Source organism: Artibeus jamaicensis, unplaced genomic scaffold, assembly GCF_021234435.1.
Source record: "Artibeus jamaicensis isolate MK-2021 breed Jamaican fruit bat unplaced genomic scaffold, CSHL_Jam_final contig_1410, whole genome shotgun sequence".
NCBI classification, from domain to species: Eukaryota; Metazoa; Chordata; class Mammalia; order Chiroptera; family Phyllostomidae; genus Artibeus; species Artibeus jamaicensis.
In genome coordinates, this window is record NW_026521281.1 from 407,486 (window position 1) to 695,843 (window position 288,358).

Here is a 288,358-nt window from a genome sequence, read left to right on the forward strand (position 1 = left end):
AGGTCTTTGGAACGTACGTCATTAGGTCGTGAAGGTGAAGCCTCATGATGGGATTAGTGCCTTTATAACAAGAGCCGTGAGAGACACCTCTCACTTTCTGCCAAGTGAGGACGCAGCAAGAATAAGGCTGTCTGCGAGCCAGGAAAAGGGATCTCACTATGCACAGAATCTACCTGCACCCAGATGGTGGGGCTTCCCAGCCTCTAGAACTGTGAGAATGTTGTTTAAGTACCCAGTCTGTGGTAACTTATCATGGAAGCCCGAGCTGACTGAGACATGGGCTCATTGATTCTTTCCCCGAACATTAGGGTCTTGGGTAAAGGCAGCTGACTGACAGGCACAGGGCACACCATTTTGTCCACATGGTTGTTAGGAGACTCCTCTACAGTGTATGTATTTGGGCGGCATTCACACTGGACACAAATATCCTCACTGTCTGCACCATTCAGAAGTCCATCTGCCTCTCTCTTCCTCAGACTTCCTTGTCACTAATATTCCTCTCCTGTTAACTTCCGAGTCCCTGACCATACATCAGTGTACGTCCATACTTTGGTCCGTCTCTCACTCTACACACGGTGAACAACAACATATGCTGTTCTGTGTTTTGCTCACTGGAGGGGACTTTCCTCCACCGCTGTCACTCGGAGCTGCCCGTGAGTGCAGCTGTGATGCACACCTGTCCACTTTCCACAAGCATGTCATGCAGACCCACATATAAGCCCAGCTAGACTGTGTTTTCTTCATCAGTTAACTGGCCATTAGGAATACCCCACGACACCACGGACATGGGTGGAAGGCAAGGAGGCAATACCACAGGAGCAGGTGTTAAAAGAATCTGAGCCACCTGCCCGTGCGACTTACAGTACCTTCTGGACCTGCCCAACTTGGTTTCATTCGATTGCTGCTATGCATGCTTAATCTTATGGCCACGTGGGTCAGACGAGACACCCATTCATGATGGGAATTTCAGGCTGTGTGATGACTATGTATCTCACGGTTAGGTGTTCGGTCTCTGCCAAGGCCCAGCAGTAAGCCGGAAGCTGTTTCTCAAAAGAACAGTAGTGCTGGTGGTTGCCAGAGGCAGGAGGAGTGAGTGGACAAAATAGGCGATGGTGGTCAAAAGGCGCAAACTTCCAGCTATAAAATAAATAAGTCCTGGGGATGGCATGAATATACAGCATGTGACTATAGTTAACAGTATGGTACTGTATATATGAAAGTTGCTGGGAGAGTAGACATTGAAAGTCTTCATCACAAGAAAAAATTTGGTAACTATGTGTTGTGATGGATGGTAACTGAACTTATTGTGGTGATCATTTTGAAACATACACACATATCGGATCATTATGTTGTACACCTGTGCTTTGTTCTGGTCTCAGCTATCACTAGCCAGTCCTTGTGGTTCTATTATGATTGCAACATGCCCTCCGACAATAACCATTAGGGGACTTGGAAAAGGTACAGGTTTGCTATTTATAAAACCTGGATGGGGAGCACGGGGCGGGGATGGGCTGGGATGGGAGTAAAAAACAGAAAACGTACTTGAACCATAATTAAATAAATTTTAAATAAAGGAGAAAAAACCCTGGAAATATCATGGCACACCTGGGGCTACACACAGATGTCAGGGGGAGAGAGAGAGAGAGGGAAAGAGAGAGAGGGAGGCAGGGGAGAGAGGGGAGGGGGAGGGTGGGACAGAAAGAGAAAGAGTGCTTCTAGAGTTCTCCTTCTATTGGGGTCAAGTGTGGGGGGCCTCTTTAGGGCTTCAGGGGTTCACTCTTTATTGGTGAACGTAGACCGTAAGAGCAGGAATTTAAAAATGCAGTAAGAGAAAACAAACAAGTAGCTTAAACAGTCACTTATTAAAATCAAGCAAGATCTCTAAAACAGAGGAAGCTGGGGAAGGGTGAGGGGCTGCACGGGGCTCTTTAGCTGGCTCTTCAGTCCTGTGGCCGCATTGTGTTTATTGGAGGTAGCTGTCTTTCAGACGGATTCCTCATTGAAATGGATGCCTCAGAAATCAAAGCTTAAGTCCGGCACTTGCATTACAAAAGAAACCCCCCCCTCAACTGTCAGGGTCTATGCTACAATCTGCTACTAATATAATATTGTATGCCAATTATACCTCAATAACATTTGTAAAGATTTTTAAAATTCATTTTTAGAGAGAGGGGAAGGGAAGGGAAGGAGAAAGAAAGGGAGGGAAACGTCAGTGTGTGGTTGCCTCTCACCCGCCCCTGATCGGGTCCTGCTTTGCAAACCCAGTCATGTGCCCTGACCGGGAACCTAACCAGCGATAACCGGCGACCTTTCATTTTGCAGACTGGTGCTCAATCCACTGAGTCACACCAGCCAGGGCTCAGTGAAAAATTTTAAAAAGAGAATAGTTATCTGCAAAAAAGGATACAGACTTGCTGTAAAATCCTAGAGGCTGGCTGTGATTCTCTCATTGGTGCTTGCCAGAAACTTCCTACGGCATTCTTATTTGTCACAGACACTTCTCTGTGTATCATTGATCTTCTAGATCATACACTCCAAGTTCAAGAGCAGCTTCTACTGCAGTCTGAACTGCAGAGCTTCAACTAAATGGAAACCTTGTGGGAAGTCTGTAGATGGATTCAAATGAGCACATTCAAGCATTGCTTCCAAAATCCGAAGAGGCCTACCAAGGTGTCTTACTCGGTTGAGGCTGCTATAACAAAACACCACAGACTGGGTGGCTTATAAACAACACTTATTTCTCACAGTTCTGGAGGCTGGAAGTCAAAGATCACACCGCTGGCAGATTTAGTGTCTGCTGAGGGCCCACTTCCTAATCTGTGTCCTCACCTGTGGAAGAGGTTCAGGAAATCATCTGTGAGGTTCAGGAAATCTGTGAGGTCTCTTTCTTGAGAGCACCAATCCCACTCATGAGGGCTCATGACCTTCTAATACTTTTACATTTGGCCTTATAATTTGACATTATAATTTGACATTATAGTCTTCTGCCCCTGCCCTGCCAATTCATGTCCTTCTCAAGTACAAACTATATCCCTTTCATCCAAACAGCCCCCAAGTCAACTGTAAAGTTTAAAGTCCAAAATCTCATCTAAATCAGGTTTGTGTGAGACTCAAGGTACAATTCATCCTGAGGCGAATTGGTCTTCAGCTGCGGACCTGTGAAAACCAGACAAGTTATGTGCTTTCAAAGTGCAATGTTGGGAAGGCACAGGGTAGAAAAAGAAAGAAATAGGAGAGAAGGAATGAGTGATGGGTTCTGAGCAATTCTAAAACCCAAGGGCAGATTCCATTAGACCTTAAGGCTTGAGTATAATCCCCTTTGCCGGGTGCACTGCCCATCAGATCCATTGGGGCAGGGGTCCTGCTTTCTGGACACCCTGGGACAAGGCACACTGGGGTGATGGGCCTGGCCTGCAGCTTTGCTGGACAAAGGTTGAGCCCCAAAGCTTGGGGCAGCCAGCCCATAGGTGGCTCTCCGTCCTGAACCTGTGGTGGGCCCATCATTTGAAGTGTAGGCGGAGGTACTACTCCCTTGGCTCTGCAGGGCCCTGGAGAGCTGCACCTGAGGCAGCTGTAGAGCAGGATGCTGGGGTGAGGGAGTGAACCCTACCATGTGAGATGTGCCAGCAGCCCCTCCTTTGCTAGCCCTCTGCCCCAGGGCCCCTGCTCTCTGGGCCTGTGATCGGAGGGGCAGCCCTGATCTTTGGATTGCCTTCAGGGTCCTTCTTCCCCTAAGTCACACCTGGCCGACAAAGGCGAGATGCCACAGAGCTTGCCCAGGATTCAGGTGCTGTTCACTGGAGGATTTATCAGTGTTTTGGCGAGGGGAGTGTCTTCTGATCCTTTTCGTGGAACATAGTTGGGGATTCTGTGCAGGTAATACACAAGAAATCCTGTCCATGTTACTATCACCCTACACCTGATTCAGATTCCCTCCTCTATATCATGCCAGGGTACCTGTGCAATGTTAACCTCATTAACTGTATAGGCCAGAATCGAGTCCCGGTTTCAGCCCGCCAACCAGGTAAGCTCTTCGAACCATCTCCAGCTGCATGTGCTGACGTATTAGATCCAGAATCTCTAGTAAGTGAACCTACACAAAGAACTCTGCCCAATCCAGTGTTACACTCTGCATTCCCTTTCTAACCCCCTTAGAATCTGCTTCTGCACATGTCCCCTGGGTTTCTGCCAATATGTAGCAGTAAAGTCTTATAACTGTTACGGTGTATAAACTATTTCCCCCCTGGTCACAGTGTACACTTGTCCAGGAGCGTGCTGAGATCTGAGCTCAGTTACGGGTCTATCAGCAATAGGGGTGGTTATGGTGGGGCTTGAGGCGAAGGGGAATCCCCTTTCGAGGTGTCTGGACCATGTGAATTTATCACAGGGTTTCCAAGAAGGAAAGAGCTACTCTCAGACACTAAAGGGTTAGCTACTTACTAAGAGAGGTTTAGAGTGACTTGGTAGTCCAAGATTTTCAGTGTCATGTAGGACCAAACAGTTGTCCACATTACAAGTTTTGGGATCCCATTCTTTATGAATAGTCAGTGCCTTAGCTTTCACAGGAGAAACTTTTCAAGACTGTGCCTTCCACTGTCATTGCAATTCAACAAGCTATACAATCAAACGTTGGTTTGATTTTCAGCAATATCAGCCCTGCAGCTACAAGAAAGAAGAGACTCTTTTAGGCATCACAAAAGGTCTCTGTGATTTGAGCTGTTTAAATGCATTAAAAAAATATCCATCTTGCATCCAGGTCCTCATAGCCATGATTACTGCCACAGTGGTCAAGTGCAGCAGCCTTTTAAGGCTTCCAAGGCACGCGCTTCAGTTGGCACTTAATCACAGTCAACTGTAGGCTGATGAATTGTGATGCCAACGTTTGCCACAGATGACCAGCCATCCATTTCCCATTGGCAATCACTGTGCTCAAGCCCAGAGGTATGAACGAACCAATCCCAAAGTTCCATCTTTGCAGGTCTATTTCCTGGATCCACTCCTGGTGACAATTCTGTGAGCCTGTGTCCTGTCTGAAGAGAGGAATGGCAACATAATTTGAATAGGGAAAATCAATATAAGGAAGTACCTATAACAGAGGATTAGAATAATGAGGAATTGGCTGGTAAGATGTAAACCAAACTCTAAAGAATATGGGAGTAACAGTATTAAGATGTAGTCACTATCTCTAGGCTAAGATAGAATGTCCCAGGAGCTGAGATCCAGATTTTGTTGGAGAGGCATGACCATAGCTCACTGGATGGCAGAGAACCATTGTGATGCTGTACTGGTGGAACTTGTTGGAAATCTATCCTCTGGAACTTGCCAGAAATCTGTCTGTTGGTGAGGGGGGTATGGAGAGAAAGCTGTTCACAGAGTGTTGCTGGCTTCTGTGCACTGCAGGAGCCAGGCCCTCGGGAAGCTGCAAGCGCTGCAGTATCCAGAGATGCTCTGCTTGCTACCAAGCTGCCTGAGGGTGAGCACTGGTGGTGGTGGTGGGGGGGGACGGGGGGGGGAAAGCTGCTGGTCAGCACTGCAAGAGTCTGATGCTCTAAAAAGTTATGCAGAATGAGACTGCCAAGCAAACATACAGGAATCAGGAAGGAAACTCCTTTTCCTCTTGAAATATCTTTTTTTAAAATAGATTTTACTTACTTATTTTTAGAGAGGGGGGAAGGAAGGGAGAAAGAGAGGGAGAGAAACATCAGTGTGCAGTTGTCCATCTCACATGCCCCCTACTGAGGACCTGGCCTGCCACCCAGGCATGTGCCCTGACTGGGAATCAAACCAATGACCCTTTGTTTCGCAGGCTGGTGCTCAATCCACTGAGCCACACCAGCCAGGACTCCTCTTGCAATATCTCTTTAGCACACTCTACTGAGAAGGCTTCAAAGCCAGCGTGCAAAGGGGAAATACTTAAAATATGTTCCATTATCAGAGAACAGGCAGAAAGGGTGAATTTGAAGTTGAGAGGCAATAAACTGATAAGCAGCACACCAAAGGTCAGAAAAGAAATCATAAGGATAATTAGAAATTATTTTGAATGAAATTAAAATGAAAACACAATGTATCGCAATTTATGGAATGCAGAAAAAACAGTGTTCAAAAATAAATTTATGGCATTAAATGCTTATGTTAGGTTTTCGCTGGCTCTCTTTCTGCCGCCATCTTGGTTCTGCGTTTCCTGCACAAAATGTGCAGTGAAGCCACAGAAACCATTTCCTGCTTTAGAGCAGTTGCCACAGCCCCAGGCTGAGACAAGGTCTGGTATTCGACAGTGATAATTCAGTACCAGAACTCAAGGAACAGATTCCACCCAGGCAACCACAAAAGCCCAGCTGGCAGAAGAAGCTGAAATCCATGAAGAACAAGTCAGTAAACCAAAACAGAGAGGAAGTGAAAATGTACAGAAGGCTATGTCCAAATTGGGTCTTTGATAGGTTACAGTGGTTACCAGGATTGCTATGAGGAAATCTAAGAATGTTTTTTTTTGTCATCACAAAACCAAATGTCTATAAGAACCCACCTTCAGATACCTGCAGAATTTTTGAAGAAGATCGAGGATTTATCTCAGCAAGCACAGGTAGCAACTTTTGAGAAATTCAAAGTTTAAGGTGAAGCTGTCTCAAACATTCAAGATAACACTCAGATTCCAACTGTACAAGAGGAGAGTAAAGAGGAAGAGGCTGATGAAATTGGTGTGGAAGTTAAGAACATAGAACTGGTCATTTCACAAGCAAGTGTGTCAAGAGCAAAGGCAGTCCCAGCCCTGAAGAACAAGAGTAATAGTATTGTAAATACTATTATGGAATTAACATCATAACCACCTAAAAATGAGAAACTTTTGTCTTGGTGTTTCGAAAAAGTAACTGAAGCTTGGTTTGAAATCTGTACTGTTTCAGAATCACAGAAATGGAGGTCACATGGAGGGTTTATAGGTGGGAGGGGGAGAATGGGGGGAAGGTACAGGGAATAAGAAGCATTATCGGTAGGCATAAAATAGATGGGGAGAGGTTAAAGAATGGTATAGGAAATGGAGAAGCCAAAGAACTTTTATTTATGACCCATGGACATGAACTAAGAGGGGCAGGAATGCAGGTGGAAGGGGGCGTGCAGGGAAGAGGGGAATAAAGGGGGGGAAATGGGACAACTATAATAGCATAATCAAAATATATTTAAAAAAGAAATCTGCACTGTTTCAATCATTATTAAAGCTGTGGATTCTTGTGGGAAAAAATGTGTATAGTAAAAAATAAGAGTGGGCCGTGGCTGGTGTGTGGCTCAGTGGATTGAGTGCTGGTCTGTGAGCCAAAGGGTCACCGGCTTGATTCCCAGTCAGGGCACATGCCTGGGTTATGAGCCAGGTCCCCAGTAGGGGGCGTGTGAGAGGCAGCCGCACATTCATGTTTCTCTCCCTCTCTTTTTTCCTCCCTTCCCCTCTCTCGAAAAATAAATAGAATCAGAAAGAAGAAAGAAAGAAAGAAAGAAAAAAGAGAGAGAGAGAGAGAGAGAGAGAGAGAAAGAAAGAAAAAGAAAGAAAGAAAGAAAGAAAGAAAGAAAGAAAGAAAGAAAGAAAGAAAGAAAGAAAGAAAGAAAGGAAGAAACCGAAGGGCTGGTCCAGCCACAACATTGGTTATTGACAGAACGAGACCAGTACTAAACAGACTTCCAAGTCCTTTGCACTGAAAAGCACTAAATAATGTTGAAACTGAAGATCTACATAAATGAAGAGATATACCATGTTCATGAGTTACAATACTCACTATTGTTGCAATGTCAATTCTCAAATTAATATAATACATGCAATGAAATCCCAATCAAAATGCCAAGAGGCTTTTGGGGGTGGGGTGAAATTGACATTCAAAGGACCTAGAATGGCCCCATGTTGTAATGATTGCTGTATAAAGCTACAGTAATCAAAACAGCATGGTATTGGCATCAAGATAGATGAATGAAACAGAGTATAAAGTCAAACAATGGAGGAAGAGTGAGGAGTTACTGACAGCAAGAGGCCTACAGGGCATAATGAGAATGGACTATAACAGGTATAAGCAGTCACCCATTGATTTAAATCATCCCCAATCCTTTCCTGTAATACTTTTGTGCCCATATCGTTGTGCCCATCAGCAGGTATATCTGTAGTGTTAAAGGTGGTCGGCATGTTAAGAATCTAAAGGTGGCAGTTGATTGAAAGCAGAGGCTGTGGCTGTTCTGTTGTGTTTTTTCCCCCCAGAACTGTATATGCAGTGTCTACTGCAGTGCCTGGTGTCTAGTAGGTGCCAAACGAATATTTATTTTTTTTTAAATTTTATTTAGTTATTTTTCAAGTACAGTTTTCTGTCTATTTCTCCCATCCCAGCCCACCCCACCCCACCAAACGAATATTTCTTGAACTGATGAAATCCATGAGAGCCACGCACAATGTCTGAAGTGCAGACAGAATCACGGGTGCACACTCAGATCCTGTCACACGCTAGTACGAGCTGTTGTCTACCCAGTGTTTCCTGTGGGCCAGGCACTATGCTGAGCACCAGATAAGCATGGCTTCATTTTAGGCTCTACCAGGTGGAACGGATTAATATTAGGATTCACAGATGAGAACACTGAGAAACAGAGAGGTTCAGTACTTTGTTCAAGGTTACCTGTCCAGTGAGCGGCAGAGCCAGGATTTCCGCCCAGGCCAGTCTGGTTGACTCTAGAACCTGTGGCCTCATACTACGCAAGATTCCCACTTGAGGCTAGAGAGATGGAGGGACACACAGAGACATTTTCTGGCTTCAGGAAAGCCGATTCCAAACATGAGCAATCCCACATGGGCCTGTGCTCTCACAGTCTCTCTCTCGTACACACACTTGCACTTTGTCCCAGACACACAGACATACTCAGTGACGGCCACTCTTTCTCATCAGGTATTGACTGACACTCACACAATCACCATAACTCAAGATACCAAATCTGGGCCATGCGTGGTCACACAGTCACACAGACCCACACACTCTTGAAACCACAGACACACAGTAACAGCCTCCACAAGGCCATTGGGTTACACAAAATCAGTACATAGTCCCACCCAGTCACACAATCACATGCAGTTAGTTGTATACACCTCCTTCCCACACAGTAATAATGACCCGTCCCCCAAATTACATAAACAAGGAGTCATGCACGCTGACTTGCAGGAGGAGGCGAGGTCGCACCCCCACCCTCGCGGCCCTGATGGGGCCTGAGGCTGAGCTGCTCTGGGCAGCGGCTCTGCTTCCCCGCGCTGGGGTTGCTGAGCAAAGCTGTTTTGGGCGCCACGTTGCGATCTGCCATTGGCTGGAGGTCCTACACGCTGGGGAAGCCCCGCGCCCAATTTCTCCCAGCCCCAGGGGAGCAAGTCGGCTCACGGAGGGGGATGGTTCTCCTGGGTCGTGGGACTTTCCCTACCAAAACTGGGGAGGCCCCGGGCAAAGCAGGACAAGTTAGGTGAGGCTGCACTGCAGCCGGAAGGGCGTGGAGGGCTGGGCAGCACGCCCATAGTTCCTACAGACTGCGTCTAGGAGGGGTGGAGGGCAGGGTGTGCCCACTGAAACTAGGCTATTTATTTTTAATTGGAGAAATACGTGCCAATGGTGAGAAAATAGACAACGAAACCATCCATCATTATCATCGCCCAGACAACCCAGGCATCAGGGTGAGATTCTGGTTCACCTCAGGTCCTCAGTTCCTTCTCCCTTTAATAATGCTTCTGTGGGGTAGAGAGAGAGAAAGGGAGGGAGAAAGGGAGGAAAATCGGTAGCCTCTCACATGCCCCCAACTGGGGACCTGGCCCACAACCCAGGCATGTGCCCTGACCGGTGATGGAACCCACGACCTTTTAGTTGGCAAGCTGAGCAGGTTATTTATGTTCTAGCTGGAAGAAGGCAGCAGCAGCAGCCTCCTCAGGCTTTGGGGCCTACCCACTGGTCCCTCCTACCTGCTCTTTGTGAGCAGCTACAGAGGGATCGGATCACATCTCTGGGCAGCAGCCTCTGGTAGTTTCCACCTCACTCAGAATAGAAGCTCGGGTATCTGGGCCCTGTTTACATCTCTGACCTCGACTCGTATGATAGTTCTCATTACTTACCTCTCTAGAGCTCCGCTGGTCTTGCGTCTACATGCCACGTGTGTGGGAGCCTTTACACTGGCTGTTCCCTGTTGCTTGGAACGCTATTCTTTGAAAGTCCCGCCCCCTGCCCCCAGTGGCTTATACCCTCCCTTCTTCCAAGCATGTCTTCCAAGCTCAACGGTTACCTCCTCAGAGGTGACCTTCTTGACCACCCCAGCTAAAATAGGCTCCCCCATTAACTCTCTATCCTTTTACTTTATTTCTCTTCAGAGAAGAAAATAGGCCATGTACTCTTTTATGTATTTATTGTCTGCCTTCCCCATTAGAATATCAGCGTCATGATGGAGGGAATTTATGTCTGGCACACAGTAGGTGCTCAATAAATGTTTCTGGAATGAATGAACAAAGCAGGAGGATATAAGCAATAGAAAGGAGTGGTGGGGGCTGTGGGACTTGGAGAAGACGTGTCCACCTCCAGCCATTCACGTTAGCACACGCACGCACACACAGACACACACAGTGTTGTGGCTGTAAGCCACACGGTTTGGGCTGCCAGACTCCGCCTGAATTTGTGAATATTAGAAAGCATTAACAACAGGCCTGCGAACCAGAGGATCGCGGCTCAATTCCCAGTCAGGGCACAAGCCTGGGTTGCAGGCCGGGTCCCTGCAGGCCAATTTCCAGCAGGGGGCGCACGAAAGGCAACCATACATTGATGTTTCTCTCCCTCCTTCCCCTGTAAAATAAATTAAGTCTTAAAAAAAAAAAGCATTGACAAATACCATTTGGCATCTTCCTATGTGTGTTTGAAGGTTCTTCCTCGAGTCTGCTCCTGCACACAAAGGCCAGGAGCATAAACCTGCTCTGAGTACACAGCAGTTCGGCAGTGAAGGAGAGCCCATGGCACGGGGAACTGCCAGCAGATCTGGGCTTTGTGTTAGGTGATTTGGAGACAGTTCTGGGAAGTGAGGTTTTGCTCTAGACTGAATACTATCCAGAAGTTGGGGTAATTTTATGATAGAGTATACTAATGCATCTTCTCTATAGAGGGGACAGGCTAGGGAGATGCTTAAGCTGTAGTTGGTAAAAAAAAAAGAAAAAAGTAGCAGCCGCTCACATTAATTAGAATAGCGGGGTGTTCGGTTAATTTTTGTGATCTGGACAATATGTTTTTTGTCTGTGTTCAGACATTATTATGTAGTCATTTTAGTTGGTCTTAACCTGTCACTGTCACAGAGCGACCCTGTGTGATGTTGACGTTTTATGAAATATTTGTGTCCAGCAGGAGAACACCAAGGTCTGTGAATGCCAGGCCAGCCAGCGCCTGGAAGTCAGGGGGTGCTTTTCTCTTTGTCGGTAGATACTACGAAATTACACTTCACAGCTGGCGTCAGTTCTCAGCGCTGTATGACCGCGGCTGTTTCTTCACAATCTCTCCCGTGTTAACACACACACAGATAGATTTCATTTCGGTAAGTGGTTTTCATTGTGATTTACTGGTTAAGAATTTTATATGCGTATTGTTCATTTCTGTTTCTTCTTTTGTGAATCACCTTTTTAAAAAAAGATTTTATTTATTCATTTTTAGAGGGGGAAGGGAAGGAGAGAGGGAGTGAAACATCAGTGTACAGTTGCCTCTCGTGCATTCCCGCTGGGAACCGGCCTGCAACCCAGGCATGTGGCCCGACCGGGAATCCAACCGTGATTCCTTGGTCCGCAGGCACGCGCTCAATCCACTGAGCTACACCAGCCAGGGCGTGAATTACCTTTTATGTCCTTGCATGTTTTTTTAACTGGGGAGTTCATCTCTTACTGATTCGTGCTATATATATATAATTAAGGATTAACCATTTCCTGTTAGAGATAATACGTTTTCTTAGATTGTTATTGCTTTTTAATTCTGTTGATGGTGTTGCCGAGATTTTAGTAGTCAAATATATCAGTCTTTTCCATTATGCTGTCATTCATAGTTTTTAGCCATAGATTTTTTAAACCTTTTTTATTTATTTATCTTTAGAGGGGAAGGGAAGAAAGAGGGAGAGAAATATCAGTGTATCATTGCCTCCCATGTGTCCCCCACTGGGGACCTGGCCCACAACCCAGGCATGTGTCCCGACTGAGAATCCAACCGGTGACCCTTTGCTTCACAGACCCCGGGCTCAATCCACTTACACCAGCCAGGGCAGCCTTACATTTCTTATATCCCAGATATTATTTGCCCATATTTTTTTAAGATTTTTTTTTTAATTTTTAGAGAGAGAGGAAGGACAAAGAAAGGAAGAGAAACATCAATGTGTGGTTGCCTCTTGCATGCCCCCCAGCTGAGGACCTGGCCTGCAACCCAGGCATGTGCCCTGACTGGGAATCGAACCAGCGACCCTTTGGTTTGCAGGCCGGTGCTCAATCCATTGAGCTACACCAGCCTGTATTTGCCCATATTTTCATTTCGTGCTTAAAAACTAAGTTTACATTTTCCACGCTCGAAAGCTTCTACTTGGAATTTATTTAGTGTAAAGTGCAGAGCAAACTTTGTGTTTTTCCTCCTTTCAATACTTAGGTGGCCTTAACATTGACAAAGCTATTCCTTCTCCAGCTGGCTCTTGCTTTCTTTTTACAATAGACCAAGCACACCTAATTTCAGCTTTCACCTTGCTTATATAGCATGTCAATTTGTTCCCTGAAGTTTCAAGGCCAATTACGCTTGTATTTTTATGCAAACACACACAGTAAGTCTCTTCATTTATTTGCCTCTTTTCACCATTCTCCCAAGAGTTGCGTAGTTTTCTTCACATGGGTCCCAAACACTGCTTTTTAAGGTTCTTAGGCATTTTGTACTGTTGTGAAGGGAATCTATTTCCTGTCTTCTGACAGGTGAGAAAATGTTTAATCCTGCTACAACTGCCTATTAAGTCTCTTTGAGTATCCGTTGCCCTCATACTTCCTAACATCTATCTCCTTCCCTCCAGTGAACTTCTGGAAAGCAGAGACTTCTCAGTGTTTTCAGTACATGGTAAGTGCTCAATAAAATTCTTTGTTTACAATGGGTAATGATTGTTTCCCCCGCCAAGACAGCTGCAATTGTTAATAGAGAGCCATACATCACAGCTTACCTGGTTTGTTTGCATCTGTGGCCCAGCATAATTACTGGCACCATTTTTACTTTGGATGATAAATTCTATGGTCACTGTTAATTATAAGACAAGGGGACTAATTTAATAAGGAGATGACCTGTGGTAATCAATGCACAATCATTGGGAGAATTATTAGGGGACAAAAAGACATGTTTAATGTTACCATGCAAGCAGCTATTGGCTTTCATGGAGAAGTAGGTCTGTTATTGACTCCCTGCTGCCTACCTCAAATGCATTGTAAAATAGCACAAATTGCTTATCACGTTCTGAACTATTTCAGATGTATGAAAGTTATGAAGTATTACAGTATGTAGCATTGTAAGGAACAGCCATATATGTACCCAGCACCACCCAGCCTAATAAAACACCAATGCAGTTGCAGCCCTCTGTGCAATGACCTCTTCCCAGTTGCTTCCCTACGTGAGTGCTGTAGCTCATCCTGAGTAGTGCACACTACTGTTATACACATGTGTGGGTTTTCAGTCTTCATACATATGGATGTGGCTTTCCATGCTTTTGGTACATAGGTATGTGGTATTGTTTGCAGCTTTTAAACAGGTCCTACACTTTTGCTTACCATTGAGATTGTGCATGTTGATACATGCAATGGATACATTTTCACTGCTGTTATAGGATTCCACTGTAGGAATTTATTACAGTTTATTTACTGTTGGACAATAAATGCTTACACATCTCGCTCATTATAACCTAGCCTCTTGGTAGACTGCTTTAAGTTCTAATAACTTGATTCTCTTGGTTTAAGTCAAGTTCTACTTGTTTCCTGCTTTACCTCATTGTTAGAACTAGGCAGAACAGTGCTAATGGTGGTAATTGGCCACCCTATGCTTCCAGTGTGATGTTGGCTGATGGTCTGAGGCTACCTTATCAAAGTAGTGTCTTTAAAAGTTACCAGGAATAGTTATGAAGTGATAGCAAGCGCCTTGAGTCTGTTTGACAGGATTTTTCTCATTTCACATTGAGTTGATTAATATTACACCATACATATCTCCCAAAGGGACATCATCCTTGGTCACGTAAGGTTTCTGTAGTATGCCATTGAGTTAGATTCACTTTTTTCTTCAGGGTTATCCCAACGTCATGCCCCACTTCCACACTCACCTTCCAACCCTTGCACCCCTTTTATTAAATGTGGGAGCTTTATTCTACTTTCCTTTTTCAGAAAACCAGTTATTGATCAATTCTACTGTACTTCTGCTTATTCACTTTAAAGCCTTGCTGGACTCCCAGTCTCATCTCTAGCCACAACCCTTTGCTCAAGCTCTGCCATCTCAGAAAACTGGACTCCTGTTGCTTTTAGATTACTTTCCCCTCCTTAATCTTAACTCCCACACAGCTTCACAATTCAATCCAAGTGTCATTGACAATGGAAAGTCTTCCCTGATCTAGTCTAGAATAGGTACTTCCACTCTGGACACCCAGAGACCCCCTTCCTCCATCGGTCACAGAACTAACCAGTCTCCTCCCCTTGACTGGCAGTTCAGTGGCAGGGACAAGGCTGACTCATTTGTCTTTGCAGTTATCAGCAGGGCCAGACACAGACAAGCTTGTATTTTTTTTTAAAAAAGGAGAAAATGTCCAGTAGCCATTTGTACCAGGACCAAGGGATTGGGTTAAGGACACACCACTACTTTCCTACATCCACATTCTGGGACATGGTCAAAGGGAAAATCTTTTTAAGAAGCAGAGCCCCAGAGGATGAGAAAAATCACACAAAGCAAGCACCACTTGGGGTTATTTTTCTAACTAAACTTTTATTATTTTTTTCCCAAGGAACTGAAGTCCTTAGATTGGCTTTAAGGGCTGGGTGGAATAAAAATCACAAGAGACTATTAGGTGATCTGTGAACAGACTGGAAGACAGACAACAAAACAAGAACAAAAGGATGGTAAGATTGTTCTTCTGGAGAGCTTGTCAAATTATTTGAAATTTGTTAGAAATAAACTAAAACATTAACAAATAAAAAATTTTAAACCGAGCCCCCAGATTGGAGGCTGTTGTAAAAACAGTGGGTTGGATTCGGTGAGTCCAACTGAACATTCAGTGAGTCCAATTCAGAACATTTCTTATAACCTGCTGGTTTGTTCCCCTCAAATAAGATGCTTTGTCCTTGGCTGCGATCCACACCAGAACCCCCCAAGTGCAGATCCTATTGTCAAGAACCGACTCCCCCCACCCCCGTTCCTGGTGCCCGTTTCCCCCTTCTGACTATAGGAAAACCAGCTTTGAAAGAGGCTGCACCGGGTGGTAGTTGAGCAGAGTTTTCTGGGGAGTCCATTTGGACCTTTTCTCCACATGTCTAGCATGGGCTGCTCAAGAGTTATTTTCTTTTAGTTTGAAAAAAACTCCATTGTGAAAAGTGAGTTATGAAGAGTGCTCTTTATTTGAAACCTCCACAACACAGACGCCAATTTTGTCTCGCATTGAATCATTAGCTGTGCACATCAACACATTCCAAGCACAAATTAAGAAATGCAAACAGAACAAAAAAATATATATATATATAATTTTTTCCCCTATCCAAAGGTTTCAAGTCTCAATGCAGCAAATCCTTCTGAACACAGACTCTGAGGAGCACACTGTTCAAACAGTTGGGACAAACAAGTCCCTGCAAAGGCTACTGCCTTTTTAACACATGGGCTGGGGATCATGGACGGCATGGAACAGGGAGAGGAGGTGAGAAAAAGAGAGGGGGAGAAAGAATGAGCAGGAAAAAGGGAGCAGGTATGCACTGGAAAAGACTGGGGCAGCTGGGACACACACATGGTGAGTCGGTGGATTTCATTTATTGGTATCAACATTTCTTTCGGGTTCATTTGTTTTTATTTCCCCCATTCCCAGGTCCAACAATGGTAGAAAAACCCCACAGTGGTGGGGGGTGGGACTTATTAGGCCAGCCCAAAGCCTTCAGAGCACTCCTGGATGGCCAATAGTAGCATGTGGCGGAGCTTCTCAAAACTCTCATAGGCGGGCAGGTCCAGCTGATTAAAACTAGGGAAAGAAGAAAGATCAGTGCATAACGAACAAATGATAACCAAATCCCTGTGTTCCCACCATGCCCACTTGACTTCTCCCTGAGGGAACCTACTCCTTGCTTCTTGTGGACTCCCAATCCTGTCCTAGTCTGGTTTTTGCCCCTCCTCTAATCTGGCCCCATCACTGGCCTTCAGGCATCTAAAACCTGTCTGACCTTGTCACTTCTTTTTTTAAAAAGGTTATTTATTTATTTTTAGAGAGAGGGGAAGGGAGGGAGAAAGAGAGAGAGAGAAACATCAAAGTGTGGTTGTCTCTCACGTGGGCCCTACTGGGGACCTGGCACACAACCCAGGCATGTGCCCTGACTGGGAATCAAACCAGTGACCCTTTGGTTCTCAGCCTGCACTCAATCCACTGAGCCACACCACCCAGGGCTGACCTGTCACTTCTTAAACACCATGGCCTTGTCTATGGGCTAGAATGCAAGCTCTAAGGAGCCATTCAGGGTTGCTGGTGATCTGACTCCTGCTGATGTCTTTGCTCCCCTCAACTCTAACTCCTTGCTCCAAGCACACTGAGAGCCCTTGAATACACCATCTCTCATGCAGTGGTGTTCATCACCAATGTCTCCCCAGCCTCGCTGTGAGTCTGGGCCAGCTTCACATCTCAGACATCAGCCTCTCAAAAAAAAAAAACAACCAAAAAAAAAACCAACCCACACACAAATGAGCAAATTTGAGCTACCCCCAGGGCTATGGTAGCTAGGGCCAGATTTGAGTTCCTGACGGGGGGGCAGGGGCCTAAAAGTGGTATATGTGCAAGCTCAATCTGAATGCCAAAAAGGAGAACAAACCCTTCTTACCATGTGTGAGCTGAAGGCAGGCGATCTGTGGACCTGTCATCTCGATGGATCTGAAACTTCTGAATGCCATTCATGCCTTCAAGGGCAGCAAAACCTTGCAGGGGCACCTTGGAAGTACCTGTGACAAACTGGAGGAACTTGGCACGGTCAGCTTGGTCAAAAGAACGCAATGCTCTCCAGAACCACTGGATCTGTAAGAAGGGACATGAGAAGCCAGCATTAGATAGAGAGCTCCTAATGGAAGAGGGGGACTGGGCCTTGGACTCTAGACAAGTCTCTTTTGTGAGATGGGCTTCAGTTCATTCATAGGATGAGCAAGAACATCACCTGAAAAAGTGAGTCAGAAGAATGAAGAATTACATATAGGTAAGCGGTCATATATAACGCCCTTCCCCTAAGAATACTGGTAGATTTGGTATCGTACAAACTAGCACTGCTTAGGGATGAAGGGGTAGGGGGAATGGCAGCAGCAGCTCACCTGAATAGAGTTGGACTGGTACTTGTGGTATTCAGTGTTGGATTTCAAATCGTCAATGTCAATTGTAGGCAGTCCTGATATGAGCAGCTCTAACTCCTGCTCAGTGAAGATGGAAATGAGGCGCTTTGGAATGATCTCATAGAAGCCTTCTAAGAAAGCCGCCAGCTGTTTGCGGATGGCTCCTGGGGAGAGAACCAACATGTCATGTGACATCTGAATTCACGCAACTGTTACAGGTCAGAGATAACCCCAATCTGAAACCTGTTGCTACTAGGATGGTGACTGGTCTGCCTGCCCCACCTGCCACTGTATCTCTGGGTACCTCCCCTCCCTCACCATGATGGTAGATGAAGAAAAGTATTTTTGGTTAAGCTTTTGGATTCCTTTTGTGCAAGGCATTTGTGGCTGGCATAGGGGAAGAGAGAAAACTATGTTGGTGAAATGAAGTGGGACCTGATCTCTTCCCATACTGAGCAACATGGGGGTCTAAGGGACATTTCCCCTACCTGTCATTCTCATCTGGCACACCAGGTGTACATACTCCTTCTTATTTTCCTCTGTTACCAAGATGTTGGCCCCATTGGGTTTGAGGTCACGAACTTCACACACTCCAAACTCTTGGACCTAGAATGCCCCAAAACACTTATCATATGTATCAGAGGCTTGGTCTAGGATGGGATTTACACAGATACCTGGGAGCACACCCTAAATTCTTTGCCATGTCCTAGGCAGAGAGACAAAGCAAGGTCATAAAAAACAAAAAACAGTGACTTTTCTCATGAGCTCATAACTCCCTAGTAAGAAAAGAACATGGGTAAGGGAGGGGGGAGGAAGGCACAGGTAACATACATGACACAACACAATCTTCATAGAAAACAATTTGGTGGAACGGTTACCTTAAAAACATTCTGTTTTCATGTATATCATTTTTCTACAATGAACTTCTTTTGGGAATGAAGAATGTTATGTACTGGATCATGCACTGAAGCACTGCTTTTTACAAAGGGGGAAACTAGGAAACAGCCTGGATTATTTCACAAAATCTGGTTTATCTGTTTGTGATGTCTCATACAAATACCCATTGCTCTCTGCCATATGGGAAACGGGGCATGGGACTTTAAGTAAAGTCAAGATACTTCCTTAAAACCATGAGGTTATCCAATGCCAATTCAAGGGTGATCCCAGAATGGGTCTCCTAGGCTAGCCGGAATGTGCAGCAGTCAGGATTTCCTGACCCACCTCAGTGCTGAAGGTGAGGTCATAGCCTAGAGTGGAGACATCATTTTCCAGCAGATAAACCAGGCCCTGGTAGAAGTGGTAGTCTTCACTTTCCATATCTGTATATCTAGAAAAACACAAGTAGACGGGGTCATAGGTTGGGATGGAGGAGAGGCAGCAGAGGGGTGGAACGCACAGAAAGGACCCGACTCCCAGGACTGTGCCACATCCTCACCTGACAGACTTGCCCAAGATGTGTTTGTAGAAGGACCGAGTAAAGTAGCACTCCAGGAGGCGGTTGTCATATACAGCTTTGGCCACGATGCGTCCGACAAACTTGAAGTAGCTGAGGTGGTTGGGGTTGCAGTGGGAAGATGGATTGATGGTGTAGGTGACCCGGTCACCAGGTGAGGTACGGAACAAGGCATACATAGGGTTAAACATCTCCCGAGAGATGATCATATACCACTCCCGCAGGAGCCCTCCAGCATCCTGCCCTTCTTCTCCTTCAAACACTATATACCTGCATAAGAGAGCAGAAACAAAGATATGCAAAAGGCCCAGGGCAAATCCACTCATTTACACAGCGTGACCCAAGCCAGCGAGTGGCTGAAGCGGTGGACAGGGAATGCAAGGTCGCAGGACAGAGGTGAATGCAGTGTCAGAAAAGCCTAAAGGACAGCTCCAGGACAAAATGGGCATCACTAAGAGAAGACCAGTAGGAACAGTACAGAGGCCTAAATGAGGTCTCATTTAGGGAAAGCCGGGGTCAAGTGGTGTTGGAGAGTGCTGAGCACAAAGTCCAACATCTGCAAGGGTTTGGTAGTGGAGAAGCAGGGCCCAGCCTGTCTCAGAAGCCTCTCTGACTTCCTGTGTGCTTACATGAATGGCAAGCCCATGCCACGAGGAAGGGGAAGGAATCAAGTTTCTCAGTTTGGAAGCATCTAAACTGCTCCAGTGGGGCTCTCATCTCATCACTCACATGACCTCTGGCATTACGAAGTGCCAATCTCCTCTAGGTGGCTTCAAATACATCAGAGAGCAATTAGCTCTCTCTGAGAAGCCAGAAGGTCCATCTTTGTCAACGTCGAAGACACTCTGTCTGGTAAGTGTTGGGCAGCCTCAGCCAAAGGCTGGCTAGCCAGTGGACCAGTCTTATGAGACCAGGCTAAGAGGATGGGAGGCAGCCCGGTGAGATGATATCAGCTAGATTCCAATGGGGAATTCCTACTGGGGACAGCAGCACCTCCCTAAGTCCCCTTGTACATCTGGTGCCTGAATAAGCCTTCCCTATGACAGAGGAAGAGGGTCCCCACCCTCCCATCTTGTCTGTTTTCTGCTCTGGGCTCTTACAAGCGATTCTTCATTTCTTCAGGGGATTTCCGATGCAGCTCACGGTAAGAGTCTTCAAACACATGGTCACGGCGGACATGCACAGCCATGTCTTCTTTCCGGAGCCCTTCGTCCAAACGCTCCAGCTCTTGGCGGAAGTATCTTGGGAGGTAGGGAAGGAAGGAAAGAGGGAAGGAAGGAAGGAAAACAGGATTGGGGAGTGGTAGAGCAAACTTCTCTTTGCCTGATTAGAATGAAGACTCACAATGACGCTTTCCCCATCCCCCAACCACTCTGATTCCTGCTCCCCACTTGTACCCATGGCAACATGCCCAGTGGTTGGGAGAGATACGTCATTCACTGCCAACTGTCAATTTTCCCCATCTCCACCAAACAAGGGCCCACTGAGACTGTGGCATGGAATTTCTGTAACAAGCAGGTAAGTGTGTACTGGTGCACAGGAAGGAGAGTAGGGAAGACAGGAATGTTGTGGAGGTCCCTTGAACCCTGCTACTGTTATGGCTACCTGCAGCTCGATGGAATGGGACTTTAGAAATCACGTGGTTGAACAAAGGCTCACATCTCCCTGATGAAGAATGGAGACTGGGGTGGAGAAAGCCAGCAAGTATGTAGGTACAGTGACCGTCACTGGCACAGATTACTCTCTCCTTCCCACCAGCACCCTTCCAAGGGCTGCCACCACGGGAAACTTCTTTCTCTGGAAACACTGCCCCAGGAAAAACTTTGGCTTCCTTCTGGAAGGGGAGATACCACTTGGAGAGTTCCCACCCTGACCAACAGCCAGGGCACATACTTGCGCTTGACATCAAAGTCGAGGACACGAATGTAGTCTACCAGAACAGCAAAGGGCCCGTCAGCGAGGTGGGTGGTAGACTGTCGTAGAATCTGGTTTAACACAGTGCGATGAGTCTCTGGGATGAGAAATGAGAGCAGGAATCAGCCATCATGGGTTCCAAAAGACTAGATGATAGTCATCCAGCCAGCAACTCTTTCCTCGTTTTAGGGAAAAAAGGTAAGTGCGGCACGCAGGGGCTTCCAGACAGTCCCTACCTCACTGGCCTCGCTTTCCAACCCCCCACCGCCACCCACGTGCACACGTGCATACCAGGTAAGGATAAAATGTATGAATCAGTCTTGTAAAAAAATGAAGCCCTCTACACCTGGGGGCCTAAGAGTTCCCTGTACCTGCAAAACGAAGGAACTTCTGTGTGTCAGGGGGCAGGCTTGAAGAGATGTGCATAGATGAGGGCTCCCGGGAGAAGAACGGGTCAAGGGAGGAAGGAGTGGCTGGGGTTAGGGGGGCCGGGGAGAGCGGAGGAGGCTCGTCCTTGATGTGTGCCAGCTGGCTCTCACGGGTGTCTCGGACAGGAGGCTTGCTCTCCCGCTCTGTGGCATGGACCAGAAAGAAGGCCTCGACGGCGGGCTGTAGCACTGGGGGATGGCAATGATAAAGAGGTGACGGTTCACAACCTTCAACATATAAACCTCTTCTTCATAATCAAATTACGAAAAGTACAATATGGAAGAAGAAATAATGAAAATGTGTAGGAGAAACATAATGGTAGCATAAAAAAATGAAGCCAAACAGGAGGTCAGAGCTTCATTAAAGCCAAAGAAAAATGGGATAGGCAACCAGCTGCATAAAGATTCCCCTGGTTTAACAAGTGAAAGATACCAGCCATAAAAAGAGAAGGCAAGTATTTTTTTTTTTCCTGACACTGGAGTCAGAGGAAAAACAAAAACAAAACCAAACCCTCTCCTTTGAATCCTTATTACAAAGACACTGAGAAAGAGGGATGACCTGGAAGGAAGAAAGGTAGGCGGGCAGAGGTGGCCCCGGCGCAGATTAGTGGGTGAGGACCTGGGCCCTCGGGCCACGACGCACCTAGCACCGCATGCTGGTCATGGGATTCCTCCAGTTCCTTCAGACACTCTCCCAGCATGTCCCACAGCTCATCTAAGCTCAGCTGCTCGCTGAGCAGCGGCAACTCAGGTGGCCTCTCCTCCTTCTCCTTCTCCCCCTGTGAGTTTCCATCCAAGCCTACAGAGCACACAGAGGAGAGAGTCAAAACGTGCTCGAAGTTTCCTCTTCATTTAGATTTCCCCCAGACCAAACGCACAGGCCATTAGACAGGTCAAGTAGACTGGCCCACTGGCCCCCCAAGTAATACTAAGTGACACCTGAGAGCAAACTCTAGTCCTATACCGAATGGCATTTAAATTTAAACTAAATAAGATTAATACAATAAAAAAATTGGGTTGTCAGCTGCACTAGCTACATTTCAAATGCAGGCTATTGAGCACTTGAACTGTGGCTAGTGCGCCTGAAACAGTGGCCACTGCAGGAAAGTTCTACCAGACAGTGTCAGTCTACTTCCTGCTTCATTAACTCCCAGAGTACCTGTGGATTATTAAATCATCTAATATACCGGTAGCTCAAAAATGGACATCCTATGACAACACTATCCCAAAGGAATATGTTAAAGGGGTACCAAAAAGTGCCTTGACTGGTGTGGCTTAGTGGGTTGGGCATCACCCTGCAAACTGAAATGTCGCTGGTTCAATTCCTGGTTGGGGCACATGTCTGCATTACAGACCAGGTGCCCAGTTGGGGGCATGTGAGAGGCAACAGACTGATGTTTCTCTCTTTTTCTCTCTCCCTCCCTTCCCCTCTTTCTAAAACAAAACAAAAAAAAACAAGTACAACTTTTTTAAAAAGGGGGTACCAAAAAGTATTCTATGTATAATTAACTTGGAGAAATGCTGTTCATAACAGCACCCACTGCGTGCCAGGTACCCACTGCGTGCCAGGTACTGCTCTAAGCACTATATACGCACATTAATTCATTCAATCCTAACTATGAATACCGCCCTTTTTAAAAAAGATTTTATTTATTTTTAGAGAGAGGGGAAGAGAGAGGGAAAGAGAGGGAGAGGAACATCAATATGCGAGAGATACATCAGTCAGCTGCCTCTCGCACACCCCCAACTGGGGGCCTGGCCTGAAAACCAGGCACGTGCCCTGAATGGGAATCAAACCAGTCAGTCACCTTTCAGTTTGCAGGCTGGCACCCAATCCACTGAGCCACACCATCCACTGCTGAACACCCCTATTTTAAAGGAGAAAACTTAAGCAGAGAAGTTTGCCTCAGACCTCAAGGCTAGTAAACAAGGAAGCTGAGACTCAAATACATGCTGCCTCCATGCATATCACATCAGTTTCTTTACTACAGGAATTGCAATGTGTGCTGTGAATCTGCAACAAGGGTGAGGTGGTTGATGATCAGTGATCTTGGTTGGTAAACGCCTATTAATGCTGAGCTTATGTTATGTCGAGAACAGGGGCTCCAGCAGACATTCCATGAAGGCCGACTGTTTCTTTTGCTGGGCTGGAAACGAGAAGCAGTACTGACCAATGGACTGAGTATCGTGGGTACTGGGAGACGGCTGGTCCACATCCATGGGTGACTCCTCCCTCCGGACAGATGCTTCTGACTGGCTTGCCTCCGACTGGATAAAAGGGAGACAAGGTCACGTAAAGGGTGCAGCTCTGCATTCCTCGGGGACAGGCCAGGAGCCGGCCCCTGCCACTTCTCACACATCATAAGCTTAGAAAGAAGCTTCCCATATCTGGTCAGGAAACTCTGGTAGTAGTTCTAGCTCTCCAGGGCAAAAGAATGGCCTTCCCACCAAGTTTGCTGTTTGAGCTGACAAGCTCCCTCCCTGGACGCCTGCACTGCCTCCACTCCATTCCACACCTATGTCCAGTCATACACCAGCCTCTTGGATACAGACTTCAAGATTTCTTCTGGGGACAGTTTACAAGTGTATATACAAATATAAAGCTGAGATGGGTGGAAGAGAGGTTTGCTCTTTGTTCACAAAAGGTAAAATAATAGGGGAACCAGTGCAACCTTTGATGGGTGGGATTATTAAAAAAAAAAAAAAAGAAAAAACCAACATCTGTCCTATCAGGTGTGGGAAAGAGGCTGGGGCACAAAGAAAAAATACTCCAGAACAACAGCTATTTTCCCTTTCTACCCTGCTGGAGTGAAGGCTCTCAAGTTTGAGGCTGTTCCCAGCTTGCTCAATGAAATGATACTGCATAACAGGAATTACAGAAAGAAAAAGCAGATGTCAGGATACTTTAATCCTGGATCTTGGGAAGGTGACTTGCATATTGCAAGGACAGGAAAACAATGAGAGTGCCACAGCATAAATACAGGATGCCAGGCCTTTCCCTAAGTTACTCTGTGTTGGGATCCCAACAATGAGACGGCTCCCTAGGAACCAGAAGCCTTCCTTCTAAAAGCACCCGAGTACCTAAGTGCCAAAGGAGTATGGAGAACAGAGGCAGAGGCCAGGGTGGAGGGAACAGCCATAACCAGAAGAGGCTGCGTGGGATGTGTACCAAGCTTGGGGGACTTTCAAGAGTAGAATTACTAAGATGTCTCTGATGTACCTGAATTATTCCATGAGACTGAAAAATCTTCACCCCACACCCTCCTCAGAACCCAGACACTTAGCATTATGTAGTTTGCAAAAGCGCCACTGTTGACGGGATAGCTGGGAGTGGGGTATGATGGCCAAGCTTTGAAATCAGATCAAATCAAACCAAACCAAACCAACAAACCAATCAACAAACAATTAAAAAAATAAAAAACGCCAACAGAAAGTAACCCTGTTGCCCAGAGCATTCGTATAGCAAACTTAATGCAAAAGCATACAAGGTAAAGGCAGTGAAACCCCACTGATGATATGGTGGGGAGAGACAAATGAATGAGGGGCCACAGGCATCATGCTAACCGTTGCTGCTTGTTGCTGTCTCCGCGCCCTTTGACCCTCACGTACCATTTGTATAATGGCATCAGCCTCAGCCTCCAGCTGCCGAACAGCTGCCTGGATGCTGCTAGCTGAGCCTAAACCGGAGGAACCTGGGAGGAAGAAAGAAGGCAAGATATGAAATGTAAAAAGAGGGAATGCCCAATACTCTCCCATGTCCTGGGCTGCCACGGGGCATCTTGCTGAGGTCTTTGAGCTTTAGCTCAGGCAGCTTCAGAGTGCTCCTATCACGCACTAAGAGCTACCATTACAGACAAGGGCAGGGCACATGGTGCTAGGCAGATGGATGGTAGCAGGTGACAGGATTCTGTGGGACAGGAGGAAAGAGGTAGGATTTGGCAAGCCATGGCTCAGGCAACATGGCTGTAATGTTTTAGTCAGAAGTGATCAAGGAAACAGAAAGGAGGCACACTCAGTGAGTTAAAATTTTGTTCAGCAAAAGATCCATCCTCAATTTCCTTGCCAGATTTCCACTCCCCCTTAATTCCTACTTGCACTATGCATTTCCTATGCAGGCAGCTTGAGTGAGATACAGAATGCAGCCATCAAGATTTTAAGAAAGATTCATCACTTCCTTTTGGAAAGTTCAAACAGGAAGGAGACATGATATTAAGTCTTGCCCTTCAGGGACTCTGGGTTCTCCACCACCAACCCTGCCCCTCAACTGGACACTCCAATTTCATACCTAGCCTGCCTGTCTGCTTGGCTTTCTTGTTAGCTCGGCGCGTGTCGTCCCGGAGCTGGATGATGACCTGCAGTACTCTCAAGAAGAACTTCTGGGTAGATGTCTTGGATGTCAACATGGACATAGAAGGCAGCTGGAGCTCCCGGCCACCCAGAGGTCGCTTCTGAGATGCCACAATTACCACATTCTCAGCCATGTCAAACCTGGATAGTGTAGAGGTGGCTTGCGTATATTGACAGCATCAAAGCGTAAACACTCAGCAAGCAGGGCTTTCTGGTATCAACCAGAGGAGTAAGAAATCTCACAAGGAAATCTCGCAAGTAGGCAAAAACAAACAAACAAACAAACAAACAAACAAACAAACAAAGTCAAACGTGAAATAGGACAGATAAGAAAATCTGCCCAGAGAGAGGGGAAACCAGCGAGAGCCACCTTTCAGAATGTTTTAAGATTCTAGTATGACAGCCAAAAAGTCTACCCACCTGCTCTGCATTTTGCCTTTCAGCTTGGTGGTCTGTGGCTGCTCCTCAGGAAGGCCATCAGGAGAGAGGGTCTCACACTGGGCTCGCCGCTGCTGTTCCAGGTTGTATTCCCGTAGCTCGGCCAGAAGGGTACCTAGTAGGTAGAGGAACCAACAAGAGTTCAGAGACTGCCAGTGAAGCAGCTGAAAGGCAAACCTTTCCAAGAAACCTGCCCAGGTCATTCTTTTTGCTCAGCTACAGAGAACCTAGACTAAGCAGGAATTTCATTTTGCTATGTGTGCTGTGGATCAGTCGACCACCCAGGAACTACCAATTTACCTGGCCTCAAGAATCTGTTGAAACTGCACAAAATGCAGGTCAGTGTGGAGAGAAAAATCATCTGTTTTGGAGCCTGCATACCTTTTGAAATTCTGAGGTTTTTGTGGTGATCTTAGGCAGATTGCTTACCTACCTTAATAGGGCTAATACTGCCTAACCTCACAAGGCTGCTGAGAATTAGGTGATAACTATGGTAGAGTTGCCTAGGATGCTGCCTGGCCCACAGGTGTTGGAATAAATGGTAGCAGTCGAGAAAGGTCAGAGGCCTCTTCCAGAAGAACCTTACAATTTTCATGCAGCAAAGGATGCCCTCAGGCCTACAGTCCAATCAACTCTCATATCACCTTAGCTCCAGGGACATTTATGACAAGTTGATAACTAAGCATGTAGCTGATATCTAGGGAGACCCATGACTGGGGTGGGGATGGGAGAGAGCAAAGAGACTAAGCAGAAAGAAAGATCTGGCTCTATTCCTTGACTCAATTGCTTTATCACTTGGATTTTAGGTTTTTTTCTTGGTAAAACCGGAAGGAAGACAACTGAAACTAGATGATTTACAAGTGTTCTTAGAATTTTTGTACACTCAAAACTACACAAAGGCAGATGACATTATTGTGATTGTCAATTCCTGAGCCTGAACACAGTGTAGGCGCATCTCTGAGCTGGCAAAGCTGCCCCAGAAGGCTTGTCATAGGGCTCTTACAAGTGCCCAGAATGGAGAAACAAGAAGGCACTGCCAGTCCTATGCATGCTCACCTGCCTTTACTAAGCATGAACTACCTGCCATATGCTAGGCACCTTGGATGTAGAGGGAACCCAGTCTTGCTCTTTTAGAACTGAACAGAAGAAACTAGATGGCAACCCAGTATTTTCAGTGCTATGAGAGAAGAAAGGTTGGGGCTGTGGGATAGAAGCATAGGAGTTTGATTCAGCTTGGAGGTTCAGGAAAGGCTTCCAGAAAGAGGTAATACATTAAGTGCAAGGTTTCCGAAAAACATGATGCTTACAGGGTTCTGGCCAAGATGGAAGTGTAGGTAGAAACACTTTGCATCCTCACACAACCAAAAGAAGGATAACAACCAATCTAAAAACAATAAACAACCAGAAGTGCCAGAAAAATCAAACTCCATGGAACTCTGACAACCAAGGAGTTAAAGACACATTCTCCCAGACTGGTAGGAGGGGTGGAGCTAGAGATCTGAGGGGAGAGGATGTGCTGCAAGGCAACGGACTGTGTGGGCAAAGCAGGGCTTGCTGAATGGGAAACTGTAGACTCAAAGCTAGGTATAAACGACTGCAGGGGTTGCCACGGTGGGAGAAACTCCCAGTCTCACACAAGAGAGTTCGCTGGAAAGTGCGACTAGAGCAGGGCAAGCAAATAACATTGTTCTTTCTCAGACCCCACCCCCACAGACAGTGCCACAACACAGCGAAGAGGGCTATCCCATCCTGGTGAATACCTAAGGCTCCGCCCCCTTACAATGTAACAAGGTACAGAGACAAAGAAATATGGCCCAAATTAAGGAACAGATCAAAACTCCAGAAACAGAGCTATGTGATGAGGAAACAGCCAAACTACATGATGAAGAGTTCAAAACACTGGTAATTAGGATGTTCACAGAACTGACTGAGCTTGATTGCAAAATGAAGGAACAAATGAGGGCTACCCAAAGTGAAACAAAGCAAAATATACAGGGAACCAACAGTGAAGGGACGGGAATGGGGACTCAAGTCAATGACTTGGAACAAAAGGAAGAAATACTCATCCAACCGGAACAGAATGAAGAAACAAGAATTCAAAAAAAAAAAAAATGAGGAAAGGTTTAGGAACCTATGGGACAACTTTAAGTGCTCTAACATCTGAATGGCAGGGATACTAGAAGGAGAAGGAGAACAAGAGCAAGAAATGGAAAACTTAGTTGAACAAATAATGAAAGAAAATTTCCCCAATCTGGCAAAGGAAATAGACTTCCAGGAAGCCCAGGAAGCTCAGAGAGTCCCAAAGAAGTTGGACCTAAGGAAGCACACACCGAGGCACATCTTCATTAAGTTACCCAAGGTTAAAGATAAGGAGAGAATCTTAAAAGCAACAAGAGATAAGGGGACAGTTACCTACAAAGGAGTTCCCATCAGACTGTCAGCTGATTTCTCAAAAGAGACCTTACAGGCAAGAAGGGGCTGGAAAGAAGTATTCCAAGTCATGAAATCCAAAGACCGACATCTAAGATTGCTCTATCCAGCAAAGCTTTCATTTAGAATGGAAGGGCAGGTAAAGTGCTTCCCAGATAAGGTCAAGTTCAAGGAGTTCATCATCACCAAGCCCTTATGATATGAAATGTTAAAGGGACTTATCTAAGAAAAAGAAGATGATCAAAAGTATTAACAGTAAAATGACAACAAACTCAAAAGTATCAACGACTGAACCTAAAATAACAAAAACAAAAATGAAGCCAACAACTAGAACAGGAACAGAATCAAAGAAATGAACATCACATGGAGGGTTTTCAGTGGCAGAGGGAATAATGGGAAGAGAAGGTAGAGGGAATAAGAAGCATTATCAGTAGGCATAAAATAGATGGGTAGAGGTTAAAGAATGGTATAGGAAACGGAGAAGTCAAAGAACTTATATGTACAACCTGTGGACATGAACTAAGGTGGGGGATGCTAGAGGGTTGAGGGGTGCAGGGCAGAGAGGGGGATAAAGGGGAAAATTGGGAAATCTGTAATAGCATAATCAATAAAATATACTTAAAAAAGAAGAAAGACAAACATGATGCTTTACTCTATTATTACCTATCTGTTTACAAAGGGTATAACCCAGATGGCGGGCTCCATTCAGTAGCAGCTTGAGAACTGTATCCCTGGTTCCAGGGTCTCCTCGAGAGAGCTGTAGTAGCACATTAGCTGCATCCTCTAGGCCTTCTTCAGAACAAGAGTGGGATGTTAACACCTGGGGAAAAAAGGGAAAAGGAGTTAAGTCCCAACTTGAGAAGTAAAACCTTATCTACCCGTCTACCCTTTCTCCCCCAACCTTGGGAGACAGGAAGAGGTTGGACTCACCTCCACAGAGAGCTGCAGCTGGTTTTCAGTGAGGCCCGAAGATACCATCTTAAAGTCTGCACTGCTGCTGCCCCCATCACCCACCTTCGCTGGAGATTTGCTGGCCTTAGTAGTAGCTTTGAGGAAACAAATGGAACACTGTGAGCCTGAGACTCAACATGCCAAAGACTTAAGTGACAAAACCAAGGAATCACTGTTCAGGGCGTCAGAAGGGGGAAGTAGATATAACGAAGAACCACCCACCAAAGCCCAATGGCTTGGGATGCCAAGGACTGACAAAGAATCCCAGATGTTTTTCTCAACTGTTGCCCTACATTTAGAGTCCTCTCTGACAGCCCCTTCTCCAAAACCTATTTCTTCACGTAATTCTTACTAGTCTGCCATAAGACTAGTTCTCTTCACTTCCTGGAACAGCCCGGCTACTTTATTCTACCCTGATTCACACTGTATCCTGCTTGCTCTTGAACTCTTTCCTCTGGGAACTGTTCCTCTGGGAACAGGCTGGAAAGGCTGGGAGTTCTTTGAAGACAAGAACCGTCTAGCTCTTCTCCTTCTGGTGCTTAGCCATATTCAGTGAATGCCTGCTGGTCTTCACACGAGAGTGCGTATATGTGGTGGGAGGGGAGAGGAAGGAAGGAAGGAAGGAAGGAAGAGGAGAGAAAGAGCCGGGTCTGGTAAGGACAAGAATGAACACATTTGGGTCTCACAAACACAAACCAAGGCAATCACCCTCACTTAGGGAACAGTAACTGGATGGGGGAGTGGGGGGTCGGAGGGTGTACACACCCCACAGCTCCCAGACTACATCCGCACTTACTTGAAACAGTAGTGGTAGCAGTCGTGGGGGTCGTCACTGTGGTTGAAGCAGCTACGGTAATGGTGGAAATAGCTGTGGCAGCAACCAGGGCTGGAGCAGAAGTGACAGGGGTGGTTGCAGCAGGGGGAGTGGGCGTGTTGGAAGTGGCAGTGATGGTAGCTGTGGTTGAGGTGGCTACAGTGGTAGAGGAAGTACTGCTGTTAGAATTAGTCTGTGTTTCTGACACTTTGTTTTCTGGGAGGGCAATTGAGATGAGAGAAAGGAGTCTGAGGAGTTTCTCAGTCAAGAGAGAGCTCCGGCGGATGACTGGGTGTGACAACATGTTCATGAGCTGCCCCAGTGGAGAGGCCTCCAGGCTGTATGGGGAGGACTCCCCCTCATTACCAGTGCTCACTGGCACTGACTTCACAGAGTTCTTGCCTTTCCGGCTGACATTCATGTTGTCCAGTTTCACCAGTAAGTCCCAGAAGTCTGTGCAAATGCCACTACTAGTGGACTGTGAAGAACATGGGCTGCAGGCCTGCTTACTGCCGCCCCTTTCCCGATCGCTCTCACAGTTTGTTTCTTTGGTCCGCTGCTGTGTGAAGTGGCTGGGAAACACCTGCAGGGAAGAGAACAAACTTGGTCTACGGGGTCTACACAGAAAGCATGTCTTCTTGACAAGGAATAACAACTGCTTCCCAGGCTCTCCACTCCTTTGGACAGCTTTGGTAACATAGGAGCGCTGTCATACGGTTTTATCCAACTGATGGCAAAGCAGCCCAGAAAGAAACAAGGGCTTTGAGGGAGAGGATTAGCGGACTTTTTGAGTATCAATCTCTACTTATAAAATGAGGAGACACTTACACCACCCTTGTGAAATTAAAGGCAATGAAAGGATATTATATATTTTGCACAGTTCCTGGCACAAGGCAGGCAGGCCCTTAAACAAATGGCAGCAATGCTTATTAAAAAGCAGGACTAAACTCAGCTCTAGGTCCACTCAGCTCCAACACTTTCTAGCCGCACGACAGAGCCACTAAAACTTTCTGTATCCCAGCTTCTTTATCTGTCAAATGGAAATAACACAGACTGCTGAAGGTTGTTTTGATGACTGAATGAGATAATGCATAAAAACTGTGCAGTGAAAATGAAAAATCCACAAAGTTATTTACCAGACAATTTCCCAGAAACAATACAGGCTTTAGCAATGAGAGCTAAGAAAGACCTGCTGGCTCACTCAGAGTTCAGATTTCACCTAGGCCGTTCCTTCAAACTCCTCACCTTGGCCAATTGAATGAGTGTGTCCAGAACATGCCTGCAGACAACAGGAGCAGCCTGGGGGTGGATGTGGACAGTAGAACCACTGCTTGCATGCTTCTCAGTATGTTTGCGCCCACCTGAACGCTGGATCTGGAATATATTAGTTCTGCAGCCTAGGGCTGCATCCATGGATACTGAGAGCCAGGAAAGCTGGTTGGAGCTCTTAGATTCCATCTTGTGCAGCAGATCCAGGGGCCGGTTCTCATGGCTGCTTGACCCACAGCTCTTGCTTGACTTTTTGCCCTTTTCTTCACTTGAAGACAGCTTGGGTGTTTCAATGCATAGCTCACTCTCACTGCTGCGCTGCAAGATGGACAGCAAGCTGCGTATGACCCAGTGACGGGTCTGGGCATGGTAGCAGAGATTTCTCAGTACTCGGTGTAGACGGCTAGTATTTAGCTTTGGTTCATCCACAAAAAGTAGGACCAGGAGACAAGACAGGGCTTCATGGTCCAGAAGTAGTCGTCCTCGGAGGCGGAGGAGAGTGTCCACATTACTGCCAGAAGGCCTGGAAGAGAGCATGGTTTCTGGGTTAACACTTTAGCTAGAGCTCTAGGATCCAGAGGGAGATGAGCTGGATACCTCCAAGGAGGCTTGAGAACGAAGGGTGTTCAGTCCAAGGGCTCTTAACAGTAAATAATAAGAATTGCCCTTGAGTGCCTACTATGTACCAAGCACTCTATAATGTCTGTAACAGGTTCTTCAAGGGGCTGCTTGTAAAGACTAAAGAATCACCCATTTTTAAAAGTATATTTTATTGATTATTCTATTAGAGTTGTCCCATTTTTTATCCCCTTCATCCCCTCCACCCCTCCTCCCACCAGCATTACCCCACCTTAGTTCAGGCCCATGGGTTGGTTGTACATATAAGTTCTTTGGCTTCTCTGTTTCCTATACTGTCCTTAACTTTCCCTTGTCTATTTTGTGCCTACCAGTTACGCTTATTTCCTGTTAACTTTCCCCCATTCTGCCCCCTCCCCCTCCCCACTGATAACCCTCCATGTGATCTCCATTTCTGTGATTCTGTTCCAGTTCCAGTTGTTTGCTTAGTTGGTTTTTGTGATTCAGTTGTTGATAGTTAGTTATGTCTATTGTCATTTTACCATTCACAGTTCTGATTTTCTTCTTTTTCTTAGATAAGTCCTTTTAACATTTCATATCATAAGGGCCTGGTGATGATGAACTCCTTGAACTTGACCTTATCTGGGAAGCACTTTACCGGCCCTTCCATCCTAAACGATAGCTTTGCTGGATAGAGTCATTGTGGATGTAGGTCTCTGCCTTTCATGACTTGGAATACTTCTTTCCAGCCCCTTGCCTGCAAGGTTTCTTTTGAGAAATCAGCTGACAGTCTGATGGGAAACTCCTTTGTAAGTAACTCTCCTTTCCTCTCGCTGCTTTTAAGATTCTCTCCTTACCTTTAATCTTGAGTGATGTAACTATAATGTGCCTTGATGTGTGCTTCCTTGGGTCCAAGTTCTTTGGGACTCTCTAAGCTTCCTGGAAGTCTATTTCCTTTGCCAGAGTGGGTAAGTTTTCCTTATTTTTTCCAATACGTTTCTTATTTCTTGCTCTTCTTCTTCTCCTCATTCTGGCCCTCCTATGATTTGGATGTTGGAGCATTTAAAGTTATCCCGTAGGTTCCTAAGCCTCTCCTCTTTTTTTTGAATTCTTGTTTTTTCATCCTTTTCCAGTTGGATGTTTCTTTCTTCCTTTTGTTCCAAATGGTTGAATTTGAGTCCCAGTTTCCTTCCCTTCATTGTTGGTTCCCTGTATATTTTTCTTTATTTCGCTTTGCATAGCATTTACTTCTTCTATTTTGTGTCCATACTCAATCATTTCTGTGAACATCCTGATTACCAGTGTTTTGAATTCTGCATCTGATAGGTTGGCTATCTCCTTATCACTCAGTTCTTTTCCTGGGGTTTTGATCTGTTCTTTCATTTGGGCCATATTTCTTTGTCTCCTTGGAAATGTCAGGTTGTAAGGGGTGGAGCCTTAGGTATTCATCAGGGCTGCACAACCCACATTGCTGCACTGTAATGCTGTATGTGGGGGAGGTATTTAAGAGGGAACAATGCCACTTGCTTGGCTCTTGGCTGGCTTTCAGTCACTTCCTCTGCTATGCAGAAGCAAACTGGGCCCTTCTGGTGCTGTTTCCCGGATGAGTGGGTTTGTGAATGTTCTAGGATCCCGTGGGTCTCTCCATTGAACTCTCCTGTGAGGTTGGGAGTTTTTCCTGTCACTGCAACCCCCATGGCCAAAGGTTTTGAGGCTTTGATTTCCTGTGCTGCAATCCTGGGTTGCATGATCTGTCTCGCTCCCCAGCTGTTCCTCTCTGCTTATCCATGTGTAAATGCGGGACTGCCTGGTTCGTCACCTTGCCATGAGTCTTCTCTGCCCTGGTTGCCTGTCTCTGCCCCTCCTACCAGTCCGGATAAATGTTTTTTTTTCTTTAACTCCTTGGTCATAAGACTTCCACACAGTTTGGTTTTCTGGAAGTTCCGGTTGTTGTCCTTTTGGTTGTGCAAGGAAGCAAGGTGTACCTACTTTGCCTTCATCTTGGCTGGGAGAATCACCCATTTTTGAGATGAACAAGAGGCTGAAACAGATTAGTGACTTGCCCTACATCACATAATGACTGAGGAGAGAGCAGAGATTCCAGCCCAGGTCTGTATCAATTGGTAAAATCATACTGTCCCTATAGTCTTAGGAGATGATGCTTATTTCTGCATTCTTGAGACTACTGGAGTGGGTAAGGGGAGGGTTGCCTGCCATGTATAGCTGCCTGCCTTATACAGGAACTGATCACTTCTTTCACATCTGACTACTCTACTTCAACCTTGTTAATAATGCACTCCTCCCTGTATCTGCAGCCTAGATGCTACAATCTCAAAGGCAAGTTGCTCATTGTTTCACTATCTGCATGGGAAGCAGGTGACTTTCCTAGTTGCAATCACAGCTAGTGCCAGCTTGCCTTACTTTGTGGTTATGATCTATAGTAGCTACACTAAACCAAAAGTGTGGCTTTCTGAAGGGGAAGTCTAAAGATCTGGCTCTTCCACTCCTTCAATGAAACACCCTAGAGAGATCATCCAGCCTCTCCACCTATAAATTAAGGGAGCTGGCCTAGTTGTAGATGTGACAGGTCAAATGGCAAGGAGATAAAAGACAAAGGTACCTGTTATGGCTGCTGCTACCTCCCATTTGGAAGGTACCACCTCTCTGTACTGCAAGGCGAGTGTACTGCACCCCACGGTTGCCACTCAGGCGACTGGTGAAAGCTGGAAGAAAAGAAGAAGTAAAGTGAGATTGGGAAGCAGGGTGGTGAGCTAGGTCCAGGTAATACAAACGGCAATAACAGAGCCTCATGTGGCCAAAGTTCGACATTCCAGAGCCCATCCACTGCCTCCCCTCCATACCTGGACTTCGGAGAATGGCAGAGAGTGCGGAGGTGCTGCTGTGCCCAAAGAGCCGCTCATGCATGAGCTGCCGCTGCCGGGCTTCCTGCTCTCGCCTCAGGGCTTGAGCCTCGGCTGCAATGTCAGGTGGCATCACAGCCAACACACTGTCCTCCATGTCTTCCAGGACACTACGGCGCAGGTCTGAGGGTAGAGTCTGGATGAAGGTCACAGGGTCCATGGGGGTGTCTGAGCTGGCATTCTGTGCCAGTTCCCGTCGCTGTTGCTCAGCCCTCTGCTGTGCCAGTACCTTTGGAGCAGAACAAGTCAATGGGGGGAATACTTACAGCCAGGCAGCCTGGCCCCACCAGATTCCTGCTCACATACTTCCTCCTGGATAGCTGGAGGCAGGGCAGCCAGGAACTCAGGGCTCACTTCGGTCACACCAGGATTTGCTACCACTGCAGGAGTTGAGCCATTTGTGGAGGGGGCAGTCCGGGTTGGTGGACGTATACCTAGCTGGTTCTGCAGCACTTCCCGGCGAATATCATCAGGCAGAGCAGCCAGAAAAGAGGGGTCTACACCTTCAGGGAGACTTATGCCTGAAGGGAGATGAAAGAGGTGAAGGAACTCACATCTCTACTGATGCCTGAGATGTAAATGAAGTAAAGAAACCTATGGCCTTATTTGAGGCAACCAGCTTTTTGTCCTTATTGCAGGCAAAGGACACAGAGACATGGCTCACCCACCAACCCCAGGCTCAGAATAGCTCTTGTTATATGCCAGGTTCTGTGTGTACACTGTCACTTAACCTTCATCAAGACCCCAACATGTAGCTACTACCACCCCCTCAGTATCAAGAAGATCAGGGAGGTTAGGTAACAGCCCTAGGCAATAAGGCAGGAGGTAGCAGAGGGGACTTGAGCAAAAACCAATTTGACCCCGAAGCCTGGGCTCATTCCATTCTGTAGCTTCAGCATACCCTTACTGCTGGTCCTCCTCCCACATATATGCCTACCCTTCATCTGAACAGATAGAACCATTTGATTGGTGGGCATTTCCACGCCAAGGGGTACGAGAACCCTAAAGAACCTCAGGACGGCCTGAGCACACATGTAGCTCACCTGCAAGGGGATCTTCCTCTTCACTGCTTGTTGAAGGCAGTGGCTCTTCTAGGATTCCCTGGGAATCTGCTCCAGAAATGGCCACAGCAGACTCTCTGGTGGAAGAACTCTCAGAGGACGCAGGAGTAGAGCTAAATAAAGGAAATCATTTTCACGGTGTTCTCCGTGTAATGTCTTCCCATTCATAAAGCACTCCTACCATACCCTTCTCACAGAAACCAGGCTGATCTTCCCCGGTATACAAAGCATGTGCATTAGTTAACAAGTATGAATGTGGCTTGTAATACCCACCAACACATCTTGCCCTCCTCTTGCTCACACAATGCTTACCAGTTCTCAGGAGCCTGGGCAGGTTCCCCTGACCTATCACCCCTGCCTTGCACTTCTGTCACAACTGGTGGGGCATCCCCAGGAGTAGAGCTGCCTGCTGTGGGCTGCTCAGAACTGCCAGCTGCTGAGGTATCACCCACAGCCTCCTCCAGGGTACAGGAAGCCAGGCTGCTGGTGTCCATGGGAGAGCCTTCCAGTTGACTGCTGACAGCTGTCAGTGCATCAGAATCTTCAGCTCTCTCTGGGGAAAGAGAGGCTAGGAGGAAGTCACATGGAGAGGTTAGATCTCTGCCTGGAATTAAGAAGCAGCCAGATTAGACCTCTCACTTCTCTACCTTAACACCACACTAGCCTGATGTTCTCCCTCAATTTCACCTACTTTAAAAGGCTCAGCTCAAGTCCTTTCTATCACCTGCTGAACACCTACAGTGTTCCAGGCATGCCTGTGACACAGCTTCCGAGGCACACTAGGTAAGGGATCCTGTCACTTGTATATTTCCCACAGGCACCAACTGTACATGCATGTTGGCTCTATTCATCTCAACAAACAAGGTTCCTTGAAGGAAAAGAATCTCTATATCTTAAGGTTTCAATTAAGAATACTGCTGAGCATTCTGAGGCCCCATTTGAGACCAATGGGAAATAGTGCCTCGAGATAAATGATATCTGCCAGCATGGGAGAGCTGTATGTGTGGGTCATGTGCTTGCCATCCCTAGAACTACGGATGGGGCGTGAGCTTTAGTCACACAGATCTGAATTTTAATCTCAGCTCAATCACTTACTGACCTCTGCTAATTATTTCACTTCTAATACTACTATCTACTTTGAAGATAAATACTACTATCTACTTTGGAGGGTTGCTTTTACAGAAGTTAAATAAGCCCAGTGTCATAGTCCAGGAACAGAGTATTACCGCAATAAATTGTTGGCATAATCACTAGTATCATTTAGATACTCAGATGTATAATCACTTGAGGACAGAGACGAAACCTCAACTTTAGCTAAGAAAGCTAACATGTAAGCTGAGATTGTACTATTTGAGGACTTGAGCTTCTACTATTTTACTAAAGAGAGGAAAGAGAAACTACAAGAATGTCCATTTTCCCCTCCTGTCCTACCTCCCTCCACCCTGCCAAACCTTGAAACTACTCACTTATAGTGGGAGCTGGGGATAACTCCATCTGAGTTGTTTCTGCTTCTCCACTTGGCCGTGTAGAGCCCAATTCCTCTGGCTCTACAGGCATCAACAGCTGTGCAGAGTTCCCCCCTTCTCCAGCTGGGGACTGTAACTCATGAGGAATCTCTCCCAAGGCTGGTGGGGGTGGGAGTGTTGATTGTTGCTGTGAGGGCTGTAGAGTGACAAGGGTGTCCTTGGCCTCAGATGTAGCTGCATCAGTTGAAGATGGGGTTGTTGGGTAGCTGTCAGGCATAGGAGTCCCATCTTTCTCGGAAAGAATGACAATAGGTGTGTTACAGGGCAATAAGCCAAGGACCCGGAGAGCTACTCTATCAGCACATGTAGCTTGACAAACATCCCACCTAGCCAGTAATGCAGGATTCCCCCTGACCACCAACTGCTCCTAGGAACAGCTCGTGGTTGGTCTGGTATACCCAGAATAAGGGCTAAGGCACAGTGCTATCTTAGTCCCTAGAATTGGAGATTCGCTTGAGATCCTAAAAATTAAATCCTTTCTGTGCCCCAGAAAGAAGAGCTAAAGTTCAAATCACTTTATATTTGCTCCACTCTATAAATATCACCAGTCCCCTCCCCCTACCCTTTTCTTCCAATCCTGGAAACATCTATAATCATCCAAGAAACACCTATAATTCTGTCTGATGGAAGCAACTTTGCCAAGACTAAGTGTGCATATGCCACATACCAGGGAAAGTAGTAAGTTGTATAGTTATCTTCTACTTGGGGCCTCAGATCCCTACCCCACAACAATACAACTTACTACCTCACCCTGGCACAAGCAGAATCTTCTAGCAAAGGCAGTAGGCAAGCAGTTGTATTATGGGATGACAGACCCTTTCAAACACCTTTTGCTAGATTAAGGGCACCAGGACACCTACCCTCTTTCACTGCTTTAAAAAAGATGGTGTAGGTTTTGGTACAATCATTTCCCAACTCAAGTGCCAAAGGAGACAAAACATACAAGGAAGCAGAAGTTCTGAGGAAACAGGTGGGGGAAATATATAATCCACATGGACCTATGAGACTCGCAAAATGGCTACTGATATTTCAAGGAATAGAAAGCATATGGTAGTAAGACTATTTAGCCCACAGAGCTACTTTCCTCAATAGCAGGCTGCTCAAGATAATGTTCTATGCTTTTGGATTCCACAGACCTATAAAATTTATATAGAAAGCAAAAAGTACAAAGAGATAACTTGGGTTACCCACTTTTAGCTTAGCCAAGTAAGAAACAAAACCCCATCAATATCATTTCATAAAAATATTTTGATGCCAAAGAACCAGAAAGGACACAATCGCTATAAAAAAATAGTCCTTTAAACGTTGAATAAATTCAGCTTTCTAAAGAACTCATTAAACCTCTGTTATTTTGTTCATTTTCACTGAGGACTGGCATTTGGGAAACCACTGTCATCAGGTGTTCTCACGAAGCAGCATACTAGGGTAATCACCAAAGGGGACGGGACACACAGACCCACCACATATGCCACACAGCGTAATCAGAACAAGAAGTTGAACAGAGCACGTCGGAGGGGAAGTGTACCACCGTGGGAAAGACAGTAGACTGTATAGTTATCTCCAAGATGGGGTATGACCCTAAAACTATACAATCTACTACCTCATCCCACAGAGCACTGGTGTTCACCTTCAGCCCACTTGGGCCAGCTATGTTGAAGGGTCAGGAGAAAGAACCAGCCAATTAGCAAGAATGGGAAACAGGAAGGGAGAGTTACCTGAGAGGTTCTGTTCAGTGGAGTCATTTGTCTTAGATGACGTACACTGCAAAGAGAAGGGACAGACAATTGTGGGAGTCTGCAAGCACGCAAGATACAGGCCAACTCTAACAGTCACCATTCCCTACATATGCCATCTAGGTGTTCAATGACCTGAATGGAAGATAAGTACTTTAGTGTGCACATGTGTCTTCAATTTCTCAAACACATACTCATGTTCAAAGATGGCTTGGGGACAAGGGGGAAACCGCCAGGTAGCTGACTGAAGAATGAGAGGAAAGGATAATAAAAATCACTTTCGAGCTGGGCTGGACATAGCACATGACCTCAACTCCATCATGAGACCAGCAAAAATGTCTGTAAGTTTCGTCTACATATATTTCCCTTCCCTGGGTTCATTTCGCCTACTCCAGCTTTTACAATCACATGCCAGGCTTGCTTATTTTCTATCTCCTTTCACATGTTTAAAACAATGTTACTGTTTACTGGGTAAAAGTTCTATACGAATGTATTTATTAGATAAAGCTTGTTATCATAACTAAACACTTCAATATCCTTATTTTTAATCTATTGGGTACCCTAATTGCTGAGTGGGATATAATAAAGTGTTTAAAGTCTTTTAATTTCTTTTATATTCCTATTAGTTTTTACTCATATATTTTAAAGCTATACTGTTAGAGGTTCCAGAAGTGTCAGAAAAAGGTAGGCAGATAGCTTTTTTTCTAAACCAAAATCACGGTAGAGATTTTGAGAAAATAACATTTGGTAATGGGGTCCACATTTTCTCTGCCCTGAAGCCTAACCAGATGAAGGAATAGGGTTATCTTGGGAAGGTCCTCTCCCACCTCCCACACAGTTGGTACGGCAATCTACTGAGAAAAACAGAACTGAATCACCAAGAGCATGGTTGAATCAAAGTCATTATTCTTGTCTAGCTGTAGTCACTGAAGGTAGAGAATACAGTGTGACTGGCGAGTCAGGAGCTGCTCTGGTTCTGGCTCATTTTCCCCAACAAGACACTAGAGAAATTATTTTCCCCCTGGGTTTGAAGAATTCTTTCCTCCAAACCATGTTAGTATATGGCAAACTTGGAATGGATCATTTCTCAGGTTTAATGTGAATGTTCGAGGATTCTTCAATGACTCTTGGTGCCACGTATATGTCAGAAGCATAGAAAGTTAAGGCAGACACAGCCACAGATGAATCCTCCCAGCCCTGAGGAATCACCTGTGCACTCTGATCCCTGTTCTCCTTATCTTCTTTGCCTTTGTCAGTTATTTTTGTTTCTTCCTCAGCCAGTTGTTTCCTGCGTTTCTCCCGCCTTTCTTCCAGCTCCTCATCCCTCAGGAATTCCAGGTGATTGACAATGGGCACTTTAACAACTGGATCAAAGGAGCAAAGATCAGAGGCTACTCAGGGGAGGTAGTGGGGGAACCCCAGAGGCAGAGCTCGTGGCCACAGACAACCAAGGAAACAACTCTCCACGTATTTGTTCCAGCACTGGAGGTCTCACTACTGCCCTGATAACCAAGCTGTCACCACACACCTGAAACACAGTCGTGCATACTCTCAGCATCAAGAACTTTACATTCCTCTGTCCAGCGGGTCAGGGCTGTGGGGATGCTGGACAGGGTCCCTGCAGAGGAACAAAGGAAAGTGAGATTCTTTGTCTTGTCATGTGTTGACTGACTCAAAAATTGCAGTATTTCCTTAACAGGACCCAATGTCCACCACAAGCTGTGGCACATCACTTCACAGGTATCCAGAGATCAAAGTTTTTGTTGCCTTCCGGTAAGTCCCTGAGTAGTTTTTGGCTTCTATTATAAGATGGGGTTTCTCCAGGCCCTGTTTTGCTTCCCCTCGGCAGGAAAAAAGTAGAATCTGACAAAAACGGACCCTCCCCTTTCACCATACAAACTTGCCTGCTTGGCTGGTGGCTGTGCTCTGATCATGGAAAAAGTCATCCAGCAGTTCATCGTCAGACCGGGCAATAATGTGGACGTCATCATTACCCACCAGGAGGCGTGCTCGACCCCGGCTTTGTAAGGGAAGGCTGCTGCTCAGCTGAAGGATGTCAGCAGCAGCAGAGGGACCAAGCAACCTGTAGGGTGATGGTAGGGTGCCATGGTCACTGTATACAGCAGCCCTGCAACTTGTTACTGTCAGGCCCTTTCTGTATCCTCCCCAAACGTGTAGCACTATTAAGGACTGATCATACTACACATAAGTCTTCGTTACTTTGTAACTATTTCATCAGTTTGCAAACTTTATTCTGGCTGGGGTTGCATATTATTACACAGTTCCTGGCAGAGAGTGAGCGTCACTGTTAATGCCAGGCACTGTGTTAGGGTATAGTGCCTCTCTTACACACCCACTGTAGTTTATAAAACGACCATTATGACACCTACATCCCTTTCTTTCACTTCTAGAAGTAATGAAAGAAGCCCTAAACACTAAGCCTTAGGGCATCAATCCTGCTCTGCCTACATCCCAAATTTTAAGTGTTTGGTATATGAGATACTTTGTGATTGCTAAATGAACACAGAGGACACTTAAACAAAAGAACATGTTATACAATTTGGCATTCCACAAAAGGCTGCGCATATAGTCCACAAAGAAATGGGATAAATATATTGTGCGTGTATGTTGAGAACATTAAGTGACGAACTGCTTCCCCCAGGTGGAGACAACGCTAAAGCCCAGTGAGCCCAACAATCTTTGTAACTCACCTCTGCAGTATGAGAGGAGGGTTAGGCTGGCGATTCCCAGGGTAGTGAACATGAATGGTGTGGCCTGTATTGGCTGTCAGTTGCCTTAGGGTCCTCTGACTGCGCCCGATGCCCTGGGTAAGACGCGTTGTAGAGGAACCACTGCCCAATGTCAGGGAACTGTGGTCTGCATGGCGTACCATCAGTGGGTGGGTGGTAGGGATATTTCCTGGGGATGGGGGGATGTCTGCTGCAAGGACAATATGCAAAGGGGTCAGTGCCAGAAAGAAATTTCTCCCATGGTTGTTCAAGCAGAACCATGTCTCCTGGGCCTTACTTCCTCACACGGAAACCTGAGCTTTGTCCTTTCTCCCTCATTCCCACACCTCATTTCCATTCACTGACAGTACCATAGGTCGTGCTACCATTTCTCACCTAGATACTGCAACAGCCTGCTACATAGTACCTACTCCCAATCAATTCTCCACACTATAGCCACAGTGATGCTTCTACGCCCCTCAGAAACATGCTGCTCCCTTCACCTTAAAGGCTCCTCTCCCCCTTTTTCACCTGCTCATTTGTTCTTGGCCTACATGCCATTTCCTCTGATTCTACAGATTGGCTTACTAACCCTTTACTCTGTTTTCTCACCACATTACAATGTAGTTTGTGTTTATTTATAATTCCTAATCGACCATAAGCTCCAGTGAGGGAAAAGGGCTGTTTTCTTTTTTTACTACAGTCTTCTCAGTACGTATGACACAACAGGCACTCCTCAAATATTTGTTCAACTTGTTGAATTGACAGAGGCTCAACATAAGGAAGACTGATGGAAATCACAAAATTGCAAAGAAAATCACAGAATAAAAGGTATCTTGATAACTATGTAATCCAACCCATTTTTTTCTCTTCAAACTTTTCATTTACAGGTGACAAACTGAGGCTCAAAGAGGTAAGAGACTAGTTGGCCAAGACAACCCACCAGAACGGTTCAGTGTTTTCTGCTATATTATGCTTGTGATTTATGGTCAAGACCTGCCTTCTCAAGACAGGTTGATTTTACGAACTCGATGCTAAAAGGGAACTTCTGACGCTGAAGGAGGAGGAAGGAAGAGATTCACTCTCTCCTCTGAAAGACGCATCCTTGATGAACAGGGTGGATGTGCTCAAATGTACTCCCCAATGCCAAGCTCAAAAGGGTCCATCCAAACTCTCAAGATCCAGTGTTACAGACATAAGGATTATTGATTGCCCCGTTACTGTAGCGTGCACATGGGTGCCTGATGCAGTCAGCCTTGGTATCTCATTTTTTTAAAAATTCAAGCAAATCATCAAGCTGTCCAGGCTTTAAAATGGCTGCCTGTTTACTGAAGTGGAGACAATAAGAGCAGCCTCTCAATTCTTTCTTCTAAGTATACATTTATTGAGAGAGATGGGTTCAGATATCCCTTGCCCCAGGAAGTCAGCATAGGAAAAGAAGTGCTGTATCAGATGGATAGCTGCTGTTTCATTCACTGCTTGGCTTACCCTAGAGAAGGGTATAAGGATCAAGAGATAAAACCCAGCTGAGCCCCTGTATCTTACTAGCACTGGAGAACATGTTGTCAAACTCAATGATGAGATCGTCCTCCCGGTCAAAGCGCTCAAATCGGACCAAGGGAGAAGCGTTCATATCAGGGTAATCCTCATCCAATTCCATTTCAGAGCCATCGTCGTCATCGTCTTCATCTCCCTCTTCACCTTCATCATCCTCCTTAAGGGGAAAATAGGATATGGAGAATTGCTGGGGGTAAGGATTTTCTGAAGTCTGGTGTCACGGCCACATTTGCACATGAGGGAAGGAGGCGCTGAGGCTAGCAACCCAGACTGTTGGCTTTCTCCAGCTCTGTGTTCCCATGGAAGAGGTTGTCTGAACCAACCCCAAACACAGTCCCCCCTCACCTGATCATCTTCCTCATCTTCCTCCTCCTCCTCCTCTTCATCCTGACTATCATCCTCATCCTCGTTACTGCCACTGCTGTCCTCTTCCTGAGTGTGCTCCTCCTCATCCTCAGGGTCCAGGATATTCATGGAATCTAAAACAAAGGGAGCACATTGGAGCACTATACTGAGTAGCTAGAAAACAGGCTACTGTATAGGCCGGCAGATTGAGTGGGAAGGCGATATGGTATCTGACTCTAGGAGAGGAAGAACCAGGTCTGGGGTCATATACAGATTTAGTGAGCCAGCCCCAATTTCCTGAAACTGCCAATCAGTGCATCAACACGCTGAGTGGGGTGGCTGAACGTGGAGGTTTGAGGAGCCATGGTCTAGGACTTGGCCAAGTCTGCTGGTGCCCCCTTGCCTTTCCAGTCCTACTTTGCTACTGACTGCATCCTGCTGGTAAGAGGGAATCTGGAGCGATGGTAGCAGGTGGGTGAGAAGAAAGCGAACCAAGTAGGATGTAACAAAATTTTTGGGCAAGCAGTAGTAACATGTTATTTGAAAAACTGGCTGAGGATAAAGTGGATGGTGTATGTCAGCGCATGCAGACAGATGCTTCCTTATTCTGCACATTTGGGCAGCTGCCTCCAGGAAAACCCTAGTGTAGTATCTGTCAGACGTGCAGGGCAAGAAGGGAGGCCTTTTTGGCCTCGGCACTCTCACCTTCTCGGTTGGCCTGCAAGGTGGAAGCTTGGCTGAGGTTGGAAGGAGCTTCATCCATCAGCACGTCCTCTTGTGATTCATCCTCTCCACTTCTGCTCACTGAAGGTTACAGAGCAGAGCCTTCACTGAACAACAGAGGACTTCCCTTTCCAGATTGGGTGTGCCTAAAGTAGCTACATACACCCAGCAGATAGCCTTTTATTTTGTTGGATGAGGGAGAAGACCTGCTGTTGACTAGCTACTTGAGCTTGGCCAGTCATTTTACCTGTCTGAGTCTCAGTTTCCTCATCTGTAAAACGGGATGATCATATCTGCCCTACCAATTCCACTGGATTGTGAAACCACAGAGAATAATGGGTGTGAAAAAGCCTTGTCAAATTTAAGAATACTTGTCTACTTCCATCAATCCTTTGATTTGCTTCATCAATAAAATAAAAACAAGTAACACATACACCCTTGGAGCCAGGTGACAATAGGTTACCTTTGCCGTTTTCCCTCTCAGTTGTAAAAAGGGCCACCCTAAGGGAGTGACAACTCTTTTTACACTACTGAGACTCAGAGGCAGAAAGCCCCTGAATTTTGCTAAAGAACTGAAAGGAAAGCACTTTTTCACCCTACAGCACTACAACCTTCTCTAGGCCTCCATGAATAATAAACACTTTTAATGTGCCTGATGTATCATCTACACTATTGGCCACCCCCACCACCGCCCCCCACACAGGCAACACTTCAGACCCACCACAGGTCTGTAGATGGATTGTGAATTTCTCATCTGTAAGATAGTCAATATCAAGACAAGCAGCAATCTAGGCTGGCTATGAGCCCTTAGGCAGAGCTGAGCAAGCAGATGGTGAGAAAAAGGGTCCTCCCAAGAGAGACTGAGGCAAAGGAAGAGGCTATACTCAGTTCTGGGGCTCTCACCTATAATTGTACTGTTCCCAGATCCGCCATCCCTCTCAAGCAACTCATCTATCAGGTCCTCCAGCTCATTCTCAACCTGGAGAGAAATAGAACATATATAGATGCACACAAGTCTGTATCATTCTGCTAGCACTGAAACCCTAAAAAAAGCCAGCAAGGGAGCATGTATTTCTAGCATGTGTGACAGGGTGTTATATATATACCACACACTGAGTCGTATTAAGAGCACAGAAACTATTGTGTGCTGCCAATGCACACTTAGACTGTCCTTTAAATGGGTCCATCCCAGTTATCTGAGACCAGGGTAGTCTTCATACTGTCCAGGGATACATGCAGATCTCCCCAGAGCTAGCGGCTTAGGACCGTAGGCCCCATTTCTTACCACTGCTGCTAGCTCCAGAAATTGCAATGCTTTCTTTAGGGTTGTTACAAGACTGCTGTTTGAATACCACAGTGAGAACCAGTGCTACAGGCATAGCAGTACTGTTTAGGAGCTTCCATTAATACCAGAGCCAAGTAAATCAAAGACCCTGGGCCCAAAGGGCTCAAAAGCTAGCTTTCTACATCAACATTTCACCTGTACCTAAGTTTTCTTGATGGATCGATTCCATATCATAGTACATAGCATCCTGATCCTACCCCCCCATCATTTAATACAATACAAATACATTTACCGAGCATCTACTAAGCATATCATCTGTGTTCCTCTACAAAGCAGACAGCATTGTGGCAAGGATCTCAAGTACTCACCCACCTACATCACTTTGGGGGGTCTAGTTCAGTGCTGCAAAAGGAGTATGCTGGGTGATCTGCCTCCCTACCTGCATCTCTTGTGAACTGAGCACCTCAGGCTGCCCAGCAATCACCACTGAGTCGGTTTCAGCCTCCCCATCCATGATATCCCCATCTGCCACCTCTGTCTGAGTGACATCATGATCCTCCTCCTGCACTTCTGCTTCCCCAGGCTCGCCTGAAACAACCAACCAGCAAAATAATCAAAAGGTGCCTATGAGCAGGGCACCACGAGGCAAGCATGAAGACAGTAAGGTTCCTTCCATGGGCAAGTTTACAAGTTCTCAGAGAATAAACGAATGGGCGACAAAGGAAAAGACAAGGCTACGTGTGAGGATTGCCAAATAAGGCTGCAATTTAAAGCAATTCTTCGTGGGGTAGAGTCCCACGCCACTACGACAGATCTCTGGAAGGCCAGCAAGTTCCCAGGGAAACAATACCAAGCCAGAACAGCTGTGATGCCATGCCCGTAAAAGAACTATGCCCACCCAGCCAGTGCTCCTGTCCACTGGCTCTGGTTCCATACCTGGGTCCTGCTGGTTGCTATTGGCGTCCTGAGAGGCCCCTTGGGCATCCTGCTCAGCTTTGCTCTTGTTAGAAGCACTCTTACTTCCAAACAGGCTACTGGGCTGGTTCACAATCCGGGAAAGTGTTTCCAAAGGCTTCAATGCAGCATTGACTGTGTTGGCCATGTTGGGGCTGAGATAAAGGAAGACAGAGAGATCGACTGAACACAGAAATCCACACTAAAAGACGACAGAGCTCATCAGAGTACAAATGACCCCCAAAACGGGGCATGGAAGGTACAAGGTGAGCCTGCGACATACTGTTGTGTTAGAAGTTTTTCAAAAGCAAGAAGGCTTTAAAAAAATTAATGTGGTCACTTCCATAGGCCAAATTTGAGATAATGTCAGCATCAAAAAGAATAATGATGGTAATTATAACACATTAAATATAAAAGAAACCTATAAGAATGCCAGCTAATACAAAGGAATGAGAGAATCAGAAAATCATCACTTTGCAACCAGCAATGTAACTGATCCACGTTAAGATCATCGATGAATGTTCAAACTACTGAGTTAAAAACCTTCAGGTCCTGCAGTGACTCAGTGGGTTGAGTGCTGGACTATGAACCAGAACCAAAGGGTTGCTGGTTCGATGCCTGTGCTGTGGGCCAGGTCCCCACTTGGGGGCGTGTGAAAGGCAGCTGACCAATGTTTTTCTCATACACGAATGTTTCTCTCTCTCTAAAAATATAAATGAAATCTTAAAAAGTCTTCAGGACATAGGATATTCATATTATCTTCATGAGCTCAAAGCACCACCTCACAGATAACATACTGATGCAAAGGGGGAAACCTAACCCTTAACAATGTGATGAAACTTAGCACCACCAATAAGAGGACAGATTGGCATTACATGTCTCCTGATGTGATATACTGAGAAGGGCAAACATGTACTACTATGTACTACTACATACTACTCTTGCAAAAAAAAAAAAAGTTAGCCTGAATCTATCTAACCATAAGAGAGATTATGGGAGATTATTATAAGACATCTGGCTTTCTGGATTTTTCAAAATAGCCAAGTACCATTAAAAAAAAAACCCCAAACAACAAGAGACCTACAACAACCAAATACAATGGGTGATGCCCATTGATCAAAACCCTCTCCTCTAGGCTATAAAGACACACTTGGGATAATCGGGGATATCCAGATATGAAATATATAGAGTACTATCATATCAATGGTAAATTTCTTAGATATGATGATGGTACTCTAGCCATGTAAGGGAATGTTTGCTCTTAGGAGAACATGCTGAAGTATTGAGATTAAGCATCAAATTGTAACAAATTTCAAAAGATTCAACTCCTATTCACCTCCTGAAAAAGGGAGGGGAGGAGGTACTAAAGCAAATAGGACAGAATGCTAACCATTGGTTTGTCTAGGTGAGACGTATGGTGCTCATTACACTACTGTGAGTGCAAAACTTTTAAATGTTTTTTTTTAAAAAAATTGATGAGGTTGTGTCAAAAAGACAAAGAAGTCAGCTTGAAGTGGCCCCACAGGACAAAGAGCATGAAAAAGGGTAACTGTAGTCACCAAAACAATGCAATAATTGAATTTAAGAAACAATGAAAATTCATAAGTCCACAATACTACTTAAAAATAGGAAGCCAGAGAAAACTCACATCTGAGGTAGTGATTTAACCTATATTTGAAATTTTACTCTGAAAATTGGTGACTTAAGTGAAAAAAACAAAACAAAACAAAACTGAGTTTTTATTCTGCCTTTTCAGCAAGAACTGTATTTTAGGATAACTATAGACTTTCCCTCTTGAACTGGGGCTAAATCACAGATAAATGCTCACTAACAATGCAGAAAGGATGACAGAAATTAGAATGTTAACAATGGATAACCTTGTGATGCACACAAGGATTATCAACAGGCATTAAGACCATTAATTAGGTATACAGTTGACAGGGAACTAGACATTTGTACAGTGCCGAAGTAATAACACAGATTACTTTCTGGTACGAGGAGGTGAAATAATGACAGTACAGTGCTGATTATTACTCTACTCCAGTGGTCAATCTTATCATGATTAATAATGGTAGTTCAAAGAGATAGGTATTCCCATTATACGATAGGAGATAGACATCATCTATGATATATGCTACCCAATAATGTTTAAATGGCTCCATTAAGCCTCCAGTTCTAACAAGGAGTTTACAGAAAATAGAGTGAACAACATTTGGTCCATTTGCACGGTACCACATGGACCAAATCCACAAGGTAAAACACCCTGCAGGACAGTAGTCCTGGTCACTTCAAGAAGTTAGTGTCATGAAACACAGAAATAAAATAAAAATTTAAAAAAATTAAGGATCTGTGTTAGAACAGAGATGCACTGGACACAATCAGATGTAATGCAAGGTCAATGCCTGGATTCTGGTTTGCACAAATAATTTTAAATATAGATCTGGGCATCAGATATGGTGAAACTTGATATATACAGAAAGGTAGAGACTAGTACCTAAAAAAACCCTTAAAAAAGCAAGTGAAAAACAACAACAATAAAAAGAAAACAAACCCACCCCAGGTTACACAACAGCATACATACCATCTCATTTATATATGTGAAGAAAACCACTGAAAGATACAAGGGGTTGACCAAAAGGTTCATCAGATTTTTTCAAACATGGCTCTAATAGCACTTAATCGTCTTTAACTTCATTTGAAACAATTTTGCTAGATTATATTGTAACAGCTGTCAGTCATATCAGTGTGCATTAAAAAAAATCAAAATTGGTGAATTTTATTTTTATTAATATATTTTAAAAAGATTTCATTTATTTATTTCTAGAGAGTGGGGAAGGGAGGGAGAAAGAAAGAGAAACATCAGTGTGTGGTTGCCTCTTGCACAGCCCCTACTGGGGACCTGGCCTGCAACCCAGGCATGTGCCCTGACTGGGAATCGAACTGGCAACCCTTTGCTTCACAGTCTGGTGCTCAATCCACTGAGACACACCAGTGAGGGCAAAATTGGTGAATTTTTGTGTAGCCATTTCAACATTGAAAATGGAAGAAAATAAGCAACGTTTTTGGCATACTATGCTTTATTATTTCAAGAAAGGTAAAAAACTGAAACGCAGAAAAAGATTTGTGCAGTATATGGAGAAGGTACCGTGACTAATTAAACATGTCAAAAGTGGTTTGCCAAGTTTGGTGGAGATTTCTTGTTGGATGATGCTCCAATGATTGGGTAGACAAATTCAAATTGACAGTGATCAAATTGAGACATTAACTGAGAAAATGAATGTTATACCACATGGGAGATAGCTGACATACTCAAAATATCCAAATAATCCAGTTATTGGTGAGAATGAAAATAATGTTCCTTTTCATTTTACAAAAAAGAACAACATATGGACTTTTTGGCCAACCCAATACAGTAACAGTGGTATCTGGGTGGAATATGGTATCTATTTTTCCTCATTTCTATTCTTATAATACGCACACAATTTCACAATAAAAGGTAATTTTTAATTAAAGGAGGGAAGCTTGGAAAACAATTAGAAATATAGTTCAACTTTTGCACTCGCAGCAAACAAGAAAACTAAGAACTAAAGAAAAGAAAGTGCCTTTCTTAAAAGCTACAATACTACTCCCTGACTGGTGTGGCTCAGTGGATTGAGCATTGGCCTGTGAACCAGAGGTCACCAGTTTGATGCCCAGGTTGGGGGCGAGGTCCCCAGTAAGGAGCACAGGACAGGTATCTACACAGTAATGTTTCTGTCCCTCTTTTTCTCCCCCCATTCCCCTAAAAATAAATAAAATCTTTAAAAAGTATGTATTTTTTAAAAAGCCACAATACTAAGAACTCAGGTTCCCATCTACACCCAAACTTTTCCTTATCACACTGGCCGCTCGTTACTCATCTGGCAAGAAAACATGAAATATTAGGCAAATGGAGAAATAAACAGCATAATTAAAGAGAGGGCAAAAGCCTGGGGCAGGGGCTTGGGAATGATCTTACCTGGAGAGGTCCAGGCTGTGAGGCACTCTGGCCAGGTCATTAACCAGTCCCTTCTTCAGGAAGAGTCGAATGATATTGTTCATGCCGTTGTGCTGGGTCTTGGCTGTGGCACTGCTGTAGAAGCTGGAGGTGGAGGGGCAGGACTCCATGATAGTACTGATGATACACATCACTGCCTGAAGCCTGGGAGAGAAGTTTGACACCTCTGTCATGTGAATACAGTCCGTTCTTAAGCTGCATTTTACTAACTTGCCTCAAATAGCCCTCTTATACACTGCTTCCTTCTAAAAGTAAGTAATTAGGTGATAACTCTTTGGGTGGTAGTATTTTTTACTTCCTTTAAACATAATTCAAAAATAAGATTGAATAATTAACCTCTTGCTTGAAGAATGAAAACAATCCTTTGTTTTCTCTAAGGCGTTTACCCATCCCCTCTAAATGTAGTCAGTCTGAGAGGACCAGAGAATGTAGTGTCAATATAATCAAAACTCTTATTCAAATGCAAATCTCATGGGCCTAAATGAAGTGAGGGGATACTACTGGTTACCAGCACTAAGTCAGGTCTGAATTTTACCTGGCATGTTTCTCTGTACTCTCAGCCATAGCCAGTGCCCGTCCCAGGGCTGCTTTTACTTCATTCACAAGGGCCACCTGGGCATCAGTGCCACTCCCAGCAGCAGCCAGGCTTGCAAGGAAAAGTCGGGCCAGGGCAGGCGTGTCCTTGTCTTCTGCATTCTGGGTATGTGGGAGGAGGTGGTCCAGGACAAAAGCTAGCACACTGCAGTCCTGAAAAGTTATTAATCATGACATTTACTCATAAGTACAATTATGCCATAGTTTGCACATCGAGGTGCACACACTTCAAGTCACCTAGTCAGTGATCACCAGGTCCACTTTATAGATGAGAAAAATCAAGGCTTAAAGGTAAAACCTAAGCAGGTAGCAAATACAGATTTTATGCTTCCAAATCTCATTCATTTCCTACTAAACATTCTACGTATTTTCTTTTAGATGTTACTTGGTTTTTCTTAAAACATTTTTTATGTGTGGTGTTTAAATAGAACTGTTCACAGCAAATGTATGAAAGAGTTAAGACAGTTCAATATTACCCCCATCTAAGAGATGGGTAATCTGAGGCCCAAGGAAATGTGGCTTGCACAAAGAATTAGTCAGTGGCAAGGAGAGAAGTCTTGATTGCTAATCGAGTGCTATAATCCCTTCAGTATTCAATTAAACTGCAATATTACCAACATTTACAACATGCTCAGGACCCTGGGCTAGAAAGTGGCGGGGGGTTGAGTGAAAAGCAGCACAGTCATAGGATAAATATGGATATGCAAAAACATTTAATGCGGGGTTACTTAAAAATAGCAAGAAGCCCAACAGGTAAGAAAATTAAGTTAAACTTTTTCCTTTCACAAAGATTTGTGCCCTGATAATTCCTTATCTTAAAAAGAAAACTTAGGCCCTGGCTGGTGTGGCTCAGTGGATTGAGTGCCTGACTGCAAAGCAAGGGGTTGCCAGTTCGATTCCCAGTTGGGGTGCATGCCTGGGTTGTGGGCCATGTCCCCAGTGGGGTGTGTGTGTGTGGGGGGGCATCCATGCACTGATGTTTCTCCCCCCCACCCTCTCTAAAAATAAATAATCTTAAAAAAAAAAGAAAAGAAAACTTAGTTCTGTTGTCATTCAAACAGATTTTGGATCAAAATGCACTGATGATTTTGGAATGAGACAGAGGTGATCGCTGCACAAATGAATGTACTAAAAGCCACTAAACTGTACACTTTAAAATTGGGAAAAAAAAAACCTTTGTAGCCCTGGCTGCTGTGGCTTTATTGGATTGAGTACTGGCATGCAAACCAAAGGGTTGTCAGTTTGATTCCCAGTCAGGACATATGTCTGGGTTGCAGGCTGGTCCCCTGTAGGGGGGGTGTGAGAGGCAACCACACATTGATGTTTCTCCCCCACCTTCCTCTCTCTCTAAAAATAAATAAATAAATAAATATCTTTAAAAAATAAAAGTGGGGGAAAAAACTTTGTAATTTGGGAAAGCAATATGAATAAGTAAAAAGGATTTGGAACCACAGACCTAGGTTTCAATTCCAGTCCTGCTACTCTGAAGTATGGCCTTGGGCAAGTTATTGATCTCTTTAGGCCTTGTCTCTTCTCTTTTAAGGGGAGCAAAACCAACAACTTTTCATTACCGAGATGAGGATTATCAAGAGTATTTGTAATACATTTATGAATACCCAGTACCAATGGGTCGCTTGACACGTATCCAGCAGATACTTAATAAGTTTGCATTTGTTTTATTCCACAAGTAATGCTTCTATAAACTATAACTACGACTCACATTAAGTGAGAAAAACTTTGAAATAAATGCCTAATGTATATTTAATATATACACACACACACACATATATAATATACACACACACATACATACTCTACATAGAACTTGTAACTGGAACATATAAAAGAGTCAACAGAAAACAAGACTAGGAGACTGAAATCCTTCACATCCAGATGGCCAATAAAGACAGGGAAATTTTAACAATAATGCAGTATCACTACAAACCCACTGGAATGACTAAAATAAAAATATATAAGGCATCTGCTGGTCTGAGCCAAGGCTGGGCACAGGTCCTTGAAGGCACACCACTGCAAACCAGACAAAAAAAAAAAAACTTTGGGGCACCAAGAGTGCTGGCTGGTGGGGCGTTCGGTTGGCTTTTCATGCATGGCCTATAGTATCAGCAGCACCAGGAAGCGAGATGTTGAAGCCGCCACACAAACCAGTCAAACCAGAAAATAACATTTAGACTTCAAGTCAAGATGGAGGTGTAGGTAAATATACTTCGCCTCCTTTTACAACTACAGAAAAAATTACATGTAGACTACAAAACAAGTATCACCCAGAACTATCCAAAAAAAATCGAGCTGTATGGAAGTCCGACAACCAAGGATTTGAAGCCACATGCAGCCCTAGCTGGCACAGCTCAGTGGATCAAGCGCGGGCTGAAAACCAAAGGGTCCCCAGTTCGATTTCCAGCCAGAACACATGCCTGGGTTGCAGGCCAGGTCCCCAGTAGGGGGCATGTGAGAGGCAACCACACACTGATATTTTTCTCCCTCTCTTTCTCTCTTCCTTCCCCTCTAACAATAAATAAATAAATAAATGAATGAATGAATGAATAAATAAATAAATTAATTAATTAAAATCTTCAAAAATATGAAAAATCCTGAGCAGTGGCAAGGAGGTAAAACACTCTGAACTTCCATATGCTGTGCTAGTGATAATATAAATGGACACAACCACTCTGGAAATCTTTTGGCATCATTTGCTAAAGCTCAAAAGACTATCAATTCAAATCCTAAGGCATATACCATCCAACAGAAATTCCATACAGCATTGAAAACAAGCTAAAACTACACACACACAAAATAATCTTGCAAACATGTTAAGCAAAAGAAGCCAGGCACAAATGAGTACATATTGTTAAGATTCCATTCATATAAAATGCAAAACCAGTCTAAGACAACAGAACTGAGGACCATGGTGAACTTGTGGAAGCTCAAAGTGGAGGGGGAGATGCAAGAAGGTTTGAGTGGATAGCTTTTGTGGAATTTGTAATGTTTTATTTAACTTGGGTGGTGGTCATCCAAGAAAGTGATTCTTAGGGGTATCATATTATATGCCTTAAAACCTTGATTTAAAGTAAAAATAGCTTCAAAACGACAGCTACTTTCATAGATTCTTTGCAACATTATTGTTCCTGCTCCAGTCTCAGACCCTTTACTGCTTACTAACCTTAAAATTACTGTGACCCCTGAAACAAAGCCCCCTTTATGAAGAAATATCCTTGGGCACCCCTTTTACATATATGGGAACATAAGGTGGTTTTTAAAAGTGCTCTGTCACTTGAAAAATCTAACTTGAAGATAATTCTCTATCAGGATATATAAATTATGACTTGCATTACTAATACTGTTACATCAGGTATCTTTGCACAGGTTAAGTACATCTGGAAGATCAACACCGATCCTTTTATGTATTTGGTTTAATCCGTCTCCTAGACACCTTTACTTAGGTGACCCATGGATGGCTCTCAAATTCTACATTTTCTCTTCAAACACTTTCCTCTTATAATATGAAAGTAATAAAAAATATAAAATGTCTGAGTCCTTGATTTCACTTTCATCCCCCAAATTCAATTCTTATCCATTTCTATGTTTAAAACATCTCTTTAAATTAATCTCCACCCTCTCCAAACTCCACCAAGATCCTGTATTAGGTTACTAGGTCAGATTCCTAACTTCTGATTTCAATTTTGCCCCTCTGAGTCTCTACTCTGCAGGCAAAACAACTTTTGACAAAATAAACAAACTGCATTCCCTACAGTAAATGCAGTAAACTGCAAATGGCTCCCCATGAGGGAGCCATTCCCTCATGGCTCCACATTATGGGGAAAAGGCCTTGTTCTTTAATGTGTCTTAAGAGGCCTCTGCCTCTCTCATCATTGGGTTAACATGCACGGGGTTCCTAGCAAAGCATCTGATACCTAGTAGCTATCAAGTGATGACAGTATAAAATCTTTAAGCAGAAGGTGAAAATATTACCTCTTTAATAAGCTCAGACTGGCCCACGGTGTAGCTGTAGTTGGCAATCAGGGTAGCAATACCAACATAGGACCTCACCAACTCTGCCAGAAGACGAAGAATAGTGGAGGTGGGCATTAAAGGTTTGCTGCCCTTGCCTTTCTGCTTGCCTTCCTCTGAGGCCCGGTCCCCTTCTTTATCTTTTTTTCCATCTCGAGATTCCTCTGGAGTTGAAACTGTTGGGAAAGAGCCAAATACTCACTCAATCTCATACTGGAATATTGGCAAAATCAAGCCTTGGGCAGAACACCACTTCTCCACTTAGGCCACTGGTACAAATTAAATGCCCTCCTCATAATGCAGTGGAAGAATAGACAGGTAGGACAACACAGGTCTCAGACATAGTCTGTGGATGTAATACATCAGGGAACTTTGCCCATCTGTTCCTGTATCTCCTGCCATTTATGTCCCTTCTCCAATGTAATTATTTAGCTCAGCTAAAATGCTGATTGCTTCTATAAATGCTATCCTGTCTCATCCAAGCATTCTGAGATGCTATTATATCATGTGCCCACCATACCTCATGCCTCCATCCCAGCAGTTACCTTATATTATAACAGTTGCAGGTTTCCCTCACTAGGCAACATTCTTTAAGTGCAGAGAATGAACTGATTCATTTTGGTGTCTACTACTACACAAAGGGCCTAATGCCTCGCTTGAATGATATTGCCATCACTGTGCTATATATACTACAGATGGGCAGGCAGTTAAGTCCATCAAAGTGAGCTAATGAATATTTTGCCAATTAATAGTCTTTTTGATTTATCTCTAGGGACTAGTGTGACATTAAGTACAATGTTTCCTAACTTAGGTCTCAAAGATCTTAGCCCTGGCTGGTATAGCTCAGTGGATTGAACCCAGGCTGCAAACCAAATGGTCGCAGGTTTGATTCCCAGTCAGGGCACATGCCTTGGTTGTGGGCCAGGTCCCCAGTGGGGGCATGCAAGAGGCAACTACACATTGATGTTTCTCCCCCCCTTCCTAAAAACAAACAAACAAACAAACAAACAAACAAATCTTAAAAAAAAAGATTCCATGAAATAAAACATTACTGAATTGTTATTAAATACACTGATGAGCTACAATAAAATTAAACTGAGGGAATTAAATCTTGAGTGAAGGTTTGTGATGGGTGTAACTGAAAACAAGCTCTTTGTTAAGAGCAGAACAGAATCACTTGTAATCAGTCAGAAGTAAAGGGGTATTTGGTTCCTGGCTTAAAATTAAAAAAAAAAAAAAGAAAGAAAGAAAAGATCTTTACTTTCTAAGGAGAAGCAGCTCTTGAAAGTTGTCATTAGAATTGCTTCCACATGACATTTCTGTAATTCTTGATGAGTGGCCAATGGGCTCTGCTGACACTGACGGAGGCAAGAATCCCCCATGCAAACCTTAAAGGTAGAATACTGTCACTGTCACCAAAGCTCTATAAAGCCAGCATGGAAGGCAGAAAAAGAAATATATGGGGTGGTTTAAAGAGTACAACTAAAGGATGTTACCATAGAAACCATTACAGGGTTAGTCAGGTCACATTTCCATCAACTTTAGCATACAGAAACCCTTTTATTTACAGAACACTGAGCTCAACCTTGAGAAAGTTCACTTAAACAACTAAACTTTACAATTATGCTTGTATCCTCCTACTCCCTGTCTAGGACACCCAGTTTTTTTTAAGTGGTCCTTAAGAAATTGGAACAAAAGAGGGACAAAAGCAAACCATTACCTTCTTGGGATGCCCCAGGTGTGGATGTCTCAGTGGAGGCACCATCTGCAGCAAAGACCTGACTCTATGGGAGAAGAAAACACCTGAGCCATTATTAATTTCAAAGACAGTTGTCCCCAAGAGGGGAGAGGGAAGGAAAGTTAAGGGGAAAAAGGGGGAGGGATTTGGAGGAACAAATAGGAAGGACACAGGGACGAGAACTAAGGGGGGTGGAAATAGGAGGGAGGTGGGGAGCAAGGGGCAGGGGAGGCTGGGATGAGAGAAATAGACAAAAAAAAGTGTACTTAAAAAATAACTAAATAAAATTAATTAAAAAAAAAAAGACAGTTGTCCCCAAATGGTAAGACTCCTTCCCAGGGTACTGGTTGTGAATGCTACGTATTGTCTTTGGCTGATCTTTTAACCACCTTCCCCCAGTCTCCCATATACTACAATCTGCATGAAGTCATCATTTTAAGTAGTGACTGGGAGATTAGAGAAAAAGAGGGAAGAGAATAAAAAATGAATTAAGAAAACATTTCCAACCCAATGACAGAAAACACAATCCCAGGAGCAGCCTCGTTTCACCTTAATTTTTAGGCAACATATAATCTGCAGATACATCAAAATTAACGCCTTTGAAATTTCCCTGGCATAACCCTAAAGACTGAGAACACATAAGTACTGGAAAGAGAGAAGGAAGATAGGAGGTTGGAATTGACTTACATTAATGGCAAAACCTGACTGTGTATCAAAGTCACTGCTCTGACGAGTAAGTGACCGGTACTGCTGGTACACATCATCGCCCATGTCTTGTAGGAGCTGGCCAACCTCTTGAGTCATACCCCCAGCTTTAGGGTCAGATTTTTCTGCTAGAAAAATGAAACAAAACTCTTCTATAACTGTGCTATGTTACTGCCTATTTGGCAGCTTGGACAATTTCACTTCAAGTTGCTATAACTGTTTGCATAGTCCTATTGCTAGGCTTTCACTGAAGAATGAGGAGAGATGTAGCACAGTTAAGTCCTCAATGTTGTTGACAGGTTCTGTGACTTTAAGCAAAAATGATATTAATGAAATCAATTTTATCACAGGCTAATTGATATAAAGAGTAAAATTCCTAAGGAACCTCATCAACCTTGTAACAAAATGACTTTATTCAAGGACCTGCTGTGTAACCAAGCATGGTTGAAAGCCTCATTCTATTACTAATGAGTTTTGTGACCAGAGGCAATTTACTTAGTCTCCTCACTTTCCTTGGCTGTCACTACCCGAAGCTTAAATGAACACACCTGGTATTATGTCTAGTACAGTGGGAAGGTCAGTAAGTGGTTGCTATAGCTAAACTATTATTTTTGTGTGGGGATATGCAAGATTGGCTAAAGATTCTGTAGTTGTAGAAGCTAGGGGCTCTGAATCAGAGTGCTGCATGGATAAAAACACCGAAGACTCGTATTTTCTTGACTTACTAAATTAAAGGGAGCATTTATCAATTTTTGGCACTCCTGTGATACCTATCAAATGAGGATATCCTGAATAAAACCCAGAAGGATTTTACTGGAATGGAACTATGAGTTCCAACCAATTCATTCATGAATTTCCTAGTACTTACATGCAGCATCTTAACTAGGAATAAAGATAGACCGAGATGGTGATCTCAAAGGTCAAGAAACCTAGCTACATCTTCTAATATGGTTCCCAGCTCTTTGGATAATAAAGATGGGAGTGAAAATATAAGAGACGTCCTGGCATTTTATTTTCAACCTGCTAACGAGACGCTATTATCTCCTTTATAATCGTTGTTCAGTTTTCCTACTGGATAGGATGTATTCTCATATGTCAGAACTCTGGCCATCTCATTCTTACCATTCAAGATGTCTTTCAGAAAACATTTACTGTAAGAAACTTCCCTACAGGTCCAACCTTCACCAGGTCTGGTGCCTTGCTCTAGGACTTGCCACTACTTTGGCATCTGTCATACTATGCCATACTTATGCCATACTATGTCATACTTAGCTTCTTTAAAGAAGGGCACTGTGTGGCTTATTATTCTTGATTCCCAGAGCATGGGCACATAGTGAATTGCTCATGTGTTGGTTGAAATGATCCAGGCAGAGTGTCCAGCCTCCTGTGGTGGGCTAGCTACATACCTTCCTCTGGAGCATGGTATGCAGCCAGGGCATTCAGCATGTCGTAGATCACTTCCTTGATAGTATCAGGAATGACAGGCAGAGGTGAGGGTTTCAAGGGGGTTGTTTTCACCAGCTGTACAGCATTAGGGCCTTTAATTCTAAGATTCTCAAATTCATCATCTGAAGCTAAGCCAAAGTTAGAAAAATCGGTCAATAGTGAACTGGTACCTACACTTGGTTACTGATACAGGCTTAGAAGGGGGCTTATACAATATACAAGGCTTGGGACAGGGGGCCATTTCCAATGTTCAAGTATTCTATCAGAAATCCGAGTTTTACCTTCCCTAAATCCTACAGGATTTGATATAGCTACATCAAATGGTAAAAAGAGTATATAGGCTTTGTCGTTGGGGAGACTTTGTTTTCAAACCCAGTCCTATTACAGGATTATGGCCAAATTACTGCCAACAAAGCTCAAAGTTCTCATCCTTGAAATATGAGGATTAAATGAGATCACACATGCCCATCACAGGGTCAGGCACACTGAGGCTCTCCAAATAATTAGCCCCCCTCAACTTAAATCACCATCTGTCTACCTCTAAATATGTCTACACCTAACATCAAGGATATTTTTCTACATAACCACAATACCCCCCAAATTGAACACAGATACAATTATATTATCTAGTAATAGTCGGTATTAAAATTTCTCCAAATTTCCTTTATTTGGATCCAAAATCCCATCAAGGTTGTTGGTGGTTATCTCTCTCTAGTCTTTTATCTTGCATTTTTTCCTCTTCTTATTACATTGATATTTTTGAAGAACCCCGGCTAGTTTTCTTACAAAATATCTCACAATTTATTTATCTCACTATTTCCTCATAATTAAACACAGGCCAACACATCTGGCAAAAATATACCGATATTGTATACTTCATACTGTATCACGAGTCATTTGTCTATTTGTTCTTCAATTATCATTCGATCTGTAAACCATCTACTGTATATAAGCCCTGCTGCCACACTGAATGAGCTCTTGGAAAGCAAGGACTAGAGTGGATGAATCCCTGGTTATCTCCCACAGGGAATAACAAAGGTAAGGACTGTAGAAACTACTGAAGTACCTCTGAACTGACCTACATGATCAACCAGCCAATGTCCCAATACCTGCCTAAGCAGGCCTTCCAGGTTATAGCCCTCTTCACAGAATCTCTCCAGAGTTATACTAAGCCACAGACTTCAATGTCGCAAAATGACAGAAGAAGGGGAAACATACCAGTTCCTGAGCCTCGAGGGGCTGGAAGGGCAATGCGGATACAGCAGTTGGCCACTTCTGTGAAAATGTCCGGATTGCGGCACGCAGCTGGCCCAAGGACACGAAGGATGTAGTTGATCTCCCGAGAGCCAAGGCTTCCAGATACAACACCAGAAGTAGTGCTACCAGCTCCACTTGTAGCTGCTGAGCGAACAACCTGGTAAAGAAAGGGAGAAACATTGCTGATTAACGACTACTTTCTAAAAATACAATTATATTCAAGGAAGAGTTTCCAAGAGTTAAAATACTAACCAAGCTCTTCCTTCAAGACAGTGGATGGCAGCTTTAGATTTTTGGGAGAAAGATAAACTTGGTCTTTCAAGTCCCATCTCTTCCCAATTAAAAAATATGGCTTATAAAAAAGCATATTCCAAAATAATCAATTATTAGGCCAGATGGCATATGATCTTTAGAGAAATTGGGAAATGTATCCAGACCACTGATCATTCCAGCTCCTGATCTCCCCAAATGTTGTCCTAGTTTTAAACCAGAATGGTTCAAACTCTAAAAAATATGTAATATTGATATCCACTCAATGTAGAAGAACAGAATTAAACATTTTATTTATGCCTCAAAGCCAATAATCAGTTTCAGGTAATGATAGCCACAAGAGATATCAAACTATTTATGGATTGTCTGCCTTGATACCACAGGGCTTAGATAGCCATTTGGATTTTGCTCTTCTCACAAAATAATCAAGGAAAACACAGGAAAGTATAAACAAAACAACTTCACTGCATTTTCCATTATCTATTCCTTTCGAGAACTCTGTTCACAAAAATAAACATCTTTTGGAATCTTAATGCTTTTCTTACCAAACCAGCTATGCCCTTTAGTTTGGCATATTAATCCCTATGTCTCACCTGTCAGGTTGCAATTATAAAATGACTCTCTACCCCGGCTGGGTGGCTCAGTTGGTTAGAGCATTGTCCCAATATGCCAAGGTTGCAGGTCCAATTCCTGGTCAGGGCACATACCAATAAATGCATAAATAAGCGAGGGGGGAAAAATCGATCTCTCTCCCCCTAAAATCAATATAAAAATACACATAACTCTTACTTTTAAAATACAGAAAAGTATAATTTCACTATAAAAATGTGCCACAATTTATTTATCCAGACCTTTCCCGGACATTAGATCTCTAGTTTCTTGATATTATAAGCAATTCTACAGCGAATGTTCTTGTATATGTACCTTGGCATACTTGACTTTAGTTATAAATTCTTAGCCATAGAATTTCTAGGTCAAAGGATATCTTAAACTGACAGTACCAAACTGCCCTCCAATGTGGCTGCACCAATTTCCACTCCTACCAAAAGTAAGAGTATGCCTGGTTCTCCACACCCGTACCTGCAATGGATATTATCAAGCGTTTACATTTTGCCAAGTTGGTATGTTAAAATTGCCACTGACCTTCTTCTCCCAACACCCCCAAGTATAATTTCTTTTAACCTCAGAGTTTTCTATCATCCAACAAGAACTTGTATTTTCCCCAGCACTTTCAAAGTTGTATATATGAAGTGGTACCAGCTTTCTGGCAAACAAGTTAAAAATATAACTTTTGATTCAGTTTCTACCAAGCTCTAAGAAAAATAATCTTAAATGTGACAAAGCTATGCACAAAAATGCATACTGCAACACTTATTTACAGGTGTGGGAAACAACATTCCAGGAGAGGAAAATAAAAGACTAGTAACACTCACATGACGGTTGACAAACAATTAGTAGGAGGAAGCCTTACTAGTAAGATGTTTGCTCCCCACCCCTCCATTTATGTCTGAATGATGTTATAAATGTTTTTATTTTTTCTAATTATTTTGACATTTCTTCCACTGCTTAATGATCTGCACAGTGAGTATTTTTGTAAAGAGCTTACCAGTGCCTGGCAATCATAAACATTCCAAATACTTTACTACAATGTTTGGAAAATGGCTCTTAGGTGAACACATGAGAAGTACTCCTAACATGGGGATATCTTTAAGAAATGAACTTGGTGGAAGGTATTCTAAATTCCTTATTAATAGTTTTTGGTTCATGAAACCTATATTGCCAGAGAGAACTTAGTAGATAAAAGCTGCTACTATAATAAATTTAAGGGTAGAAAATCCATTTTGTTGTTCTTTTTTCATGTCATTCACTGTGATTATCTACCATACCTAAGCAAGCACCCAAGTATACACTGGGAAAGATTGCTGAGATAATAGTCTACATATCTGGCTACAGTCCCTAAGAAGAACCAAGTCTATCTGTTCTGAGATCAAGGAAAACAAACGTATGATATAAAGCTAACTCAGCATTGCACGCCAACAGACTCACCTTTTCCATGGTGTGACGGAGGGTGCAGGGGTCCTCAATAATGTGTCTTAAGAGAAGGGTGACCAGGGGAGTAAACCCATTGAAGCCTGAGCTCTGGGTCAAATTCAAGATCATGCGGGTACTCTTCAGCTCTGCAAACATCATGGCATATTTGTGGTCTCGGGTGAGCCTTAGGCAGAGGCGAAGGGTGGCATGCAAAGTGTCTGGGTCCACAGGGACTCCTAGCATGCTCACACAGGCCCGGATTAAAACAGTCACCATATCTTCCGTCAGGCCCTGGATCAAGATGTCCCCCATTTTTGTTTCTTCCAGGCTTGTCTCCTTTTCAGTATTCGTGTTCTCTGTGGCCAACGGTGTATCTACGAATGGGAAAGTAAGAGTTTAGATAGTTCAACTTGACATTTCTGCCCATACCGCTCCTTTGTAAGTAACTAGTCAAGCACTTAGGCCCTGTGAAGAGAAACATTCCAAAGACCAATTCTAAGACCAGATGAAAACACATACAATAAAGGTGGACTGTATATCTTTAAGTCACCAAGCAATCTGATTGATAAGAAATGACAATGAAATTGGCCAGAACTTAAGCCATAGAGGCACACTAGTTTCATGTAAAAGACGCCTTCAAACATTCAAAACTATGTCCATACCATTGCCTTTATTTTCTTTACGCTTGATATCCATTTCTTTGCTTTCTTCCAGTGTCTTCTCTAGTTCCTGTCCATTGCTGTTTTTAGAGTTTTTATTCAGCCGTGGGACCCTCAGGAGAGTTAGCATCACAGGGCGCCTGTTCCCAGTTTCTTCATTAACCTAGTAATTCAAGCAGAGCGAAATATCTCTATCAAAAAAGGAAAAAAAGTAACCACTGTTGGGGGGAGGTATTAGAACTCCCAGGCAAACTGCTTCAGTAGTAAGGAGCCCTGACGACTTATACTACCCCTATCTTTTACTGAGAGAAAGCAGGGAGGCTCCCAGGAAGGAAAGAGGCATACACATGGCCCAAAATGAATTGTAAACTTGTCAACGGAGCGGACGCCATCCCTACCCATTCCCTAATCCTTGACAAAACAATTAAAATCATTCCCAGGTGGAACACTATCAAACTGCCACAGACCCGTGGTCTACCGGATGACCACAGTAAGACTCAGTTCTCTGAAAACTATACCCAATTTCATAGTGGTATGTTAACAGTGTTCCTTATAACGCATGTCAGGACTGCCGGTTCAGGAAGCGGGAAACCAAAAGGCACACCTAGTTCCTTTCCCTCTTTTTAATAAAGTTTACAGCATTGAATGTGCACGTACCTGAACCATTGTAGTGAATTGGACAGTATATCTTCTTCGGCCTGCAGTGAAACGAACACTTGTCTCTCCAGATTTCCAGGCAGAATCAATAGTGCTGTTGTTGCTTGCACTGTAACTACACCAACGCCCAGAGCGGTCATCAAACCAGCGCCAGTTGTTGTTGTTGGACTGTAAGTACTAAATATAACAGCACAAAATTTCTTTATATTTTCTACAAGGTTGGTTATAAGAATAAATATTAACTTCATCAGTGTTCATTGCTAAAATTAATCCAGGAAAAAGAAATATATGGATCCTTTGGTATATTTTGAGAAGAGAGGTATTTTTGTATACATTAATCCTCCTATTCCTCAGCCTCTCCATAGGCACAAAACCCTCTATACCCTTGTCCTGTGATTCCTCTGCTTTCCTTTTGTTTCCCACAAAAGGGGAATATTACTTTAGATGTACTAAAACAAAATTTCTGTTTCTGAGAAGGTACTGAGATAACTGACATATTTAAATCTTCATATAAGGAGCATTTCTTTTTGGAGAAATTGCTGTACGCTCAGTCCTTCACATAATAGAAGAGCCACTCCTCCTCTGGACCCTTCTTGAACTTTTACTTCCAGGCTTAGTTCTTGGGCCCTTTAGCAAGATGCTCCATAAAAACGAATTCTAATACCTCATCCAGAAGAGAACTCTAGCTATCAGTATCCCTTAGGAAATTTATCCCTTGATCAGAGAGCTTTACATTCTTTACCATTATCTTATACTCTCTGCTGACCTGCTCTTGCTAGAAGAAGTTAAGCAGTTGTGCCAACCATATACACTATATTATGTACCTTAGTCATTTGGGCTCTCCTTTTTGAGGAGATGGCTGTCTTTTCATAGAAATCAATCAGGAGTAACACTGGGGTGATCCACCTACAAATGGAGAAATGATTTACTCTGAGCAAGCCAGAAACCCATATACAACATGGGAAAGTTTTCTTGACTTCATCAGGCACCTCACAATTTTCAAACCACAAAAGGTACCCAAGATCTGTCCCACACATACCCCAGAAAAACAAAAGTGAAAGGAGATACATGGCCACTTACTTTGGGGTCTGGACCTCCTTTTGTTCCTTGGCAGCCTGTAGGCAGGGCTGAACCACTTCCAAGAGTTTGATTAGGACATTAAGGATGCCACTAGATTCAACCACCCAAGCACAAGGCAGCTTCAACTCCTGATTGATTAATCGAAGGAAAAAAGAAAGCACACACCAACTTCTATTCAGTAATCACAGGGGTGAACACAGAATTTAATTCAAATTCCATCTCTACATGTGCCAGCTGTATGATATGAGATGAGTTACTCAAATTCTCTAGGCCTTTGTTTCCTCACAGATCAAAGTAAATAATAATTCCTATCTCCAGGGTAATTGTAATGATTAAACAAGACTGTATATTCAAAGTGCCGAACATACTGCCTGGCACATTAGTATGTACTTAATATGGAAACTCTTGTTACTATCAGTAGTATCATTAAGGATTACCATCTAGGGTATACAGAATTAACTATGTTGAAGTCAAAAAGCTTCTGATTGACAGAGAACCTTTAAAATCTTCCAAGGAAAATGGAATAATTAAACACAGAAATCCGGGGCCCACATCAGCCAGTAAAAGATTCCCCCTACAGGGACTACACTAAAGTGTTACTTAGAACAGGAAACCACTGAAAGTAATTGAAATGTCCAACAATGGGAAATTTCTTAAATAAAATAGGGGATGTCCAAAAGATGGAACAATATATACATGACATGGGAAAATAATCATAATATAATACAGAGAGAAAAATATAACACTTTTAAAATAGTCTGATCCCAATTTTTAAAAATATATAGAAACAGAACTAGAAGAAAATACTGGACTGTAACTTGTGATTTTTCTCTTTATACTATAATGTCATGAACACCCCCCCCCCCGATATTCTGTACTTTGCGACCTATTGACAAATGCTATAACAAGAACTACCATTAAGGGAAAGCACCAAGACTACAGACATACAGTTTGACACATATATTGAACCCTTTTCCCAAGTTGCTGCTAAGGGTTTGCTCCAGTAAGTTCAGGTTTTACCATTAAACATGATGACAAAGAGTCATTTGAAATCAATTGCCTACTAATCCCTATGTTGGTTGTAACAAAACACAGCCTGACCAAATTACTCTTTTCCCTGAATCTGCTGACTGACCAGGGACAAAGATGAGTCAGATTCTATCTAATGCCCCTTACCCAATTCTCACCAGCTACCCCAACTCTAGGTGCCACTTAGAGGTTTCCTTAGGGAGACCAGAAGTATTCCACAACAGAACTACAAGACCTCTTTTAATGACTACCCCCCAATCCTCTGAGACTCAATTCAATGAACACTTGTTCTGAGAAGCCTGACTCTGATCTAGAAGCAATGTGTACATGTCATCATTTATACCAGGCGTGTCAAACTCATTTGCACCGGGGCCCACATCAGCCTCGTGGTTGTCTTCAAAGGGCCAACTCCCTAATAGTTAAGGAGTAGTTATATTTATACAATCCTAAAATTATTTTGGCCCTTTGAAGGCAACCGTGAGGCTGATGTGGGCCCCGGTGCAAATGAGTTCGACACCCCTGCTTTATACCATTCACGCACAGAATGCTGTATTCTGCACTTGATTATGTACATTACAGCCTACTAGAAACTGCAGGCTCATGAAATGCAGAGACCATGCCTTATATTTATACCTTCTCCAATGTCTCAAGTAATAGGTATTTGATAATTCTCTGGTGAATGAATCGGAGAGGTGAAAAGATCTAAATCTTACCTCAAAAAGCAGTGTTAAAAGCAAGATTCTAGTAGCCAAATTGGATGCCTGGGGCAGGGTGGCCATCTGACTGATCCACTCTGACACAGTTTTTGTGTCACTTGTTGTCAGAGGAAGAGCAGCTTTGATTAATACATCAGCAGCTTCCCACACCTAGAAAAACAGAGAGGCTAAGTCAGATAACTGCAGACGAAATATGATAAGGTTTGTCAAAAACATTCTCAACTTTGTAAAATACTCCATCCTCAACACATCTGCCAAATGAGAGTGGAAAAATAATATGTTTACTACTGAGATTTAATGTCTGTATTAAAAGAAGATGTATGCTACTATGAGACAATCTCTAAAGATTTTCTTTTTTTTTTTAAGATTTTATTTATTTATCTTTAGAGGGGAAGGGGCGGAGAGAGGGAGAGAAACATCAATGTACGGTTGCCTTTCGTGCATTCCCTGCTGGGAACTGGCCTGCAGGGAACTGGCCTGCAACCTAGGCATGTGCCCTGACTGGGAATCAAACCGCGATCCTCTGGTTCGCAGGCCTGCGCTCAATCCACTGAGCTACACCAGCCAGGGCCCTGATTATTTTCTAGATTACAAGAAGCTTAAATTCTGCCCTGGCTGGTGTAGCTCAGTGGATTGAGCATGGGCCTGCGAACCAAAGGATAGCGGTTCGATTCCTAGTCAGGGCACATGCCTGGGTTGCAGGCCAGTTCCCAGCAGGGGACATACGAAAAGCAACCATACATTGTTATTTCTCTCCCTCTCTCCTTCCCTTCCCCTCTAAAGATAAATAAAGAAAATCTTTTTAAAAAAGAAGCTTAAATTCTAAGGTAAAGGAAATATTTTTAAAAATTTCTGACGCACAAAGATTCTACCAACTTACACTTCCATCAGTGATTTTTCACTATATGCTTGCCCCAGAATTAAAAACAAAAATCTAGAATTTTAGAAATCTTGGTTTTGCTTTAGTTTGCCTGTTAAATTTCTTGTAATGAATTTTATATAATTGCTCTTTTCTATTAAGGTTTTAGTTTTCTTAAAATTATTTCTATATACTTTTAATATAGATTAAAGAAAACGAAACCTTGGTTATAGCTTGTGAAAAAAATGGCTTACCCAGTTTGTCTTACTTTTATGATGTTTCCATATACTAAAGTTATGATTTTGTGTATCACTTTTTGGTTTCTTTCTCTGCTTCTTAACTTTAACATGAATACATGAATAGTAAAAAACAGCAAAGAACATACCACCGAAGTATGAACTGGCAATCTGTGTGTGAATTTTGAGAATTTATTTCTTATCCTACTTCTACATTAATTACATTAATTTCATAATGAGGAAGTAATACATTTATTATTATAAATAAATACATTAATTTCATAATGTGGAAAAACCCTACTTAAAAAAGATAGCCATGGCTGGTGTGGCTCAGTGGACTGAGTGGTGACCTGTGAACCAAAGGGTCACCAAAGGGTCACTGGTTGATTCCCAGACAGGGCACATGCCTGGGTTGTGGGCCAGGTCCCCAGTGGGTGGCACAGGAGAGACAACCATACATTGATATTCCCTCCCTTCTCCCTCCTTTCCTCATTCTCTAAAAACAAACAAACAAACAAAAATGTATGGAAAAAAAGATAAACACCAGGTTACAACTATTCATCAGGATGGGGACTCATTTGTCAAAGTGACTGTTGCCTAAGGGGAGAAAAAAACATTTATTCACTCTTAGCCCAGGGGGCCTAACTTGGCTCAGGAGTAAGGCACATTTTGAACATTTAAGATGATTCTAAGAAGAAATGCCCAGAAGTAGAGAGCTTTGTTTTTCCTTTCAAAGATATTTTTGAAGTAGTTAATTTACTTTTTGTAGGAACACTCTCAAAAAAGAGATAGATGATCAGATCTAAAGAATTCAAAGAGAGAATACATCCAGATTGTGTAAAATATAAAAATATTTTTTTAAAAATATTTTTTAAAGAAATTAGGTTTTGATAGATGGTAGGAAAACCACTTTATATCTCCTCTCTTTTGACCGCTGGAGAGTTTACCTGATTGACTACTTGCTTCAGAATCATGTCTCGATAGTCTGCTCCATTACGTTTTATTGCTGTCATAATCAGATCACACACCCGGTACACTGTGTCTGGCAGCTCATCAAGAAGGTGGAAGCAACCTGGCAACATGGTATCCGTGAAAGTGTGCAGCTCATCTTGCTCCAGTGGATCAGCATCCTGGAACTTCTCTAGACATTTAGCCTCTTCCTCTTCCTGCTTTTCTCGAGCTTTCCGTTCCTCCTCCTCCTTCCGGCAAGCAACTTCCTGGAGGCAGGGAAGAAAGAGTGATAGCATATGGAAGAATTGAAGGAAGAAAGATGAGGAAGGCTCTAAGAATGTATTTGCCCTATCATATGAATACCCTCTACCTTCTCCTCAAATGGGTGATACGTTCATTAGAGTGTGTCAGTGAGTATGAAGGAAGCCACAAAGGCTAAGGCAAGACAAAGAAAAGCAGAGAAGGACACCTCTAACCCCCAAAGCACTGCCAACTTATTCACAGTATCCTACATTACATCCTACAAAATGATTTGCAGACATTGTCCTGCATTCTCTGCCAGTATAGCAAACAGAGCAACTGTTACCTAAAAATAGATAGCCAAGTTTGGCCTAATGTGTACTAAGTATATTTTGGGCCTCCTATTTGACAAAAAAGCGCAAAGCCTCAAGTAGATCAGTGATGACAAGGCTGGGATAAATGAGTACTCCCATGTCTGTCTTTAGATTCTAATTCTATCAATTACTTTGCAGTAGTAGCCAAATATTCATAGAAATACTAAAATTAATGTGTCAGACCCTTTTTGGATACCCTATGTTCTAGTTACCTCAGGTGACTCTGCCCTCTGATCCATTGGGATATCCTGCCCCAGAGACATGGCAATAGCTCTCATCATCTGGTCCTCTTCAGACATACTCAGATCCTACAGAGTAACGACAGAAAATCCAGCAATATACATACCCCAACTCATAAGGAATCAGACACTCTGTGCTCAAGCTTTAGAGAAGGGGCTCTGAATCCTGCTCTCTAGCATTAAACCCAACTAGGCTTACCTGGTCACTGTGAGAACAGAGAGAAAAAAATCACAATGAAATTAAGTACTGGAAGGAGGCTTTAATGTGACCACCTTTTCTGCATCTAAGAAGAGTCTCTTCAATGGCTTTCTGACTGTGGATATTTTAAGAAATTTTCTGCAAATGAAGTCCAATAATTTGCATGGCTGGGAGATATGAAACTTTTGCTCATTACATTCTAGAGCTAGAAGAGTTATCATGAAAAGAAAACAGTGGTACAAAGATGTCTGAAAATGAGAAGGGATGACCAGTGACAGAAGCACGAGAGGAGAAAATCATGTCAGCAGCCCAACCAATGTCTTAGAAGTTTAGAGGCCCTGAGCCAACTTACCCGAACGACTCCTCCCATGATTGGGGGAGGGTGAGTGAGAAGGTACTCTGTGGCCTGCTCCATGGTGCTGGTGTTCAACAGGGCTTCCATGGCATGTTCCCTTGTGAAGCCCATGTCCATGAGCTATAAGAAGGATGAGGGATCTCAGAATCACAGTAAAAAAAGAAACCCAAATGCATTTTAAAATGAAAGAAACCCTTTCAAAATGAAAATAAGTTTTTCTAACTTCATATGAACTGAGAACATTTGTAAGTTAAGACCGATAACGTGAATGGACCTATTTGGTGCTTCCATAGAATCTGAACGTTAGAGCCACACAACGAGGCAGATGATTCTTAGTTCCATTCTCTAAGAAAATGGGGGTTCGATGGTTATTGTCGTTAACAAGATTATCCTAATTTGAAAATCACACATAAGAAAAAATTGGTCTCACTTTTCTGAAAATCAAACTGGCAACAGAACAAGAGCCTGGAAAAATAACCCAGGTTTCTAACAATAGTAAACAATCATAAAATGTACAGAAAGGTTTGTGCAAAAAAAGCTATATATCACAGCTTTACAACATCAAATAGGCAAATTAATATCCAACAATAAAAGAATGACTAAGACATTAAAAAACCCATTTTCTTAATGATAGCAGTACAATTCTATATATTATATGTTAACTATGGTAAGAATTAGGCATAGGACTAAGTAATAAAAAGGAACAAAATAATTATCTTGTGTGGTGACATTATAAATTCCTTTAAAAATATTTTGCTGCATTTCTAAATTTTCTTAAAGTGAGTATTTTATTACTGTTACAATAAAAAATGTAGCATGTACATATAAAAGACATGTTTGACCAGGACATTGGACATAAAGAGAACACACAAATTCCCAGAGGAATATGTTAAATACTCTTTCAAGGTTAAAAGTGCTTCTCCCCCCCCCCACTACTTCTAGCTTGTAATTTCCAAAATGTGGTTTATGTGTTTGTTTAAAGATGAAAAAATAAACACTAAGGGAAAAGGCAAATTTAAATCTATCTCCTGGCTAACAGGACCATGCACTTAGTGACATGTAAACTTAGAAAACACACAAGCACTGCACTCTATCGGGTGCAAAGTCTGGGCCCTGGAGTATCAGGTCAGCATTCTACCTGTTGCAGTTGTTGCTGGTTGACTTGAGGATCTCGGCGGGAGCCACCTTCCTCTTGCCCTGTATCCTCTTCTCCTCGAGACCCCTCCTTCTCTTTGCTCAGTCTCTCTCGAATTACAGGCTCTCCTCGGAGGATGTGGCACAGGATGGCAAGCATGGACTCAGCCATTCGCCCACCATATACTTTCAGGGGTTTACGGTTCCACAGGTTCTTGATGCAAGTAAACGCTGCCTATACATCATTTGAAAAGACGTGTCAAAATCATTTTGTCTCAATTCAAAGTCCTGTGAGGAATAAGCCAAAGACCTATGGGGATAGTCCTTCCACAACCAGTTCCTGCCAACAAAATCCTAGGTCAGTACTGAGGGGCTCAGGAAGCACAGAAGGGGCATTTACTCCAACCTGAAAGTAGCAATATGAAGTTTAGAGTTCAAGTATGTACACCACAGAAAATTTTCAAACAATTTCTATCTCCATCTGAAATGCAGCCCTATCTGGGAGTAGAATCTAATGCTTTTCCAATAATCAAGTTATTTCATTAAGGAGGACAAAAGAGTGGGAGCTACCTCATCAGCACGAGAAATTCCCCTTGGTTTTAGAATGCTGAATACTTACTTTCTGAGTTACTACAAGGAAACGAAGGGCACTGAATTGTGGAAAATTCTGGACACTTCCAGGCAATTTGGCAGGCAGTGAATGTGGAGATTCAAGCACCGTGGTAGGATTCACCATCTTTTCCACCAGCATAAGCCAGGCATCTAGGAATTCTCCTGTGCCATCAGGTAAGTCCGAATGTTCTAATCCTTCAGCAACAGGAACTTTGCCGCCCATAGAGAGAGCCCAATTGAAAGTTCTAAATTCAAGTAAGAGAAAGTATGGAGAGAGAACATTAGTATTTTAGGTAGGGTGGTGGCGGAAAAGACATTTGATATGTTCCCAGTTTTTATATTGGCACTACATGTCCCTCCTCTTGGAGCTACTGTTTCCGTCTGTCCATTATTTATTAGCTTTAACTTTTTTGGTCTTTACTGTAGCTTTTTAAAGATATGATTGACATATCAAACATGTAAGCTTAAGATGTACAATGTCACAGATATACATATATACTGCAAAATGATTACCTTTTCTAAAATTATGTTTTAAAGCCAAAACAAAAATGTGAAATTTAGCTTAAAATTCTGACCAAGAGATACAAAAAGTTTTCATATTCAGAATAACATAGAGAACAAGCCTACTAGAAAAATATGTACCCAGTACTAGAAACCAAATGAGGGAAAGTAGAGATCCTTGCAAACACCTCTAAGAAAGGCAGAATCCCATACCCTCCAAGGAAGATGGAGATAAATATGGCTAATGCCTAGAATGTGGAAGGGTACAATCAATGGGTCTCTATGTATCTCACTGTCACAGGACAGGTGACTTAGAAAGTTGTAGGCTGCTAAGGCACACAGAGAAGACCAAACTCCAAGAAATGTTTCTCAGTGAAGCAACTTGATCCTTACTCAAAAAGAGCATTGTGGCCTCCAGAGCAGAGAAATTTCTGCAGCATAAGATGGTAGGGATACTTTCTCTCATCAAACAGCATTGGGGATGTAAAACCAACGGAACAGATGAAGAATGTCAGCCTGAAAGAGGGGAAAAGAAAAAAATTAACATTTTCTGAGGAAGACACAGAAACAATGGAAAATTTGTGTGGAAGCCAAGAATAAAATTCATTCATTCATTCATTCATTCCCTAAAGACTATCATTTTATTATATGACCAATAAAATACCACTGACATATTGACATTCATTTTTTCCCCTGTCTTTAAAAAACTTTTTAAATATATTTTTTATTTTATTGATTATGCCATTACATTTGTTCTATCCCCCCCATTCCCCTCCACCCTGCACACTGCTCCTCCACCATTCCCCGGCTTTAGTTCATGAACCCGTGTCTCAAGTTCTTTAGATTCTATATTTCCCATACTATTCTTACCCTCCCCCCTATCTATTTTCTATCTACTGTCTATGCTACTTATTTTCTGTACTTTCTCCCCCCTTCTCCTTCTCCCACTCCCCTGTTGCTAACCCTCCACCTGATCTTCATTTCTATGGTTCCACTCCTGATCTAGCTGTCCTCTTAGTTTGCCTTTTTTTTTTTAGGTGTGGTTGTTAATAACTGTGAGTTTGCTGTCCATTCACTGTTCGTCTTTTTTATCTTCTTTTTCTTAGGTAAGTCACTTTAACATTTCATATAATAAGGGCTTTGGTGATGATGAACTCCTTGAATTTGATGTTATCTGAGAAGCACTTTATCTGTCCTTCCATTCTAAATGAAAACTTTGCTGGATAGAGCAATCAATCTTGGTTGTAGGTCTTTGGTTTTCATGACTTGGAATACTTCTTTCCAACCCCTTCTTGCCTGTAAGGTTTCTTTTGAGAAATCCACTAACAGTCTGATGGGAACTCCTTTGTAGGTGACTGTCCCCTTAGCTCTTGCTGCTTCTAGGATTCTCTCCTTCATTTTAATCTTGGCTAATGTAATAATGATGTGCCTTGGTGTGTTCCTTCTTGGGTCCAACTTCTTTGGGACTCTTTGAGCTTCCTGGATTTCCTGGAAGTCTATTTCCTTTGCCAGATTGGGGAAATTCTCCTTTATTATTTGTTCAAATAAGTTTTCCACTTGTGGCTGTTCCTCTTCCCCTTCTGGTACCCCTATAATTCAGATGTTGGAGCGTTTAAAGATGTCCTGGAGGTTCCTAACTCTCTCCTCATTTTTTTGAATTGTTTCTTCATCCTTTTCTGTTTGGTCATTTTTTCCTTCCCTCTGATCTGCTCCCTTGATTTGAGTCTCAGTTTCCTTTCCATTACTATTGGTTTCCTGTGCATTTCCATTCATTTCAATTAGTTTAGCCTTCATATGTTCCTCTAATTTGTGACTATAATCAACCAGTTCTGTGAGCATCCTGATCACCAGTGTTTTGAACTGTGCATCTGAAAGTTTGGCTATTTCTTTATCGCTTAGATTTACTGGCTCTGGGGCTCTGAGTTGTTCTTGAGCCATGTTTTGATCTGTTCTTGCCTGTTCTGTACGGGGAGAGGTGCCTTAGGTGTTCACCAGGGTGGGGCCACCCAGGTCGCTGGTTTGTGATGCTGTATGTGGGGGCGGGGTCAGAGAGGGAGCAATGGCAGTCCTCTCTGCTCACCGAGTCTGCTTTACAGCTCGCCCCCACCCGTTTATCTGAACACAAATGTGTGAGCCCGCAGCCCTGTGCCACCACGGCCTGCTCCATCTGTCTCAATGCTCACCTCTTCACTGGTTTATCTGCACGCAAATGTGCGACCAACCGCAGACAGCCAGCCTCTCTGAGTTTTCCCTGGGTCTGCCCGTAGCTAGCCCACACCTGGGATCTGCGCCCTCGGCTGCCTGCACACCTCCCGGCCGGGGGATCTTTTTTGCCCGACCCGCTCCACTGCTGGCTTCGCCCCTCTCACTGGTTTAGCTGAGTGGTTCGCTATTTTCGGACTCTGTATTGTTCGATTTTCTGTGTGGTTTGGTTGTGTTTATTATTGTTAAAACTTTCTTATTTTTAGATTTGGTTGTGCAAGGAAGCAAAGTGTTTCCACCTACGCCTCCATCTTGGCGGAAGTCCAAGAATAAAATTTAAATATTGCACTGAAATGACTGACAGACTGACTGGAATGCAGGTGGGTGATTCAACTGCTTATTAAAATTTCTAAAGTTTCTAAGTAGTACTAGTTTCTAGTTTCTAAGTTGTAATAAAAATACAAGGTTACTGAAATGCAGTTTGATTAAAAATGCTTTAAAGATCTCTATATTCTAGACTAGATAGTACCAAAGCAAGTACCTTAAACTGCATTTTGGGTAACAGAGTAAACGAGGGACCACCAAATCCTCTAATTCAGTGGTTCTCTTTTCATTTAAGAAGTGAAGGAATCAATTTGATTCTGTATCTTAAGCAGAACCTCACCTGAAGCGAGGAGTAGGTGTATATGGTGGAGGCTGCCAAGACAAGCCCTTTGTGAGGAGCTTGGTGAGGGCTGAGGCTGTTGATCGAGCAGCGGGTGTTGGTGCTGTGGTGGTGCTGGCAGCATGATGGCTCCTTCTCTGGCGGACAGGAGACCCCACACAAAGTTTAACAAGGAGTCCGAAAAGCTCAGCAAGTGCTCGGCCTAATCTGGAAGAGGCTAGAATCCAAAAGTTAGAATAAGGCTGACAGTATTTTCAGAAGTAGTTTCACTTATAACAGACACGTTACCATTAATACATTTTTATGACTGACAACTTCCTCCCATTGGACTTGTTTCTATGCATGATAATCCAAAACTGAAGTCCCATAGGGAATAAATGCCTCTTTTAAAGGCAGGAGACAGAGAAGTGTCTTGATACTCAATATACAGGGTCCTGCAGAAGTAATGCCTGTTTCAGTGTGGTTGGTAGGGTAATAATTTGGGTGTAATAATTTATAGTTTTAATTTGAGCATTTCACCTAAAATGTCATATGGTGTACCTGAGTGTGATATTGTTGTTATAGAATTACATGCTTATGATTTTGTATTAAAAGAATTTGTAATAAAAAAGGGATTTTTTGTGCCAGACCCTGTATAACAAATGTGAAAGTCAAACAAGATAAACATTCACACTGTTAGAAGAGGTATAAATTGAAACCACCTTTGCAGAGAGCAATATAGCCATGAGAACTAGGTAAGTAAATAATACATATGCTGGGTTATGAAATCACTTAAAATGCTTACAGAGGACTTTAAAAATGGCAAAAAAGTTAATGACCTAGACCAGAAAAGGTCATATATACTATATATTGTCCCATTACAACATGACATATATAGGCCCCAAAAGAAAAAAAGATTGCTAGGAAAAGCATAAAAATTTTTAAGTGGCTTCCTTAAGGTCTTAGGTTATAAATACTTCAAACTTTCATTTTTGGAAGATGCTTTTTGGTACATATCAGTGATTTTCAACCAGTGTGCCACAAGAATTTAAAACATGCAATACCTGACTATTTAGTTAGGGGCAATGACTGCTTTTCCCTTAGACTGTCAAATAAAAAAATGAGAACAAAAACCCAAACAACAACAAAAAGAGAACAGCCACCACCACAATAGCTGTCCAGTGTGAATGAATCAGAATTGTACCTATGTTTTGCCAGATCAGCAAAATATGTATTTTTGGTGTGCTGCAGAATTTTAGTAATTAGATTATATGTGCCATAAGATGAAAAATGTTGAAAATTGCTATTATACATTGCTGAACCCCCCAAAAGCAGATTCCAAATAAACATGTAAAAGGAAATGTACAGAAAAAAGAAAATAGGGCTAAACACAGTGATTCAAAGGTAGTCAGCAAGGACAGCAACCACAAAGAAACAGACACCAAAAGCATGAGCTGGACCTACCCAGAAACCCCAAAATGTTCCAAAGTCACAGTAGTCTAAGAGGTTTAACAAAGAAAGGGGAGATAAACATGAGCCATCTTCTGGGTCTATTTTCCTTTGATTTGGGTTAGTAGTGGTAGACTTTCAAATTAAAACAAAAGTGGAATTAAACAAATTAGAACAGAATGTAAAATTTGAAGGTTTTTTAAGATAATAAATGGAAATGCCAAAGGCCATTTTCTGCTTGCTTTTGGGCAGAGCTCCAGATTCCCAGGAGTTACATCTTCACTTTCCTGTACATTAAGGTGTCAGAAACTGGCAAATATTGAGGAACATAAATAGACCCCACTAAATTAACATTAAGGGGCAAAAGATGGCAAAGAGAAATTAGTATACATCTTTTTTCCCATTAAAATTTTATTTATTTGTTTGTTTATTTATTTATGTTAGAGAGGGGAAGGGAGGGGGAAAGAGAGGGAGAGAAGCATCAATGTGTGGTTGTCTCTTGTGTGCCCCCTACTGGGGACTTGGCCCACAACCCAGGCATGTGTCCTGACTGGGAATCGAAACCTGCAGCCCTTTGTTTTGTAGGCTGGCACTCAATCCACTGAGCCATACCAGGCAGGGCCAGTGTACACCTTTAATGTGGTCTTGTATTATGTTAATGTAATCTCCAGAGTTGCCAAAGTGGTTTTATTAGAACACAAATGAACACTATCACTTGCTATGTTTAAGGAACAGGGAAAGGACAAGGAGACTGCGTGGAACAGCAAGACAGGTAACTGGAAAGCAGGAGAGCTTAATACCACACTAATCAAGAAAAGAGCATTTCAAGAAGGAGGTAGTAGGTCAAGTATTATGCTATAGAGAAATGACAAGTGGACTGAAACATATACAATCAACTTAGCAACAAGGAGGTTGTAGGTACCATTGTAAGACAGTGGAACTGGTGGAAGCAGAAGCCATTTGCAGTTGAACAATGAATAGAAGGAAGGGAATTAAATAGGGAGGGAGTAGGTTCAGCTAGTGATTCTCTTATCTCTGTATCCCTAGCAGTTAGTACAGAGCCTGTTGCACAGTGTACACTCAATAAAGTACACCTAAAAATGAGCCACCAAAGCTTTCAACTTCCAGAAAGGAAACTACAATGCCATACCAACTCAATTTGTTTCAGGATTGGTCAAGGGTCTGAAAGCCAGAAAAGGGAGCAGCAAAAAGATAGTCACTCACCTGACAATAAAGGCTTGATTTGCTTAATTCTGGCAGCCATGGCAGGTGTAATTTTAGATTTGCCCTTAGAGTCTGAAGCGGTAGGTTCATCTGTCTCCATAGGAGCCAATGTGTCACCATCAAGGCCGATGCCTTCCAACAAGCCCTGGGTAGAAGCATCCATACTTCCAGCTGCTGCATCCTGTTCCCCATCTGTAGAATGAGAGGGGAATAGTAAGACCATGTTGAGCCAGCACTTAACCTAGAACCATTCCTTTTGCTGAAGAGTCCCAAGGAAAGCTACCTATGGTGCGCGTTACTCTTTAAATGTCCATGACTCTCTAAATCTAAAAACAAAACAAAAAAAGCCCCAAACAAAAAATCCAAACTGTACAGATATGCTCTTCTCCTTGGAGCCCTTTATAGCTAATGCTGATACTTTTCAATGAGAGTTTGTGAACAGCTTTAACCCAGGACAACTTTGGAAGACTGCAGGGCACTGTAGGACCCAGGGGGTACCATTCACATAGACTACAATGTGCATGGTGCCCCCGTACTGTCAAGGAACATGCCTTCCTAGAATTTTATAGCTTGTTAGCAAACTCAGATTGGACATCATAGGTTATACCACTGTAGAAATACATTTCCTAAACCCTAGCATTTAGGACTTTTATATATAAATGTGAGATATGTATCACTGTTTGGTGTGTGTGCTCTTAGATGTAAGAACTGGCTTTAGGCACACTTTATAAAACACATCACCTAATTTTCTGGAAAACCTATGTGCAAATGGAGTCATCTTTGTTAAGTGTATGAAAAGACACTGCTGGGGAAAGATGTATCTGGACTGTTAGGCGAGGCAATTCTTTGACAGTGAGTCTAATTTTGTTCTAAGTTCTTAGTAAATTATTTTCTTTGAGTTAAATTTGCTATATTTTGACTAAATTTGATATTTGAATTTTTGGTTTGGTCCATTTTCTCCAAAATTAAACTTGTCAGAGGTGTGATGTATTTTATTAATTCTCTTCCGTCTCCCATACTGTCACATCAGTCCTTATTTGTTGTCTCACAAGTTATGTCTGCTTTCTTATTAATTCTACCATTAGTATAATTTCAATACCATTTTAGGCATATCTGATAGGTTTTTATACATAAAATTACCTCATTTTAATAGTTTTTCAAAGGTATTTCCTTCTCAATGCAGACTACAGGAGGAAAAACAACTTTCTAAAAAAGCTGCTTTTATTAATTTTAGCTTTGTTACAGGGTCAGAAAATTCTGAGTAATTTTTGCTTTTTGAAATTTGGAACTTTAATCGTGCTAAAATATAAAAGCTATGTTCTAAAGCAGCACTATTCAACAGAAATAAAATGTGAGCCACATATATTTTAAATTTTCTATTATCCACATTAAAATGTAAAAATAAACAGGTATACTTTTACAATATACTGTTTAATCCATTATAATGAAAACTGTTACTTCAACATGCAATCAAACGTAATTAAGATTTACTAAATATTTTAAAAGGTATCTATTTTATACTTCATAGAACATCTTAATCAAGACATTAAATTTTTATCAAAATAATTCATCTATGTTTATATTTCATACAATTTAGTTGAAAAAAGATTCACATACCTAAGTTGTTCCAAACATACTTAAAAGTCTTCCAACAACTGGGTAATAGCTGTTATATTTAAATTAATAAAAATTAAAAATTCAGTTTTCTCCACCCAACCTATGACTTCATGTTAACTACTTCTGCTACAAAATTATTTCCAACTAAGGTCATATTCTAAGGTGCTGGGGGAGCACATTTCGACTAACACCTTCCCTTTAACAAGAGGAAAGAAAAAAGAGAGAGGGAAACAGAAAGTGAGAAAGGAAAGGAAAAATGAGGGTGGGAGAGAGTAAAGGAGGAAGAAAAAGCTCAGTTTTTTAGTTGTCTTAGCCACATTAAAGGATTCAATAGTCACACATGGCTAGTGGCTACCATATTGGACAGTGAGGTTCTAAAATGTTCCACGGCCACTTAAAACAATTATTTACCATTTTTAACTTATAAAATTAAACTCCTGAAAAATAAGGATATAAAAAAATTAAAATTCCATCATACCCTTTGATACAGTAATTTCAAGGAATTAATCTTAGACTTGCATAAAACTACGTATGTGATGCTCATTTCTCAAAATACACATTAGAAACTTAACAGGGAATAATTAATTCATTGTACCTTTACATGGCACTTAATTTTAGTGAAATGAGATCTACAAAGTATTATTTCTAAGATATTACAACTATGTTAATAAAATAAAATACACCCTCAGGGTTAAAGATTAGTCAGACACTTCCAAAATATTGGTTTTTATGGCATAAATATGGATGATTTCTACATCTTCTAATTCTTACTATTGTGTGTATATATTTTTACACAAAAAAAATGACCAAAAAGTTCAATTTAAAAATAATTAAAAATCAATGAAAGGAAAAAAATTGAGGACCATAGATGACAGACAGCCAATTTTCATAAGGGACCTAATAAAGACAGATAGAACTTAAGAGAATGACTGAGATTTTAGTTTCTTGGAGTTACCTGATCTTTTTCCGCCCTGGGTCGTACCTGCCTTCTCATCCTTCGGAACCAGTTTCTGCATGTCCGCCTGGCCAAATTCACACCCAGATGGTAGGCTGCAACAAGAGAAACAGTGAGCCAAAAAACCTGGATAGCTCATCTCTTATGTTGTGCTTGGACTCTAACCTGCTTGGCTGTCACTATCCCTTCCTATAGCAGGTAAGTTAACCTAATAAAACACCTGCAATGATCGAATTCCTGAGGTAGTACTCATCAAGGTTTCCAACTCAACTTTTTAAACCTAGCTAACTACAGGGCCAAACTTTAAAAACCCACCATGTTGACACACCATAATTGGGATATCGAATCAAAGATGACTTTCATAATCAAGTCCCTAGGCTGGTAAGTGGGAAGGACAATGCTATGGATTGAATGTTTGTGCCCCGCCCTCAAAATTTGTATGTGAAATCCTAATGCCTGACTTGATGGTGTTAATAGGGAAGGCCTCTGGGAGGTGCTTAAGTCATGAGAGTGGAGCCCTTACAAATGGGACTACAGTCTTTAGTCCCTTCTGCCATGTGAGGATACAAGTCTGTGAACTGGAAGAGGGCCCTCATCTAACCATGCCGGCACCATGACCTCAGACTTCCAGGCTCCGGAACACTGAGCAATAAATTTCTGCTGTTGATAAGAACCCAGTCTATGGTTATTTTGTTATAGCAAAATGGACTAACACAAGGAAGCCTCCCTTCTATTCTTAACTAAAGCCAATATTCCACAGTCATTCAGCTTAGTTTTTCTGTTAGGAAAGAAAACAGGTAACAAAAGAGATGATCATTCCCTTACCTGTTTGGGGTACACAGGGAGAGGAGGACAGTGCTTTCCCACACCAGGGAACAGTATAGCTGGCTCAGCTTGCTCAGAACACTCAGACCCAACTGAGAGCCCCACTGGTTTACGGAGATGGAACGAATTTCACTCTACAACCAAAGTTAAAAAAAGTTAATCTTTGGAATGTCCTTTGAATAATTATATTCAGAAACAACTTTCAGCTGTTTAAAAATGATAGGGATTTTATTTCCCTTCTGTGTTCTTTTTACAGTTGTCTATTTCATCAAAACTTCCATTTAAGATCACAGTTCCACAAGGTATTCTCTTACAATATTTATAATCTGCCTCTAACATCTCTTCTCATTAGTTTTTGTAAAGTGAAAGACAGTCATTGGCAACTCTGTTCTAAATCACAGAAATAATTTTGTAGATTTATTGACAGCTTTCTAAGTTTTTTTGGTGGTAGGCATGCTATTTCCCTATTTCAATAAACATTTAGATTGCTTTAATTCCTTGAATTAAACACTTCATTTTAACTTTATTCTCATTTAATAAAAAGGTAATAAATAAGCTTTATCAAGTAGGACTATTTTCTAAATAGTTTATAACTGCCTTTCATTTGATTTGATTCAATGAATATACTCCTGCTCAATAGCATAAAACAGGACTGCTAAAATATTATATACCATTAATCTTTAGAACGGATTACTTAGGAGTAAAAGCAGTAAAACCGTGAGCACACAAATAAACCCACCTTTTGGAACCAAAAAGAGGAATCTCACAAGGACTGCAGGCACAGAGCCTGACACTTAGGAATTCTTTAGTAGTCTGTTAATTACCACTGACTTAAATGTTCTTTAGTCAAACTTCCTTCCTGCCATCTCATTACCAGGCCTTCATGCATTTGTAGAAGAAAGGTTAGGAATAACCCAAATAAGCACTCAACTGAGTCCTGACTGCTAAAAAGGTTAACTATATATCTCAGTTGGCCTATATGAATGCTACATACATACGTTATTAATACCAACCACTTTCACTCTGAAGAAGGTCCAGATCACAAAACAAATTATATGATCACTCAACTTCTAACTAAAAAACAAATACTTAGGGAAAGTGAAACTAGACAGCAATTTGAAGCATAAATGTAAGTCACCCATAGGAAAAAAAACTCCCCCTAGAGCTGTTCTTTCAGCACTTAGCCCAGGTAGAATTGTTGCATACAATAAGATGCCAGGTATATGCCCTAGGTATTGCACTGGCTTTAAACCAACATGTTCACCCATAAGATAATTCTTACCTGTCCAACTCTGCAAGTATGAACAAACATCATGATGTAGGCATGGGCAGCAGTGAGTGCATGTAGTAGAGGGGTAGCCTGAGCTGAGAGGGTAGCATCAGCAACGTTGCCAGCACAAGCCAGTTCTCGCAACAGCACCGAGCCCCCAGGAGATTCAATTGGGCGGTGTAGAGGCTCCAAAGAGGAGAGAATGGAGTCCAACTGAAGGAGACCCTCCTGAAGGACTTTGGGTTCATGTGACAGTGTCTGAAATAAGAATAATTAAATCATTAATGTACAATGAACTTCATATTCATCATGCCTTTGACAGTCACAATAGAAGCAGATGACAAATCTCACAATTTCAGACTTGGTCATGGTCTCTTGGTAAATGATGGAGTCAAAATCTGAATGCAGGTATAACATACCTCAACATCTCTTTCTAAAGCAACATATTATTTTTCTCAAATGACAAGCTTTTAAATGAGGTGAGCCAATCATATTTAAAAGCTTGTGATGGTCAAATTGGAATACTGTCATAGCTGGGACTCCATCTCATAAGGTGAATTCCAAACTCTGCTCAACAGGGAGCAATATAAGTGAGGTTCCAAAACATGGAAGTAAACCACTATTACAAATGTTCCTTTTTTTCCCCACAATAAGAGAGACAGTCCTAGCACAGGCATTAGCTGATCAATTTATTTGTTTTATGAGATGACTCAAGGATTACATGGCCCTTGTAATTTCTTCTTGAGTTCTATAGCTTGCCATTCAAAGATGTGAGAACTTATGTGTCTTTCCTATGGCTTTAAATAAATCTATGCACTCCCACATAGTATCTGAGAAGTAGGATAAACATTGAGCAGCTTTCCTACTCTTGGTTATACAATAGCACTTAATTAAATATTCACAAAAAGTAAAGCAAAATGAAACATTAAATGTAGACGTCATAATAATGGATCTTTCCATAATTTTTATGGAATATAAAGCAGAAATTACTGCACAACTCAGCTAATAGAGCTTCATAGATTTAATGCAATCCCTATAAAAATCCCAATGGTGTTTTTTAAAAGAAATAGGAAAATCTCTTTTTAAATTCCTATACGAATCTTAAGGGACTCTAAATGAGGCATAACTCTCTTGAAAAAAAAAAAAAAGAAAAAAAAAGAAACAAAGTTGGAGGTTTCACGCATCCTGACTTTCAAACTTACCGCCACAGAGCTACGGTAATTAAAAGTGTGCTATTGACATGAAGACAGACATCAAGACCAGTGGAATAGAAAAGAAAGCACATAATGAACCCTCATGTATATGGTCAAATGATTTCTGACAAGGGTGCAACAGGGAAAGGACAATGTGTTCAACAGTGTTGGGAAAACTGGATATCGACAGGCAAAACAATGAAGTTGGACCTTACTTTACACTATATGAGAAAATTAACTCAAAATAGATCAAAGACCTGAACTTAAGAGCTAAAACCATAAAACACCTAGAAAAAGCTGTAGGGTAGGTAAAAACAGCACACTACTGGCTTTGGCAATGATTTCTTAGACACAACACCAAAAGTACAGGCAACAAAAGCAAAGCAAAACAAAACAAAACCAAACCCCCAAACAAACAAAAACCAAAAAGATAAGCTGAAGTTCTTCAAAATCAAAACCTTTTGTATGCCAAATTAAACTATCAATAGAGTGAACAGGTAACCTACAGAATGAGAGAAAATATTTGCAAATCATTTCTCTAATAAGGAACTAATATTAAAAAACTACAATTCAACAACAAAAACCAGCCCCATTAAATAATGGAAAAAGGACCTAAACAGACATTATTTCTCTAAAGAAGATATTCAGCCAATAAGCAAATGAAAAGATACTCAACATCATTACAGAGAAACAAGTCAAAACCATGAGATCTCATTTCACACACTCTGGTTTGGCTACTATCAAAAGCCCAGAAAATAGTTAAGTACTGGTGAGGATGTAAACAAATCAGGATCCTTGTGCATTGCTGGTTGAAATGTGAAATGTGGTACTACTTTGGAAAACAGTATATATAGTTCCTCGAAAAATTAAAACCAAAAGTACCATATAATTCAGCAATCCTACTTCTGGGTATATAACCAAAAGAACTGAAAGCAAGGTCTCAAGTATGATCTCACTTTTATATTAAGAAGTCAAACTTACAGAACTAGAGAACAGAATGATAGTTGCCAGGGGCTGGAGGGAAAGGTGGAGATATTGGTCAAAGGATACAAACTTGCAGTTATAAGATGAGTAATTGCTGGGGATCTAATGTACAGCAAGGTGACTATAGTTGATAATAATGTTATTTATTATATACTTCAAATTTGCAAAGAGTAAATCTTAAGCATTCTCACCACACACAAAAGCAGAGTCTTGAAATATTCACAGATTCATGTTCACAGCAGCAGTAATTCCTAGTAACAGCCAAGAGGTGGAAGCAGCCCAAATGTTTATCAATGAATTACTATCCATAAACAAAATGTGACTTATACAAGAATGAAGTAGCTATCATAAAAAAGGCAACGAACAACAAATGTTGGAGAGGTTGTGGGGAAAAAGGGACCTTAGTTCACTGTTGGTGGGATTGCAAACTGGTACAACCATTATGGAAAACAGTATGGAATTTTCTCAGAAAAATAAAAATCAACCTGCCTTTTGACCCAGCAATTCCACTGCTAGGATTATATCCTAAGAATCCTAAAACATCCATTTCAAAGAACCTATGCACCACAATGTTCATAGCAGCACAATTTACAATAGCCAAGAGTTAGGAGCAACCTAGATGCCTGTCAATAAATGAATGGATCAAAAAATTGTGGTACATATACACAATGGAATTCTATGCAGCAGAGAGAAAGAAGGAGCTACTACCCTTTGCAACAACATGGATGGAACCGGAGAGCATTATGCTGAGTGAAATAGGCCAGGTGTTGAAAGACAAATACCCTATGATCTCTCCTTTAACAGGAAACTAAACAACAAAACAAACAAGCAAGCAGAATAAAAACAGAGACACTGAAATAGAGAACAGGGGGGCAGTGACCAGAGGGGAGGGAATTTAAGGGGAAAAAAGGGGGAGGGATTTGGAGGAACAAGTATGAAAGACACAGGGATAAGAACTAAGGGAGGTGGAAATGGGAGGGAGGTGGGGAGCACAGAGCGGGGTGGGCTGGGATGGGAGAAATAGACAGAAAACTGTACTTGAAAAATAAATAAAATTAAAAAAAAAGAATGAAGTAAATTCAGCCTTCAAAAGGAAGGAAATTATGACATATGCTACAGTGTGGGTGAATCTTAAGAGACATTATGCTAAGCAACATTAGCCAACCACAGAAGCACAAATACCTCACGAAGTACATTTTAAATGAGGTACCCAGAACAGTCTAATTCATAGACACAGAAAATAGAATGGTGGTTATCAGGAGCTGGGAGTGGGGAGAGGGAGATGGGGAGTTCTTAATGAGTACAGAATTTCAGTTTTCCAAGATGAAAGGAGTTCTGTAGATGGGTTGCACAACAATGTTAATATACTTAACACTACTCGTAAAAATAGTTGAATTGGTAAATAGCATGTTACATGTAGTTTTCCATTTTAAAAATAAATAAACGAACCTCACATTTTGGCAAAATTTGAGCAATAAACTACAGGTCGATTATGCTTAAAACTCATGACTATCAGGTTTGAAAAAGGAAAAGGAAAAGGCTAAACAATACTAGATTGTGTGAAAAGCATCTACGGCAAAGGATGACATGCTAATTAAGCCCAGCTCCAAAGCTTTCTTCGAGATGGTCCCTTCCCCAAAACCCAAATGTTAGAACTATATACCAAACTCCAGGAACAAGTAACAAACACTTCAACTTTTCAATGAGAAATAATGTGGCACAGTATTCATCGGTCATGAAATTTACTTGTAGTACCATAACTACAAATTTCGTGATTATTTTTTAGTTGAAGGTAAAGGGAAACCATAGTAGTAACATACAGGTGAAAGTATTGCAATAGATTTCAAAAAAGAAATGAAAATGTTCAGCCAGATGCTTCTTACCAATATGGATTTGCAGACACCTGCAACAGCCTGACAGGCTGCAGATGTGGGAAAGTCAATGGGCAGATTGGGAAGACCCAAAATGGTAACTAAAGGCAAGAGTCCTTTCTGATTCACAAATTCCTGGCAGTGGTCATCTGTTGTATTGTTGCTTAGAATAGATTCCACAAATTTCATCTAGGTAAGAAAACATTTAAAAATAGTTAGAGTCCAACACTTGGAACTAAAAGACCAGGACAGATATAGCCCTGTAGTCACAGAATCGGTACTTTCTAGAATACCAAAACTTCAGGTAAACAGGGAGAGATCTATATAGACATTCAGAAAATAAACATTCAGAAAATAAACAATAATTATAACTCCTTCCCAATCTCCCTTTCAGCCACACATCAAGTCATATAATTTGAGGGCACAGAGAGGTTAAATGACCTGCTCAGGGCTACACAATGGCAGAATCAAGTCTAATTTCTTAATTTCCTCACCTAGCACTCCTTGCACAATAATGTGTTATCTCTCCCCTAAAGCAAACATCATGGATACTTTCCCTCAAATGTGTTCATAATGCAAACTCAGAACTCTAGAAGAAAGATTTGGACCAAATAAAGTATTTTGTAAGTGCAAGAAAGTAAAATGTGGACAACAACAACATGGGCATAAGAAAAACCATCTCTGGAAGTCTTGGAAGTGCTTAATGGGCTAGAACAAATGCTAAGTGGGCTTCCCCTTAGAAGTAAACAATTCTGGGAAAATTCAAATGCTTCACTTTTCCTGTGAGACACACAGGAAGTTAAAAGAAAAGGCCACATTAATTTTTTAAAAAGAAGTTAACAAAAAAAAAAAAGGCAAGTAACAGTGAAAAATATATATGGACACATTCAAAGAACATAATACTGAACTGGCCCAACAAATCCCATTCTTCCTGTTTGGATTCCAACAGAGAATAGCACAACCAATGGAAAATTGGGTATATCCAAAAAAAGGGGAGCACTAGCAAATTTTTGGCAAACCAGTCTCAGAAAATAAGGGCTGTACATCTTTCCCTGCTTCTCTGCATGTTAAGGGCCCTAGTTAAAATAAAAACACAGAAATCACTGGACTATTTAATAACATCACACATTTCCCAGAAAAATCACAAACCTTTACTCATTTGGCCCTACCATAAATCTTACCACATTAAGGATGTAATCCATGAGGGGAATAGGAATACGTTCCTCTGTACCAACAACCCTATTAAAGGAGAAAAAGTGAGTTACACAAAAATCCACAATATCAATGCAAGAGAACAAAATGAGGGAAGGGAAACAGCATGAAATTCTAGACACTTTTCTACATAAGACTTACAGCCTCTAGTATACATATTACCTATTTTTAAGGCAAACTACCATAGGAGGAATTTATCAATGTGAAAATATTAAAAATAAGCAAGTTCAAGTAAGAGAGTATTTAAACATTTGCTTGAAGGAGCAACTGTATTTTGCTGTGCATAATGCGCACTTTTGCCCAAAATTTTGAGGGAAAAATAAGGATGCACATTATACATGGGCAGTACTAATTCTGTATCTATATAAATGTTTTTAATTCTTTTATTTATGCTTATGTGCTAGAAGTGTAACTCTAGAAAGCAGTAATGAGATTCATATGCAAAATAATACCCCAGATTACGATAATCGGTTTTGTTTCTAAATATATATAAATAAAATAATTGAATTAAAAAATTAAAATGAAAGATATTCCTGAAAGTTTGAGCCAAAAACATGGTGGTGCATTTTACATGGGAGTGCATTATATATGGCAAAATACGGTAGATAAAGAAACAAATTCATAAATGTCTTACCATGTTCTTGCATCAGGTTTGAAGTTAGAGAATAGGAAATGGAATTTTATTTTTCTTGAAATCCCATGCTTAGATTGACAAACTGTTCAGAACAGTCAAAGTTGGTCAAAGATGAAGCCAACACCCCAGGTTTCCTTCCCTGACAATCAGTGCTATTGTCACAACAGTCCCTGAACTATCCAAAAATTGTGATCAGGCCTTTTGTTTCAGATGCGTCAAAGCTGCACTGCAGATGAAAAGGCTGCAATAATGCCGCAACCACAGAAAATGCAGCCTTTACCACAATAGCTATATCTTAGCATTTATAAGAAATAAACAAAGGGGAAAAAACCACAATCTATCTCAAAGATAAACCCTAGAGGTAGGGACAAAACTTGAGTCAAATAAGGAGCACTTTGGCTATATATGCCCTTGGAAGAGATTTTGGGGGAAAAACGAGAGATGGAACAAGGGTGAAGTAGTTGGAGAGAGAACCAGAAAAGTTGGCAAGAAGCTAGTAGTTCTCGCCTCTGAACAAGATAAAATGTGAATACAGGTTTGCCAGGCACAAAGACATTTGGCAGCAAAATCTAAACTAAACTATGCAAAAAGAGTGGAAAGGCATCACAAATGACTCCACTGATGAAATATCCAGAGGTAGGGTTTGGGTAGGATGTTATGAACTTGCTCAGTGAAGAATTTGAGAAGGAATTTTGTACAAAGGGAGAAGCCAAAAGCCAGGGGTGAAAGGATTCCATGGGAAAACTGCAAACCTTTCTTTAAGTTCCCCCTGCAGAACCACTGTAGTATTCCCTACTTACACCAATGTATCTACCCAAGCTGGGTTGCACCTGTTTGGAAAGAAACTAAATCCATCTCCACAGGTAAGAGGCAAGAAGTGTGATTTTAGCCTATTAAGACATCTGCCCCTTTGCTGAAGCCATATATAACGGCAAAGAGCCAAAGCATCACCATGAAATAGAACCCAGCTACTTCTTCATTTACTAAATGGAAGTCAGAGAGGAGGACAAGAGAGAAATCAAACCAACAGTTTTTAATCCAACTCCAGGAACAAATTTGTTCAGATACCAGTTGCCTTCCTACCCTCAACTTTCGGCTTCCAGGCTCGGAATGTCATATAGGAATAGTAAAAATGATGCGCTCTCTCCAGCAGAAATCCCCCTACCAACTGGCTTTAAGAAAACTCATTCTAATCTTAACTTTGCATGAAACTGACTCACAGCCTTTTTGAAATGATACAAGACTGCATTCCCAAGATGAACAAAACACTTTACCTTAACTGTCAAATTAAACTTCCTGTTATTTACCTCTCTCCAAAACATGTACACATTCCCAAACTCAATTTTACTCTGGCCAGTTTTACATGTGTATTTTTGGTGCTGACGCCCTTAATCAGAAGTCAAGGAGGATTCCAGTTGAATGTCATAATATAGTATATAATACAACTGACCTCATGCGGTTCTTGAGGGGGTGAACAGGGGAACTAGGTCTCTTCCAGCTCTTGAGGAAACATAGCTGCCTTGGCAAAGAAGCCCTCCCAGTGGGTCATAATACAGGAAACAACTGCTTCTTCGCATTTGCTGCCTTGAAAGCCTAGACAGCTGCTATTCATGTTCCCAAGACCACCTGGATTTATATAACCTCTACCTCTCAAGTTGTTTGGGGTAAGATTAGAAACTGACCTTTTACAAACAAACAAATAAATAGACAAAAAACCCAACGACATATTATACCAATTAAAACCCCTGGTTACTTACTGGCAAGTATATTCATTCCTAGCAATATCAGTTTTGCTGAGCTCAAAAGATTTAGAAGGCAGAAGAGGCCAAAGGACAAGTATTCAGAACCATTTGTGGTGAATGCCTCGAAATGTATTGAACAGAACTGTACGCATGGGGGCGGATACAGTAGTGCCTAAATCTCCTTATTCCAGATCTCTAGCAAAAAAACACATGTCTCAAAGTCCAATACAAATATCATTTCCAAATATTAGCTGCAGATTTTGGGAAAAAACAGGAACAAGAACAATGTCTTAGCCTGGGGAAAAAGGGAAACTCAGAAGTTGACAGGAGAATGGATAAACACTGTAGCATATTCATATAATAATAGAATACTAATCAACAAAAAGGATGCTCATAGATGCAACAACATGAACCTCAAAAACATAATGAGCAACAGAAACCAGGTAAACAAAGCAGACATCAGATGATACACATGTAAGACTCCATTTATCCTATTTAAATGATCTTCTGGTATAGGCTAACTTATTTTATGATGATAGAAACAAAATTAGTTTCCTCATTTTAGGGTGGGCAAAGAGAAAACTTAAAATCTGTGCAGTTGCTTGTACAGAAATTATACCTAGATAAAGATACCGGAAAAGTGTACTCATATGTATTTAAGGCACTGGAAAACAGACTAAGGCACAGGAGACAGGAATTTGTTTGAGAGTTCCACTGAAGAATTTTGTTTGGGGGCAGGTATAAATAAATAAGACCTTTGGGGAGGGGCTGGCACACATTGCAAATTTTTCCAAGCCTCTTCCTATAGAGGCAGAAAGTGTACAGCAACCTCTATTGTAACTACTGTCTGGGATAACCCATTAATATGTTGCAGCTTTCAAAATGGAGGTTGAGTTTATTAGATAGTCTCTCGCTTTTCCTTACAGCCCTAATAATTCATGTAGTGACCCAACTGAGGCTTCTAAAGGTGGCAGAGGTGGACAAGTATGTATGTATAAACATTTGCGAGACTCTTAGGTATGTTGTATGAATAAGGTAGTGACAAATACCCAAACTGCGCAGAGTATAGAAAAACATCAATATCATGGGATAGCAACTATTAGAGTCCTTTGCAGCTTAGAAGCTACATAAAAGTAACACTATGGTAGAGTATTAATGGTGTGGGTCTAGAGATTTTCCCTATCCCTTCACTCTCATTCATATTTCACTGGGACCAGATCTCTTGGCACTCAAGACTCAGGAAAATCATTAATCTAATGCTCTTGGTTCATTTCATCAACACACTAAATAAACATTTATTAACTGATTACTGACTACACACAAAGTGATTGAGATACTCTGTTGAATGAGACACTGCTCCTACCCTGAAGGAGCATAGAGATTAGTGGGGGAAAACCATTAGAATGTACAAGTAATTTTAACAAAACTGTTGGGAGAATACAAAAGACTGACTACCTATTTGGAGGTAAAAGGAAAAGCTCCTTTTAAGAACAAGGCATTTGAGCTGGCCTCGCAGAATTTGGTAAGTAAAAAAGAAGATAACCAGAGGTGAGGGGGAAGGGAAATAATGGGGGAAAGAAGGGAAACAGCCATCAAAGAACTTGTATACCTGGCCGGTGTAGCTCAGTGGATTGAGCACAGGCCTGGGAACCAAAGTATTGCTGGTTCAATTCCCAGTCAGGGCACATGCCTGGGTTGCGGGCCAGGTCCTCAGTGGGGGCCATATGAGAGGCAACCACACATTGATGTTTCTTTCCCTCTACTTCTCTCTCCCTTCCCCTCTTTCTAAAAATAAATAAATAAAATATTAAAGATTTACAGGAAAAAAAAACCATCTATAAAAGATGTTTTTAAAAGATGTTTTTAAACGTCTATAAAAGACCCATGGACAAAGCCAAAGGGGGTAGGATTGAGGGTGGGAGGTGGGCATGGGTAGGGCAGAGGATAGTGGTGGTGGGAAAATGAAATCAAGTGTATTAGAACAACATAAAAATGATAAAGAGAAGATAATACACTTTAGAGATGGGGGATAAACACAGATAGAACACAGTCACATATGATATCCCCCCAAAATCACAGAGAGTGAAAACATGGGGGGCTTGAGAAAATGCCAATATACCACGAGAGTTTGAAATCTGGGCGTGTTAGATCTAAAGTATCTGTAAGGTATCCAGGTGGAAAAGAAGTTGTATGAAGATGAATGTACACGGCTTGACTGGAAACCAGCACCTGCCCCCACCACGTTTAAGGCTTATAGCAAGGAAAGGGAACCCTATCCCAATGGGCTGGCTGACAGTCAAGGGTATGGCAAGGAAGCACTAAGATTCTGACTCCTTTGCAAATAGTCTTGCTTTCTTTTAGAGTGCCCTCCTTTCCATAAACATTTTAATCAAAACAGAAGATGCTGCTAGAATGAGGGTACAGGTGCCTAACTCAAACAAGGGTAAGATGTCTACTCAACAAAGCAATGTATTTATTAGTCAATGTCTCTCTTCCAACAACAAAAAAACTCACACCAACAGGCTCAATATGACCTAGAGTTCCAATAGGGCAACAATGGTTTTGGAGGCTAGGCCTTTACTCCCACTGTCTATTCGACATAGTCTTCTCTTAAGGCCTAAGCTCAAAGCCATTCATAACCATGCTTAAAATGCTTGTGCTTCTCTCAGAACTATTTACCTATACACCAAAAGAGGACTATTAAATGAATGAATGCATGACTTTCCAGAGACATCACACCCATTTCTAGCAAGAAGGCTATTAAGTTATACCTTCAATAGTCAGGTGGACTATCCACTACCAGCCAGCAGTCTTTAAAGTCCGCCCTCATCTCACTATCTACATAGCCATATTTTGTATGTTCAAAAACCCTCAAATAAATAAAAAATAAGAAAGAAAATCTATTGTGTCTAGTTAAATCATACAGTATATCCCAAAGCCTTCAGATTTATCTGGAACAAACAGTGATCAAACAAAAACTAAGTCCAACCAACAACAAATACGCATAACTCTTAAAGATTTCTTAGGAGACAGGCTTCAAAAATGCAATGTTCCATGTGCTTACTTATAGAAATAATTGAGCAGTCGATGATGTGGAATACTAAATCAACAACAACAAAAAAAAGATAAGACTTCTAAGGAAAGCCCACCAAAGTGATATATTGAATTCTGATTCAATTTCATGAACAGGTTTTAATAAAAACAGCTTACTAAGGTAACCAATACAATTAAATACCAAAGCACAAATGACTCACAAGGGTCAAAGAAAAAACCCTACAGACTCTCAGCGCCACAAGAACCTTATAATGATCTAATCCAACTCCCTCACTTTTACAGAGGAAAACAACACGCCCAAGAGCCCAAGATCACCAGGCTAGTGAACCTATCTTGCAAACACTCACTGCTGATTAGGCTCGGTTTCATTCTGCTGGGAAGAATTAAAGCTCTGCATGGCCTGTACTTCCTCTTCCTCCTCATCCTCACTAGAGGCCTCTTCTGCAGCATGATTAGACCTTGGGGGAGGAGCAGTGGCAGTGCCATCTGCCTTCTGGATTGATGGCTTCTGACAGATGTACTTAGGGTCTCTCCCAAGGTTACAGATTTCTTCAAGTAACTGAAAGGTACAGGAAATAAGATTATTAGTAATTACGGAATGGGAGGGGCAACTAACAATTTTTGGACCACTTTCTGTGTGCTATACACAGAAGTGCCAAAACATTATATGCCTGTTATATGCACTATTCCTGAAATGTAATTTACAAACTAGGGAAGTGAAAGTTTGTGAAGTTAAATTACTTGTTCAGGGTCACATGGCTGTTAAATAACTGACTTATCTGACTCCACGTCCTAATCCATCAAGAACTCATATACTAGTTTCAACGATTCTGATCGGAAACTGGCAGGGCTAGTAAATGTGAAAAAAAAATCAAGAAATAAAGATTAGGAAGGGTAATGTGGTTTGACAAACGAAAGCTAAGCCTTGGCAACTCATTACCGTATTTTTGCCGTGTATAATGCGCACCCATAGTTTTGTATGCATTATACATGGGATTATTATACCCATGGCATGCAGTTATCATACCCATGTATAATGCGCATCCTTATTTTTCCCTCAAAAAAAACTGGGCAAAAAAGTGCACATTATACATGGCAAAAATATGGTAATATCCTATACAGGATGGGGCAAAAGTAGGTTTACAATTGTTTGCATAGAAAACAATGCAATTAATAAATAACAATACGAGAATAAATTGTGTTTTGCATGCTTATAACTATAAATCTACTTTTGCCCCACCTTGTATAAGAAAGCATTACTAAGTGACTTTTTTGAACAGGGGATGGGCAAAGGACCAACCCAAGGACATGGAGAAAATGAGGCAGATGTAGTCTTCTTACAGGCACAGTCTAAGAATCCGAATGACCTCCAATAGGCCAAGCCTTTTTTCTACCCCCCTTACTGCTGTCTCATCACTTCCCACCTTAATGATCGCAGTTGTTGCATCTGTTTTGAGGGTGGGCTGATGCCTCATAAGCTCATCAACAGCACTCCCCAGGTTGGATGCAGTATCCCCTTAAAACAAAACAAAACAAAACAAAAAGAACTGTTAGAAAGACTGAAGAAAATAGAGCTTGAGCTATTTTTCTATGTCAATATAAGAAAGAAAGAAGAAAATGAGCTGGCCTGCTATAATTTCCTAACACTATGCTTTCTCAAATGAATTCACACATACCACAAACAACCAAGTCACTGACTGGAGAGGAGCGCAGAATCGTTATCAGCCTAGCAAACATATTCTACCATAACCATGTATGCTACATTCTCCCCTGGCAATCTCTATCAGGATCTGAACTACTATTGCAGGGTAAAGAGAGAGAAAAGACAGAAGCACAACCATTAACCCCCTGGCTGCCCCAGGAAAGAATGGTAACAGCTACAAAGCAGCTGTAGTGGCAGCTAGAAACTTAAAGCACGCTTTTGAAAACGATTCTTTCTGGAACCCCACCTTCTTTCTGTTCTTCAATGATCTGGTCTCAAGTACACTGAGAAAGAAATCTATTCATTTGTAACCATCTTAGGTACTTGGATATTAGAAGATTACCAAGATCAGCACCTTAGAACTTTATATCTTCTTTTGCTACAGACTAGATAGTAGATCTGGAAATCTACTGCTGCTCTCTAGCACTCATCTCCCATCAATACCATGATGGCAGATTTAATAGTGAACTGTTGAGAAGTATAGACATATTATGAACAGAAACTAAGAATGAAGTATTCCTTTCTATCTGCAGTTCAGTGTATGGTGATAATTCCCATTATGCTTAGCCCACCTAGCCAGAGAAATGATGTGAGGTCAAGGAAGGGCTTCCTTGCCAATTGGTGACTTTTAATTACGTAAAATCTTGGCACAATAGCAAACCAATTATTTATTTTAAGATAAATCCTGGTGACTTACCAAGGGGATCAGAACTCCTCCTCCTCCGCATGGCTGGGAGGTAATCCGGAGAGAGAAGAACTTTGAAGAGACGCTCAAAAGGCTGACACTGTACAAATGACTGAAGACCTCGTGCATTCAAGCAGAGTGCACTGAATACATTTGGGAGGGAACCAAGGACTTCACGGGTAGCAGGAACCTAGAGAGAACATAAAGTGAGTTTGAAGACATCTAAAAGAGTTCAGGTGTAGATGTTAAGAAAACTCTGGCTAGGGATATAACACAGAGAGATAGAAGGGATGTTGACCAGGTTCCAGCTAGTTTCAATACCACATATAGAAGACATGAGATAAGATTTTCATGCCATAAAACTGCTTTTCAAGTATATGTGAGGGGGGGGGAGGAGGGAGGGGAAGGGAAAGGAAGGGAGGGGAGGGGAGGAGAGAGCAGAAAGTAACTGAGATTTCAGGGGAGGGGTATACACAGAATCTTCTTTACAGAACAGCAGAAAAGACTCACATCTTTGATAAGCAGTGCATGCAGCATGACATCTGTCAACCCATTGTCTTGGAGTGAGGAGAGCAGTGATGGTTCTTGAAATACAAACACAGTCACCACTTCAGTAGCTTAAAAAAAAGAAAGAAATATGAGAAATTGATTGTTCACAGGTAAAAGCAAAACTGCAATGCTTAAAAAAAAAACCCAAATCCAGAAACATCCTAATTGCACAATTCACAATTGAAATGCTTGCTCATACCATGAAATGAAAGTTGCTACTACTGCTCCTGAGATTAATCATTGTTAAGAATTTAGTGACTATCCTTAAGATTTTTTAAGAGTAATGTATAGGCATGACAAGTATAGTAAATAATATACTACTAAATACCAGAAATATGCTAATACATTAGATTTCAGGTGTTCTGATCACATTAAAAAAGGTAGCTAAGGTAGCTATGTGAAGAGATATGTTAATTAGCTTGAGTGTAGAATCATTTCACTGTGTAGATCAGATCCACACTGCACACCTTAAATACAATTTTATTTAAAAATATAAAATAATAAAAGGATTTTATAGGTATATTTTTACATAAATAAGTTTATAATTCATGGTTATATAACCTTATCTTTTCCTGTCACTACAACTCATTTAATTTGAATGACCACATACTATTCCACTAAATATATGTATCACTATATATATAAATCAGTACACAATTATGAGAATTGATAAACCAAAAAATAGCCATTTTTGTCAGCTTAAGCAGGAATAACAATCTAAGATGAACTGGGGGTGATTTGCTGGGTGGAAAATGAACATAAACTTGACTGATAAAAATAGACAAAATGTGGGCTGGGTCAGCGTGGGTGGGGAGATTGAGCAAGAGAAGAGCGACAAAACTCATGGACAATAATGTGGTGATTGCTGGGGGCAGGGGAGAGTGGAGGGAAGCAGAGTAGGGTATGGGGGGGTGATAAATGGTGATGGATGGAGCCTTGGCTTGGGATGGTGAACACACAATATACAGATGATGTGTTGAGGAATTGTGCATCTGAACCCTGTATAATTTTGTTAACCAGTGTCACCCCAATAAATTCAATAAAAAGGGAAAAAAAATCACTAAAAAAAAGGAAAACGGATAAAATCTTTTTTTTAAAAGTCTTTTCAACAATTTAAGAATATCATCAGCATTGTTATAACTCTGACCAGCTATAAAGTAGGGTTTCTGCAAGAGAGCATGTAAGTTAAAAGGAAACCAAAGACATTTTCTTGAAGAAGGAAAAAAAAATACTCAAATTTTAAATATGGCCTAACCAAGTGCTGTGAGGGAATACTGAAAAGAATAATAACTAAAAACGTGGTGCAATCTGTGAACTCCAATGGTAAAGAGAAAATAAATTTTCCAACAAAGGAACAAGAAACAGTTCAACATCATTGTTGTCTACAATATGCAATATTAGAAGACAATGGAGAAACGTCAGAAAAATTCTGAAAGGACGTGTAATGTCTTAAGAATTATGCAAAGATGTACTTTTAAAATTAAACAGTGACTCAAAGAGGGAAAGTCTAGGACTACTAAAAAAGAAAAGAAAGGAAATAGTGAGAAAGGAGTGAAGAAAAGACAAGGTCAAGGTCTTATTTTGTCCAGTTTGGGAGAAGACATGGTAAGAAATTTTAAGTTTAGGTGTCAATAAAACAATATGAACACTATAAAAAAGAATAAGAAAATTCATATGAAATTCAGAATATGAAAACACATTAACATAAAATGTAAGACTTTAGGAAAATGAAAAACATTAGAGATCACAAAATCTGTTCAATGTATAAAGTTCTTCCTTTGAGATAAAAAGGCACAGTACCTTAAGGAATCACTCTGCTGAAAACAACTAATAGCTGGATTAAATATTTGAAACATCTTTTAAAATGTGAAGAGCAGACAAAATAAATTGTTGTGAAGATCCAATCTATTTTTAAATGGGAATTCAGAGCTTCAGACTTTTGTCTTTAGGGTAGTTCACTTAACCACGTGACCTTGGTTTTTAAGACTACTTAGGGCACAGCAATAGAACATAAAAGCACAGGGATACCTTCATTGACTAGGAAATCCAGTAGAAAGGGAGTCTGTCTGTATTACAGATGGCAGTACACCGATCACATGTAATGGAGCCTGCTGGAGAGTTGCTGCTTTCCACCCCATAACAGGTCACTCCTAATAAAGGATGGGACTCAGAGTCAACCCAGTTCAAGAGTCGACTGCAGTCATTTTGGTACTGGAGGACACCTCAATAAAGGTATCCCCGTTGTTTGTATTTTTAGACTCCTGGGTGGTAGCTAATGGATTCATTGCTTTTTTTCTGGTCAACACGCTCAAAATAGTTATCACATTCAGGATCATGCCCTATGGAACTTTCCACATTGGGAATACATTGCTGATCAGACCTGGCATGTTATAATTAAAGTCTCTAATGTCTCAACTCATGCTAAGGCCACCACAGAGGAAGCTCATTTTTATGCCATAGCTGATTAACTTGCTCATGCTTTTCAAGTAAGTTCAGATATTACTCCCTGTCCAAGGCTCAATGGGTTCATGAAACCTCCAGCCATCACAGTCTCTGGACCTTTAAAACTTGGGCTTGGCATGGCATCTCCATGCTTCTAGCTCTAGTCCAAACTCAATGTGATCTTTGCACCCTGCCCTGCCATTGGCATAATGACCAACAGGAATCCATACAAAGGGTTGAACGGGCCCCCTCTCTAACTGGTAAAGTCATTTTATTGAGCCACTTTTCCAATCTGCTGGTACAACCTGCTATGCCCTCATAAAAACTGCTACATAAGTTTGCTCTTGGTTTATCCTTCCTATCATGCTACTGCCAACACCACTACTATCAGCCCCACTAAATAAATGTTAGTCCTCTTTGGACTTCCAGGTAACACTGACTTGGACCAGGGTACACATTCTACTGTTCATTCAGTCTGGGCATAAGCCATAAAAACAAGGCATCACTTGGAACTTTCAATTTGTCTTACCATCTGCAGACAGCAGGCCTAATAGAGACACAATGGCCTACTCAAGGATGCTCCCTTAAGCTTACAAAATGGACAATAATCCCCTTACATGGGTCTTTTTTGCCCACTTTCTTAGTGACCCTGAACTCACAACCTTTTAAGTCCCATGACATCCTAACAAAGTGTAACTACAACCTCTATTCCCTTTCCTAGCCATAAAAGGAGACACCTCCCATATAAGAAGACATGAAACCCAAACAGAAACCCTCCTCATTTAAAGACACCTCCACTTTTTGATCCTGGTGCAATCTGTGATAGAGCAGCGCCTATACTGAAAGTAGATAGTAAAATTAGATTCACTGAAAATTGAGGGACCTCACCCTTCCAAATAGACTATTCTGTATGTCACAAGAAAGGTCTCTACCAAAGTCCTTTCTCAATATGACAGTTTTAAAGGTTCACTAATTAGAGGTCTCTCTTTGCATGAAATGGAGGTCTTGGTGCCTGCCTGGTTCCCTGCTTACAACTTTATGGTTCTTCCAAAGAAAAAGGAAGTTCTTAAATTAGTTCCCAGTACCAATATTCTTAAACAGGATGGCAGTTCTGGATCTTCCCTATTACACAGATATTGAATGGGAAGCCACTATAGGATGTGGAATAATAGTGCATGGGCACTTCCAGTTTGAAAAGACCAATAGACCACAGGTCTGAAAATATTATGTTACATTTTGGCTCTGGTTGACCTAGCAATGCCTCATTTGGCTCATGGCTTGGGTCTGGGATTTTACGGCTCCAACTCAATGTCAAACTCCTTGGGTTCCTTTGGCCCATGCTGTGACCTCAATTGTTTGGGGTATTCAATCCATCTACAGTTTCCCCACAAGAAATTACTCTATAACTCCGGAGACAAAAAACAAAAAACAAAAACTGATCTTCAGTCAGTTTTATAATTATTTTGCAAATGCGTGAAACTTTCCATCCAAGTTTTGGAGCTAGGCCAGGATTCCCATCAACCCAGCATCCTCGATGACAATTCCAGCACAACTGATTGCCCAGCCTCAATGAAGACACTCCCAGACATTAGCTGCCTTTATCACTGCTGCCACATCACTCATCACAACTCCACAGCCCCAACAATTGGTTTCCCCTCATCTGACAGTCCCACATTTCACTCTCCATTATCCCACCATCACTACCCACATTTCATATCTTCCTCAACCTGATGGACAATATTTATGTAATAGTAATAAAATGTCACCCGAGCACTAAACCTCCAAGCAATGTTACCAGGTGCCCTAACTCATGCAACCACTAATGCAAATAACTTGCTTCCTTGGAGGTATTCAATATTCATAATGACTACTTGTCATCTTTGCTAGTTAATTTGTCCATAATATCCATGACAGTGTTAGTGTCAGATAGACTAGGAACAGAGAAAAAGTAGATGTGAAGGAATTAAAATGTGGCAGGGCTGAGACAGGAAACAAGAGAGAAGAAAAGGCAGCTGGAAAGTGGACAGGAATATAGTTGGGCATATATAAATAACTTTGGTAGCAGAGCTAGAGGTAGAATTGAGGAAGGATGAGAATTTTTTTCTAAACCTTCATCTGATGACATTTTTTCATTGCTCAGAGAAGAAAGGAGAGACAGAAATATCAATGGGAAAGAAAGCCACTGACTGGCTGCCTTTCTTTCATATGTGCCTGGACTGAGGACCAAACCCATAACCTAGGAATGTGCCCCTACTGGGAATCGAACCTGCAACCTTTTGATTACAGGATGACACTCCAACCAACTGAGCCACAATGGCAAGGGTGGGACAATAATCGTTATTTGGTGGGTTTCTGCATGCAATTGTTGCAGGAAACACCTGGTGCTTCCCTACTGACTTGCTCATCCTAGCCTCTCCAATGAGATTCTTCATTATGATGCTCCCTTCTTGAGACTATTTTGCCCTCACATGTCTGGCCTGATATAATTTGGGCAGTAGAAACTCCACCCTCCAAGCCCTTTGGGCTATTAGTTCTGTCACACAACTCCTGCTCAGAAAGGTCATACACTCTACTATATCAACTACTCCCTTCTAACCCCAACACCCTCACCTGTTTCCTATGACTGTTTAACACCCAAGGCACCCTAGATCTAACTAGGAATCTTTAGCAAGTCTTACCACAAAAGGGAGCAATGGGCTATCTTTTTACCTATTATATTGGGCCTCATCACCATCTATAGTATAATGGGCACAAATTTAGCTATTTTCAATGCTGTAAGAGGCTCTCATAGAGAATACTCAGAAAATGGCACAACTCTTGGTGGTTCACATAAACCACACAGCTCAGGCCATAAAAACCCTTAATGAGGGACAAAGCAATGTAGTTGCTCTGACAGTTGGTAATCAACTGGCATTAAACTAGCCATTAGTATGTCAAACTTGTGCCTTAAAGAGGACCTCCTGCTGCATGTGGATCAATAATACAGGAAAGATATACAGAATAGTTCAACGAGTAAAACAAAAAACTAAAACAGCCAATTATATTACTAAAGTGCCCCAAGAGATTCTCAGACCTGCTCCATTAATTTCTTTTCTGGGCCATCTCCTTTTGCCTGGGGTGAAAGGCTCTACCCTACTATACATGGACCTAAAATAATCATTGCTGACCTAATTATTTGGGTTGGCTTTGCAAATTTGGTCTTTTAACTTTTAAATAAGAAACTTGTGAGGCTGCTATAACTAATTCAAATGCCAGCAATGAATTAAGACTCTAGAGAAGGAATTTTTGACTTCCACTGACTTGTTTTTAGTGCTCTCAGTCTCCTTTCCTACTTCCTACATTATCCTGAGAGGGCTTACCCTTACCTGCTCTCCATCCCTAAGCCAAAAGCACTTATGTGTTTCTTTTAAACTTCCCCTTTATAAAAAAGGTCTGTGCACTTGTTTCTCTCTCTGTGTCAGGGGCTTCTCCCAAAGTCACTCTTTTGTCCTCTTTGATTTGCAACTTCAACAGTTTCATGAATCTTTCTTTTTTGATCATACCAAAGGAATACTGCCATGAAGGCTGCCGTCTGAACCTAACCTTGGAAGGGAGCCTGTCCTTGTCAAGGTGGAGCTGCTATAACGCAAAGGAATACTTCCTGAACATGATAAAGAGGAATAAAACCTTCAACTCAAAACTTTCTGCTAACCTCAAACTTAATGGTCAAATAAATGCTTTGCCCCATTAGCAACAAGGCAAAGACACTCATTCTCACCACTTTCATTTAGCCCTTATCAGAAACCTTTGCCAATTCATTAACATACCACAACAAACAAATAAAAAGACTGTAAGGAAGCAAAACTCTATTTGAAGATGACAAGACTATGCAGAACATCTTAAGACAGCAACAAAACAATTATAAACTACTAAGTGAATTCAGCAATGTCACAGGATAAAAGTTAATATACAAAAATCTTATGTTGTTTCAGTGAGGAGTATCTAAGTTGTAGTAATCAAAATTACTCCCTCCAAATATTTCAAAGTATTAAAAAGTGTCTACTACCGATATAAGGAAGTTTCTATATTTTTACATCTCCCACTAAATTCTTTACAGTTTTAAGAAGAATTCTAAAAACCAATGTATTATGTGATTTGCCCCGAATATGTATGACACTGAATAAATGCCAGTTAATAAAAATGAGCAATACTGAAAGTAGTGCCAGTATCAAACTGCAAATGACTACAAAGTACCAACAGCATCTAAAACTGCATTTTCTACAGTAAGAAACGATTTTCCACACCACAGCTTGCAGGTATGACATTCAGTTCTGAGAATGGAAGTCATTCTAATTGGATTTTCCAGACCAAGGTTAAGGACTAACCACAGAATAAAGCCACATTTCTTATCACACTTGCAGGATAAGTACAGCACGAAAAGCCAAATGTAAAATACTACTACTAATTACAAATGATTCACAATACAATGCTTACACAAGCTATATTTGGCATTTAAAAAAATAGGTATTTGAAAATAAATTCTGACCTTTCTATATTTCATCACCAACTAGAAAGACACATGACACAGTGGACAAATATATGTTGATAGTAAAGTTGTAAGGATAGAAAACACACAGAGAACTCTGCCAGATTATTTCAGTTTGCCATAACAAAATATCAACTTTACTTACCTAGGAGAAAAAGTGATGGGCCATAGTATTCTGCATTGCTGATGATGTGTTTCAGGGAGGTAGGCAGAGAACCATCCATCACTAAGACAAAGGTGAACGTGAAGGAGAATATGATCAGTAATATTTTGATGGGTGGGAATGGTGGAGCAATATATTACATCTAGCAAACACTGTAGTAAACAAAATGTGTTGATTCCCATCTAACGGCTTCTACTTGTCTATCTTCTCCATATCCTATTATTTATTCCTTGTCCACACAATAGCCTTTTCACAGTGAGTCAAAAAATAAAATATGAACAGAGAGTTGGAATTGAGTACAGAGCCAAAAGCTGGAAAAGGAAAAAACAAGTGAAATCATTATGAAAATTTCCAAATGATCCTTAAGATTGGGGAAAGTGACACTAAACAACTAAAAACTATCCAAAATGGTGTGGCCGATTTTCCTAAGCCTGCCTTGTAAAACAAGAGCAGCTTCAGAAAGCAAGAACCAATCTTTGAGAATCTCGAACATATTTCAAGAAGGTATCTAAAATCAAATACCATGTCTTATGCCATCTGAGAAAGCTGGGTCTTGAATGGCCTTCTTGAGGAAATTCAACATGGATTTGAGAAGTGCTGCTCGTTGTGGAATACACTGCACTCCTGGCATGAGAGAAAGAGGATTACAATAGATTCACCATTAGACAACAGTGAGCAGGCATATAAAACAAATTTTTATGAAACTCATATATACTACAGCAACACTAATAGACATGTGAAGTGAAATCTCTGGATGTTAGAAAGAATACTTGCCTAAGCTGAAACACTGAAAAAATAAAGCACCAAGGACTGAATAAAACTAACACTAAAGTTACAAGCCCAAAGTAAAAAAGAAAAATTACAAAGAAGATTAACTCTTTGATCTTCAGTTCCTGTTTTAGTTATTACCTACCCTCCAACATGGCTGTTGTGATAAAATAATCTATGTATGATCTTTAGAAAGCTATAAAATGCTGTGGAATAAATGTTAATATGAGAAAACAAACACTAGAAGGGCAAAGTAACATGCCTAGTTATAATAAGGAAGCCATCAACCACTCAAGCTCCCCCCAAAGGACCCTCCTCACTAGTAATTCCGTGTGAAAGATGGTATATCTATGTGTCTACATACCAGGCCGGGGGCCGGGGCAGATAGTACTGCTGCTAGAACTCGTTGCCCTTAATTCAACATCCAGACGGTGCTCCATAGAGGCAGATGATCCTGGACTATTTTCCATAGTCACATCTGCAACTAAGTAAAAGATGAGAAAAACTAGTTAGAATAAAAGGTACCACCAAAAGAAAGATTGTTTAAAAAATTTTTTCCATTAAGGTGAAATGAATGATATCAAAATGGAGAAGAATTAGAAGACTGAAACCCAACATGAAAATGTTGGCTTTCCACAAACAAATAGGGAGTTCTGATGCATTGAATGAAAAATGTTGAGTATGTTAATGATCTTATCTTTCCATTTTAAATACTATATACTTACAGAAAAAATACGGTAAAAAATCTATATACTTATGTCAACATGTACTTGCATATGCATAAAAACTGACCCCCCCCCAAAAAAATCCCAAATTATACCAAAGTAGTACTTATGGTGAATAGGGAGTGAGCATTCATCTTTATTTTATAGACTTGAATAAGATAGTTTTAATTAAGAGTACAAAATACACAATTACTTCTTATAACTTATAAAATATAATAAAGCTCCATTAGCGATAGACCATTGTTTACATTTTAAAATACTTTCTTCCAATCTTTTTTATACACAAACATACATACATGTGCCTACTTATACAGGAAGCAAAAACTCATGGTTTTATAACCTGTTTTTCATTGAACGTAAATTTTCTCTAGGACCCCTGGTTGGTGTAGCTCAGTGGACTGAGTGCAGGCTGTGAACCAAAGGGTCACCAGTGGTGACCTGCACATGCCTGGGTTGCAGGCCAGGTCCCCAGTGAAAGCCATGTGAGAGGCAACCACACATTGATGTTTCTCTCTTTCTCCCTCCTTTCCCCTCTCTCTAAAAATAAATAAATAAAATCTTAAAAAAAATTTTTTTTTCTCTGTGAGAACACCAGAATCACTTGCCTTGGTTGTTAAAAATGTAGATTTCCTCCTCTTCACTTGCAAACTTAATGAATTACCGTATTACGCTGTGTATAATGCACCCACGTTTTTGGCCCAAACTTTCAGGAAAAAAATCTTTTGTTTTATTTTTTTAATCAATTTTAAATTTATTTATATTTAAAAACAAAACCAATGATCATATTCCAGGGTATTATCTTGCACACAGATATCTTTATTGCTTTCTAGAATAACACTTTTAATGGATAAATAAAAGAATTAAAAACAATTGCACAGATACAGAATTAGCACTACCCATATATAATGCACATCCTTATTTTTCCCTCAAAAATTTGGGCAAAAAAGTGCACTGTACATGGCAAAATATGGTAATAAGCAGTGTAGATGGGGGTCTAAATCTTTTTTTTAAAGATAGTTTTTAAAAAGGACTTTATTTATTTTTAAGAGAGGAGAAAGGAGAAAGAAAGAGAAGGAGAGAAACATCAATGTGTGGTTGCCTCCCATGTGCCTCTTACTGATGACCTGGCCCACAACTCAGGCATGTGCCCTGATTGGGAATTGAACTGGCAACCCTTTTATTTGCAGGCCGGCACTCAATCCACTGAACCACACCAGCAAAAGCAAAATCTTTAACAAGCACTTCAGTTTATTCCTATGCTTACCAATGTTTGATAAGGCACTGATTTATTATAATAAAGGATTATTTATTATAATAAATGATTATAATAAGTGATCAGTGATTTTTAAAATAGTTTTCTACACCACACCATTTAAATGTCATACTCTGGAATCTTACCTATTAACTCAAATATCAGCTTGCTCAATAATAGACTAGAGATAGAAATTGGGTAAAGGGACTTCTAGGGACAGCAATGCACACAGGTAATTATATTCAGAAAAAAAGGGACAGTGACCTATGGATATTTAGTGTCAAGAATGAAAGCATCATAAATTCTAATAACTTTGCTATAAGCATAACAGATATACATAATGACACAACCTGGGTCATGAAGCTAAGATTAAATTCTGAGAAAGCAATTTTTGGATATGTTTTTTTTTTTGTAATATGATTATAAACTATGCACTGGGTGCAGGGAGGTTTATAAAAAGATACAAATGATGCAGATTAAGAATATTTGGTCTTGTCCCGACTGGTGTGACTTAGTTGACTGAATGCCAACCTGCAAACCAAAGGGTCACCAGTTCAATTCCCAGTGAGGGCACATGCCTGAGTTATAGGCCAGGACCCCAGTGGGTGTGTGGGGGATAAGGCACAAGAAGCAACCACACACTGATATTTCTCTCCCTCTGTTCCCCCTCTCTAGAAATAAATAAATTGAAAGAAAAGAATATTTGGTCTTCTAGCTCTCTCGTTGAACTATTTAAAAGTTGTTCCCTGTCCAACAACTTGTACATCAACTCTCCTTTGCCTTCTCAAAAGAGCCATATAGTTTTGGATTTAGAAACTACACTTTCCTTATCTTTCTGAAACACATTTTAAACACCTATACTTTCTCAGGTACTGCTAGATATACACGGCAGTGAACGAAACAGTACCTCCATCTTGTAGAGCCTATGTTTTAGTGGGAACAAGAAGATAATGAACAAATACTAAGAAAGCAACTATTAAGTCTTGAAATCAAAACAGATTTAGCATTACAGAGTGAATATAAGACTCTAGAGCAGTCTTACCATCGGCTTCACCTTCCACCTCTATTCTCAACAACTTGTGCCTCACTTTTCTAATAATCCTCATGAAAAGGTACAAATCATAGATGTAGAAAAATTGCTTTGAAAATGTATACAAGTCAGTTGTGCACTTTAGAATTTATGAGGAAGAATTTAAAAACTGGGGGTTGCATGAGAGCTAAATATCAAGGACAAAAGTACTGACTTAATAACTATTAATTACCATCCATATCAGTTTCCATTTCTTCTCCTTCTTGTGTAGTACTGGGTCTTTGGATCTTTGGCTTGATCACAAAGGGACATTCTTTTCGGCACAAATCTACTTCATGCTACGATCAAGGGAAAAGCAGTAAGACAATCCTACATATGCACCAGGGACTTAAAAATAATTATGTCACATGCAGATAAAAAAACTGGTTTCTAAAAACAGAACAGGTATAAGATGGTTCTTTAGGGTTATAAGGGTAGTTCCTAGGCTCATATCTCACTGGGTATAAGTCTACGCAAAGTGCTTCTTGTATAATAATACCTCAAGTCTATAAATGAAGATAGAAAGTCCACTATGGGATTGAAATGCTGCCATATCTAGGTTGGTGATGAGGTCAACCACTCTGACAGCTCTGGTAACAAATGTTATCTGGTCCTGTTCATCTCCAAGAAACTTTATGACCTATAAGGAGAGGAAAAAGGCAAAACCGAACAAAAAGAAACAAAGCTGTAAATAATGTAATCTTTTGGAAACATGCATTCTTGGGTCTCGGGAAGGCACCAAGTATAGGAGGGAAAAGCATATGTTTGAATTTTGATGCTTGCCAAATAATAGCTCTATCACTTCTGGGACTCAAACCCCTCAGGTAATGGGGACATGGATTACTTTTTAGAATAAAATAAAATATTTGAGAGAAAAAAGCTGATGCCTAGCACCCAATACCCAGTAAAGCTTATTAACAGAAGACCTTACAATGTACCTTTATATAGATTTTCTTAAGTGTCACACCTAAAGTCATAATATGTGGCAACACCTTGACTAGTCCTGGGGCCTACTATCACACCATCTGGACTAGGATTAATTTGTAATTATGGAGAGAGTTACTCTTAAAAGTTGTTAATGAGATAACTAGAAGGCTAAACTATAAAAATTAAGCATAACATTTTCTAGTTAAGCTTTCTTATTCTATTTGTCCTCACTATGAATCATTTCAAACGTGCAACCCTACACCTTCTCTTAGCTGATCCCTCCACCACGGTTTTTTAAAAGAAAGTACAGCACCTTCAATAAGGCTTCCATCATTCCACAGGAGACCAAGGCTTCGCCACCGGCGTCATAGCTGGCCAGATGGTATAAAAAAGAGAAGAGAGCAGTGGCAAACTGGTGAGGGTATGGATCCATGGAGGGATCTACAAGAAGGGTTGGAAAAGGGAGAGAAAGCATAAGCTCAGGTTGGTGTTAAGCTGACAGGATGTAAAACAAAGGCAGACAAGCAAAGGGTGGGATTCCTCTTGTTGCCTGAGATAACCACCACAAAAATTTACCAATCATGGCCTGGATACAGTTCCGTACAAGTACAGGCAAAAATCCATGGTAAGATGCAGTTCCAGTACAGTCAATAATACTGCTGAGTTTGGGAGTTCTCTCCAAGTGGACAATTGATGTTAATGTTCGTAAAGAAGCAGCTTTAATCTCCTACGAAAACAGAAGGTAAACACGGTTTGTGGTTTAAACAAGTAGGTGACTAATACAAATTGTAACACCCAACACTCTAAAATTTAGGTCACTCTACTAGAAATTGCTTGGGGAAGATGGAACTCTGTTGAAATGTTAACTTTGCAGCTAAATATCCAGAGAAGAAGTAAAAGGGACAAGATTTCCTCTAGTTCATTCTTAAACCCCTGGGAAATATCAAAAGGCAAACAAATACATATAAGCCTAATATACACAGGAGAATATTAATAAATACTTACCATAAGCTGCTTATCTGTTATCTGAAGGACATCTACCAACTCCTCTATCAACCCATTATACAAGATACTGTTTGCTGACTCCTGCAAGGCATTGGAATACACTGCAAAAGGAGAAATGACAGCATCTCTGAATTCTAGAGGTTTGGATCAAATATGATGATAAGCTCTGAATACCCACCCAAATAACAGATATTCCTATTAATGGTATCGGTAGTCTTGACCAAGGATTTTGGGAATGGAAGCATGAAAAAAAATGAGTTAATTTTATCTAACACTACTAGTTGACATGATAAATCTAAGATGCCTTGGACACAGACTTCCATGTTAGTTTCTTCATATACTGTTTTTGCTGGAAACGCAAGCTGTAAAGAATAGCATTTATGGATTATTGTAGACAAAACCAGAATCTTGTATGACATTGGAGTAAAACTTGAGAATGCATGTAATGCATTTTCAGTGAATCCCCACACAGAGATAATAGTGAGCCAGTCTCCTACAAACTAGTGGGATTAAGCACTTTCAGTTTTCAACAAACATTTCCCAAGCACTTAACATATCAAAAGTCATGCTAAGTATGAGTACAATAATAAGAGTAGGAATTTCACTTCAAGGAACCCATATTTTAAAAGAGCAGATGAGTAGTACCACAATGAAAGTGGCAATGTCAACAGATGATACCATTTCATACCTTGTAAGTGCCTAGCCTATGCTAGTTGATTTACAGACTTTTGTTTAACTATCCAATCAGCCTATAAAATACATGGCCTGTCTGGAAAAAGTTCAGCCACTGTTAATATGAGAATGGCTTGCACGATATCGATGTAACCTGGTAGCCAAGGAGAATGGATTGGAATGCACGTGCATGAACATGAGTGAGCATGTGTACTATGTGGCTATCACACTCAAAATGACTGAGTGAGTAGAGCAATGAATCTGCATCAAATTTTGTGAACATTCCTCCATGGAAACTATTTGGATGTTTCAGAAGGCTGCAGCTATGGGTACCTGGTGATTGGCAGCTTCTTCACGACAGTGTGCCAGCTCATGCACTACGTCTTATGCAGAATTTTTTGGCAAACATCAAATCACCCAGGTGACTCAGCCCCCCCCCCCCCCTACAGCCCAGATTTGGTGCCCTGAGACTTCTGGCTTTTTCCAAAATTAAAATCAATCACCTTTTGAAAGGGAAAAGATTTCAGATCATCAATGACATTGAGGAAAATATGACAGGGCAGCTGATGGTAACTGGGAGAAGTGTGTGAGGTCCCAAGGCGCCTAGTTTGAAGGAGACTGAAGTGTCATTGTCCTATGTACAATGTTCCTCGTATCTTCGTCAATAAATGTCTCTATTTTTCATATTACAGGGCTGGATTCCTTCTGGATAGATCTTAAAATATTGTCCCAATATTAAATGAGGAAACTGAAGCCAAAAAGATAAACATGTGGCTAATAATTTGCAGAGTCAGGATAACGGCCCAGAACTGATTCCAAAACCAACCAATACAAGTTTCTTTCTACTCTACCCTCCTACAGTACAAGTAAAATGCACAGCATTGACTACCTAACAAATAGTTACTGACTTATTTAAAAATTATACTCCTGAAGGGCAGAGAAGAGGAAGAAGAAATGGCAACAGGAGGGCGAGGGGAGATAACTACCTGAAAACTCAAAAAAGATCAAAATAAAAGCTGAACTTGTGTAGTGTATCGATAACCATCTGATCCAACAATAAGGAGCTTAAGAATGGTAAATACAGTGAACATTAGGAATGCTAGCAATTTTACAGTTTAATTTGCCACTTAGGTAACTACAAAAAGCCTCACAGCAACAAAGACAGGTCAAGTTCAAAGAAAATCAAGTCTAAACTGCCTAAGTGGGGCTTGTTAATTATAGTGTTGTTTTCTTACCTAATATAGATATTGCATGCAGCCTAGCCTGAACAGCTTGCAATCGCTTCCTGTGATTAGAAAAGCCATGGGCCAGCCGTATGTGTGTAAATAACAGCATCTGTAGAGACATAAGACCTAAATTAGGAAATCAATAGAAAAGGTGACTATACTTTCTGATGGCTAAATAATACCTACTGAGCTATTTGTAAAATGGTTTACTGTTGCTATTTGTTAATGTACCAAACAGAACAGTTCCACTCTGAGGTTAGCTGACAAAATGGGAGTAAGATAACAGAGGCACACATTTCTATTATCCCAGTATAAGCCAACTGTTAGGCAACAAACTGGAGACATTTGGCAAGGGTTCTAATTGTTATTAATCAAATTAAGTATTTTATTACCATCACAATGAGCAGAAAAAAATAACACAACTTCAATCTTTTCTCCTTTGGTATCCAAAGTGTTGTACTACCACCACTTAACTCTCATACAAACCCTTGGAAGTGCTGGCCTCATAAAAAATGAAGAAACAAAGGCTCAGAGTCTCTCATTTGCCTATAACCTGATTACATTTTTTTCTGCTATGGTGTCTCCCAATCCAACATACATCATTAATCTATATGAATATCATCCACCCTCTTTAGATATTTTTAGGATATATCATACCTGCTTATCCTTAGGAATGCTGTACATTTTGGTAAGAGATTCCATGATTTCAGAAGGACTTTCTGAAATCTACATTAGAAAAAAAAATAGTTAGGAGCAGAAAGTAAACCAAATGTTAAGAAATAGTCAACAGTCAAAGATTCCTCTTACCTTGTCAAGTTGTTCTATGTGAATATAATGTAGTGTGTTACTGGTTGTCTGAAATTAAAAAGATAGGAGAGCTGTTAGGAGTCATTACATACCTTAGCTTCCCCTGCAAGAGCTGTCTGAAAACCAAGATGTCACCCTAAGTTGAAGCATGACTGAGTGCTCTTAAAATCAAGCTAATTTTAGAGTATCCCAAAATACCCATTTTATATACCGACTATTCTCAGGAAAGCTTCTTTGAAACCAGTAGCATGAAAATATAATGCACATAACCAGACACATTTCATATTCATCAATGTCCCCTTTTAACCTTCATTGTCTTAATCCCCACAGTCTCTGTATTCATAGCAAAGACTGAATCCATGCTGTTTTCAAGGTGCCATTAATGTAGACAGTTTATTTATTTTTTCTTATTCTATACTGCAGGCAAAGGAAAAAAACCTTATTCACTAGACCATTTCTAAACCAAACTGAATTTTAGTATCTCCTCAAAGAATATGGAATGACCAGATAATTGAAGCAGGACCCTGGTAAGAAATATACAGACTTCTTGTAGGCTGGCTTAAGTAGAGAAAGTCGAGCCATCACTATCCAGACTATTATACTGCATGTTGGAACTGAGACTGAGAAAAATATACAAGTTACAGCAGGTGCCTCATACAGAGAGTCCTGCTTTTGGTAGCTCCAACATAAGATCCAAACCTATCAGAGCTGGGCGGGCATACAATACTTGTTCTTGAGAAGCTATTAGGTATTTTTAGCTTGGGAAGGCAGCAATGTAGCTCAAAACCATTCCCTCATTTAACTGAGGAGTTCTCGTAGAAAAGTCAACCCCAGTTACAATAGATCACAGACTCTATCAGAACAAGTCTGATTGAGACTCACCCTTTTCTCGATTTTGACCTCGGCCCCAGGGTCTGCATAGAATTCAAAGTGTAGTGTAGTTGCACTGGGTGGGTATTTCTGTGTATAAAGCACATGAAAGAATCAGATACCATCTTCTCCCAAGTCTTCCCTCAAAGTCCTAGCCACCTGTGCAACTTATTGTGGCAGCAGAATGAACAATGTAGTCAGCAGCTACAGTGCCTTCATTCCTTATCTTAGCAGAGCTCAGATGTCTTAAAACAATATAGAATTAGGATGATGGAGCCCAGAGCTCCAAAAGCTTTCATATTTCTCACTTGTAAGTTATCGAATTGCCCTTTCTTTCAAGATAGCAATTTGGACTGTAGCTACTCTCAAGAGGGAAAAGAGGGGCAAGTCTGCTAAGCAGTAATGAATAAGAATCCAAGAATGAAGACAAATACAAGGGTCTAGGCACCAGCTCGACAATGGAAAATAAACATTCTTTTGGAAACTTTAGTGTGCATCGCTGTCTTTTGAAATATTTTATTCAAACTATGTGTCATGGGTATCAACATTCTTATGGAAACCTTAGTGTATATTGCTGCCTTTTGAAATATTTTATCCAAACTATGCCTCATGTGTATACCTTCATAATTCTTCATACACTCCTTTTCATACCTTTCTATAACACTTCTCATAATATCCACCTGGCTTTCCTGTATAGGCAGATATCAAATCAATATAATTCAGACCCTGACAACACATCTTCTTTAACTCTAGAAAAGCAACATGAAAAACAAAATAAGATCACAAGAGCATGCCCATTAAAATGATAAAAACCAGGCCTTGATAAAAACCAGGACTTGGCCAGGTAGCTCAGTTGGTTAGAGCAACATCCCACTATGCCAAGGTTGTGGGTTCAATCCCCCAGCCAGGGCACACGTGAGAATCAACTAATGAACGCATTAATAAGTGGAACAACATATCGGTGTTTCTGTCTCCCCATTCCTCTCTCTTATTTAAAATCAATAAATAAAACTTTTTTTTTTAAACAAAGAAAGAAACCAGTAGCAGTGGTTGCCTCTTGGGATGGAGAATTATCGTATACTTATACCTTTATACTTGGAATTTTTAAAACATGTTTATGTATTACTTGCTTTCAAAGTACACATATTTTTCAAAGTCTCATATCATGCTAAATATCAATAAATAAAAAGGTGTGCTATTTCTTAAGATAGGCAGGGACCAAAATGGGTAATAGACATCATGCAATCTCAGCAGGATGTATCTTACTGTTTTGACAATGTGCAAAGAACGAGATTCTTATGCACAAGGAGGCTCAGAATTAACCAACTAAACTAAGAGGGAAATTAGAATTCCAAACTAAATACAATGTAAGATTTATGTAGCTTTGATTATTAAACAGATAACACTCACCTCCCATATTATCCAATATTCATTAATGTAATGCATACTACATGAAATATACCAGCTAAGATGGAAAAGTAATTTGTTCTAATTTGTCATTTTCTGCAACCAAAAAAAAAAAAAAAGCCATTCTCCAAGGGGAAAAGGCTTGCTAAAATTCACTAAATTTCATCACAGCTATTTGTCCTATACAAGTACTTCTGTTGGAAAATATAGTTGCTTCTAGGCACAGAATTATTTTTTTAGACCACAAAGCAATATATGTTTATTGAATAAATGGGACCTTCAGACAACACTAAGGAAAAATTAAAATCTCCCATACTGATTGAACTTATATAATCATCATTAGCCTTTTAACATGTTTATATTTTCATAGGTTTATGTAAACTTAAATAAAGTTGAAATTATACTTTATACATTGTTTTGTAAACTAACCTTTCATTTGATAGTCTTTTAAAAAAAATTATTGTTCAAGTACAGTTTTCTGTATTTTACTCCCATCCCAGCCCACCCACCCCCAAAATTTTATAACAAATCCAGCTGTGCCTTGTGGTCCCACAGTAACATATCAAAGCAGAGGGTAGATTGTCTAAGCTCATAACCTAAGCATGGGTGAAAGGTACAAGCAGAACAGGGCATGAGGGGTAAACATGGAAAGCACATGGAACACGTTAAGTTCTTAACCCTAGTGGTAGAACATTTTCAAACAGCCATTCATTCTTAAATCATGCCAGACTGTCCAGGGTTCCGACAGCTCCAGTGAGAGAATGCAAGTAAATGGACTTTCAGGGATTTTTTATCACTTGCAAATTCATTTACCCAATGTAGTTTTCTAGAGTTGGGTAAGAACAGATACTGTGCTTCAGATTCTTTGTCTGCTGCCAGGACATTGAGGGTCCAAGCATTTCTAGACAAGGCTTACTATATCACAATTGCTTTTAGGTCGCTAATGTGAGGTGGCAACTTTATATACCGTATGGTCAATGTCAAGTAAAACGTAAAAAGAGAGCATACACAGCTATGCCAAGGACACCCACATCCCAAAGAGTGACTTACCATCATATGCAAGTCTCTGCAACATTCTGCAAGTCCGAAGCCATTCTCCTTTCCACCCCAGCTCTTGGAAAAATAAAGAAAGACAGTGTTTAAACAGTGCTTAAGGCTTTGTGTTTAAAACATTTCAGAGTATGTGGCTGCCTGGAACACAGTGTTGAGAAGACACATAATGTGAAAGTCAAATAAAAAGAGGGAGCATAAGAAAGCAAAGACTTAAGACTCAAGCAAAGATGGTCTTCCTAAAAGTAATTTCTTTCATGAGATTAATTTCACCGTTCTATGAAGATGTTACTGGGGGAACATAAGTGGCTATTGCAAGCAATTTCATTCTACCTGCCTGCTGTCGTGCTTGCCGACAGGTGAATCTTGCCAGACTTTAAAGGCCCATCAGGCCTTTAGTACTGTACTCAGCCTGTTCACTTCCCTCACTAGGGTGGAATAACATACTCTTCAGTTCCTTAATCTTTTACAAGAGGCAAGTTGCAAAGCAGAAGATTCTGCATTACTCACCACTTCTGCTACCACAAAGTCAAAAAAACTCATTAAAAAGTACTAGTCTTTAAGGTAAGGGAGAGAATGGCTCAAATGTACTCTATTTTTGACTTCCAAATCTCAAACTCCAGCCATAATCTTTCTTAATAACGAGCCTGCATTTTTAATAGCATTTGAGCTGACAATAATTTTCTTGACAGTTCTGTAACTCTTCCAAGGGTGAAGTGAACATCAGCTGAAATATGGAAGAATAAATGCATTAGTCCCAGCTTTCCAGAACAAGACATACAACTGGGATATAAACCAACTAAAGCTTGGGATGAAAAGCTAGAGAGTGAAATGCTAGGGAATCTGGAAGGCCAAGGCCAGACACATTCCCAGAAACAATATGAGAAGGTCCAAGTTCACACATTTCTGGCTGCCCATCAGGCTTTGCACAAGTTGTAAGTGAAGACTAAGGCAGAGTTGTAAACTTTTAGTTGAGTATTGAAATTCAGACACCAAAATACACAGAGAACCCACCTGCAAAGACTGTTTTGTTTTTTTGCTCTAGGAATTTAAGGCAAATCACTAGGGAAGCCACTAAGCTAACTGAGAACAGAGATTTCAATGATGACACAAAACAATGAATCATGAAATCAGTTCAGAAAATTCTAAACAAACAACCATAACAACAAACCCTGAAAAGGGGTGAGAATCTAATTTCCAGAGTGACCAAAATTATAATAGTAAAAAATAAACTAGAGTACATGAGGAGTGACATAGGCAATATTAAGATGTCTCTTGCTCCCTGCCCCTACCATAACAATTTGGTACCCATCCAGAAAAAAATGCCTTTGTGTAAGCTGTAGAATCCAATCCCATACACCAAAAGATTCAGTGTGATAAGCATATACAGACTTTGGTCCCAGCTATGAACTCAGCAGTGGCCTGTAAACTTGCCACAGCCACTCTAAGCAGCTGTTTGAAAGCCCCAGGAGAACCCTGTCTTAAACAATCACCTATGGGTAATAAAAGTAAAAGGACAAAAGTATGAAAAATACTAAGGACTAGCACTGGCTGGCATGGACTGAGTGCCGGCCTGCCAACCAGAGTCGCAGGTTCAATTCCCAGTTAGGGCACATGTGAGAGGCAACCACACACTGATGTTTCTTTCCCTCTATTTCTCCCTCCCCTCCCCCTAAAAATAAATAAATAGAATCTTTAAAAAAAACACCAAGGGCTAAAATATTATGTTGATGAATTCACAATATAAAAAAGAAGTAAATTGTGACACCAAAAACATAAAATGAACGGGAAGTGTAGAAAGAGGAAAGTTTTGCATGTAATCAAATTTAAGTTGTTATCAGCTTAAAATAAACTGTTATAACATGTTTTACATAAGGCTTATGTAAAACACAAAGCAAAAATCTAGGATGGGGTACACAAACACTATGGACAAGGAAATCAAAGCATATTACTATGAGAAACCATAAATTCACAAAGGCAGAAAGGAAATACAAAACAGTCGCAAAACTATTAATAAACTGACATTATTAAGTCCATGACTATCAGTAATTACTCTAAATATATTGACAGATGAGACTTCCGCCAAGATGGAGGCTTAGGTGGAAGCACTGGACCTTCTTGCACAACTAAGTTTAAAAACAACAAAGCTTTAGCAACAAAAACACAGCCACACCACAGAAAATTGAACTACACGGAAGTCCAACAACAACGAACCCTTCAGCCAAACAGGTAAGAGGGACAGAGCCAGCAGCAGAGCAGGGTTGGCAGGAAAGATCCACCGGACTGACCTGGGCGCTGGACCCAGATGCGCCAGCAGCCGCGGGCGGATGCCAGGTGTGGAGAAGCGGGTGGATCCACTGAGGGCGGACCGTGGTCACACATTTGCGCACAGATAAACCGGTGAAGGAGCGAGCGGTGAGACAGACCATGCAGGCCTCTGTGGCGGGAAGTGGCAGAGGGAACCGCCATTGTCCCTCTCTGACCCCGCCCCCACATACGGCATCACAACCCAGCAACCTGGGTGGCCCCGCCCTGGTGAACAACTAAGGCTCTGCTCCTCATATGTAACAGGTACAAACAGAGCAAATCATGGCTCAAGAACAACTCTGAGCCCCAGAGCCCATAAATCTAAGCAAACAAGAAATTGCCAACCTATCAGAGGCACGGTTCAAAACACTGGTGATCAGGATGCTCACAGAACTGGTTGATTTTAGTCACAAATTAGAGGAACATATAAAGGCTAAACTAAGTGAAATGAATGGAAATACACAGGAAACCAATAATAATGGAAAGGAAACTGGGACTCAAATCAAAGGAGTGGACCAGAAGGAGGAAAAAAAAATGACCAAACAGAAAAGGATGAAGAGACAAGAATTCAAAAAAATGCAGAGAGGCTTAGGAACCTTCAGGACATTTTTAAACGTTCCAACATCTGAATTATAGGGGTGTCAGAAGGGGAAGAGGAACAGCCATGAGTGAAAAACTTATTTGAACAAATAATAAAGGGGAACTTCCCCAATCTGGCAAAGGCAATAGACTTCCAGGAAATCCAGGAAGCTCAGAGAGGCCCAAAGAAGTTGCACCCAAGAAGGGACACACCGAGGCACATCATAATTACATTAGCCAAGATGAAAATGAAGGACAGAATCCTAGAAGCAGCAAGAGATAAGGGGACAGTCACCTACAAAGGAGTTCCCATCAGACTGTCAGCGAATTTCTCAAAAGAGACCTTACAGGCAAGAAGGGGCTGGAAAGAAGTATTCCAAGTCATGAAATCCAAAGACCTACATCCAAAATTGCTCTATCCAGCAAAGCTTGCGTTTAGAATGGAAGGGCAGATAAAGTGCTTCTCAGATAAGGTCAAGTTCAAGGAGTTCATCATCACCAAACCCTTATTATATGAAATGTTAAAGGGACTTACCTAAGAAAAAGAAGATAAAAAAGATGAACAGTGAAAGGACAGCAAACTCAGTTATTAACAAGCACACCTAAAACAAAAGCAAACTAAGAGGACAGCTAGATCAAGAGCTGAACCATAGAAATGGAGAGATCACATGGAGGGTTAGCAACAGGGGGGAGTGGGAGAAGAAGAAGGGGGGAGAAGGTGGGGTCATGGAAGTGAGGTGGGTTTGGCTGGGGTAGGGGGGGAGTGGTGGGTGGTGGGGGGTAAATAAAGACAACTGTAACTGAACAATAAGATAATTTTTTAAAGTATTAAACCAGAAAATTGAGATATAAATGTCCTGCCTTTGTAATTTAATAACAAAAATACCCTAAACATGTCACTATAATATAAAGATAAAAATACATACTAAAGGATACATTTTAGGTTGTGGGAAGATGACCCAAGAGGAAAAAGCCTGCACTGAAAAAATCATGTGATCATATATATGTATTTATATAATGTATACAGTTGTAAAAGAAAGTAAAAATAAAAAAGAATGTTACAAAATTTATGTTCTCATAGCCATCTTCAGTGATTGGTTTTATTTATGCTCATGTTTAGTTTAATCCTAAAAACAATGAAGTAGATATCAAAATCCCAAAGTTACAGATATATAAGCTAAGACTAATTTGATCTGTTGACAGAACTAGAACCAATTCCTAAACCCAGGTTCTTAGCTACATGCAAGTGAATATATGTTTGTTGCACAGGGAAGATATTAACAAAAGAAATTCAGATTCAGGAAGCTGTCTATCAAGAGACATGAACCAAAATGTCTATAATGACCACTGTTACAAGAATGAAAGTTATATATCAAAAGGAAGATATAGGGCAAAGCAGCCCACATCAGTAAGTTATATTTTTATAGAAATTTTACAGTTTAGAGAAAAACAAAGTTTTAAAATTAAAACATTTTTTCTTTTATTGATTCAAGAGAGAGAGGGGTGGGGACAGAGAAAGAGAGGGAGAGAAGCATCGATGCCAAAGAGAAACATCAGTTGCCTTCTGCACATACCCTGACTGAGGAGGACTGAACCCACAACTCAGGCATGTGCCCTGACCTAGAACCACACCTGCAACCATTTGGTTTACAGGACAACTCCCAACCAACAGAGCACACAGGCCAGGGCAAAGTTTTGAAATTTTAATGGGGGCTATTACTAATGACAGCTACTATTACTAAACACCTACCATATTATCTCTAGCTCTCAAAAACCTGTAAGATTCTTTTACTTGTAACAGCAAAGAATCAAGCACAAAATAAATTAGCAAAACCAGCAATGTACTGTATCCGTCAAGATTCTAAATTGTCCAGGACTAGAAAGCAACCTTCAATCTCCTTTCTATTTTAGCCCAATTCAGAACAAAAAGAATAAATCTGTCAAAGTTAAAAGGAGTCCAAAATAAGGAGGAACATAATAGCAAACATTTAAGCAATTCTTCCTGGTGATAGAATGATCCAAGGGAAGAAAGGAACACAATAATCCTGACTTATCAAAACAACAGCAAAAGAACAACTGCACACTTTGCATATGTGTCATGTAAAAGTACAGTCTGTATCTTAATTTGTACTTTCTAAGTGGTCAGATCATTTAATTTAATTAAGTACGAAATCTGTGAAATAACAAAATAAATTAACAAACATAAGAGAAACACAAACATAAGAGAAACACATTCATAGATATACAGAACAGACTGATGGTTGCCAGAGGGGAAAGGGATTGGAGGACTGAGTGTAAAAGGTAGAGGAATTAAGAAGTACAAATTGGAAGTTACAAAATAGACATGGATGTAAAGTACAGCTTAGGAAATGTAGTCAATAATATTGTTAATAACTATATATGGTGTCAGATGGGTGCAAGGCTTATCGTGGGATCACTTATAAATAAATGTCTGACCAATAAGCTGTACACCTTAAAGTAAAATAATATTGAATGTCAACTGTAATTGAAAAAAATTGAAACGTAGAACTCCCAAAATAATATATTAATAAAATATATGTAAAAAAATTCTTACCCTCAGATATTAAGAGGATTACATATAATAGGTATTAAGTCAGGTAACAACTAAACTACAGTACATACAAACAACAGTCACTAGAAATACATATGCGAAGAGTCATGAACACTTCTCATATTTAATTACTCAAGTAATATATAATATATTATAGCTATAAAATATCCAAAGTAGAGAACAAAAAAATAAAACTTACCCACCTTCTCTCCAAATTCAATTCCCTTTGTCTGCGTTTACAATTAGATATATAACTTAAAGGACTTTATTACTCTAGTTTTACTTTCGGACTTTTGAGAAACCATAAATAGGGATCTTCAACTACTTCTTTTGCTAAGAGATCATTTCATTGATATCTTTCAGGGTCACACATAGGCATATAGTATGTTAAATATAATATTTCAAAATTTTTAATAAACAATGGTATAAATAAGAATACTCATAGCCCTGGCTGGTGTAGCTCAGTGGATTGAGCGCGGGCCTGCGAACCAGAGTATCGCGGTTCGATTCCCAGTCAGGGCACATGCCTGGGTTGCAGGTCAGTTCCCAGCAGGTGACACACAAGAGGCAACCATACATTGAGATTTCTCTCCCTCTCCTTCCCCTCTAAAGATAAATAAATTAAATTAAAAAATACTCACGCATACATTTTCCAGACCATTTGAATTTGCTTGTAACATAATCTCAAATGAAAAGTGATGCCAAAGGGTATTCATAGATCAATAGTCTGTAAGTACCTGTTTCCCTACAACCTAGACAACCTACCTCAGTTCAATGTACTTTTCCCCTGAGTACTCCTAGTGCAATCTTTTCATGTTTTAGTGGCTAATCACAGAGAGGACAAGGGAAAGGGAAAGAAACATCAATGTGTGGTTGACTCTCGTACACCCCCAACTGGGGACCTGGCCCACAATCCAGACATATGCCCTGACTGGGAATCAAACCGGTGACCCTCTGGTTCCCAGGCCAGCACTCAATCCACTGAGATACACCAGCCAGAACTTAATGGTCAATTTAAAAAAGAAAACAAAACTTTGTATTCCTCTGTGAATCATCTACTTACATGCTCCTGAATATTTTTCTACTGGTTTACTTACATTTTTGTTCATTTATAGAAGCTATTTACAAATTACTCCTTTGCTATATATACTGCAAATATTTTTTCAGTTTAAGAGTTCATCCTTGCTCTAGCTGGTATAGCTCAGTGGACTGAGCACAGGCCTGCGAACCAGAGGATCGTGGTTCAATTCCCAGTCAGGGCATACTCCTGGGTTGCAGACCAGTTCCCTGCAGGCCAGTTTCCAGCAGGGGATGCATGAAAGGCAGTATTGATGTTTCTCTCCCTCTCTTCTTCCCTTCCCCTCTAAAGATAAATAAATAAATAAAATCTTTTTTTTTTTAAAAAAGAGTTCATCCTTTATTTATAACTATGTTCTACAGAAATTTTAATATTTTTTAAAACACTTTATGTATTTATCCTTAGAGGGGAAGGGAAGGAGAGAGGGAGAGAAATATCAATGTATGGCTGCCTCTCGTGAGTCCCCTGCTAGGTTTCTTCACTTTCTTAAAAAATACTTCCTCGCAAATGACCTTATAAGTTGCCTATATTCACCTCTAAATATGTTTCTAAGAATGAAGAAATGATCTAAACACATTTTTCCCTCAAACAGCCAACTGCCCCACTGTTTTGATCTTAAGGCTTATAATTTTGTTCTGCAGACATATTTGCCTATTCCTGTGCCAATTAAAGAATTTAAAACCCTGACTCTTAATCTATGTTTTCTCAGATTTCTTTTTGTGAATTTCCACTTTCAGTTGATGCTATTAACAGGTCTCCACTTAACTAATTTGACAATTCACTGCGTTTTCCAAGCCTTCTGTAAAACATACCGGTTGATGCAGCCTGTGCAGGCAGCCCTTTGCTGCCACACGTTATCTGTATGTGTGCCAAAACAGGCTTACTTGTCCCCAAGCTCATTTATGACAAGTGCATGTATTATTATGATGTAATCTTAAATACTATGTAATGATTTAAACTGAAAAGGGAATTATTTTATAAAAACTAAGCTGAATATTTTGCAAAGACTAAAAGGCAAGGTACTAAAATAAAAATACTGTCAAATTAGGGAAAAGAGATTCAGGGGGAAATTACAATAATTTGTAATTCTGTATTCAGGTTCCTTTATTAACTGAAGTCTTTACATTGTTCCTTCACTTTAAGGAAATCACAGATTATAGCTGTAGTTTATGTAAGTAAGATAACAGACTGTCTCTTACTCAAAGTAAAGTCCTTGGTTCTACATTAGAAAGACAGGTAAGTAAACTGACACTTGTGTTTTAGTTTCATCAAAGAGAGCCTCTAGTATACTACTGAGTCTTCCCATGAAAAGATGACACCTGTCTCTCCTAACAAATTTAGATCATCTTTTAAATCTGTAAGTAAAGGTTTAGTTTTGTTTTATCAGATCTTAACTATTGCTGGTTAGGTTTATTTTCTTTTACTTACTTATATAAACCATCTGACCCATTACTGTCATTCACATTGCCTTCTCTTCACCAAAGCTAAGACTTCACTGATATCTATCCTTTTATTTGTTTTCCCAAAACTACGTTTTGCTCTTATGTATACATTTTTAAGTTTCAGAAATGGTACTCAACCATAAACATTTTTTTAACTCTCCCCTTGACTTGGCACTTTTATTTCATAGTATGCATGCACCATATTTTACTTTGAACCTACTAATAATGGACACCTAGATTGCCTCCAACTTCTCCCTACCACAAAAATGCAATATTCTCACAGATGTCACCTTATAGAATAATGTGATTATCTTTGGGATATATACCCAGGAGTACCAGTCTACACTCATACATAAGGGTTCCTATAGCCTCAGATGACTGCTAGCACTTACCATAATAGTTTTCTAATTTCTGTTCATCTGATACAGCTTATTTTATTTGTAAATAAAATAAGCTGTATCGGATGCTCTTGTTTGAGCATCTAACATGGTGAATTCCCTGGTCTGTGAATTGTCTATCCATATCCTTTGTCTGCTTATCCTTGTTGATTTGAAGCACTCCTTGGATATTCTACATTAACAGTCCTTGTCAGTTTCAAAACAATGCTTAAATACCTCTCAATCTATCACCAGTCTATTAACTTTCGTCTTTGGCAGTACTGCTTGATGTGATCCCCAGACCACCTGCTATTCCACCAACTGTTTGAATGTTACAGGTCCATGACAAAATGAGATTGCACCAGAATGTTATTCAATCACATCAGTTCAATTGATTTTCAATTGTTCAACCGATTTTAAAAAATTGTTAAGTACAGTTTTCTGCCCTTTCCTCCCACTCCGGCCCAATCCCCCAGCCCTCCCCACCCCCCTCCACCAGCCCTCCTGCGTTATTGTCCATATGTCCTGTATAATGAGGAGCTTTTGTTTCTGTATACTAATTGCTTACTTGGTCGCCTCACTGTACTTTCATTAGTTAATAATTTTATATTATCTCCCCAGAAAACCAAGAATCTCAATCCTATCACCTACAAATAACGAGTTTTTGCTTTTTACTTATTTGTAATCTATCTTTCTTTCTTTCTTTCTTTCTTCTTTCTTTCTTTTCTTTTCTTTTCTTTTCTTTCCTCTTGTTGTACTGGTTAGGACATCTACTACAAAATTAAGTGGCAAAAGTTAATAAGTGGTATTTTTGTGTGACTTTTGAATCAATGGAAATGCTTTAAAAGTTTTTCCATTATGCCTTCCGGTAGATAGTTTATAAACTTTAAAAGTTTCCTACAAGTTCATATTAGTTTTTATTAATGTGCTGAAATTATCAAATGTTTTTAAAACATCTATTGAGATATGGCTTCTTTTTCCTTTTAACTGTTACTTGGGGAAATCCGATATTGAACTGTCTTGCATTTTTTAACAGTAAGAGATAATATCTGCAATATGTAAGAAAACAGGTTGCATACCTCTTTGTACATATTTGTAAATGCAAGAAGAAAATATGATCAAAGGGGGTACCATTTGTTATAGGTGGTTAATATTTACTTTATACTTTCTTATATGTCCTAGAGAATTTTCACAATACTGTGTTACATTGGTATTATACAAAAATATTTTAAAGTAATAATGCATTTAGTAACGGCCTCAACTTGAGCTATTATCTGTGAATTTACTGTTAATCAGTTTTTTTAAGTCAGCCTTATCAATTTTCTTCTAAGAAAGCTCTCTAGCAAATGCTATCTCTCTCAAACCTGAGTATGTATTATCAATTTGGCTCTAGGAACATTGGACAATAGTTTGGTTGAGCTAAAGTTCTGAGAGCTTTTGCCTTTAATTATAATTACTACCATTGCAAACTGATTCTTGAGCATAATACTAAGTAGCTTCATTTTTTTTTACCCTGAAACTACTCTTATGGTAGATATACTAAATTCCCAGATGAAAACTCGTATCAAAGCTAATAAGCAGGGCCAGCACACAAATTGAGATCTTTTATTGCACCATATTTCCTTCCAAAGTAGAATTTGATTCTGAACCTCCTTTCCAGAGAAAGTTGCCATTTTTGAACAAAGAGAGACTCTGCTTTGTGAGCAGAGATTCATTAAATCCCTTAAAATTATTCCATTATCTGAGTATAATTCCTAGGGTTTTTTTGGGGAACTAGATAAGTGGGCTGTAAGTTCTACTCAGTTAGACCAGTAAAGCTAACTTAGGGACTCCTATCCATTTTGACACTGCAAGAAACACCTGTGAAGAGGTGCTACATGGTCCAATGTTTGTGCCCTTCCAACTCTGCACGCATGACTTACCTCTGCCAAATGTTGCAGCCGGGTTAGCAGTGGGGTTCTCTTGTCAGATCCAAGGCGTGTGATGTAATTTGATCTTTTGCTAAATACATACAGAAGGTTAAGGACTGCCAGCACCACTTGCATATCAGAGGAAGCCAATAAAGTTGTCAAATGCTATAGGGGACAAAAAAAAAAAAAAGGGCAAATTCATGGCATCAAGCACACCAGGCCTTGAAAACTTAAAATGCCAATGTAGATTTGTTAACATTTACAAAGCTATCAAGAAGTTTAAGAATACATACAAAAAACATTTATAACTATTTGAGCATCTACAACACAAGAAACTTACAATCTGGCAGCAGGTCAGAAAGTCCAATAAAAGCTATAAAATGGAACCATTCAAAATTTGCACAGGTGTCCCCACAGGAAGAAACAGATTACAAAAACAAAATGAAACAGACAAAAAAAAACCCCCAAATGTGGTATTTTAATACATAGTGGAACTCAAGAACACTCTCAAACTAGACTAAAAGTATTGTAAAAGAAAGATAACTTAACGCTCCTTCTGCATCCTTTATGACAAAAATTGAAATTAATGAAAACATAGGGCCCTCCATACAGAAGAAGCTAAAGATACCAACACCTGGTGGCATATGACTGTTACGGCACAGTGTACAAACTGAGTACAAATTTATACACTGTAAAATCTATAGTGTTTATTTGGATTTTTAAACACAATCAAAACTCACCAATGTATTGAAGCATTTGGTTAACATTAAAATCAGTAGCATGTACCATATTTTGCAGTGTATAATGTACTCCTGTGCATAACATGCACTCATATTTTGATGTGCGTTATACACAGAATTATTATGCCATGTGCTATGTGATTATTATACCCATGTATTATAATGTGCATCCTTAATTTCCCCTCAGAAAATTTGGGCAAAATGTGGTAATTCAAGTGGAAATAAACCCAGGTATTTCCGGTTGCTGATTATCCCAAAGACCATGGACTTCCAATTGCAGCCAATCTGTTTCATCTTCAACAGACTGCTTATCCATTCCCCACTTAAAACTCTGGGTGGTAGGTCTTCAGTTCAGTAGTTCCACTTCTTTTCCTACGCTATTTTCTTTCTGCTTATTTGTTCTGATTCTGTTTTTATTTTCTCAAGTATTAGGAAAATTAACACACAACAACAGGGCACTTAACCAATCGTGATAGAAAAGTCTAAAGCTAGGCTAAAGGAAAAGTTTCTTATAGTGATCCTGACCAACTCAAAAGCTCATGGATTCCTGTGCCCACTTTTAGATTCCTTTGCACAGGATATTCCTGTGCAATATCCTGTTATATTTATAGTTTAAAAGTAATTTGAGGCTGCTCTAATAACATGGGGGAAAAGACCTATTCCTGCAAATTCCTAAGACTGTTTCAACACATGTATTACAGTCTCATTAATTTCTTGAATCTTAAAAGGCAGGATAAAGGTGAATATAAAGAATTTTCCCATCAATCCTGTGAAGGGTATCTATATCCAAGAAACATCCTACTATTGTCTCTGACATGGAAAATCCCAGCGTTCCATGAAAGGAAATGAAAAGGAAAGAAGTAATTCTCAGGGAATAATAGCAAATTTCCTTATTTCAGGACATGAACAATTCTAGTTAGGAACAAATCACACAGGCCTGAACCTCTCCTACCTCTATGGAACTGTACAAATGCCGGGAAAAGCTGTACTCAATGAGCAAGGCTGTGAAGTTCAACACAGCCAAGAGAAGCATTTTCAGCTGTTCTTTTTCTGGTCGATCACACACAAGCATCCATGACATATTCTCCACTGTCTGTCCAGCATCTGCCAGAATTCCATCAAAGCGGTCCAACAGATCCACCCAGTGATATAACTCACACTGGAGAAAGAGGAAGACAAGAATAAGGTGTTTGTGTGGGCGCACTGTTACAATGAATTGCTGCACATGATACCTAGAGAAGTTCACTTTCTAACTTTGCTTCTCTTCAACTCCCCAAATCAATACAGAAGCCCACGTGAAAAAGAGTGTATTTGGAACCATGTGGATGTGAATTCATTGTTATATCCAAAGTCTCTCTCTACATATACTACCACCAGTAGATGCCACAAAAACCCCTTTGCTAATAATCCTCAGAGGGAGAACTCTGGCTACCTTCTGAGGTCTTACAAGCACAGGGACTCTCCCTGCCAGAACCAATTTCATTTGAAGTGTTCATTTTTAGTTATTGAAAGAAGATTCTTTTAAACTAAAATTAAAAATCCTAAGGCTATTTCAACTTATACTGTCAGGAATTTTGCAGTTGAGATTCTTTATCAACATCCACGCAAATGTTCCTCTTCCTCAGCTAGCAAAATTTTCCTCACATTTCTTTTCTTTCAAAATGTCCTTGGCAACCATTCACAGACTAAAAGCTACTGATCTAGAGCTGTGCTATGCATACACTAAATACTTATTAAGTAACTGCTGAACAAAGCTACCTCATTATGGTTCCTCTTTCCATATCAGAGCATACAAAAAGATGTACTAGTCTAGGAAGCCCTATCTTTTGGGAGCAGTGGTTCACTTACCTTTCCAATGTTCCATGTTTTGATCTGCTGCAGTTCCAAGAGGAGTTGCTCATCATTACAAACTTTGAGTTTGTCTATTAAGGCTCTGCAGTCTGCAGGCTAAGAAAAACAGATATTCACAAACGGTATTTTGGAAGATAAGGGAAACACAAAGAAGAAAAATGGGAAAATAAATCCTTAAGCCAATACACTCAGAAATTTAACTTTTGATAGAATAACTACTTAAGAAAAGTGGAAATTTGCCAGACGATCCCTTGGGATTAAAATGGAAATCTTATAATGAAACAATCAATCCATCTGTGCATTTTTAAAACTCAGGTAAACTTTAGATGTAGACAAACTACTTGGAAGGATACAGACAACAGAGTAAAGGAAACAAGCTACACATCAATAAAAACAAAATGAAGGGATCTGTACCTCAGTGTGAAAGTGAACCAGAGTGCCTGATAAGGAATGGTGAACCAGAAGAACACTGAAAAGCCCTAGTGAATTCACAGTTAAAGGTGAAGATTAGCATTAGCAATATTTTTTGGTAACATCAAACCCTCCAATTGTAGGAGGGCAAAGAGTTTCTGAACTTCAAAAAACCAGGACTCTATTCTTACTTAGGGTCCCCATTTCCATACACTGCAGCTCTCTTTTACCAATGGAAGAGCCTTTTTGTCAGGTAAACAAGGTGTGGACTGACAGTTTATAGTCAAGTTTCTGAAAGTGAAGCAGGGGATGGATACACTGGGGCAGATGGCAGTCGCTACTAATGGATGGCAGGTGGAAGTAATTCCACTTGCTCTCTAACTCTGTAACAGCAGTATAGTAGATCCTGGGACGGGCCTAGATTTGGAACCAAACAAACGTGGGTTCAGTTTTTAACCTGGATGTTTACGAGCAAGTCCAACCTCTAAGCCAGTTTTCTTACCAGGGAAACAGACCTAATGACTACCTCAGAAATATGAAGCTCAAATGTTTGCTATATACATGCTTATGTAGCAAATGCTTATCTCACATAATAGGAGCTTAAATATTCTAAGACAGAATACTATTACAAAGAGCAAGGGCTTTGGAATTAGGCAGTTGGTAAACTAACTCTTTGAATCCCACTCAGTATCCTCTTCTGAAAAATGAACAGATACCACCTATTTATCCAGCGATGTTGCTGTGAGATTTAAACCAGGAACATTTTCAGCATCCAAAATACAATATGGAACAAATAAGGGCTTAAAGATAATGGTTTTCCTTTAGCTAAGTCCCCAAACTTTTCTTCCTCTAAAGTGAGCATTATTAAAGAGGTACCTCAAATTTTTGTGGTAATTAAATGTATGTAAAGTCCTTGCCATAAAAATCCATTCATAAACCAGGCATGCATTTCCCCCCCCCCCTTCTTGAAGTCATACAGGTTGAGGGAAAGGTAGTGAGTAGTAGAAACAGGAGACATAGGAGCCTGAACCATCTGCTCATGCAGTGCACTTGTGCTTAGTATCAAATATATCACTTCAATTATAATGGAATGCAGCTATGCAGATGCGGTGTTATGATTCTATGGGTTAAATAACACCCAGTTCATGATGAACATTTGGGTCTTGTAATTGCTTGTTATAGATATATCATAATCAGGCATTCAGTCTTTATCAAGGTCCTGCAGCAAGCCAGAAGCTATTTTTCTGAATGCTAGAATAGTTGTTGGCAGGGGACAGCATGGCTAAAATTCTAGGGGTCTTACCTGTGAATCTCCTACATGGGCTTGCCAAAGGCAAGAACATAACATCTTTCGTCTAGCATAGCATAGCATCACATAGCATCTTGGCTGACACCTAAGTCAGATACCTGGATCTACTAGGCCATAACATCCATATAGTAGGGTGTCTTGCAACATAGCCTGAACCTTTTTCAGAATCTTTTCTACATCCTGACTTCACTATCACTTTAGATGTGATCCAGTAAGGGATCATAACAGCATACCCAAAAGTGGTATGTTAGCATCAACTCCAAAGAAGCGCCACATACACTGTTCCTCTTTCTTCATGGCATGTGGTACGAGGTGCGACAACATGTTTCTCACTTTAGAAGGGAAATCTTAACATTTCCCAGACCTCTGCACCCCTGGAAACTTTCCTGATGTGGCAGACCCTTAAACTTCAAAAGGTACCCTCTGGAACACATACGTCTAAGGCAGGGGTGTCAAACTCATTTTCACTGGGGCCACACTAGCCTCGTGGCTGCCTTTAAAGGGCCGAATGTAATTTTAGGACTGTATAAATGGAACTACTCCTTAACTAGGGGCAAGGAGTAGTTCCATTTATCTTGGAATAATATGAGTATCATATGTACCTGAGTCCCTCTGGACCTTGAAGTTTAGAGAATGCACCAGGGATGAAAGCTTATTTTTAACATCTTGTTCCTGCTACATACATGCAAACTGAGTGCGAATTTCCTTACTTGTGGTAATGTAAAACAAAGCATTTGCCAGTTTGATGGCTGTGTACCAATTGCCATGGTTAATATTGATTTGCTCCTATAAAAATATCAAATCAAGGGGAAAAAATCCTTTGCACAGCTGTTGATACACAAAGGAATTAATGAATATCTTTCTTATGCAGCCACTATGGAAAATGGTGTGGAGGCAACTCAAAAAAATTAAAAAATACAACTACTTTATGATCCAGCAATTGCACTTCTGGATATTTTTATCTGATAAAAATGAAAATACTAATTCAAAATAACATATGCACCCCTATGTTCACTGCAGTATTATTTATAACAGCCAAGATATAGAAACAATCTAAGTGTCCAGTGACAAATGGATAAACAAGATTTGGTATGTGCACACACACATACACACACAATGGAATACTACTCAGCCATAAATGAAATCTTGCCATTTGTGACAACATGCTAAGTGAAATAAGTCAGGTAGACAAATACTATATGATCTCACTTATATAAGGAATTTTTAAACTAAAAAGCAATTCGAAAAACAAGCTCATAGATACACAGAACAGACTGGTAGCTGCCAGAGGTAGGGAGTGAGTGAAATGGGTAAAGGAGTCGAAAGGTAAAAAAAAATTAAAATTTAGTTTAAATCCATAAATGTCATTCCCTGACTGATGTGGTTCAGCGGGTTGGGTGTCTTCCCACAAAGTGAAGGGTCACCAGTTCTATTCTCGGTCAGGGCACATGCCTGGGTTGCAGGCCAGGTCCCCAGTTGGGGGCATGGGAGAGGCAACTGACTGATGTTTCTCTTACTCATTGATATTTCTCTCCCTCTCTAAAAATAAATAAATATACATACATACATATATGTGTTTCTTTAAAATAATACCTAGTAGTGACCAAAGCAAGAAGAAACTGGTATGCTGCTCAATAAAAATAGACATCTTCAAGTCTTAAAAACATATATAATCAAGGATCTAAAAATTTCACTTTGAGGAGCTTATGCTAAATAATTTGCTAGCAGCTATCAAATGTTCTGAACCAGGAATTTGTATACAGTTGTGACTCAAGGAACAAATCCTAAAAATTCACAAGGGAATAGAAAAAAATTTAATTTGCATTTCTCTGATTATCTACAAAGCTTAATTATTCTGAAATGGCTATGTACATTTTGACATTGGGACATTTATCTCTCTTACTGATTTAGCTACTAAAGTATTACCTACATTGGGTTATAAATATTTTTCTGGGCTTCTTATGTGTCTTTTTATTTTGGATATAGTACTTTACATTTCCATTCTGTGTAAAGTTTCTTAAGAAGCTTTCTTTCTGCTCTTCAGTTTCCAAAAATATTTAGTACATAATTGTCAAAAACTCTAGATGCCAAAGAACATAAAAAAACATTTGCAGCAATTATAAAAGTTGTCATATCTAATATGACATTAAATAAAAAACAAACTGACATAAGACCAATAAATTTGAAAATGTATGTATTAAAGCATGCAAATTAGAACAGTGAAATATTCCCTTGCCACCTACTAACAAAAATTTAAGATACTCTATAATGCTGGAGAGGCTATGGGAAGACAGTGCCTCTCAAACTCATTGTAGTATAATGCTGAGAGAAAAGATCAGGAGAATTACCCACTCAACAATCTTTTAAAGACTGAAGAAATACGGCAAAATATTAATAGTGATATCTCTAAGTAATATTTGCTAGGTAGGCAGTTAAAAAAAACCAAACAAACAAAAAAACCCCGAAGTGGCCTGTATTTAGAAAATGAACTAACTGCCTTGGCTGGAATGGTTCAGTGGTTTGAACGCTGGCCTGTAAACCAAAGGGTAGCTGGTTTGATTCCCAGTCAGGGCACATGCCTGGGTTGCAGGCCAGGTCCCCAGTAGGGGGCGCTTGAGAGCCAACCACGCATTGATGTTTCTCTCCCTTTCTCCCTTCCTTCCCCTCTCTCTAGAAATAAATTTATATATATTTATATATATATATATTTTTTTTTTTTTAAAGAAAAGAAAATGAACTGATTATGCAATGAGGGAGGAATTATCAACCCTGTTTTACAAATGTGGAAACCCAGGCAAGTTAATGAACTCTCAATCACAAAGATCTGGTAAGACTCAAACCCATGTCTAATTCCAAAGCTTGTGCTCCTTGAACTATAGCATATGGGTCTATAAGAGTGTCGTAACAATTCAATGCTTTCTTTACCTCAAACAGTGTAGGCTAGCTGACAAGAGTATTGGACTGAAGCTGGGATTTCTACTGCTGACACAGGATCAACTGACATGGCTAACCAATATGCAGGTTAAGCTGAATTCTATGATTAAGGGTGGGGGGGGGCGACAACAACAACAATCAGTAATACAGAAAGCTAAAACACTGGCCCCACAAGAAATCTAGTAAGAAAGGTGTTAGCATTATAATTTTCTAGAAAACAATATTGAGAAAGATCCAACAAGTATGGAAAGAATTTTAACCCACATCTGCTCTTTCCATTATACCACATAGCCTTTTAGTGCATAGAAACAGCAGCCAAAAAGCCTACTTCAGGTATATACAGCTACAAACTGTTTAGGACTCACTTTCCACTGGTCTCCAGCTTATTCACTTTTTTAGTCACAGGAAGTTTAAAAGAAAATTTGACTGCTTCAATACAAGTTACTCTTCTCTTGCACTTTGTATAGATAAGTGATGATATATTTGGAAGATCAGTACGGTAAAATGATTGCAAGGATTTTTTTCTGAAATAAAAAAAAAAAGAGCGAACTTTTGGATACTTACAGCCTCAGTTGGTGTCTTTTTCAGTTTAGTCCTGTCTACTTTCATGTTTTCGATGTTCTATTTTATGATCTGAAAAAGTAAATCCCAAAAGAAGTGAGAATTAAAGTTGCAATCTTGAACTCTATAGGCTTGGACACAGACAATGTAGAATGAAGAGCATGCAAAATGCTTAAGGTACAAATTCTGGAGTTACGATGCCATGCCAATTGAGAGACATGGCTATGAGGAGGGGGTAGGTAAAGAATCTCTCCAGATAACATTGGCCCATATCCATATGTTGTAAAAGTCTGTAATCAATTTAAGCCAAACTTAAACATCTTTTTTTTTTTAACAAACCTCTTCAACTCATAATTGGAAATAAAGTTCAATGTTTTCAACACCTCAAGATAGAAAATTCACCATATCCCTGCAGTTTTCTGGAAAATTCAGAAATTCCATCTCTGGTAATTTAGCCAAGGAAAATCAGGAGATGTACACAAATATTTAACCACAAGAATCCATACTGAATGTCCATGTATAACAGTGAAAAATTGGAAAGGATCAAATGCCCAAAACATAATTGGTTTAAAATGAAACATTATACAACTGTTAAAAATATTGCATAAAATTATATAACAGCACACAAAGATGCTCATGATGAATAAATTACAAAACAGAATGAATAGTATAAACCTATGTCTAAAGAATATAGCTAGAAATGCATTAAAATGTTAACTCATTGCTAACCAAAAGGATTATGTTTGAATGTTTTATTTACACATCTCTGTATCTTTTACAGTTTTAACCAATAAAAATACATTAATTGTATCATAAAAACAAAGGCAAGACAATACTCTTAGTTTTTAATTAGAAAATGAGGTATAAGACTCACTAGAAATGTCCTGAGCACAGAACTAAGGCCACGTAATTTGGAAGGCTCAAAAGTGAATGAACAATAATTTAATTAGACCCATAGCATAAATCTAGGTGATCTTTGATGGCAGACAGGCCCTTCAAGATGCTCTGGCCAAGGCTCTGGAAGAAATAAAGGTTTCTCCTATTAGCAACTAGGACACATGAACAGAAGTAGAGGTGAATTGCAAATGCTTTACACACCAAAGATTTTGCTGCCAGTAACATATTTGGTATACAGCAGTCACTGGAGATCAATGTCCTTCCCCCAAGAAGGTTGTCATAATATAAAGACAACCAAGCACAAGTATAAATTTTAGGCAACTTCTGGCCTAGATTCAGTCCAATATACTCAGTAAGAAAGGTGTTACCTTCCCACAGTACTTAGTACTGTGGAAATAACGTATATTTTCTTGTGTAGCTGGCAACCATTCAACCAATGGGCATTTAGCAAGATTTGGAGAAAATCCAGAATATGTTCTAATGTTTCTGTAGAGATCATTCCTGAAGAAAAAAAAAGATGTTTTTCCTTTGTAGTTCACATATAAGGTGTGTGATACCGGATTTTTTTTTTTTTTAAATCACCTCAGCATCTAATAGAAAATGAGCAAACTGTCTGCTTCCAGTAACTTCCAAATATCTAAAATGAGGTCAACAGGATTCTAGCAACAATCCAATCCACGTCATGGAAACTAATCTTTTTTATACACTTACTTACTTTCAGGCTTGTTTTTTCTCATACACATTACTTAGAGCAATCATTTGCCAGGAGGCTACTGACTCTGCTGCACACAACACCATACAACCCAAATCACTGAATGCTTTCCCTCTAAAGGTAGGAACAAGGTAAGAATGCCCATTCTTACCACTTTCTTTCAACAAGTATTGAAAGTTGTAGCCACTACAGTAAGGGAAGAAAAGGAAATAACATACATAGGTCAGAAAGAAAGAAATAAAACAGTTCCTATTTGCAAAAAACAAAAAGATTATCTAAGTAGAAATCCTAAAGAATCTATGAAACCTTCCCAGAACTAATAAGTAATCTCAGCAAAGTTGCAGGATACGAGGAAAACATATACAAATCAATCATATTTCTATGTACTGGCAATGGACACGTTGACTCTAAACTTAAAAGTACAACAGGATTCACAATTGTGCAAGAAAATTGAAATACTTATGCATATGGAAAGGTAAAGAACTGCCACAGCTAAAGCAATATTGAAATAAAAAAGGGAGGAATCACTCTATCCAAGTTTAAGATTTGTTATACGAGGTCTGTCCAGAAAAAGCCAGCCATTGTTAATATAACGAGAACTGTTTGCATAACATCAATATAACCTAGCAGCCAAGGCGAGTGGACTGGAATGTGCATGCGTGAACAGTGGTGACTTCACCGTACTAGTCAGTGGAGGCAGTAGACACCATTGAGTGAACATGTGTACTATGCGGCCATCGTATTCAAGACAACTGAGTAGAGCAATGAATCTAAATCAAATTTTGCATTAGGTTTGAACATTCTTCTGTGGAAACTATTCAGATGATTCAGAAGGCCACAGCTATGGACAACTAGTGATTGGCAGTTATAACATGGTAATGCGCCTGCTCAAGCATCATGTCTCATGCCATTTTTTTTTTTGAGAAACATCAAATTACCCAGGTGATTCAGCCCTCCTACAGTCCAGATTTGGTGCCCTGCGACTACTGGCTTTTCCCAAAACTAAAATCACCTCTGAAAGGCAAGAGATTTCAGACTGATGATGAGATTTAGTACAATGCAGGGCAGCTGATGGTGAATGGAAGAACTGTGTGAGGTCCCAAGGTGCCCCCTTTGAAGGAGACTGAGGTGTCACTGCCCTATGTACAATGTTTCTTGTATCTTCTCCAATAAATGTCTCTATTTTCCATATTACATGGATGGATACTTTCTGAACAGACCTCATACGTATCTGTATCTATATCCAGATCTATCTACAGTAATCATGACTGTATATGTAGTATTGGAGGAGGTATAGACACATAAATCAATGTACAAGAGACCTACACAAATAGGCCCAACTGATTTTTGACAAAGGAAACACAATGCACAAAGATTGTTTCATTACAAATGGTGCTAGAGCAAGTAGACATCTATAGGGGAAAAAAAACGAACTTTAAGTCTCATACTTTACATAAAAATCAATTAAAAAGAAATCATGTGGTGAGGATGTAGAGAGAAAAAAAAAACCCTTGTGTACAGTTGGTAGGGATGTACACTAGTGCAGCCACTATGGAAAACAGTATGGAGGTTCCTCAAAAAGTTTAAAAATATATGAAACAGCAATTCCACTTCTGGGTAATTATCTAAAAGAAATGAGAACATTAACTTGAAAAGACATATGTACCTCCATGTTAAACAGTATTTACAATAGCCAAGACATAGAAAATGTGATACATATAGAAAATGGAATACTATTCAACCATAAAAATAAGAAAAGTCTTGCCATCTGCAACAACACAGATGGCAATTATGGTAAGTAAAACAAGTCAGACAGAGGGAAAGATGAATACTGTATGATCCCACTTCTATATGGAATCACAAAAAATAAAATAAAACAAAAAACTCCAAAACTCAGATAAGGCAACTTTGGTTGCCAAAGTGGGAGTGGGTGAAATGGCTGAAGATAGTCAAAAGGTTAAAATTCTAGTTATACTGAATTACGCTATATACCTGAAATTAATTTTATATATCATAACTCAATTAAAAATGCAAAGTAAAAAAAAAGGATCATGGACCTAAATGTAAAACTATAAAACTTATGAGAAAATATCAGAAAAACATATATAGTATTTAGAATATGTAAAGAACCCCCAAAACCAACAGTAAAAAAAACCTTCCAAAAACAGGAGCACTGAGTAAACTTACACAAATAAAGCTCACATCTATTTTGCTAATTTAAAAAAATATAAATGAGATTGCTTGAACATCATCACAGGAGTGTCTAAATAAAGCTGTTTTAACCTAGAATTCTGTACTTTTTAATAGACCCTGGCTTAAAAAGTGATTTATAAGAATAACAGATAGCTCACAGAACCAACAGGAAAGCTTAGAGTTTCAGAAAAAAGGAGGAACCAAGGAAGCTATGCAGCCTGGAACTGTATCAAAGGACCTCTCAGAGTTTAGCTGGGGGTACCCACACTGTCAACTCCAGGCTCTGGGTATCTAGAAGATACTGCTAGTGGCAGAATTATTTCTAAATGGTCTCAGGTTATCTGTTTTAGGTATCAGTGACTCTAGATGCAAAGTCTGGAGTGTGAGCATCTGATTGGTCAAGGATAAGCTCCATTTCGTAACTGAGGAGGTTCTAGGAGAGCTGGTTTCACAGTGGGAAGGGAGAATATTTTTGAATAGCCATTATAAGGCGCAGAGTACTTAGGTTGGTGTTTCCCAGAGCATTTCAGAGCATCTTACTCCATGAAGAAGACAAGGTTCTAGTCATTTGGGGAATCTTACAAATGGAATTTCTCTTCCTTTAGGACAATCACATGGCTGGCTGGAAATACTAACGGCTCCAAGAAATCTTGGGTAAAGGAAACTTATCAGGGCAAAGAAACATTTTTTTCAAGGGACATCTACCGACAGTCCACCAATTAAAAGTACCCCAAAGAATATGATTTGAGACATGCTGTCCAGGGGCTTCATAAGTCTTTCATACAATCCATACTACTCAAGTCAAGTTTTGTCCCCATTTCCAGATAGAAAACTGAAGCTCAGAGAAATTAAGTACCTTGCCTGGTTAGTGAATGTTGGCACCAAGACTAAATCCACACCTTTTTGACTCCTAAATCCATGCTTTAATAACATGCTGTTCACTGTATGTACTATTTTTATTACTACAGTAAGTGCCTGCAGATGAAAATATAAGGTTCTTCTACATTGTTGGATTCTATGGTTCAAAAAATTATTGCAGGAGAGGAAACTGGGACACAAGGTGAGAAGCTGAGATACTGTCAATCTCCAAATAATGGGAAAAATAACTAGGAAGTGACTTCTACATAATGCTTAGAAGCTAAGGTAAAAATCTCACTACATAAAAAAAAAAAAACAACAAAAAAAAACCTCCAACAAGAAGAAGTCAGCACTAAACAAATCCCTGAAAATGGCCTATTGCCTTTGCTGGGTCAGACCAGAACTCTGCACCAAGCAATCTCTACATGTAATAAACATTTTTTCCTAAACTAAGGTTAGACGACCAAATTTAAGGAAACTAACAAATTATTATGAACCACCATCCATCATCACTACCATGACTTCCATTTATTTAACCATTTCTTTTTTCACTTCCTCATTCCCCATAATTTCATTTACCTTTGAGCTTTCTATCTCGATTTTGTAGCATTTCTGTCAAAATAAATAAGTACAATTAAAATAAATTTAGGGAAGTTGCTCTTTAAAGGGTAACTCATCACCTCCAGCTGATCAAATTTACAATGACTTTCAATACTGTACCAACATAAGAGCAGAGGATAACTATAGTTTCCAGAACTGGCTCAACAGCAATTGAGTTTAGTGGTAAACTAGCCTTACTATTCAAAGTATGAGTGAAGATTCAGCAGCACTGACGCCACCTGGCAGTTATTAAAAATGTAGAATCTTACCAAAACCCCCCCCCCAAACCCCAAAACCTTCTAGAACTGATAAATGAATTCAGTAAAGTAGCAGGATACAAAATAAATATCTAGAAATCAGTTGCATTTATATATACCTGTAATGGACTATCAGAAAGGGAAACTAAGAAAATGATCCCATTTACAATTGCTTCAAAAAAAACCCCACAAACAAACAAACAAACAACAAAAACCAAAAACCAAAAAACACCTGGGAATAAATTTAAAGAAGAACATAAAAGACCTGTACTCAGAAAATTATAAGACACCGAAGAAAGAAACTGAAGGTACAAATAAGTGAAAACATATATTCGTGTTCACAGATTGAAAGAATTAACATCACAAAATGTCCACATTACCCAAAGCAATCTATAGATTCAATGCAATTTCCATAAAGGTACCAATGGTGTTATTTCACAGAACTCAAATATTCCAAAAATTTATATGGAACTACAAAAGACCCCAAATAGCCACAGCGATCCAGAGAAAGAAGTTGGAGGAATCACACTAGCTAATATCACACTGTACTACAAGGTCATAGCAATCCAAACAGAATGGTACTGGCATAAAAACAGACATACAGACAGACCACTGAATGAAATAGAGCATCCAGAAATAAACTCCACCTTTATGGTCATGTAATATTTGACAACAGAGGCAAGAACATACAACGGGGTAAAGACGGTTTATTCAATAAATCATGTTGGGAAAACTGGACAGATACATGATTAAAAAAATGAAACTAGACCACCTTCTGACACCACATGCAAAAATAAACTCAAATGGATTGAAGACTTAAATGTTAGAGTCAAAACCATAAAAATCCTAGAAGAAAACACAAGCAGTAAAATCTCGGGCATTTCTTGTAACAGTATGTTTTTTGACTCTAAAAAAACTCCATGGGCAATGGAAACAAAAGAGAAATAAACAAATGGGACTAGATAAAACTAGAAAGTTTTTGCATAGCAAAGGAAACCATTAACAAAATGAAAAAAAAACCCCACTGCATGTGAGAATACATTCACCAATGACACATCTGATAAGGGGTTATTAATATCTGAATTTCATAAAGAACTTATAAAACTTAACACCAAAACAAACAAAAACCCAAAACCCACAACAAAACAATCCAATTAAAAAATGGGCAAAAGACCAGAATAGACATTTCTCCAAAGAGAACATGCAGATGGCCAATAGACATATTAAAAGATGCTCATTGCCACTAATCACCAGAGAAATGCATATTTAAAAACTCATTTCACACTTGTCCCAATGGCTGTCATCAATAAACCAACAAACAACAAATGCTGGTGAGGATGTGGAGAAAAGGAAACCCTCGTGCACTGTTGGTGGGAATGCAGATTGCTGCAACCACAGTGGAAAGCAATATGGAGATGCCTCAAAAAATTAAAAATGGAACTACCTTATGGACCAGTGATTGCACTTCTAAGAATATATCCAAAGGAACCTGAAACACTAACTGAAAAGAATATATGCATCCCTGTGTCCTTTGCAGTGTTAGTTACAATTGCCAATAAATGAAAACACCTGAAGTGTCCATCAGTAAGTGGATGAATAAGAAAGCTGTGGTACATTTATACAACGGAATACTACTCGGCTGTAAAAAAGGCAATCTTTCCCTTTGCCATGGCATGGATAGACCTGGAGAGTATTATACTAAGTAAGCCAGTCAGTGAAAGATAAATATCATGATTTCACTTAAATGTGGAATCTAATGAACAAAATAAACTAACAAAAACATGAAAACAAACTCATAGATGAAGAGAACAGATTAACAGGTGTCAGAGGAAAGGGTGTAAGCAAGCTAGGTGAAAAAGGTGAGGGGATTAAGGAAAAATTTTAAAAACTTCCTAGAGAGAACAGTATGGTGATTACCAGAGGGAAAAGGGGTCGGGGGAGGTAGGAGAGGGTAAAGGGGGGGTAAATGGTGATAAAAGGAGACTTGATTTGGGGTGGTGATCACACAATGCAATATATAGAATTTACCGCTGAAACCTATAATTTTAATAACCAATGTTACCCCAATAAATTCAATAAAAATGTAAAAGAAACCCCAACATAGCCACATTGCTATTATCAGATTAAGAAATAATTCCTTACCATAATCGAATGTCCAGTGAGTGTTCATATTTGTCTCATAAATTCTTCTGTATAGTTTGTATTCAAATTAGAATCTAAATAAGTTCCATTCTTTGCAACTGATTGATGTGTCCCTTCAGTTCTTATAATTTATAGGTATCTCCTCAATCTTAATTTTTTTCCTTGCAATTTATTTGTTAAAAAAGCTGGACTGTTTGTCCTATAGATTATGGTTATATTTCACATGTTTTTATTGCCCTGTATTTTCTTGTTACATTGGTAATTAAAGCCAGAGGCCAGAAAAAAATTTAAAATAAAAATGCAGAATCTCAAGCCCTACCCAGGCCTGAGGAATCAATCTCGTGTTTTAAGATCTACTGGTGATTCAGTTTGAGAAGCACCAGGTCAAAATACAGGCTCAGAATCAGAAAACCTAGGTTAGAATCACTGTTGTATCACATACTCTATGACCATGGACAAACGGCCTCTGTGTATTTGTTTCCTCAACTGTGAGACAGGAATAACTGATTTCCCCACTTCCACACTTCCATCCAACACATTCTCCAGAGAACAGCACAAGTAATCTTCTTAAAACATAAATCAGCTCATATTACTTCCTTGCTTAAAACCTTTCAGCAGTTTCCCTAGAACCATATCCAAGCTCTAACCATGACCCACAGGGCCCAGGCATGATTTGGCTCCTGAAACTCTGTAATCTCCTCTCTTCACAACCACATTAGTCTTTCTGTTTAGTTTCTGGAACACTCGAAGTTCTTTCTGGCCCCCAGACCTTTACAAGCGCTGTTTCACTGGAATGTTCCTGCCTCACGCCCCCATTCTCCCTACAGCCAGTTTTTGAGGAACGGACTTTAAAATAAGACCCCAAAAGGCTTCCCATGGCCACCTACCTCAAGCTGGTCTAATTTTTTTTTTATGACAGTACTCACTTTTTTCTCTCATAGCAAGTATCAATGAATACAACTGGGTTGGATTTTCCACAGTGTTAAGCTCTTAGCACCTAGCACAGCATCTTACACTTGATAGGTTCACATATATTTGAGGAATGGAGTTCAGGAAAGAAGTCAAGTCCTGAAGAAAAAAATCTGTAATTGTCAGCATCTAGACAGTACTTCAAGCCACAGGTCTGCAGAATTCTTACAGAGAAAGAAAGAGGCAAAGAAGAAGGAAGAGAAGAAGAGGAAAGTTCTTATTTACTCTAACATTTAAAGGTAAGACAAAGAAGGAGAACTCCACAAAGGAGAGGCCAATGAGGTAGGAGCAAAACTAATTCACGGTATGGTGAAAAACAAAAGTTGGCAAGACTAATCTACTGGGTCAAAAGTTAATATGAAATACATCCAGAGAAATACCCACTGAAATTGGAAATAGAAGTAACTCGAGAAGCAACAGTTTCAGTAGAGTGGTAGGAATGGAAAACAGACTGGAGTGAGTCAGGGAATCAATGGGCAATATACAAGGCACATGTAGAAAACATTGGGAAAGTTTGTGAATGCCACCAGAAAATTATGGGGTCATTGAAACATACAGGGGAAGGAAGGGGAAGAGAAGGTGGTGGGAAAAAAATCCCTAAAGTTGAGTGTAGGGGACCATTTAGCTTCTCACTACCTTTACCTTAATATAATGAACACTTATGTGGGTTTTGAATAGCATAGATACTACCTAGGATTAGGACAATCATCTTCCTAATCTATTAAAACTTGACTGAGTGTCCCTCCCTCTGTGCTTATATTGTACTCTGTACCTATCACTTCTCTATTAATGAGAAAATGTCTGCTACAGGGTGGGGAAGGAAACAAACAAAAAACGACCTGGGAAAGAAGAAACATACATCATCAGTGGTTGCCTGTAGGTGGCAGGATAGCATATTTTATTTTTGCTTCATGCTTTTCAAATCCTTCCCAATTTTCTATAACCATGCATTCATTTATAATGAGAATTTTTCTCTTGTACTATTTTTCTTAAGGTAGAAAACAGTGACCTCACCCTGAGCCAAAGATCATACATCAAATTAAGAACAATATCATCTAAACAAATGCTTTGGGTTGCCTGCTGCCTGCTCTTAAGAGCTTCTCTCCTGTGCTGCCTTCTGTTTAATCCTGGCGTTAGCACTCAATATTTATTGATTGGGTAGGTTAAGCAATGCTGCACACATGTATGGGAATGTGGATGAATCAAAGTCAGTCTAAAATTCCCACTGTAATCATGGGAAAGCATTATGGCAGTTTTTAACCAAAATTGCTTAGAAAACACTAAATTCCAGCATGCCACAAAGGAAAATACTCCATTTTTGCTTTGCAGTGAGTGATTCCTTTTGCCTATCTACAGTCTCTTAAAGTAAATTCAAACGAAAACTCTCCAGACCAGCCATCATGTCAGGAAGCAGCAAGCCAAATCCTGAAACCCAGCCTGCTATTCATTATTTGATCGCAGAGGCACAGACATCACATTAACTGATTTGTTAAAAGGGACACCACCTGATTGTCGGACCTTTCCATCTAATCTAGTGTTTTATTATTTATATTAATATCCACCCAACAAACATTCTGAGACTCCATTTATTCTAACAGCAGCTAACATTCACTGACCATCATGCATTAGTTCTCATTCTTATAAAAAGTTGGAGGTTAAGTTTGCTGAGACCAACAGTAGCCACATACCCAGTAAGTGGCAGAACCTGGATTCAAACCAAATTTGCTCCACAACTCTACAGTACATAAAATGTCTCTGTCTGCACAGTTTACCCTGCCACTCCACCTACTACAGACACCAATGTCCCTACCCTTGGCCACATGACCCAGAGGATTTGCTGACCTAAATTTTATTGGACGTGAATAAGCTGTACTAATATAGCAACTAAGAGAGTATACAGATGTTGAATTATGGTGTACAGTTGAAAATTATGTTAATGAATGTTACAACCAATAAATTTAATTTTTGAAAAACTACATGAAGAAAAAATAGCAGTCCCTAGGAACTTCAGTGTTTGATGCTGTTAAGGAAAACACACACTCAATAATAATAAAGCAACTGAAGAATAACCTTTACTTACTCAAGACAAATCTGGAAATTACTTGCAGAAATACCTTGACAGAGTCTATCTTCCAAAATCTGAAAACATTATATACTTCAGGTAAGTACATATGCTTGCTCTTGGTGCTTTTCTACACTTCAGTAGACTCAAAGAAAATAAGGGCAGCAATACCAAGGAGAAATCTGATACAACACTCACTGTGGAAGTAGGAATGGTACCGACACATCCTCTACCAAGTTACTACCCTGGGAAGCTGCAGATCCAGAAATCATCCTTCCGGTTATTACTCCCAATTACTTAGAGAAACTGACATCAAAGAATTTGGCATCAAACTAGGGCTCACCAAAGTAGTAGGTCACTTTTGGCAGCAGAGAGGAAACAGCAGCATGCCAAGGAGCCCTTAGCATTCCCAACAAAAAATAAAAACAGCAATGAGTGTCAAAGTTATGCAAATTAAAGAGTAGAGAAAGACTCCCTGTCTATACATTTTTAAATGATGCTCTGGAATAATCCTGGTCTACTCTTTAATAATGAAAGGTGTCTCCTATCCTGTTCCTTAATTGTGACTGGATATGGTACAAAAGATCAACTGTACCAATGACTGGTTATTCCCTATCTCATCAAATCCAATTTCAAAGATGCAAGTGTTATTTCAGTCTTGCCCACCTGTAACAGAAAATTAAGACACAAGCCTTTAAATACTCTTTATACAAATGTCAAAAACTTAACCACAGAAAAGCCCACCACTATCTAATAGGTGAACTTCACCCAGAAGGGCCCCAGGCAGTGTTTACTGAATTCAGGAAAATACATTCAACAGAAGTCAATTTACTTAAAATAATTTACTTAAAAAAATTAAAATCTGGCCCTGGCTGGTGTGGCTTAGTTGCTTGGAGCGTCGAGCAAACAAAAAAATCGCAGGTTTGATTCCTGATCAGGGCACATGCCTGTTTGTGGGGTTGTTCCCCAGTCGGGGTACACACAAGAGGCAGTATTTCTCTCTCACATCAATGATTCTCTCCCTCTCTCTCCCCCCTTTCCCCTCTTGCTTAAATCAATAAAGAAAAAAATTAAATATGGAGTTCTTAACCCTGACTCTGCAAAATCATCCAAGACTTATTTTGAAAATTAAGTGTCTGGCCATAAAAGTATCTGACTCACTATGTATGAGGTGGAAACTTCCCTTTTTTCCCAAGCTGTGTAAGTGATTTAGCTGCACAGCCAGACTTGAGACCCTTTGTTATATATTAATTATGCTTTGCCAATTTGTTACTCACTTATGAAATTTGCTTCGAAGTAATGAGGGGCAGAGTAGGATCTAAATGAAACAATAGCTATGTGTTGGTAATTGCTGAAACTGGGTAACAGATACACAGGGTCTTGTTAAACTGTTTTCTAATTTTTGTGTATGTTTAAAAATCTCATATAAATTCAAAATACTTTAAATTAAGACTTTATCTTGACAGATTCCTCCATTCCATCCTCCACATTGCTGCCACAGAAATCTCCCTCAAACTCAAAACCTACCTACATCATCAAGGGCAAACTCCTTACCTAAACCCAGCATGCAAGACCTCTAGGACCTAGTCACTGTTTTGCCTCTTACCATGGCCAGGTCATTATATAATATTCCCCTCCGCTCCCCACATGCTTTAACTACATCAAGCTTTTTACAGTTTCCCTAACATTCAACACTTTTGATACCTTGCCTCAAACTGCTCTCTGCTGAAATAGTTGCTCTCTGCATATCCTCTACAGCTCAGTCAAATGTCACCTCCTCTAGGAAGCTATTTCAGATATCCCCTCCCCAAGGAAAATGGACTATTCTCTCCTTTGTGCCCCACTGTACCCTGCATATACCCTCAATTAACACACCTCTGCTTATTTACACGTCTGTCTCCCTACTACAGTGAGTTCTGCATGAATGGGACTGTGCCTATTTATCTGTGAATTCCTGTCACCAGCACAGAAACTGTCATTTAGTGTATTAATAAAGGAGTAAATATCCAGTAAATGTTTAATGAAACTAAAAAACCCAAGTCACACTGAAGTCTTTTGGTGAAATCTTCAACTGAGAAAAACCTATTTATACAATTCACTTAATCTGCATCTTTCCATTCAAAAAATACTCATAAATGAATATACTACATGCAGGGCACTGCAATGGGTGCTGTAAATTAGCTGGGTATACAGAAATGTAAAAAATATGTATCAGGGAAAAAAGTAAGATTGGAAGCAATGGTAATATAAAAAAATAAAACTCTAGTACATGAAAGTGCACAATTACATCTTCCTAGTGGCCAAAGCAAAGCTGAAAAACAATCAATTACAAGATCAACAGAGTACATTAAATAAAATACTTGTGTAACACCAACCATAATCCTCTTGCTTTTTTTAAAAAATTGGATTTTTAGAGATTAAAGCTGCATAAAGCAGAAAATATCTTTAGCACGAGTGAAACAATTAGCCCAGCTTTCATCTTTGGCCATAGTGCTTTAGTCTAACACACACACACACACACACACACATACACACACACACACACACACACACATACACACACACAAGAAAATATAAGACAAACAACACAGCCAGCCTCCTACACACACGGAGAAACCTTTAGATTTCTTATTGTCCTATATTGAGGGATCAGCACAAAATTCCTGAAATTCTATGAAAAATCTGCACGTGCTATTATTTTCTGTGAAGATAACTAATAGCTTTCATTGGCTTCTTAAAGAGATCTATGACTTGAAAAACATTAGGAACCATCACCCCACAAAAAGATCTCTAAGACACTGCCTAACCAGTACAGTGTTTTCACTTTCATTTTTGACACACAGGTGTATGGTATTTCCCCTAATACCACATGATAGGCTGTCAAATACAATATAGTATAGGAAATCAATGAAAAAATCCAACCCTTTTGCACTGTTCAGCTCCAATTCTGTCATATTCCCAAGCTTTCAAAGAAATATGCAATATCTCTAAAGATTAAACTTCCTCTGTGTAAGGGGGAATTTCTGTATTCCTGGATTAAAAAAAAAACAAAACCTCTAGTCCTATATCCTGAAGAAAGGTAGAAAAGACACAAACCTTCTACAGAAAATGTACCTAACCTTCTACATTAGGTATATTCCTAAATAAAAGCTAGGTTTTAAGGCCTTAAAATATTCTGAAAAAGATATGTTGTATCTATATGGGGGGAGAAGGAGAGACCTCTGTAATGTATTCATTCGTTACCATACATGCTGATTTTTTTAAAGACACAGACAGAGGAATACTACTAGAAGAAAGCAAAAATGAAGTAGAGGACAACAGCATAATGGAAAGGCCTGGGAGTCAGAAAGAACTGGGCTTAAATTCTATTTACTAGCTGTATGATCTTAGACAAATTACTGTATCACTCAGTCAGTAAACTTCTGTAAAATAAACAGTCTATCCAAAGGATTGTACCTGGCAAAGAGTAAGCCATACTATTTATTATGTTACATTTCTTTTAGCTGCAGATTTACCTAAGGGCAGTAATATTATGATCTCGATCTCTCTCTCTCTCTCTCTCTCTCTCTCTCTCTCTCTCTCTCACACACACACACACACACACACTCAAACACATGCTCAAAAGCCAAAAAGAGCTTGTCTTTTCCACCCTACTACACGTTACCTGTATATGAAGGAGAATGTAAAGGACATATTAATCTCTAGACTTAGCCTTAAGTACTGACATGAACTGAAAAGTTAAAACTTTGATGATGCTCCAGGCCTCATCCTAAAGTTAGTTATAAATAGTCTACTAAACAACGTTTGGTTGGGCCATGGCACTTAGCAATCAAAGATTTTAAGTGCATCTCAATTATTTTGAGCTGGTTCAAATGAATCTGGAGGGAACAGAGACAAAGATTCTTTTATATGGTTAAAAAAAAACAAGTTATTTATATAAATTATTAACATGACAGCAAGCTCCTTTCAATGTGGTAAAAATAATTCCAACCTCCAAGGTTTCTTGTAAGAATCAAATTAGTTCACTGATTTTTAAAAAAGCTTTAAAACAAAGCAATTAGAAAAAAAGATCATGGCCCAACCTATAAACATAAGAACTTGCCCTGGCTGGTGTGGGTCAGTGGATTGAGTGCTGGCTTGAGAAACAAAGGGTCCTGGTTCGATTCCCAGTCAGGCAACATGCCTGGGTTGCAAGTGAGGTCTCCAGTAGGGGGCAGGCATGCCAGAGGCAACTACACATTGGTGTTTCTCTCCCTGTCTTTCTCCCTCCCTTACTCTCTCTCTAAAAATAATAAATAAAATCCTTAAAAAATAATTGGCTGAGTAAATTAACAGTACCACATATGGCCTGTCACAAAATCATTTCTGATGTTTTTTTTCTTTAAATATTTTATTTATTTTTAGAAAGAGGGGAAGGGAGGGACAAAGAGAGGAAGAGAAATACGGATGTGAGAAGGAAACGTCAACAGGTTGCCTCCAAGCCCCAACCAGGGACCCAACCTACAACTCAGGCAGGTGCCCTGACTGGGAATCAAACCCATGACCTTTCACTTTGCAAAACGCCTCCCAACCAACTGAGCCACACTGGTGAGCCAGGACACTGATGTTCCTTTAAATAACCAAACAATGTAAACAATCAGCTGCTTTAAAATATTTATAGCTTTAACATGAAAAGTGTTAGCTTAAAATGAAAGAACAGTTTTCAAAGGTAGTCTAGTTCCCTACCATCAACTGTCTTTGTGACCTTAGGACAATCTGGGCCTGAAACAACATAAAATGGGAATATAATGACTAATATTTCTTGAAACGCTGTCTATAACACTTTGCCTTCAGTTCAAGATAAATGGTAAGTATTAAATACAACCAGTCTGAACTATTCTCAAAATTAAAGAAGTCAAAAGCAACCAAGCCAGTTTTCTACTTGGCACAAATTCCAACTTTTTTAAAAAACAAACTACACATTTCCAAATAATTCACTTTCAAGCTGAGTACATTTTGAAAGATCAAATTTACATTTTCCCAAGATGAAAAATAGGAGCTTTTGGTTAACCATTTGGATGAAAATAAAAGCACATACCTATTTCAAACCATTACTCAAACATAAAAAGCTAAACTATGAAAGTATTAGAAGATAATGTAAGAAACTATTCTTGTAATCTTCGCAAAGACCTTCCGAGCAAGATACACAATCTAGAAACCATAAAGGAAAGAAAAAGGGGGGCAGATTTGACTACATAAAAATTCCCAACTATAAACAGAAAATATTTGCAATAGGATAAAGGGTTAGTATTTCTAATATACAGAAAACACTCAAAATCCAATTAAGACAAATAATCAGACTGGAAATAAGAGGGCATGAAATTGCAATTTGCAGAAAATATAAATTTGCTCATCCTTACTAGTAATTACAAAAATGCTGATCAAAGCAAGGATATGCTATTTCTCACTGATTAAACTGGTTAAAATAAAAAACATCAATGATATCTTACAGGTAGACAAAAAGGCACTCACAAACACTACTGGTGGGAAGGAAAATTCAATACTATTTATCACCTTCGGTACCTATCAAAATTTTAAATGACCCAGAATAAATTGTACTTCTAAGGCCCAACAAAAGAGAATGATTAAATTATAGTAACTCCATGCTTTGGGATGCAATACAAACACTAAAAAGAATGTTTTAACTATATGTTCTAATCTGAAAGTTTTACAAGCAGAAAATTCAGTCCCATCTACAGGTTTATGTCATCCACAAACATGCATGAAAACAGAACAAAATTGAACTGTCCCATCAAAAAGCTCCATACTGACCTCATGTTGACAAAGTAATAACTACAGTCAAAAGGGCAAAGAAACTGAGCTGTCTCTGGACTTTTGACTTGATCATTTACTCTTCTACTCGCTTAAATTTTCCGTTTGAGGAGACCTTTCTTATTAGAAAGGGGCCACTTATTCTGGACTTCCTGCTGGATGACACCTGCTGGCACATTTGGAAATAGAGGTAAGCGCGGAAGTTCAGTTTTAAGATTTATCTTTAGCACAGTAGAAACAAGAAGTAACCTGGGTTCAAAGACTGACTCTATCATGAACCAGCCATGTTACCCTGGACAAGTCATTTCCCTTAATCTGGGCCTATAAAATAAGGAATTTGATATGGAAAATATCAAATATAAGATCGCATCCAACACTTTGTGTTGGACATAGAGATTACCATTTTGTTTCACGAGAGGGAGAGATCTGAATTCACCCATGCAGACAGTCTGCCTTTCGTTTTAAACAGTAAAAATATAATGGTCTATATAAAAGGCTGTCTTCAAGATATATAAGGAAATTTGAGGAGCAAAGATTAGGTCAAAAGACTGCAAGGTACTACAGGCTAGAGAAGTCAAACTAGCCCCCACCAAAAATACAGCAGCAGATATAGGTATATGAAGAGACATCTACAGCAATGATACTGGATCTATCCAGGTTTATGCTCTTCTTTGATACTAAAGTATCAATCAAGGCTTACCCTGAGGTGCTGTATACTGTAAATCAACATGGGTTATATACTAAACATACCACATAATAATGCAGGATAGTCTTTCTAAACAGGATAGTAAGTATCAAAAGCCCTACAGGTTTGCATTTGGGGTCTAGAAATTTATTAAGGAAATATGGATGGTACAAAGATTTCTCTATTACGCTGTTACTCTGCTTCTTTCTTTTATTCAACGCTCATTTACGAAATGTCTTCTGTGCGCTAGGAAGTATTGTTTGAGATAATGAAAAACTAGCATTTGAAGGTTTGAACACAGGGAATTAGTCAACAAATTATAAATCATGCACACAATACAAATAATGCAGCCACAAAAAAAACTATAGAAGTATACATTATGACACAGTACAGGGGTCAATATACTAAGTGGAAACAGCAAACTTAAAAATACCATTTCTATATTAGCTCGGAGAAACAGCTAAAAAAGACAATTTGGGGAAAACTGAGAATGAATATGGACAGGATATTAGATAATATTAAGAATAAATTCTCTAGGTGTGATAATAGTGTTGTGGTTTTATAGATCCTTATTCTTAAAACATGCATGCTGAAAAATTTAAGGATGAAGTATCTTCTTACTTTATATGCTTCAGAAAAGTTAAATATACACATAAATCAAATATGGTGAATTCTTAACAACTGTTGGATACAGCTGATGATATACAAATGCTCCTATACTAGTCTTTCAGCATTTTTGTTTGAAAATTTTCAAAATAAAAAGTTGGAAGGTAATGAATTACAATTTAAAATTATTTTTAAAAATATATTTATGCTACACAGAAGCATAAAGAAAAGCCTTGGAAGAACACACTGTATACCAACATGTTAATAGTATTCATCTCTGAATAGTAATTTCAGATTTCTATAATTATCTGTATTTTTCAACAATAAGCAATGTATACTTCTATAATCATGAAGACTATTACTTAAAAATAAAGTCAAGAAAATGTTTTCAAACAAGACTTACGATGGAATGAATAAATGACTAAATGAAGTCTCATTCCCAAAGCATTCTTATTAAATGATTTTACAAACTCTAAAGTAGTATGCAAATATAATATTACACAAGAGATAGTAGATTGTTGTGGGGACATCACATAGTTTTTGAATTTCTACTTACATGAGTAATTTATACCATTCTCACGGCATAAAAATCCAAGCAATTCACGGTAATGATCGCAGAGAGGAAGGGAACACTGGGTTAAAGTATTACTAAAAAGTATTTCCCCTTTACCTATACTACCCCCACCCTAACAGACTTGAAGCAAAAATAAGTGTTAAGAAATCATCAATTTGGGGAGGGAATAGGAAAAGGGTTTTTATTGTATTACTCTCTTTACTCTTGAGTATATTTTAAATTTCTCAAACAGAAATGCAAACATCACAGAACAAGATCAAGCTCCTCTTAACCACTCCTCCCCCCAAAATATATCAGTTTACCCCAGTCTAAAAAAAAAAGCCATACATATAGCATCACATAAGCTATACTATCTTGCAACTTGCCAAAATTATGTCCAAAATAGCAGTATTAATTTATACCACTTGTGGGCATTATTTAAGACCAGATTCTTCCCTATATTTCTGCCAGGACTTAATATTTCCATTTTCTTTTTGCCAATCTGGTTAAAAGAGATCTTATTTTAATCGGTATTTCCAATGTTTAGTTTAAGTATCTTTTCTTATTATTAGACATTTTTTTTGTTCTTATTCTGGGAAAACCATGTCCAAAATTTTCTAAATGCTACTCTTACCATTAAGATGAGAACATACCAACCAAAATGTTAATGGTGACTGAATATACTGTAGCAGTAGGAATCTTTCCCCAAAATAAGAACACACTTTCTAGTTTTTCCCAAACGAATTCAGTAACAGAAACTAAAAAATGATGATAAAGTGGGTAAAAATAAACCTTTTACATGAAAAATATTATTAGTTTCAGGGTACTCTACTACTGGAATACGTAACACCCTTCAGGAGTTCATAAAGTCTAGCTTAAAGAAGTAAACACATCTAAAGTACAAATCTTTTGAGGAAATGAAACAATGGTTGAGACATTTGGGATATATCTAACTAACTTTGGTTGTAGTTATTTAGCATTTTTAAGTCTGCGATGTATTTTTCATCTGCTATAGCACATTTTGTTCACTCCTAAAATGTTATTGTACTGAACCTTTTGACTGTGGTTTACAAGTCCCCCACCCATAGTAGACCATGCTGCCCTCCATTCCCCAGTTGCTTATCTTTGTATTCCCAGTATCTGGCAGTACTGAGTATGTCCTCAAATACTTACTGAGAGAATAAGTTATCATCACCCCTATTTAAAAGATGAGGAAACAGGCTCAGAGAGGAAGTAATTTGCCCCAAGTAACAGAGTTATTATTTATTTTACATATATTACAATGACTTTATCTTTGTAGACCACTCTATAATTTAAACATTTAAAAATATATCATTTTACTTTAATGTTCACAACAGCCAATGAACTTAGCTTTTTGATTCCCATTTTATAGATGAGAATGCAAAATCTATGATAAACCCAAGGCCCACTCAAATCCTAGTTTGTATGAAGTACAGCTGTCTCTTTACATATTTGATACATCACTAACTGGATTTAGGAGCTTCTACCTTTATGTAGCAAACATCTGGGGGGATGGTAGAGGGGAAAGGAGAAGGTGGAATGAAGAGTTAAAACAACAGGATAGAAAGCTGGAGACCAGATGTAAGTGCATCTAAAAACTATAAACTGATATTGTAGTGTCAACCACACGTACCATTTTGAAACCTAATCTTGGCCCAAAGGTTTTTCTTGTTATTACCCTGTGTTCATAGAAGACAATTGCAGGCTTTCTCACATATCAGCAGTCTCAAAGGCCGGGAAGGAATATGGAGCTAAGGAGAACTTTGAGAAACAATAGGTTACATTATGCATGGACAAAGCAGAGGAAGAAATGATAACACAAAGGAAAAGGCTGAGGAATTTATTTAAACATGATCTCGCTTAGTCCTTAACTGGACTGTGAGTTTCTCAAGGGCAGAAACCAACTCTTTCATTTTATGTTTTTAGCTCACAGTACTTAGAAACACTCAGTGACTACTTGTTGAACTGAATGAACAGAGGTAAGAGATGAGGGGGAAAAAGACAGACTATTAATAAAAATGGTTTCCAACTTATTAAGCCCTTACTGTGTGTAAAGTGCTATACTGTTTGGATAATATATATTAAAATGAATATTTACCTCTTTTCTAACCTGCTATTTATGGTGCCAAAATGTACTTTCATAGTGGTGGTATCACTGACTACTAGGAAGATTCATTATGGGTTACTAAGGTTACAGCAGAACCATGAACAGAACAAACTTGAACAATGGGGGGGGGGCCTGGTAGATGGAAGGAGATCAGGGCAACCAATGGAGTGCACATCACCACAGAAATGGGTAAGACCCTTCACAGGGTATGAATGTGACTCCCAATGCTTGACAAAGTGAAAAAAACTACTCTGGTGGAATATTCAGTTATCACTGGCCAGAGTCTTAGCCCCCAAATGAGCAAAGAACAAACCCCATTCCTTCCCACTGCTGATAAACCCAACACAGACCTGAAGGATCCAGACACGCTTTGCTAACTGGCCATCACTTCACCACCATAATTGCCCATCTCTGAGTTGTTGGAAGCATTAAGCAAAATACCGTGTAAAAGAAATGACCATTTACTAACTACCTATAGTATATTAACACCTTTAATTTTCTCATTTAATCCCAATAACCCCAACGAATAAATTATTTTCCCTACAAGAAGCAACTTACAGGTTAGATTAGTTGCTGAAAGTGATAGAAATAGTGACCAGAAAAAATTTTAAATCAAGCATTTTCCTGCTCTTCTTACACAAATTGTATCACTGAGTAGTAATCTTGTAAAATTATTCCAGCTAATATATGAAAACAAAGTGATGGAGTTAGTACATCACCATTTTGACACTTTCAATGAATTAATGGATCTAAGCTTTGGACAGCAATGGCTGTTAGCATATAAAGTATATTCACAACATCATTACAACCTAATGAATATTGTGAATGAACACAGTATTGCCAATATTCTTGCCAAAGGGAATGAACCTCAATTTATAAAGCCTCTGGATCCAGCTGTCCATCTGCAGAAAATACAGAGGACAGAGGAACATGTGGAACTATACTCAGTATGCAACCAGAAAAATTCAGTCTTTGGGAAACTACAGGTCAAATGGCCTGAGTTCTTCAACAGATATAGGATAGGAAAAAGAAAAGCAAAAAAAAGGAAGCTATACATATTCATAAGACAAATAAAAATTTAAAAGATGGAGAAAACAGCCCTAGCTAGTATAACTCAGTGGACTGAGTGCCGGCCTGTGAACCAAAAGGTTGTTGGTTTAATTCTCAGTCAGGGCACATGCTTGGGTTGTGGGCCAGGTCCCCAGTAGGGGGCGCATGAGATACAACCACACTTTGATGTTTTTCTTCCTCTTTCTTCCTCCCTTCCCCTCTCTAAAAATAAATAAAATCTTTTAAAAGGCATGGACAAAATATACCAGACTATCCAGGGATGCACACTTGGATAATAAAACCATAATAGATTGCGAAGTGATTATTATGTCAGAATAGCAGACACTTTCCAAGGGAGGGAGGATGGTGTGATTGGGATGGGCATATGAGAAGATTTCTAGGGTGATAAGCAGTTTTATTTCTTGATTTGGGTAGTGGGTACAAAAGTGTTCACCTTAAAATTATTTATTAAACTATAAACTGTTTTTGGGTGGTTTTCCATATCTGTATTCCACTTTTTGCAATAAAAGAAAAACATTTTAATCACTTTAAAGCTGCTTACATACAGCATGATTCCATTTGTAGAATAGACAAATCTATAGAGACATAAAGTAGATTAGTGGTCCCAGCACTGCAGGTTGGGAGAGAGAAGGAAAGTGACTACTAATGGGTACTGAGTTTCTTTGAGAGGTGATGAAAATGTCCTAAAATTAATATGGTAATGGTTGTACAACTGTGAACAACTAAATTCCAATGTACACTTTAAATGGGTAAATTGTATGGTATGTGAATTATATCTCAATAAAGCTGTTGAAAAGTCTAAGACACCCCAATTAGGCCAAGACACACTTTTAAAATACAGACAGTGCCCAGGCTGGTGTGGCTCAGTGGCTTGAGCTCTGGCCTGCAAACCAAGGGGTCAGAGGTTCGATTCCCAGTCAGGGCACATGCCTGGGTTGCCGGCCAGGTCCCCAGTCCCCTGGTCCCCCCCAGTAGGGGACGCATGAGAAGCAACCACAGACTGATGCTGCTCTCCCTGTCTCTCTTCCTCCTTTCCCCTCTAAAAATAAATAAATAAAAATCTTTACAAAGAATAAAATAAAATACAGATAGGAGTGGAACCCAAGAATCTGAAGTTCTGACAAATTTCAAGGTGATACTGCTGATACTGATCTGGGTGCCATTTTTTGGAAACCACTTTAACAAAAGATTTCAAAACTGCTTCTAGATGAAGGCAGTACTAAATAGTACTTATGAGTCAAGTATTTTTACTCAGGGACTGAGAAAGTAGTCCAGAAAAAAATAAGCAGTTAACATTCTATGCCATACATTGTTCTATTCCAGTATTCCCCTGATCAACAACAACAGCATCTCCTGGGAAATTGTTGGAAATGCAAATTCTTGGCCCCCACTTTATAGAATGAGAAAATCTGGGGGTGGAGCCAAGCAAACTGTTTTAGTGAGCCCTCTAGGCGATTCTGATGTTACCTAAAGTTTCAGAAACACTGTTCTAAGCATTTTATATGCATTAACTCAGCTAAACTTCTTGAAAACCCTATGAAGCAAGTTTACCATTTTCCAGATTAAGAACCGTGGCACAGAAGTTAAATAATTCACACAAGATGATATAGCTGGTAAGAAATGAAGCCAGAACTCGTACCTAGGGAGTCTGATTAGTGTTCTTAAGCACTATGCTAAAAGGTACTTCTACCTATAAAAAGTCAATTGGCAGAATAATAAAGAATCAGTAATGGAAGTAAAAAACAAAAAAGCAAACACCAGGAGAAATATGCCTCACTACAAAGACAGGCAAGTAAGAAAATAATCACAGCAAATAATGACAGCATTAAAGCAACCTTCCAAAAGTGTGCCAAAATATAGCAGCCACCAAATACAATACACCCAAGTATTTCCAGAGCAATTATCTCTAGTATCTAATTATAAGGGCTTTAAACCTGGAGAATGCTAAAGATGGTACATAAATTCACGGCAGCCAGTTTGCACTTTTCAATCTTTAAAATCTAAATGATTATACTAAAAGATTAGTCCACCATTTGCATTTCCTTAATCCTAGTGCCTTTTAGTTTCTACCTAAAAATTACTGAAAAGGTAAAATAACTTTTTTCTCAACATCTAAGATTACACAATCAGAATCTCAAGGTTGAAAAAGAATTTTCACATTCATCTAGTCCAACCAGCAATCCAGACTGAATCAATCTATAATACCAATCTCCATTTAATGATACATTCATAAGAAGCTAACACAAATTTCAACTTTCTGTAAAATCACATTCTGGGATCAATCCATGTCACCACTGTAATGTTTGTTAAAAACCAAATGCTTAAAAACATTTTTAGGGAACTAAGAGCTTAAAATGCTCAGGCTAACAGCCCAAACAAAACCTATACTTGCTTTACTCATAGAGGGCCACTCCTTCACTATCTGAAAGCACTGCTATAACCAGAAGACCAAGCTGGTCAACAAGTACATCAAGTTTTAGCAACTCAACCACTATGACACATCAAATGAGAGAGCTTCCAAAGAATCTTCAGAGCTGAATTATCCCTACCATTAACATATAAACATCTGGTAACCAGTCATTGAGAAAATGAGTTAGAGAACAATACAGCAAAACACTCAGAACCCAAGTGCTTGTGACTATCAACCTTATAGATGGTGAGATCACTGTAGAGCATCCTAATAAGGTTACAGCTACACATCAGATTTTAACATCTTAATTCCACTGCATGAGAGGTAACATGGAATGTAAAGAGCACATATTTTCAGAGCAACCAAGTTCGGCATTTCAATAACACTTTGAGACAATACAGCAAAAGATAGAGCAAAAGAAAGAATGCAACAATATTGTAAACCTGGAGCTGTTAAGAACTCTGGAAACAATATAAATAATAAAATGCCTACTACGTGCAAAACTGTCCCAAAAATCTACAGTTATCCTAGTTTCACAAACTCCAAATTAGAAGTGACCTGTTCAAACTTCCTAACTACAGAAAACTCAGAACAGGGTTAAGTATCTAATCACCATATCCAATGTACTCGAAATTTTGTTATTAAATGAATGGACTTCACTGCATTTTCCAAGAAATCACTTCTTTAATACTTAGTCTACTTTCAACTAGTGATCTGATTTCTCCACTAATGAACGAAGAACTGAAAAGTCTAAACTCATGATCCATAGCACTGGATTTGCAATAATATTTCATCTACTACCTCCAAAACTTTCATTCATGACTTCTAGACCCTCTCTACCCCTACAATTTGTAATCACTCTCATTTTATAGGTAGGCACAAATGGCCTTGCTCTGCCCCCATTTGTGCTTAAGTGAAAAGCTGGCTGGAGTCTGTGTCCAGCTTTCGTTCTCAGGTTTTGACTGTAGAAAAGACATACAGTAGATCCCAGGATGACCAATGCTACACAAGGAGAGAAATAAAGTTTAAAGGACTTTATGCTGGAGGGGGTGGGCACCATTTCCAGAAGAAATAAAATTAAAAATAACAACAGGAAAACTACAGTTGTGTAAAACAGCTGAAAATAAGGATATAAGTGGAAGCTCTCAAAAACTGTTTAGTTTTGCCATTTCAAAAAGTATATATATCATAGCCAGAGGAACTCATCACTAAATTTCATTAGCTAAGAAGTTATAGGTCAGAGTGGCTGAGATACTAACATCAAAAGAATAAAAAGCAGTATTATGACATAGTATAAAAATAACTAAACCACCTAAGGAAATTGAAACCATGATGAAAAACCCCAAAGGCACAATCAGGTCATTATCTAGGAAACATTAGCTTCTTCCACAAGGAGGCCTACTTTTCATGTGGAGCAGTAAGCAGGGCCAAGACATGGAACTGAAGTCAGGTATCAATTAAATCAGACTCTGCCACAGAAAAAAGAATCCATGACTAGTTATTTTGGGATAGTGCCTAGGCTAGCAGTATCAACTCCAACTGGGATACAGGAGATTACTGCCATTGTTCCATTATAATGGGGGGTCGTCCAGGGTCTTTAACTTAGCAAGAATGGGTTAATTTAGATACCACTAGTGGGATACAATCACCAAATGTGGGGAAAACTATAGGACAAGTTTTTCAACAAATAAATCAGAAGAAAAAAGCAAAAGGGACAGAACCTGCAGATTAAAGTAGAATTAAGGGATATATCAATACTTTGTGATAAATGAACTTTCTTCAGATCCTAATTCAGAGTGTAAAATTTGAAGACTAGTTTATTTGATATTAAAAAAAATTACTTTTTTGAGTTCTGTTTTTTTTTTTTTTAGTTTATGTCTATGGAGTCCTTATCTTTTAGAGATACATATTTTTGCAAATAAATGTGATCATAGGGGTTTATTTCAAAATGGGGGGCAGTGGGTAGAAGAACTAGATGAAATAGAATAGCTACAAGTTGGTAAATGTTAAAAGCAAGTAATAGGTACACAGGGGGATCATTATGCTACCCAATTTGTGTATGTTTGAAATTTTCCATAGCCCTTTAAAACAAAACTGGTTAGACTTATCTTGCAATTTTATTTTTTGAATGATGCTTAAGGTGAATTAAAAAATTATGTAGTCACTGAATTCATTCAAAGAGTTTAATTCAGTAATAAACTCCACTTAAATATAAGAACCAACTAGTGCCACTTCGGATCAGTGTTAGAAACCAGAGTAACTCAATTACAGAATGAAAATACACCCCCCCCAACATCTCCATTCCAGGAAGTAAAGTGCAAATACTACCCACAAAAATTTAGAAAAACTAACCTAAAATCACAGCCAATCATACTCATCCTGGTGGGAAATACCAACACTGCTCTAACAGCTTTCTGAACCTTCCTGACCAAGTTGGTCTGCTGGTTCCTCTGGAGTACTACAGGTCAGACCACTGAAGTTCCTAAAAAAAAAAAAAAAAAAAAGGTGGGGGGGAGATACAGAAACATTTATTAGGGTGTAGGGGAGTTAACTATTATTATATCAATGTTCAAACATAATCATAGTTATTATTTCTTAAGCAATCACCCTCATGTAGCAATTTGCATTTTTCAAGACCTGCTTTGAGCACTGAAAAGAATTCAGAAAGAACAGCTAAAACAATTCTTCTAATGTGACAACACCCTCTGAAAACTCAACTCAGTTCTCAACACAAATGAAATTATGGGGGACAGTGATTATTCTATAAACAATTTTTATCCTCACTTAATTTGATACCATGGCTAAGTTTATTATTTTTGGTAAAAAAAAAAAAAAAACCTTGCACACATCAAACATTTTCACCTTTATACATTCATTTTGGCCACATTGTGAGACGAATTATAAACACCCTAGAAACTCAAGTTGAACTTTGCCACTGAACAAAAGTTTTCAACTGGTATTTCCACTTCTTCCTCTCTTCCCAGAGATCTTGAATAAGTTAAACCTTTTAGGCCACACCTAGATTGTCATTCCCAGATTTGTTCTAGTTCTAAATGACAAGAGTCAAATTAAGGTTAAATTCTGATCATTGCTGACCCACTCTAAAAAACACCACAGCAGTATCTCAAAACAAAGTGATCCCCTGACCTCCAATGAAAAAAAGAGGAAAATTCTATTACCTCCAAAGTACTTAAAATGAAATAAATCTTAAAGCTCAAAACCAGTGTCCGCATATACTTAATTACTGACTGGTGATTTACCCATGGTAAATTTTTACTCCTAGGTGAACTTTTCACTATCACATTTCTATTTCAAAACCCCATCACCCACAAAGATAATTAGAAAAAAGCACTCACTTTAATATTGGTCTAATCAAAATATAACAGTAGGAAAACTACCTCCACATCAAACCAAGTCACTTCTACTTAGTAGTTCCCTTTGCAAAAGAAGCCTGGTATCTCAAACCACCTTTCTAAACTCACCTGGATACAAATTATCCTGTCTAAGTAAGACCAAATAGAAGATCCCTACACTGAGGGACCAAAGAAGGTAGGGGTTGTAAGCACTATGAACACTTGAAAACTAGCTAGCAGAAGTTCCCTTTATCACTACGAAAAGGCAGGCACCAAATCTCATCTAGGATGAATGACAAGACAGACTGCCTTTGAAGGTGTAGGTGGGAAGAGGCAAGGGATGAGGCACCCCTACTAAAAGACAGAACACCCAGGGGGCTGTATTTGAGAGGAACATTATGGCTGGTGGTTATTCCAGGATAATGATTTTGCTCCAGCATTCCTTGACTAAAGGTTAACACAGGTGGAAATTACATCCAAACTTTAGGAGCCATTGCAGATAGTTTGGCCTATGAAGAGGGGAAAAAATACAAAAGTGATAGGACTGGCATGAAAAAATTACAGTTAAAGGAACAAAATCTCCTCCTTTCCTATGTCATAAAACTACCACATGACACAAATGCATCTGACAATATATTTTTACACCAAGGAATAGTAACAATTTACTGTGTGCCTACCATAAGCCAGGAACTTTACAATTCTAGCAACAACAAGTGCTATATCCCCATTATCCAGATGAAAAAACCGAGAATCTGAAAAGTAATTTGTCCAAGGCCAACAAAGTTAACATGAACCCAAAGCACACAGTATTTCCACAATACTAGGCTGCATTCCCTCGACTGGGGAATGTTGGTGTCTCCTCAGTCTGGCAACATCGGGATAAAATGATGTTTAACATGTAATCTAAAAAAGAAATGATAGGCAATTAATTGTCTATAATAATGATGAAATGAGGAGTAGAAAAGAAGTAGAACATGGCAATGATTGAGAGGCAGGAGATAATCTATAAAAGTTATTTTTATCAAAAGTTATTTTATTTTGTAGCACATGGAGGGGGGACATAGGACAGTACCTGACAGTACAGTACCTTCTCTAGGGAATTCAGCTCCTGGAAAAAGAGTATGCGGGGCAAGGATTAAGAAGTGAATATCGTGTAAGAGACAGTCAGAGGCAAAGATAGATTTCCACAGACCACAGGATCTCAGAACAAGGCAGGGAAAAGGGGCGGTTCCCAAGTTTGTGCGGGGGTGGGGTGGGTGGGGTGGGTGGAGGGGAGTTTGGTAGAAAGGACGAAAATTTGGTTTACGGGAGGGTTACCCTGTACAGCTTTTTAGTTTGTTTTTCTTTGTTATGAGGAAGACTAATGGCCCCTAGAATGAAGAGGTCGTGAAGACTGCAATCATCCAACCACCAACCCATTCACTGTTCCGCCTGAGTGGTTGAACAGCACGCAGAGTTGGAGAAATCAGTGTGCCCTGTGCTTCGATCAGGGTCATAAAGCGTGAAGACCTAAGGAAATGGAAGGCTACTATGGCTCCATCCATAAAGATGGAGTAAATGAAGGAAAAAGCAAAGATTCTATTCAACGCCTGCGTCAAGAGAACCAATGGAAGAGGGAAACCGGATAGGATAGGGGCCTTGGGCTAAGCTCTTCCTTAGGAGAGTTGGGCAAGAGATGATACGGAAAAGCTTTGCCTCCCTCTCTTAAATACCCAAGTAGATGAAGAAGATTCAATGGGACCACAGAATTGGGGGAGAAGTGGGACGAATACATCAGAAGCAAAAAGCTTGACCCCTTAATCAAAGAGCATGGGAGCTGGGGAAGTAGAGTCCATCTCAAGAAAAACTAGGTGATTGATTTGATCGGCCGCAGGGGCGGAGAACGGAGGCGAGCCAGCAAAAAGGTAGTGGGAGAAGAAACCAGTTGTTGCAGGTTAGTGCTCCTCTCCCTCGCCACCTAATCTAACCCCCAACCCACACCTCTCGAACTCCAGGACTCCCACCCCCCACCCTTCCCAACCCGCCCACTGCGGCGGCGACAACGGAGGCGTTGACTAGTGGGGCAAAGGCGGGCCCACACGCGGCTAAGGCCCGGGAAATGGTGTCGGCTCATCCAACTAGAGCCGGGGTGGTCTTGGCCTCCAGTTCGATTTATCAGTACCTCGGCGTCCCGCCAATGGTCACCTCCATAACGTCGGGTATCTGAGAAGCGTCATAAAAGCGGACAGCCAACACCTTAGTGTCGGGTCCTGGCCGGACAGACATCAGCTTCCGCCGCCATCTTAACAAGCAAGCGGACCGACCCTAGTCACTGCCCCCCCCACCCCCAAGCTACCTCCGCCACCGCCAACGGATCCCACGAGGACGTAACCCCGCTCCCGCGAGAACTCATCGGCTAAGATCAGCACGAGCCGAAGACGCTGCCGTAGCCTCCAACGCTGCTGCAGTCTGTAGCCGAGCGGCAGCTGCCTCTGCACGATCCCGCGAGAACCTCTACCGGACGGGAAAAAGCCAGAGCCCAGCCCTTCCCACACCCCTCCTCCCACCAAAGCCGAAGTAAGGCTCTGCTCTCAACCTACAAGAAGCGAAAAGCAAATGACGCACAACCCCACGAAGCGTCGAGGGGCGGAGTCAGTCTGCCGCCACTTGCTCCCGCATGCGCCATGATAACTATCGCGATATTACGTTTTGGTCTCCGGGAGACCTTCGAAATCACCGCAGGATGCCGCCCGCGCCTCGCCTTTCGGAAACACGGGATCTCGCGAGACCAAGTTCACGCTCCTAAAAAGGAGAGAGGCTGGACTTCATGAAAATGACTGGGAGTTTTTCGGGGGAAGGGAAGAACCTCCTGTCCTGCAGGGATCTCGCCTACCACGAGGTTTCCGACCCACTGCGGTGCTGGCTGCCAAACCTCGCGATGACACAGCTCAGCGCCAAATCTCGGCCATGTCCTGAAAACTGCCTCCGCCCCCGATCTAAGGTGTCTAGAGCCTTAGTGCTTGAGAAAAATTTTAAAAGTCAACCTGTTTATGCTCACGCTTCTGGGTAGAGCTGTACTAATTAGCCAAACTCCATTCTGGGAGCGAAGCAATGGGTCCCCCATTGTTACCTGCCTCCAGGAATCACATATCCTGGATCAACACATAAAAGACGTTCAACCTCACAATAAACACGAAAATGCAAATGAAAACAATGACATAACATTTCTGTCCATTAGGTCAGGGAAAATTTTTTAAAGACCGATAATATCGAGACTCCTTCCCTCGCCGCACTGCAGGCTAACCTGAATCCATCTTAATCTAACTAAAGGGTCACATCGTTAGTTCTACCCACTAAGCCACTAATTTTAACTCTTGAGTTTGTACCTTGTTATCACTAACAGATCCAATAAAGTGGTTTTCTCCAAACAAAGGAGTCTGCTCTCAAAGGAAAATTGAAGCTTCCTGGGGAAGGGGGGGGGGGCAATGTGCATGCTTGTAGGTTTTAATATGGCAGTTTTCCACGTCTAGGCAACAATGTTTCTCCAATAAATCTTGGGATACAATGTGGCTCTAATTGTGGGCTTTTCTATTCTGATATATTGTTCTGTCCATTGTAATTTAAATACTATTCCTTTAGAGTACATTTTAATATCTGGTAGTATAAATACCCCGACTTTGACTTACAGGATATTTTCTTCGTTATTCTTAGCCATCTTTTTTTTTCCAGATGAACTTTAGAATCATATTAAGTTCCAAAAACTTGGTATATTTATTGAAATTGCATTAACTGTATAAAGCAACATAGGAAAAATGGACATCGCTACAAAATTGAGCCTTCTTATCCAGAAGCATGTATCCCTTCTTCGTGTACGCAAACGTTCTTTTATTATATTCCTCAATAAAGTTTTGTAGTTTACTTCTAGGTATTTTTATTTGTTTTTATTGCTCTTGCGAATGAGGCTTTCTCTAGTATTACATTTTTTAAAATGCTTATTGCTTATAGATAGGAAGACTTGATATTTGCCTATTTACTTTTGTAATCCGGCAAATAAAGAATAGGTTCAACTTCGGTAGTAATCAGGGAAATGCAAAGGAAAACAATGACATACCATTTTTTTTGCCCTTTAAATTGGTCAAAATTACAAAGATTGATAATAGTTTGTGTTGGCACAATTGTAGAAAAATGGGCACTCGCACAACATTGGAGACTGTAAATTAACATAGCCTTTTGGGATGGCAATTTGGAGAAATCTATGAAAATGCATACACACTTTGACCCAGCGACTACTCTTCTAAGAATTGCTTCTACAGAAATACTCGTACATGTGGATGAAACATATACGAATCCATTCATTATAGCATTGCTTGTAATAGCCCCCTCCCCCCAAAAAGGAAATAAGCTAATGTACATCGATCCGGAAATGGTTAAATAAACTGTAGTACAATCATACAATGCAGCTGCTTGTACATAAGACAAATTGAGATTCCTTGATATAGGAAGATCTACAAGGCATATTAAGTTTTTAAAAAGCAATTTGCCGAAATGAATATGTATTTGCGTGTTATAGTACCATTTAGATCCCAAAACATACACATACAATGCCTAGTAGTTACCCGCGAAGCCTGCCCTCCCGCCCCTCACCTTCCCCCTCCCCAGAGGCCGCCTTCCTCGAACCCGTGAGAGAAACGCCGAAGGCCCAGCCTGTACTCCCTCTCTAGAGCCACTTGGCCACGGCTAATGCCGGTACCTCGCATCCCCACTGTCGGCCGCTGTCTCGCCCGCGCTGCCGGCCGCTGTCCCGCTGCCCCAGAAGATGCGGCTAGCTCTCCGCTGGCGCCCGCCGAGGCCTGGGGGAGGGGAGAGAAGGCGGGGTGGAGGGTGTACTGGGGCAGGCCGCCGGGCCCCTTCACCAGCCTCTCTCGCAGGCTCCCCAATGCCGCCACCTCCGTGCCTCCGCACAGGGTCCCGTGGGAACTAACCCAGCGAGGAGCCCACGATGGCCGCGCGAGCAGAGCCCACCCCCCAACCCGGGGGGGGGAAGACGCTCACCTCCGCGGCTATAGCTCGGTGGGGCTCACAGGAGCGTACCAGGTCCGGGGCCCTGCTTCAGCCCCGCTCCCCTCGCTCGCCCTCCGCTGAAAGCCTCCCCCCTCCAGCTCTCCTAACACTTGATCTGAGGCTCCACCTCCGTGTCGAGAAGCCCCGCCCCTGCCCCTAGGGAGGTCCTCCCTCCACGGTGAAGCTGGGTCCCTAACCCCCCGACCGCGCCTGAGCTACTCCTGGTCCAGCAAACTGAGCTATAAAGGATTGTTGATTGTAGGGTCTCTAAGGAATTGAGATTTAATTCCAGACACGATGGAAGACACTGAAGGGTAATGGGATTTGATTTACGTTTAAAAATTAACAATCTTTCCAGCTACCTTGTGAATAATGGAGGGGGGGGCAAGAGGGCAAGCGGGTTCATGGTGTGTATGGAGGGCAGGGGAAAACTTGGGCGCTGACCACAGTGAGTTCACAAAGGCAAAGCCTTAGTACACTTACTTCAGGCACATAGTAAGCCCTAAATAAACATTCTTTTTCTCCTTAGTATTATTTGGAATGCAGTACGATTGACAAAGACCTGTGAATGCATAAGAATAAAATGAATCTGGTAGGACATACCCCTAACTATTAACTGTGCTTCATCTAGGGTGCACAATAAGATTGCAGAGTCAAAGGAGACGGGAGCTTTGACTTGCAACTCCAGACACTTCAGTAAGATTTGAATTGTAAACAAAAGCATGTATTAAGTCAATATTTTAAAGTATAAAGACAAAAGCGCTATCCAAAGTACTCTTGATAGAGGAAATACAACTGTTATTTTACCCTCCGGTTCTAATTCTAACCTTTCAGAACAATGGCTCATGCCCCGAATTGAGAATCTGATGAATGGATCCACTGCTGGCCAAACATATACTTACACATAGAATTTTGTGTATAATCTCATCTTTAGGGAAGCCCCTTTAAGATAGATTGACCCATTAAATATTCTTACAATGTTATTAACGGGTAAATGTTATTGCATTTTAATGCTAATTATTTATTTAACCAAGAACTCCATGTTTAGGTCTTTTTTATTATAAGAAACATAGACACAAGCATTGATATAACTAAGTAACTATGTCTTTCTAAGATTTTTCTCAAGGAGAAATATGTAGAAATGGAATAGCTAGAGCGAAAAGGTCACAGGCTCTCCAGAACAGTTATAACAATATACAGTCCTACCAGAAATATCTGAGAATTCCAGTTTATTTGGATACTCCCATGCTCTCACCAATATTGCTATTACAGTTAAAAAAACTTTTAATTTAACAAGGCCTTTAGTTATCATTTCCATTTCTCACAGCACCTGCACTCATTCTAAAAGTCCATAGTCTCTACTATTAATTTTAACCCCTACTTTTCTGCTGTTGATTCCTAGGCCCCATAAAGTCTAGTTCTCCAACTCCTAATTCTAAAACCCCACATACCCCACAACCCTACTTTTAATTTCAGTTTTCAGCAGCCTTTAGTCCTCTTGCCAATTACATTTCTTTAACCTTCTGAATTCCAACCTAAACTCCATGTTGTTTCTATTTTTCTTATTATGGAATATTCAGAAAATATATGCAAGCATAAACAAAATACCAAAAGCAAAAAAAAAAAAAGTTATCTCACCACCTAAAGAGGACTACCATTAATCTTTGGGTTTTATGTACTTCCAACATTTTTCTATGCATTATGTACCAAGTCTGGCAAAAGTCACACCTGCTTCAGTGTAGTTGGTAGGGTAATAATATGGGTGTAATCATTTATGGTTTTAATTTGAGCATTTCACCTATAATGTCATATAGTGTGCTTGAGTGTGATATTATTATGTTACAGAATTACATGCCTATTATCTTGTAATAAAAGATTCTATAATAAAATGGGGCATTATTTGTGTAGGACCCTTTATGTATTCATAGTTCTAAATAAAAGTATCCTCATAGCATGTTATTATTTAATAACCTACTGGATATTGTCATGTCATTAAGTATTTGTCTATAGCATGACTTTCTTTCATTTTGAAAAAAATTTTTTAATTGTTGTTCAAGTACAGATTTCTGTCTTTTACTCCCAGCCCAGCCTACCTCCCCAGTGCTCCCCACCTCCCTCCCATTTCCAACCCCCTTAGTTTCTGTCCATGTGTCCTTTATACTTGTTCCTGCAAACCCTTCCCCTTTTCCCCTGGAATTCCCTCCCCTCTCCCTTCCGGTCACTTATAGCATGATTTTAATGGCAATATGAATACATCTTTAACAGGCAATTAGCTTTTTGTTTGTTTTTATTTTAAAATGTTTTCCTAATTACACATGAATCAATATATTATTACATAACACAAGACAGATAAATTTCAAGTCCCTCTTACATTACTGTACACATATGGAAATAGATAGCTTCGTTTTGTGTTTTTTACTTTTAAAAATATAAATGCCATCCTATTTATGAATTGTTCTGTTCATTGCTTTATTCCCGTGCTACAGCATCAAGATCTTTCCATGTCAGTTGTGTAAATCTCATTCATTTTAGCGAATAGTAGTAGTCCATCAAATTTGTGTACTACAGTTAACTACTGATATAGTGATATATTCACCTATTGATAAAATACATATTGTTTTCAGTGCTTTTTAAAAATTTTTACTACTAACTATGCTGCAGCCCTGACCAGTGTGGGCACGTGGGGACTTCTTGTAGGGCACGTGCCTGGGTTTCGGGCCAGGCCCTTCAGTGAGGGGTTGGGGGCCTGCAGGAGGCAACTGATGGATGTTTTCTCTCTCACGTCGATGTTTCTCTCCCTCTCTTTCTCCCTCCCTTCCCCTCTCTCTAAAAATAAATAAATAAGTAAATAAATATATTTTTAAAACAATGCTGCAGTGAAAATCCTTGTATATGCCTTTTCTGCATTTGCTAAAATTTTTATGTAAGGTAGATATAGAGAAGTGAGATAAATGGCCCAAAGACAGCACATTTTGAAATTTTAACATGTAATGCCAAATTTCCATGTAGGAAGACTTAGCATACTCCACCAGCAGCAATGAATAAGAATAACCATTTTCCTAAATTTTATCCCTACTGGGTATTAACCAATCATTTGAGTGTTTTGCCAAGGTTATGGGTGAAAATGTTGTATCATTCTTTGCATTTCCGATTTTTAGTGAGGTTAAGGAATATTTTCATGTGTTTGTTGGCTATTTGCTCATGTGGTTTCATGACTTGCCTGTTTATATCTTTCATCCATTTTTCAATTGGACTGTTTGGCTTCTTATTATTGAATTCTTTAGTCCGGAAATAAATCTTTGTTATATGTGTGGGCAATTTTTTTGCAGACTTATTCTTAATTTTTGCTTATGGGCTCTTTTTGGGTATAGATGTTTTCAATGTTGATGTATTCAAATTTATCAGTCATTTATGCCTTTTGCAGTTTGAATCTTGCATAACAAGGCCTTTCTACACTGAGATTAGAAACATTGTTCTGTATTTTCTTGTAACATTTTAGAATTATTTATCTTTAGCTATTTAATTTTCTGAAGTTACTTTTGGTAAAGATTTTTCTAAGTCATTAAAAATTCTAGCAATGTTATGGTTCATAGGTGAATATTATTTTATTGTAATACTAATTACTTTTGTATTTTTGTAGGGCACTAAACATTTTGTAAATCTTCAGTTCATTAGTCCTAAAATCCATACCAACACCAATCCCACAGTTTTTTAAGCACTTGAGCTTTAAATTATTACTTCATACCTGCTAGGGTAAGCACTTGTCTTTTTTTCTCACAAATTTCTGGACTATTCTTGTGCATTTTCTTTCAGATGAATTTTTTAATTAGCTTCTAAAGCTCTATAAGAATTCCTACTGGGCTTTTGATTGCATAAATTTATTTCATCAAATGGTGTAAGATCTTTTATTTTTCAAACTAGGCTTCTATGGCCATCCATTCTTGTTTTTTCTAATTGTTCACTCGTATAAACATGAGTGAAAATACACAGCTTTGGCGAGGGTCTGGGGAGGGGGGAAACACTCTCATACTCTGGTACTAATAATATCAATTTGTATAATTTCTTTTGGAGGACAAGTTGGCTACATCTGTCTGATTGTAAACTGTGCACACTCATGTTTTCTAATACACATGTTTTCTATACACATGTTTTTGAATACTCATGTTTTCTATACACATGTTTTCTAATTGTTCACTTGTATAAACAGTTCTGTAAAGGACATTTAGAAAAATATTTGTTCACCAATCTGATTATTTAACTACAGTAAATTTAATAAGACAAAGCATATTCATGTTTTCAGGGAGGTTGGTAGGTATTGCCCAATGCATTTTGAAGAAAGATATTACCAATTTACATTTCCATGGGTGTATGGGTGTGTCATTTCCCTATTCACCTGAATGACTGGGTCATTGGTGGGGTTGAACCTTTGAAAATTTGATAAGCATCATATCTCATTGTTTTGCTAAAGTAATGTATTTTATACAGATGGTTCCTTACTTACAATGGTTCAACTTCTGATTTTTCAACTTTAAGGTTGTGTAAAGCAATACACAATTAGTAGAAATCATACTTTGAATTTTGAATTTTGATCTTTTCTCAGGCTAATGATATTTAGTACAATACTCCCCAGTGATGCTGGGTAGCAATATGGAGCCTCAGCTCCCAGTCAGCCACACGATCACGAGGATAACAACAGATACTCTACAATGTACCATGTTGCCAGAGTTTTTTGAGTATTGTGTTGTGAGCACACACTTAAGGTAGGCTAGGATAAGCTATGACATTTGTTAGATTAGGTGTATTAAATGCATTTTTAACTTAATGATATTTTCAATTTATGTTTATCAGATATAACACCACTGTAACTAGAGGAGCATCTGTATTTGTTTTCTATTGTTCCATTATAAAGTACCACAAATTTAGCAGTGTACAAGAACACATTATTGGCTCACTGTTCCATAAGTCAGAAGTCCTGGCGGGCTTGGCTGAGTTCTCTGTTGAGGATCTTACAATGCTCCACTCAAGGGACTTGGCTTTTATCTGGAGACTCTGGGAAGAATCTAATTCTGGGTTCCTTCAGGTTGTTATCAGAATTAGTTCCTTGCTCTTGTAAGACTGAGATCCCCATGTTCCCAGCTTCTAGAAGCCACCCACATTTTTCCTCATGTGTCCCCTTCCATCTTCAGGTCAGTAGTGCCACGCTGAATCCCTCTTTTGCTTGGAATTTCTCTGACTTTTCTTTTTGCCACTAGCCTGAAAAACTGTCTGGTTTTAAAAGGTTTGTGTGGTTAGAGAAAGGCCCTGGGAATAATCCAGAGTAATCTCCCTATTTTAAGGGGAACTTTAATTACACCTGCAAAATCCATTTTGCTACATAATGTAACAATTTCAGGCAAGGTATCTCATCACAAACACAGTCTGGAAATTAGGGTGGGAAATTGGGTAGGAAGGGAAGTGGATATTTTAGGATTCTGTCTACCATTGATTCATTTTCCCCTTTTCAAACAACTACATGAATCATTTTGGTTGTAAAACATTTAAACATCACAGAAGTACTGTAATCAGAGCAAAACATGAAAGATGCCTTTCACCATCCTTCCCCTTACTACCATGCTTGTTTAGAAGTAACCCTTTATATTTCTTTGTGTGTAGTGAAACATCATTTTGTAACTGGCCACTCCCCTTACCTTCTTTATCAGTTCTAATAATTTTTCTACTCTCTTTGGTTTTCCAGGTGGATAATGGCATCATCTGCAAATAATGATTTCTCCTCTTTTATTATATTTGTAATTTCTATCTATATACATTTACTTGACATATTGTGTTTTATTGAATTTCTAGGAAAATGTTAAAGAGCAGAGACAACAATGAGCATCTTTGTCCTTTTCCTGGTTTTAATGAAACTTGGACTGTAATGTTTCCCAAACTGATTTTCTGGATTGTAATAGATTTTTATCTATTTTATTGTAAATATTTTCAAACATACAGTAAAGTTTAAGAAATTTTATAGCAAAGACCTACATACCCACAACATAGATTTTACCATCAATGTTCTTCTATACTTGCTTTATCACATAGGTATTATTTATCTATCTATCCATCCATCCATCAAACCATCTTATAGTTTTGATGCATTTCTCTCTTTCTATTTTAACTATACTACAGAGGTTTCTTTGGTTTGTTGATATTTTCAAAGAACTGTTCCTCAGATGTGTTACCCTATTCTACAATTTTTCTATTCTCTACTTTAATAAGTTAGTACTTTCAACCTTTATATTTATTGTATCTTCTTCTAGTTATCTCTGTTTTGCTGTTTTCTTTGTAATGGCTTATGTTAAGTGGTTTATTCATTTTCATTCTTTCTTATTTATTTCTAAAAGCATTTAAAGTTATAAATTTCTTTCTGTGTTTGACCTTAGTATGTAGTGCTTTTATTCTCATTGATTTCTAGTCTAAAATTTTGGTTTTGATTTCTTCTTTGACCTTGAGTTACTTAAAAGTGTTATTTGATTTTTGAAGTGACTAACTTCTTTTTGGCTGCTTTTGTGGTTAGAAGGTAGTTGTATTACACTGTGGTTCAATAATGTGATTTTTTAAATTTCTATTACTGAAGATGTATTATGCTTCCTTTTGTAACTGAGTACATGATCACATTTTGCAAGGATTGCATAGACTTTTAAAAAAAACTTAGTTTATAAAGTACAACTTATCAGCTTTTCTAATTTTTAAATATATTTTAATGGATTTTTTTTGTTTATATGTTCATGACAAGATATTCTTGGTAGGTGGTATCTTTTAGGAGTGTCTATCTTATTTAAAACTTTTTGCCTTGAATGATACTAATATTTCTAATGTTCATGCTTGTATATGTGTGTGTGTATTCTGATTACAAAATACCAGACAAATTTATAAATTATTCAAATAGAGTTAACAACTGTTAGTGTGGTATATATTCTTTAGACCTTTTTCTATCTATACATTGATATATTAGGTATTATAATACAGATTTTTTAAGCCATTAAAAGGGGGAATCATGATATAAATATTTTACAACTTGCTTTACTGACTTAATGTTCTCTTGACATTCTTTCTATGTCAGTGTATATACACCTACCTTATTCGTTTTCACTAATGTCTGGAGCTGCATTTATAAAAGTACCTGGCTTATCATTATCTTAAAAAAATCAAAAATCATGTCAGGGAAGCCTTCCCTGCTTCTCCGCAAATTGAATCAGGGCACGCTATAACATACTTCCATCATACTCTGCTACTTTACTCCCTAGGCACCCAAGACAATTGTACAGTTGTGTGCGTGATTACTGTCTGCCCTCCCAGGACACACACCCCACACACCCTGCACTGGATAATGAGTTCCTCAAGAGCCAGACCATGTCTGTTTTGTTTATATATGTACCCCAACTCCTTGCACAGTGTCTGACAATTGTACTTGTTCAATAAATACTTTTTGAAGGAATGAATGAATAAATAACCCTATAAGGCAAGTATTACAATTATGCCCATTTTACAGGTTACAAAGCTATGCTGATTTAAGTAACAGAACAGTCAGCTATAAGAAATCCTGCGAGAATCCTCAGAAATAAATGAATGAGGTAACAATGGAGTATGACTTATCTGATTTTTAATTAGTTGCATGTTGTGGATGATCCTTTGGATTGTTACTAAGTTTTTATTATTATAGAGTGCGAAAAATGAACATCCTTATAAATAGCTTTCTTTGCATATGTATGTACTTCTGTAAGACAGATGCCTGGAAATGAAATTGCTACAATGAGTGTGCACAGTTTACAATCAGATAGATGTGGCCAACTTGTCCTCCAAAAGAAATTATACAAATTGATATTATTAGTACCAGAGTATGAGAGTGTTTCCACCCTCCCCAGACCCTCACCAAAGCTGTGTATTTTCACTCATTTTTTTTCTTTTCTAATCTATTTCAAAGCAATATTTCATTGCTTTCATTTTTGTGTTTTCGATCTTTTGTGAAGCTGAGCACCTTTTGTGTTTTCTTTTTCAAATGTGTTGCCTGTTTGCATTGCTTGCTCATGTTTTTATTTGGTTTAGTATTTTCTTACTGATTTGGAATAACTCTTTTTATACAGTGGATACTAACTCTTTGTCTACCTGTCCCAATATTTTCCTCAGTTTGTTATTTACCTTTTAACATTGTCAATTTGCTTCTTAGAATACACAAATTTAAAATATTTTTACAATCAAATTACTGATCATTGATTTATAATAGCTGGCTTATGTGCTGTACTTTGAAAAGCTTTTCCTACCTCAAGATTATAAAACTCTTTCTATGGTCTCTCTTTGCACTTTTATGGTTTTAATTTCTACCTTTAAATATTTGCCATATGAGTTTTATTTTGATGTACAGTACAAATATAGGTTTCCAACTTTAATTTTTCCCAGTAGCCATCCAATTATTCTTATACAATTATTGAACAGTTGATATTTTACTCATGCATTTGAAAGGCCCCATTTATCAAATACTAATCTCCCAGATATTTTGGAGTCCATTTCTAGAATCTTCTGTTCTAGTTTGTAATGGCTATAGAGTGCAAACCCTAGAGCCAGACTACCTGCATTTGGATTCAGCTCTGCCATTTACAGTTTCTGCATCTATAACATGGGGATAATAGTACCCACATCATGGGGTTCTGATTAGATAAGTTCATTTATTAGAATAGTCCCTGGCACATAAGAGGTACTGGTATTTTTGTAATATTTATTTATTTATTTTTAGAGAGGGGAAGGGAAGGAGAAAGACGGAAAAAATATCATCAGTGTGTGGCTGTCTCCCAAGCACCCCCCACCAGGGACCTGGCCGCAACCCAAGCATGTACCCTGACTGGGAATCAAATCGGTGACCCTTTGGTTTGCAGGCTGGCAGTCAATCCTAGCTAGGGCTGTAATATCTATTATTTAAAATGTTATTATTGTTTTATCATTTAATGGTACATGATCACATTATCTTCATAGAATGTTTTATCATCTTTTAAAAAGAATTATTTCTAAACAACTTGAATAATTTTCAGATGACCTATAACAAATATATGTATCCTCCATTTTACATTTCATGCAAATTAGGCATCTCAACTCTAGGCAGTTAGAGAGGGAGAGTAGGGGAAAGGAGAAGGGAGGAATAATACTGTTCTCATTCACAGATAATATGATTGTCTACACAGACAATTCCAAATAATACGTACACACACATACACACCTAGAACTAATAAGTGAATTTAGCAAGATTGCAGAATACAAGGTCAACATTCAGAAATCACTCACATTTTTATATACCAGCAATGAACAATACTATTTATAATAGCTCAAAAAAAAAAAAGAAATACTTAGGTAGAAAATTCAACAAAACATGTACAGGATCTGTGTGTTGAAAACTACAAAATGCTGATGAAAGAAATCTCCAAATACTAAACATAACCAGAGAAATAACTATGTTTATGGACTGGACCACTGAACATATAAAAGATATCAGTTTTCCCTAAATTGAACTATAGAGCTAATGGAGTTCCTATCAATATCTTGGCAAGATGATTTTTTTTTTTGTAGATACAGATGAGTTGACTCTAACATGTATATGGAGCCCTGGGTGGTGTGGCTCAGTGGACTGAGCGCCGGACTGAGAAGCAAAGGGTTGCTGGTTCGAGTCCCAGTCAGGGCACATACCTGGGTTGCAGGCCAGGTCCCCAGTGTGGGGCACGTGAGAGGCAACCCCACATTGATGTTACTCTCCCTCACTTCCCCTCTCTCTAAAAATAAACAAATGAAATCTTTAAAAAATAAATAACAGTATATAGAAAGGCAAAAGAAGTAGAATAACCAAAGTGATTTTGAAAAGATTAATAAAGCTGGAGCAATCACACCACCTGATCTCAATATTTTTATATAGCTACATTAATCAAGACAGGATAGAATTAGCAAAAGGATATACATATAGACCAATGCAACAGAATAGAGAATGTAGAAATAAACCCGCACAAATATGTTCAACTGACTTTTGACAAAAGTGCAAAGAATTTAATGGAGAAGTGATAAATAGTATTGGAGCAATTGGACATTCACATACGAGAAATAAACCTTGACCAAAACCTCACACCTTATATAATAATTAATGCCCAATGGATTGTAGGTCTAAATGTAAAGCATAAAATTATAAGATTTTTAGAAGAAAATATAGGAAAATATCTGGAACTCTATATTGCTGGTAGAAATGCAAAATTATACAGCTGTCTTGGGAGAGTTAGGCAAATTCTTACAAAGTTAAATGTACACTTACCATGAGATCCAGCAATCCCAATCCTAGTTATATCCTCTGGAGAAGTAAAAACTTATGTTCACACAAGACTTGTACATAAAAGTTTAAGGTGCCCTATTTCTAAGCACCAAAACCTGGAAACAACCCAAATATTCCTTAGGGATGAATGGATAGACAACCTCTGATATTCCCATCCAGTGGAATACTACTCAGCGATAAAAAGCAATGAACATGCAACAACTTGGATGAGTCTCAAAGGCATTACACTGAGTGAAAAGAGGATGATATTAAAATATTACATATTACGTGCTTTTGTTTATATGACTTAAAAAAATTTTTATTGATTATGCTGTTACAGTTGTTCTATTCCCCCCTTCATTCCCCTCCACCCTACCCCCCATCCCCACCATTACCCCCCCTTTAGTTTATGACCATGTGTCTCAATTCCTTTAGATTCTATATTTCCCATGCTATTCTTGCCCCCCTTCTATTTTCTATCTACTGTCTATGCTACTTATTTTCTGTACCTTCTCCCCCCTTCTCCTCCTCCCACTCCCCTGTTGCTAACCCTCCTTGAGATCTTCATTTCTATGTTTCCACTCCTGATCTAGCTGTCCTTTTAGTTTGCTTTCGTTTTAGGTGTGGTTGTTAATAACTGTGAGTTTGTTGTCCTTTCACTGTTCATGTTTCTTTAACTTCTTTTTCTTAGATAAGTCCCTTTAACATTTCATATAATAAGGGCTTGGTGATGATGAACTCCTTGAATTTGATCTTATCTGAGAAGCACCTTATCTGTCCTTCCATTCTAAATGAAAGTTTTGCTGGATAGAGCAATCTTGGTTGTAGGTCTTTGGATTTCATGACTTGGAATACCTCTTTCCAGCCCCTTCTTGCCTATAAGGTCTCTTTTGAGAAATCAGCTGACAGTCTGATGGGGACTCCTTTGTAGGTGACTGTCCCCTTAGCTCTTGCTGCTTCTAGGATTCTCTCCTTCATTTTAATTTTGGCTAATGTAATGATGATGTGCCTTGGTGTGTTCCTTCTTGGGTCCAAGTTCTTTGGGACTCTCTGAGCTTCCTGGATTTCTTGGAAGTCTATTTCCTTTGCCAGATTGGGGAAATTCTCCTTTATTATTTGTTCAAATAAGTTTTCCACTGGTGGCTGTGCCTTTCCCCCTTCTGGTACCCCTATAATTCGGATGTTGGAGCATTTAAAGATGTCCTGGAGGTTCCTAAGACTCTCCTCATTTCTTTGAATTCTTGCTTCTTGACTCTTTTCTGTTTGGCCATTATTTGCTTTCTTCTGGTCCACTCCATTGATTTGAGTCCCAGTTTCCTTTTCATTGCTATTGGTGTCCTGTGCAATACCATTCATTTCAATTAGTTTTGCCTTCATATATTTGTCTAATTTGTCGGTATAATCAACCAGTTCTGTGAGGATCCTGATGACCAGTGTTTTAAACTGTGCGTCTGAGAGTTTTGCTATTTCTTCATCGCTTAGATCTATAGGCTCTGGGGCTTTGAGATCTTGCGACATTTTTGGTCTGTTCTGGCCCTTTAAGTGAGAAGCGGTGCCTTGGACTCCCAGGTCGCTGGGTTGTGATGCTATATGTGGGGGCGTGGTCAGAGCGGGGAAATGGCGACCCCCTCTGCTGTTTCTCACAGCTGGGTGAGGATTAGTGTCTTAGGTGGTTCACCTGGGCCGGGCCACTCAGAGTTGCTGGGTTAAGACGCTGTATGTGGAGGTGGGGTCAGAGCGGGGAAATGGCGGCGCCCTCCACTGCCACTTGCCGCGGGGACCCGCTGGGCCCCGGTCCAACTGCCCACTCCCCCGCCTGTCTATCTGTGCACAAATGCGCGACCTCAGTCAACACGCAGCACCGCTCCCCCGCTGTCTCCCCTGCGGTTGCTCGCCTGGTCGCTCGCTTGGTCTCTCACTAGGTCCAACCCTGCGCCTGGATTCCGCGCCTGGATTCCGCGCCTGAGTCCGGCCGACCGAGTTTTCCTGTGCAACCCCGCTTCACCAGCCGCTGGTTTCGCTCCTTACCGGTCAGGCTGAAGAATTTGTTGTCAACGGACTTCCGAAAAGTTCAATTTTCCGTGTTCTGGCTATGTTTTCTGTTGCTAATATTAAGTTGTCTCTAAACTTGGTTGTGTGAGAAGGCACGGCACATCCACCTATGCCTCCATCTTGGCGGAAGTCCTGTTTATATGACATTTTTGAAAGAATATAAATATAGTAATAGAGAATAGATCAGCACTTAGTAGGGAGAGGGTGTGATTTCAAAGCAATAGCATGATGACATTTTATGAGGTGATTGAACTGTTCTACATCCTGATAGTGGTGGTGATTACACAAATCTATTCATGTGTTAAAATTCATGGTACTATGCACACAAAAAATAAAATTTACTGTATATTAAACACAAAAAAATGATGGTAGAATTAGAATGACAACTTCAGCTTTGTTTAACCATTTGTATACTTACAATTTTTTTTCTGGGAGTTCTAAGCTCTCTACAAAATAGCATAAGTATAAATAGATAGACCTCTGTACCCAAACTAGTTAACTCTGCCATGGACTGCAAGGTACATCAATCAGCAATTTTTTCAGTTGCAAATAACAGCAAAGCCAAAGCAAAGTGGATCAAGTTGGACCAATAAGGCTACTTTATTATCTCAGATACAGAGAGGTTCAGAAGTAGGTAATTCAGTAGCTCGGCAATATGATTAAGAACCCAGTTTCCCTCCATCCTGTCCACTGTCCTCAGCCTGTTGGTTCTTCACCTTCTGATTCCAAGATGGCTGCAGCAACTCAGGCATTGCAGGGTCATACAATAATATCAAGAGGCTGTAACAAAGAGTGTACATGTCATGTGTCCTCAATGAAGACAGGAGAAACTTTTCCCAAGTGTCCAAGTATATATCCTCTTTTATGTCAATGGCCAGAAATCATGTCTCTTGACCACACCTAAATCAACCATTTGGCAAGAGAAATGGAATTACCATGATTAGTTAGCCCAGACCAGTGTCACTTACAGTGTGGTCCCTGGACTGGTGCTAGTCTAGCAACTGTTCGTTGCCAGTCCATGACCAGGTGCAGAAATTGAGATTAAACATTTATAAAACTTTATATTGAGTTGAATGAGTAATTGTGATGTTTTTCATATAATAAAAATTGGGGGCTCATATTTTGTAGGTCTTCATTTGAGAATACCAATTCCTGTGATGGACAAGGTCACCCTAACTATCAAGAAAAATGGGGGCCCTATTAGGGAGGAAGAAAGTGAAGGATGGCTGCTGGGTAGGGTACCAACAGTATGAACCATGCAAAAAAAAAAAAAAAAAGATGAGAATGATGTTGCTCCTAGAAACCCTGGAAAACTCCAGAGAAGAACAGAATTTGGGTTTAGCACTTTGGAGCAAACTCTCTGGCTTCACTTGCACACTCACCCACAGTGCTACCACTCCCAGAAGGTAGAGTCTCAAAAAGTCAGGTAGCATTGTGCCTTTCCTGAGAAGCCACACCCCAAAACCTGTTTCCCAGCTGGTCCAACACTACCTGTGTTTTTTTCTGATACCAGAGACTCCTCCTTAGATGGTTATAATTGGCCTACATCTGCCATTCTTGTTCACAACAGCAAACACAGAAGAGGGAAAAAAAGTCCACTAGATATGCCAAATTTGGCATATCCAGTCAGCTTGTCACAATGACTGACTGACTCTGTAGCCTGTGACAGGGGCTTTCAAACATTATGAGCACAATTCGCATAGTAAGAAACATATTTGACATCACAACTCAGTACACATGCAACTGTGCACACGCACATGTACACATCTGCAAGCAATGTTTCACAAAATAGCATTTACTGTATGTAATGCGCTCTAGTTTTTAAAACTTGTATTCATTTTTTAAATTTAGAAAATGCCAATTTTGTCCTACTAAATTAATTTCACCGCCCACCAATGAGTTATGACCTGCAGTGTGGAAAGAAGTGCCCTTAAGGAGGGAGATGTAATGGTTCTCAAGAGGACATTTCAGTGGCCACCAGTAGCTTTGTGTAACATGTGGCTCCTTCTGCCTCTATTACCAAGACTTACACCCTACACCAGTATAATGCTTCCATAACCTTATCTTTTTTTCTCGTAAGCTTCCCTGACCTCAGAGTTCTGGCCTTCTAAATCAGCTGCCTTAGTACTGAGAAGGCCAGAGGCCCTCCAGGCAGTTCCTGAAGCTTGAGTTGCCTTAGCAACACTTGGCTGTAATTGACTCCTGCTGTCACCTGCTCCAGCTTAGCCTGCCCCTCCACACTTTGGGCTGTGGCCCTCTTTTCTCTTGCTTTTCATAACAATTTCTGCATCCTCATTACATAGGCAGATGTCTCGTCATCCCTTCCCTCTTGATGGATGGTCAGATTTTTGGCACACACCTCTCTGGCTCTGTCCACATCGCCAAATACTTGCTCTGGTATGATTAAACACTCATGGAGATGAATGATTTGGATTGCTTTTAGGTAACAGTCTCTAATGTTGGTCAATTTAATTCAGAGATCACAAACTCAAATGTAGGCAGGGGCTAGGTGCATCACACAAAAGCCTAGGTGGGGACTGTGCCCCTCCACAAAAAAAGTAGTGGCTACTCCATCCAGCTGATTTTGCCATACAGAAATGCACATCCGCAAATCCAGAATCTATCAACTTATCCAGAGAAACCATAAAATCTGGGTTTTTATTTGAACTTTACCAATTGTATATGCTGACAAGTATTTTTTTTTAATATTTTAAAAATTCTCATGGGGCAAATCAAACACATCTGTGGACTGGATTTCTTCAGCAGGCTACCACTTTGCAAGCTGTTTTAAGCTCTCTTTTATCCTCTGTCTTGCATTTGGACTTGATGTCTTTTGCCATCTGCTCTCCCCAAAAGCCCACAAAACACAAATATAACAAACAAAGAAACAAACAAACAAACCACCCTCACCAATAACAGGTTTGACTTAGCTCTAAAGTTTTCTCCCTCCCTCATGGTCACAGTAATCAAGCTAGACTCTTAAAAGATGTTCATGGGATGAAATCAGTAAGTTCCACTCTTTCTACTGGGCACTAGAACACCCATTTCTACATATTACTGCATTCTAATTTGTTCCAGTCATGAGTAAGGATATAAAACTGGCCACTTAAGAAAGCAAACCCTGGGGAGGAGAGCGAGTCCTTCTCTTGGTTCTTCCTCTTTGACCATATTTTTTAGTTATGTGATGTTTTACTTTCCAGCATTCCCATCTGTACAGGAATTACCCTTTCAGAAGTATTGGGAAGAGGACTTCCCAGCTCTGGTCAGATAGCTCAGTTGGTTAGAGCATTGTCTGGACACAACTTTGTGAGTTTGATCCCCTCCCTGGTCAGGGAAAATACAAGAATCAACCAATGAATGCATAAATAAGCATAACAACAAGTTGATGTTTCTCTCTCTCTCCCTTTCCTCCCCCCTTCCCTCCCTCCTTCTCTTTCTAAATTCAATACACATAACCTGGTTAAATTTTTTAATAAATAAAAAATTTTAAGTATATTGGAATATTATATTTTCCTAGGATTTTTTCCACTTCTAGGTCTTTAAAACAATTTGCATAGAGTTGTATGAGGAAGTCTTTATGCTGTTTAAAATGTCCACATACTATGGCTATGTCCAACTTTTCATTTCCAAATTTGTATAGTTGTGCTTTCTCCTTTTCTTGATTATGGTATTTAATGTAATATAATTTTGTTCCACAGAATTGGCTCATGTATTTATTAGTTCTACTCTTATCTATTTTCTAACCCCTTTATTTGAATTTTTCTCTTTGTTAATTCTTTCCTTCTATCCCCCTTATATTTATTTTGTTTTCCTTTCTCTAATTTTTTGAGTCAGGCGCTTACTTTTTCTTTTTCCCTCATTTTTACTGTAAGTATTTTAAGGCTGTGAACTTTCCTCTGACCACTTTATCTGTAGCCACAGATTCTGATATGTAGTGTTTTCATTACTATTATTGGCTAGAAATTCAGCCAACCTATAACTCAGCCAACTCAACTTTGGTTTGAGTTTCCCCTTTGACCTGAGAGTTGTTTGATAGAGTTTTGAACATATTCAGATGGAAGATCCATTTTACATTGATATCTAGTTTTATCCACTTGTGATCAGAAAACATTGTATTAGTTACACTTTTGAAATTACTGAGATTTTTCTCCTTGGCTTAATATTGATATTTTTGTTTAGATTTCCTATATTCTCACTGGTCTGCTTTTGTTGTTGTTGATTTGACCTGTCCTGGAATGAGAAAGATGAGTTAAATTTCTCCTGTTTTTAGCATATTTCAATCTATTGTCCATTTCTCCTTGTCCCCTGTACCTTTTAACATTTAGGCTTTGTGAAAGTTGCTGTTATTTAGTACAAAAATAGTCATAACTCTAATTCTCATTGTGAATCATGGCCTTTTTGCCTTGGTTAATGCTTTTTTATAGTAAGCTTTTTATTTTGGAATAATTTTAGATTTACAGAACAATTGCAAAGACAGCTGTCACCTAGTTGCCTGTCATAGAAATGTGTAACTTCATTTTCAAAACTAAGAGATTGGCATTGGTACATTGCTATTAACCAAACACCAGACTTTATTCAGATTTTTGCCTTCTTTTTTCTGTTTCAAGATCCAACCTAGGATCCCACATTGCATTTAGTCATCATATCTACTCCCATCTGTGACTGTTCCTCAGTCTTTTCTTGTTTATAGGACCTTGACAGTTAACCGATGCCTTTCATTCTGAGGTTTCAACTCGTCTGATCATTAAGACTGCAACCCCTGCTTTATTTATTGGCATTTGACTAGTGTACCTTTGCCATTCCTTATATTTTTAACATTTCTGAATAGATTTGTTTTAGTTGACTCTCTTAAATACAGCAGTTGGGTTTTGCTCAGTGATCCAATGGAAAATGTTTTTCTTTAGCTATTTATACTTACTAATACAAAAGATGTCTTGGTGTTAATATAGTCATATTATTTTAAGTATTTTTCTTTTTTAGTTATATATTTACATATTAAAAGCATTTTACCATGCAGTCTGTTCTGTTTGTTTTTAGTTATCCTGACATTTAGAAAAGTTTTTAGTTTGGTCTAGTGATTAATTTTAGGTATCTTTTTTATTACTTTTTTTCTAGTTATTTATTACTAATGTAAAGAAATACTGTTAAGGCCTGGCCAGATACCTCAGTTGATTAGAGCATCATCATGATATGCCAAGGTTGCAGGTTCAATCCCCACTCAGGGCACATACAAGAATCAACCAATGAATGCATACATAAATGGAACAACAAAATTGATGTATCTATTTCTCCTCTTTCCTCTCTCTGTTCCGAAAATCAATCAATAAAAATTTTTTAAAAAAGGAAAGAACTTCCCATCACCACCCCGCCCAGCCCCTTTTCACTCATTACCTCCTCCCTATAGGGACTGATTGGTGAGATTCCAAAAGGTAATTGAGGGCTTATTGCTCAACCCCTTTGAGCTACCTGCCTTTTACTTTTAAGAGCTCCCTTGCATATACCATGTTTATGTCGTCCTCTTTGGTCCTCCATGTGATCAGTCCCACTAGAGAGAGCTCAGCTGGGTGAGGGGCTGCTGTGCAGACCCATCTGTTCCCTCAGAAAGATGCAAAAGTCTAGGCTTGGGAACAAAAATTTGAAAACCTAATTCAGGCTACAGACCACAGACCCATTCTTTAGACCAATCTTGTCAACAATAAATCTCCATATTCTGATCACTCTTTGGCTCCTGTGTGTATTTCTTAACTAGTTCAGAATTTAAGGGAGAGATAGTGGTGTGATTATATGACCTTTAGAGAGACCCCCATGGTGTATGGGTTGAGAAACCTTGAGAAATGGAAACAATGACTGACATTTGCCATCTGAAGTAACATTTGAGGGAGTCAGTTCTCTTTATGGGAAAGTGGTGGTGGGTATGCACACGTATTGCAGCTGCCTTTCCCCCCTGTAAGGGCAGATCTTAGAAAGCACTGGACATGTGCATTATTGACTTTGGGAGTTTGCAGCAGTTTATATTATGGTGGGTGTCTGTTGCACTCAATTGCTTTTAATAGACAGCAGCCTTGGAAAGCACAGTCCTAGTAGATTTTTTACTTTACAACTGTGGTTGGTCTTTAAAAGCAGGTGGACCCAAGTGGACCCTAGTAAAAACAGACAGTGCATGCTTTTGTGGCTGAGACAGGGGTTAGAGTATCAGAAAAATAATATTTTGGTCCTGGTTAAGGTTTACCTCAAAACAGCTCCAATAATCAGGCTTTTTCAATATTGGAGGGCAGAAAAATTTTTGCTCCACTTTTCCTATTTCTCAGCCAGGACTATAAGTTGGGGCTTTTAACTGCAATACTAGCTAAATTCCATGTGAACCACAAATTCCTACAGAGTGTGATGATATCTTTTACATTTAGTAGATAGCATTCTCTCATTGCTGTTCTACCTGTAGAATTGCATCCTGTTCCAGAGGCAAGGAAAAAACTGTGGAAGAGCCCTCTTGAATTTTTGTGGTACATCCACAGACTCCTAGACTCACTCCTCCTCTGCTCCAACCACTATCTTTACCATGGTCTCAGGCTTGCTCTGGATTTATTAATTATACAAGACATAATTATGATTTTGGATTTTAAAGACCCAGAGTATGAGTTTAACCTAGGAAGGCAGGTGATTTTTGTCAAGATACAGATAGAGAAACGGTAGCCCTCATCATATATATGACATAGCATCATCTTGTATTGCAGTGGAGAAATGTCTTAGAATTCTTAAAATTCTAAAGCTAAAGAAAAAAGCTTTAAAGGCCACCTTCTATAAGAATGGCTTGCTCACATAATAAAGGAGGTACTGGATTTCTCTCGAAATAATGCTTCATACTAATTTATTTGTGAGCGATATGACATGATGTCTGAGATTTGCTAAAGTATATTCCAGAAAAAAATATATGATAGGTGAGTTACAATTGGCAAAGTCTTGATAATTGTTGAAGCTGAGTAATTCATTATATTATTCATAGGGGTTTGCTATGGTGTTCTTTCTGATTTTGTGTATATTTAAAGATTCCCATAATAACACATGAAACATAAAAATAAGCTTTGGTTTTACTTACAGTAGCCAAGTGCTGGAAACAGCCTAAGTGCTCATCAGTAAATGAGTGGATCAAAAAAACATGGTACAGTAAGTGGGAGAAATAGACAAAAAAACTGTACTTGAAAAATAACTAAATAAAATTAATAAAAAAAGATAATCTTCAAGTTGATGATAAACAAAAAAGAAAATACTGTTATTTGAACTGAACATACAGAGCACAGATATTAAAAGTTTACACCACAAAAAAAAAACCCCATGGTACATTTTTACAATGGGGTACTGGGCAGCAGAAAGAAAGAAGGAGCTCCTACCTTTTGCAACAGCATGGATGGAACTGGAGAGCATTATGCTAAGTGAAATAAACCAGGCAGTGAAACACAAATACTATATGATTTCACCTATAAGTGGAACCTAATCCACAAAAAAAAAAAAAACAAGCAAGCAAAATATAACCAGAGACATTTAAATAAAGAACAAACTGACGGAAGGGAGGGGGGAAGGGGAATGAGGGAAAGAAGGGGAAGAGTCGTCAAGGAACATGTATAAAGGACCCATGGACTAAACCAAAGTGGGGAAGGGTTGACGGTGGGGGTGGGTGGGGAAGGGGAAAGTGGTGGTGGGAAAACGGAGGCAGGTGTACTTGAACAAAAACTTAAAAAAAAAAAAAAAGAAAAGAAAAATATCCAAGAAGATACACTACTTAAGTTGGAGAAAGAGGGCTTCTCTTAGGAAAGTGTGATCTTGGAGAACTAATTAAACAGATAAAAGGGAAAAAGAAGATGTGCTCAAATATAAAGATTCTTAAAAATGGTCCTGGCCAGGTAGCTTGGTTGGTTAAAACTTCACCTGGATACACCAATGTTGCTGGTCCAATCCCTAGTCATGGCACATGCAAGAAACAACCAATGAATGCCTAAATAAGTGGAACAACAAGTTGGTGTTTCTCTCTCGCTTTCCTCTCTCTCTCCAAAATCGATCAATATATATTTTTTTAAAAAACAGCATTAAAAAAAGATTTTTTAAAAATGATACGAAACACAGGGAGATATTTTCATTGTTACTAGGCTGGAGAGGTTGTCTGGATTCCAAAGAAATCAAGAGATAAGAGAAATAAAAGTGCACTGGAATTACTCTACCAGTGAGAATCCAGAAGTACAATGCACAGAGCAGGTATTCAAATATAAAGGTGTTTTCAGAAAGCTTACTTTAGAGAGTCTGTATTTAGAGCAAATGGGGAAAAAAAACAATAGTAGGCAAAATGCAATACCCTGCCAAAGATGTTCATACTCTAATCCTTAGAACCTATGAATATGATATATTACATGACAAAAAGCGACTTTGCAGGTATAACTTAAGAGTACAGACTTAAAAATAAGGGGATTATCCTGGATTTTCCAGATAGGCCCAATCTAATAGCATGAGCCCTTAAAAGCAGAGAACCTACCCTGGCTGGCAGCAAAAGAGATATGGCAGAAGTCAGAGGGATTCCAAGTGTAAGATGCAGGGGCTACCCCCCAGCTGACAGCCAACAAGAAAACACAGTCCTCAGGTCTATTCATGGAAATAACTAGATTTTAACAGCAACCTAAAAGAGTTGGGAAGCAGATTCTTTCCAGAGCCTCCCAGTAGGAGCCTAGCTGGCTGATACCTTGATTATAGCTTTGGGAAACCAGGCGCAGAGAAACCAGTTCAGCCAATCTGGAATGTTGGTCCACAGAACAGTGAGATAAGAAATTTGTATTGTTCAGTCTTGGAATTTGTGGTAAATTCTTTAAAAAAAAAAAGCAGTAGAAAACTACTATATGCCATGACCTAAAGTGGGTACAAAAATTTGGACAGATTTATAAAAGGGAGACTAAAAAGACGATTGTAAAATATTTCAGGTATTTAAGATGTGCTTCTAGGCAACACAGTTATGGGTGGGGAAGCTGGTAGGACATGTTCTCATGGGCACCTGCTCAGAATATGTATGGGATTAAGACTCTGAGAAAAAGAAATCAGGGAAGATGAGACAAACAACAGGAGAATCAAGTAAGACAATAATAGATTGAGTTAAGCCTAGACTAGATATTGATTTTAATAGGAGAATACCTCCTGGTGAAATTATCCAATTCTATGAGGTTAAAGTAGACAAGAATTGTTGAACCATGGATGCTTTTGCCAGATTTAGAATTTCTGTCTTTCCCCAGTCTTACTGAGATATAATTGACGTATAATATTGTATCAGTCTAAGGTGTACATCATAACAATTTCATATATGTATATATTACAAAATGATCACCATATAGGTTTAATTAACTAGAATTTTTTGAGTGTATGTTTTTCCCTGTGATGGACCTCATGAGACAAAATACTGAAGAGTTTGTTACAAAAAAAAGTGGCTGCATCTGAAAACAAAATTAAAGAAAAAGGAAGGAACACACTGCAATTAAAAAAGTAGTAACCATTGTATCAGACACTGCTAATTGTCCTTTAATATATGTTCTAACCTTCTTTCAAAGTAATTACATTTTTAGGTATGCACATACCTGCCCAGATAAAGATTGCATTTCCCATTTGCCATTGCAGCTAGGTGTGACTAAATATTAGTCAATGAAATGTGACTGAAAAGGACGTGTACAACTTTTAGATCCAGTCCTTAACATGAAAGCCCTTCCCTTCTTCATCCTACTGGCTAAAATGGGAGCAATTTTGTAGCACATGGATGGTGATGTGCATCACCATTCTGGTGATGACAAGGAAATTGAATTTCTGAATAACCTCATAGAACAGCTACCATACAGTCCAGGACTGCTTTCTTGTGGTCTATTACATCTGAGGGAAATACATTTTGTTTTATTTAAGCCACTGGTAATTTAGGTCTCTGTTACAAGAAGCTAGACCTATATATTAACTAATATAGCCATGTACCCATTAGAGAAGGAAAGGTAACCAACCAATGAAGCAAATTTTTTTTCTGGTTTCTATGCAGTATCTTTTTTAGATATATTTTATTGATTATGCCATTACAGTTGTCCCATTCCCCCCTTTCATTTCCCCCACCCTGCACACACCCTACCCCCACATTCCCCCCCTTGAGTTCATGTCCATGTGTCATAAGTTCTTTACCTTCTACATTTCCCACACTACTCTTGCCCTCCCCCTGTCTATTTTCTACCTACCATCTATGCTACTTAGTCTCTGTACCTTCCCCCCACCTTTCCTTCTCCCACTCCCCTGTTGCTAACCTTCCATGTGATCTCCATTTCTGTGGCTCTGCTCCTGTTTTAGGAGTCCACTTAGTTTGCTTTTGTTTTAGGTGTGGTTGTTAATAACTGTGAGCTTGCTGTCCATTCACTGTTCATCTTTTTTATCTCCTTTTTCTTAGATAAGTCTCTTTAACATTTCATATTATAAGGGCTTGGTGATGATGAACTCCTTGAACTTGACCTTATGTGAGAAGGGCTTTATCTGCCCTTCCATTCTAAATGCAAGCTTTGCTGGATAGAGCAATCTTGGATGGAGGTCCTTGCCTTTCATGACTTAGAATACTTCTTTCCAGCCCCTTCTTGCCTACAAGGTCTCTTTGGAGAAATCAGCTGACAGTCTGATAGGAACTCCTTTGTGGGTGACTGTCCCCTTATCTCTTGCTGCTTCTAGAATTCCCTCCTTCATTTTAATCTTGGCTAATGTAATTATGATGGGCCTTAGTGTGTTCCTCCTTGGGCCCACCTTCTTTGGGACTCTCAGAGCTTCCTGGACTTCCTGGAAGTCTATTGCCTTTGCCAGATTGGGGAAGTTCTCCTTTATTATTTGTCCAAATAATTTTTCCACTTGTTCCTCTTCCTCTTCCTCTTCCCCTTCTAGTACCCCTATCATTCGAATGTTGGAACATTTAAAGATGTCCTGGAGGATCCTAAGCCTCTACTCATTTTTTTGAATTCTTCTTTCTTCATTCTTTTCTGTTTGATTGTTTCTTTTTTCCCCTCTGGTCCACTTCATTGATTTGAGTCCCAGTTTTCTTTCCATCACTATTCAATTCCTCTGCATTTTCCTTTATTTCACTTAGTGTAGCCTTCATTTTTTAAATCTAATTTGTGATTGATTAAAATGTTCTGTGAGCATCTGATCATCAGTGTTTTGAACTGTGCATCTGAGAGGTTGGCTATCTCTTGGTTGCTTAGAAGTATTGGCTCTGGGGCTTTGAGCTGTTCTTCTGCTTGAGCCATAATGTTTTGGTCTGTTTGTGCCTATGTGTTATATATGAGGGGTGGAGGCTTAGGTGTTCACCAGGGCGGGTCTACCCAGTTGCTGGGTTGTGATGCTGTATGTGGGGGTGGGTCAGAGAGGGAGCAATGGCATTTGTTTTGCTCTCTTTTGGATTTTGGTCCCCTCTGCAGCTTCCCACAAGTCAGCACCTTCTCAATTGGTGCTTTTAAGCTTTATTTTCCATCACTGGGGCCCTGGGTTGAGAAGTCTGTCTCACTGACCGTTTCTAAACCTGCCTTGTTTGTTTATCTGTGTGCAAATATGTGTCCATGGTCAGCCAACTGCCTTGTGCACCTTACTGGGTTTGCTGGTTTTCTCCCTGCACCTGGGTCACCAACCACCGCCTCTTCCTATAGGGACCTCTCTGCTGGCCGCTGACTCCACCCCTCTTACCAGTCTGGATGAATGGTTCGTTGTTGTCGGACTTCGGTACAGTTCAATTTTCTGTCTGTTCTGTTGGTGTTTTTGTTTCTAAATCTTTGTTGTCCTTAAGTTTGATTGTGTGAGGAGATACAGTATTTCCACCTATGCCTCCATCTTGGCTGGAAGTCTCCTATTAAGCAGATTAAAATGTGAAAAATTTAGCTGAGCTTCTATATCAAGATGGTGACTTAAGCATTTGTTAAAATTTGCCATTATCCCTGTCTTAAATACCTAGAAACCTAGTGTAAAATATTTCCTGTCTTTTTATTGTAAAAAATCTCAAATATGTAGAAAAGTTCAAATTAGTACAATGCATATCATTATGCCCCCCACTCAGTTTCAACTGTTAACATTTCTCTATATTTGCTTTATCTATCATCTATCTATCTATTCATCTGAAAGTGAGGTGACTTATATCATCCCTAAACTTCAATGCACATCTTCAAAAGACATGCTCCTACTTAATTACAAAGCCTTTACCACACCTAAGGAAATGAACAATAATATTCTTGCAGTAACATTTTAATGTCATCTAATATCGGGCCATATTAAGATTTCCCTAGTTGTGCTTAAAATGTCTTTTCATAGCATTTTAAAAATTTAGGATTCAGCCCTGACCTGTGTGGCTCAGTTGGTATTGGGCGTCATCCTTCAAAGCAAAAAGTCACTGGCTTAATTCCTAGTCAGGGCACATGCCTGGGTTTCAGGTTCGGTCCTCAGTTGGGGTGCAATGAAGAGGCAACTGATTGCTGTTTCTCTAGCACATTGATGTTTCTCTCCCTGTCTTTCTCCCTCTCTTCCCCTCTCTCTAAAAATAAATAAATAAAATCTTTAAAAATATCCATTATTCAGTTAAGTTTTATGCATCGTACTTCATGTGTTTAGTTTGTTTGAATTTGAAACAGTTGTCCCATATTTTCATAAAATATGTTTAAAGTTAAAAATAGACATCTGAGCTTGAAAACAAGCAAGCAAGCAAACAAACAAAAAAAAAAACCCACAAACAAACAAGGAGCTCTCCAGGAGCCAGAAACAGAGCAAGACTCCCTAAAGGTGAGATGAACGTGCATGTATGTTACAAGGGAGCCAGGATTGACACAGGCTATGGGGGCTGGAGTATCAGTTCCTGATGAAGCTGAGAAGCCAAGCTAGCCCTACCTGAGTCAGGAAATCAGCCGAGAGCAAGCAGCACTTCACAGAGGAGCATTAAAAGAAAAATGAGGTACTGTTTCTTACCATTAGGCAGACAAATACTTTAAAATCTGACTATTGCAAGTGTTGGGAAAATGTGGGGAAATAGGCATACTCCTACACTGCTGGTGGGAACATCAACTGCTTCAATGAATTTGAAGAGCAATACGTCAAAATGCTGTCCAAAAAATTGGCCCTGGCTGGTGTAGCTCAGTGGATTGAGCACAGGCCTGTGAACCAAAGGATTGTGGTTTGATTCTCAGTCAGGGCACATGCCTGGGTTACAGGCCAGTTCCCAGCAGGGGCCAACCCACAGCAAGGGCCAGTTCCCAGCAGGGGACACACAAGAGGCAACCATACATTGATATTTCTCTCCCTCTCTCCTTCCCTTCCCTTCTAAAGATAAATAAATAAAATCTAAAAAATAAATACATAAAATTATTTTTAAAAAAAAAGCCCTGGCTGGTGTAGCTCAGTGGATTGAGCACAGGCCTGCAAACCAAAGGATCACGGTTCAATTCCCAGTCAGGGCACATGCCTGGGTTGCAGGCCAGTTCCCAGCAGGGGGACGCACAAGAGGCAACCATACATTGATATTTCTCTCCCTCTCTCCTTCCCTTCCCTTCTAAAGATAAATAAATAAAATCTAAAAAATAAATACATAAAATTATTTTTTTAAAAAAAGCCCTGGCTGGTGTAGCTCAGTGGATTGAGCACAGGCCTGCAAAACAAAGGATCACGGTTCAATTCCCAGTCAGGGCACATGCCTGGGTTGCAGGCCAGTTCCCAGCAGGGGACCCATGAGAGGCAACTATACATTGATGTTTCCCTCTCTCCTTCCTTCCCTTCTAAAGATAAATAAATAAAATCTTTAAAAAAAATGCTGTCCAAAAAATAAACTGTGGTGATGTGATACAATGGAATACTGCACAGAAATGGTGCTAGACCTCCACATAGCAATATGGGTCTCAAAAAATATAATACGGACTAAAAAATGAAACAATTATATAAGTGGATAGGTACAAAAATGCCATATACAGTTTATGGCTGTAAATATGCTTATAAAGCATGAAAATGGATAAGAATACACTTCAGACTGCAGTGGTTGCTTCAGAGAGGAATGGCAATGCAGGCGGTGTTTAAAAGGAAAATCAGCTATATCTCTAATATCTTTTAATTGCAGGAAGCAGATACGGCAAAATATCTACAATTCTGGGTGAGAAGAATGTGGGTTTTTGTTACAACATTCTTTGTACTTCTTTTGTATAGGTTTTGCATCTCTCACAATTAAAAAAAAAGAAACTCAGTTGAGTCTGCCTCAGAGAAAGCAAGCCATAAGAGTAGAGAGAAAGAACTGTTTCTGCATCAGTAAAGTGGCATTTAAGGCCTGGAAAAGCCAAAGGGTTTTCTTAAGGGTGACAAACCCAAGGCAGATGAATTTTTCCTCATCAGCACCCAAGAAGACAAGCTTCTGAATGCCTGTTTTAGGAAACTACTGAGGGTAATTCATGAAGAGAAATAAAGGAGAGAGAGAGAGAGAACCACCTGAAGAGATAGGCTTCATACAACCAAGAAACTCCAGAGCAAGAGGCAGTGGAGTTTAAACTGAGAAGTTATGGGCCCTAGACAACCAGCACCATCTAACTTGCCTACTGTTGAAGCTGCACGAAAGATGATTTCCTCTTTCTCTCATGTTTTCTATGTTTACTTTTCTTTCCACCAAATATTGTTGTCTCTGGTATAAGCTCTGCATTCTGATGGCAGTGTGAGGCTGGACTGTATTATGTACTAGTTTCTAGCAACATAATTTTGCTTGGGATAACTGCTTCAGGGCTGAGGTTTGATTGTGAGTAAGAATTTTCTCTTTTTCCTCTTTCCCCTCCGTGGTGGGTGGAGGAAGCCTAAGTGGTGCTGGGCACACTCTCCTCCTCCTCTCCCCTGCCCCTGCCACCTTCACACTGCATGTAATCTCCAATACAAGACACAAAACAGCCCAGGCCTGGATATGGCTTGTGGGCAGCAGGAGATTCAGTCTCAGCAGAAAATTGCCAAAAAGCAAGCTGGACAAAAGAAGAAACAAGGACATGACCAAAAAGCTACTGCCAAAGCTACCTTAATATACACCTGCACTGTCTGTAGGACACAAATGCCAGACCCTAAGACCTTCAAGCAGCACTTTGAGAGCAAGCGTCCTAAGTCTCTACTTTCTCCAGAATTGACTGATGTTCAGGCATAAGGCTGTTTATAGCTGAATTCATGACACCTTTAACTCTTCTGCTGTCTCAGACCTTAGGTAACAAACCTGCAGTTGCTTTTCTAAAAAACTGTTGATCAGCAGAAAAAAGGGGGCTACAGAAACACTCATTTTTCTTCAGTTCTCTTTTGGGCTTCATGCAAAGACAATTCTGCATACAATTGACTTTGATTTGAAAATCTGAAAATTAGTCAGTCCATCCTTGTTATAAAAATTTTTTTAGACTTCTGGCCAAGATGGAAGCATAGGTGGAAATACCGTACCTCCTTGCACAACCAAATTTAAGGACAACAAAGATTTAGAAACAAAAACACAAGCAAAACAGACAGAAAATTGAACTGTACCAAAGTCTGACAACAACAAACCATTCATCCACACTGGTAGAAAGGGTGCTGTCGGCGGCCAGTAGAGAGTGGCTGGCGCAGAAAAAGGCAGTGGTTGGTGACCTGGGTGCAGGGAGGAAACCAGCAAACCCAGTAAGGCACACAAGGCTGTTGGCTGACTGCAGACACACATTTGCACACAGATAAACCAGGCAGATTTAAAAACGGTCAGTGAGACAGACTTCTCAACCCAGGGCCCCAGCAATGAGAAATAAAGCCTAAAAGTGTCAGCTGGAAAAATTTTGGGGGGTTGAGGTGCTGAAAGAGGCACCCAGCCTTACAGGAGAATTCACTGGGGAGACCCACAGGGTCCTAGAATGTACACGAGCCCACCTACCCGGGAACTAGCACCAGAAGGGCCTGATTTGCTTGTGGGAAGTGGCAGAGGGGACCAAAATCCAAAAGAGAGCAAAACAAATGCCATTGCTCCCTCTCTGACCCACCCCCACATACAGCATCACAACCCAGCAACTGGGTAGACCCGCCCTGGTGAACACCTAAGCCTCCACCCCTCATATATAACACATAGGCACAAACAGACCAAAACATTATGGCTCAAGCAGAAGAACAGCTCAAAGCCCCAGAGCCAATACTTCTAAGCAACCAAGAGATAGCCAACCTCTCAGATGCACAGTTCAAAACACTGATGATCAGATGCTCACAGAACATTTTAATCAATCACAAATTAGATTTAAAAAATGAAGGCTACACTAAGTGAAATAAAGGAAAATGCAGAGGAATTGAATAGTGATGGAAAGAAAACTGGGACTCAAATCAATGAAGTGGACCAGAGGGGAAAAAAGAAACAATCAAACAGAAAAGAATGAAGAAAGAAGAATTCAAAAAAATGAGTAGAGGCTTAGGATCCTCCAGGACATCTTTAAATGTTCCAACATTCGAATGATAGGGGTACTAGAAGGGGAAGAGGAAGAGGAAGAGGAACAAGTGGAAAAATTATTTGGACAAATAATAAAGGAGAACTTCCCCAATCTGGCAAAGGCAATAGACTTCCAGGAAGTCCAGGAAGCTCTGAGAGTCCCAAAGAAGGTGGGCCCAAGGAGGAACACACTAAGGCCCATCATAATTACATTAGCCAAGATTAAAATGAAGGAGGGAATTCTAGAAGCAGCAAGAGATAAGGGGACAGTCACCCACAAAGGAGTTCCTATCAGACTGTCAGCTGATTTCTCCAAAGAGACCTTGTAGGCAAGAAGGGGCTGGAAAGAAGTATTCTAAGTCATGAAAGGCAAGGACCTCCATCCAAGATTGCTCTATCCAGCAAAGCTTGCATTTAGAATGGAAGGGCAGATAAAGCCCTTCTCACATAAGGTCAAGTTCAAGGAGTTCATCATCACCAAGCCCTTATAATATGAAATGTTAAAGAGACTTATCTAAGAAAAAGGAGATAAAAAAAGATGAACAGTGAATGGACAGCAAGCTCACAGTTATTAACAACCACACCTAAAACAAAAGCAAACTAAGTGGACTCCTAAAACAGGAGCAGAGCCACAGAAATGGAGATCACATGGAAGGTTAGCAACAGGGGAGTGGGAGAAGGAAAGGTGGGGGGAAGGTACAGAGACTGAGTAGCACAGATGGTAGGTAGAAAATAGACAGGGGGAGGGCAAGAGTAGTGTGGGAAATGTAGAAGGTAAAGAACTTATGACACATGGACATGAACTCAAGGGGGGGAATGTGGGGGTAGGGTGTGTGCAGGGTGGGGGAAATGAAAGGGGGGAATGGGACAACTGTAATGGCATAATCAATAAATATATTAAAAAATTTTTATATATGTGATTATATTGATGTTCATATTGCTTAAAATAACTCATGTAATAAAGTAATACCTTGATGTTATAAAATAACAGGAAAAAGCCTTTTAAATAACTTTATATCAATGCAGAAGCATTGTAAAATATTAAACAACATAAACAGTGGAAATATAATAAATAATCAAACAAGTAAAATTTCTACTACCCAGAAATCACCACTGTAAGATTCTATTGCATAACTGGCAGGATCTCTCTGTCCCCCGACCCCATCTGTCTATACATGATTTTGTTTCATTACCAAACTGAGGTCTTACTACCCATATTGTTCTGTAGCCTGTTTTTTTTTTCAGTCATCAACCTCTTTTGCTATTTCAGTACATTTTTAACTCATTTAACACCCAGATCATATTCATATTTCCCCAAATGACCTAAAAATGTCCCTTGCAGTTGCTTCATCTAAAGTAGTACTCAATCCAGACCATGGACTACATCTGGTTCTTATGTCCCTTGAGTCTCTTAACCTAGCACAAACACCAAAAATGGTGTCTTTTAAAAATAATGATACTGATTTGCTGAAGATACCGGGCCAATGGTTCTGCAGAATATTTCACTTAATGGATTTGTCTGCTTCTTTCTTTGCAGTATTTTCTTCTAAACTTTTGTCCATGTGGCATTGGTGCCAGGAAAATCTTGTGTCTAATTAACTTGAACTCTTAGACAGTGGGACATATGAGAATCTTAGAGTTGGATTAAATTTTTTTTGGAGGTCATGCATGAACTTAACCTGTTTCAGTAACACCAGTCCAGGTTCCAGTTGCTACCTCAGAGTGAGACCCTTATAACTGAGTCAGCAGAAACAAATGAGGGAGGAGATACTTCTGGACTTAAATTTCTTTGGAGTTTTGCAATTTATTTTCCTCCAAAGAATTTCACATTGCTCAAATTTGGGACATATATACATTATTTGGGACATTTTATGCTATAATTTGGGCTGAACATATAACTTCTGATCAACCATTATTGGACAATGTAGCCAAGCATACTTCAGGATGGGAAATACAATATGGATAGACTGTATAGGCTAGGATGCAGCAGAAAACTTGGAGTTGAGTTGATTAGTATTCTGTTCTGATGTACTCAGAGCCCTCTGGAGACAAACCAGAAGTGCCCAAAGTTGGTCCTAAGAGGAAGAGTGGTGCCAGTGAATGGTCTCCTGAAGGTGGAACTTGGACTGCCCTTTTGAACTCTTGTCTCCTACCTCTAATGCAGGCAGCCACACTCCCAAAAGACCATGTGATTAGCTATTTAAACCCAATAGGTTAAGATAACAAAACTGTTGAGGAGTATTAGAGGCAACTTAATCGTCTTTGTTATGGGCTGAATTGTGTTCCCCCTTCTTCATATGTTGAATCCCTAACCCTCAGTACCTCAGAATGTAACTGTATTTGGAGATAAGAAATTTCAAGAGGAGATTAAATAAAATGAGGCTGTTAAAGGGGCTCTGCTCTAATCTGACTAGTGTCTGTACAAGTAGAAGAGAGTAAGACATAGAAAAAGACATCAAGGGTCTGTTTTTCCAGAGGGCTAACTGTGAAGAGGCATCAAGAGGGTATCTATGTGCAAGCCAGGGAGAGAGCCCTCAGGAAACTGACCCTGAAGACACCTTGATCTTGGACTTTCAGCCTCCAGAACTGTGAGAAAATAAATTTATGTTGTTTAAGCCCCTCACTCTGGCATTTTGTTATGGTAGCCTAAGAAGACTAATACATCCCACTTCCTGTCTTCCTGCTTGTCTGTAAAGTAGAAACGTTACCCCTTTTGGAATTATAGACATCACCTGAGGGGTTTTAAGTAAATACTAATGTTTGGGCCCCACACCCCAGAGACTCTTATCTAATTGGTCTGGGTTGTGGGCTGGGTATCTGGTGATTCTAAAGTATAACCAAGGTTGAAAACTGCTGGGATAGAAGGTCATCCAAGAGTTGTGTGATATAGCAGCTGAAGATGATTGATACCAGGGCTTCATCAACAAAGCGGGAGAATTGTAGGTATCCAGCCATCCTGCAAAACTTTTAGGGAAAGTTGGTCCTATTACTGGGAATTTGGACCCTATTGACTACACAGTGTAAATTGCTTTTTCATCATTCAGTGACTCTACTATTATGAACACAAATGCCAGTTTTTAGTGTCTGGGAATAAATCATACTGTATCAAGATAAAAAGGGAACAGATTCTTTCAGCCTCCAGCAGGAACCAGAAAGAAAGCCACACCCAGTAACTTCCTTACAAATTTGAATTTCTGGCCCTTAAATGGGCAGTCACTCACAAATTTTAGACTTTCATATTTGGGGTGGCTATTGAAATGTCACCTGACAGGCACATTGTGCTTTTAGATTAGCTGGAGACACTGTCCTATGCCTAAATGTTACACCACTGCACAGCTACAGTTCCCGCAGGGAAAATAGATATTACAGCACCAAAGTTCTTCACATTTTGTAAAATTGATTTTTAATTTACATACAATAAAAATCACTATTACTAGTGCATATAGCTCTATGGGTCTAGACAGAGCCTAGAGTCATATAATCACCACTACAATCAAGATATAGAATAGTTTCATCACACTCCAAAATCCCCTTACCAGCACATACATGCCTGACATGCAGACACTCTTCATCTATCCCCACAAGCCCCAGAAGCTTAGGACCTCTGTGGACATTTGGGGCACAACCCCAGTGCAGCCACTTTTGGCCCTCCTGAACCAGGCACCGCAGATGGAGATAAGAGGAAAATGTGAGTCCTGGCAGTCATCAGAGGAGGGATGGCCCCATGATCTTCCCAGACAGATCCACATGGCTGAAATTCAAAGTTTCAGCAAGGGGCGGCCTTATCTTCGTTGGGCTTTGGGGCATTGCTAGTGCTTATCATTTAAGGCTAGAGTCTATAACCAGAGCTTAGAGAGAGAACCAATAGCTTACCAGATTTCAAATGTACCAAGATAAACTTGGAAAGCCTTCCTGCCAGCACACAGCAGAGCAGCAGACTCAATAGGAGGCACACATTGCATCATCTCAAAAGACACACTCTTACAATCAATTAAACTTTTTACATTTGAATATTCAGCTCTTGCCAAAACACATTTAAAACCTCAATTTTAAAATAATATGTTCAAAGAGATCAGGTCTACTATATAAAGGACACCATGAAACAAATTATTTTTAGAAACATTATGAAGTCTTTTTGCCAGGGCAAAATCTCTTTAAAAGGGGCTTTCCAGCATTGCTCAGAACATAAGTGCTCACTGATACTAAACTAGATACTGTGTGACAATAGTGGGTAGACCTACTGTTTCTAATTTTAGTATTCATAACAGAATGGACATTTACAAAGAATCCCCTTCAACTCTCCCTCAAGACAAAGAAAGCCCTTTAGAACTTCTCAGAAGTAGGACAAATTTCTGAAGGAGATACAGCTGTGTATCAGTCCAGATCCTTGCAAGCAATAGAATTGGACTCTGGATGAATTAGGTAGAAAATAATTCATTAAAAGGATATTGGGCAGCTCCCAGAATCAGCAGGAGGGCTGAAGAGACAGGTTTGCAGGCAGGAACAAAACTCAAAGCACGTAGCAGAACTGGTCTGGTGAGGAGCCTACTGCTGCACTCCTCCAATGCAGCTTTCACCAGTGTAGCCCTGCCCTGCAGAGACCTCTATCTTAATATGAATGGCAGTGCTGCCTGAGGGGCAGAGAGGGGGGGGGAGAGAGAGAGAGAGAGAGAGAGAGAGAGAGAGAGAGAGAGAGAGAGAGACTGCCTGGGTCCCTAATTATTTGTCTCTAACTCCTAAGACAAAGTATAGGAAGACTGGTCTAAGTTATTGTGCCAACACCCTAGGAGTGAGGCTATGTGGCATTCTTAATTCTGTAGAGGGAGGCGGGCTCTGTCTCCTTCCAAGAATCATGAGATGGGGAAGTCCCTAACCAGAGGAAGTGGGTTCAAATGCACACCCAAAAAGAGTAGCAAAAGACCCAACACAGGCTGACGGTTGAGGGCTACTTGGTATCACATGGCACAAAGTTAGTCTTTGCTACTTCATTTGGGGACAGAATAGAGGACTCTGAGCTGAGGAAAGTGATCAAAGAGAGAAACAAGGGCTCTTTCCCTCAGGGCCTTAACATTTCGCTGCAAAATTTGAGGGAAGGAGAACTGCCTAATGGTTGGGGGTGGGGCTGTGCTGGGAACTTCAGAGCCTTGTACGAGGCAGAGAAAGCAGTAGGTGTTGTCCTCAGAATGTACCTTCCTTGTCTAGAGATGCTGGCATGATGACTTGGGTGATCTAGGAGCAAGTGGGTAGTTGTAGTAGGTAGAGGAAGATCATTTAGAGAATTTTTCTCAACAAGCTGTTTCCTTTGATCCCTTGATGGCATGCACCTGAACATACCTGGGGAGGAAATCAGGCACCACAGTATATTTTCTGATTGCAGCTATTAGATTCCAAAGATATGAAGTCCATGTTAACAACTCTAGGGAATTTCTGCTCTAAAATTCTCAGCATATAAACTCTCCCCTAGTTTTACATTTGCTGACAACAGTACTTCAATTAGAAGTTCAGGACTGAGCACTGTCCCTGGAAACACTCACAACCAGAGGGATTTAATTGACTTTTCTTAAGTATATTTGGGATGCCCAGGCCTTATTAGAAAAGACAGTGAGACCAATATGAGGCATTTTTGGCACAGGTCTGAAATTCCACCAGGATGAATGAATGCCATCAGGATGAATTAATGCAGTAGGTTTTACCACTGCTTTTTGTTGCTTGCAATACACTTTGGCTGCTCACTGATCTCTGATTTGGAATGAGCAAAGGAGGAAAGACTACAGGAAACTCCATTCAGTGTTCACCTACTGTTAGTATTCTTTTTAAAAATACTTTTAAATTTTATTGTTGTTCAAGTACAGTTTTCTGCCTTTTCCCACCATTAGTATTCTTAGTAGAGGCTGGGAAGGTAACCACTAATGCTTCACAGCACAAGAAAAGAAAAGAGACAGGATAAGGGGCCCTGATACTGCTGTGAAATTTGGGGCTGCCCAGTGAGCCATCACTAGACAGCTACTCCTAGCATGTGGTAAAGAAATGTGAGTCCCTCTATACTGTGTACAAAGTAGAGTCAGAAGTAGGGCAAGTCTAGATAAAGTGATCTATTAAAATAACTTATTTCTCATAAAGGAATTGGTTAGGAATACTACCCTCACATACCCCAGTGTAGACAGGGTACAATTTTTCCACACCCAGAATAGAAGGCAAGAACAAATCCTTTGAGAGATTCAGCTTTGTATAAAATTGAGGGAAACAACATCTTACCATCAGAGAATGAGGGATTTGAGTGGTGACTTTGAGTAGGGAGATGAGACAGTCTATCAAGGAAGATGGAGACAGCTTATCAAGCTGCCCACCTATTTAATAGTCCTGGGGAATTCCTGTGCAGCACCTTCTGAACCAAACTGTCCATATGTGGGGAATCTGGAAGTAGGTGGGTAAAACAGACAATGCTACTTGTTTGCCCAAATCTATTTCTCCCCCCCTTTTCCTTTACAGCATGGTCCTGAAGTAGTTACATATTTAGGAAAGGGGCTCTACCCCGGCCCTGTGTTAAGTTGATGGTGGAATCTTGGATAGTTAATGTCCATCATTGATGAGTTTGTTCTCCTGTTAGTGAGTAGTTTAGGTATAAGTATGTGACCCAGTCCTAGGATCTGAGAGGAAGTCTACTGGGGCTACTTTTGGGAACATTTTCCTTATAAGTAAAAGAAGATGTATAGAGGGAAACTCCCCTCTTAATAGGATGTTGCTGTGCCTGCGTGCAGTGCTGGAATTGCTATAGTCACCTTGGAACCAGGAAGAAAGATCTGCTGCCAGTAGAAGATAAAAAAGAAAAGAGTAGTAAAAGAAGAAGCCTCTGTGCCTTCGATGATGTCATCTGATGAGTGATTAAATCAACCCTGAAACTATCACATAGGAATTTTTGAACCAGCTCTAGAAAGTGACCCACTCTTTTTTCTCTTGGAGAGGGCTATGGGATAGGGAGTGAGTTTTCCTTGTAAAGGAAAGCTCAAGTTGTTTTTTTTTAAACTGGGAAAATATGAAAGCTCAGGTTGTGACACACAAACTGTAGCAAGAAGACCTAAGGGGTATGCTGAAATCTTGAAAAATGAAAACATTTACCTGTCTTTCAGGGTAATGGAGAGCAGCCACTAGGTGTAGTTACATAGATGGTCAGTGGCCTGAGAAGGGCCAGGTAGGTCAATGGATCAGTATTGTCATGAGAAGCACCGATTTGGAGCAGAACCCAGAATCGTGGCCAGGGGCTAAGTCTCAAGAGTGTCCATCCCATGAATGGAAGCATTGCCTTATTTTTGCTTTGAGATCTTGCCACATAAGCATCTATATGAGAACAGTTATCCTGCCTGTATCCCAGGACCTCACCTTCTCATTGCCCTCCTGTAACAGGAATGGAAATAAGATCCTGTCTGGGCTCTGAGACCTTGTACCACAGTCATCTAGCCAATGTCTGAGGACCCTTAGCAATGCACTTGAAGGTATGCTTTCAGATCACTCTGGACATCTACTGGTGTCAGAGAAGAGCTCCTATTACTTCACATTGAGACAAGGAATGAGACATGTTAACACATCAGTTGCTATGGGTGGAGGGGGCATAGATACTATTATACACACCTGACAACTGAATAATATGCCTTGGTATCAACTTTACTATAAAAAGCAGTGGTAACATGGGTTCTAAAATTATATAACTGGACTTCACTGTAAGGCAGTCATTCAAATCTAGAATTATAATTGTACTTAGATTATCACCAAAAGAAAATACAAAATTAAAATATTTTATGAAGAATTTATTGACAACTGAGAATACCATGACAGACCCCTCACAGACCATGGGCCCTAGTCTGAGAAACATTAGTTTCTGACAGTCTCAGAAGAAATTATCAATATGAAAAGAAATAATATTGAAACCTAAATTGGACTTTTCTTTGTGTAACATGAGGGTGACAATTAAAGACTTAATCTAATGTTTTTTAACTACAGTATACCTAAGAATCACCTAGAATATTTGGTAAAATGTAGATTCCTAGCCCTGCTCCCAGTAATTCTGATTCAGTAGTTCAAGGGTAAGGCTGAGGACCCTGCATTTTAAATAGGTGATTCTAATCCAGTCAGATTGCATAACATGCTTTCAGAAATACTGAACTTGGCAATAGGAAGTGGGCCACTAAACTGATACAGCACCAAGAAAAAGAGTTTTCCCCAATAAGTATCTTCTATGGTGCCAAGGAGGACAAAAATCCAGAGAAATTCTCCCAAGACAGACACACAGGTAAGAGCAGATAGATTGGTTGATCAAGGACTGATAGCAGGGAAGGGAATCTTTGCTACCCCAGTAGAGTCTGGACTTTGGACTCATAATGATTGTTGCACATTATTTCCTTTTCTTTTCATCTAGTTTCAATTTCAATGATCTTGTTTTCATTCTACCATTGTTCAAGTAAATTGAAGATCAGTTAAATGTATCATTTAGACATAATTTGCCTAACTATGGTGGCTGTATCAGTTTAAAATTTTAGCTAAAAGTAATAGAAACCCCACCTAAACTTGTATAAACATTTTTTATTTTAAGAGTTTTGTTGAGGTGCAATTAATATGTAATAAATTGAACATAGTTTCATTGAATATATATATATTCACTTCAATCAATGTAATGAATATTTCATCACTACTCAAAATTTCCCTTTGACTCTTTGTAATACCTCCCACCTACCCTTCCCCCCACTGCACATACCCCCATGCAACCACGGCTCTTCTTTTTATCACTATAGATTAATTTGAACTTTCTAGATCAATTTTACATATGAACTCTACATAAATGGAGTCATGTAGTATATAGTCTTTTTGGAGGGTGTGTGGTCTGGCTTCTTCTACTCAACACACTTTATTTTGAGATTCATCCATCCTGTTGTATCAGTTGCTCACTCATCTTTATTGCTGAGTAGAATTACATTGTACAGCTGTATCTCAATTTGTTTATCCATTCACTTGTTGATGAGCTTTTGGATTGTTACCAGTTTGAGACTATTAAAAATAAAGTGGTTATAACCTTATAATTATTTTTGGCAGCCGTGGCTGGTGTCACTCACCAGATTGAGTGTGGGCTGTGAACCAAAGGATCGCTGGTTCAATTCCCAGTCAGGGCACATGCCTGGGTTGTGAGTCAGGTCCCCAGTAGGGGCCATGCGAGAGGCAACCACACACTGATGTTTCTTTCCCTCTTTTTCCCTCCCTTCCCCCCTCTCTAAAAATAAATAAATAAAATCTTAAAAAAAACAATTATTTTTGGCAACTCTGTCTCAGTGTTAACCCACATTGAATTTGCTGTCAATTAAAACTCAATTCTCCTTAACATGTGAATTCTGTCTTATCCTGTAATGGAAAAAAGTTTTGAGAAGATACTGGGACAGTGCTTCAGTGTTTTGTGGCTATCAGTAGATAACTCCCCAAACATACTGTTTTTCCTGTGCTCTTTTTATATTTTGTTTATGCTATTAGAGTTATCCCACTTTTCCCCCCTTGCTCCCCTCCACTCACCCTCTTTCATAATCAGCCCCTTCACTGTCATCCATGTCCACTAGTACTTCATATGTGTTTTTTGACTAATCCGTTCACCTTCTTTCAATCAGCCCTCTCCACCCCTCCCCTCCTACAGTTGTCCTTCTGTTCTATGATTCTATACCTCTGGTTCTATTTTGCTCATTATTTTCTTTATTATATTTTTCTTATAAGTAAGATCATATGGTATTTGCCTTTCAACAACTGGCTTATTTCACTTGGCATACTACTCTCTATTTCCATCCATGCTGTTGTAGAACATAGGAATTCCTTCTTTCTTTGTGCTGTGCAGTATTCCATTGTGTAGATGTACCACAGCATTTTTATCCACTCATCTATTGATGGGTACCTAGGTTGTTTTCAAATCTTGGCCATTGTGTTGACCAAAAATTTCATTTGGCCTTTTTCTGTAAGGTGGCTCTAGCAGTGCTTAATTGTCTTTAACTTCATTTGAAACAATTTTGTTAGAATGTATTGTGACAGCTGTCATATCAGCATGCACTAAAAAAAACTTATCAAAATTGAATTTTTGTATAGCCATTTTAATATTGAAGGTGGTAGAAAATACACAACATTTTTAGCATATTATGCTTTATTTTTCAAGAAAGGTAAAAATGCAACTGAATTGTGAAAAAAGAGATTTGTGCAAGTGTATGAGAAGGTGCTGTGACTAGTTGAACATGTCAAATGTGGTTTGCAAAGTTTTGTGCTGGAGATTTCTCGCTGGATGATGATGCTCCATGATTGGGTAGAACAGTTGAAGTTGATAGCAATCAATATGAGACATTAATTGAGAACAATCAATGTTATACCACACAGGAGATAGCCAACATATTCAAAATATCCCAGTCAATAAAGTTATTGGTAAAAATGAATAGCTGGATCAAGAGGTAGTTCCATTTTTAGTTTTTTGAGGAAATTCCATATTGCTTTCCACAGTAGCTGCCCAAGTCTGCATTCCCACCAACAGGGTACTAGGGTTCCCTTTTCTTCATATCCTCACCAAGACTTGTTTGTTGATTTATTAATGATAGCCATTCTGACCTGTGTGAGGTGATATCTGATTGTGGTTTTAATTTGCATCTCTTTTATGGCTAGTGATGTCGAGCATCTTTTCATATGTCTGTGGACCATCTGTATGTCCTCCTCAGAGAAGTGTCTCTTCAGATCCATTGCCCATTTTTTAATTGGAGTGTTTGTCTTCCTGGGGTTGAGTCAGATGAGTTCTTTATATATTTTGGAGATTAAACTCTTGCCCGAGGTTTCATTGGCAAATATGTTCTCCAATATGGTCAGTTCTGTTTTCATTTCAATGATGGTTTCTTTAGCTTTTTTAATTTGATGTAGTCCCGTTTGTTTATTTTTCCTTTATTTTCCTTGCCCTAGGAGATGTATCTGCAAAAATATTCCTGTGTGAGATATCTGAAATTTTACTGTCTATATTTTCCTCCAAGATTTTTATGGTATCACGACTTATATTTAAGTCTTTTATCCATTTTGAGTTTATTCTTGTGTATGGTATAAGTTGCTGGTTGGGTTTCATTCTTTTTTTTTTTTCCCCGCACGTACCAGTCCAATTCTCCTCACACCATTTATTGAAAAGACTGCCTTTACTCCATTTTATGCTCTTGCCTCCTTTGTCAAATAGTAATGGGCCATAAAGACATGGGTTTTCCTGTGTTTTTAATTTTTTGTGTGTTGACACGTGGACCTGGGCAACTGTGCTCTTAATTTCTATTAGTAATATCACCATCTACCCAGGCTAGATTCTAAAAAACAACACTCAGTGTATGTAACATATATATGTAATTATTTATATAGGATTCTATATACACAGAAATATTTGTTTCTTAAATGTCAGAGGATGCTACATACTAGATTCTTGGTTATGGGAGAATATTTTTATCTGACAAAAGAAGTCAGTGTTGAAAGAGATTACAATTCTCAAGCCAAAGGGGGATAGGGGACAGAAAGAAGAATCCAGATAGATATCAAAATAGTATGGATATTGGGAACAAAGCAAGAAAAAAAGTAGCTATAGGGGTGACTCCTGTCTCCAGCGGTCTCTTCAGTTGCCCTTCTCAGCCCCTCCAACCCCTAGATGTGTCCCTAGACACAGCTCTTCATTCCATTGACTTGGAAGCAATAAGATCGATCTTTCTTTTCTAAAGCATATTTACCAATAGAGCCTTTGGAAACAAAAAAAATGGCTATAAATATTCTTGTACAAGTCTTTTTGTGAAAATGTGCTTTAATTTATCTTGGGTAAATTCCTAGAAGAGGAATGATTCAATCACATCACAGACATATATTTAACATTTAAAAATTATATTTACTGGAGTGACATTGGTTAATAAAACTATATAGCTTTCAAGTGCACAATTCTTTTCACCCTTTTATTGAATTTATTGGGGTGCCACTGGTTAGCAAAAATTACACAGGTTTCAGATGCACGATTCCACAACACATCATCTGTACACTGTATTATGTGTTCAACACCCCAAGTCAAATACAGTTGTATGATATACCATCTGTATATTGCATTGTGTGCCTACCACCCAAAGTCTAATCTCCTTCCTCACCATATATTTTACCCCATTTACCCTTTACTAACCCAGCCACCTCCCTTTTCCTCTTGTAACCACTATATCGTTGTCTGTGTCTATGAGTTTTTATTTGTCTTGATTGTTCATTTGTTGCTTTCAGTTTTATGTTACATATAAATGAAATCATATGGTTCTTGACTTTTTCTGTATGACTTGTTTTACTTAGCATGATATTCTCAAGATCCATCCATGTTGTTGTAAATGGCATTGCTTTATCTTTTCTTATGGCTGTGTAGTATGCCATTGTATATCTGTACCATGTTTCTATCCAATCATTTATTGAGGGACACTTCAGCTATTTCCATGTCTTGGCCATTATGAATAATGATATAATGAACATAAAGGCTCACATATCTTTGTGAATAAATGTTTTCAAATATTTTGTGTAGATATGCAGAAGAGGCAATGCCAATTCTTTGAGGAACCTCAATACTGTTTTCCATAGTGGTTGTACCATTTTATATTTCACAAGCAATGTATGAGAGTTCCAGTTCCTCTACATTCTCCAACAATTGGTTTGGTTAGCCTTTTTAATTCTAGGCATTTTAATAAGGAGTGGTGGTATGTCATTGTGGTTTGCATTTCCCCAATGATTAATGATGTTGAGTATCTCTTTGTTTGTTTATTGCAACCCATATATCTCCTGTGGTAAGGTGTCTTCTCAAATCTTTTGCCTGTTATTTATTTGAATTGTGTTTGTTTCTTTTTTTCATTAATTTTTTTAAAAATTATTTTTCAGGTACAGTTTTCCATCTATTTCTCCCATCCCAGCCCACCCCTTGTTTGTTTCTTATTATTGAGTTTTGAGAGCTCTTTATAGATTCTGGACTCAAGTACTTTATCAAATATATGATTTGCAAATATTTTCTCCCATTCTGTGGCTGTATTTTCATTCTCTTAATAGTACTTGTCAATGACCAGAATACTTATTTTCATGATGTCAAAAGAAACTAGAATATTTTACTCACTGTTTACATTAGGATGCCTAATAGAAACTATAACTTGGTAAGAAAACAATAATTAAAGATAAGGAAATTTTATTACCTCACTTAAAAATTTCTGAGCCTTGGGCAGATAGCTCAGTTTTTTTTTTTTTTTGAGAGTTGTCCAGATATGCCAAGGTTGTGGTTTTGATCTCCAATCAGGGCACACATAAGAATCAACTAATGAATGTATAAATAAGTGGAATAACAAATTGTTCCTCTCTTTCTCTCAAAATCAATGAATATTTTCTTTAATTAAAAAACAAAAAGTTCTAAAGTAGTATGGCTATAGTGTTTGTTAATTTAGGTGCTTGATAATGTCCTCAAGAAACCAAATTCTTTTCATTTTTCTGCTTTGCCATCCTCAGCCTCCTGGCATTACCTTTAGGCTAGTCCCCCTCAGAGTTGCCGGGTGGCTGCTGAAGTTTTGTGTATCATGTTTAGACATGCACCATCAAAGTGAAGAATCTAAACTGTCTTTTCTATGTATCTCTCAGAGTGAGGAAACCTTTTTTGGAAGACCCTCCACAGATTTTTCTGCATAAGACATGACCATTCATAAACTAGCATTAAATCCCTTAGGTCAAATGTTGGCACACAACCACCAGTGAGCCAAATCCAGCCTGTTGCCTGCTTTAGTACAGCCAGTGAGGTAACAATGGTTTTTACATTTTTAAAGAAATGAAAAAGTCAAAAGAATAATATTTTATGACATTTGAAAATTATGTGAAATTCAAATTTCAATGTCTTAAGACCTTTGATTTTCAACTTGAAGAGGTAAAGAGCTAGAAAGATGTCACTCCTGCCCTGATGAGGAAAAAAAAAACTGAACAGAGTGCAAATTAAAGACTCTGTGAACACTTCAGAGACCTAAAGTTACAACTCAAATGACCTGGAGAGAGACAAGCCGTGGGGATATACAGGACCTGAGCATTTGCTTCCCTGGGGCAGGTACTGCTAGATACCATATAAGAGAGTAAGAACTTTAAACTAGAAATGTTGATGGATTCCTGGAGGCAATTGTTGAAGTATGAGCTATACTTCATGAGCTATGGTGAGAGTATGGATCTCCTGGGGCTGTAGTGATAAGGACATTCTCAACTGATTACTGCATTTCCCTTCAGAAATCCCTCCACCTCAGGCTATCACAAAAGAATTGGGGGAAAGATCTTTTTCTCTCTTAGGTACTGACTGGGGAAGGGACCTTCAGACATTGCAAAATCCAAAATTCATTCAGACATTTCCCCCTATCTCTTTAATGAAAGAAACAGGTTAATCTACAATGGAAAGGGGTCGTATGGAAGATTCTGATGGAGGACTCACTCATAGCTGAGACTTTTAGGGGATTGAAATAAACCTGTACCCCTTCATTAAGCACTGATCTCCTTTTGAATAGTACATCTTGCTTTGCCCTTGGGGAAACTGAGTGCATTACCCTAAGCATACGATACCCCTAAGCATACAACCTTAGACGCCTATCATTAATTTTTATTTCTGATCTACCAAGCAATAAAATATGGTGTTCCCACAAGTATTCTATAATGAAAGGAAAGTAAATACAAGATTTCACTCAAGCAGGTACTAGAGGCACAAGTAAGTTTTGTGAGCAGTTGGCTCACATTCCCTAGATCCTATACCTAAGGGATCATGAAGAATTACCTATGGCCAAATTATAGAGGAATAAAAAAACAGTTTGGCCTAGTTTACTGATTGTTCTATGATATGTTTGCTATCACCAGTTAGAAATAGACTGCTACAGTGTTATAGTTCTATTCAGGGAGGGCAGTGGTGAAGCAACATCTTACCAGTGAGCAGAATTTTAAACAATAAAACTGATAGTACATTTTGTTAGGAAGGAAAGATAGAAGTGTGCACTTACACTAAGTCATAAGCAATTTCTAATGGTTTAGTTGGAGGGTTGGGAACTGGAAAAGAGCAAGATTGGAGGTATAATGACATAGAGATCTGGGGAAGAAGCATGCACATATAACTCTGAAAATGGTCCCAGAGTATGGGACTATTTATATAACCTGAGAATACTCACCAAAGGCCCCAACTACAGAAGGGGCTCTAAATACTCAGGTGGACAAGATGACTCATTCCATGACTATCAGTCAACCTCCCTTCCCGTCACCCAGTGCTTTCTCAGAAGACTCATGAACAAAGGACCAACTCCTCCTCATAAGACTGAATTGGTCATTGCTGACTGACATTTTATGAAACCTGGTTGCTTGTCATGAGCTCCCAGTGAAGCATTATGGCTCAAGAGGACAAACCAACTACACAGTGGCATGTTGATTATACTCTGCCCCCTCACTTGTGGAGGAGGCAGTGGTTTATTATCTCTCTAATGTCTATTATGGAAATGGATTTACCTTCCTTTTCGACTATACTTCTGCAAATCTCACTTACTGAACACCTCACTTACCATTATGATATCACATAGAACACTGTTCTGACCAAGAAACTCATCTTACAACAGAAAAACGCAGTCAGTCAATGACTTGCTATTCACTGGTTTTACCACATATCCCATTACCCAAAGAAACTAGCCTTATAGAATGGGAAGGGTAATAGTAGTACCAGTTGGGAGACACCACCTTGCTAGATTGGGGTACCATTCTACAGTAACTGATAAACATGTGATGCTTTTATTGCATAGCTAGAACACATGGACCCAGGAATTAAGGGATGGAAAGAGGAGTGACTTGTCTCACAATTACACATAATGAATCACTTGTAAACGTATTGCTTCCTATCTTTGTGACCCTGAACTCTTCCAGTTTAAAGTTTTTAATACTGAAGAGAATGCTTCCCCTGAGGTATTATTTGAGAACTATTTTATTATATAAAGCTTCTCATGCCATTGGAGAGACAAGCCAGAAAAAAAAAGGAGGGAGTTACTGATTAGGCTGGCATGATTGACTCTATCTAGGGGAAATAGAGCTGCTGCTGCTCAGTGGGGCAGAGATGAGAATGGATGGTACCGTCTCCTGGGCACTTCCGGCTACCACCATGTCCAGAAGTAAAAGGTAGTGGAAGACTAAAGTAACTCCACATAGGCAGGACCACCAAAGGCTCAAAATTTAAAATGGATGGGGGAGGGAGGTCATAAATACCAGTCACAAGAAAATGATAAGACATTGAAGAAGATACAAATAAGTGGAAGCACATACTATGTTCGTGGATAGGAATAATTAACATCATTAAAATGTCCATACTACCCCAAGCAATCTATAGATTCAATATAATTCCTATCAAGATTCTAATGACATATTTCACAGAACTAGAACAAATATTTCAAAAATTTATATGGAACCACAAAAGGCCCTGCATAGCAACAGCAATCTAGAGAAAGAACAAAGTTGGAGGAATCATGCTGCCTAATATCAAACTATACTTACAAGGCCATAGTAATTAAAACAGCCTGGTAGTGGCATAAGAACAGACACATAGATCAATGGAACAGAATAGAGAGCCAGAAGCAAACCCACATCTTTGTAGTAAATTAATATTTTACAGAGGAAGCAAGCACATACAATGGGCTAAAGATAGTTTATTGAATAAATGGTGTTGGGAAAATTGGACAGATACATGCAGAAAAATGAAACCAGTCCACCATCTTATGCCACACAAACAATAAATTCAAAATGGATCAAAATCTTAAATGTTAGACCCAAAAGTATAAAAATCCTAGAAGAAAACATAGGCAATAAAATCTCAGACATTGCTCATAGCAATATTTTTTTCTGATATATCTCCCCAGGCAAGGGAAACAAAAGAAAAAAATAAACAAATGAGACTACATCAAACTCAAAAGTTTTTGCACTTTTTGCACAGCAAAAGGAACCATCAACAAAATAAAAAAGCAACCCACTGAATGGGAGAACATATTCACCAATACATCTGATAAGGGGTTAATATCCAAAATTTATAAAGAACTTATAAAGCTCAATACCAAAAACCCCCCAAACAATCCAATTAAAAAATGGGCAAAGGACCTGAATAATCACTTTTCCAAAGAGGGCATACAGATGGCCAACAGACATGTAAAAAGATGCTCAACATCATTAATCACCAGAAAAATGCAAATTAAAACCACAAGGAGCCCTGGCTGGTGTAAAACCACACTGAGCCCTGGCTCAGTGGACTGAGTGCAGGCCTGTGAACCAAAGGATTGTGGTTCGATTCCCAGTCAGGGCACATGCCTGGGTTGCAGGCCAACTCACAGCAGGGGACACATGAGAGGCAACCATACATTGATATTTATCTCCCTCTCTCCTTCCCTTCCCCTCTAAAGATAAATAAATAAAATCTTAAAAAAATAAAAAAAACTGCAAGGAAATACCACTGATTCAAAATACTAATTTGAACGAACATAAGCACCCCTATGTTCATTGCAGAGCCATTTGCAATTTCCAAGATATGAAAGCAGCCCAAGCGTCCATCAGTAGATGAATGGATAAAACAACTACAGGACATTTGCACAATAGAATACTATTGGGCCATAAAAAGAAAATTTTACCTTTACAACAGAGCAGCATAGATGGATCTGGAGAACATTATACTAAGTGAAATAAGCCAATCAGAGAAAGACAAATACCATATGATTTCACTCACATATGGAATCAAATGAACAAACTGAACTAACAAGCAAAATAGAGACCGACTCATAGAGAGTAGATGACAGCGTTTGGTGGGTGGTTAAGGGGTGGAGGGATCCAGATAAAAGGAATAAAGACTCATGGACATGGACAACAGTGTGGTAATTGCAGGGTGGGGAAGGAGGTATAAGGGGGATAAATGGTAATAGAAAAATGCAATAAAATTAATAATAAAAACAACAAACAAACAAAAACAAATACCAGTCACAGTCTTCTGATTGGTTGTAGAAATAAAGATTTCCATTTGCATATCCTTGCTTTGTATGTTACACACATGTATGTATATCTTATAAATATTTTTATATTTTATTGAATTTATTTGAATGACATTCATTCATAAAATAATATAGGTTTCAGATGCACAATTCCATAATACATCATCTGTGTATTGTATTGTGTGTTCTCCACCAAAGTCAAGTCTCCTTCCATCATCATTTATCCTCCCTTTACCCTGTTCTACCTCCCTCCTTAACCCCCTTTCTCTCTGGTAATCGCCACACTTTTGTCTGTGTCTATGAGGGTTTTTTTAGTATAATAACAGAAAAATAGAAAAATATTGCTGGAAAATATCTCAACAATGGCATCCTGTCCAAGTGATTACCTAGATCTTAGAAGCTGACCTGATTCTTGTCCTTTCTGAGGTTACGTTCAGTTTTTTCTTTGATTCTATGAGTTCTATTGTTCTTCTACCAGTAAATTCCTTTTATTCTTTTGTTAGAGTAAATCAGATTTCATTGCTTGCAATTAAGGGACCCTGATTGATACCTCATATACTGCTTAATGAAAAAAACAAGTCACAAAACAGTATGGAGAGTACAGGACTGAGTACATGCTCCAGCATCCTGCTTCTACTCTAAGTATTTGAAAATGAGAGAAATGATCTATTTTTAAAAGAAATAGGTAGGGGTAGATGGGGAAGGAGAGAGTGATGGGGGAAAGTTGGGAGAACTGTAATAGAACAACAATTTTAAATAAAAGAATAACCATTACAAATGGCAAAAAAGAAATAAATACATTGCTTGAAAACTAGAAGAGGTACTTTCAATAGATCTAGAATTATGAGGAATCTGTGGAAGAGGGAAGACAAATGTGACTGGAAGGATAAAGGAAACCAAACCTTGAATCACACAAACAAGCAATAAAAAAAGATACAAAAGTATAAGTCCTCTTGGAGGAGGGGGTATTCCAAGATTAGAGATAATAGAAACTTGTAGCAAGAGAGCCAAGGGTGATTATTTGAAGGATGAAACAAGGGCAGCTGTGTGAGAAGTCCTTGGACTGCAGAAGCAAGAGCTCTTGGAAGGTAAGGAATTCTCCTACCTTCCTTACAGAAGGAATATACCTTATAGAAGACTACCTATAAATGCACTCTGTCCGGCAGCAAGTACTGAGTACAGGCTCTGGTTAACATAATACTCACGCAAGGTTCAAATCAGCATATCAGATGGTTCCATTTATTTGATCTTTGTGGAAAAGAAAACTCACCAAATCTATTTATAGAGAGTGAATATCTATTTTACATGCATAAAAAGGCTCTGGAAAAACATACAGCAATTAATAGTTACTCCTTAGAGGTGACCAGAAAACTACTTCCACTTTTTGCTTTATGAAGTTTTTATTATGTAGATTTTTGGGGATAGCATATCTTCTTTTTTAAACTTTTTAAATTTTAATTTTTATTTATTTATTTTTATTGTTGTTCAAGTACAATTGTCTCCATTTCCCCCCGCCACTCCCACTCTCAATCCTACCCCCTTTGGATTTGTCCATGAGTCCTTTATACAAGTTCCTTGATGACCCTTCCCCTGTTTTCCCCCAGTATTCCTCCCCACCTCCCCTCTGGTTACTGTCAGTTTTTTCTTTATTTCCAAGTCTCTTGTTCTATTTAGCTTGCTTGTTTGTTTTGGTGATTATGTTCCACTTATAGGTGAGATCATAATGGTATTTGTTTTTCACCATCTGGCTTATTTCACTTAGCATAATGCTCTCCAGTTCCATCCATGCTGTCACAAAGTATAGGAGCTCCTTCTTTCTTTCTCCTGCGTAATATTCCATTGTGTAAATGTACCAAGTTTTTTGACCCATTTACTGATGGGCACTTAGGCCATTTCTAGCACTTGGCTATTGTAAATAATGCTGCTATGAACCTATGGGGTGCATAGGTTCTTTTGAATTGCTGATTCATGATTGTTAGGGTATAGTCCCAGCAGTGAGATCACTGGATTGAAAGGTAGTTTCACCTTTAGTTTTTTGAGGGAATTCCATACTCTTTCCCACAGTGGCTATACTAGGCTACTTTCCTACCAACAGTCCAGTAGGGCTCCCTTGGCTTTGCATATTGGCTTCTTTTACTTAGCACTTTCCAAGATTTATCCAAGTTGTGCCATATATCAGTACTTCATTCTTTCTTATGGGTGAATAATATTCAACTGTATGGATACACCACAATCTGTTTATAAATTCATTAATAGACAAACATTTTAGTTGTTTCTACTTTGGAGCTATTATAAATAATGTTGCTATGCACACATGCATACAAGCAATTATGTATACATGATTTAACTTTTTTGAGGATATGCCTAGGTGTGGAATTGCTGGGTCATATGGTAACTTTATGTTTCAGAATTGCCAAATTTTTTTCCAAAGCAGTTGCAGCATTTACATTTCCACTAGTAATGTATGATGGTTCTGATTTCTCCATGTCCTCACCAACATTTGTTATTGTCCAATGTACTTATTTTTGTAATTAAAATCATCGATAGACACCTTTTAGGAGGACTTTGGGAACCATGCTGGATGTACAAGTGTGAGATTCCAGACACCAAGTTTGTAAATATGACCCTGTTCTCTGGACACAGATAATTGGACTGAGAGTGGTCATCTGATCCTAACAGAACTAATAAGCCTTTTCTTCGTAGCTTTTGGAATTGAGACTCTTTCCAGTCTCAGTTTAACAGCTCTCTTAAACAAAGGAGGAGATGGAAACTCTACAGCTGTTGGTAATCATTTCTCACCCTGTGGACCAGGAAGCAGAAAGAATCAATGGTCAGTAAGAGAGAAAGGAATGCAGCAAATATGTGTTGAGAAACAGAGATTAGATATGGAAAGAGAGGACTTCCTGGGTGTTTGAGAATTTGATTCCTTCCTGAGGCCCAGATTCTTCCTGCCTTTGGATTTTTCAAGCCACTCATATCTTTATAAAACATTCTGTTTCTTGCATAAGCTAATCTGAGTTTGTTTCTGTTACTTGCAACCAAAAAATATATGAACTAATACAGAAAAAACACACAAAAATGATTAAAAAGGGGGTCTTATAAAACAAAAACAACAGGCAGCCTCTTTAGATAACCAAGAACAGGAAAATACATCATTGTTTTTCTTTCCTTCTTTTTCTGGATACACTCCATTCTCCTGCTTCTTTCTGCAAATCAGATTCTTCCACTCTCTCAGAGCCCCACTGCTCCACCATAGTTTCAGTTTGCAGGTTTACAATGCTAGGGACTCCCAACCTGAGTCTGCCTGACTTCTATATGACCTCTCTGTTCAAAATGCCTAGAGCTGTCTTTCTGACCAGTCCCTCAGAATGCCATTTCCAGTTCTCAGGATAACCTAATTGGCTTAGTTTGGGATATGTGTCTAGCACTGGTTCCAAGACCTGTGGTGAGATGTTTGAGGCTTGCTTCCACAATCTGTGTTCAGGAAAATTTCTTTGCAAAGAAAGATTAGGCATAGAGGACATAGGGAATGCAGATTGGTGCAGCCAGTGTGGAAAGCAGTGTGGAGTTACCTCAAAATATTAAAAATGGAACTCCCTATGACCCAGTATTCCACTTCTAGGAATATATGCAAAGAAACCCAAAACACCCATTTGAAAGAATATAATGCACCCCTATGTTCATTGCAGCATTATTTACAATAGTCAATATTTGGAAGCAGCCCAGTGTCCATCTGTAGCTGAGTGGATAAAATAGTGATGGTACATTTACACAATGGAATACTACTTGGCTATAAAAAAAAAGAAAATTTTACCCTTTGTGACAGCAGGAATAGACCTGGAGGACATTTTGCTAAGTAAAATAAGTCAGTCAGGGAAAGGCAAATACCATATGATTTCAATTATACATGGAATCTAATGAACAAACTAACTAACAAGTAAAGTGGTGACAGACTCATAGATAGAAACCAGGATGACAGCTCTGGGGAGGTTAGAGGGTGGAGGAATTGAATAAAAAGGAAAAAGGATTCATGGACATGGACAACAATGTGGTGACAGTGGTGGGGGGAGGAGGGGGGCATGTGGGGCCTAAATAGTAGTGGAGAAACTACGATAAAAAAAAACAAGTCCTGGCTGGTGTGGATCAATGGATTGAGCATTGGCCTTTGAAGCAAAAGGTTGCCAGTTTGATACACAGTCAGGGCATATGCCTTGGTTGTGGGCCACATCCCTAGTTGGGGGTGTGCAAGGGACAACCAGATGATTGTCTCTACTAAACACTGATATTTCTCTACCTCTCTTTTCCCCTCCCTTCCCCTCTCTAAAAAAATAAATTTAAAATTTTTATTAAAAATAAAATAAAACAAAAGACTTTTAAAAAAAGTGTATAGCTTCTCAGTCCCTGCACACCTAGGAGTATTTTTTCTGCCTTCATACATGAGTGATAGGTTGGTGGGATATAGAATTCTTGGATTATGAACTTGGTTTTCCATAAAACTATAGACGATGGTCAATGGTCTTCTCATATTTTGTTGTGTGGAAGACAAATCTGAGAGTGACCTGATTTTTTTCCCTTTGTGGTTAACCTGCTTTTTTATTTTGTGATTCTTATAGAATTTCTTTCCTTACTCCAGAAATTTTTTCATGTTGTTTTCCCTTTGAGTCATTATCATCATATTTTTATTTTATAGATTATAGAAGAATTTCTTTAGCCTTTATTTTCAACAACGGACTTGGTTTGCGGCAGTATCTGCTGTACTGTTCACTATCTCCACTGTGTTTTCAAATTTGAAAATCATGGTTTTTTATCTGAAAGTAAGCTTAGATTATTTCCTCTTCAAAGATGGAATGTCCTCTCAAATCTCAATGAGAATATTTCAAAGGTAAACATTTCCTCAGAATGTTCTCCCCTCTTAAATTTCTGAGACTTTTCACAAGCTCATTACTTGTCTCTGTTCATTCTCAAGGGGGTTGGGCTGTTTGTCTGTTACTGACATTAGAGATATGTTTCCTCAGAGATGGTGTCCTAGACAGAGGGTAGAAGAGAATGTTTTATTTGCTATATTTGGGGAATTCAATTGGGATATGAAGAGTATGGAATTGGCTACCGAAAGAAAGCCAGGAAGATTGCTGTATTTTGCCGTGTATAATGTGCATCCATGTTTTGAGTCCAAACTTTCAGGCAAAAAAATCTTTACCTTTAATTTTTAATTCAATTTTTCATTTATTTATATTTAGATATTTGTTTTTTGTATTATAAAAAATTTATCCCTGGCTGGTGTAGCTCAGTGGATTGAGCACGGGCCTGCGAACCAGACAATCGTGGTTCGATTCCCAGTCAGGGCACATGCGTGGGTTGCAGACCAGTTCCCTGCAGGCCAATTCCCAGCAGGGGACGCACGAAAGGCAACCATACATTGATATTTCTCTCCCTCTCTCCTTCCCTTCCCCTCTAAAGATAAATAAATAAAATCTTAAAAAAAATTTTATCATTTACTTTTGAACATATTATGGTAAAAGAATTTTTTAATTATATTTACTGATTATGCTATTACAGTTGTCCTGATTTTTCCCCCTTTGTCCCCTTCCGCCCAGCAACCCCTACTCCCTCAGGCAATCTACCAACCCTTGTTCATATCTGCAGGTCATGCATCTAAGTTCTTTGGCTACTCCATTTCCTATACCGTACTTTATATCATCCCCATGGCTATTCTGTAACTACCTATTTGTTCTTCCTTTATTCATCATTGATCAGTTAGAGTTGTCCTCATCCGCCGAATTGGCTCTCCCCCGCCCTGTCCAATCCCCACTCCCAGACAGTTCCCACTGCATTATCATTGTCCATGGGTCCTTTGTGCATGTTTTTCTTCTTTCCCCCGTTATGCCCCTCCTGCCTCCCCTCTAGTCACTGTCAGTTTGTTCTTTATTTCCATGACTGATTCTTTTATGATCTTTTCTTTATTTTGATGATGAAGTTCCACTTATAGGTGAGATCATATAGTATTTGTTTTTCACTGCCTGGATTAGTCCATCTAGCATAATACTCTCCAGTTCCATCCATGCTGTCTCAAAGGGTAGAAATTCCTTTTTTCTTTCTGCTGCGTAGAATTCCATTGTGAAAATGCCCACCATTTTTTGATCTACTCATTTACACATGGGCACTTAAGCTATTTCCAGCACTTGGCTATTATAAATAGTGCTGTTATGAACACAGGGGTGCATAGGTTTGTTTGAATTGTGGCTTCAGGATTCTTAGGGCATAATCCCAGCAGTGGAATCCCTCGATCAAAAGAGTTTCATTTTCAGATTTCTGAGGAAAATCTATACTATTTTCCATAGTGGCTGCACCAGTCAGCATTCCCACCAACAGTGCACTAAGGTTCCCTTTTCTCCACAACCTCACCAGCACTTGTTGCTTGTTGATTTGTTGATGATGGCAATGCTGACCAGTGTGAAGTGATATCTCATTGTGGTTTTAATTTGCATCTCTCTGATGGCTAGTGATGCCGAGCATCCTTTCATACCTCTTATGGGCCCTCTGTATGTCCTCCTTGGAGGAGGAGGTCTATTCAGGTCCTTTGCTCATTTCATTGGATTGTTTATCTTCCTGGTGTGGAGTCATGCAAGTTCTTTAAATATTTTGCAGATCAAACCCTTGCCTGAGGTGTCATTGGCATTCATGTTTTCCCATACAGTTGTTTCCCTTTTCATTTTGCTAATGTTTTCTTCAGACGTGCAGAAGCTTTTTAATTTGATGTAGTCCCATTTGTTTATTTTACCTTTTATCCCTTCCTTGCCTTAGAGGACATATTGGTAAAATATTGATGCATGGGATATCTAATATTTTCCTGCCTATGTTCCCCTCTTGGACTTTTATGGTGTCACAATTTATATTTAAGTCTTTTATTGATCTTGAGTTTATTTTGGTGTATGGTGTAAGTTGGTGGTCTAGTTTCTTTCTTTTTCTTTTTCTTTTTTTTTCCCATGTGTCAGTCCAGTTCTCCCAACACCGTTTGTTGAAGAGGTTATCTTTACCCCATTTTATGCTTCTTCCCCCTTTGTCAAATATTAATTAACCACAGAGACACGCATTTACTTCTGAGCTCTCTATTCTGTTCCATTGATCTATGTGTCTGTTCTTATGCCAGTACCAGATTTTTTGATTACCATGGCCTTGTAATATAGTTTGACATCAAGTATTGTAATCCCTTTGGAATTAGGATGATGCTGGCCTCCTAAAAAGAGTTTGGGAGGCTTCCCTCTTCTTGGACTTTTTGGAATACTTTAAGCAGAATAGGAGTTAGCTCTTCCCTAAATGTTTTGTAAAATTCTCCTGTGAAGTTGTCCAGTTCAGGGCTTTTGTGTGCCAGGAGTGTTTTGATTACTCTCCTTCAATTTCACCAGCTGCTATTGGTCTATTGAGGCTTTCTGCCTCTTCTTGATTCAGTTTTGGAAGATTATATGTTTCTACAAATGTGTCCATTTTGCTTAGGTTTTAAAATTTCTTAGCATACAGTTGTTTGTAGCAATTTCTTACAATCCTTTGTATTTCTGTGGTATCAGTTGTACCTGCTTTTTTTGTTTCTGATTTTATTTTGGAGGGTCCTCTCTTGTTTTTTGATGAGTCTGGTTAAGGGGGTTTCATTTTTGTTTACATTTTCAAAGAACCAGCTCCTGGACTTACTGATTTTTGAATTGATCTTTTAGTTTCCATGTCACTGAATTCTGCTCTGATCTTGATTATTTCCTTCCTTCTACTAGCTCTGGGCTTTGAATGTTGTTGTTCCTCCAATTCTTGTAGGTGTAGGGTTAGGTTGTTTATCTGAAATGTTTCTATCTTTTTTAGGTAAGCCTGTATTGCTGTGAACTTCCCTCTCAGGACTGCCTTCACTGTGTCCCATAGGTTTTGGATTATCCTATGTTCATTTTCATTTGTTTCCATAAACTTTTTGATTTCTTCATTGCTCTCACTGTTAACCCATTCATTATTTAATAAAATGTTATACAGTCTCTAATTCTCTTGAATTTCTTGAGGCTTGTTTTTTTCCTACCACGTGATCTAGCTTTGAAAATGCTTTGTGTACATTTGAAAAGAAGGTATATTTTCCTTCTTGAGGTGAAGTATCCTGTATATATCAATTAAATCTATTTGATATACAGTGTCATTCAACGCCACAATATCCTTGTTGATTCTTTGTTTAGAAAATCTCTCTATTGTTGACACTGGAGTGTTAAAATCCCCTACAATGACTGTGTGGCTGTTGATGTCTTCCTTGAAGTCCTCCAAATTTTTAAAAATATATTTACGTACTCCTATGTTGGGTGCATATATGTTTACAAGGGTTATATACTCTTTTTGGACTACTCCTTTAAGTACTATGTAATGACCTTGTTCTTGTCTTGTTACGGCCTTTGTTTTAGAATCTATTTTGTCTGATATAAATATTGCTACCTCAGCTTTCTTCTCATGTCCATTTGCTTGAAATATTTTTTCCTTCCCTTCACTTTCAGACTGTGTAGATTTTTTTGTTCTGAGGTGAGTCTACTACAGATAGCATATATGCAGATTGCGTTTTCTTTTTTTTTATTTTTTCTCAATAATTTTATTTAGTTATTTTTCAAGTACTCATTCATTCAGCTACCCAATGTCTTTTGATTAGAGTGTTTAACTCATTTACATTTAAGGTTATTATTGATAGGTACTTGTTCATTGCAGTCTCTGGCTTATACTGGTTTGGTAGTGATGGACTGTTTTAGTTTTTTTTTTTTTTTTTTTGGTGTGGGAAGCTCCTTATTTGGCCTTCAATTTTAAATGAGAACTTTGCTGGGTAGAATAGTTTGGTTGCAGTCCTTTGATTTTCATTACTTGTAATATTACATGCCATTCCCTTTTGGCTTATAGTGTTTCTGTTGAGAAGTCAGGTGCTAGCCTTGTCGAGGCACCCTTGTATGTTACTATCTATTTCTCCCTTGCTGCCTTTAAGATTGTCTCTTTGGCCCTAGATGGTGTGAATCAGTGGATTGAGTGCTGGCCTGAGAACTAAAGTGTCACTGGTTCAATTCCTAGTCAGGGTACATGCCTGAGTTGTGGGCCAGGTCCTCAGTAGAAGACACAGGAGAGGCAACCACACATTGATGTTTCTATCCCTCTCTTCCTCTTCCCCTCCCCCTCTCTCTAAAAAAATATTTTTAAAAAATTTGTCTTTTTCTTTAAATTTTTTCATTTTAATTTTGATGTGTCTTGGAGTGGACTTCTTTGGTTCATCTTCATTGGGACCCTCTGTGCTTCTTGGACTTGTGTGACTTTTTCCCTCACACTAGTTATAAGGATGCTCAAGGAATTTAGTGAGGACTTCAACAGCATAAAAGCAACCCAGTCAGAAATGAAAGATACACTAATTGAAATAAAGAACAATTTACAGGGAAACAACAGCAGAGTGGATGAAGCCAAGCATCAAATCAATGATTTGGAACACAAGGAATAAAAAACAACCACAAAGAACAACAAGGAGAAAAAAGAATCTAAAAAAATGAGGGTAGTATAAGCAGCCTCTGAGACAACTTCAAGAGGTGCAACACTCACATCATATGAGTGCCAGAAAGAGAAGAGAAAGCAAGAAATTGGAAATTTATATGAAAAGAAGTGAAAGAAATCTTCTTTAATTTGGTGAAGGAAATAGACATGCAAGTCCAGGAAGCTCATTGAGTCCCAATTATGATGGATGCAAAGAGCCCCACTCCAAGCCACATCATAATTGAAAGGCCAAAGTTCAAAGATAAAGAGAGACTCTTAAGAGCATGAAGAGAAAAGAAGTTAGTTACCAAATGGTTGCCAGATTGGAGGCAGGAAAGGACAATGGGTGAAGAAGTCAGGAATTAAGAAGTATAAATAGGATATCCAAGATGGTGGCAGAGTAGCAGGCAGCTCTGTTTATCTGCTTTCAGACACCAGCCAGTTTTCAAGTCAGAACACAGAGGAAAGGGTGAGTGAAAGCATCTGTAGGTGAAAGCATATGTGGAAGAGAGCATGGGGAGTGCATGGGAGTACCAAGAATTGGCCCACCTGCAGAACATCCAGGGGCCAATGACCCAAGCTTTCTAGGCGGACTGGGAGCTGATGTCCTGGGCTTTCTAGGAGAACCATCACCACTGTCCAGCCTAGCACTGTTGGCTGCACAGGGTCAGGGCCACCGTAGATTGACTCAGGACTGGTCAGCTACCAGGGCGGTGAGAGAAGACCTGGTAGGTGCAGGCTCCAGAAAGAGCACAGCAGGAATAGGCAAGCCCAAGGCTGACTACCCCTGGAGGGACAGCACGTCATCAATGTCTCGTGCTATAGTAGAGCTGAAGGAATCTTCCCAATGCCATCCAGGAAAGATTCAGAGAGAAATTGTCTAAAATTGTCAGAGGACCTAAAATTGTCATGGCTAGCCCTGATCATAAGAGACTGTGATTTTGGGGGAGAGGCAGCATGTGGAGAACAGGACCCCCAAGGACATGCACTGTAGCATGGGGGCCATAGAGAAATTCTTTTAAAGGGGGAGCTGAGGCATACCTGAGGCTTGGCAGGGACTCAGGCATGCAGGCCTGTGCATGCAGGCCTGTGCATGCAGGTGGGACAGCAGCTTTGCTAACCAAGAAACTCAGAGGTGGAGAATACACTGGAAGAGTGGGAGGACCCGACCCAACACTGCTCACAAGCAGCAGGTAGAGCAGAATGGAGAATTCTGACCTAACCTTCTGTGAGAGCAACAGGCTTGGGTCTGGAAAGCAGAAGCTGAATGCCTGAGATTTGCTCTACTCAGCCAGAGCCTTTCACAGTCCAATGAACCCAACCCCCATCTGCAGGATTACAGGCTGGGCAGAGCAGTGAAGTCAGGCCCAGAGTTTCCTGCACTATACATTTCCTGAGGGGAAAGAAGAAAAAGGCTCTTCACCAGACACTATGTGCTACACAGCTCCTCAGGCCCTGATTTACTAAACCCAGCAGAGTAGAGAAAATAGAGACAGGGGAAACAAGACGCTATCTTCTCTCCTGAAAAGCTGTTTGACATGTATTTCATGTCCTTCATGTTTGAGCATAATGTGTCAACAGGTTTTATAATATAGTTTATTTCGAATCTCATATAGTGCTCTTCCCTTCTCCACACTACCTCCTTCCTCCTCCTTCGTATGTTCGTTTTAAATTCTATTTTCTCTCTTGCTATGACTTGTTTCTATTCCAAACTATTACTATTGCTCCCCCCTCCAGCCTCTCAAAACCATTTGTGATTGTCATTAGTCATCTCACACTCCTTCGCTCGTTCTTAAAATACCCTTATTCTCTCCCCGCCTTTATCAATCTCTACTCATAGGTTGTGGATAAGGTGGTTGTTGTTACAGTTCTTCAATCTTTTTTCTAGATAATGACTATCTTTGTAATTCAAATCTCAAATTTCACTGTTTCCCTTTTTCCTCCATTTTGCCTCCCTCCTGCCCTTCCCTTTTTCATTTTGAATATCAATTTCCCTGTCTTAGCCAGGTTTTCATCCTAGACTCTTAGTATTTCTTCTCCCTCTATCCTGTCAAAATAACTTCTCTTTCCTCTAGACATCTCTTAAACTCTTCTTTCTTTCCTTGTGCTCTCTTATTCCCATTCCACCTATGTGAATCTTAGCTCATTGGTTGTTGATATCTCTGTGATGGAGATTTTTCTGCAATTAGGGCTACATTATTTTATATATAGAGATATATTTTTTGTTGTGGTTGTCTGTTTTTTTGTCTCACTAGATATATAGAAATATACATATATTTTTAAATTTCAGTTTTAACCTAATACTACACGATTCTCCTCTCTTACTCCATTATACTTCCTCTCCTCCCTTTTTTAGTTAAAAAGTAAATTTTCTTTTCTTTCCTCCTTTGCTGTGTCTCTATTCCTTACTCTTATTATTGCCCCTCTTTCTACTCTCACAAAATCTCTTTCCTTTCAGTTAATCATCTCATATTCACTTTTCCATTCTTATAATAGTCTTAGTCTCTTCACACCTTTATTAATATTGGTGTGTTGGCTATTGATAGTGTAATTTGGGGAGGGGGATACCTTTGCGTGAATAGGTCTGTTTCCTGGGCTGTGTGGTTTTTGTTCTGGCAGTACCTGTTCAACAGTATATAAGATGTGGAGGGTGGAGTGACTCTCAAGTCAGTCAGCCAGAGGCAAGAACCCACCGAAGAATGACCCAACAACAGCCAAAACCCAATTACAACCACATAAAAGCCATAAAGGGCAGCACAAGAGCATCAGCCACAGGTGATAAAGGAGATTGCATCACTGAGTCCCAAAGGGCTCCTACTACAGAAGATCACACCACAGAGACAGGGAGCGAAAGCACATAAATCTGACAAGCAGAAACAAACAAGGAGAATCACCTAAAATGGGGAGACAAAAAAATAGTCCCCAATCTAATGGAAAAGAGCAATCCACAGAAAGCATGCTAAAGAAAACTGAGGCCACCAAACTATCAGACATCAAGTTCAAAATAATGGTTATAAGGATGTTCAAGGAGCTCCGTGAGAACTTCAAAGAACTCCAGGGAAGCTTCAAGGAACTTACTGTGAAGTACACCAGCATGAAAAAGGACATAGAAACTATCCATAAGAGACAGGAGAAAATGAGTAAAAATACAATATCTGAAATGAAGAACACATTAGAAGGAAATAAAAACAGGTTAGATGAAACAGAAGAATGAATCACGAAGATGGATGACAAGTTAGAAAACAATTCCCAGGCAGAAATAAAAAAGTGGGAAAAGAGCCCTGGCTGGTGTAGCTCAGTGAATTGAGCATGGGCCTGTGAAGCAAAGGGTTGCTGGTTCGATTCCCAGTCAGGACACATGCCTGGGTTGCCGGACAGGCCAGGTACCCGGTTGGGGGAGTGCTAGAGGCAACCATACAACGATGTTTCTCTCCCTCCCTCCCTTCCGCTCTGTCTAAAAATAAATAAATGTAATCTTTTAAAAAATAAAGAAAAAAGTGAGAGAGATGAGAACACAAGTACAAAAGATAAAAATGGCAATGAATATGTACCTATCGATAATAAAGTTAAGTGTAGCCAATAGATTATATGCTACAATTAAAAGACATCAGGTAGCTGAATGGATAAGATAACACGACCTGCACATATGCTGCCTACAAAAGACCCACCTCAGAATGAAAGACTTACACAGACTGAAAGTGAAAGGTTGGAAACAATATTCCAAGCAAATTGACAGAAATAAAAAGCCAATGTAGCAATATTTATATCAGACAAAATAAATTTCTAAACATATGTCATAAAAAGAGACAGAGTAAGTCACTTCCTAATATTGAATGGAAGAATTCATTAAGAAGAAATAAACATTCTAAACATATATGCACCCAAAATTGGAGTACCCATATATACAAGGAAAATCTTGGAGCACTTCAGGAAATAGACAGCAAAATGACACTTATACTAGGGGATTTAATACCCCACTGTACACAATAGACAGATCTTCCAAACAAAGAATCTACAAGGATATTGTGACATTGAATGACACTGTATATCAAATAGATTTAATTGATATACACAGGATACTTCACCTCAAGAAGGAAAATATACCTTCTCTTCAAATGTACGCAAAACATTTTCAAAGCTAGATCACATGGTAGGGAAAAAAAGAATTTTTTTCCCCCTCAAGCCTCAAGAAATTCAAGAAAATTGAAATCATATCAAGCATCTGCTCAGATCACAATGGCTTGAAACTAGAAACCATCCTCAATAAAAAAAAAGCAAAAACCATTCAAATATTAGAGACTATATAATATGTTATCAAATAATGAATGGGTTAACAGTGAGATCAATGAAGAAATCAAAAAGTTTATGGAAACAATGAAAATGAACATAGGATAATCCAAAACCTATGGGACACAGTGAAGACAGTCCTGAGAGGGAAGTTCACTATCCTCTGGCTATCCTAAAATAGATAGAAACCTATGGGACACAGTGAAGGCAGTCCTGAGAGGGAAGTTCACTATCCTCTGGCTATCCTAAAATAGATAGAAACATTTCAGATAAACAACCTAACCCTACATCTACAAGAATTGGAGGAACAACAACATTCAAAGCCCAGAGCTAGTAGAAGGAAGGAAATAATCAAGATCAGAGCAGAATTCAGTGACATGGAAACTAAAAGATCAATTCAAAAATCAGTAAGTCCAGGAGCTGGTTCTTTGAAAAGGTAAACAAAAGTAAAAACCCCTTAACCAGACTCATCAAAAAACAAGAGAGGACCCTCCAAAATAAAATCAGAAACAAAAAAAAGCAGGTACCACTGATACCACAGAAATACAAAGGATTGTAAGAAATTGCTACAAACAACTGTATGCTAAGAAATTTAAAACCTAAGCAAAATGGACACATTTGTAGAAACATATAATCTTCCAAAACTGAATCAAGAAGAGGCAGAAAGCCTCAATAGACCAATAGCAGCTGGTGAAATTGAAGGAGAGTAATCAAAACACTCCTGGCACACAAAAGCCCTGAACTGGACAACTTCACAGGAGAATTTTACAAAACATTTAGGGAAGAGCTAACTCCTATTCTGCTTAAAGTATTCCAAAAAGTCCAAGAAGAGGGAAGCCTCCCAAACTCTTTTTAGGAGGCCAGCATCATCCTAATTCCAAAGGGATTACAATACTTGATGTCAAACTATATTACAAGGCCATGGTAATCAAAAAAATCTGGTACTGGCATAAGAACAGACACATAGATCAATGGAACAGAATAGAGAGCTCAGAAGTAAATGCGTGTCTCTGTGGTTAATTAATATTTGACAAAGGGGGAAGAAGCATAAAATGGGGTAAAGATAACCTCTTCAACAAACGGTGTTGGGAGAACTGGACTGACACATGGGAAAAAAAAAGAAAAAGAAAAAGAAAGAAACTAGACCACCAACTACACCATACACCAAAATAAACTCAAGATCAATAAAAGACTTAAATATAAATTGTGACACCATAAAAAGTCCAAGAGGGGAACATAGGCAGGAAAATATTAGATATCCTATGCATCAATATTTTACCAATATGTCCTCTAAGGCAAGGAAGGGATAAAAGGTAAAATAAACAAATGGGACTACATCAAATTAAAAAGCTTCTGCATGTCTGAAGAAAACATTAGCAAAATGAAAAGGGAAACAACTGTATGGGAAAACATGAATGCCAATGACACCTCAGGCAAGGGTTTGATCTGCAAAATATTTAAAGAACTTGCATGACTCCACACCAGGAAGATAAACAATCCAATGAAATGAGCAAAGGACCTGAATAGACCTCCTCCTCCAAGGAGGACACAGAGGGCCCATAAGAGGTATGAAAGGATGCTCGGCATCACTAGCCATCAGAGAGATGCAAATTAAAACCACAATGAGATATCACTTCACACTGGTCAGCATTGCCATCATCAACAAATCAACAAGCAACAAGTGCTGGTGAGGTTGTGGAGAAAAGGGAACCTTAGTGCACTGTTGGTGGGAATGCTGACTGGTGCAGCCACTATGGAAAACAGTATAGATTTTCCTCAGAAATCTGAAAATGAAACTGTCTTTTGACCCAGGGATTCCACTGCTGGGATTATGCCCTAAGAATCCTGAAGCCACAATCCAAACAAACCTACGCACCCCTGTGTTCATAACAGCACTATTTATAATAGCCAAGTGCTGGAAATAGCTTAAGTGCCCATGTGTAAATGAGTAGATCAAAAAATGGTGGGCATTTTCACAATGGAATTCTACGCAGCAGAAAGAAAAAAGGAATTTCTACCCTTTGAGACAGCATGGATGGAACTGGAGAGTATTATGCTAGATGGAATAATCCAGGCAGTGAAAAACAAATACTATATGATCTCATCTGTAAGAGGCATCTAATGAACAAAATAAATTAATGAAACCAGACAATCATGGTTCGATTCCCAGTCAGGGCACATGCCTGGGTTGCAGACCAGTTCCCTGCAGGCCAGTTCCCAGCAGGGGACACACAAAAGGCAACCAAACATTGATGTTTCTCTCCCTCTCTCCTTCCCTTCCCCTCTAAAGATAAATAAATAAAATATTTTAAAAAATAAATAAATTAATGAGCAAAATAGAGCCAGAGGCATGGAAATATGGAGTAGATTGACAGTGACCACAGGGAGTTTTGGAGGGGGATAATGGTAGGAAGGTAGGGAGGGGACTAGTCAAAAAATATTCATTAATGACTTGGACAACAGGGTGGGGATTGGCTGTGGGAGCAATGGGTGGGCTGGGTGGAGGAGTGCAAAGGGTGGAAATTTGTATAACTAATAGGAAAACAATAAAAATTAAAAACAATATAAAAAACAGAAAACTGTACTTGAACAATAATTAAATTTAAAAAACCAATATGATTTATGAATATATGTTTGATAAAACAAATATAGCTAATATGAGTTATAGAATATATGATTGTTCACTGTATAATTCTTACAATTTTTCTGTATGAAAAATCACAACAAAATGTTAAAACATTTTATTCAAACTGAAAATTCATACTTAACTTTGTTTTACCATTTGTTTGGAGATTATCTTTAGGTAACTTTCACAAGGAGGTACTGGGTATATTATTTTTTGAGCTTATGTGTATCTTTGCCTTTTCAAGGACTTCTCTCCTTGGGTTATCCCCTCTCTTGCATAATAGTATTTTTTTCAACTAGCTTGAAATACCCTAGTTTCTCCAACCTTAAAAATCCTTCTTTGGCCCTGGCTGGTGTAGCTCAGTAGATTGAGTTTGGGTCTGCAAACCAGAGGATTGCGGTTTGATTTCCAGTGAGGGCACATGCCTGGTTTGCAGGCCAGTTCCCAAAAGGGGATGCATGAGAAGCAACCATATATTGATATTTCTCTCCCTCTCTCCTTCCCTTCTCCTCTAAAAATATATAAATAAATAAAATTTTTTAAAAATCGTTTTTGATTCTCTATCCAGACACTTCCTCAGTAAGGCATGTCATAACTTGTCTTGTTCACAGATATATCTCTAGATCTTAGAACAATGCCTAGCCCATGTTAGTCATTCAGTAACTATTTGCAGAGTGATTGAATGAATCTCTCTGTTCTCCTTTACAGACACACTTTTCAAAATGGTTGTCTATATTTTTCTTTATTGTTACGACTTCTTGACTTCCCTTTACTCAGCACATTGAAATTAAGCTTCTACCCTCATAACCCAACTGCAACTTCTCATGTCAATATGACAAGTGAACTTCATGTCAAATCCAATGGCCACCTTGTTGACTCCTAATTCCTGCTTTCCGCAGGATTTGGCACAGTTTACCACTCCTTCTTTTTTGAAATGTTTTCCTTCTCAGCTCTGTGATACCACAGTCACAGATTTGTAGGTTTGTCCCTGTATCACTGGCTCCCTCTTCTCATACTTCTTTCTTAAATCCCACTAGAGGTCATATTCACCAATTTTAAGAGAGAACAAGAAATTGAGCAAATGGTCCCCCATCCCTGGAACAAACCCTGATTAGGGATAGAATCTGCAACCCTGGCAGATGCCCTGAACAGAGATCAAACTGAAACTTTTTTGGTTTTTATTTTGTGTATGAGAACAATGTTCCAACCAACTGAACCATTCCACCAGGGCCTCTCATACTTCTTTTATGACTTTTCTTCCTCTACATTTTGGAGCTCGTTAGGACTTGGCCTTGGCCCTCTTCTCTATGTGTTTCCAATAAGTGATTTTGTCTAGTCTCCTGACTTAAATCTGAACATTTATAACTTAAACTCTCTAGCAAAGACCATTTCTCCATGCTCTACATTTATACATACAACTGCCTACATGATATATTTGCTAGGATATGTCACAGACATTTGAAATTTAACATGACCAAATGAAAATGCTGCTTTCCTCTCCCCAACCATGAAACCCATCTCTGCTCCATTTTGTCTGTTCTTAGAATAGCCATTATGGTTTGTTTTGAGTACTGTTTCCACGGTATATCTTTTTCTATTCTTATGCTGTCAACCTATGTGCGTCTTTGAATTAATGTTTGTTTTATGTAACAGTAGATAATTGGGTCATGTTATTATTTTATCCTCGCCAATCTCTGCTTTTTGTATTGGGGTGTTCAATCCATTTACATTTAAGGTAATTATTGATAAGGTGGGATTTCACTGTTTTTTTTCTATATGTCTGTTGTGCTCCTCCATTCCTCTATTATTGCCTTATCTTGGATTAAATGTTGTTTTGTATACCATTTAAATTCTCTTATTATTTCTTTTACTATATTTCTGAAGCATTTTCTTTTTTTCCTTTTCTATTTCTCTAAATTTTATTTATTTATTTTATTTTTAGAGAGAGGGGAAGGAAGGGAGAAAGAGAGGGAAAGAAATATCAACATGTGGCTGTCTTTCCCGCCATGTACTGGGGACCTGGCTTGCAACCCAGGCACGTGCCCAGACCAGGAATTGAACCAGTGATCTTTTGTTTCATAGGCTGCTGCTCAGTCCATTGAGCCACACCAGCTAGGTCTTTGAGGCATTTTCTTAATGATTGTTCTGGGGATTAGAATTAACATCTCTACTTTAAACAATGGAGTTTGGGTTGATTCCAGCTTAATTTCAGTAATATACAAAAACTATGCTCCAATATATTCTTGTTTCCTCCTCACCTTTCTACCATTATTGTTGTACAAATTACATCTTCATAAGATGTAAGACCAAGAATTGTAGACTTCACTTGAATTTACTGTTTATTATGCCATGTATGTTTTAATATATTTTAATGAATCTCCCTTTTAATCTCCTTTTTTTTGCCAATAACTTTATGTGTGGGATATTGGTAGTGAGGGTGAAGTTTACAATTTACTCTATAATTCCAGAATTTTGAGATAGTACTGCATCAGAGTTAGAGGAAGGTTGAACATTACTGAGAGATTTTGGAACTGGAGCGAGTAACTGATGAAACTTTGAGATGTTCCTCACTTTGGAGGGTAAATAAGCTTATTTTTGGATTGTAGGAACTTTAGCTGCATTATGTTAGGTGAGAGAAATTTGGGGCATAGAGTAAAAACACGTAAAAAAGGGTATTTACTTTGAGCATTAGTTTATGTGTGGAGGACTTCAGTGGGCATTTAATATTGGGGGCAATACCTAACATTAAAACACCTTTTCTATGTAAGGATTCCCTCCCACTGTGACTCTTGGTAAGAGACAGGACTCTAGGGTTCTCCTGTAGGATGCTTCCATCACAACGTTAAAGAGTATAATGCAGGGGCACAGAGAATGTTGAGAAAATATTTACAGAAGTGACAGTAGCATCAAGAATCCATTGAAAGTGGTGGTATGCCAAGAGTAGACTTCTTACCAGACTTCCTATGGAGTGATTTTGGATATACAATCAATTCTCATTATTCATGGATCCTGTATTTGTGAATTTACTTACTCTCTAAAACTTATTTGTAACCTTAAAATCAATAATCACACTACTAACAGTCATTTGCAGAGGTGCATGTAAGCAGAGTGGCAAAAAATTTGAGTTATCTAATGTGCATGTTTACAGTTTAGGTCAAACCATGTTACATCCTGTCTTGTTGTTTCAAGTCTTATACTGTAAACAAGTGCTCTTTCTGGGGGATATTTAGTGCTACATTTTCCACATTTTTGTGCTTTTTTTTTTGTTGGAGATCTCATTGTTTGAAATGGTGCCCAAGCATAGTGCTGAAGTGCTGTCTAGTGTTTCTAAGTACAAGAAGGTTGTGATGTGCTTTATGGAAAAATCATGCATATTAAGTGAGCTTGTGCTGTTGGCTATGAGTTCAATGTTAATGCATCAGTGATATATATTAGACAAGGTAGCATTAAACAGAAAGACACATGAAGAGATTTCACTGAAGAGGATATATGAATGGCATATAACATATGAAAAGACATTCAATATCTTTAGCCACTCTTAAAATTCTGAAAGGAGTCTCCTCTCAGATGGCTTCAGAATCTTCTATAAGTTCTTGCTCTGCATTAAAGAAAAAACTATAACCCTTAGAAAATGCATTGTGAGTATGGTTTATGTAGGAAAAATAAAACAGAAGGCCAATTAGTGAACGCATACACAAAGAAAAGGCCTTGGTCTTAAATAAAGATTTGTGAATAAATGTACATTTACACATTTTCACATAAAATAAATATTTTAATATATTAATGTATCATTTGTATGAGTCTCTGCTTTACTGACTTTTTCCATTAGCTGGCTGGCTACAGTTGTAATTGCATCAAATAAGAGAGATTATATTCTACCAAATCCCTTTTTAGAAATATTGTCTTAATATGTAAGTGTTTTATTAATATTTTTGTACCTATATACTTCATCTTCCAATGAAATTTGACATTTTATATAGCTACTACCTAGAGCCTTAGAGTTCTGCTCTCATAGGACACACAGACAAATTAATGCTGTATTAGTCATCACATCATATAATTTTTTGCTTTGGGAGGACTAATATGATTTACAAATAGACAAGAATACTTGAGCAGCGTGTCCATGGGAACTGTGTGATGATTATGCACATCATCCACTTTCCTTTTATTCCCTTTACACTTTAAGTTGCTGCTCAGCACAAACATCCTGGAACTGGCTCTAAAATGTGTCAAAATCATTTGGGAAGAGACTCCATTTGGGGCTTCTCTGGCATATTTTATTTTGTAATTTTTTAAGATATAGAAAGTACAAAGAATAGTATAACAAGTAACCATACACCCAGGATTATTTATTGTTAGCATTTTATTACATCTACCTCAAATCAGTGTTTTGAAAAGCAATGAAGCAATTATATCAAAGTATCTTTTGCCTACCCATCCTCAATCCTGTTCCCTTCTTTACACCCAGACACAAACACTACTGTGAATTTAGTGTTCATGTTTTGATTTTTACATATGTTTATGTCTGTATAAACAATAAAGTATTACAGTATGTACTTTTTAAATTTTATACAAGTAGTTTCAGACTGTACTACATAAATAACATATTATTTCATAATATGCATATATATTTATCATAGATACTATTTTGCAACTTGATTCTTTTACTCAAATGTTGATAATACATATAGATCCAGTTCATTTTTTTAGCTACTGTGTAGTATTTAATTGTAGGAATATACCACTTTTATTTATCCATTCACTTTCTGAAGAACATTTACACATCATCCAATTTTACACTATTACAATTCTGTGATGAACATCTTAGTGCATTATCCTTGTGCACATGTTGGAGAATTTGTCTAGAGAAAGTAACTAGTAGTGAAATTACTGTAAAGTATGATAACTGTGCCTTTTATATTATTAAATGCTCACCAAAGTGGTTGTTTCAATTAACATGTCCATGAGCAGCACATGAGGCTTTCTGTTGTTCTCATATCCTGTATCAGAAGACTTAAAAATTTTTGTCAATGTAATGAACGTGAAATTGTTTTTCATTGTTTTAATTTATATTTTCTTGATATTTAGTGAGGTTGAGGATCTTTTCATTTGTTTTTTTTCTTTTATATAATAACATTTTCATATACTTCTTTCTTCATTGAGTTTTTAAATCATTTTTAACTTTGAATTACACTTGACATACATTATTATATTAGTCTCAGATGTACACTCCAGTGATTACACATTACATAACTTAAGTGATCATGCTGCTAAATCTCGCACTCACCTGACACCATACATAGTTATTAGACTATTATTGACTATATTCCCTGTACTGTACTTTGTATCCCCATGTCTATTTTGTAACAACCAATTTGTACTTAATTCCTTTTCCTTTTCACTTATTTCCCCAATCCCCCTCCAACCTGGCAATTGGAAAAACATTCTTTGTATCTACAATTCTATTTCTGTTATGCTTGCTCATTTATTTTGTTTTTCACTTGCAACTGTTGATAAGTATGTATTTATTGTCATTTTTTATCTTTGTTCATATTTTTGATCTTCTTTTTAAAGAAGATCCTTTAACATTTCTTGCAATACTGGTTTGGTGGTGATGAACTTCTTTAACTTGTTCTTGTCTGGGAAGGTCTTTATCTGTACTTTACTTCTAAATTATAGCCTTGATAGGTAGAGTAATCTTGGTTGTAGGTCCTTGCTTTTCATCACTTTGAATATTTCTTGCCAATTCCTTCCAGCCTGCAAAGTTTCTTTTGAGAAATCAGTTAACAGTCTTATGGGAGCTCCCCCTTGTAGGTAACTAACTGCTTTTGTCTTGGTGCTTTTTTATTGTCTTTTTCTTATTACATTATGAAAATTCTTTTTCAAGAAAGATTTTATTTAATTATTTTTAGAGAGAAGGTAAGGGGGGAGCAAAAGAGGATGAGAAAATATAGTTGTGAAAGAAAAACATTGATCGGTTACCTTCCATAGTCACCCCAACCAGAGACTGAACTCAACCCAGGCTTTTGCCTTGACTGTGAATTGAACCAGCAACCTTTTGCTTTGCAGGACAAAGTCCAACCAACTGAGCCACGGTGGTCAGGGCATGGGGATTCTTTATACCACTTTTTGTCTGTTATGTGTGTTACAAATATTGTTTCCCAGACTGACACCTGTCTCATAAACTTGTTTATAGTGCTTTTATTTTAAAGAAGTTTTCATTTTCATAGACTTAGACTGACCCTTCTCCTTATGGTTTGGGCTTTTGTAACTTGGTTAAGAAAGCCTTTCTTACTCCAAGGTCATATTATATCTTCATATATTTTCTGTTAATACATTTTTAAAATGCTTCTCACGTTTAGAGTTTTAGTTTACTTAGAATTATTCTTTGATCTAATTTTATTTTTCCATGTAAAAATATGTTATTTCAACACCATTTATTAAATATTCTTTCATTTCCCTGGTGTTTGAACATCCACTTTTGTACTATTCTAAGTTCCATGAACCTGTTTCTCGGTTTTCTATTCAAGTAGTTAATTTGTTTATTTCTATACCAGACTAACACTGTTGTAATTACTATAGCTTTAAAAATAAACCTTGATGCCTGGTAAAACAAATCACCTTTTCCATTCATTCTTTCTCAGAACTGAATTAGTGATTCTTAAACAGATCTATCCCAAATGAATTTTGAAGTAAGTTTGGCCCTGCCCAGTATAACTCAGTTGGGAGTCATCCTGCAAAGTGAAAGGTCACTGGTTCCATTCCTGTTCAGGGCACGTGCCTAGGTTGTGTATTTGGTCCCCAGTTGGGGCACATATGAGAGGCAACCAATCAATGTTCCTCTTTCACATAGATGTTTCTCTCTCACTATTTCTCCCTCCCTTCCTCTCTCTCTAAAAATAAATAAAAATTTTAAAAGTCTTTAAAATCAGGCTTGCCTGGTGTGGCTCAGTGGATTGAGCACTGGCCTATGAACAAAAGGATGACCAGTTTGAATCCCAGTCAAGGTACATGCTTGGGTTGCAGGCCAGGTACACTGTAGGGTGTGTGTGAGAGGCAACCACACATTGATGTTTCTCTTCCTCTCTTTTTCCCTCCCCTCCACTCTGTCTAAAAATAAATAAATGAAAATCTTTAAAAGAAAAGTTTTAAATCAGCTTGACAAATTCCATTAAAAATCCTACTGGAATTTGAAATTTAGTTCAATTTAGAGGTTGATTAGGGAGAGTTAATAGCTTTATAATACTGAGTCTTACTGAGTCTTATGCAATAACTTGTTATAGCTCTCCATTTATTCAAATAGATTCTTTCTTATGTCGAATCATGTTTCATATTTTTCTTAAAAGTATTTTGTACATTTTTTGTTATATTCACTCTTAAGTGAGTAGTCAGAATTCTAAGATGACCCCTAATATTTCCATTGTCTGGTATGCATGCCCTGTATAATTATCTTCCTTTGATTGTGGATATGAATATGATGTGGTAGTCACTCCCATGATTATATTGCATTAGGTAAGACTCCATAAATAGGTATCTCCTTTTTATTTCCTTATTATTGTAAATGGGCTTGTTTCCTTTTATGAATGGCTTCTTATTATAAATTTCATTTTTAAGAGATTATTACTGGTTATAGGGGTGCTATTTTTATATGTTCATCTTAATCTAGCAACCCTGGTGAATTCGCTTATTACATCTAATAATTTGTAGATTTTCTTGGATTTTTCTTTTTTTCCTGTTTCATTTTTTTTAAAAAAGACTTTATTTCTTTATTTTTACAGAGAGGGGAAAGCGGGGAGAAGGAGAAAGTAAGAAACATCAATGTGTGGTTGCCACTCATGTGGCCCCCACTGGTGACCTGGCCCACAACTCAGGCATGTGCCCTGACTAGGAATTGAATCAGGGACCCTTTGAATCAGGAACCCAGCCTGTGTTCAACTTATTGACCTACACCAGCCAAGGCTCTGTTTCATTTTTTAATTTAATCATTATATTTTTTCCATTACTGTTTAGTCCCCTTACACTCCTTTCCCTCCAGCAATCACGACACTATTCTCTATATCCATGAGGTTTTTTTCTTTTTTGCTCAGTCCCTCCACCCCCTAACCTCCCCTTGCCCGACTAGGTGTCATCTGCTCTCTAGCTATAAGTCTGTCTCTGTTTTGCTTGTTAGCTCCATTTACTTATTAGATTCCATATATGAGTGAAATTATGTGGTATTTTCTTTCCTTAACTGACTTATTTTGCTTAGCTTAATGTTCATGCAAACTGTTGCAAAGAGTAAATTTTTTTCTTTTTTATGGCCAAGTAAAATTCTATTCTGTAAATGTCTCATAGTTGTTTTATCCACTCATCTACTGATGGACACTTAGGCTGCTTCCATATCTTAGTGATTGTAAATAATGCTGCAATGCACAGTTTATAATAGCCAAGTGCTAGAAGCAACTTAAGTGCCCATCATTAAATGAATGGATCAAAAACTTATGGTACATTTACACAATGAAGTACTGCACAGCAGAAAGGAAGAAGGAGCTCCTACCCTTTGCAACAGCATGTATGGGACTGGAGAGTATTATGCTAAGTAAAATAAGCCAGGTAATGAAAGACAAATACCATATGATCTCACCTTTGTGGGGAACCTAATCAACAAAATAAATAAGCAAGCAAATATAACCAGAGACATTGAAATTAAGAACAATCTGACACTTCTGGCCAAGATGGAGGAGTAGGTGGAAAATTGTGCCTCCTCGCAGAACCAAAATTAAGGACAACAAAGATTTAGAAAGAAAAACACAACCAGAACAGACAGAAAACTGAACTGTATGGAAGTCCAATAACCACTGAACCAGACCAGTAAGAGGGGCAGAATCAATGGCTGGTGGAGAGGGGTCGAGGCAGGAAAAGGCAGTGGATGCCAGACCTGGAAGTGCAGGCGGCGTGGAGCTGACCACAGTCACACATTTGCATGTAGATAATCTAGGCATAAAAGGCAGATCGTGCAACCCAGGGCTACAGCACCAGGAAATAAAGCCCAAAAGCACTGATTATAAAGGTGCTGGGAGAGACTCTTAGCCTCACAGGAGAATTCGTTGGAGAGACCCACAGGGTCCTAGAACATACATAAGCCCACCCACCTGGAACCCAGCATAAGAAGGGACCAATTTGTTTGTGGGAAGCAGCAGAGGAGACTGAAGTCCCAGAGAGAGCAGAGCAAGCACCATCGTTCCCTCTCTTACCCCACCCCCATATACATCACAAACCAGCAACTGGGTTGCCCTACCCTGGTGAACACCTAAGGTTCCACCCCTTATATGTATGTAATAGGTGTGACCTGACCAAAAATTATGGCTCAAATAGAAAAACAAATCAAAGCCCCAGAGCCAATACTTTTAAGTGACCAAGAGATAGCTAACCTATCAGATGCACAGTTCAAAACACTGGTGATCAGGATGCTCACAGAAGTGGTTGCTTTTGGTCGCAAATTAGATGAAAAAATGAAGGCTACACTAAGTGAAATGGAGGAAAATGTACAGGGAACCAGTAAGGAAGGGAAGAAAACTAGGACTCAAATCAATGAAGTAGAACAAAAGGAAGAAAGAAACAATGAAAAGAAAAGCATGAAGAAACAAGAATACAAAAAAATGAGGGGAGGCTTAGGAACCTCCAGGACATCTTAAATGTTCCAATATCTGAATTATAGGGGCACCAGAAAGGAAAGAGGAAGAGGAACAAGTGAAATAGTTATTTGAATAAATAATAAAGGAGAACTTCCCCAGTCTGGCAAAGGAAATAGACTTCCAGGAAGTCCAGGAAGCTGAGAGAGTTCCAGAGAAGGTGGACCCGAGGAGGAACACACCGAGACACATTGTAATTGCATTACCCAAGATTAAAATGAAGGAGAGAATCCTAGAAGCAGCAAGAGATAAGGGGACAGTCACCTACAAAGGAGTTCCCATCAGACTGTCATTGGATTTCTCAAAAGAGTCCTTTCAGGCAAGAAGGGGCTGGAAAGAAGTATTCCAGGTCATGAAATCCAAAGACCTACATCCAAGATTCCTCTATCCAGCAAAGTTTGCATTTAGAATGGAAGGGAAGATAAAGTGCTTCTCTCAGATAAGGTCAAGTTCAAGAAGTTCATCATCACCAAGCCCTTATTATATGAAATGTTAAAGGGACTTATCTAAGAAAAAGAAGGTAAAAATATGCACGTGAAAGGACAGCTAAAACAGGAGCAGAGCCACAGAAATGGAGATCACATGGAGGGTTAGCAACAGGGGAGTGGCAGGAAGGTGGGGGGAGAAGGTACAGAGAATAAGTAGTGTAGATGGTGGGCAGAAAATAGGGAGAGGGCAGGCAAGAGTAGTGTGGGAAATGTAGAAGCTAAAGAACTTATGATATATGGACATGAACTAAGGGGCAGGGGAATGTGGGCGGGAGGGTGTGTGCAGGGTGGAGGGGAATGAAGGGGGAAAGGGGACAAGTATAGTGTCACAATCAATAAAATATCTTATAAAAAATTTAAAAAGAACAATCTGACTGTAATGGGGGGAAGGGTGCAAGGGTTTTCAGGAACAAGTATAAAGGACACACAGACAAAACCAAGGGGGGATTGGAAGCAAGGGAGGGAGGTGGGGATGGCTGGGGCTGGGGGAGTGATGGGGTTTAAATGCAGACAACTGTACTTGAACAACAATGAAATAACTTTAAAGTATATTTTATTGATTATGCTATTATATGTTTCCCAATTTCCCCCCTTTATCCCCTCTCCACCTGTACCCCCCAACCCTCCAGCTTTCCCTCACCCTTAGTTCATGTCCATGGGTGGTACATATAAGTTCTTTGAGCTCTCTGTTTCCTATACCATTTTTGACTTCTCCCCATCTATTTTGTTCCTACCAATTATGCTTCTTCTTCCCTGTACCTTTTCCCCCCATTCTTCCCCTCCCCCTCCCCGCTGAAACCCCCCCATGTGATGTCCATTTCTCTGATTCTGTTCCTGTTCTAGGTGTTTGCTTAAATTTTTAATTGTTTTTCTTCCTTTTATATTTTTAGGTTCATTTGTTGATGGTTGTCAGTTTGTTGTCATTTTACTGTCCATATTTTTTATCTTCTTTTTCTTAGATAAGTCCCTTTAACATTTTATATAATAAGGGCTTGGTGACAATGAACTCCTTTAACTTGACCTTATCTGAGAAGCACTTTATCTGCCCTTCCATTCTAAATGAAAGCTTTGCTGGATAGAGCAATCTTGGATGTAGGTCTTTGGATTTCATGACCTGGAATACTTCTTTCCAGCCCCTTCTTGCCTGAAAGGTCTCTTTTGATAAATCAGCTGACAGTCTGATGGGAACTCTTTTGTAGATGACTGACCCCTTATTTCTTGCTGCTTCTAGGATTCTCTCCTTCATTTTAATCTTGGCTAATGTAATAATAATGTGCCTTGGTGTGTTCCTCCTTGGGTCCACCTTCTTTGGGACTCACTGAGCTTCTTTGACCTCCTGGAAGTGTATTTCCTCCACCAGATTGGGGAAGTTCTCCTTCATTGTATTTTCAAATAAGTTCTCAAATTCTTGCTCTTGTTCTTCTCCTTCTGGCACCCCTATAATTTAGATGTTGGAACGTTTAAAGATGTCCTGGAGGTTCCTAAGCCTCTCCTCATTTTTTTGCATGCTTATTTCTTCATTCTGTTCTGGATGAGTGTTTCTTTCTTCCTTCTAGTCCAAACCACTGATTTGAGTCCCAGTTTCCTTCCCATCACTGTTGGTTCCCTGTACATTTTCCTTTATTTCCCTTAGCATAGCCTTCATATTTCCCCTCTGATTTTTGACCATAATTAACCAATTCTGTGAGCATCCTGATTACCTGTGTTTTGAATTATGCACCTGATAGGTTGGCTATCTCTTTGTTGCTTAGTCGTATTTTTTCTGGACCTTCAATCTGTTCCTTCATTTGGGCCATTTTTTTGGTCTTGTTGTGCCTGTTACATAATAAGGGATGGAACCTCAGATATTCACCAGGGTGGGGCAACCCAGGTTGTTGCATTGTAATGCTGTATGTGGGGGAAGGGTCCAAGCAGGAGCAGTGCCAATTGCTCTGCTCTCTGCCAGTTTTCAGTCACGTCCTCTGCTATTCACAATCAAATTGGGTTCTTCTGGTGCTGATTCCCTGGTGGGTGGGTTTGTGTACATTCTAGGACCCTGTGGGTCTCACCAATGAACTCTCCTGTGAGGGTGGGAGTTTCTCCCACGGCCACCTCAACCCCCACAGGTGTTTTCAGTCAGAGGCTTTGAAGCTTTATTTCCCCATACTGGATCCTGGTTTGTGTGGTTTATCTCACTCCCCAGTTGTTCTTCTTAGTTTATCTGTACATGAATGTGGGACTGCTATCTCCAAAATCCGTGGTCTCACTGGGTCTGCCATCCACTGCCTTGCCAGCAGTCCTTTTTGCCCACCTGCCCATCTCTGCCCTTCCTACTGGTCTGGATAAATGTTTCTTCTTTAACTCTGTGGTTGGTGGACTTTCATACAGTTTGATTTTCTGTCACTTCTGCTTGTTTTTTGTTTTTAAATTTGTTGTTGTCCTTCTTTTGGTTATGTGAGGAGGCACAGTGTGTCTCCCTATGCCTCCATGCTGGCTGGAGGTCCAAAAGATAGATATTATAACAAGGAAGCACATAGAAATTCTTGTATTTAATAATGTTTTAATAACCAAAATGAAAAATTCACTAAAAAGCCTTAATAGCAGATTTGTGTTGGCAAAAAGTCACATCAGCATATTTGTAATAAGTCAATCGAGATTATCTACTCTGAGTAAAAAAAAGAAGAATAAAGAAAAATTAACAGAGCCTCATGGACTTGTGGGAAATCATTGGGTATAACCACCACCTATGCATAATGATAGTGAGTATCTGGTTATCAGACAAAATATACTTTAAGGGATAAATTATCATTAAAGAAAAGTACACTTTATAATAATGAAAAGATCAATCAGAAAGCCATAGCAATTATAAATATATATGTACTTAACAATAGAATCCAAAAAGATATGAGGTAAAAAAGGAAAGAACCACTGGGCTAGTCTGCTCTATATGGGTACACTTAGATCACCACTGCTTCAAACTTGCATACTTATTTCAGACTCATTATCTTGTCTACCACATTGATTTCTATTTTGGGCTTTTTATTGTTTGTTCATGCTTCCACTATTTTTTAGTTACTGTGGCTAAATACCTAAGGGTCATATTTTTTTTAAAAAAGATTTCAAATGCAAAGAGACAACTTAAAATAATAATTGGAGACCTTAATATCCTACTTTTTTAATATAAATTTTATTTAGTTACTTTTCAAGTACATTTTTTTAAATCTATTTCTCCCATCCCACCCCACCCCCCTGCCCGGTCTCCCCCCATTCCCCCCTCCCTCCCATTCCCCCCCCCCAGTCCTCATCTCTGTGTCTTTCATACTTGTTCCTCAAAATCCCTCCCCCTTTTCCCCCTTAAGTTCCCTTCCCTCTCCCCTCTGGTCGCTGCCCACTTGTTCTCTATTTCAGCGTCTTTGTTTTTGTTCTGTTTGCTTGTTTGTTTTATTCTTTAGCTTCCTGTCAAAGGTGAGATCATATGGTATTTGTCCTTCAATGCCTGGCCTATTTCACTCAGCATAATGCTTTCCAGTTCCATCCATGTTGTTGCAAAAGGTAGTAGCTCCTTCTTTCTCTCTGCTGCATAGAATTCCATTGTGTATATGTACCACCATTTTTTGATCCATTCATTTACTGACGGGCACCTAGGTTGCTTCCAACTCTTGGCTATTGTAAATTGTGCTGCTATGAACATTGTGGTGCATAGGTTCTTTGAAATTGATGTTTTAAGATTCTTGGGGTATAATCCTAGCAGTGGAATTGCTGGGTCAAAAGGCAGGTCGATTTTTATTTTTCTGAGAAAATTCCATACTGTTTTCCATAATGGTTGTACCAGTCTGCAATCCCACCAACAGTGAACTAAGGTCCCCTTTTCCCCACAACCTCTCCAACATTTGTTGTTTGTTGCTTTGTCTATTATAGCCATCCTGACTGGTGTAAAGTGGTATCTCATTGTGGTTTTAATTTGCATCTCTCTGATAGCTAACGATATTGAGCATCTCTTCATGTGTCTCTGGATATTCTGTATGTCCTCTTTAGAGAAGTGTCTGTTCAAGTCCTTTTCCCATTTTTTAATTGGGTTCGATGTCTTCCTAGAGTGGAGTCGTGTAAGTTCTTTGTATATTTTGGAGATTAAAGATTTTATTTATTTATCTTTAGAGGGGAAGGAAAGGAGAGAGGGAGAGAAACATCAATGTATGGTTGCCTTTCATGCATCCCCTGCTGGGAACTGGCCTGCAGGGAACCTGCCTGCAACCCTGGCATGTGCCCTGACTGGGAATCGAACCGCGATTGTCTGGTTCGCAGGCCCGTGCTTAATCCACTGAGCTACACCAGCCAGGGCAATATCCTACTTTTGATAATGGATAGAATCCTTAGGAAGATCAACAAGGAAGTAAAACACTTGTGCAGTGCTATAAATTAAATAAACCTAACAGAACATCCATAGAACACTCCTCAGAACAACAGTAAACTATAATTTCTTTTCAAATACATATGTAACATTCTCCAGGATAGAGCATATGTTAAACCATGAAACAAGCTTCAATAGATTTAAGAGGCTAAAAATCATGTGTGTTCTCTGACCATAAGGTACAACATTAGGAAACAGGAAGAGAAGGGAATTTTGGAAATTCACAAAGCATAGAATTTCTTTAAAAAAACTAAAAATGAAACAGTCCTTTGACCCAGCAATTCCACTGCTGGGGTTATACCCTAGGAACCCTGAAACACTAATTCAAAAGAACCTATGTACCCCAATGTTCACAGCAACACAAGTTACAATAGCCAAGTGCTAGAAGCAACCTAAGTGCCCATCAGTAAATGAGTGGATCAAAAAATCATGGTACATTTATACAATGGAATACTATGCAGCAGAAAGAAAGAAGGAGCTCCTACCCTTCATGACAGCATGGATGAAACTGGAAAGCATTATACTAAGTGAAATAAGCCAGATGGTGAAAGACAAAACACCATGTGATCTCATCTATAAGTGAAACCTAATCAACAAAACAAACAAGCAGGCAAAATACAACCAGAGACATTGAAATAAAGAACAAACTGACAGTAACCAGAGGGGCTGGGGGAGGGGGATAACAGAAGAAAGAAGGGGAAATGTCATCAGGGAACATGTATAAAGGATCCATGGACAAAGCCAAAGTGGGGTAGGATTGATGGTGGGAGGTGGGGGTGGGTGGGGTGGGGGAAAATGGTCGTGGAAAATGGAGACAACTGTACTTGAGCAACAATAATAATTTTTAAATAAAAAAATTAAAAAAATTAATGTGAAAATTAAACAATGCACTCCTAAATAATAGAGAAGTCATCACAAGAAAAATTAGGAAACACATATGGGATGCAGCTGAAGTAGTGCTAAGAGGAAAGTTTATAGCTATATGCACCTATATTGAAAAAGGAGAAAGATCTCAAATTAAAACTTTATTTTCTACCTTAAGAGACTAAGTAGAGAAGAGCAAACTAAACCCAAAGTAAGCAGAAAAGGGGATGTAATAAAGACAAGAGTAGAAATAAGAGAAATAGAGACTAAAAAAACAATAGAAAATATTAACGAAACCAAAAATTGGCTTATTAAGAAGATCAACAATATAACAAACCTTTTGATTAACAATATGACAGACCTTTAGAAAAACTGACAAAAAAGAGAGACAACAAATTAGTAAAATCAGAAATCAAAGTAAGTATATTACTACCAACATTAAATAAATAAACAAACAGGGTTATAAATGAATGATGTGAATATGTGCCAACAAATTTAATAAACTATATAAAATAAGCAAATTTGTAGAAAAATACAAACTAGTGAAACTGACTGAAGAAGAAGAAAATATGAATAAACCTATAACAAATATAAGAGATAGAATTAGTTATAAAACAAATGGAAAGCCCAGGATGAGATGTCATCACTGGTGAATTCATTCAAATGTTTAAAGAAGAATTAAAAGAGTGGAATGACATATCAAAATAAGAGTTTTCTACTACCTTTCTGTTCAAAACACTTATTTTAACAATTATCCACAGATGAGAGAGCCTTTGTAAAAAAAAATTGATGTTATCAGCTCAGGATAGACTATTATACCTATGATTTTTTTTATTAAAGCCTTATGGTAACCACAAAGCACAAACCCAGAGTAGATATATAAATGCTAAACAGAAGGGAATTTAAGCACAATACTATGAAAAATCACCAAATTCACAAAACAAAACAGCAAGAGAGGAAGAAAGGTACAAAGGAAGTACAAAAACCCAGAAAGAAGTAAGATGACATTAGTAATATCTATCAATAATTAATGTAAATGAATTAAATTCTCCAATACAAAGATAATGTAAGTGAATGAATAAAAACCATATGCTGCCTACAAAAGACTAACTTGAACTGTAAGAACACACATAGGATTAAAATGAAGGGATAGAAAAAGATATTCCATGAAAATAAAAATCAAGAGAGCAGGGGTAGTTATACATATATCAGACAAAACAGACTTTTACTCAACAGCTGTAGTAACAAAGAACATCATTGTATGATGATAAAGAGGGCAATTCATCATGAGCAATGACAATTGTAAATATGTATGCAACCAACATTGGAGCACCTAAATATATAAAGCAAATCTAAAGGGAAAAATAGGCAACAATACAATTACAGTAGTGGATTTTGTTTGCATTTTTATTTTCAATTTTCAGTTACAATTTACTTTCAATATTATTTTGTAGTGGTTTCATGTGTATGGTATATTTCTTTGTCAATCATATAGTTTACAAAGTGTTTCCCTGGATATTTGCAGTACCCACCTGGAACCATCATAATTATTGCAATATTATTGACTACATTACCAATGATGTACTTTACATCCCAATGACTATATTGTAATTCCCAATTTGTACTTCTTAATGCTTTCACCTTTTTCACCCAGTTCCCCAACCCCCAGCCCCTCTGATAACCATGAGTCTGCTCTCTGTGTGTATGAGTTTGTTTTAATTGTGTTTGCTCATTTACTTTGTTCTTTAGATTCTACATATAAATGAAATAATATGGTATCTCTCTTTCTGACTTATTTCGATTAGCATAATAACCTCTAGGTCCATCCATGCTGTTGCAAATGGTAATATTTCACTCTTTTTATGGCCAAATAATATTCCATTATACATATGCACCATGCCTTTTTAACCACTTGTCCATACATGAGCACTTGGGTTGTTTCCATATCTTTGCTATGGTAAATAACACTGCAATGAACATAAGGGTGAGTGTATATTTTCAAATTTGTGTTTTGGGCTTCTTCAGATAAGAGGAATAGCCGGGTCATAAGGCAATACTATCTTTAATTTTGAGGAATCTCCATACTGTTTTCTATAGTGGCTGCACCAGTCTGCATTCCCATCAAGAGGGCACAATGGTTCCCTTTTCTCCACAGCCTAGCCAACACTCATTGTTTGTGGACTTATTGATGACAGATATCCTTGCAGGTGTGAGGTGGTATCTCATTGTGGTTTTGATTTGCATTTCTCTGATGATTAGTGGTGTTGAGTATCTTTTCATATGTCTATTGGCCACCTGTATGTTTTCTTTGGAAAAGTATCTATTCAGGTCTTCTGCCCATTTTTAAATTAGATCATTTGTTTTTTCTTCGGTGTTCAGTTTTCTGCATCCTTTATAGATTTTGGATATTAATCCCTTATCAATTGAATCATTGGGGAATACATTCTTTCATTCAGTGGGTTGTCTTTTCATTTTGTTGATGGTTTCCTTTGTTGTCCCAAAATATTTTAGTTTAAAGTAGTCCCATTTGATTATTTTTTCTTTTGTTTCCCTTGCCCGAGGAGATACAGCAGAAAAAAAATATTGCTAAGAGAAATGTCAGAGATTTTACTGCCTATGTTTTCTTCTAGGAGTTTTATGGTTTTGAGTTATACATTACAGTTTTAATCCACTTTGAGTTTATTATTGCATATGCTGTTAGAAGGTAGTCTAGTTTCACTTTTTGCATATATCTGTCCAATTTTGCCATCACCATTTATCGAATAGACTGACTTACCCCATTGCATGTTCTTACCTCCTTTACTGTGTATTAATTGACCATAAAGTGTGGGTTTATTTCTGGGTTCTCTGTTCTGTTCCATTAATCTATGTGTCTGTTTTTATGCTAGTTCCATGCTGTTTTGATTATTATGAATTTGTAGTATAGTTTGATATCAGGTACCATGATACCTCCAACTTTGTTCTTTCTCAAGATTGCAGCGGCTATTTGGGATCTTTTGTGATTCCACATATTTTTGCATTATTTTTACCAGTTCTGTGAAATATGACATTGGTATTTTGATAGGAATTGCCTTGAATCTATAGATTGCTTTGACATATGGATATTTTAATTATGTTAGTTTTTCCTATCCATGAGCACAACATATACTCCTATTTAGTTGTGTCTTCTTCAATGTCTTATAATTTTCCAAATGTATGTCTTTTACCTATTATTCCTAGGTATTTATTTGTAAAAGCAGTTGTAAATGGGATTGTTGTCTTACTTTTCCTTGTCAATTTTGTTGACAAGTTTGGATTTACTGTTTTTTCTTGTTTCATTATTGGAAGGTTGTATGTTTTTAGAAATTTATCCATTTCTTCTAGGTTGTCCAGTTTGTTGGCAGACGTGGAAGAACTGAAAAACATCAGGAATTTATTTATTAAAAATTGTATATTTATTCTTACATGTTTAAACTTTAGTCACCTTCAAAGTACTCTCCATTTGAAAAAATATATCTATTGAGACATTTTTCCACTGTTTAAAACAGTTTTGAACTCATCAATTTTGATACCTTTAGTACTTTTGTCATTTTTGTTTCATCTTCTTCACATTGGTGAAACATTTCCCTTTGACGATTTTTTCATCCAGGGAAATAAACAAACAAAAGTCACTCAGGGTGAGATTGGATGAATAGGAAGGGTAGGGTATGGGGATCATGCTATTTTTTTGTCAAAAACTGCTGAACACTCAGCAAAGTGTGGGAAGGCGTGCTCCTAAATCACTCATCACGAAATGGGCAAATGCATGAAACTGTCTTCCAAAAAAATTCACCGAAGCTAAACGTAGCCTCTTACAACATACACTGGTACACTAATACAGATGAGTTCCTAGCACACTCACATAGTGGGGGATGCCTGTACTACAAGTACAAGTCTGCCCTCCAGAAGATAATTCTGGTTTTTTTGAGTCCCCCTTGTGTAGTTGGTCACAATATTTTTTATAATCCTTTGTATCTTTGTGTTGTCACTTATTACTTCTTTTTCATTTCAGAATTTATTGATTTGAAGTCCTCTCCTTTTTCTTGATGAGTCTGGATAAAGTTTTATCAAGATACTTTTTCTTTTCGAAGAATTAGCTGTTGGTTTTATTAATCATTTGTATTCTTTAGACTCATTCATTTATATTCACTCTAATTTTTAAATAATATATTTTATTGATTATGCTATTAAAGTTGCCCCATTCCCCCCTTCATTCCCCTCCACCCTACACACCCCCTCTCCCACCATTCCCCCCTTTAGTTTATGTCCATGTGTCACAAGTTCTTTAGCTTCTATATTTCCCATACTATTCTTGCCTTCCCCTTTTCTATTTTCTCCCCACCATCTATGTTACTTATTCTCTGTACCTTCTCCCTGCCAACTCCCCTGTTGCTAACCCTCCATGTGATCTCCATTTCTGTGCCTGTGCTTCTGTTTTAGCTGTCCACTTAGTTTGCTTTTGTTTTAGGTGTGTTTGTTAATAAGTGTGAGTTTGCTGTCCTTTCACCGTTTTTATTTTTTAACATCTTTTTCTTAGATAAGTCCCTTTAACATTTCATATAATAAGGGCTTGGTGATGATGAACTCCTTGAACTTGACCTTATCTGAGAGAAGCACTTTATCTGCCCTTCCATTCTAAATGAAAGCTTTGCTGGAAAGAGCAATCTTGGTTGTAGGTCTTTGGATTTCATGACTTGGAATACTTCTTGCCTGTAAGGTCTCTTTTGAGAAATCAGCTGACAATCTGATGGGAACTCCTTTGTGGGTGACTGACCCCTTATTTCTTGCTGCTTGTAGGATTCTCTCCTTCATTTTAATCTTGGCTAATGTAATAATAATGTGCATTGGTGTGTTCCTTCTTGGGTCCACCTTCTTTGGGACTCTCTGAGCTTCCTGGACTTCGGAAGTCTATTTTCTTTGCCAGATTGGGGAACTTCTCCTTTATTACTTGTTCAAATAACTATTCCACTTGCTCCTCTTCCTCTTCCCCTTCTGGTACCCCTATAATTCAGATGTTGGAATGTTTAAAGATGTCCTGGAGGTTCCTAAGTCTCTCCTCATTTTTTCAAATTCTTATTTCTTCATTCTTTTCTTTTGGTTGTTTCTTTCTTCCTTCTGGTCTATTCCATTGATTTGAATCCCAGTTTTCTTTCCATCACTATTGGTTCCCTGTTCATTTTCCTTAGTGTGGCCTTCGTTTTTTTTTTTTTTTTAAATCTAATTTCTGACCAAAATCAACCACTTCTGTGAGCATCCTGATCACCAGTGTTTTGAACTATGCATCTGATAGGTTAGCTATCTCTTGGTCACTTAAAAATACTGGCTCTGGGGTTTTAATTTGTTCTTCTGTTTGAGCCAAAAGTTTTGGTCAGGTCATGCCTATTACATATGAGGGGTGGAGCCTTAGGTGTTCACCAGGGTGGGGCAACCCAGTTGCTGGGTTGTGATGCTGTATGTGGGGGTGGGGTCATAAAGGGAACAGTGGCACTTGCTCTGCTCTCTCTCAGATTTCAGTCTTCTCTGCTGCTTCCTACAAGCAAATGGGTCCCTTCTGATGCTGGTTCCTGGGTGGGTGGGCTTGTGTACATTCTAGGACCCTGTGGGTCTCTCCAACGAATTCTTCTGTGGGGCTGGGAGTCTCTCCCTATGCCTCAACCCCCACGAGTGTTTTCTATGGGTGCTTTTAGGCTTTTATTTCCCATTGCTGGGGCCCAGAGTTGCATGGTTTGTCTCACTGCCTGTTTTTGCCTGGTTTATCTGTGTACGAATGAGTGACCGTGGTCAGCCAACTGCCTTGCATGCCTCACTGGGTCTGCTCATTTCCTTCCCACGCCCAGGGTCTGCTAGCCCCACACCACCTGCACACCCGGGTCTGCCAGCCACTGCTTTTTTCTGCCATGACCCCTCTCCACTCCTTTTACCAGTCTGGATGAATGGTTGTCAGACTTCTATACAGTTCAGTTTTCTGTCTGTTCTGGTTGTGTTTTTGTTTCTAAATCTTTGTTGTCCTTAATTTTGGTTGTGCAAGGAGGCACAGTATTTCCACCTACACCTCCATCTTGACTGGAAGTCTATATTCACTCTAATTTTAAAAAAGATTTTATTTATTTATTCTTTGAGAGAGGGAGAAAAAGAGGGAGAGACACATTGATGTGTGAAAGAAACATCAATTGAGTGCCCCTCGCATGCTCCCAACTACACGTGCCCCAACCTGGGACTAGCCTTCAACCCAGGCATGTGCCCTGTCCAGGAGTCAATCCAGCAATCCTTTGCCTGGTGGGACCATGCTCAACCAATTGAGTCACACCAGTCAGCACTTCACTCTAATTTTTATTATTTCAGTTCTTCTGCTTACCTTGGGCTTTGTTTACTATCCTTTTATCTAGTTCTTTTACATGTAACTTTAGATTGTTTATTTAAGGTTTTTCTTGTTTTTTGAAGTAGGTATGTAATGCTATAAATTTCCCTCTGAGGACTGCTTTCACTTTGTCCCATCTATTTTGTTTTATTGTGTTTTTATTTTCATTTGTCTTGAGATATATGTTGATTTCTTCCTTGATTTCATTGTTAAAACTCTCATTGTTTAGTGACATGTTGTTCATCCTCATGTGTTTGTTTGTTTTTCAGATTTTTCCTTCTAATTGATTTCTAGTTTTGTACTATGTGGTCAGAGAAGATGCTTGGTATGATTGCAATGTTCTTAAAGCTACTGAGACTTGTTTTGTGTCCTAATATGCTGTATATTAGGTGTGTCTATGCTGTATACAGAAAATGTTCGGTATACACTTGAAAAGAATGTATACTCATCTGCTTTGGGGTGAAATGCTCTGAAAATATCAATTCAATCCATTTGATCTAGTGTCATTAAAGACCACAATTTCTTTGTTGATTTGTTGTCTGGATATCAACTATCCATTGAAGTCCGTGGAGTGTTAAAAGTCTTTTACTATAACTGTGTTACTTTCTGTCTCTCCCTTTATGTTTATCAAGCTTTGCTTTATATATAGGTGCTCATATGTTGGGTGCATAAATATTTACAAGGCTTATATCCTCTTGACAATTCAATTTATCCATATGTAATATCCTTCTTTGCCTCTTATATAGCCTTGTTTAAAGCCTATTTTGTCTGATATAAGTATTACCACTGGAGTTCTTTTTCATTGCATGAATTATTTTTTCTATCCTCTTACTTTCAGTCTATGTGTATCTTTTGTTCTGAGGTGGGTATCTTGTAGACAGTGTATATATAGATCTTGTTTTATTATCCATTCAGCCACCCTATGTTTTTATTGGAGTATTTAATATATTTATTTTTAAAGTGATTATTTATAGGCATGTATTTATTGCCATTGTATTACTTGTAACTATTTTCTTTGGTTTTTTCTTTCTTATTCCTACAGCAGACCCTTTAATATTTCTTGTAATCCTGGTTTGGTGTCATGAACTCTTTTAGCTTTTTCTTGTTTGGGAAACTATTTCACCTTCAGTTTTAAATGATACACTTGCTGGTTAGAATAGTCTTGCTGTAGGTTTTTGCTTTTCATTACTTGGAGAATTTTGTGTCAGTCCCTTCTGCCCTGAAGTTGAAATGTTTCTGTTGAGAAATCAGCTGACAGTCTTATTGGAGCTCCCTTGTATGTAACAAACTGTCTTTCTCTTGTTTTTATGATTCTCTTTTGTCTTTAAACTTTGTCAGTTTTGTTATGATGTGTCTTGGAGTGGGTCTCTTTGGGTTTACCTTGTTTGGGACTATTTGCACTTTTTGGTCTTGTATGTCTTTTTCCTTCACCAGGTCAACCATTATTTATTAAGAAAGGTTCTCAATATCTTGTTCTTGCTTTTCTCTTTCTGGTACCCCATATTATGCAGATATTGTTATACTTCATGTTGTCACAGAGGTGCCTTAGACTATGTTCATTTTTAACACTATATTTCTGCTACTCAATTAGGCAGCTTCTGTCATCTTTCTTTCTCTTTGTGTTTTTTAAATTATACAGGTTTCTGGTACATAATTCTACAACACATGATCTGTACACTGTATTGTTTGTTCACCACCCCAAATCAAGAGTCCATCAATAACCATTCATATCCCCAACCTTCTTCCACCTTCCTCCATATCTCTTGCCCCCGGCATTTACCACACTGTTGTGTTGACAAAGGAGGCAAAAACATACAATAGGGAAAAGATAGTCTGTTCAATAAATTTTGTAGGGAAAATTAGATATGTGCAAAAAATGAAGCTAGCCCACCTTTTACACCATACACAAAAATAATCTCAAAATGGATTAAAGAGTCTAACATAGAACTCTAAACCATAAAAATTCTAGAAGAAAACATAGGCAGTAAAATCTTGGACATTTCTCAGAGCAATATTTGTTTTTAAATATATTTTATTGATTATGCTATAACAGTTGTCCCAATTTTCCCCCTCTTGCCCTGTTCCACCCAATACTTCCCTTCCCTCCAGCAATCTACTCCCCCTTACTTCATGCCTGTGGGTCATACATATACATTCTTTGGCTTCTGCATTTCCTATAGTGTTTCTAACATCCTCTTGTCTATTTTGTACCTACCAATTATGCTTTTGAAACTTGTTCTCCCCCTTTCCCCTCCAAACTAGTAACCCTTCACATGATCTCCATAACTATGATTCTCTTTCTGTTTTTGTTGTTTGCTTAGTTTGTTTTTTTAGATTCAGTTGTTCATAGTTGTGAATTTGTTGCCATTTTAATGTTCATAGTTCTGATCTTCTTTTTCTTAAATGAGTCTCTTTAACATTTCATGTAATAATGGCTTGGTGATGATTAATTCCTTTCACTTTACCCTTTCTGGGAAGCGCTTTTTCTGCCTTTTCATTCTAAATGATATCTTTGTTGGATCAAGTAATCTAGGTAGTAGGTCCTTAACTTTTCATCACTCTGAAAACTTCTTGCAGTTCCTTCTTAACTGCAACATTTCTTTTGAGAAATCAGCTGATAGTCTTATGGGCACTCCTGTGTAAGTAACTCTCTCCTTTTCTCTTGCTGCTTTTAAGATTCTCTCTTTACCTTTAACCTTTGGCATTTTAATTATGATGCATTTTGGTATGTCCTCTTTGGATCCAACTTGTTTGGGACCCTCTAAGCTTCCTGGACTTGTATATCTATTTCCTTTGCCAAATTAGGGAAGTTTTCTTTCATTATTTTTTCAAATAAGTTTTCAATATCTTGCTCTCCCTCTTCTCTTTCTGGCATCCCCATGATTCACATGTTGGTATGTTTGGAGATGTCCCAGAGGCTTCTTATACTATCCTCATTTTTTTTTGTATTCTTGTTTTTTCATGCTGTTGACTGAATGCTTATTTCTTTCTTATGTTCTCAATCATTGATTTGAATCCTTGCTTCCTCCTCTTTACTGTTGGTTCCCTGTAGACTCTTCTTTATTTCACCTAGTGTATACTTCATTTCTTCCTTTACGTTATTGCCATACTCAGTGAGTTCTTTGAGCATCCTGATCACCAGTGTTTTGAATTCTGCATCTAATAGGTTGGTTATCTCTATTTCATGTAGTTCTTTTTCTGTGATTTTTTTCCTGTTCTTTCATTTGGGCCATAATTTATTTGTCCTCTCAACTTGGCAGCCTCCCTGTGTTTGTTTCTATATATGAAATAGAGGTGGTTTGACTCCCTGTATTAGTGGTGTGTCCTATTGTAGAAAAGGTATCTGTAAATTGTGTGGAGTGGAGGCTTTGGTAATTGCCAGGGTAGAGCAAACTACTTCACCACTTTGTGGCTCTGTGTGTGGGAGGGCTCAGAGAGGGGAAAGTGTTGCTGCCTAGCTTCTGGAGGTTTGTCTGGCACTTGTACCATTTCCAGTTACTTTACCCACTCCCCATATGTGACTGGAGCCCTTACAGCTGTTGCTGTGCTGCTGAATCCCAGAGTGAGTGGGTTTGTATACGTTCTAAGACCATGTGGATCCTAAAGTGAAGTTCCTGAGAATCCAGCAGTTTCTGTCACTGGGTTTTACAGCCAGAAGTTATGGGGATGGATCTTCCTGATGCTGTAACCCTGGGCTGTGCAGTCTGGCCTGAGGCTGAGATGTCTTACTCCCAAGGTATCCCTCCCAATTTTTATCCACCACATGTGAATGTAGGACCACCTGTACCTATGTTGCTGCCTCTCCACACCACACTGAATCTCCTTGCTTTTCCACCCACCCTTCCTACCCAATTGTATGAATGTGTCTCCCCTAAATCTTTGATTGTTGGACTTCCATACAGTTTGATTTTCTGACAGTTTTGAGGTTTTGTTGTAATTCTCTCTGTGATTTTGTGAGGAGGCAAAACATGACTACCTATCTTCATCAGAAGTCAGTATTTTTTTTCTAATATATCTCCTTGAGCAGGGTAAACAAAAGAGAAAAATAAACAAATGACACCACATCAAACTAAAATGTTTTTGCACAGCAAAGGAAATCATCAACAAAATAAAGACAACCCACTGAATGGTGGGACATATTTGCTGATACATCTGTAAGGGGTTAATATCCAACATTTCTTAACTTGTCTTTCAAATTGCTAATTGACTTCTTTGCTTTATCTAGCCTGCTATTTATTCCTTCTAGTTTTTCATTATTTTAGACATTGTATTCTTCATTTCTAACTGGTTCTTTTTTTACTATGTCTATGTCCTTTTTTATGCTTAATATCTCTTTGTCAAAGTTCTCACTGAGTTCATTAATTCTTTCCCTAAGTTCCTTGAGCATCCTAATAACCATTGTTTGCTTCCATTTTATTTATTCTTTCTCTGGGGATTTCTCCTGTTTTCTCATTTTGAGCATGTTTCATTGTCTCCCTATTTTGGCAGGTTGTTTGTATTTTTCTATGTGTTAGGTAGATCTGCTATGCCTCCTAATCTTGGTATCATGGACTTATAATAGGTGTCTTGTGGGGTAACTGGTGCAGTCTCTCTGATTACTTAAGCTAGGTGCTCCAGGAATGTCCCTTGTGTGGTTTATGGGAACCCTCCTATTTTAGTTGAATCTTGATTGCTGTTGACCGATCTGTGGGTGGAGTTGTCTCTCTGGCTGTCTATAAGAATCTACACTGACTGTAATGTATGGTGAGGGGGCTGACCTCAGGAAGCAAAATTCACCCCAGCAGGGCCTGGTGCCTGCTGGAAATCTCTCTTTGGGTGTGCCATTTGTGGAATTAACTCAGTTGTTCTTTGAAATGGTCTGAACCCCACAATAGGATGTGTTGGTTCCGGGGCTTCTTGGAAGGGTCTCCAGTGCAGGTCAATATCAGGTGCTCCTTGTGACTGGCCCTGGGCTACCTATTTTGATCTATAAAGTGATCCACATTTTCTGGCTGCTTCTGCTGGGCCTGGGTGTGTGTGGGAGAGGTCAAACTGCATACCAAGACTGGTTGTTTCCAGCAGCAAGCCCAGGGGCAGTTTAGCAAAATTCCCAAGGTCTTCTGACATCTGCCTTTGACTACCAGCTGCCTGTTTGTCTTAGTCACTGTAAGAACCTCTGGCGGTATGTGAGTTGTTTGGAGAACATTCTCAGTGAGTCACTTAGGTAAGTGCAGATAGTATTCACCAGATTGATATGGTTTCAAACTGAGCACCAGTGCTGGGTCTGAGGCTACTCAGTAATAGGCTCAGGGTACACCAAGGTCATCCAGCACCCACCAGGTGCCCACAGACATTTGTGGTGGGGTGGAATGTCAGGGAGTCATCAGGATGAGGCCAGCGTTGTTCGTAAGGCCCAAACAAAGATTTGGCTATGTGAAGAGAGGGCTCTGCACAGTAACAATGGCACTGGTCAGGTATGTGGGAAAAAATGGCTCCCACCCAAAGCCACACAACTCAGTCTTTCCCACAATCTGCCTGGACCTCTTTGAGAATCTTCCAAAAACCTTTGCACTGCATGGCCACACTGGCCACTGCCCATTGACAGTCTTGCAGAGGGCAAGCCCAGCAGAGCAGACCTGCTAGGAATCTGCAGTTGGGAGATAGTGGTTTTCCCATGGTGAGACTAGTGGATCTCCTGTACGAGGTGAGTTAACCTGCTCTGGTGCATGGGAGGCAGAATATTTAATTTTAATATCTCACTTTCAGTAATGAATAGATCATTCAGACAGAAAATAAATAAGGGAATGTTGGACTTAAACTATACTTAACAACAAATGAGCCTAAAACATACACAGAACATTCCACTCAATAATTGCTGAATATCACACTTCTCAAGTGCACATGGACCATCCTCTTGGTTAGGTTTTATATTAAGTCACAAAACAAGTTTTAATAAATATAAGGAGAGTGAAATCATACCATTTGTCTTTCCTCACCATAATGGTATGAAACTAGAAAACAATGATAGGAAGAAAAATGAAAAATTTACAATGTGTGGAAATTAAACAACACTCTCATAGACACTCAATGATCAGATAAATAAAGGGGACACTAAAAGTATTTAGATACAAAGGAAACCCTAGTGCCCTGTTAGTGGGAATGCAGACTGGTGCAGCCACTGTGGAAAACATTTTGGAATTTCCTCAAAAATTAAACATGAAATGGTCTTTTGACCTGGCAATTCCACTGCTGGGATTATACCCTAAGAACCTTGAAACACCAATTCAAAAGAACCTATGCACCCCAATGTTCATAGCAGCATAATTTACAATAGCCAAGTGCTGGAAGCAACTTAAGTGCCCATCAGTAAGCGAGTGGATCAAAAAACTGTGGTACATTTACATGATGGAATACTACACAGCAGAAAGGAAGAAGAAACTACTACCATTTGTGACAGCGTGCATGGATCTGGAGAGCATTATGCTAAGTGAAATAAGTCAGGCAGTAAAAGACAAATACCATATGATTTCACCTATAAGTGAAATGTAATCAACTAAACAACTAAACAAGCAAACAAAATACAACCAGAGACATGGAAATAAAGAACAAATGAACAGTAACCAGAGGGAAGGTGGGAGGGGATAATGGGGGGAAAGGGGGGTTTTCAGGAACATGTACAAAGGACACATGGACAAAACCAAAGAGGAATAGGATCAAGGGTGGAGAGTGGGAATGACTGGGGGGGGGAGTAGTGGTGGGAAAATGGAGACAACTGTACTTGAACAACAATAAAAGAAAAGGAAAATAAATAAATGAATAAAAATAAAAAGACAACATATTAAACCTTATGGGATGCAGTGAAAGCAGTTTTAAGAGGGTATTTTATAGCAATAAATGCTTTGATTAAGAAAGAATTAAGATCTCAAGTAAACAACCTAAATTTACACCTCAAGGAACTAGATAAAAAGGGGAAAATGAGACCTAAATTTAGTGAAAGGGTCAAGCCAGTTTCCCAGCCTGCCAAAGTGCTCATGACCCAGTCAGGCCAGTTTTCCAACCCACTGGACTGCTCATGACTCAGTTATTCTGACTCAATTGGTAGCCTGAGGCTTAATTGAAACTCCCACCACACATAATAGACATCTGGCGCCAGCCACAATGGCTGGTGGGCAGACTGACCCTTCTGCACCTGGGAACAGCCTGGCCTTTTACCTAACTAGTCCTTGTCCTGGCTCACATCCTGAAACCCTGAGGCACCCACCCAAAAGAACAAGAGACTAACCCTTCCCCCATCCCCTCACAAACTCCACGCTTTTTCTTAAAAAAACAAAAACAAAAACAAAAAAACCTAACTCATTCCTGCGTCCCCTCAGGGCTGCAGTCAATCCCAGGATCAAATAGAGGCATTTGGATCAGATCATCCTGTTCCAAATGCCTCTATTTCTTGGTGCATTTCTAACAGTTAGCAGAAGGAAAGAAATAACAAAGGTTAGAGCAGAAATGAATGAAATAGAGAACACAGAAACAATAGAAAAGATCAAAGATACCAAACTGGGTTTTCTTTTTTGAAAGATTAATAAAATTGGCAAACTTTGAGCTAGATTAAGTAAGAAAAGCAAGAAATTTAATTAACTAAACTCAGAAATTAATGAAGAGGCATTATTACTGATAACAGAAATACATAAGATAACAAGAGACTATTATGAACAATTACATGGCAACAAACTGGATTACCTAAAAGAAATAGACACATCCCAAGAAACATAGAATTTATCAAGACAGAATCATGAAAGAATTAGAAATTCTGAACAGACCAGTAACAAGTAAAAAGTAAAAAGTTTCGAAAGTAAAACCTTGTAAGAGAAAAGTCCAGGAACAGATGGTTTCACCAGTGAAATCTACCAAACATTTAAAGAACAATTAATGCTGATCATTCTTAAACTCTTTAAAAAAAATTAAGAAGGGGGAACACTTCCAATCTCATTTTATGGGACCAGTATTACCCCAATTCCAAAACTAGTTAAGGACACTACAGTAAAACTATAGGCCAATATCCCTGATTAACATAGATGTAAAAATGTTCAACAAAATACCAGCAACAAGAGTCGACAGCACATTTAAAGGATCAGACATCATGATTCAAGTGTGATTTATTTCTGAGATGCAAGTATGATTCAATATACACAAATCAATAAATATGATTTGGCACATTAATAGAATGAAAGAAAAATCATATGATCATCTGAACAGATGAAGTAAAAGCATTTGAAAGAATATAATATCCTTTCATGATAAAAACCCTCAATATGTAGTGTATGTAAGGAATACACCTCAGCGTAATAAAGACCATATATCACAAGCCCACAGATAACATCATACTCAAGAATAAAAAGCTGAAAATGTTTCCATCAAAAACAAGGCAGTAGGTTTGGCTGGAGTGGAGCGGGGAGTGTGTGTGTGGGGGGGGGGCGGGAATTGCAGACAACTGTAATTGAACAACAATAAAATAATTATTTAAAAAAAGACAAAAGTGCCCGCTCTCACCACTCATATTCAACACTGTAATGCAATATATTAGACAAGAAGGTGGACAAGAGAAAGAAATAAAAGGCATACAAATTTTTTAAAGTACTAAATTAGTCTCTGTTTCCAAATTATATGATCTTATATATGGAAAACCCTAAAGGTGCCAATGAAAAAACTTGTTAAAACTAATAAACAAATTCATTAAATTGCAGGATACAAATTTCAACTTACAAAAACTAGCTATGTTTCTATATAGAAATGAAAATTTTTCTGAAAAGGAAATTATAAAAATTCTATTTACAATAGCATCAAAAATAATAAAATACTTAGGAGTAAATTTAACCAAGGAAGTGAATTCCTACATTCTGAAAAGTATGCTATTAATGAAAGAAATTGAAGAGGACACAAATAAATAAAAAGATATTCTATGTTCATGGTTCGTTAGACTTAATATTGTTAAAATATCCATAATACACGAAACAATCTACTGATTCAATGCAATCCCTATAAAAATTTCAATGGCATTTTTTTCACAGAAAAGAAATCCTCAAATTTATATCACAAAAGACCACAAATAGCCAAAGCAATTTAAGAAGAACAAATCTGGAAGTATCACATGTCATGAGTAAAACTATATTACAAAGCTGTGGCAATGAAAACAGTATGGTATTGGCATAAAGATAGACATTTAGACAATGGAACAAAATAGAGAGCCTGGGAATAAACAATAGATACACGGTCACCTAATCTTTGATAAGAAAACCAAGAATACACAAAAGGGAAATGATAGTATCTTTAATAAATGGTGTGGTAAAATTAGATATTTACGTACAAAAGAATAATATTGGGCTCCTATCTTACACCATTCACAAATTAATCCAAAATTGCTTAAAAACTTAAACGTAAGACCTAAAACCATAAAATTCCTAGAAGAAAACATAGGAAAAAGCTCCTTTAAATTGTTCTTGGCAATAAATATTTTTGGATAGGTCACCAATAGCACAAGCAACAAAAGCAAAAATAAACAAGTGAGACTATACAAACTAAAAAGCTTCTGCACAGCAAAAGAAACTATCAATAAAATGAAAAAGCAACTCATGAAATGGGACAAACTATTTGCAAATCATCTATTCGATAAGAGGTCAATATCCAAAATACATCTATATAAGGAACTCATATAACCTAATATCGCAAAAACAAATAGTACAATTAAAAAATCAGCAAAGGACCTGGGTAGATATTTTTTTCTAAGAAAGACATACATATGACTAACAGGTATATGGAAAGGTGCTCAGCCTCACTAATCATCAGGGAAATGCAAATAAAACCACAATGAGGTATCACCTCATACCTATTAGAATGGCTACAATAAAAAAAGACAAGAGGTATACCACTTTATACCACTCAGAATGGCCACCATAAACAAGTGTTGGAGAAATTGTGGAGAAGAGGGGACCCTAATCCATTGTTGGTGGGATTGCAGACTGGTCCACTATGGAAAACAGTATGGAATTTTCTCAGAAGAATAAAAATGTACCTGCCTTTTAACCCAGCAATTCCACTGCTGGGATTATATCCTAAGAACCCTAAAACACTAATCCAAAAGAACCTATGCACCCCAATGTTCATAGCAGCACAATTTACAATAGCCAAGAGCTGGAAGCAACACTACTTAAATGAATGGATCAAAACATTCTGAACAAATACACAATGGAAATTGTGTATATTTACATTATAAATACAAATGGAAATCAAAACATATACACAATGGAATTCTATGCAGCAGAAAGAAAGAAGGAGCTCCTACCCTTTGCAACAGCATGGTCGGAAATGGAAAGCATTATGCTGAGTGAAATAAGCCAGGTGTTGAAAGACAAATACCATATGATCTCACCTTTAACAGAAAGCTAAACAACAAAACAAACAAGCAAGCAAAATAAAAACAAAGACACTGAAATAGAGAACAGGGGGACAGTGACTAGAGGGGAGAGGGGAGGGAATTTCAGGGGAAAAAGGGGAAGGATTTACAGGAACTAGTATAAAGGACACATGGATAACAACTAAGGGGGATGGAAATGGGAGGGAGGTGGGGAGCACTGGGGGGATGGGCTGGGATAAGAGTAAAAGACAGAAAACTGTACTTGAACAATAATTAAATTTAAAAATTATATGTAAATTTTTTTTAAAGACAAGAGGTAAGCATTAGGGAAGATTTGGAGAAAAGGGAACCCTTGTGCACTATTGGTGGGAATGTAAATTGGTGCAGCCACTGTGGAAAACAGTACGGAGATTCCTCAAAAAATTAAATATAGATGATCCAGGTATCCCACTTCTTGGTATTTATTTAAAGGAAATGTAATTACCATCTCAAAGAGATGTGTGCACCTCCATGTTCATTGCATGATTTTTCACCATAGCCAAAACATGGACACTACTTAAGTGTCATATATATGAGGTCTGACCAGAAGTTACCCAGCCATGTAACATGAAAAACAGTGACATTTATTAAAGAACATACAAGATACAATAAACATTGTACATAGGACAATGATGCCTCAGTCCTCTTGAAGGTAGGCACCTTGGGACCTCATGCAGTTCTTCCAATTGTCATCAGCTGCCCTGTTGTATTTTCATTAACTCATAAAAACAGAGATTAGAATGGTGTTGTCTGGGCTACAAGGCATGGTAGAAATGGGGAGCTGTTGGTTAAAGGGCACAAACTTCCAGTTAAAAACCAGATATGTTCTTGAGATCTAATGCAAAGCATGATGACTACAGTTAACAATACTGAATTATAGCAATAGGAAGGTCTATTTGAGAAAAGTCTAGCCATTGTTAACATAATGAGAATAGTTTGCACAACACTGATTTAACCAGGCAGCCAAGGAGAGTGAACTGGAATGTACATGTGTAAACAATGACAACTTCACTGTACTAGTCAGTGGGGGTGGTAGACAACACTGAGTGAGCATGTGTACTATGTGGCCATCACATTCAAAATGACTCAGCAAGTAGAATAATAAATCTGCATCAGACTTTGTGTTAAACTTGAACGTTCTTCTGTGGAAACTATATGGATGATTCACAAGGTCCAGGCTAGGGACAACCGGTGATTGGCAGCTTTATCATGACAATGTGTCCACTCATACATCACGTCTCCTGAAAAATATTTTGGTGCAAAATTAAATAGCCCAGGTGACTTAGGTCCCCTACAGCCCAGATTTGGCACCCTATGACTTTTGGCTTTTCCCAAAACTAAAATCACATTTGAAAGGGAAGAGACTTCAAACAATCAATAAGATTAAAAAAAAATACAATGGGGCAGCTGGTAGCAATTGGGAGAACTGTGTGAGGTCCCAAGGTGCCTACTTTCAAGAGGACTGAAGCATCATTGTCCTATGTACAATGTTTCTTGTATCTTGTATGTTCTTCAATAAACGTCTCTCTGTTTCATATTACATGGCTGCATACCTTGTGGACAGACCTCATGTACTTCAAAGTTGATAAAAGAGTGGGTCTTAAAGGTTCTCACCACACACAAAAAGGGTGATCATGTGAGGTGATGAATGTATTGGATAACCTTATTGCAGTAATTATTTTACAATACATACATGTATCAAATCATCATATGGTACATCTTAAACATATATTATATTATGTTATATGTCAATTTAATCTCATTAAAGCTATGAAATAAAAGGATTAACACCAGTCCTTTATACTTTTCCAAAATAAAAAGAGAAGGGGACACTTCTCAACTCATTTGATGAGGCCAGTATTACACTAATTACCAAAAGTAATCACAATAGAATACTACTTGGTTGTAAAAAAAAGAATAAAATTGTACCCTTTACGACAGTATGGATGGACCTGGAGAACATTATGTTAAGTGAAATAAGCCAGTCAGAGAAAGACAAATACTATAGGATTTCACTTATATGTAGAATATAATGAAGAAACTGAACCAAAAGCAAAATAGAGACAAACTCATAGATAGAAAGCAGGATGACAGCCAAGTAGGGTGAGCGTTGGGAGGGGTTTGAACAAAAACGAAAAAGGACTCATGGTCATGGACAACAGTGGTGGTTGCTGGAAGGAGGGTTGTATAAGGGGACTAAATGATAATAGGAAAATACAATAAAAGTAAATTAATGAAGGTTTAAAAAGTAGATGAAGATATGCAAGAAAACTACAGGCCAATAAGCCATTTGAATATAGATTTTAAAAAAAAAACCTTCAACAAAATGCTAGCAAACCAAATATGCAGTACATAAAGAGTATTCTATATCATGGCTAAGTGGGATTTTGCCAGTGAATGCATGGTTTAATTTCCAGAAATAAAGAAACTAAAAAACAAATATCATGTGATTATTTCAAGAGACAGATAAAGGATTTGACAAAACCCAACATTCATTCATGATAAAAATACTAAACAAACTATGAATAGAAGAGAACTTCCTCAATCTGTTGAAGGCAATCTACAAAATCCCACATGTAGCATCATGTTTATTGGTTAAAGACTAAATACTTTCTTCCTGAGATAAGAAAGAAAATGGGATGCCCTCTCTTGCCACTTCTGTTTAACAATGTGCTAGTGATTCTACCCAGGGCAATGAGGCAAACAAAAGTAATAAAAAGCATCCAATAAAAAGGAAGAAATAAAGTTATCTCTATTAGTAGAAGATACGATCTGACATATAGAAAATCCTAAGGAATTCACAAAAATTATTATAGCTAATAAATTAATTCAGCATGGTTGCAGACACAAGATCAACACATGAAAAGGAATTGCAATTTCTTATTTGCTAACAATAAACAATCCAAAATGGAAATTATGAAAAAGAATTTTCTTACAACAGCATCAAAAAATACTTAGAAATGAAGCTATTCAAAGAAGTAAAAGCTTTGCACATTGAAAGTTATAAAACATTGTTGAAAGAATTTTTTAAAAGACCTAATTAAATGGAAATACTTCCCAGACTTCCAGTCAAGATGGCAGCATAGGCAGACATGGCTCAACTCTTCACACAACCACAACAAAATTATAACTAAAATATAGAACGATTGCTCAGAACGGACAGAAATTGACTTGAATGGAAGTCTGACAACTACGGAATTAAAGAAACCACATCCATCCAGACTGGTAGGCGGGGCACAGATGTGAAATGAGCTTTATTTTACCACACACCCATGTGTGGTAAACAAAAATTCAGGAGGGATATTTTAGGAATTAGGAGTCCTAGCTCCACACCAGGTGCCCCAGCCCAGGATTCCAGTGCCAGGAAGATAAGTCCCTACAAGCCCTGGCTACAAATACCAGTAGGGATTGAGTTGGTGGAAGAAACTTCCAGAGCCCAAAGCAGTTCTTTTTAAAGAACCCACATATGGACTCACCTGCTCAGACTCACTCCCTCTGGATTCTGGTGCTGGAGAGGCAGCTTGAGGGGCACCAGTATCATGCAGGGGGAGGCTGAGGTATCTGGCATCAAGGTGAGCAGGAGTCATTGCCCCTTTTGGGGGCCTTCCCCTCACAGAGCCAGCAGATTAGTGCCATATCTAAGATTCCTTCAACCAAGCTATAACACTGTTTGACCCACCCTTGGAGATCCCCAGAGGCTCTGCCCCACCCAACTTATAACCCACCCAAGCTTCTTTTCCATATGAATGGCTGGTCTTGGCTTGTGCTTCACAACTTCCTAAATCCTGTCAAGCAGCAGCTGGCCTCAGTGAGCCCCAGGCCAGGAACTATCAGCCTAAATTCACAGCTTGGCTTCTCCTGAAAATCTCCAAGCCCAGCACAAGTAGCAGCCATCTCAGATTGCTATATAACTCAGGCAGGGTGACCCTAGGCAGAACATAGGTAGGGGATGACCATGTCATAGGTAGGGGTTTCCCACCCAGGAAACCCTAGGGCCAGCACATCCAGTGGATAGGTACAGATAACGCTGAACCACCACCACCCTGCCTCTGCACAGATGGTCCTCTACAGGGAGGGTGGAGGTTAGTGGTCAGTGGTCACAGGCACTCCTTGCAACTAACTGGCCTGGGCCTGCCAACAGCAACCAGACTCCACTATAAGAGGAGGATATACTCAGTCCACACAAAGGGTGCACTTTGAATACCCAGCTTGGGTGATAGGGTAGGCTGTCCTACTGGACACTACAGGACATCTACTACACTAGGTCATACTACCAAGATACATTACCAAGAAAAGCAGCCCTATGTAATACATAAAACATATACAGGGAGGCTGCCAAAATGAGGAGACAAAGAAACATGGCCCAAATGAAAAAACAGATCAAAATTTCAGAAAAAGAGCTAAATAAAATGGAGATAAACAATCTATCAGACGCAGAGTTCAAAACATTGGTTATAAGGATACCCAAGGAACTTAGTGAGGACCTCAGTAGCATAAAAAAAGACCCAGTCAGAAAACAAAGAATACACTAATTGAAATAAATAACAATTTACAGGGAAACAACAGTAGAGTGGATGAAGCTGAGAATCAAATCAATGAATTGAAACATAAGCAAGTAAAAAACAACCAAATCAGAACAAGAAGAAAAGAGAATCCAAAAAAACATTAGTGTAAGCAGCCTGTTGGACAACTTTAAGCAATTTAATGTTTGCTCCACAGGGGTGCCAGAAGGAAACAGGAAGAACAAGAAATTGGAGATCTATTTGAAAAAATAATGAAAGAAAACTTCCCTAATTTGAAGAAAGAAATAGACATGGAAGTCCAGGAAGCACAGAGAGTCCCAAACAAGATGGATGCAAAGAGGCCCACTCCAATACATATCATAATTATGATGCCAAAGGTTAAAGATAAAGAGCTGCGAGGAGGGTGTGCGGGAGAATGGGAGGTGAGGGGATTGAGAAGTACAAATAGGTAGTTACAGAATAGTCATGGGGATGTCAAGTACAGTACAGGAATGGGAGTAGCCAAAAAAACTTACAGGCATGACCTGTGCACATGAACAAGGGTGGGGGGATTGCCTGAGGGAGTGGGGGGTACTGGGTGGAGGGGAGCAAATGGGGAGAAATCAGGGCAACTGTAATAGCATAATCAGTAAAATGTAATTAGAAATAAATATATCCCATGTGCATAGATTGGAAGACTTAATATTGTTAAGATGGTAATACCCCCCAAAGTCATTTACAGATTCAATGGAATCCTTTTCAAAATTCCAGCTGCTTTTTTAAAAAACTGACAAAATTATTATAAAATTTATATGGAAATACAAGGGCCCCACAATAGCTAAAACAACTAGGAAAACATTGGAAGACTTAAGCTTTCATATTTTAAAATTTACTACAAAATTGGAACCTAAACAACAAAACAAACAAGTAAGCAAAATATAACCAAAGACACTGAAATAGAGAACAGGCTGACAGGGACCAGAGGGGAGAGGGGAGGGAATTTCAGAGGAAAAGGGGAAGGATTTACAGGAACTAGTATAAAGGACACATGGACAAAAACTAAGGGGGCTGGAAATGGGAAGGAGGTGGGGAGCATTGGCGGGTGAGCTGGGATGGGAGTAAAAGACAGAAAACTGTACTTGAATAACAATTAAATAAAATTTTTAAGAATTAGCTCTGGCTGGTGTAGCTCAGTGGGTTGAGCATGGGCCTGGGAACCAAAGGATCGTAGTTCGATTCCCAGCCAGGGCATGTGCCTGGGTTACAGGCCAGTTCCCAGCAGGGGACGCACGAGAGGCAACCATACATTGATATTTCTCTCCCTCTCTCCTTCTATTTCCCTCTAAAGATAAATAAATAAAATATTAAAAAAAGAATTCTTTTAAAAAATTATAGTATCAAGACCGTGTTCTACTGGCAAAAGGATAGACATACAGGCCAATGGAATAGAATTAAGAGCTCAGAAATAATTTTTTACATTTATCTCCAATTGATATTTTTCAAGAGTTCCAAGACTATTCAAAGGGGAAACCTTCCAAAATAGTGCTGGAACAACTGTATATTAACATTCAAAAGAAAGAAGTTGGACCCACTCCTCTCATCATATGCAAAAATTGTATTATAATTTAATTGAAAATTTAGAAGCAGAAACTATAAAACTCTAGAAGAAAATAGTCATCATTGTGAAGCTTTCCCACTGTTTATTTCTAAGCACTTTATAGCTTTAGCTCTTAATTTAGGTCTTTGATTAGAATTAATATTTGCATATGGATCCAACTTCATTGTTTTGCATGTGGATATCCAATTTTTCCAGTACCTTTTTGACAAAGAGCACTGAGTGGAGATAGTGCCCTTTGTCAAAAATCATTTGACTGAACATGTGAGGATTTATTTCTGGGCTCTGTTTTTTATTTCATTGATCTATATGTCTGTCTTTATGTCAATACCATACTGTACAAGTACTGTAGCTTTGTGGTAAGTTTTGAAAGCAGGTGTGTGAGTCCTTCCATTTTGTTCTTCTTTTTCAAAATTGTTTTGGCCATTTTATTTCTGTTAGGGTTTATTTGAATTTTGGGGTGGATTTTTCTGTTTCTGCATAAAATGTCACTGGGGTCAGTTTCTGCCAATTAATTTTGTCCATTTCAATGAAGCATATTTTTCTGTTCTTTATATTCCTTGGGATTTTTGTTGTTTTTGTTGTTGAAAATTGGGCATCTGATTATTATAATGTGTAACTTCGGAAGTCAGGTTCTCCCCACTTCCCCAGGGTTTGATGGGGTTTTTTCTTTCTTTCTTTTTATTGTTGAAGGTTATAGTAGTTTGTACGCTTTTAGGCCTTTCCAAATATTTTTCAAAGACTATCCCTTGTGTGTGCTCACTGATGTCTCTGTCCCTTCAGCTTTTGTTCAGCTAATTTCTTGATACAGATTGCCTTGAACTGCAGGAGGGGAAACAGATAAACAAACAAACAAAAAAAAGAGATCAACCATTTTTTCCTATCTTTGCAGACTGTCTCTCTGCTGAGGCAGTCCTTATAGGTAAGTTACCCTTGCTCTAGGCCTACATATCACCTTAGGTGAAAGTTTAAGGTTTTCTTAAATCATTTGTGAGCACACCTGAGCATATATATGGTTTTTCTAAATTCTTCATATAGGTGGCCACTTTCTGAAAGCCTCCTTCCTTACTTCTTTAAGCAAGGTATCTTTGAGTTCATTAAACATATTTAGAATGGCCACTTTGGAATCCTGGCGCATTAAATCTGATGTCTGGCCCCTTGCACAGGCAATTTCTATTGTCTGATTTTTTCCTTTGTATGGTCACATTTTCCTGTTTCTTTGTACATCTCACATTTTTTGTTCTTGTTGTAAACTGGACATTTTATGTAATATCTTCTAGCAACTCTAGATACTGATTCCCCTCACCTCATTTCAGTGCTTGTTTTTGTGGCTATTTGTGTGTTTATTTTCTTTTATTGGCTTGGCTAAACAACTTTAATGGAGGCTAGTTCCCCCACAGTGTGAACATTGTGATGTTGTTCCTCAGGGTTCTCAGCCTTAGGCATGTGCCCAATCCCTACAGGATGGCAGTGCTTTTAACAGCAGTTGTTTTGACCCTTTCCCAGACCTCTCTGTTAAACTATGCACCTCATTTGATATCACACACAATTGTCAGTCTCCACTAATTAATGACCAATTGCTCTATTATGTTTTATAATGTCTGGGGCATAATTTGCTCCATAGTCAGGTCCAGTTATTTCCGTATAGGCATAGTTTTTGAGGCCAGACTTTGAGGTTTGTTATGATCCCAGCAGGGCTCTTCCTAGCTACATGTATTATTTCTCTGGTTCTGTTTAGTGAACTAGCTGAACTATGATTTAGCTAGTTGTTCTTAAGAGGAGCTATTGTTCTCAAAAGCACTTTTAGGCTTGAACTTCCCCTGTTTCAAATAAAGTCATTGCTATTGGGGAGAGTTCTGGACCTCCTTTCTTGTGGATATCCCTTTCCTTCATCCCTGGGAAAAATCTCTGAGCCACTAATCTGAGTGCTGAGCAGGGCAGTAGACTCTTGTCTTCTCAGCTTGCCTCTCTCAGTGTGGAATCTTTCCCTTATGAGTGAGTTTGGATAGGGTTGACTGGGCCACCTGTATTCCTGGCCTGTCATGCCTTGGGTAGAGCCTCTGCCCTTTGAGTACAGGGCTGGGTGGAAGAAGAGAGCCCCCTGCCTCTTGATTGTGCTCACGACAAATTTAGTCTCTTCAACTCAGATTTGAAAGGGATGAGAAAGCGTGCCCTTTCAGCCAAGATGTAATTGTTCTATAAGTACTGAGGAGAGGAGTCCCACTTTCTTGGCCACACCCACCCAGCATAAAGCCTCCTTCAAACTGAGTGGGGAAGGGAGGAAAGAGGGAGTGGGTCATGGTTCAAAAGCCACAGACTGTCATTGTTCTTACCTAGTGTTAATAGATTTATTTCTTGAATGAATCATTCTTCATTTTATGTATTACCTTAGGCCAATTTCCAGGGATTTTAAGTTGTTGTTTTTAAAAATCATTTTCACCAGTTTTGTTTGTATGCTACAGAAAGGATTCATGGAGCTCCTTACTCTGCCATCTTAGAAGTGGGCTCTTTGTCTTGGCAATAGTTTTTTTAAGATACAAGAGACTCGAAACGTTTAAAAGCTGAGTTAGTACAAAGGGAGGGGCTCAGATATAAGAGGGAGAGAGGTAACTGACTGATGAAGTTTCCTGATAAGGTTGCAGGAAATAGGACACAGAACACTGGTGGAAAGATTATTCAGTGGGAAAAAGGACAACTCTTTTCACTGTGACAAGAGGGAAGGAGTGAATTTTTAGGTAGTTTGTGACAAGCAATTGAGGACATTGCTGTCTGGTGTCTTCAATTTTCAATGCAGTAGGAGGTGAGTCAAGGGTAAGGGTTAGGTAGAGATGTACAAGGGCTGAGGAGAATGGGGGGTTGGCAAAACTGTTGTGGAAGATTGGGATGGAATTTCATATTACTCTCTGCCTTCAGAGGGAGATGCTCAGAATTGTGTGCATAAATAAGCCTCTCAATGTCTTATGATATCACAGATGAATTTCTAGTCCTGGATGTTTGCTGAGCTGGCCATAAGATCAACTCCTCTGGAATTTCAGTCCAAGACAAATGTCTGTTTAAACATGCCTCTGTGCCTCCTTTTTCCCCCCAGAAAATGGAAACTTGGGAAGTCTGCCACCCCCACCCCTTTCTGCTACAGCTGTCAGGAAGCTTAGGGGCAAACTGAGGCCCCATACTCTCTGAGGAGCCTGCTTACATACATTCCCTTGACTTCCTTCCTTTCAGAGGTCTTTGTTCTGTTTTTATCCCCACAGGATTGGCTCTACCCTCTGTTTTAACCTTTAAGGAGGGGGGGGAGGGAGCTGCCATTTTTAGCTTAGGGTGTAAGAGTGCATCCTCCAAGGGCTGGGGCTGCCTGTGAGGCCCCGGAAAATTATTTACATTCACTAAGCCTCAGTCTCCCCATCTGTAGTACAGGAACAGAAGGGGCTCCTATTTCATAGACAGCCTTTGTGGGAATTAAATGCAACTTCATGTAAAGCATCTGGCACCATACTTGGCTCATAGGAATTGCTCAATGATTCTAAAGATCACAGTTATCATCAAATCTTCATACTCTGCACCAGTGATTTGCAGGGAGGAATTTTCTCAAATTCTCACCATGGTCCTGGGCCACAGATGGCATGTCCTCATTGCACAGATGGGAAAAGTGAGGCAGACCATCTGAGTCATTTGCCTGCACCCCCACCATAGAGGGAAGGTCAATGCTGGGACTAGAACCCATGTCCGTGTGTCAGTCTCTCCTCTGCAAGTGCCACACTGTCACTCTGGGTTACCAGGGTCAGATTAGGCAGGAACTTTAAGCTCAACAGCTTGGTGAGGGTGGCTTTGTGACCTGGGTGATTTCTCTTGTGCTTGTCCACTCATGTCTTAGAGGAGGTGGGTAGGCCAGGTGAGTGGTTCTCTGACCTAGCCAGACATCACGTTCATCTGCACACTGCTCACATACAGATCCTCAGGCCACTCCCTGACCTACCGAGGTGGACTCCAGAGGGTAGGGCCCAGGAATCTGTATTTCTTACACAGTGATTCTGATGTAGCCAGTCTGGCCTTCCAACTCCTCTAGTTGGAATCTGAGCAAGGCTGGCAGCCAGGACATCTCCCAGTCTCACGGTGCTCGAGAAGTCATCCTCCAGGACATCCTGCCCTGTATACTGTCCTCCCACTGCCCTTCCATTCTGGGGGGGATTCCAGAGAGGGGACAGACTGGGCCAGTGTGGCTTCCACAACACTTAGCGGAATAAATAGGGAAAGTTTCACAGAGCAACTCAGTCTGTCATCCCTCATTCGCACTAATTTACTGATTCATTCATGCAGTTACTTATATTATTGTACATTCACCCACTCTTCTCTTTACTCACTCACTTCCTTTTACACTCACATTCACTCTCCGTGTCAGTCAGAATGCTCCCCAAAACAGATGGCACACTCCATGAGTAATGTGAAGATAACTAGAAAGACATAATTGTCAGAGGTGTGAACAGGGTTAAGGAAACCCACAGGGGTTGGGTATATCCCCAAGGACTGCATCAGCACAAAGCCATTTCTACCCCAAGAATGGAGGGGTGAAGGAGAGGGAGCAGTTGTAAGAAAGTGGCCAAATTTATAACCATGGGGGAGGGAACTTGGGAACTTGGACACATCCAAAGCACAACCCAGTAGATAGGGAAGTGTGGGAATACATAGCCCAAACTCTCACAGTGAACGAGCCAATGCCTCTTGTTGGCAGAAAAAAGAGCCAAGATGATACAATCAACAAAAGTCAGCCTCCTGGGGCACAGAATGGGATGGACATGGGTGGACAGAGGGTCTAGATGAGCAAATGGGGAGGAACAAAGAGACCCCAACTTCAGCCCCAAGCTGCACTTGCTCTTGCTTGTGCAGGATGCTGGCCCACAGCAAGATCTGTGACGAGGGCAAGCAGTACATAGTGACCCAAGCGCAACACCGCAGCAAGAGACACAGTTTACTATCTCAGGAATATCCACGTCATACCCCACTCTGTCCATGTATGATGGCACAGTGAGAGTGAACACAACCTAAGAGGCTGCATCAAAGGTGATTGTGACCTCTCAGCCCAGAGACAGTAGGCAAAGAGAGCCCCGTGCCTCTGCTCCACAGTCTAGTACAGGAAGCTGTTCCCTCTCCTCTCCTGCCCCCAGGCAGGTCACCAGGCCCAGGGCTCCATCTCTCCCAGTACTGGCCCAACTCTGACTATATGGCATGAGCCCCTTTTGTCCAGCCAAGCTTTATGGGTGCTGCACAATATGGTGCTGGCTCAATAAAGGGACACATGCTCCCCAGGGTTCAGCCCTGTACCTGGGCTTGTTAGCACAGGTTCTTGCTGGAGGGAACTGCTTGAGGATGGGACAAGTGGGAAGTGGAGTGCAGGATAGAATGAGTACCCTCTTTTATGGGACACTTGTGCACAGTCCCAGCACCATGTGCTTCCACCTGTGTGGCCTCATTTAATCTTCATGGCAGCTCTGCGGGCTGGACAGTAGTGTTACCAGTTTATGGATGAGGAGGCTGAGCCCCAGACAGGAGCAGAAAGCAGCCCCAGGTCACACAGCTGGAGCCAGGACTGAAAACCTGGCCTTTCTGCCTGCCCCTCAGCATCCCCCACTGCAGAGATGGCAGTGCCACAGGCAAGGCACCTCACCAGCAGCTGTGTCCTCGTGGCTCCCTTTCTGTTGCCTTCAGACTGCCAGCCTTCTCTCGAGGTGGACCCTGACCTCTGACTCTTCACCTCTCCCACTCCTTAGAGCAGAGTCAGAGGCCACCAGAGGCATCAGCCCCACCTCATGGTACCACCCACAGCCAGGGGTCTCCTGGTTGGGGCTGACCCCGGCCTTGCCTGCGTAGCTCAGCACCCAGTTTGGACATGTGGCCATCTGCAAATGGCACACTTCCCTCCACACAAATGCGGGCATGTGCACGCACCACCTGGCTCAACCTCAGTGCTCATGGGCACAGTGCACTGTGTGATTTCCCATGGACTGTCACCCACATCGATCACAGCAGCTCCTACCTGCTGTGTGCCAGGGAGTGCTCTGGGGGCTGCCCATCCACTCTCTGATCTGCACGCACAGTGAGCAGGCTGGGAGACCTCCTGCTGTTCACATCTTACAGGCAGGAGATCCAAGGCCAGAGCGGCTCAGGGACACATCCCAGGCACATGGGGACTGTGTAAGGGAGCTGGAGCAGTTTATCCCCATCACCTACCTCCCAGCCAAGGGCTCCTTCCACCAGAGCACACTGCCTGCTGACTCAGAATCCACCATCAGGGTGTGTGTACGCAATGCCCATGTTTCTGCATCTAAGCATGTGCCCGTGTCTCTGCATTTGTTCCTCACGCACCATCTGTGACTAGTAACATGCCTATACACAGAAGGAGAGTGAATCCCTTGTTCACCTGGGCTCCCACAGCCCTGTGTGGTTTCTCTTGGTGCTGTTGTTGTTTTCCTCCCTGCACTGATTGTGTCTTGAGAACAGGACACCCTGGCACTCGGTACTGGCTTTAAAGCCTGCAGTTACTAATGCGTGTTTGTGGACTACATGTACATGCCTTAATGAGTTGCGTGAGTGTCTGACAGATTGGGATGCTGCATTGACCCTCCAGAGAGCCCCAACTGGAGAATCAAAGCGCAGGCCTCTACAGTTTGGGAGAAAAGCCTTGCCCTTTGCCCAGTAACTACTCCTCTGGAGAAACAATTCCTGGCACCTGATGATTAACAAAACTGAATTACTGTCCCTGGTAAACTTTGAATGCCTAACCATGTGACCCCAAATGACTATGCTACCTGAGCTGCCTGGTGATCCTGATCTTGGTGCCATGTGACCTACCAAGCCATAAAGTTGGGCAGGCAGTAACAACACTCCATCACCAAAGGGTGGTGGTTTAACCAAAATCAGTGTGGAGCAGGTCCTCAAAGCCCAAGTGAGCTATGGGAGGCTCATGCTCCCATAGCACCTGCTCCTGCCGCATTGCTTTCTCTCCCTCAGCTCACACATAGGTCCTTGTGGCAAGGTCCCAAATAACAAGTCTACTGAAGAAGAAAAAAACCCAGGAGTGTGGTTTGCAGATGGTGCTGCATGGTAGGCAGGAGCTAGCTGGTCACTGACAGCTGCTGTGTTACGGCCCCACTCAGGTGCGAGTCTGACGGGACGTAAGGAAGGGAAGTCTTCTGAGGAGGCGAAATTCAGAGGCAAGCATCTGCTTTATCTCTATCCACAAAGTGACCTGGCCAGGGACACTGATCAATAGCAATGAACATTCTGCCAGATGATCAGGCTGGGAAGGAACAATATTGGAGAACTGATAGCAATTAACAATCATGCAACAATATTTAAAGAGCACTTATTATGTACAAGGCGCAGTCTAACATCTTCATGTATATATATAGGAGGAGTAGGCGAATGGATCTCTCGGGATGGGCTGAGTGTGAGAATATTTGTGTCTCATCTAAATGTTTACCGAGACAGGATGGGCTTCCCTGCTCTCACGTTCTCTCTGTCTCTCTCTTATGAGAGAGGAGCATGATAATCCACCCTGTGGAAATCTGTCAATAGACCAGTGCTTGTTTGATGAGTCAATGATCAAAATTGCCATAGTAGAAGGGGCGAGTGATACAGAGGGGTTCAACACTGCTTCACTTAGGTTGACTAGGCTACCAACACTGCTGAGTGGTCAGTTTCTCCACAGCAGAAACCGCATATGTCACCATTCCCTGGGGATACCAGCAAGTTCTCAGGTGACAGAAGAATTACACGGGACCCTTTCCATCACGGAGTGGGCATCAGTCTATCCTTTCTAAAACAATCACATGTTCTTGGATGGATTTGCCTTCGCTGCCTGCAGTGCTTCTTACCATCATCCTCAGATTTTCTAGTTTCTTTAAACCCTTTATACACCATTTAAATATCCCACGTAACACAGTGGGAGCATCAGGAGAAGACTAAAGATTACATTGCAGGGAAGAAATAGAAGCAATGTTTTGAAGACATGTATAACAGGTGCTTCATCAGCTCGAAGACATGAGTGTGAAATAGCCAAAGCTTGGTTCTCAAAAAGGTCTCTGAATCATGAGCAGTTATTTGGGCAAGTGGGTCAGGACCTTGTCATGAGACAGGTGGCAGGGAAAAACCAGTCACAATATTTTCTCTAGCAACAAACGAGATCTGGAAATCAGGAGGAACTGAAGCGTACCAAATGGGTGATGCCAGTCAAAAGGCGACATGGCCCAGAATTGGAGTATTCCAACCAGGCCTCAGAGATGTGGCATATCCATATGTGAAAAGGGGGTTTTGAATTTATGTGCAAGGGAAAGTAGACTATGGTGAATATGTGAATAAAAATAATGTAAGGAGACAAGCAATAATGATCATAGTTAATGACATTATATACCTGAGTTACCAGGCAAAAGAGAAGCATAGAGTGGACCATTCTTCTTTGGCCAGTGTTGTGTATAGTCTCATTTCTAAATCATGTATAGTCTCTATAGATTCTAAGGGCAAGAATTAAAATATTCCTTTATGTATAAAAGAAAAACATCCACCACAATACACTTTACAAACGGTTGAAATATCTCGTACAATATTTTTTCTGGTCAGGAAGACATTTCACAGTGGAAGAGGCAAGAATGATCTAATGACTATGGGCTTCTTTGTTCTCACATTCTTTCTCTCTTTCTCTCTCTCTCTCTCTCTACCCTCTCAGAATTTATTGTACCTTGTTTATTCAGTCCAAGTGTAATAATATTACTCTAGGGCTTGCATTCTCATGGGGTGTTGGGTAACCACCCCCAAGCAATATTCTCAAGGTGTTTGCCCATGGTAGTAAGTAGAGATAGGGCAGAAGCTAGAGTAATGAGTAGTCAAAACAATGTTCTTGTTTTTAAACATTTTAGTGAGGTATAATTACATAGCATATTCAGCAGCTTTAAGTATACAATATAATACATTTTAGCTTATTTAAGACATTGTACAACCATAGCTACAGTGCATTTTTGCAATATTTTCATCACCCTAAAAAGATCAGTTGTATTCATTTTCAATCACTCCCTATCCTACTGCCATCTCCAGAAAACCACAAACCTATTTTCTGTACCTCTAGCTATGCCTTCTTTTGGGCGGGGGGGGGGGAAGATTTGTATAAATGGCACCATACAATACGTGCTCTTTTGTATTTGACTTCTTTCACTGAGCATAAAATGTTTGAGATTTTTTTTCACACTGTAGCATGTTTCAGTCTTTGGTTACTTTTTTTATTATTAAATTCTATTTTGTTGAATTGACCACATTTTTCAAAAGCCATTCATCAGTTGAATGACATTTGGGATGCTTCCACTTTTTTGTATTCTGAATAATGCTGCTGTGAACATCCAAGCATAAGCCTTTGTGTGGACATGTGTTTCCACATCTCTTGGGTAGATACACAGCAGTGGAATTTCTACATCATATAGTAAATTTTGACATTACAAGAAACTGAAAGAATAATAATCTGTTTTGTTGTTTTCAAATTAAAGAGACTTAAACATGTTTAAAGGCCAAGTAAAACAAAGGAAAAATCTGAAGATACAGGAGTGAGGGAAAGGGGGAATTGATAGATTAAGTTTCCTGAGAAAATAGAGAGAAATTAGGGCACAGAACTCTGGTGGAAAGATTAGTTGAGAAGAAAAAGGGCTCCTCTTCCACTGTGACAAGAGGGAAGGAGCAGGATTGTTCAGGTGGGTACATGAATTTGCATGTCGTTTGTGGCAAGGAATCGAGAACATTGCTGTCTGGGGCCTTCTAGTTTAAGTGCAGTGGGAGGTGAAGCGAGGGGAAAGGAAGGGGAAGGCGTAGGAAGGCTGAGGAAGAGAGGATTTGGCAAAGGTGGTTGCAGACAGCTTGCAGGACTGAGTAGAGGTTGGGGACCATGACTTCTCAGTGGCTCCCATCTGAGCCATTGTTTGAGACCAGGATTGTCATAAAGAGGGTGGAGTGTTGTACTCAATCAGGGTTGGGCTGTGATGGAAGGACAGCAAAACATATACTCGAGGACATTATTGGCTAGAGAACAGAAGATGGGATGCATTTCCACTTTTCAGGGGAGAGGCAAGTGTCAGTTCAGTCAAGGAGACGAAAGGTCTGCCAGTGAAGAAGCTGAAGAGCGAAGTGAACATGCATATTTTGGCTGCTCGGCATTCACATACTCTTGCTCTTTAGTGAGAACCCAAGACAGGTTTGGAAGCAGGGCCCTCCCATGTGCTACCTAAACCAGGGAGGGGGCACATATTGCTTCTCTCTATACCCTGGTAGCTAGTACATGGGCACGTGACCTCAGCATGGCAAATCCCAGGATCCTACCTGGGACTTTGAATGTTGAGTGATAGGAGGTGTGCAGGGTCAATTAGAGATATTTCAAGGCAGCTATCATAGAGTCAAAGATCTGATAGGACAGAAATAGTATCAAGAAACAGCAGGATACAGTTGTAGTGACAAATGTTATTGGCAATGGGGACGAAAGCCTCGTCCTGTCAGGCCACGCCTGCAGTACAATCTTTGCTATGTCATGTCATTGTCACCCTGGGCTCCTGACCCCACCTGGTTCTCCAGGCTTCTCCTGGATCACATGGATTACCTGAGGCTCTTTTCTCTTAGTTGTGATAGGGTGATTTGTGCTTATCAAAGCATAGCAAATGCCACATCTCAATGACTCACACATACAAGTTTATTTCCTGTTTACACAAAATCTACTACATGTCCTGTGGCTTTTGAAGACAGCTCCTTTCCAAGTGGTAACTCAGGGATACAGGCTGACATCTTGTGGCTGTCTAATCTGGCATCTGAGCCCTCCCCAGCTGCCACAGCTGAGAAGAGAGAGCAGGAAGATTGAGAGCCAGTTCGTAAATGCACAGCTCATTGGCCAGAGCTAGTCACATGGCCCCATCTATCTGGGAGGACTGGGAAATGTGGATTTTGAGCAAGTAGTAAGTGACCCTGCCACACTTTTCAATCATTTCATTCTCTGTTACATTAACCCAAGTCATCACTGACGTTCCCATTCACATACCCTGACTAGTAAAAGATATGGGGCTTACAATATTTAAGAAAGTATATCTTTCAAAATTGTTGTTATGAAGTGATACATGCATTTTATAAAAAGCTGAATATTCCATAAACATTTAATGAAGAATGTGAAAAGTCCCTCACGACTCCACGTCCCCCAAGATAACTATGATCAGTAGTTTGTTAGTTAGTGTTTCTCTACATGTTTTCATGCTAATAGTAATGTGTTATCAAAAATAGGATCATTGTCCAGAGACACATGAAGAGATGCTCAATATCGCTAGCTATCAGAGAGATGCAAATTAAAACCACAATGAGATACCACTTTACACCAGTCAGGATGGCTATCATAAACAAAGCAACAAACAACAAATGTTGGAGAGGTTGTGGGGGAAAGGGGACCTTAGTTCACTGTTGGTGGGATTGCAGACTGGTACAACCATAATGGAAAACAGTATGGAATTTTCTTGGAAGGATAAAAATCGACCTGCCTTTTGACCCAGCAATTTCACTGCTAGGATTATATCCTAAGAACCCCAGAACATGAATTTCAAAGAACCTATGCACCACAATGTTCATAGCAGCACAATTGACAATAGCCAAGAGCTGGAAGCAACCTAGGTGCCCGACAGTAAATGAATGGATCAAAAAATTGTGGTACATATACACAATGGAATTCTATGCAGCAGAGAGAAAGAAGGAACTACTACCCTTTGCAATAACATGGATGAAACTGGAAAGCATTATGCTGAGTGAAATAAGCCAGGGGTTGAAAGACAAATACCATATGATCTCACCTATAACAGGAAGCTAAACAACAAAACAGACAAACAAGCAAAATAAAAACAAAGACACTGAAATAGAGAACAAGGGGACAGCGACCAGAGGGGAGAGGGGAGGGAATTTAAGGAGAAAAACTGGGAGGGATTTAGAGGGACAAGTATAAAGGACACATGGACAAAAACTAAGGAGGGTGGAAAGGGGAGGGAGGTGGGGTGCATGGGGCGGGGTGGGCTGGGATGGGAGAAATAAACAGAAAACTGTACTTGAAAAATAACTAAATAAAAATTTAAAAAAAGAAATATCTGAAAAAAAATAGGACCATTGCATAGTCACTATTTTGCTAGTGGTTTCTTCAGTTAACACCATATATTTGACATTGTTCCAAGTTATATACATTTATATTTTTCTTGTTTTCTCCCATTTTTATTTTTAATAATTTTTAAAATTATCACTTGGGGATATGGTTTTTATTGATTTTAGAGGAAGGGAGAGAGAAACATTGGTTGGTTGCCTCCTGTATACACCCTGAACAGGAATTGAACCTACAACCTATGGATATGCCCTGAGCAGGGATAGAACCCTCAACATTTTGGTGTACAGGGCAATGCTCCAGTCAACTGAACCACCCACCCCAGGGCCTAATAATTTTTTATCACACAAGTAATGTAAAAGTAGGTTGTGTTAGGTTAGGTTAGGGTTAGGTTAGGCCGGAATTAGATAAAATTAGCAGGGAGGACGAGGCAGGCACCAGACTGTCTCAGCAAGGGAGATAGAAAAGTAAAAAAAAAGTACAAAGAGTGCTGCACAAGATAAACCACCCGTGTATGACCTTGTCTTTGCATGGTCTTGTCTTTGAATGGTCTTGTCTTTGCAGAAAAGTATCCATTGTAGTAAGCAGACATGTGTGTGTGTCCTCTCAAAATAGGCAATTGCTAACAGCTACGTCTGCTTCTGTATTTGCTGCTTGCTTGCTTGTTTGCTCACCCCAATAAAAACCCCAGGCTGTAAGCGCCAGGCGCGGCTCTCATCTGCAGCCATTTTGGCACCGTGTCTCCAGAGACACCCCGAGAGTTTGCCCCTGCGCAGGTAAAACTTTGAAACTTTGGCCAATAAAGTTCCATCTTAAACTCCTGAAGGCTTCCGACATTTGCTCACGTTGGGGTATGTTACAGTTGTAGTTTAAAATTGTGTAAAGCTTTAAGGTGAGGCTCAAGTTCTTTTTACCATCTCCTAATCATAATTTCTTCCCTTTTTAAAAAGTGTTTGAGCATAGCATTCCATTTTATGAATCCAACATAATTTACATGAGAAACCCCCTTCAGTGCACAATCAGCATTTCCTTTTTATTGGGTGTTCCATGCAAATATTTTTCCAAGTTTATTCTTTGATATTATTTATTTACTTGCTTATTTTTAAAGGTTTTATTAATTTTTTTAGAGAGAGGGGAAGGAAAGGAGAACGAGAGGGAGAGAAACATCAATGTGTGGTTGCTTCTCATGTGTTCCACTTTGCGGACCTGGCCTGCAACCCAGGCATGTGCCCTGACTGGGAATCAAACCAGCAGGGCTATAGCTCACTGAGCTACACCAGCAAGGCCTTTTGACATTATTTATAGTGTCATTTACTAAAGCTAAATGTCCTTTATAAAAAAGATTTTACTAACTTATTTTAGAGGGGAAGGGAGGGAGAAAAAGGGAGAGAAACATCAATGTGTGGTTGCCTCTCATGCCCCCTACTGGGGACCTGACCTGGTCCACAACCCAGGCATGTGCCCTGACTGGGAATCAAACTGGCAACCCATTGTTTCATAGGTGGGTGCTCAATCCACTGAGTCACACCAGCCAGGGTTAAAGTTAAATTTTCATACAGTTAAATGCATCTTTGCATTGTTACCTGGAAAACAGTGTGAGGCAGAAAATTATATGTACTATATTATCCTTGTGTAAGAAAGGAGGGAATAGGAATATTTATATTTGTTCACAGTGGCACAAAGAAACATAGGGTAACAAGAAGTTAATATTGGTTATCTATAGGATTCACGGGAGAACAGGTAGATGGGGACGGGGTGTAGACTATATATCTCAGGGTACACCTATTTGTATAGTTTTGATTTTTAAACTATGTATGTTAGATTTCCTATGGCTAGTATAAAATATTACCACAAACTTAGTGTCTTAAAACAATATGAATTTATTATCTTGTACTTCTGGAAGTCAGAAGTCTAAAATGAGGCTTAAGGAGCTAAAATCAAAGACTGCATTCCTTCTGCAGACTGTAGGGGAGGATTCAATTCCTTGCCTGTTCTAGCTTTGGCTCATGGTCCCTTCTCCAGCCACAAGGCCAGCGGCACAGCATCTTTAAATCATCTTGAAATCTCTTTAGATCTGTGTGTGTTGTCATATCTTTCTCTGACTCTGACTTCCTTCTTCCCTTGTGATGACATCGATCTTGCCCAATAACCAGGATAATCTCTCCATGTCAAGGTTTTCTGTTTATTTCTTTTTAGTGCTGAATAATATTTTGACCAATGTCTGTAACACATTTTGTATGCCCACTCACTTCAACTGTTGATGGGCATTTGGGTTGTGTCCAGGTTTTTTGTATGAATAGAGTATGAGTAGTTTTTGAACATTAATATTTTTCACACATCTACAATTTATTTTGCTGTAAGAAATAGGATAGGGATCCCACTTTATGTTTTGCCAAATCATAAGCCAATTACCCCAACACCATTTATTGCATGATCCATCCTTTCACCAATGAATTAAAATATCATCTTTCAATATGTTAAATTCTCCATAGATTGGATGTTTTTCTGAACTTTCTATAGTGTTCCATTCATCCAGCTGTCAGTTTTGAACGAGTACCACTGTATTTAATTCCCAGAGCCTTACAATGTCTTTCAATAAGTGGTAACGCTGGTTGGTACTCACCACTCTTCTGTTTCAGGATTTTCCTGGTTATTTCTAGATGCTTATTCATCTATGCATTTTCTAGGCTAATAATAATGTTATAAAGCAGGGGTATCCAATCTTTTGGCATCTCTGGGCCACACCAGAAGAAGAGTTGTCTTGGGCCACATGTTAAATACATTGCAACCCATAATCACAAGAAAAATCTCATCAGCTTTCAAGTAAATTTATGATTTTCTGTTTGGTCACATTCATAGTCACCCTGGGCTGCATGCAGGGTGGACACCCCTATAAGGGACACAATTTATAAATGTCATGTGAATTAAAATTTTTTGTTTGCATTACATGCATAAATTAATTTGAATCTGGCCATCCAGGAACTAAATATGCCTTTTTGTTTATTCAAATATTTTATATGCTATAGGGGAGCTTGTTAAGTATAGAATGAGGGTTTCAGAGCATGCAGTGGAAAGGTTCTGGAGAAAAAGAGGTAGTTCAACATTGGCTTAAGGTAAGGAAAGCACAGAGTTGTATGAAATATAGGAGAGAACAGATGATTACAAGAGTTCAGGTAAAAGATGGTTGCTGTACTGGCAATCTATTGCTGAGTAAAGACTAACCACACAATTAGTGTCCTAGAACACGTATTCATCTCATGGTTTCCATGGGCTTTGCTGGGTGCAGGTCCTCTGCCGGATCCTCTGTTCCAGGGTCTCTCACAGGGCTGCAGTCCAGCTGTTGGCCAGGGCTAGGGTCTCCTGTGAGGGTCTGAGAGTGCAAGGACCCACTTCTGAGATCACCTGGTTGTTGACAGATTTTCAGTTCCACAAGGACTGTTGGACCATAGACACTCAGTTCTTGGCCAAATGCTGGCCTTCACGTACTTGACACATGGACGGCCGTAATGTGGCGACTTACTTCATCAGAGTCAGCAAGGGGAAAGTCTCCTAGCTAGGTGGAAGTCACAGATTTCTGTAGCCAAATCCATCAGTGACATCCTACCACCTCCACCCCATTCAGTCAGTTAGAGGTGAGTCCCTAGGTCAGCCCACACTCAAAGGAAGGGTGTGAATACCGAGTCAGGGATCCTTAAGGGGTCACCGTAGAGACTACCTGCCACAGTTACTAAGAAATGCAGGCTATGGTAGGTTCAGTAGCATTAGCTAACTCCAAGTTTGCCAGATAATGTCCCAGAAGCCCCCTGGCACATGGGGATAAGTAGGGACATGGGTCTACAGGATTTTCCTATAACCTAGGTCACTTGCATTTCCAAGAGAATGGTGGCCTCTGGTGGAAGAGGAGACTCCAGATGTGTTGGGCCAGGCAAATAGCAACTGTTTCCATATGTGTAGCACTTCCAGGTTTACAAATATGCCTTTGGAGTTATTAATTGGATTCTAATAACCACCCTGTGAGGTGGTCAGGCAATGAAACTAAGGTTCAAAGAGGCGACATGATCACCTGACATCTCACAATCAAAGGGTGGCAGAGCCAAGACCCGAGCCTCAGTCTTCCAGTTCCCAGCCTATTACTCCACAGTGCTTTTCTCCTTCTGCGGCCTCCCCCACCATCTTCCTCCCTCTTGGGGTTCAGACTGTGGCTCCTCACTGCTAGCTAGTCAGTCCTCCTCACTGCACCTTCAGGATTACTCTGGGATCAGACACAACATTTGAAACGTGTGTCGGGGGAGCAGCCCACTGTACGGCACATAGTAAGTTCTCACTAAAGGGAAGCTATTAGCTGCTGTTATTCCCTCTACTCTTCCAGGCCAGCCTCATTGCTACTCATCTTTAGTTCTGCTCCTTCCCTTGAATCTCTGAGGTACCACATTCCAAGGTGCAACTTGCTTTCAAAAGACACAAACACCCAACAACTTTTGCAAGCAGGCATCATCCACCTCCCAACACTCTGACCAAGAGCATTTGATAGTCACTGGTGTACTTGTTCTACTTATGAAAAGTTTGCTGTGAAATAGTATGCCTCTTACGCAGGTAGCAGCCTCATATATCTCGTGTTCGCGCCTCTTGATTGCATGGATTCTCTTGTGCTTGACTTAATCCCATGTTGTTTTACATGGTAATATGCTACAGACTTGTAGCCTAGGAGCAATAAGCTGTACCTGATGGCCTAGGTGTGTCTCAGGCTGTACCAAGTAGATTTCTGTAAGTTCCCTATACAAAGTTTGCATAATGACGAAGATACCTAAAGACACACTTCTCAAAATACATCTCTTCATTAAGAGGTGCCTGACTATATATGTGTTTATGTATACTATACATTATATATTGCTATATTATAGTTATGTTTCATTGAGAGGCTTTGTCTGGGCCTGGCATCTAGCTCTGGGTCCTCCATGGCCAAAATCCACCCTTTCTTTCAAAACTTACACCCCACCAGGACCCTCCTATAGCCAGTCCACTCTCATCCCTGCCACTCTTGCCCCCCACCCTTGCAGAAGCCAAGATTTAATTTGCATTTGAGCCCTTGCTGCTTATTAGGTGCCTAAACTTAAGTAAATTGCTTCTTCTCTAGGAGCTGCACTATTTCAGAGATGAAATGGGATAATAATTTCCACATTAAGGGGCTGTTGTGTTAAAAGTTTATGTAGAGAGAATCCTGAGCAAATAACAGAAGTGCATGAAGTGTTTAAGCTCCATCCCCTGTCCCTCCACCCCACTCCTCTTGGTGTCCACACAGCACCAAGGTCACGGTAGGTGTTCAGAATATGATTTCTTCTCTCTCTTCTGCCTTGACAATTGTTACTTTGAGACCCTGGTTCGAGGCACAACTCCACCTTTCATCCAAAGGGAATTTTGGGAAAGGCTGAGACAAGGGGGAAAGTAATTGAAGTTGATCAGAGTTGAAGTCCCACCACGACCTTATTTAGCTGTGGGTTTTGACAAGTGACAGAAGCCTCCTTGTGCCTAAGATTATGTACATATAAGGGGGGGGATAAGAGCACCTACTTCAGTGGGCACTCTCACTTTCTATCCCTCACCGCACCTTTTCCCATCCCCCTTGATCTACCTTCCATCTCACCACTTGGCTGCTTGGGCCTCACCCTGTTTCAGCTGACCCAAGCCATGCTCCAGCCCAGAGAAACCATGTCCTGAAGTAGATTGGAACCTGTGAGGCAACTACTGGTGTCACACAGCCTTTTGTGCAAGAGTGCACGAGGACAGAGCTGAACCCAAACTTCATTCCTTTTTTAAACATATTTTATTAATTATGCTATTACAGTTGTCCCACATCCCCCTCTTCATTCCCCTCCACCTTGCACATCCCCTCCCCCACCATCCGTACTTTACTTCATGTCCATGTGTCACAAGTTCTTTAGATTCTGCATTTCCCATACTATTCTTACCCTCCCCCCTGTCTATTTTCTACCTACCATCTATGCTACTTATTCTCTGTACCTTCTCCCCTCTTCTCCTCCTCCCACTCTGCTATTGCTACCCCTCCATGTGATCTCCATTTCCATGGTTCTGCTCCTGATCTAGCTGTCTTCTTAGTTTGCTTTTCTTTTAGGTGTGGCTGCTAATAACTGAGTTTTCTGTCCTTTCACTGTTCATATTTTTATCTTCTTTTTCTTAGATAAGTCCCTTTAACATTTCATATAATAAGGGCTTGGTGATGATGAACTCCTTGAATTTGATCTTATCTGAGAAGCACTTTATCAGTCCTTCCATTCTAAATGAAAGTTTTGCTGGATAGAGTAATCTTGGTTGTAGGTCTTCGAATTTCATGACTTGGAATACCTCTTTCCAGCCCCTTCTTGCCTGTAAGGTCTCTTTTGAGAAATCGGCTGACAGTCTGATGGGAATTCCTTTGTAGGTGACTGTCCCCCTAGCTCTTGCTGCTTCTAGGATTCTCTCCTTCATTTTAATCTTGGCTAATATAATTTTGATGTGCCTTCGTGTGTTCCTTCTTGGGTCTAACTTCTTTGGGTCTCTCTAAGCTTCCTGGACTTCCTGGAAGTCTATTTCCTTTGCCAGATTGGGGAAGTTCTCCTTAATTATTTGTTCAAATAAATTTTTTACTCGTGGCTGTTCCTCTTCTCTTTCTGGTACCCCTATAATTCTGATGTTGGAATGTTTAAAGATGTCCTGGAGGTTCCTAAGCCTCTCCTTACTTTTTTGAATTTTTGTTTCTTCATATTTTTCTGTTTGGTCATTTTTTTCTTTTTTCTGGTCCATTCCATTGATTTGAGTACAGTTTTCTTTCCCTTACTATTGGTTTCCTGTGAATTTCCCTTCATTTCACTCAGTTTAGCCTTCATTTGTTCCTTTAATTTGTGACTAAAGTCAATCGGTTTTGTGAGCATCCTGATCACCAGTGTTTTGAACTGTGCATCTGATAGGTTGGCTATCTCTTGGTCACTTAGAAGTATTCACTGTGGTGTTTTGAGCTGTTCTTCCATTTGAGGCATAATGTTCTAGTCTGTTCATACCTGTTACTTATGAGAGACTGAGCCTTAGGTGTTCACCAGGGTGGGGCAACCCAGGTTGCTGGGTTTTGACACTGTATTTGGAGGCAGGGGCAGAGAGGGGCATTGGTGCTTGTTCTACGCTCTCTTTTGGATTTCAGTCCCCTCTGCTGCTTCCTGCAAGCAAATTGGACCCCTCTGGTGCTGGTTCCCAGGTGTTTGCTCCTGTGCACCCTCCAGGACCCTGTGGGTCTCTCCAAGAAACTCTCTGTGAGCCTGGGAGCTTCTCCCAGCACCTTGACCATGAAAGTTTTTCCAATTGGTGCTTTTAGGCTTTAATTCCTGTCACAGGGGCCCTAGTTTGCACGGCGTGTCTCACTGCTCGCTCCTTTGCCTGGTTTATCTGAGTGTGAATGTGTGACCTCGGTCAGCCAGCTGCCTTGCACCCTCACTGGGTCCTCCTGTTGCCACCTCACACCTGGTATCTGCCAACTGCCGCCTGCATGCCTGGGTTAGTACCAGCCACTTTTCCCTGTGAGACCCTGCTCCGCCAGCTGCTGACTCCGCCCTCTACTGGTCTGGATGAATAAATGGTTCGTTGTTGTTGGACTTCCATACAATTCCATTTTCTGTGTTTTGGTTGCATTTTTGTTACTATAACTTTGTTGTCTTTAAACTTGGTTGTACAAGCAGGTACAGTGTTTTCACCTATGCCTCCATCTTGGCCAGAAGTTTCCAAATTTCATTCCTTATTCAACCATTCGTGCACCGGAATCGGTGCAATGAATACTCGCTCACCTTCTTCTCGGACTTGCCAGGTGTTGAGCTTTGTTGCAGACAGAGGTCCTGTTTTGGGGATGATTCTGATCCAATAGGAGAGAGAAGCCTAGACATTCATTCCACATGGGGCAGGGCTAGAGGGCAGTCCTGGGGGCTGGGGGAGCCCAGAGACAAGATCAAGACAGGTGGGTTTGGTCCAGCATGGAGTGAGGCTGAGCGGTTGCCCTTGGTAGAAGGACACACATACTTGCAGAGGAAGGAGGTGCATGGGGAGGGGCAATGTGACCTGAATACATGCCTGTTGTTTTCAGTGGGGTCAAAGTGTAAGGAAGTCAAATGAATTTTACCCTGGGAGGCCCTATGTTGGCAGTTAGCAGTGAAGGGTTTCTCTGAGCTGTGAACCCTAGACTACCACTTCCTCAGGAAGTACCCAGGCCTGGAAGGCCTGAGGGCTCTGGGTCCTGATCTCTAGTCAGTGCCTCAGTTGTTGTGTGACCCCAAGTCAGTTCAAACCCACTCTGGGTCTCTGATTTGCTATGTGAGCAACAATGACAATGAAAGCATGTGTGTTGGTGGAGAAGTGCATGAAATGTTTCCAAAGGACCTCTCCAGGTTTACTATGCTTCAGTTCCATGACTATGACCTTGAGTCCTTTTTAAAAACATCTTGTCCTGCCCCTGTCCCTGACTTCCTGGG

General features: G+C 39.7%; 2 protein-coding genes and 1 pseudogene across 18 annotated transcripts; 2 read left to right on the top strand and 1 right to left on the bottom strand.

The window, feature by feature from the left end:
• Positions 1-3,945: 3,945 nt before the first annotated feature.
• On the top strand, positions 3,946-6,770 carry LOC119055476 (nascent polypeptide-associated complex subunit alpha-like; annotated as a pseudogene).
• Positions 6,771-16,000: 9,230 nt separating this feature from the next.
• HUWE1 (HECT, UBA and WWE domain containing E3 ubiquitin protein ligase 1) lies at positions 16,001-166,199 on the bottom strand. Of its 17 annotated transcripts, none has more exons than XM_037153692.2 (86): positions 166,097-166,199; positions 165,795-165,894; positions 160,065-160,194; positions 134,633-134,775; positions 133,762-133,830; positions 128,541-128,639; positions 127,645-127,851; positions 125,965-126,117; positions 115,688-115,750; positions 113,243-113,320; positions 112,361-112,408; positions 112,211-112,279; positions 111,563-111,662; positions 109,656-109,756; positions 109,227-109,377; positions 108,964-109,091; positions 108,223-108,363; positions 107,917-108,022; positions 105,042-105,161; positions 104,432-104,533; positions 103,892-103,972; positions 96,741-96,847; positions 96,243-96,420; positions 95,268-95,359; positions 94,191-94,402; positions 88,383-88,440; positions 87,214-87,390; positions 83,166-83,411; positions 81,884-82,017; positions 81,059-81,153; positions 78,487-78,678; positions 75,835-76,051; positions 73,362-73,484; positions 72,475-72,712; positions 71,860-72,090; positions 70,719-70,841; positions 70,141-70,236; positions 69,311-69,580; positions 67,266-67,418; positions 65,524-65,651; positions 65,268-65,349; positions 64,444-64,620; positions 63,790-63,949; positions 63,143-63,501; positions 60,788-60,983; positions 59,530-59,697; positions 58,106-58,251; positions 57,401-57,464; positions 55,642-55,856; positions 51,596-51,807; positions 51,022-51,204; positions 47,007-47,179; positions 46,510-46,658; positions 45,689-45,764; positions 44,768-44,866; positions 44,063-44,196; positions 43,706-43,874; positions 42,143-42,371; positions 41,336-41,514; positions 40,960-41,049; positions 40,641-40,795; positions 39,414-39,459; positions 37,639-37,926; positions 36,485-36,776; positions 36,155-36,285; positions 35,418-35,632; positions 35,052-35,340; positions 34,811-34,913; positions 31,591-32,137; positions 30,328-30,928; positions 29,511-29,626; positions 29,244-29,400; positions 26,133-26,265; positions 25,651-25,853; positions 24,930-25,057; positions 23,537-23,633; positions 22,009-22,164; positions 21,309-21,554; positions 20,917-21,034; positions 20,124-20,264; positions 19,006-19,293; positions 18,792-18,897; positions 18,059-18,176; positions 17,553-17,734; positions 17,075-17,265; positions 16,001-16,227 (listed from the first exon to the last, which is right to left on the bottom strand). In XM_037153692.2, exons 5-86 carry the CDS (start codon positions 133,804-133,806, stop codon positions 16,125-16,127), a joined length of 13,272 nt encoding a protein of 4,423 aa, XP_037009587.2. In that variant the 5' UTR covers positions 133,807-133,830; positions 134,633-134,775; positions 160,065-160,194; positions 165,795-165,894; positions 166,097-166,199; the 3' UTR covers positions 16,001-16,124. The 17 variants fall into 17 exon arrangements, with proteins under 17 accessions (XP_037009587.2, XP_037009588.2, XP_037009589.2 ...); XM_037153693.2 differs by having other exon boundaries at positions 81,086-81,153; positions 88,371-88,440; XM_037153694.2 differs by having other exon boundaries at positions 36,485-36,740; positions 88,371-88,440.
• Positions 166,200-193,413: 27,214 nt separating this feature from the next.
• On the top strand, positions 193,414-193,644 carry LOC119055477 (zinc finger protein 706-like). Its single transcript, XM_037153674.2, has one exon. The coding sequence runs from the start codon at positions 193,414-193,416 to the stop codon at positions 193,642-193,644; it is 231 nt and encodes a 76-aa protein (XP_037009569.2).
• The last annotated feature ends 94,714 nt before the right edge of the window (positions 193,645-288,358 follow it).

Bases quoted from the DNA above. Each gene is read 5' to 3' on its own strand.
- HUWE1 (XM_037153689.2), bottom strand. From the start codon at position 133,806: ATGAAAGTAGACAGGACTAAACTGAAAAAGACACCAACTGAGGCT. The intron at 73,485-75,834 runs GTGAGGTTCTGC...CCCCTCTTTCAG, and splicing joins ACACCTACTCCTCGCTTCAG to GCTGACATTCTTCATCTGTT. The intron at 65,652-67,265 runs GTAAGATTTAGA...TTAATCAATCAG, and splicing joins TTTTAACACTGCTTTTTGAG to GAGTTGAAGCTGCCTTGTGC.
- LOC119055477 (XM_037153674.2), top strand. From the start codon at position 193,414: ATGGCTTGTGGGCAGCAGGAGATTCAGTCTCAGCAGAAAATTGCCAAA.